Consider the following 288,358-nt stretch of genomic DNA (forward strand, 5'->3'; position numbering starts at 1 on the left):
CCAGGTCACACTGGTCTCTTGCTCTGGCAAAGGCTCTCTCTCCACTACCCCGACCCCAGCTCCTTTCTTGTAAAGTCTGTCTAGATCTAATTTGCTTCCATCTCATTTGGTCCTTCTCCATCTCTTGACTGCAATTATTTTACTATACTTTTGTTTTAATTTCAAGTAAAGAAACATGATTGGTTCAGTCTAGTTTCTCCTTGTCACTGGGCAGCCTATCAGTTGGCCCTTGAAAGGGCCTATGTTTATCACACCAGACATGGCCAAGGGTAGTATAAAGAAAATGGCTGCCTATCATAGGTTCACAGCCCCTCTAGACCCTTTATACGGAACCACAGGGCAACCAGTGCTATACAGATTCTAGTATATTCTGCCAGCTCTTGATTTACTGTTGCTAATTTGGATATGAATCTCAAAACCAATTTAGGCTTCTGTTTATTGAACCCCTAATTCTAGCACAACTCAATTTAAATAGGATTGATTGAGAGCTTGAAAACCTACTCAGAGGAAGCTCCCCACCCCTACACACACACACACACACACACACACACACACACACACACACGGAAGAACCTTATATCATTTTCAGTGTATAGCGTCTCTTTGCTCCTTAAAAGGTACGAGTCACCATCTTGACACTGAGAAATGCTTCGCTGTGACTTTCATCTCTGCTGATATTCACCAGTGTTTGAAGATACCAATTTTTGAACGAGTGGCAGCTGGCTGGAAATTTTGTTATGTGTTAGCGGTGTGTGGGGGTGTTCATATGTCCATTGAATTTACTCCTTCCGACAAAGTAGGTACGGTCTCTACTTGACAGACAAACCGTGGCTTAGAGAGAATGCCTGAGGTCACATAGTTACTAACGGTGGCTCAGACTCTGAATCCTGAACTGAGGCATTGCTCGGTATGTCCTAAGGTCTCTCTGCTGTGCCTCTGTCACTGCTGCCCTGTGACCCAGGCACGGCACGAAACTTCATGATGTTTCACACGCTTCCTCACAACTTCAGTGAACAAGAGTCACATTCTGATCCATGCACCATTTTTCTCAACTTGTCTGGAATGGTTAGGAGCCCAAATGGATTCTCAAAATGAGACTCATCCCAAGGACAAACATCCCTTATTTAGCAAACTACTCCAAGAGGAGGGGACTTATCATGCAACACTATGCAAATGTATAAGCGAATTCATTTCTGATCATATTAAGGAGAATTCCAATGTAATGAGTTTTTGTGGCATTGTTTATGACAAGGATCTTCCACTACCCAAAGCGGTCAGGCAGTAGAGAAAACCAGCATGTTAAGCAACGCTCGCAAATGTTGTAGAAACGGGAGCGGTTTGATTGAATTTATTAGATATGTGTTGCTAGCATCTTAAGATATAAAGCATTTATCACAAAACGATGATTTCTTCACTTAAGCTCATTAGGAAATCACACATCAATCACGCATAATTACAGAGTAATTTCTGCTGCTCCCCACAAATCATTACCATGATCGTTGAAGTCAAATGGACTTTTTTCACGATTTGGAAAAGTAGGTTCATAGCAGGATCCAATGGGGGAGAGGAGCTGGTTCTCCCCGGTGTCTCATCTCTGAAAATCAGAGGGGAGGACAGACTCTGAAACAAAGAGCTCAGAGCCTGGAGATTACAGACGAGGAATGATCATTCTGGAGAAAATTGAAAGAAAAGGTTAAGAGAAAAGGAATAGCATGAACATCAGCTTAAGAAGTCTGTTGAGTCTAGACACTAACTGACGGCAAATGAATGGGATAGAAAGAGAGCCAGAGTAAACAACCAATCCGAGGAAGAGCCTTCTTTTGATGCTCAAATAATTGCCAGGTAAAAGGCATCTCCAGCTTCAAATTCTCCCCTAAATATATCTTGTAAAATACATATCTATGGTACATTCAATGCTGGCTTTTATATTTTGGCATTTACATACAAAAATAATGTAAATATACAATGAAGTAATAAGACAGAGAGGGGGAGAGTATAAGAGCAATAATGATTGTTAGAAGAAAATGAACTTATATAGCATGAATCATTGCCTCATTCTCTCAGCAATAAAGAGCTCTCATTAGTCAATAAGAAAAAAAGACCAATTATTCATAGCAAAACAAAGATCATGAAAATATGGTGCACAAACCACTTTGGAGAGCAGTGTGGCAGTTTCTCTGGAAATTCGGGATCAACCTACCCCTGGATCCAGCAATACCACTCTTGGGAATATACCCAAGAGATGCCCTATCATACAACAAAAGTATATGCTCAACTATGTCTATAGCAGCATTGTTTGTAATAGCCAGAAGCTGGAAACAACCTAGATGTCCTTCAATGGAAGAATGAATGGAGAAAGTATGGAATATATACATATTAGAGTACTACTCAGCAGCAAAAAACAAGGACTTCTTGAATTTTGCATGCAAATGGACGGAAATAGAAAACACTATCCTGAGTGAGGTAAGCCAGACCCAAAAAGAGGAACATGCAATGTACTCACTCATAATTGGTTTCTAGCCATAAATAAAGGACATTGAGCCTATAATTCGCGATCCTAGAGAAGCTAAATAAGAAGGTGAACCCAAAGAAAAACATATAGGCATCCTCCTGAATATTAACCTTCATCAGGCGATGAAAGGAGACAGAGACAGAGACCCACATTGGAGCACAGGACAGAAATCTCAAGGTCCAAATCAGGAGCAGGAGAGAGAGCACGAGCAAGGAACTCAGGACCGCGAGGGGTGCACCCACACACTCAGACAATGGGGATGTTCTATTGGGAACTCACCAAGGCCAGCTGGTCTGGGTCTGAAAAAACATGGGACAAAACCGGACTCACTGAACATACCGGACAATGAGGACTACTGAGAACTCAAGAACAATGGCAGTGGGTTTTTGATCCTACTGCACGTTCTGGTTTTGTGGGAGCCTAGGCTGTTTGGATGTTCACCTTACTAGACCTGGAAAGGGGTGGAAGGTCCTTGAACTTCCCACAGGGCAGGGAACCCTGACTGCTCTTCGGGCTGATGAGGGAGGGGGAGTTGATTGGAAGAGGGGGAGGGAAATGGGAGGCGGTGGCGGGAAGGAGGCAGAAATCTTTAATAAATAAATAAATAAATAAGAAAAAATGGTGCACAGAGAAAGAAATTCAAATGGATTCCAACAGGGAAGGAAGTCATGGCACTTAAAATTGGGTAAATGAACTTAAAATGATAATGAAATGCAATTTATCAAACCTATCAGATTTAGAAAGTTCAAAAACTGAAATAGTATACTATCCAGTTAGTTTTTCTTATCAACTTGACACAACCCAGAGTCATGCAGGAAGAGGGAACCTTAACAGAAGAATTGCTTGTAGACAAGTCTGTGAGATTATCTTAACTGGTCGGTGTGAGGGACCCTAACCCGCTGTGGCTGGTACCATCTCCAGGCCAGGCAGGCCTGAAGAGTTTAAGAAAAGTAAACCAGAGAGCAAGCCAGGAAACAGTGTTCCTTTCTGGTTTGTAGGGTGCAAGGGGAGGGGTTGGGGAACCTGTAATGTTAAGCACACAGAGTTGTCCCTTCAAGGGTGGGAAAGCAAGATCTGCTATCTGCCCGAAGTCTGAGAGTGGGCATACTTTCTGCCTGGTGACCTTTGTGTTGTGTGGCTGGAAACCACACCAGACCCCTCCCCTAGACCCTTACCGTACGCTTGTTTTTCTCAATCAACATACGGAACTTTTAGTAGGTGCCACATAGAGTTTCAAAGTTGTCACATTTGAGGTTTCCTTAGCTTACTTTGTTCCTCAGAAAGATGTATGTTATGTTTTGTTGTGCACATGGGATAGAGTTAATTATCACCAGAAAAGATTTTACCAAATTATATTGTGCTTAAATATGTCTAAATTAATCCACTTGGGGTCAGACTCTGGAAGTTTGAGCCAATACTGGCTACTAAGTCGTGTTGAACTGAACTATTTTCTTGCCTCCCACAAATTGTCTCTCTGCAGTCATGTGAAGGTCACAAGACACAAACACTCACACACACACACACACACACACACACACACACACACTCACACACACATACACACTGGTTTCTGCTGAATATTTCTGCATTTACTTCACAAATAAAATAAGCCCTTTCATTCCCCAAGTTGCTTTTGGTTAGATGTTTTATTACTGCAAGGGACCAAAGATAAACCAAGACTGCACCGTGTTGTTTAGGAAATATTCTGACATAAGCAGTTGAGCATATGAGTTGATGTAAACAGGAGATAGAAACTGGCCAAACACTTTAAGGTAAAGGACCCAAAAGCTAGCAATTTCATTCTTGTCCTTGGCCAGAAGGCTCTGATTTTGTTGACCAGAGGCCAGGAAAGTTCACCAGAATGGAATTCTGGTTTCTTATCTCTTTTCTCTGAATGAGCATCCTGGCTTGGAAGTTTTGCATGAGAGTGGAACTAAACTTCAACCCAGATATTAATCCCTTCTAGTAAACAGCTTTGGAATTGGATCTCTGGATGCTCATGGTAGAAATAGGTTTATATCTATGGAAGAAGCTGCTGTGGGCTGCGTTCCCACCCAGCTCCACACGGCTAGCTTTACCCGAAATAATTACACGGAAATTGTATTCTTTTAAACACTGCTTGGCCCATTAGTTTTAACCTCTTATTGGCTAGCTCGTACATATTGATTTAACCCATTTCTAAAATTCTGTGTAGCACCACGAGCTGGCTTACCAGGAAGGATCTTAACCTGCATCTGTCTGGAGTGGGAAAATCATGGCGACTGACTGACTCGGCTTTCTTTCTCCCAGCATTCTGTCTGTCTACTCCGCCTACCTAATTTTCTGTCCTATCAAAGGGTCAAGGCAGTTTCTTTATTTAACCAATGAAATTAACACAAAACAGAAGACTCTCCCCCATCATATATCATCATCTTTGTTCCATACTCTAAATGATATCAGAGTCTCCGTTCATGAGGGTAGATTGTTACATAGCTGCATAAGGGTTAGTTACCTGAGAGGCCATTGACAATGGGCTCTTCCCTCATAGTTGACCCTACCTTCTGTTTCCCTTACCGATACTAGGGAAGCTTCAGATTGGACCATGAAAGAAGGTGGGGCTATCAGGGCTTTGTTGAGGCCCTGTTACATTAACTTTTCCTGAAAAGAAAAAACAAACATCCAACCATTCTATATGGGCACCAATGACAACCGAAAATATAATTACACTGAAAGCCATTTGGTGAGACTATTGAATGTATTAGGATTTCTCACAGAACATAGATAAGGAGTCACACACAAGAACATGAGTGAACCCCAAACAGCTGCATCACTGCAATGTTCCACCCCATCACAGATGGTGACCTCATGGAAACCGCATCATGGAATCCTGCTTTCGATCAACCTTCCACTTTTTATGTAGTCTAACATCTTCCAAGGTCACTTGCATGCAGAGGAGGGAATAACAACTGGAATCCCAGTCAAGGGTCTCCTGACCCTCCCTAGGGAAGACCTAGCTACCACTATATTGTTCTACACTAGTTGTCATAGATGTAGGACATAGTCCAGGATGGCATCTTGTTCAGACCAAAGGGAAAGCCCCATACAACAAACTCATTAAGAGAAAGTTACTTCCTCCTACTGAAAGAATGAACTCCACCTCTGGCCTTCAGTGGAGGTGTGACATTCTGGCTTCCTCCAAAGATTAGATCATTATTACACTATTGTCTCTTGTTTTAAGAGTGAATCTAGCTGAGTCTGTCAATCACTTGACCAGAAAGAACAACATCATTAGGTATCACGAGTGTTTATCAATTTATCAAGAACCATTATGGGCCTTGGCACAATTATAACTTACAGCAATTGATAATTCAGAAGTCAACCTGCCAGAGAAACTAGAAATTATTGTCAGATGAAAGAACCCTGAGAGTAAGGAAGAGATTCCTTTGCTAAGGAGGGGACACGAAGCAAAACTTCACCTCTCTTCGGGTGCAGAAGGAAGCATGGAGCAGAAGAGTGAGCCCGTTTCCTCCTTTGGGGTAAAGAATAGTTCTAACCTTCAAGTAACTGCAGAGGTTATTGCAGCTTATTCAAGGAAACTCTTCAGAAAGACAGGGACATGAATCATGGGTCGTTTTATCTCCACTTTAAAGCCCTGGAACATTCTCATTCCCTAAAGAAAGGAGAGCGGGTGGTGCCGATGATGGGATCTGACGGATTTATTAATATCCGCAGGGCCAGCCCTGGAGGTGCCTTCCTTGCTGCTGATGACACCAGCCTGTATTTTCCCCAGAGGCTGAGTCACAGTTTCCCAATCATGAGGTTGAGGTCGCAGGAGAGGGGAGTTTGGGCCACACTGCGCATGCTTTCTAATTTAATACACTATGGAGAAGTCCGCGGGACCCGGTTATGGGAAGTCGTGTGCTGAAACAGGGCCTGAGGACACGGGGAGTTTGATGAATGTCTAAGGATTTCTGTTAACAACCAGGAGGCTCCAGGTGGCAAATCAAGAAGAAGTATTCTAACCAGGAGCAGTGGAAAAGGCCTGGTACAGGTTGCTGGTGCAGTTGCGGCTCCCCGACCCCGACCCCTACCTGGTCAGAGAATAACTAGGAATAGCTCACAGAAGCTGGCTGGCCTAGCTCTCTAATACGTGAAATTTTACACGACTGGAGCCTTGTGGTAGGAATTTCTTTGCTTGGGGAAAGAGCTTATACCTTGCCTCTTCCCGCAGCATCCATCAGGGGCTGACATTTCTTTGACATTCTTTCATATATTCATGAGCACCAAGCCTAAGTATAGCCTTGCAATGGAACAGTGAGAGAAAGTGCGGTGAATGGGCCCCTTCCCACGGAGGGCTCGCAGGCTCCAAAGGGCCCGACTGGGAGGACCGCAATGGGGGAGACACAAACACCAGGACGCTTAGCAGGTGCCCTTGGGGTCAAAGGTTTCCTGGAAGAGGCAGTTGGCTCAAAGGAACCAGAGGGGAGTGGCCCATGTGAAAAAGATCAGAATGTGCAAAGACCAGTTACCAGAGATCCCACCCGGCCTCTGTGTTCCCCATCTCTTCTCGTCCAGTCCGGATCAGGGCCTCCAAGGTGCTCAGAATCTATTCAGCTCCACCCACCACTGTGGTGTGTACCCCTCATCCAGCTCCACCCACTGTGGTGTGTACCCCTCATCCAGCTCCACCCTCCATGTGGTGTGTACCCCTCATCCAGCTCCACCCACTGTGGTGTGTACCCCTCATCCAGCTCCACCCACTGTGGTGTGTACCCCTCATCCAGCTCCACCCACCATGGTGTGTACCCCTCACCCAGCTCCACCCACCCTCCATGTGGTGTGTACCCCTCATCCAGCTCCACCCACCACCGTGGTGTGTACCCCTCACCCAGCTCCACCCACCACCGTGGTGAGTACCCCTCACCCAGCTCCACCCACCGTGGTGTGTACCCCTCATCCAGCTCCACCCACCGTGGTGTGTACCCCTCACCCAGCTCCACCCACTGTGGTGTGTACCCCTCACCCAGCTCCACCCACTGTGGTGTGTACCCCTCACCCAGCTCCACCCACTGTGGTGTGTACCCCTCACCCAGCTCCACCCACCGTGGTGTGTACCCCTTCATCCAGCTCCACCCACCGTGGTGTGTACCCCTTCATCCAGCTCCACCCACCATGGTGTGTACCCCTCACCCAGCTCCACCCACCCACTGTGGTGTGTACCCCTCATCCAGCTCCACCCTCCATGTGGTGAGTACCCCTCATCCAGCTTCACCTACCCACCATGGTGTGTACCCCTCATCCAGCTCCACCCACTGTGGTGTGTACCCCTCACCCAGCTCCACCCACCATGGTGTGTACCCCTCATCCAGCTCCACCCACTGTGGTGTGTACCCCTCATCCAGCTCCACCCACCCTCCATGTGGTGTGTACCCCTCATCCAGCTCCACCCACCGTGGTGAGTACCCCTCACCCAGCTTCACCCACCGTGGTGTGTACCCCTCACCCAGCTCCACCCACCACCGTGGTGAGTACCCCTCATCCAGCTGTTCCAGCTGTAGACGGCCCAGCTGATGACACAGTCTACCCCAGATCTAACAACCCCCATCTCAGCTACTATGGAAAGTTCCCTCTGTCCCCCATTTACCTCCTTCTTAGGGAAAGAGGCTTTCCAGGAGAAAGGGTGGGTGAAATAGAATCTGTGGATGTGTTGTGCCAGGAGCAAAACCAAAAGATCCTTAGCACCACACCACCATCACCACCACAACCTCCTCCACAGTCACCACCACTACCACCATCATCACCACCACCACCATCATCACCACAACCTCCTCCATGGTCACCACCACCCCCACCTCCTCCACAGTCACCACCACACCCACCTACTCCTCCATGGTCACCAACACCACCACCTCCACCACCACCACCATCACCTCCACCATCACCTCCACAACCTCCTCCACAGTCACCACCCCCACCTCCTCCTTCACAGTCACCACCACCATCACCACCATAACCTCCTCCACAGTCACCATCAACCACCATCACCACCACAACCTCCTCCACAGTTACCACCACCATCACCACCACAACCTCCTCCATGGTCACCACCACCACCACAACCTCCTCCACAGTCACCACCACACCCACCTCCTCCACGGTCACCACCACCACCACCACAACCTCCACCACCACCACCATCACCTCCACCACCACCACCATCACCTCCACCACCACCACCATCACCTCCACCACCACCTCCACAGTCACCATCAACCACCATCACCACCACAACCTCCTCCACAGTCACCACCACCCCCACCTAATCCTCCATGGTCACCACTACCACCACCATCACCTCCACCACCACCATCTCCACAGTCACCACCACCCCCACCTACTCCTCCATGGTCACCACTACCACCACCTACTCCTCCATGGTCACCACTACCATCACCTCCACCACCACCACCATCACCACCACCTCCACCACCACCATCATCACCACCTCCACCACCACCTCCACCACCACCACCATCACCACCACCTCCACCACCACCATCATCACCACCTCCACCACCACCTCCACCACCACCATCACCACCACCACCATCATCACCACCACCTCCACCACCACCATCACCATCACCACCACCACCTCCATGGTCACCACCACCATCACCATCACCACCACCACCATCATCACCACCACCTCCACCACCACCATCACCACCACCACCTCCACCACCACCATCACCACCACCTCCACCACCACCATCATCACCACCACCACCACCATCACCATCACCACCACCACCTCCATGGTCACCACCACCATCACCTCCACCACCTCCACCATCATCACCACCACCTCCACCACCACCATCATCACCACCTCCTCTACCACCACCTCCATGGTCACCACCACCATCACCACCACCACCTCGAGAAACCAGGACACATTCTCAATGTGCTCCACCTCACCTCAGACACTAGTGCCACCGCTAAGAGAGGAGAAAATTCCACCTAACAGCTATTTTTTCCCCACATACAGCCAAATAGCCCCCTCTGAATGACTTCCCATTAAGTTGTCCAGATATTTTTGTTTTCTGTTTTGCAACCTTGACCACATGATATATTTTCAGCTGATCCACAGTGGGCTTAGATAATGGCTTCGTGAGGTCCTGTCATCTTATTCCCCTCACGCCTGAAATGCTCATTACGCATGGCCAGTGAATGGGTGGGTTAAATGACTCCTCAGGAGAAGACTGAACTTGTCCGAAGGCAGAACTCGAGATGACAACCTCTCTCATCAGAGCAAGGTTAATTTAGTTTGTGGAAATCACAGATGATTCTCCCGGCTCAGGAGATAGAAGAGGGGGCCTCTAAACTTTCCTAACTCCCAACTAATCGGATCAATGTCCAGCTGCTCACCGTGAGCGGAACACAGCCAAATTGTATCAGCGAAGTAAATTCTGCCCAAAGGTATTTCATCTGTTAAAACTTCCCGAGCTCGGGTTTCCATGTGAAACACAGAACTGTGGGAGAGGAAGGCAGAGGCGCTTTGTGGAGCAAGTGTCTAAGACAATAACCTAAAAACCTTCTGACGCTTCCCCCTGGGACTTCACCTCCACACACTCCTCCAGCTAACATGGCCACCACTTTTCACAGATTTGTAAATCTGCTCTCAGGATCCTCCGCATGACCTGACTTGCTCTAATATATTCATAAGAGGAATTTGACTCTGGGATGCAATCCAAGTACCAAGGAGACCTGTACCCACTAGAACTGTACCCACCTCCCTGGCACACACCCATGACAAGTGTCCCAAGACACCCACGAATTTGCTTTAATCATTGAGACTTCAGAGGCCTGTGGGGAGACATTCCACGGCCAAATCAAAACACCCCAAAAGTCAACTATGAAAATGTGCAGATTCAGGAACTCTGCTGCCAGTCCCCTAGGCTGGGTGTCTCCCGGCCAAAGCTGACTCCACACCATTGTCTCCGACAGTCATGTCACCGGGATGGTGACAGGCCTTCTGGTAAGTCTCAGAAGAATGTCAGTGTATGAGTAATGGCAGAAAAAGACCAAACCATCCGGAGAGACAACCGAACACTGGTCTCCGTATCCCTGTTGAAATCATTTCTAAAAGGTGGTTTATTGTTCTCTTGGAAGGAAGGGAATTAATGGTCCCTAGAGAAGGCCAGGGGGGCCCAGAAGTGCACCTACAGGAAGCACCCCCTCATCTTTACAGAAAACGGCTTGGTTGCTTTAAACTGCCGAATCCTGGCCCAGCTCCCTGCTTCTGCATGTGGGTCTCCACCAAGCTGAAGAAGGTGCCTGTGGAAGACAAGCCGTGGAAGACAGGGAGTGAGCAGTGTCCAGGAGCAGCTCTCTCTAACAGATCCTTGGGAGGCCGCCTTCACTAAATGGTGCTTGGCCTACAAGGGAACTCAAAGCAAGATCAAAGTTCTCTGCCGCCATTGGGCAGGTGTCCCTTTCACTCCTGGGCGTGCGTTTCCTCTGCACTTTGGCATGATCAGCACTAAGGCAGCGTGTTTAGCCTACAAAAAAACAGATGAGGGTAATTGTCCTAAACCTGAAGTCACTTTGCACTCCTGAGACACAAACTTTAGGACTGACCACTCCCAGGTAAGGGTGAGCCCGCACCCTGAAAATCTGTAATGAACCAGATGATCTGACCAAGGGATAACAGCTGGATGGATTCTAGGGACCACCATATAAAACCCAGAGTGAGACAATGATCAACCAGACAATGCCAGGACAACCAGACAACACCGGGACAACCAGACAACTTGACCAGTACAGTTTTATTATTCCAACATCACTCTCCCTCTGCCCCTGCTCTTCCTCTGTTTATGCCTAAAGCTTGTATCAGAACCTGGGGCCATTGGAGCCCCTCCTCTGTTCCTATCTCCCTTTTCTGTTTACTGTGGGTACTCATTTCTCCAATTGGCACATTGGGACCTGTGGCCAAGCCTAGCCCGGTGAGGCTGAAGCAGCTGGGGCTTTCACCCTATCCTGTAGTCTCAGCTCTAACACTTCACCCAATATCCTCCTTCCATCCTAACCTGTAGTCTCAGCTCTAACACTTCACCCAATATCCTCCCTCCATCCTAGCAATGATCGCTGCCCAATACTCATCTGGTCCTGTCAATCAGAAGAGAATTAGGGACTATGGGAAAGAAGGACAGACTTTACTTCTGTTGAGGTCATCTTTACATTGCCCACACAGAGACTTCTTTGCGGGGTCTTCTGCATTAACCCTTATGTGACTGCCCAGGTATTTCCCAAGACAGAGCCTTTTTAAAGGGGCCCCAGCCTCCCACATGAAATAGGGTTCTGGCAAATCGAGTGTGTGCCACCAAGTCCTAAGCAGTCCTGGTGCTAAGAAATCCTCGGAGGTTGTCAGTTAAACCCTATCCATTTCAGTATTAGCACTCTTGATCTCTAATTGGTGGTACTTTTAGGGGGGAGGCTTTGGAGGTGTGGCCTTGATGGAGGAAGTGTGTTACTAGGGAAGGAATCTGAGAGTAGAAAACCTTGCCTACTTCCAGCTTGCTCTCTGCGTCTTGCAGAGAGTTGAGAGCTTGAGCTCTCAGTTTTCTGCATTGGCTGTGTGCCTGCCCCTTGCTCCCCTGCTCCTCCTCCATTATGGACTCTAAACCGTAAGCTGGAATCAGCTGTTTCTTTTGTGAATTGTTCACCAGGCACAGTGTCTTTATCACACCAAGAGAACAGTGACTAATGCACCCACCGAGGTGACCAGAGCAGTGAGGCCAACCTCTCAAAGCATTCGGAGGGCAGAGGGACGTCAGAACCGTGGGGATGTGGCCCCAGGTTTGTCCTCATTACTGTTTCCCTCTTAGTTCATAGAGCATCCTTATCCCCAAATGTATCTCCCCAGCTGAGGACATAGGAACAAATCCCTCATCTGCCAGCTGGGACACAGCAGCCTGGGGACACACTCTTGTCAGTGAAAACAACCCAACTGGCAGGAGATCTTTTTACACCAATGCCTAGAGCCAGACCCCTCTGCCAAGGCAGTAAAGTGCACCCCCTGGTTGCAGCTGCCAACAACTGGAATCTAGTAAGCTCAGCAGAGAGGAGAGCCAGGGCCTTCGTCTTCTACAGCCCCTGTCTCCTTCTACCTTATTTCTAAAAGAGGAAGAGCCAGGAAACAGGCTTATGTTACCCACAAGCCTGAGCAAAGCAGGTCCAGTCACCTCCCAAATGTGTCCAGGACACGCTGATCTTGCGATGCCTGCAGAACTCACTCTAATTCCACTTGCGGGACAGCTAGGAGAGCTTAAGTGGGGACTTTGTCTCTATCTACTTGCATCTGGGAGTTAACGGTCTACAGCTCACGTCCCTTCAAATATGAGAACCAGTCACTTCACATAAGAACAGAAACAGAGAGAGGCAGAAGGAAAATCAAAAGGAGAAAAGAAAATGCAACCTCATATAAACACACACAAACATTTGTACAGTAAGTCGGTGCATGGGGAAGAGAAAGGGTAAGGTTGGCAGATTTCTTCTTTCTCAACAAGGCTTATTGATTCTCATGTGCCAGGTCCTATTCTGACTGTCTCCCCAGGTCACATTGTACAAACCAGGACTCATGGCACAGACCTCATCAGTGCGGACATCTCTAGGATACTTTGCGATTGTTGTTCCCATAGCAACTGCTTTCCAGTCTCTAGAGGACCAAGTCCAGCCAGACTTCCTCCGTGGATGGTCAGCATCCCTTGCAAAGGCTGCGATGGCCACAATTAGAAAGAAGAGTGATTTGTGCCCAACTGGAGGCTCAGGAAGAGCCCAGAAGTCCCCAGTCCCTTTCCAGGTCTGGAAAACCTGCTCAGTCTGGTTTTCTCATGCCCTGGACCCCACAGGGCAGAAACAGAATTCCCTCTGAGCTTGGGCCTGTAGACCACTGTGAGAAACAGGGAGGTGCAGGATGTCATCTAGAGGTTCGAAGGAAAGGATTTCACAATTCTGTGCTAGTTTCTGATATATGGCAGAATCTTTATAGTACAGTATCCACTGTTAACCATAATGAATATTAACTAAGGCTGTAGATATTTGAAGAGTCGGTATAAAACAACTCTTAAACATCATTTGCTTTTATTAATAAAAATAATATAAGGTCTTAGGTGGGAACAGTATATTATGCTCAACTCTCACAGATACTATCTCCCGACCCTAGATCACCTATTATACTATGAAAAAGGTAGACAGTGTACTCAGGGGAACCTCCACGTGGGATGGAATGTGTCAGAAAAAAACAAAAACAAAACAAAAAAACACTTAACAAAGAATCATTACGGAGATGTTGCCTGAGCTAGTGCAAGTGATGGTGAGAGATGTGGTGGAGATGACGGTAATGACAATGGAGGTGGTGATGATGATGGTGATGGAGATGTTGGTGGTGATGATGATGGTGATGGAGATGGTGGTGGTGATGATGATGGTGATCGAGATGGTTGTGGTGATGATGATGGTGATGGAGATGGTTGTGGTGATGATGATGGTGATGGAGATGGTGGTGGTGATGATGATGGTGATGGAGATGGTGGTGGTGATGATGATGGTGATGGAGATGGTGGTGGTGATGATGATGGTGATGGTGATGATGATGGTGATGGAGATGGTGGTGGTGATGATGATGGTGATGGAGATGGTGGTGGTGATGATGATGGCAGTGATGATAGCCGTGGCACTGAAAATGATGATGATGGAGATGCTGTAGCAGAAGTAAGAAAAGTAAGTCATGTACATGATGGGATACTGCAAAACAAGGGCTACAGTTCAGTTGGAGAGTTTATTCTTCGAACACTTAAGGCCCCGAGTTCAATCCCCAGCAACAATAACAATCAGAAGTTAAAGTAATCTAGCTTAAGAATTCAGTAAAAGAACAAACTAGTTCAGCCCTTCTGTGTCTTCCTTCCCACTGCACCCAGAGAATAAACCCTGCAAATGTTAGATCATAAAGATAAATTATTTACATCTCCAGGTGCCAGAGCCATGTCAGGATTTAAAAGTAAGATTCAGAAATCTCCAGACAGAGATTGGCCCTTATCCCTTCCAGACATCACAGGCGAGCAACTTGCAGTTTGCTGATGTGCTTACTCGTTCCTTGCTATTAATGACACTTTTCTGATGATCCTGACACTTTCTTCTGACCCACAGGATACTAAATCATTAAGACTCAAGGAAAACGAACAAAATATGAAAGGGAGGAAAGCAAACAAATATGAAGGAAGTGTCAGCAAAATTTGCCTCTGTTGGTTACATCATTGATTAGAGAGATTCCACCAACATCCACTCATTCATTCATTCATTCATTCACTGCGTCCACGAGTACTTTGGCCACTCCTCGATCATTCACATAACTCTTCCTAGCATTATGTACAAGATCTGGAGGAAAGTGGGAAGCCAAAGACTCCCATCTTTCTCTCAGGAATCCAGACTCTGTAAGATTCGCTTGTCTTTCTTTACCCAGTACAATGATAGCCTTGGTATTGTAGCTTTATAGTTTTGACAGCAGGGAGTGTTTGTTTTTCAGCTTTGTTCCTGTCATTCAATATCATGTCGGCTATTCGGAGTCTTTTGATTTTCCACTAAAACTTTAAAATCAGTTTCTTGGTAACCACAAGATAACTTGCTGGGATTTTGATTGAGATTATATTGAGCCCAGAGAGAAATGTGAAAAGAACTAGCATCTTGACAATAAAGACTATTTATGTCCAAGAATACAGACAGTCTCTGCATTTATTTGGTTTTTGACTGATTCAATTAATCCTGAACATATTTAGTTTTACAGATAACCATTGTATTCAGGGTGCTCATGTAAATAATATTAAATATTTAATTTTAAATTCCATTTAACTTTTAAATTTTTAATTGGTGGGGGTTTATAAAATGCTGATTTTTGCATATCAACCTTGTTCAGATAACACTTTAGTTCCAGAAGTAGTTTTCTATACGTTATGTTTTCTACATAGATTTTTTTCCTTTCCAATCTATTTACTTTTAATTTACTCTCTTTTTATTTTGGTCTTATGGCATTAGAGTTTGTAGTAACATTTTAAAAAGTACTATGAACTATGTACCTAGTCTTAGTGAAAAAAGACTCAAGTGTCAACCACTAAGTATAAGATTGGCTTTTTTTGCCAGTCTTTGTTTTGGGGGAATGTTCCCCTTCATTCTTAGTTTTCTAAGGTTATTTTTTTAACCATGGGTGAATATCTTACCTTATCATGGTTTCCTCCTACATCCTTTGGTAGGATCATGCGGGGTTTTTCAGCCTTTTAGTGGGATAGAGTATAGTTATTGACCTCTGAATGTTAAAGCAGTCTTACATTCCTAGGACCAATCTCATTTGGTTATGGTTTATGATTGATGTTTACGTACCATTGGATTTGATTTGACAAGATTTTGTACAGTGATTTTGAAACTATGGTCATGAGAGACATTTAGTCTTTGGTTTTCTTTTCATACAAGCCTTTCCAACATTAGTGTAAGGCTGGCTTGTGGAACTATTTAGGAGTATTGCCTCTGCTACTGTGCTCTAAAACTGTAGAAAATGGAGTGATGTCTTCTATATAGGGCTGGCAGGATTCACCGACAAACTCACTGGGGCCTTGTACTTTCTCTGTTGAAAGACTTTTCGTTACTGATTTGATTTCTACATGAGACACAGCCCATTCAGATTGTTTGTTTCTTCTGTGTGAGTTTCTACACTGTGTGTCCTTCAAAATATTGGTCTTTATTACCTGGACTATAGGATATTTGTATACATGGCGCTGTCTATGGTGATTTTAAAATTAACCTTTTGTTGCCTGAGAGATCTGTAATGATGTCCCATCTTTCATTATCAGTATTGGCAATTTATATCAACTCTTTGGACTTATTAATATTATTCATGCATTCAAAGAGCTAGGGCTTCTTTGTTTCATTGATCTCTCTTTAATGACTTTTTATTTCTTTATTTTTCACTGATGTAGACTCTAATTCCAATAGTTTGTATTCTTCTTCCTCTGTGTTCTACTTTTCTAGTAGAACTTTGTTCTACTTTTCTAGTGTCTAAAATGATGTCTTAGTTAGGATTTCTATTCCTGTGAAGAACTACCATGACCATGGCAACTCTTATAAAGGGAAACATTTATTTGGGTTGCTTACAGCTTCAGAGGTTTAGCCCATTATCATCGTGGTGGGCATGGCTGCATGCAAGCAGACATGGTGTTGGAGAAGCAACTGAGAGACCTACATCTTCACCTGAAGGCAATAAGAAGTGAATTGTCTGTGACAGTGGGAGTGGCTCGAGCATAGGAGAACTCAAAGCCCACCCCCCCACAATGACACACTTCCTCCAACAAGGCCACTCTGTCTCCTACAAGGCAACACCTCTGCCAACAAGGCCACACTGTCTCCTACAAGGTCTACAAAGACACACCTCTGCCAAAAAGCCCGTACCCCCTCCAGCAAGGCCACACCTCCTCCAGCAAGGCCACACTTGCTAATAATGCAACTCTCTATGAGCTTATGAGACCCAATCACATCCAAACTACCATAAGTAGAAACTCAGACGATTGCATTCACGCCTAAAACATCTCGTTGCTGAGCACTGTTTGGCTGCATCCTGAAACCTTTGACAGTTTGTGCTTCATTTCCTCTTAGTTAAAAACATCTTGAAAGTTCTTCCATACCCTGTGAGTTGCTAAAGAAGTATGCTTAAAACCTCAACAGATACAAAAAAAAAAAATTGGAATAACCCTATGCATATTATTGGATCACCTTGGCTTAAAGTTAGAATTCGGCAGCAACACTAATTTCAGAAAGCCCACAAACACATGGAAATTGAACAATGCTCACCGGAATTGCTAACGGTCAAGGAAGAAATAAAGAAATTAAGTGTTCCTCAAATTCAATGAAAATGACCATAAAACATACTGAAACTTATAGACACAATGAAAGCTGTGCTAAGAGGAAAGTTCATAGCACTAAATACCTATATAAAGAAGCTGGAAAAATCCCATACTAGCAAGTTAACAGCACACCTGAAAGCTCTAGAACAAAAAGAAGCAAACTCACCCAGGAGGATGAGACAGCAGGAAGTAATCAAGTTGAGAGCTGAAATCAACAAAACAGAAACAAAGAAAGCAATACAAAGAATCAATGAGAAAAGAGTTGGTTCTTTGAGAAAATCAACAAAATAGATAAACTTATATCCAAACTAACCAAGAGGTAAAGATAGAATATCCAAATTAACAAAGTCAAAAATGAAAAGGGGAACATAACAACAGACACAGAAGAAAGCCAGAGAATCACCAGGTCATACTTCAAAAACCAGTACTCCACGAAACTTGAAAACTTAAAGAAAATGGACAGTTTTCTAGATAAATATCACTACCCAAAATTGAATCACGACCAGAGAAACGATTTAAATAGACCTATAGCCACTAAGAAAATAGAAACAGTCATCAAAAGTCTCCCAACCAAAAAAAACACCAAGGACAAGATGGTTTCTACAACATTTTCAAAGAACTAATACCAATACTCCTCAAATTGTTCCACACAATAGAAACAGAAGGAACATTGTCAAACTCTTTTTTTTTTTTTTTTTGAGACAGGGTTTCTCTGTAGCTTTGGTGCCTGTCCCGGAACTAGCTCTTGTAGACCAGGCTGGCCTCGAACTCCCAGAGATCCGCCTGCCTCTGCCTCCTGAGTGCTGGGATTAAAGGCGTGCGCCACCACCGTGGCCCGGCTGTCAAACTCTTTTTATGAGACAAAAGTTACCCTGATACCCAAACCACACAAAGACATTACTAAGAAAGAGAATTACAGATCAATCTTACTCATAAATATTGATGCAAAAATACTCAATAAAATACTGACAAACCAAATCTAAGAACAACATATCAGAAAAATCATCTACCATGACCAAGTAGGCTTCATCCCAGAGATGCAGAGATCGTTCAACATACAAAGATCTGTCAATGTAATCTACCATATAAATAAAAACCACATTATCATTTCATTAGATGCTGAAAACCTTTTGACAGGTCATAAAGTATGAACTTTAAATCTTTGAATAAAGAAATTGAAGAAGGCATTAGAAAATGGAAAGATCTCCCATGCTCTTGGGTAGGTAGAATTAACATAGTAAAAATGACAATCTTACCAAAAGCAATCTCCAGATTCAATGCAATGCCCAGCAAAATCCTTCACAAACCTCGAAAGAACAATACTCAACTTCATATGGAAAAACAAAAAACCCCGGACAGCCAAAGCAATTCTGTACAATAAAGAAATTTCTAGAGGCATCACCACCTCTGATTTCAAACTCTATTATATAGCTACAGTGATGAAAATAGCCTGGTATTGGCATAAAAATAGACAAGAGGACCAATGGAACAGAATCAAAGAATCAGGTATCGATCCACATACCAACAAATACCGGATTTTTGACAAAGAAGCTAAAAATATAAAATGGAGAAAAGAAAGCATATTCAACAAATGGTACTGGCATAACTGGATGTCAACATGTAGAAGGATGAAAATATCCATATCTATCACCATGCACAAAACTCAGCTACAAATGATCAAAGACCTCAACATAAAACCAACCACACTGAACCTCATAGAAGAGAAAGTGGGAAGTACACTTGAACGCATTGGTACAGGAGACCACTTCCTAAATATAACTCCAGCAGCACAGACACTGAGAGAAACAATTAATAAATGAGACCTCCTGAAACTGAGATGCTTTTGTAAAGCCAAGGACATGATCAACAAGACAAAACGACAGCCTACAGAATGGGAAAAGGTCTTCACCAACCTCACATCAGACAGAGGGCTGATCTCCAAAATATACAAAGAATCAAGAAACTTGTCATCCAAAGAACAAATAATCCAATAAAAATGGGGTACAGACCTAAACAGGGAATGCTCAACAAATGAATCTCAAATGGCTGAAAGACATTAAGGAAATGCTCAACATCCTTAGTCATCAGAGAAATGCAAATCAAAACAACTCTGAGATTCCATCTTATACCTGTAAGAATGGCCAAAATCAAAACACTGATGACAGTTTATGCTGGAGAGGATGTAGGGTAAAGGGAAACACTCCTGCATTGCTGGTGGAAGTGTAAACTGGTTCAGCCCCTTTGGATATCAGTGTGGCAATTTCTCAGAAAATAAGGATACAATCTACTTCAAGACCCAACAATACCACTTTGGAGTGTACCCTAAGAATGCTTAATCATACCACAAGGATATGTGCTCAACTATGTTGGTAGCAGCATCATTTGTAACAGCCAGAACCTGGAAACAACCTAGATGCCCTTCAACTGAAGAATAGATGAAGGAAATGTGGTACATTTACTCAATGGAATACTACTCAGTATTAAAAAATAATGACATCTTGAAATTTGCAAGCAAATGGATGAATCTAGGAAAAAACATATTGAGTGAGGTAACTCAGAGCCAGAAAGACAAATATAATATGTAATCACTCATAAGTGGCTTTTAGACTTATGAGCAAAGCAAAGAAAAAACAGCCTACAATCAACAACCCCAGACGACCTAGACAACAAAGAGGACCCTAAGCGATACCCACATGGATCTAAACAGGAAGGAGAAAAACGCAAGATCTCTTGGGTAAATTGGGAGTGTGGGGGTCATGGGAGAGGGTAGAAGTTGAAAAGGGAGGAAGGGAAGGGAGCAGAGAAAAATGTATAGCACAATAAAAAAGTAATTGATAAAAAGTATGCTTAATTTTTCTGTACTTTGAAATTTTCCAGTTGTCTTTTTTGATATTGAGTTCTAATTTAATCCCATTGTAGACTAAGAGTAGAACCTGTGTGACTGTTATTTTACATTGGGATTGCGTGTTTTGTGGCCCAGAATGTGGTCCATCTTGGTAAATGTTCCATGTGAACTTGAGAAGAGTGTGTACCCTGCTGTGACAAGATGTAATTCCAATCATGAACAGTTGATTGACTGTGTTGAAATTAATCCTCCAGATTATTGCTAATTAGTAATTTTTGCCTTTGATTTTTTCCACTTTTGCTCTTCTTTTTTGTTATATTAATTGAGCATTTTATATTATTCCATTTTCTACTTTTAAAACATTTGTTTTATATATTTTTATTCTTGTGTATGTGTACACACACACACAAACACACACTCACGTACACATGCACATGTATTCTCTACTTATGGAGGCCAAAAGAAACGGTTGAATCCCCTGGAGCTGGAGGTGATAATGAGTAACCCATTGTGGGTTCTGGGTGCTGACTTGGGTCCTCTGCAAGAGCAGCACTGTCCTTAGCTACTCAGATGCCACTCCAATCCCCTTCTCTCTATCTTAGCAAATAGTTAGACCTCATTCTCTTATTCTGTAGTAACTGCCCTAAAATTTGCAATGTGCACTTCCAATTAATCCCCTTCCAAACAACTCTATTCCAATCTTAAACAACCACACACCCCCCTCAGGTTATGTGGGTGCCTTGCGATAACAAGATATTTCCAAATCTTATCTATCGCTTCATGTATCATTTCCTTTCCTTTCTTCCTCTTCTTCTTGCATCATTGCTTGAAATTGCAAGTTGGCTATGCAGCTCATCTTTGGTGCTCACTGTGTGTAAGGCAGTGTTGATCTAGATGACCTCCAATCTGGCATGGATACTCTGCGCAATTTTTAGATAGATTAATAAAGAGTTGACAGGAATCGGTCCAGGTTCAAGGCTTTAATAGCCAGAGCCAGCCAACGTCCAGCAGGAAGTCCTGCCCATCAGAGGAGGAAGCTGCGGGAAGAGGAGAAGGACTCTGCAGAAGTAGGCCGTGGCATAGCCTCAAACACTTTCCGAAACAAATTCGAGCAGTGTTGATTCCCCGAAATATCTCTTTTCAAAAAAGGCTGCCACTTACCGCCCTTGGGACTTCTATTAGATCTTTTCTGGCCAGTCTATGCACTCTGATGGTTTCCTGGACACTCTGGTATTGCTGGCACAGTGTTTTCAAAGTGAATTTTATTGCCATGAGGACATTAATTGAGTCAGAGGATGTGCTTTCTCTTCTGTTTTTGTTTACTTGCCAACAGTGAAAATAATTTTTCCCCGTCTTTTGTGGGGGCAAAACCAAATTTTCTAAAATTTCTCCTCCCTGCTAGCTGTACTTACCATGCTTGAACAAATGTCTGATTCATGGACCACTTATAAACTCCAAAATCACCACGGTTTTTCCTTTCTTTTGCTTATTATTTCTAGATTCTTGTCAAGGTCTGTTCATTCATCTTGGCCCTTCTCCACTCCCGGGTCCTGGCTCTAATTACATCCCTCCTTTCTCTATGACAGACAGCTGCCCCTTCCCAGGTTCTTCCCCAGCATCCTACCTAGAGAACCCTGAGACCCATCCAGAACCTGACATCTCCTCTGTCTGTAAGCCATTCACTCAAGGCCTTGACTGTGCATAGCAATGGTTTCTCGTCAGGACCTCTAACTCACAAATAACCACATGGAGACTTAATATCAATTATGAATGTTCAGCCTTAGCTTAGGCTTGTCCTTAACTAGTTCTTAAAACTTAAATTAACCTGTGTTTCTTCATTTATGTTCTTGCACATGGTTCATTACCTCGTCTCCACACTGCCTATCTGGCTTCCTCCGCATCTAGCTGGTGACTCCACCTTTTTTCTTCCCAGAGTTCTAACCCTACCTGGAAGTCCTGCCATACCTCCTGCCTTGCTATTGTGCATTCAGCTTTTTATAACAACAATCACAGCAATACATTTTCACACAGTGTACAAATATCCCACAACACCTGTGTGCAAGTGACACACTAAACCCTCATCCCAATGTGGTCCTTCCTCTGAACTCCCTAAGTGTCCCCATCTGTCTGTCTCCTTCATGTCTAGTGAGTATCTCAAACTGCACTGGCCAAACTGAACCCTCGGTGCTCCCAACTGACCTGCCCCTCCAGAAGTTTCCTGAGAGCTGCACCCCCACTGTCGGTCAGGGAAACATCTTTCGTAAATGTCTGTACCTCCTTCTTCTGGATCCTATCCTATTCACTAGCAGAGACTGCTGGTCCCTCCTCCAGACACAGACTCTCACTGCAGTCAACCTCCAATGACAAAGTTGGGTGCAAAATGGACTCTTGAATGCTCTCATACATCCCCCACCCCTCACAGTGCAGCAGACAAAGTAAGCCTGTTGCAATACGCACGAGACAAATTCACTTTTCTACTTTTTCATAGTAACCATCGACTTTGACCTAACTGCCCTGCCAGGACCTGACCTCCGGTTTGCTGTTCTGTTTTGTTTTTCCTTTACATAACGCCTAACAGATTCGGCGTGGCAAATATTTTCTTTACCCTGCGTTTCTCTCATCTAGACCCTCCGGACCTTGATGGGAGAGACCGTCTGGTTCTGTGTCAGTTCTCAGCAGTTAGAACGGTGTGAATCACACTGATGGATTAATGAGTAGCAGGTGTTCCATGATGTGAGTCAAAGGACGAGGGTGAGTGAGTGAAGAAATCAATTAACGCATGACACCTGCCTGCACGGAGCTGTTCGTGTTACAACCTTGGGAACCCAGAAGTTAGCCTCTCTGCTGACACTACTGTGAAGGAGGGGGCGTTGACGAGAGAATGGCGTGATGTTCTCTCCCCTTTTAAGCCCAAGGCACACCCTTGTGGTCCCCTGTGGGCTACAGTCTCCCCAGAGCTCATGCTGACATAGGACTTCAGAGATGGAGAGGGCATGTCTTATTTAGGGCTTCTATTGTTGTGATGACACACCATGAACAAAGCAACTTGGGATAGGAAAGGGTTTATTTGGCTTCCATATCACTGAAAGGAAGTCAGGACAGGAACTCAAACGGCAGGAAGCTGAAGGCAGGAGCAGATGCAGAGGCCATGGAGAGTGCTGCCTACTGACTTGCTCCTTAGCGGTTTGCTTGGTCTGTTTTCTTCTAGAACCCAAGAACAGCAGCCCAAGAACACCATCCACAATGCGCCCCCCCCCCCCATCAATCACTAATTAAGAAAATGCCCTACAAGTCTGTCTATCAGCCCTCTGATGGAGGCATTTTCTCACTTAATGCTTCCTCCTCTCCGGTGACTTTGATGGTAGCTTGAAAGTAACTGGACCCCATAAGCTCTTAGGGAGTGGCACTATTAGGAGGTGTGACCTTGCTGAAGTAGGTGTGGCCTTGTTGGAGAAAGTGTGCCACGTGGGGCAGGCTTTGAGGTCTCCTATGCTCAAGCCATGCCCAGTGACACAGTTCACTTCTTGTTGCCTATGGATCACGATGTAGAACTCTAAGCTCCTTCTCCAGCACCTTGCCTGCCTGCACACAACAATGCCAACCCTGATGATAATGGACTGTACCTCTGAAAAGTGTAACCATCCCCAATTAAATGTTTTTCCTCTATAAGAGTTGCTGTGGTCATGGTGTCTTTTCACAGCAATAGAAACCCCAAGGAAGACAACTCAAGTTTCTATCAAGTTGACGTAAAACTAGCTGGTACAGGGATTGAGACAGAAGTGCTTCTGAGCCCCGTGAAATCTAACCGGGAAAGCCATCAGAGACCAGAAAGGGTTTGTCTATGAAGTTGCGAGTGAGATGTGTCTTAGAAGGATAAAAATTTTTCACGTAGGCAAAGATAAAAGAGCATCTGAGGAATGGGACCTGGGAGACAAGACCACAGTAGACAACTGGAGCACAGCCGAGCAGTGACGCACCCAGAGCCCAGAACACAAATCCGAGTCTGGGACACAAAGCCAGAAATGCCAGTAAGGGAGGCTTCCCGCGGCTTGCTTACCATGCCACAGCATGTGTGCTCATGGTCCCCAAACTTGCAGGACCCTGCAGATTAACGGGGTAAGAAAATAACGCTGTATAGACCCTTGAGTGCAGTATCTGAGACAGGTGTGGGGTCCTGTCTGGTCTGGGAGAGGAGGCAGTGCCCACTCTCCTAGTTTGTAGCTAGAAGGGATCAGGAAGTGACATGCATACCCTGGGCCACAGAGGAGAGAGCCAGGCAGACAGGAAGGACAGGCTTTCCTGGGAGAGGAACAGGAGCTTTCAAAGCCAGGGGGTTAAAGGATGTGCAGGACAGCTGAGTTCCCACCACCCACGTTAAATCCTCTCTGGGCACCTACAAGGGCTGCCCAAATCCTCTCACGACTTCATATGGCAGACTCTTCCTTCTATTCAATCTTCTTTGGGGAGCCAAAGAGGAGATGGGGGCCAGCTTTGAGTGTGTCCAATCTGCCTCCTGACTCTCTTCCCAAATATTCTAAGCAGTAGGAGAAAGAGCACGCACAATTTCTTTGACATTGCCCTTTCTATCCTTTTTTTTAAAAAAAGCATACATTTGCATTCTGAGCAAAAAATGTCAGCATTTGTTTTAATATAAAATCACAGTTTTCTCTTCAAAACTTTTCTGCCATACTTGTCTTCCAAAGGAAGCTGCATTATCTATGGTCCCTGCCACCTCACCCATGCCACAGCCCCTGGCATGACAGTTCCTCAGGGAACTCCTTATAAACAGATGAGGACCCAGACCAGGGAGAGGTGATGTCTTCTGCCTATGTCATAGCTGGGGAAGGACAGTGAAGCCTGGAGCTAAACAGCAGCGCTTCCTGGGTCCAGCACTGGACCCAGCGTCTCATCACTCTATGCCTAGACCCAGGGTCTTTGCCCCTCCTTGACCCCACTGGCTCCATTTGGTGCTATAAATGCCATCTTCCTGACTGAGTCTTGCCTTTCTCTTTGTCCCCTGGTTCTACTGACATTGTCCAGTCCTGGAAACCCTATCAACCTCATTAGAGATCCAGAGGCTCAGAGGGAGAGGGAGCTGAGGGAAGGGCAGATCCTATCTGGACAGAAAGTCACATAAATCAGAGCCCTGCACAGCCTGCTTGCCTGCTGGAGCATCTTGGTTCATGCCTGTGAGGACTGGCTCCTGGCAGCCTCAGCTCCAAACAACGGTTTATGAGGACTTTGGGGGATGTTCTTAATTAATTATGTCTTTGCCTCCCGCAGGCACTGGGAAGATCTTCCTAAGAACTGCCTGCAGCAGAGCAGAGGAACCTACAGTCCCGTCCTGTTCTAGAAAAGCCTCCCGTGGCTGTCATCTGGGGCTCTACAGTACCACCCCCACCCTGAGTGGACAGACCCAGACTTCCCTCCCTCCCACACGGCAGAGAGCTGCTGTTTGGAAAAAGCCAGAGTCACTCTGCAGTCCCCTGAGCCAGACTGGGCTACTGCAGTAGGAACAGCTAAGAAGCTGATCATCTCTCTTCAAAACAAACACGATGTGGGCGGTCCCCCTGCCTAAAATCCATAGGCAGCTACCATTGTTCCCAGGATAAAAACACCTCTCTGCAAAGAGGATTAGGGGTTCAGTCGGCCCCCACTGTGTCATTCCAAACTCCACGTGTGTCCCTCTGATCCTGCTGCCCACCCCAGCCACAGCTGAATCCTGCTGTTTCTCAGCTTTGACCTCCAGAGAGTCACAGGGTGCAGGTTCTCAGAACCTGTGTGCTCCTTCACGATCACCAAAGACTCACATTTATGTAAACCTTTGTGCTATGTGTCCCTCACATGTGACTGCATGAGTCCCATGGGTAGCGTCCACGCTGAAGTCAAAGCTGAGCAACCTTGACCCAGGAACACAATGCACAATGGCAGCTTAGTGTCTTTGTTTCTGTTTTTGAACTTGGCGTCTCTGTGTCTCCCAGGCTAGCCTGGGACTCACCATGTCCCCCCCATTCTCATCCAACCCTCAATCCTCCTGCCTCAGCCTCCCAAGTGATTCAATTAAAGTGTGTGCCACCACATCCAGCAGCAACTTATTCTAGCAGATGTAGGTGGAGCTCTAGATTAAGAATAAAACCCAACACACATGATGAAATTTATTTTAGAGCATATAAGAAGTGGTGTCTGTAAAACTGACCTTGAAATAGAAGTTAATTAACAAGCCTTGACATAGTTCAAAGAATCTGTGTGTTTCTATGCCGTATTTTATTACTAAGACTGGCAAGGCAACTCCATGGTTAAGAATGCTTGCTGCTTTTCCAAAGAACCCTCGTTTGATTCCCGGCACCCACATCAAAAGGCTAATAATGATCTGTAAGTCCAGGTCTAGGACATATGACACCCTCTTTTGGCCTCCGTCGGTATCAGGATATACCCATACAAAGATGCAGATCCTAACACATATACATGAAGTAAAATAAATAAAACTTTTTTAAAAAGATTGCCGGCATGAAGAGAGGTATGCAGAAGGGATTCTGGAGATGTGGGGCTCATTGCTGCTTCCCACCACCACCCCCCTACATAGTTCAGCGGTTTATATATTTACTGCAGACACCCATGAAGGGAGTCTAAGAAGCCCTGAAGCACTGTGGAAGGTTCTGCTTGGCAGCTGACAGCTCCAGCGTGGGAATCCTGAGCCATTCTGATCTGTTTGCAACCCTGAAAAGCAAGAGCTGCCCAGAACTTGACGTCCCCGGCAGCTGGGACACCACAAGCCACAAATTTTCCATTGATCACGGTCAGAAACACAGAGGATTGTCACCTGCTTAGAGCAATGGCAGTACAGGAGTCCTTCCAATCAAAGCAGGAGGCAGCGTTGCTGGATATTTTCTTGTCTTTCTTGGATTTCTGCCTCAAATTGGATTATCTAGTCTCTCTTTTGATGGGAAAAGTTTCTACTCCATTCTGTCCACCGGGAAGTGAGATGTCTCAGAAGGGCCAAAAGGAGATATGTATCTAGATATAGATATGTGTATATATATATATATTTATGTATATTTATTTATTTAAATATATATGTATATGTATTTCAAGCAGCTATATCAAAGAATGTGGAGGAAGCAAAAACATTCCCTGGAGCAAATCTGAAGCAGCACTATAAGACTAAGAGCCTCCAGAGTGTCCCCGGGTCCACAGCAACAGAACACTGTGGTAAGAAGCTGATAGAGAGGAGCTTAGCAGAGCTTGCTCTCTTTGTTGCTGATAGATTTTACACACACACACACACACACACACACACACACACACACAGACAGAGAGAGATACAAAGACAGAGACAGAGGCAGAGAGAGACAGAGAACATCGGGTGATTCAGGATAGGTTCTGTCTTTGTACCTGGTTGCCTGGGTTAGCAGTTGGTATCAGGTAAGTTACATATTTCTATATTCGCATATTTCTACATATCTATATTTCTCGTCACCAATTATCTAACTCTCCTAACCCGTTTCCTTGCAAAGGAACAATGCCACTCATTTCTTGATTGCAGGGTTGAGTTTTGAGGACATGGATCAGTATGGAGGGTTTTAAATCAAACCTACATCCTGGCCCTTGTTTATCCTGAAATATAGCACTCGCTGCCCTTTATTTATTGGACTTCCTGACTATGTAAGGCAGTTTAATTACAGCGCCATCATAGGCTATATTAGATGCGGCTCTTCTTCTGGTTAAAAATAGCGCAGTGCAACGCGACTGGCTTCGGAGCTGCTGTATCTGGGCAGACGCCACTGTCAGGGAGATGCGAACCAGGAAAGAGAGATGCATCTGCTGATCATCGCAGCCCACTGTACAGCCTTGTGAGCGGCACTGTTCGAGTTAGCGCGGTAGCAGTGATTCACACGGTCTCCCTCCGCCTTCAGAAAACGAGGATATTTAACAGAGAATGATTTTCACGTGAGCTTGTGCACCAAGGCGAGGCGGCTACAGTGCCTGGCTTGCTAAGCTCTGGGGCAGGGTACAGAAAACAGGAATCGTGGCCCAGCTTTGGTTACAACCACCACCTCTCCCCAAAGCTGCTCCGTTACTCATTCACAGATGAAGCTCCACGGGTTGGGCTTGGTCCCTAGGGGATCTTACTAAATGACCAACCTTCAAACACTGACAATTTATAGATCTGGGAAACGCATGTTCTGCCCACACGTGTGGCTTTGTATTGTTGTGCTGTAGGGCACACTCAAGATGCTTGGACCATGTACAAACCTGCACTGATAAATCTCTGAAGAGAAGCCCCTAGCTACCTTCTTCTTTGAAGACAAAATTAAGAGCTTCCTGTAGAATGCCTGCTCTACAGTCCAGGGCTACACACTCTCCATCTTCCCTTTAGTTATTTCTAACAGTCGATGGCTTAGGCTAGTCTCCAGTGCTAACTTCAGATGTAAAACCTGGAAGAAACCAAGGGGATTACTCTTTAAAATAGCATCCACGAATGAGTTTTCTTCTGGATTAAAAACACAACTAAATGTTTACTATAAAAATTTTGTTGAAAACAGAAAAATAGGAAGAGAAAAATATGTCATCCACAATCTTTCTGTCTGTCGTTTTAGCTGGGTGTTAACAGTTAATATTAAGTCACAAATATATATATACATATATAACGTATTATTATATGTAATCTATAACATATATAAAATACATATTATATATGTAAAACAATCTGCTAATTTTCATTTCATGTATTATAACCATTTTCTCATATTAGTAAATATTGTCTGAAATACGCCTTTACATAGCTATAAGTATTATAATATATGAGTGCACATTAGTGTTTAAGATAGACCCAAATATATGTTACTCTTCTACACAGTCCCATGATGATAATCCACCTCTCCACAGACCCAAAAGCAACGGAACCAACCTACAATGGATGAATCAAATGTTTTAAATTATCCACTGGTATAAATCCCAAAGCCATAAATGCCTCTGTATGAAAAACCATCTTTGCATTCTTGTTTGTATTAATTATTTAATATACTATTGAACTCAATTTTCTAGCACTATATTTTATTTACAATGTCTACATCTGTTGATGAGTTGTTCCTAAAGCCCACGAAGAACGTTACACACAAAATGGCAGGGTCTCACTTCAAGGAGAGCGCTGTCTTGGAGAAGGTGATACAAGCCAATGGCATTAGGTCATACAGTGAAGTAGCCTCAGGACCCCCTGCATTAATTCTGTGCCTGGTGCAGGTCCTCTGAAGAATGCAAGACCAAAGTCATTCGATTGGCATTGGGATTAGAGCAACTGTTCCATTATCGGGTGCAAACTCCCGCTATAAATAACCTGGCAGTATCCATCTGCATGGGATGCTGGTAAGTAGGAAACGTGCAAAGGAAAGACCAAAATAGACCTGGGACCCATCTGGTGCATCCTTTCCTTGGAGCCCCAAACAGATGGTCCAAATTCCCAAGATATACCTGCGTAATGCCATTGTCTGGCGGACTCTGGGGTAGGATTCCTTCCAGCAAATGGCCTGTCCAAAGAGAAAATAATAAAAGGAAAGCCACTCACTAGTTCCTTGAACACCTGACGTGCTCCAGGCACTATTCTGGAAAGCAGGAATCCAATCATGAAGGCAAGAAACAATTCCCCGAGCTCGCGGTCTAGAGGCAGCTATGGAGAACCCTTCCCATTTCATCAGTTTTTCTTTCTTCTTGCTCTCCTGGCTTCTCTCTGTCTCCTAGTCACATTTTCAGACAAAGTGGCCTGCCTTTCACTGTACTTGAGTAACTGTCCCAAAGACCCCATTACTAAAAATCTGTGACACTACTCAGAGGTAGTGGAACCAGTAGCAGGAGAGATCCAGTGGGAGGAGGTTAAGTCACTGGCAGTGTATCCTTGAAGGCATGCTGGACCCCAGTCGGAAGAATTTAAGTCTTTGGGGTGTCTTTGAAGAGCATGTTGGACCCCCAGGTCCTGCCATTCTTTCCTTCTTAGCTTTACTCCACCAGGTGTTCCTCCCCACCAGCCCCGAAGCAAATGGATCAACCAACAAAGAACTGAAACCTCTAAAACCCTGAGCCAGAACAAACCTTGCTTCTAAGTTGATGGGCTCAGATGGCCTGTCACAGTGATACAAAGCTGCCTAACACAGACTGATTCCCTGCCCCAGCCCTAGGCCAGCCTACGGCCACCAGTCAAATGTGGTCTGCAGTGTCTTCAACTTGATTATTCATTCATCAGACTTACCGAAGAGTTTTAGAGGTCACCGCTGTGACATCTGGGTAGCCCCATAAACCTCAACACGCATGCGTTGCTCAGCCACAGCCAGCAAAAGATTTGACAAGAAGGCCATCTTCTCTGGAACCCTCCAGAATTTGGCATTGTTTTCTCTCCCAGATCCTTTCCCAGAAGGCTAGGAAATCTAATGAAACTCTCCTCAGAGGTCTGGGGAAGAATGGAATGTGTGTCGGCTCAGGTGTGGGCCCCACAGCATTCAGGCAGTACGTTAAAGTCAGAGGGGCTCTTTCCTTCTCGTGAATCTCGCTGGCGTTTGTTAACCCCGAGCGCAGGGATGGAGATATATAGAGACAGACAGGTAGAAATATATAGATAATCCAGCAGATAGAGATAGATGGATGATAGAGGAAGTGAAAACTGGCAGGGAACACCGTGTGCCACAGTGAAGAGATGAAGGATGGGAAGGCAAGACTTATTATAGCACTCGAAGAAGCAAACCCTGAAGTGATCCACACCGAGGGAGAGTCACTGGGGGTTAATAGGATCCATGTGTTGGTATCAAAAGAACAAGGCATCAAATGAGGTAGAGAGAGATGGGCACAAAGCAGGTATGAAATGTGATCTAACGGCAAGACTCTGTTTCCACCCTTCCTGAAAGCTCTTTCAATGGCCTTATCATAGAGAATCACAAATGTCAACCCCACTAGTTCACCTTGAAATAAACAAGACTTTCTGGAAGCTGCCTCCACTCACCTGTCAAAACCCTAGCTGTGGAGCTGAGAGCCCTTCACAGGTGGGAAGTCTGTGATGGCAGACCCAGGCCCCTCAGCTCTATGAAGACTGGGCTCCCATGTCAGATCTAAAGATATCCTTAAAGAAAATGGCTCGGCTTTTTCTTTGGCAAAGAGCTGTTGACTGGGTTTCTAATCCATGTAGGGGTGTGTGTAGACAGTAATGAGGTATTTTTTCACTTGGGGATGAGCCTGCCAGCTGTGTGATTCTGTGAGCCCAGGCATGGAGGAAGGATCTGATCTATGTCCCGTGGTCTGTTCCACATGAGTGTTTGAGTGACTGTCCCATGAGCTTTAGATGCTAGGCCCCTGTGGAATATGTAGGGCTGGATGAGGCACTCTGAGATTAACTCAGTGGCTTTCCATCAATTTCCAGCCGCAGGTAGCTCATCTGCCCATGGAACATATTTCTTACAAGAACAGCAAACATGCATGAAGATATATAGACACACGGCTAAGTGCATTCCTTACAGGGTCTCATTCTTCATGCAGCCATCCAAGGAGGCAGGTGCTTCTACAACCAGCTTTGGCGATGGAAGAGACCATGGGCGGGGAAGGAATGGCTGCATGCCTTGTTCAGAGTCACCCAGAGTAGATGGCTTTGCAAAGATTTAAGTGGAGCATTCCAAATCCTATTCCTCCTACTACTGGTCCCTGGCGTATGCACAGTCCCCAGTCACACAATCCTTCGGAAGCTTTTGTTGGTGAGAAGGAGCTCATACCCAGGTTTGACTAACACATAAAAGGGAATGAAGGGTGCTTACAGGGAAAGAAGGAGCCAGTGGCACCTACACTGATCTCAGTTCAGCTCCCTTCCGCATCCAAACCCAGCCTCTGTCCAGGTTCTTCAAGAACAAGAGATCATCATGTCTCTGTAAGAAGGTCTACTCCAGATAGACACAATAGAAAGAGAAGTCTCCCCCACACACACACACCCGGTGTGGGGAAAGAAATGGGTGGGGATGAGGCAGGAAGGAGGGTGTCAACTTCCTACGGAGAGATGGAGGGAAACAGTTGTCTCTGGACACCTCTCTCCTTCCTGGACCTGGGTTGCCCCCACTAGATTCTTGCTCTGCAAAGTCTGGCCTTCACTTCCTATTGCCCTACACCATTTTAAGCTGGAGTCTTTTCGAGGCAAAAATAGCAAAGGGGAAAATTATCTTCCTGGCCTGATTTAAAAATATCACTGAAACTACAGCCAGTGGGAACATCTACGGCTTCATGTCCAGTGACAAACTCGTGAGGACTGACTTATACGGCTTCATAATAACCGAAGGAGACTTTTTACTGGGTTCAAACGTGACAGAGGCTGGAGTCCACTATTGCAGTTTAAGATGTATACACCGACCTCAAGGACAAAGTGAGAGGATGCGGTGGGCATATTTTGATGGGAGTTTGAGTGGAGTTTAAGTCTGAAGTGAGGGAGTACGGTAGTAAGCACTGATTTTGTTCGGTTCAAAATGAGATATTCAAATGCTTCTCTTGATTTTACTCTTTTTGGGTCCTTGGGTTACAAACTCCAATTAGGTCCAGAGAGCAGACACATCTCAAGTAGACGGAGTCTGTATTCACAGTGAGATGGCCTTGATTTTTAAACTCTACTAGATGTCTATAATTGCCACAAAGGCCAGCAAAAGATTCTAGAAGATTCCAGAGAGCCAAGGAACAAAATTATCCTTCCTGGTGATAGCGCCCCACCCTGGGCTACAACAAGGCAGTGATATAGAGGTAATGAGCAGAGGATGGTAGGGAGGACAAAGACCACTCAGAAAAGAGCCTCTTGGGGTGAGGGACATGGTGAACCCATACTGTGCTAGCTCTGTGAGGGCCAGCAGCATTGTACCCATAATTCCTTACCCTTCTCTTGCTGTGATGCAATAGCATAGCCAAAATCAAAGGAAGGAAAGAGGGGTTTGGGCTGAGAGTTTCAGTGGGGTAGAGTGTGGAAGGCATAGCAACAGAAGCCAGAAGTAGAGAACAGGAATCACCCACGACTGGGATACAAAGAGAGAACAGGAAGTAGACAAGGCTGTAGAACCTCAGAGTGACCTCCAGGGACACACTTCTTCCAGTAAGTCTCCACCTCCTGAAGGTTCCATAACCTCCCCCCCAAACAGCACCACCAACCAAGGACCAGCATTTGAATATATGAGCCTATGGGGACATCCTTGTCCAAACCATCACAATGCCAAACTCCCAAAAGACGTTTGGCAACCTGCCTCTCCCCAGCTACAGGGAGCTCTTACTGCTTTCTAGGATGAAGAAGGGATAGAGAGTGGGGAAGTCATTTGCCCTGTGACTTCCTGCTTGGGTCTTTCTCATACCCTCACAAGGACTGTCCTCCCTGAGTCCTACAGGAAGAGAAGAGGATCACTTGGCTGTCCTGTGGGTGAGAACGATTATAAAGCAAGCAAAGACGTCATTCAGGGAGATCATAATTTAGTTTTCTGGAATTTTTTTTCATGCCATTTTCCTTCTAGAATCATTTTATTTTCCTAAATATCTCTGAGGGACTTTCTTTGGTAGCATCTGATGTTTGTACATTATCCTTTGAAAAAAGAACACTGCACCAAAGGGTGAGTCAATGGACCACGCATCCCCAGAACTATCTCTTAGGCAAAGTTCTCCACAAGGGAGCTTTTCCAAGCGATGTTTGGTTTCCTGAGTTGTTCATGTTGTTCAAAACCGGGCTCTAGGAGAGTAGGTTTATGATCCAGGTCTCCTGTATCCCTGCCTCAGAGAAGCTTAAGGTCAACCTTAAGTACCAAGTGGTACTTGGTAATTTCAATAAATGAGGTACGCGTGAGGTGTAGGAGAAGGAAGGTCGGGAAGGTCATCAAGCCAAACACTGATGTTTGCTCATCTCTTGTATTTTTCTGGCTAAGTAACCCAAGTACATAGGAATGTTATTGGTTTTTGCAGAACTTTATTTTTATGTAGACCTTGTGTGGAAATTAATGGATTCATTGTAATAAGTTTTTACTGGCTATCTTAGGGTGTTACAGGTTAACATACTATATACAAATCTAATCTTTCTAAAGCCTACATATAATTTTTTTTCTCTAACATTTTGGGACGAGAAAAAACAAATGGAAAGGTTAGGAAGAGAGAGATGGCTAGCCTAGTGAAATTCTCGCTGTACCAGCATGTTGATGGGTATTCAGAACCCAGTAGCCATGGAAAAAACTGTGCCTGGTTCCAAGCCCTACGATCCCACCACAGAGGAGGCTGACACAGAAAGACCCCTGGGATTACTGGCCAGCCAATGTAGTCAAATCAGCAAGTCCCAGGTCCCAGTGAGAAGCCCTGCCTCAAAGAAATAAGATGACAGACTAATTGGTAAAACAGGTGGCACAAACCGGGCAGGGGTGGCCACGCCTTTAATCCCGGCACTCAGGAGAAAGAGGCAGGTGGATCTCAGTGAGTTTGAGACCAGCCTGGGCTACAGAGCAAGTTCCAGGACAGCCAAGGCTACACACAGAGAAATTCTGTCTTATGGGGGAAAAGAAGAAAGAAAAAGATTGATGGTACAATGAGTAAGGGTATCTGCTGCCGAGCCTGGAGACTTATGTTGATCCCCGAACCAATAAGGTAGAGGAGAGAACTTCCACAAGAACACAAGTTTATTCTCTGACTTCTCGTGCATGTTGTGGCACACACACACGCGCGCACGCATTTTATTTTCTGCTAGATAATCTGGAACACCCTTCTTTGTACCCCAAATGCACCTCAGCCAATTCTCACATATTACCCACGAGCTCTAACTAGTATTCTGTGACTTTGGAAACACGCTTTTATTCTCCATACTCCTAGCCTTAAAAAAAAAAAAAAAGGCAAAATTATGGGAGTGAAATAAATCAGAGTCCTCCCCCTCCTTTTATGAAGGGAACCCATAATGACACAACCCAGTGGGGGCTACCCTCCTGGGTACCATGGGAGGAGCCACTTAATTGTCTACTGTGGCCTGTGAAATGTCGCTCAATTGCAGATTCACGAAAAAGCCAAATGGTTCTTAGCACAATAACGGCTAGACCTAGCGTTATGTAACAGGCAAGAACAAAGGATTCCTAATAGGTAGAATGAGCTCTTCTTTTTCCAAAACTGCAGAGTCTCCAAGGTGAGGGAAACCTTCCCGCATAATCTGTGCTTCCCTCTGAGATGACACAGCAGGCAACCAGTGCAGAGGACGCCAGTCTGTTCCCGACCAGTCCCTCAGAGCTTCTTCTAGCAGCAAGTCCCTTTCCTAATGCAGGCAGGAAGGCACACGTGGGAACAGGGTGAACCCCTGAGCTCCTGTGAGAAGGCATAGGGTCCCCCCAAGAATGGTGGAGATGGAGGACAAAGCACTTGAAACGGTGACATCTACGCATGTGTGAAGGAGAGAAAGGACAGACAGGAAGAAGCATCAGCGCCAAATCCCTTCTCCAAGGCTCAGGTTTTGAAGGGCCTTCCCTCAGGGAGGGACGGGGAGCTGACCAAGTTCACGAAGGACCAGTCTCTGACCTCCCACACTGCTTGCTGTCTGAGGACTCGCTGACTCTTCAAGGGAGTCCTTCGTTTAGCTCCTCGGTGTGCCCCATCTTGTCTGAGGGATGCTGAGGTAGGGTAGCTCTACTAACGAGCCCATTCTACACCATTCCTTGTTGGAGATGGCCTTTGTGCCCTGCTGTGATCCAGCCACAGGAGCCATGAGTGTATCAGAAAATAACAGGCACAGGAGAGGCCCTGCAAGCCACCAGAAGACCGACAAAGGCCAGCTCCATGCCATGTTTAGTGGAACTCTGGCTCCTGGCTGGGGAAAAGGCCTATACTTTGGTAAATTACCCTAAAAAAAAAAAAAAAAAAAAAAAAAACAGCTTCAGGAAGGAAGGGGTTACTTTGACTCTCAGGTAGGGAGGGTGCTTTTCACTGTGGTGGATCAAAGAAGCAGGAGCTTGAAGCTAATAGTCACAGGACTTCTGCAGCCAGGAAGAAGAGAGCTCAATGAGCCTCCTCCCTCCCTCTTGTGTAACCTAGGGCTTAAACCCAGAGAATGACACCACCCTCCTCTGGGGGATTCTCCTCACCTCAACTAACCCCATCAGGATAACCGCCCAGAGACGTGCTCAGAAGCTAACCTAGTCTAACTCCCTCACATACATCCCTCATGGCTTGCCTCCCAGGTGAGCCTAGACCTTGTCAAGTTAATAGTTAACACTCACCATCACAATAGCCACGCCCACTAACCAACCTATTCTGGAGGAGTCAACCGTCCTCAGGTCCGCTTTCCTGCCTACTGACTCCTCTAGAACAGACAGCTTGGGAGATAACATAGCTTATTCATCTCCTTGAGTCTTCTCAATAATATTTTAGAAGTAGGGCATCTGTGATTCCACTGTTACCAAAAAACAAAAACAAAAAAGAGAAACTCAAAACAGTGGCTGCAGAATCTGTCAACTGCCAACTCAACCACCTTTTGTCCATCTTTCTAATCAAACCCAGATTTCTCTTTGTATCTAGACTTCCCTGCATGACTGTGTACTTCAAGAGTCCCATGACCAGCCCAGCAGGAAGGGGACATTGTGGCACTGTGGCACGTGTTAAATTGATCACGATGACCTTAGCTAGACTGGTTAAGAAGTAAAGCATGTGATAGGTTTCTAGAAAATGGGAAATGTGGTATCATCAAAAGAGTTCCAGAAAATCTTTTCTTTCTGACAGAAGAAACAAGCATTGTTAAGTTCACATGGGATTTCTGGAAATTCTTAGACCGTCTTCAATCATTGGGTTTCTAGGTTAAAAGCCCAGGCTAACCCACTGAGGAAGGCAGACAAGGATAGACACTCCTCTTGCACACTGGTGAGCAGCTGAACTCGATCTCTCTGGGGTTGTTTTAAACCACAACTTATTAGTACAGGATATAAAGTCTATTCCTGTTTATTCGATGATTGGGCTGGACTTCTCTTTATCTCAACCTCAAACACCCACACGGGCAGAGGAGGAAGATCTCTTGTCTGAGGATGACCAGGTGGGAAGTATTAAGTGCAGGTAAAATTTAAGCTCTGGGATTAACGCCATCTTACACGCTCCTCTGCTGGGTGTGTGGGGGGGAGGGGGGACAAGGTGAGAGGAACTTCACAGGATCCACTCGGCGCTGTCCTCACAGGAGGACCTCTGTCAGGCATCTGTCAACTACCTACTAGTAAAAAAAAAAATTAAAAATATCTCCGGGAAAACCACTTTTTAAAGAATACGGAGCAATCCCCCTTCTCTCCTTTCAGTATTTCCCTCTCTAAGGCATCACAAGCGACTCTTATTCTGCCCATAGTGTCAAGATAACAGGATTTAATTACCAAATTTATATACCACCAACATGACATAAATGCATTGGCCTGAAATAAAATGAATGCGGTTCTTTAAAAAAAGAGAAAGGAAAAGCTGCATCAATATGGTGACGGTGGACCCCGAGATGACAGTTTTATTTGCTTTATCTCCTTGCAGGAAGCGGTTAAGCTATTTCAAAGAGATTATTGGGTTTTAATGATCCAGGGCATTAAAAGACATCCTCTCAGCAATACTGACATTGTACCTCAGGTACAGAGGTAATAATTCAAGAAATAACATCCTGACTTTTCCCTCCTCTTTCCTACCTTTCCCCAAAGAAGGGCACCACCGTGTCTATTCTCCACATAGTGTGGGCTGTTGTCTGGGAGGTCAGGCCATGCTGTTCTGCCCTCCTGCCAGTCCAGGGAGATCCTCCTAAACTGGGACTCAGCAGCAGCTTACCGTCTCCAGTGGGCACCACCATGGATGTGGAGACACTGCCTTGAGATCCAGAGGAAGGCTGGGTGATGGTGGCACATGCTATTAATCCCAGCACTTGGGAGGCAGAGGCAGGCGGATCTCTGTGAGTTCGAGACCAGAAAGAGTAAGTCCCAGGATAGACTCCAAAGCTACAGAGAAAGGGAAAGAGAGAGAGAGAGAGAGAGAGAGAGAGAGAGAGAGAGAGAGATATCCAGAGGAAGAAGAAAAGAGAAGAATGAGAACTTGGGAGACAAGGTAAGAAAATCCAGCAAAGAGACCCTTAGTTTGGGCTGAAGGGCTCCATCAAGGCCGTCCCAACTCTTGAAGGCCTCAGGCTGCCTGCGTCTGGATGAGACCCAAGCTGTAAGAATCAGTGTTCTTTTTACTCACCAAGCTGGTGAGCTTCTACAAGCCAGGTGGGGAGATTCCCTAGCTCTGATGACCCCAGGGAACATGCATCTCAGCCGGAGAAGCATTTCTGATGTTGTACATCCGGGACTTTCACAGAAGATGCCTTTGGAAGAAACAGCAGTCATGATACATGCATGTACGCATGTGGCCATATGCTGGAGATCCAGCCTAGATGGTAAGCAAACTCTACCGCTGAGCTACACCTGAGGTGACAATCTAGAAATTTAAACTTGGAAATTAAGGGCCAAGGCAGTGTCTTCATTTAGCAGAGGCCAGGAAAGGGGAAGTTAAGCTGGGAGGAAATGGAAGAGACAGATGGAGCCAAACCCAGCCCCTCTCTGACTGCTCCTGGATTCCTCTTGAGGGGAGTATCAGCCCTGGAAAGGGTGACCTTTGAACTTCAAGCCTCCAGACCAGCAACCATGCCAGTCAGTCCCTTGCCCTGCTCAGGCATGCGTGAGTGAGCCCCTCTTCCCAGATGGTGATTTCTCTTACATCTTTGAAGATTTGGTCTACAGTCCAAATCAAGTCAGAACTGACTTAGCATCCATATAAGCCACAGCTCCCGATGTCGTATACAAGAGTACCACTCTAGAGAGGTTTCTGTGGAAACACGAAGAAAATAACAACTTGGTTAACCATTTTCCTAATAACCATTTTGATGCATAGCTGAGTTTTGCAGTTCGGAGTGCCGTGTTTGGATACAACTTCAAAGGTCATGACCGTTTGGGACAGTTTAGCATGGATAGAGCTCGGTTCTTGTCCTCTGGGACATTTCTGGGGCAGGCGGCTCGGAGAGTTCACCCAAAGTCTCAATCTTCTGGGAGTTCAGAACACTAGCATCTGGGATGTTCCTTGTGCTCAGCCCAGGGCAGCCTGAGGCATAGAGGCTGTAAGCAGCTTCCATGGTCATTGCGGGGAATGAGGAGAAACGTAGTCTGGAGTCTGGGAAAGAGGGAGCCCTGAGAACACAGGTGGCAGGTGAGGTCACTTCTGCAGAAATGAGAGGCTCCTGTAGACCAGGAAGCTCGGGAGTACTAAAGGCACTAGATCCGCAAAAGGCAGAGAAACTGTTGCTGGCTATGTTACTGCTATTGGGAACTTTACGTCCTTCAAAGGCCCGTGTATTAGATGAAGGGTTCACAGGCAGTTGCAGTTTGATGCTATTAGGAGAGAGAAGAAACCTTTAAGAAGTGGGGCCTGGGGCTGAAGAGATGCCCCATCTGTGAAGAACACCAGCTGTTCTCACAGAGGACCTGAGCTGGGATCCCAACACCCACTTATATCCACGGGCTCACAACAGCCGGTAACTCCAGCTCCGAGAAATCTGATCCCGATGTGGTAGTTTGAAAGTAAACGACCACCAAAGGAGCGACACTGTTAGATACAGCTTTGTTGGAGTAGGAATAATTTTGTTGGAGGACGTGTGTCACTGTGGAGGTGGGCACTGAGGTCTCATATATGCTCAAGCCACACCCAGTGTCTCAGACCACTTCCTATTGCCTGTGAATCAAAATGTAAGAACTCTCAGCTCCTTCTCCAGGACTATGCCTACCTATATACTGCCTTGCTTCCTGTCATAAACACTTCTGAACTGTAAGTGAGCCACCACAATTAAATATTTTCCTTTATAAGAATTGCCATGGTCATGGTATCTCTTCACGGCAACAGAAACCCTAACTAAGACAACCGCCTTCTGGCCTATAAGGCACCTGCACACACGTTTGCATACTGACCAACAAACATGCGTATAAATTGAAAAGATAATTTGTCTTTAAAAAAGAGAATAAGGTAGGGCTTGGTAGGAGGTCCTTAGGCTCCTGGAGGTATTTCTTGAAAAGGGTTGTAGAGCTGAGAGAGGACCCAGTGGTTAAGAGCACTGGTTACTCTTGCAGAGGATCTGGGTTCAGTTCCCAGATGGTTGCTAACAGCCCCCCATACCTCCACTTGCAGAGGATACAACCACTTCTAATATCAGATATGCACATGGCCCATATGCATACATGCAGGCAAGCATTCGTACACATTAAATAAAACAATGTTAAATCTAAAAATAAATAAGTGAGAAGACTTGCGGGACCCTGGTTGGTCCTCTCTTGTTCAGAGTCGAGCCATAGGAAATGATGGCTTGTTCATCCCACGTTCCTCACCCTGACGGGCTGCTCAATGCAGACCCGAAGCAACAGGGCCAATCATCCATAGCCTTACATCTCCAAATCTGTGAGCCCAAGCAAGCCTTGTCTGTTTACATGATGGTTATCTCGGGTATTTTGTTACAGTAGTGGGAACTGACTAGTGTGATTAGTAAAGGTGCATCCCTAAATCATGTTTACCGTGCAGACACAGAGCCGGGACAATTCTCAAAGAGGTTACATAGTGAGCACTCAGCTATAGCAGAAGAGAAAAAAAAAGACACCCAGTTGTGCGGGGAAAAAAACCCTTTTATAGAAGTAATCCATCTCATCCCAGCTCTTTGACGTAGAAACTACGCTGTCTGGAGCAAAATCTTCGGTCTCCCCAGGCCTCAGTTCTCACAGCTGTCCTTTTCAGAGTGGAAGGGAGCCTGCGTCTGGCAAATTAAACAAAGGGTAGCTACCATCACCATTGATTTGTCCCTCACACCTCCCAGGAGCTCTCTGGACCTAACAGGGGCTGGAGCAGGAAGCCCCAAAGCGACAGCTTTTCATCTGATCAGCGTCTCAGTAGAGACCGCGTTGGTGGTGCCAACCAGGGTCTAGGTAAGAGCGTGGTTTGGTCTGAGCAGCTTGGAAACAAAAGGCCCAGGAAGAAGAGCATCAGGAAGCTGCTGACTACGCTGTCCCAGAGGTAGGCTTGTGTCCACCGAAGCAGGGAGCCCAGAGCAGCCCCAGTTGTTCCTCAAAAGCAGTCATGACCCCGTCACCTGTGACCAGATCTGCCTCTTAGGGGTTGCTTACCTTGCGATACCACTGCACTAGGGAGCAGGGTTCTAGCATATGAGCCTTTAGGAGACACTCAAACTATGCCCAAATGACATTAGCCCCTCACCCAGAGTTGCTCAGCAGAGCCTCTGACCCTATGAGCTAACCGCTGTGCTGCATCCTCCAGCATTCTTTAACCCTTGGTCCTGCATTCGTGAAGCTCTGGTCCTGGTCTCTGATGACGAGGATGGGGACATGGGGACCAGAGAAGCCAGTAGGTACCAGGACAGTCAGGGTGGGGGGTTGAGGAGCAGGGCATAGTCACAACTATGACATTGGATGCTGTCTGGAAGTGTCTCGGCCATTCTGACTGGCTGGTGGTTTTACCTGCCTGTTGTTTTCTGTGTGTAACAGACATTGGATCTCTTCAGCACCTGCCAACTACATGTCCTGTGTGTCTTCCCTGCATACCCAGCCTCTCACTTGGCCGAGTTATGCCAGCCAGCCACCCACTCCCTAAGTCCCGAGTTTCTGGTCCTCAGCTGCCCTTCTCCAGCCGGGCGGGGGCGTCTCCCTCCTCCTCCCCCCCCACCCCGCTTCCATACAGGGATCTGAGTCATTGGCAGGGAGTGGGTGAGAAGAAACAGAGAAAGCAAAATCAAAACCTAAAAACTCCCGAGGGCAGTAACAATTAATATTTAACTTGAAATTTCCTGGGAACAGATAGTGCAGGCTATTCATGTGCAAATCAGATGCAAATCAGATGCAAACATTCTCCGCACTGGCCCCATCATTATTCCCTAAACCTGCAGGGCAGCTCTGAGGGCAACCGGGAGAGTCCTCACACCCTAAACCTGCTCCAGATGCACAAGATCCCCAAACAGGACCTGACAGGGCTCCAGGAGACATCATTCAGGGGACACCAGCTGGCACCAGAATCCTGACGTCGGAAAATCCCTTCCAGTTCTTAAGGTCATGTGTCTCCTGCCAAGGACAGAGTTCCTTGCTCCTCCCCAGAATTCCTACCTGGGGGTGACCCTTGGCCTCCTGATGACTATGCTCACTTCTCTACACCAGCCTCAAAAGTCTAGTAAGTGCTTCCCCTGCTGGCCCTTGAAACTGCTCTGTCTACGGTCCTTCCTGTCCTACCCTTCCCTCTGCCCTCTCAGGCCCAGGGTCAGGCACAGCCAGTATGGGCCAAGGTCAGCCTTACCAGATACACACAATGCAAAAACAATTATGGATCTTTCTGGAAGATGAGGACAAGCCCCACTTGGGTTTCCTGTTGTTCTCTCTGTGGCAGGAAAACAGCCCCCAACTCTCCCCCAGTTACCCCAAGTCTAGAGGGATTTGGAGCTCAGACCCCACAGCCCAGGCTCGAGCCCTCCAGCTGAAGACGGAGCTCAGGTACCTCTCTCTCTTTCAGAATTGGCAGCTCCTTGGCAGGAACCTGACTGCAGGCTCAGGCTCCTCACCTCCTCTAGCTGAATCCACATGGGGAAGTAAGAAAATGACCCAAAGAGGAGCCTTAGCCCATGGGGAAGGAAGCTTTGGTAGTGGTGCCTGTTCATCCCTGAATCTTCCTTCACTCAATGCTTCTGCCACAGTTGAGCATGTGTTGGGGAGATTCTGCTGAGGCCAACACAGATGGTCTGGTCAGTATCTCCTCCGTGGCATCTGCCCTCTACAATAATGAGGAAATGGGACAATTGTCCTGAGGTTCAGTAGGTTCATGTCTGACCCTTTCTGGAGTCCCAGAGTTTAGGATCTATGTGGGAAGGCAGGAGCTACCCAAGGCCAGCGTCATGGCCCCACTTTGCCTAGACACGTTGTCCAAACCAGGTGGGGAAGACTGATGGAGAGCAGGGACAGTCCTGCTTATGGTCCTACATGACATCTAAGTTCTGAGGTTGCCCTCCATGAAACTAAGGAGTTTGTAAGATGCTCAGGTGGATGATATAATGACCTCAAACTGGGTACAGCTGGTATATGAAGGGTATTCGTTAAGAAGGCTGAAGATGGGAGCTCAAGCTAAGGTTAGATCAACAGCCGGGCGATGGTGGCGCACGCCTTTAATCCCAGCACTCGGGAGGCAGAGGCAGGCGGATCTCTGTGAGTTCGAAGCCAGCCTGGTCTACAAGAGCTAGTTCCAGGACAGGAACCAAAAGCTACGGAGAAACCCTGTCTCGAAAGTCCAAAAAAAATAAAAAGAGTTAGATCAACAATTTCCAATGGAGGAAGAGAGGAAAGAATGCTGGGGTGGAAGCGCCTGGCCCGCATCTGGAAGGTGAGGTCAGGGATGACATAATGAGAGACATGGGATGGCCACTGTCTCTCTGTCTCTGTGAAAAGTCCTTGATTTTAACTGCAGTTAAATAACTCAGTTCATCCACTGACTATACCATGAGCATCCACCCTGTGTCAGGTCCTGTTGCGGGCATGGTAAGAAAACCTTTACTCTGGGGGCTTCCAGACCAGTGGGTAAAAGTGCCCAGGAGAGGGATCCCAAACCTAACAACCTCAAGAAGGAAAAAATAAGATGTTGTCCACATTAGAGTTAACTTGTGAGACTTAAAAGTGTGCCCCACTTTCAGAAATATTAAAATGTGGGGGAAATGGGAACCTGAGGTCTAAAGGGCTGTCATAATATGACTTATTGTACATAACAGTAGGACTTGAGTCTGTAATATGGTAGCATAATGATGAAGGGCATTTACTTTAATTCCAATTCCTGTAGTACCAAAGAAAAGAAATTTGCTTAGAGCCAAAGTAAAAACAAAACCAAACCACAATAACAAACAAGGCAATATATCCCATGTCAGATGGAGATAGGCGACTGGTCCCATAAGATTTGTGTGGATTGTCCCAAGATGGATGTGGGATTTCCTTCTGTATATGTGTTGCTTTTATTGGTTGATGAATAAAGCTGTTTTGGGCTAGTGGCTTAACAGAGTAAAGCTAGGCAGGAAATTTGAACAGAGCGAGCGAGAGAGAGAGAGAGAGAGAGAGAGAGAGAGAGAGAGAAGGTGGAGTCATGGAGACTCCACGTAGTCGCTAAAGAAGAAAGAGGTCCAAATATTACCAGCAAGCCGTGAGCCTCATGGTTAAATATAAACTATTACAAATGGGTTAATTTACTAGTTAGAGCTAGCCCATAAGGAGCAGACAATATTGGTCAAACAATTATAATTGATATTGAGCCTCAGAGTGGTTATTTCACAAGTGGCTTTGGGAACAGGCGGGAAGAGAAAAACCAGTCCGGGGGTGGGGAGGGGGGACAGCAGGATGGAGAATATGTCTGTCTACATCTGGTGTCCAACATGCGGCTCAAATCCACAACCCAGAGATTAAGAGTCTTATGTTCCATCAACTGAGCTAGCAAGTACCATGCTCTACTGACTAAGCTAGCTGGGCTTGTCTCGAGTCCTGGCTAGAGTAGTCTGTCAGGCTGGACCACCAGATCATCACAGAGGGTGATGTGACGGTGGTTCTGGGCTGGATCACCAGATCATCACAGAGGGTGATGTGACGGTGGTTCTGGGCTGGATCACCAGATCATCACAGGGGGTGATGTGATGATGGTTCTGGGCTGGATCACCAGATCATTACAGAGGGTGATGTGACGATGGTTCTGGGCTGGATCACCAGATCATCACAGGGGGTGATGTGACGATGGTTCTGGGGTCTCTTTTCTTCTCCTTTCTCATTTCACACTTATTTCCACTGGCCAGCTTACTCCATCACATCTTCTGTTGGACTGACCCAGCCCCAGACCTTCACCCTGACTGGTCAGCGCCCTCACAGCAAACTCCCAGGTTTCTGATTCCAAATTGCAGGGAAAGAATTTCAGTTTGTGCAGGGTTTGTCCAGATATCGTGTGAATTACTGCAACAAGGAGGAAATACTCAAGAAACCATTGGCTCAAACAAAACCAACATCTCTTTCTCTCCTATGAAAGTCTGCCTATCATACCATGTGTTCCGTGAGCACATTTAGGACCTGGGGTCTTTTCAACATTTACTCTGTCATCCTTCTGGTAAGGACTTTGCTCACATGGCTCATACCACATCCCCACTGCAGAGGTGCTGAGCAAGAATAAAATCAACCCAGTCAGAACAAGTTGTATTTATTTGCAGTTAATTAGGATTGCAATCTGAAAGAACACAGATTTACAGAATCCTAGAAAGAAGCTGAATTTCTGATTTTGAGGCTATTGTTAGCTAAAAATTGACATAGGTACTGTCAACTTTAAACTATATTATGGGAAGAGAATTGGATGCAGCAGTCTCTGCCTCTGGGCATGTAAGGAAAGAGGCCCATTGTACAGGATAGCAGAGGTTAGCAATGTTTAAGACAATTACAGTTTGGTCTATCCAAGAGAATGGCCTGTTTCAAACATTCAGCTGAAGACAGGTCTGAGATTTGCTTAGCAATGGCCCCCCGATTCCATTTCAAGTGCCCAGAATCATGGTTACTCCATTTTTATTATGATAATTGTTATTGTTACCTCCATTCCCATGACCAGAATTTATTCATGGGACTAAGTCTAGTTTCAGAGGAACTCAGAAAATGACATCACTGTCAGGTAAACACCTGGCCACGTCCACTGTCCCTGACAAAAGTAGGGCCAGTTAGCTGTGGTGGCAGGAGGGAAGTAAGGACTATCTCAGGGGGCTGTGCAGAGGAAGCTCACCTGGTACCTGATACACACCACCCTGACTCCATATCTGGCCTTGCACTATACACCACAGCTTCCATCTTCTCGGGTAGAGAACACTCCCTGCGGGGAGGTGGAGAAGATGAGCTGAAGCAAAGTGTTCAGAGCCATAGCATGTATCTCACATAACTAGCATTCAATTAAGGAAGTCGTTCACTTGTTAGATCCAAGCATCCAAAGGGGAGATGCTGGTCCAGCAGGGCAGCTCTGCATGCCACTCAGTCCAGATGCTTGGGCAGTTTTCCTTTGCACTCCTGGTTCTTGGGGAAGTGGTTCTCTGGGTCCCCCACTGGTAAAGATGCTGATCCTGTTTTGCCTGGGGTAGGACCCACAAACCGGCTTCTTTCATGACAGGAAATTTGGGGCTCATAACTGAAGAGCTGTGCACAGAAGAAGTGGCCATGTCTTAGATCATTTCTAAGTAGAACCACCAAGCCTGTGCTTGTAAAGACCTGTGGTTGGTTTTCCAGGGGCTAGAAGAGGAGATGGTATCTATAAGACAGAACACTGCAGTGAGAGTTGTTTGGTCTCACAATTTAATGTGGAGCATGTCCAGCCCAATGATGACCTCCTTCTCCAGCTTCTGTTGGAACACCAGAGGCCATTTGGGCAGAATCTGTGTCCATCTCAATTACCAAAATGTGCAGACTGATAGGAGTCACTATTAATAGTGCCACTAGGTGTGGCCAAAACCACACGTGTAAAATGCCTCCTCAGGGGGATAGTTAATCCCCTGAGAACCCAGGTCATCTCAGGCTTGACTTGATGTTGGCTGATCTCCTCAGACACTGCCGAGGCAGGGATTGGACACAGATGGCCCAAGTATAACCCTCCCTGCTGGTCCTCACTCTCCCACAGCCAGCCCAGTACTTAAATAACACTTACTGAATAGTGTATGATTATAGAAGAAATACACAATCATCCTAAGTGGTTTCTGAAGATAGAGGAAGGCACAAAAGAAAAACAAAAGTCACCTGTAATCCTGCCATCCAGAAATAACCATTATTAACATTTTAGTGTAACACACTACTAGTTTTTCCTATGCATACATTTGCATAAAATTGCATGCATCAAACCTGGATTTCCCTGAATCCCCAGCTCTGTAACCTGCTTGCTCCACTTAACATTATATACCGTTTTCCTGCCTCACCAGCTCTTCTCTGACAGCCTTATCTGTAATAGCCCGTTGTACCCTAGCAATCAGGCACACAATGGTTGGCACAGTTTAAGCTATTTCTATTTTTTTGTTTCGGTTTTATTTTTCAGTTTTGCTATTATAAATCTTATTATATGTTAGTAATGGTTTTCTCAGAATCGATTCTGAAACACCAAATTCTGAGGTCCTGAAAATACACGTTTTAATGTTTCAGGCACAAGCCACAGAGTTATATAACACTTAGAGGGTAAGGTATGGTGAAGATGGGGTTCTGGGTCAGGCTGCAGGGTGTGTGGAGCATGGCAGTGAACTGGTGTCTACCCAAGCTTCACCTCTAACCCTCAGAATATTAGGAGAACCTTGCTTCCCCATCCCCAGCTCCCCCAAGCCCCTACAAGGAGTCCCTTTATAACACAGATATTCCTCTTCTGTGGGGATATTCAGCTCATCTTAGGAATCCTCTGCAAATCTTTATCTGGCCTAAAGCAATTATTTCTGAAAAACCAGACTTTTGACAGAAGTACATTTAACTTTTTAAAAATAGCAATTTTTTTTACTGCATGCTATTATCATTGTTACTTATTCAAATGTGTTGATGGTGGAGTAGGTGGAAGGGTGATGTTTGCATTGGCATGGCAACCGGTGACTAATTGAATTCTTCACAGTCCATGATGGCTTCTGTGACTTAGGTGGGGCCAGAAATGGATTTTCCTCCCTCCGTGTGTCATGAGCTTATGGTAGAGAAAAGGTTACCCACTCATGTTCGAGCCCCACTCATGAGCAAACCCTTTCTTGTGCTATTTATGGTTCAGTTGGTGACATCTCTTGGGCTGGGAGGTTTTAGCCCACACTGTCAATGTAGGACTTCTGATCTACAGAGACCCTCAGGAACTGTTTCTTCGGCCCTTTCCTGTTTACCATGGAGCTGCAATCCCACCCTTTTTCAACCCTTCACATTGTCCTTCTTTGTTTGTTGCTTGCTTTTTTGTTTAAGGCTGCTGTGGGGAGGGTTGAGACAGGACCTTCTGCAGCCCAGGCTGGCCTTGGAGTCCCCACCTTCCTACTTCCTGTGCCACCACACCTGGTTTGTCACACTCTCTCACACAGAGGAGGAAATGGAAGCTGCATGTGCGTGACTTACAAGGATGCAGAGTTCGTGCGGTGAAGAACAATGGTAAACTCTGGAATCTGACAGTTTAACCACATTGTACCCAAGCTGACCGTAGGAGATGGGGCGAATCCTTCACCCACAAGGACGGGGCACAGCTAAGCACAGACTTTCCTCTCCCAGTTAGGGCAGATCTTCCAGGTCAACTAACCTAGTCAAGACAACCCCTCACAGGTAGAACTGGAGGCTTGTCTCTTAGGTCGTTCAGGGTGACAAGATTCCCTACCCCACCACCCAGAGTCTGTATTTTATTTCGGAGAAAACAGTGTTCCCCACACTCAGGCCCCAAGCACAGGCAGGGCCAACTCCATTCTAGCACAGGTCTTTCCCTGTGGTCACAGTCATGGGTTGAGAGATGAACACATGAACCAAGCTGATCCCACAGGAACTGGTTTTGCAAAGCTGATAATTTTAGCTCTGGATCCGCTACCAGCAACCAGATAAAGCAAGTCTTCGTGAACAACATCATTAACATTATAAACAGAAAACAGTCGAGCCAGGATGGCATTGTGTGGTCTCCTAGACCCAACAGTGCCTGGTACTTCACCACTTTTAGGTTTTCCGATCAAGTGAACTAAACAATTCAAACATTTCTTTTTATTTTTGCTTAAGTTATTTTAAAAAAATGGATTTCTTATGTCTTGTTTCTAAGAGTCGAGTCCTAACTAATCAAACCTGGAATTTCCCATTCTGGTTAGGATAAAGAAAAGGGGTTGTTCCTTCTCCTCCCAGCGTATGAATGAAGACAGGTACACACAACCAACACACACACATGCACACACACACACACGGAAGAGTTATATATATGTATTTTCTCTTCTTATACCTGAACCTGTTTCTAAACTCTGTACTTTCAAAAACATTCAGGAAAGCAGCACCGAAAACGGGAAGAATTCTCTCCTCCTTGTCCTGTCTTCTTGGCTAGTCCTCACCCCTGTGCTCGCAGAAGTTACAGATCTTGGGGGAAAAAGTGTGCAGAGGGACTCTTCATAGCTGAGTGCTTACGACTGTTAAGACCGATTTTACTTGGCAAAATTCAAAACCACAAATGATGAAGGCTACAGGGAAAGTTACAAAACAAACAACATTCTCCAGGGTTCTTCCCAGGGGCTTTTAGACAGGGCCAAGCTCTGGTACAGGTAATGGGGGTAGTGCTGACATACAGGTGTATTTTCCTCCCAGAGAGGGGAGGGGGAAAAATCAATAAAATATGCAAATAAGGCCTCAAACTTCAGAGCATGGAAATGTGGGTATTTTAATTTCCCTTGATACAGACAAAGGCAGCCATAAGAAGTTTTTTCAGGAGAGGTTGTCATCTGCCATTTATAAAGGGGGGGGGGGGGAGTCAGAGGCAGTGAGCAGAGGAGATCATTATCCAGAAGCCAGGAAGACCCTGGCCCACCGTGCGATAGGCCCATTCGTTCCCAACAGGCTCAAGTCCTTCCAGAAGCCGCTCGAAAACAACCAAAGTAAGGATGAAATTGTCAGATTGTACCTAGTTCTTCATGGCTGCCTCTGTTTTTGAAGGGAGCATTTGAGCTGCCAGAAGCTTCTTTGTGGCCTCTTTGGAAGACGTCTCTTTTCTGTGGGAGGACACAGTTGAGCTTCTGAGCTGGGCTTCTGACGTGCTGCTGCTTCAGAGGGCCTGGCTGAGTGGCTGCAGAGAGGCAGCCCTGGAATCCCAGCAGCACTGGCTGACTTCGCCAGCCACTGACAGGGTGCCGCTCTGGGAGGTGGCTGAGCCTTGCTTTCCTTACCTTTCCTTACGTATAGGAAACACCTGCTCTGAGCTCTGCTGTGAACATTAGAGCTAGCCGATGGGCCAGGCATGCTGAAAACTGAGGTGCTGAGGCAGGGGGATGTCTTTGAGTTAAAGTCCAGCCTGTTCTTATTTAACCAGCATTAGGCCACCCAGGACTGCATAGTGAGACTGTCTTTAAAACAAACAAACAAACAAACAAAAAATAAATAAAATCAGTGCTAATAGGAGCCAGGAGAGGTGGCATACTGCTGTAAATCTGTGGTCAGGAAGCTGAGGCAGGGGGATTGAGGTAAATTCAAGGTCAGTTTGTGACTGTGTACCAGTGGAGAAAGGAAGGAGGGAGGAAAGGGAGGGAGGAAATAGACTCATGATCCCTTTATGAACAGAAATGAGTTATGGACACCTTGACACCCTTACTGCCTACCCCTAAGATTGTGTCTAGAGAGTATATAGCATACAGTGAGCTCGCTCTCTCTCTCTCTCTCTCTCTCTCTCTCTCATATCTCTCTCCCCCCCCACACACACACACATGTAGGAAGAACGTGATTTGCTGTTACACAATGTCTTTAGGAAAGTGAGATTAGAATAATAACACAATGGGCAGACGTCTACACTTCAGGGCTTAGCCTCTAAAAAGGAGAGAAAGGGCTTGACTTTAAAATAGGATGAGAATACGAAGGACTGAGTCTCCCAGGGCCCTGGAAGGACAACAGGAACTTCCTGAAAGTGACCTGCGCTCCTGAGCTAGGGCAGCCGTGAAGCAGGAATGAGATCCCATTACCTGAGCCAGGATCAGCAGCTGGCCCCTAGCTAGTGGGAGTTGCCACTTCCTCCCTGCCTGCCCCTGAGCAAGGAACAGGGCGGCCATGAGACAGGGCTCGGGTGGCGGTACTGAGCCCACAGAGGGAAAGCCTCCCGCCCGCCCTGTGCCAGGCAAGAAGCAAATGCCACGAACAGCTATTACCTGAAGAAATTCGGGTGTTAAAGAAAAACAGTTTTTACAAGGCAACAGAGAAAATAGACACATAAAAACTCTCCAAGGCCTGTCAACAGATTGCACTGCATCCTCCCCGCTCTCAAGTTTACCGAGCTTTTTCCTACCGCTCTGGTTTTACAGAAACCCTGCATCTCAGCAGGGAAACCCCGTGGAAGTGAAGCCCTTAATGCCGCTCCCAACTGAGGGGACTTTGGTGCGGGTGACTGTGGTGCGGTGCTCTGCATTAATCAGATGGGTAGGGGCATCTATGCCCAGTGCCTAGGCTGGGATGTGAGAGGTTTGCACCAAAGGGCAACCTAGACCCACTGAGTTAGGTCTTCCCACCTCTCCGCCTCATCATGGCTTCTGGGAGAAATTCCCAGAAATAATAGCTGCCACATTCAGAAGAAAAAGAAAACGCCCCAAACTATGTTTAAAGGTTGTTTCTATCATCTTTGAGGTGGTCGAAGCAATTCTCCTCAACATCAGTACCAGAAAGTAAGAGCACACGGGGTGGGGGGGGGGGAGGGGTGTTCCTCGATGGTTTAGACCAGCCTAAAAAAGTGGGCGTTGCCATTGCCTGGATTGGGTCCTGGTGTGTCTGAAAGCAGAGATGAGCCGAGTGTGAGCTTGTGTGCATCCTCTTTGCCACTGACTGTGAATGTAGCCAGATGCTTCAAGTCCCTGCCTTGACTTCCCCACAGTGATGGACTGTAACCTGAGATCGAAAGCAGAATAAACCTTAATGTTGCTTTCGTCACGACATTCCATCACAGCGGCAGAAATGAAAGTGTGTGGCTGACGGAATGGGGGGTATTTGGGAAACAGCACAGTGAGTAGATAAAACATATCCGTATAAACAGATTTACATCTCAGATTTCCCCCCAAAGAACAGCTTTGTGAGCCTGCAAGATGGCTCAGTGGGTAGGGCACTTCCCGTGTCTCCTGACAACTGGACATTGATGCCTTTGCCAAGAATGAAGGAGAGAAGTGACCTCACAAAACTGTCCTCCGACATCCATGTGTGTGCTGTGTGGCATGCTTGCACCTGCACACACATCGTACATACACACAGTATGAAGACTATAATAATTTAAAAAATGGCTTTCCATTCAATGTAAATATCAACTGGTTGGCCACAGCTGTATACAACAGGCAAGCATCCATGACTAAAGCATGGATGGAAAACCAGCTACACGGACCACCCTGTGCTAGAGAAACAAAACATGAGCACCTCCATCCTAAAGGCCAGTCTGATGGGAAAAGCAACCAGGTCTACAGCCTTAACACTTGGGCATGCCCAACACACCTCAGGGAACAACCCCAGCTTTGGTCAAGCTTCTTGCTTTTAGACAATGCAATCCACTCTGGCTCGTTTAAACTGAGGGGATTAATTGAGGTTTATAAATATCTCAGAAAATCACTCGGAAGAAACAAGCTCTTGCCTGAGCTTCCACAATCCTGCCAAAATAGCTTGCCAAAGACATGCTGTCTCTGCCACAGACAGGAGCCTCTGAATCAGTAAGCCATTGCCACCACTGCTGGCTCCATCGTCCCATCACATCCGCTGTCATCCAAGCCAGCAGGATGAATGGCCCACATCCTGCTTCTTCTCCCATGAAACTCACATCCAAATCCAAGTCGCTCGTGACCGTATCTGGCTGGGAAACAATAAATCACTATCAACGCCCCACACGGGCGCAGGGAGTATGGGGGTTCCTCCATGGGAACTTGAGGTGCTTAGCATGGGGAGCCAATGTGGAGAAACTAAAACCTTCTTCACATTAGGAAGGACTGCTGCCCCCTCAGTGGCTGAAGAGACCACTGCTACGTCAAGTGGGATCCATGTAGCTGAAGTATATCCTTCACGCATGCACGTGAGATCAGAGAGAATGTTTCAATAACCAGGCACCACCAAGGTGTGGTGCTAATTGATCCTCATTTGACCTTGACTGAGTAGGGTCTGGCCTGGCAAAGGGTTGCATGGAGAAAACAGCCCAAACGTTTAAATAATTTAAGTAATCTACAAGTTTCCCGCCATACATACAGGGCATAACTGTGCACTAAAAGACCCAGGCTTCGCCTCAATGGGGCTCACAGTTTGGGGTAACAGGAGAAAAAGTATAAGAATTTTCCAGTAGTCCTCATTGTCCGCTATGTTCAGCGAGTCCGGTTTTATCCCATGATTTTTCAGACCCAGGCCAGCTGGCCTTGGTGAGTTCCCAATAGAACATCCCCATTGTCTCAGTGTATGGGTGCACCCCTCGCTGTCCTGAGTTCCTTGCTCATGCTCTCTCTCCATCTGCTCCTGATTTGGACCTTGAGATTTCAGTCCGGTGCTCCAATGTGGGTCTCTGTCTCTGTCTCCTTTCACCGCCTGATGAAGGTTAATATTCAGGAGGATGCCTATATGTTTTTCTTTGGGTCCACCTTCTTATTTAGCTTCTCTAGGTTCACGAATTATAGGCTCAATGTCCTTTATTTATGGCTAGAAACCAAATATGAGTGAGTACATCCCATGTTCCTCTTTTTGGGTCTGGCTTACCTCACTCAGGATAGTGTTTTCTATTTGAGGACTACTGAGAACTCAAGAACAATGGCAATGTTGATCCTACTGCACGTACTGGCTTTGTGGGAGCCTAGGCAGTTTGGATGCTCACCTTACTAGACCTGGATGGAGGTGGGTGGTCCTTGGACTTCCCACAGGGCAGGGAACCCGGACTGCTCTTTAGGCTGACGAGGGAGGGGGACTTGATCGGGGGAGAGGGAGGAAAATGGGAGGTGGTGGCGGGGAGGAGGCAGAAATCTTTAATAAATAAATAAATTAAATTAAATTTAAAAAAAGAAAGAAAAAAATAAAGTATCACAACCATTTCAAGTAAAAAAAAAAAATTTTTCCAGAAAGCCAATGGTAGTTAACATGAAATTTTGGGTGCCATGACTTGGGCAAGGGCTCCCCACAGGCCGGCATAGGATAAGCTTGCTTAGCAGCCTGGTAGACCCTGTAAGAGGTGATTCTTACTGAGGATTAGATGTCTGTGGCTGTGAATGGAGGGTTCCTGTTACAAGCTCCTGCCATGGCATGCTACCTTACCACAAATCCAAGAGCAACGGGCCAACCTACAGTGGATTGAAACTGAACTGTGAGCCCAAACCATTCTCCCCCCCCATTAACTTTTTATTAACTTGGACATTTGTTCCAATATTGGATATATGATTAGCCCTGTGGTGGGGAGGTGACAACAAAGGCTTCATTTATGGCCTTACTGTCTTCTGCCCTTACAAGGCTTCTACCTCATCCTAGATGTTAGAAGATAACCCATTTCACAGCCCATGGCTTCTGAGTTGGCGATTAAGCCCAAACAGAGAACACGGTAGCTGCCAGCATGTGATCCTCCCTTGTGACTGAGCCAGAATACATGAGAGGATGTGTAAGCTATATAACGTGCATTTGCACATCAGAGTCAGGAGCTAAGAGGGACCACAAGAGATCTCAAGATCTTAATGTCAAAGTGACAGGAACAAGGTCCTGCTGAAGAATAAGGGACCTGCTGGAAGGGCAGGTGAAGCACAATTAATAAAAAAAAACCCAGAGAGAGAAAATGGGGTTCAACCTGAAGATCTGAAAAGCAAAACAATCACTGGCTCTTACCTCAACCTCAGGCTGAAATGGTGATCCTGCCTTCAGGAATCTCAGAATGAGACTGGCTGAGAGCTGTCTCCTCCTGTCTTATAAAACAGGATTATAATCCTCTCTAGTTCTGGGATTAAAGGTGTACAACACTACTGCTTAATTTCTATAGCAAGCTAGTGTGGCTACTGGGATTAAAGGTGTGTGTCACCACTGCCTGATTTGTAAGGCTGCCGGTGTGGCTGTTTTACTTTTCTGATCCTCAGACAAGCTTTCTTTATTAAAATGCCAATGAAATGCCACTACAGGCAGGAACAACAGAACAGGGCAGAGTGGGTTGAGTGTCTGCCAGTGATGTTCAGGGAGCCATAAACTCTTGCTAAAGAGAGCAGGGAGGGCCAGTCCAAGCACAACACTGAGGCCTTCCATTTCCTGGATTCTGTCGTGGCCTCTGCTCTGTAGCTCCTGGGAGTCCCAACGCCTCCATTACCATCTTCAAGTTTTCCCGAGCACCCACCAGGGAGCATCACAGTGTCTCTCTTTGACTCTTCAGCTAAACAATGGGATTCTGAAAGGCCTAGGCTCCACCCAACCACCCACCATAGAAGGAAAAATTGTTTATTCCTTTAATAAAAAAGAAAACGAGAGTTAAATATTGTTTGATTACAGTTTAAATTTATATTTTTAGTATTTCATTTGTACCTATGTATTTATCTTAGCAAGAGGCCATATTATGTATACTGCCTGGTTGGTGTGGCTATGAACATGTCAGTAACCATGAATAAAATCACAGAAGCTATTATTCCACCCTCCCACTCCAGTACCCCTTGGTACCCACTCCCACCTCCGCACCTAGAAGAGAAGCCTGTGTGCAAGAGGGAGCTAAGGTCACCAGGAATGCAGGCGACAGAAATGGCTGCTCTGTCATGTTTTAAGGAAGCCTCGTTTACATTCAGAGCAGCACGGTTCTTCCTCCCTCGCCCCTGAGCGACCAGAAAGCGCTAACCACGTCCCTGGACCTCTTAAGAGCATATTGACCGATACCGCTTCAAATCAAAGGCTGTTTAAAGGAAGGTTTGCTTCTGTGTGAAGTTTTGCTGAAAAAGAAAGGCTTCGGGTGCCCTGCTAGACAGGGCGGTTGGATCCCATTGCTGGAGCTTCTTCTCAGAAAGCCGGCTTACTACCTCTCTGCCTCTAAACCCACCTCCCCGCCTCCACACATCTAAGATGTCTGTTTCAACAGAGGAAAGATAGCAGGCCCAGACGTAGGGGAGCCTGTTCCCTAGGGGAGCCAGCAGCTGAGGGGCCAGATTAAGCAAGGCCTTAGAGAACATGAAGGCGTGACTAGAGGTATAGGGGGAAGTTGGTACCCTCGTTCATTTCTTCATTCATCCGTCTTTAGGTCATCCAGAAAAGATGTATTGGGAGTAGGGATGTAAGACTAAAAGCTTCAGTCCCTGTTCTCAGGTTGCAGGGCACAGAGCCATTGGGGTGATACTGTCAGTGTCATGGAGGTGCCTAGGAGGGGGCTGACCGTCTCTGATGTGCCAGTGGAGGTAGGTGCAGGGGAGCTGGTTCCTGTGTACCAGGAGCTGGTTAGAGAAGACCTAGAAACAAAACCAGCAGGACAGCTAGTGGGGACCCAGGCAGAACGTCAACAATGGGCTCTTTAATTTCCCACCCCTGACCAGGCTCCATTCACCATCATAGATACTGTCTACTATTCCTCTAAGTATTAGCCAATAAGACATTTATTGAAGACTTACTGTGTGCTAGACATTAGGTCAGTTACCTTTGATTTTCATTATTAAATCCCTACCAAAAAAAAAAAAGCCTGCAGAGGCAGATATCATACAGGTGAGAGATACCAAACCACAGGGTGGAGTGAGGCATTGTGACAAGTGAGGGCTACCAGAGAGAAATATAAGGACAGGGACCAACTCAGGGTGGCAAGACTACTGCTCCCCCAAACTCCAGAAGTCTTGAATCTGCCTGGGTGAGGTACACGGGTCCCCCGAAAGCACAGCTGATCCTAAATAAACCACAGCAGCAACAGCTACAGAGGGACTGATAGGGAGAATGAATTCAGCCATGCTGGTATCTTTAGAATATCAAGGGACTTAAATCTTGAGACCTCACCTCCTAGTTAGTATCATTGGAAGATACTGTGGATGCCCTTGAACAGAGCCAAGCTCAGTAGCTAGCCACTAAACAGGGCCATAGGTGAAGCCTGGAACCAGGAAGGTTGTCCCATGGTCTCAGCACTGAGAGATTGCCATTCAGCAATCACAGTGCCCAAGTGGAGGCTGCTGTTGTCAGAGGAGGCTGGGGAAAGAAGGTGAATCTTGCTGAATGGAGCCTGGTCAAGGGTTGGGAAATTAAAGAGCCCATTGTTGGCTGATGTCACAAAGGAGCAACTGGTACGGGAAGGCCAAAGAAAAATTGGATGTCTGTCTTTGAACAAGGGAAATGAGGCTTATAGTGTCTTTACAATGCTGTTGGCTTTACCCCAGTGATGCCCTGTGCACCAAGCCTTTGTTCTTCTCCCCTGATGCTCCATTTATTGGGGCATTGGCCTGAAACCCACTGAGAAGATGTGGGCTTATTGGAACAACAGTTGATACTACTGTTGTGAGAATTCATCTTTAAACTGGAGACCACAGGGCCAGTTTATCCTATCACTCTTGGGATACTGGTTTGTCTACCTGGCTTTTCTTTCCCCTTCCAGGCCTCTCCTGGATATGTGGCTCTTTGAGCAGTCAGTGTGTTGTTCATGGGGTCTTACACTGGGGGGTTGCTAGAGGACCCATGAGTCTGCTTGAACATGTGCCTGCTGAGTTTAAAACTCAACACAGTTTCGCAGTGTCCAGAATTGAACTCAGAGCCTTGTGGATGCTGAGCAAGTACCGCTCAGGCCTGGAGCTACCAGATTTTCCCCTAGCTCTCCTTTCCATTTCTGACAAGCAGATGCTGTTGTTGAAGACAGGACTTCGAAAACTGCTGGTCTAAACTATCAACCAAGACAGCAAAGGACAGTGACCGAGAATCTGAGTACTTCCCATCCCCATCAGTTTGGATCAGGATGACAACCGGGTGATTCTTTAGAAGGAAATGTCATCAGAGCCAGCTCGGTGCCTGTAAACACAAAGACCTGAGTTCAGTTCTCAGAGGCCTTGTAGAAAAAAAAAAAAAAGGCAGTTATTGTGTTCATACTTGAAAACCCAGTGCTGGGGAGATGAAGACAAATGAATCCCTGGAGCTTGCTAGCCAGCCTTAGTTAGCCTAATGGCCAGAAACACCTGAGGATCCTCTGTGCGCTCTCTCTCTCTCTCTCTCTCTCTCTCTCTCTCTCTCTCTCCCCTCCCTCTCTCCCTCCCTCCCTTCCTTCCTCACCCTCTCTCTCTCCCACCACACATCTCATCAAATTCAATGCCCCCTAAAATATTCCCTGCTTCAGATGACAGCCTTGGTGGATCCAGCTCCTGCTAGCGATACACCCTGGCAGGACCCCATCTGATCCAGAGAGGGCCGGGAAATGAGGCTCTCTGGAGGGGCAGAGACTCCTGTGCATGTCTGGGAGTGGCGGGGGGATGCCCCTCACTGCCACCCCCTGCTGCAGTTTGGATCTCATTACCCACTCATTTCAGTTCCTGGGACCCCAGCCTTTTTTATTTATGGTTGCTCAAAAAAGAAAAGAAAGAAAAGAATCTCTTTCACAGTCACTTCCTGGAAGTTTTAGAAACCTGGGACCTCTAGACAGGTGATAGATAGATAGATAGATAGATAGATAGATAGATAGATAGATAGATAGATAGATAGAGATAGATGATAGATACACATACATTCGCATGCACACACACATGTGCACACTCATGCTCACACGCACACACACTTACACACACCCTCGCACACACATGCTTGCACACACATACACACGCACCCTCACACACCCTCACACACACACGCTTGCACACACACACATGCTCTCATGCATACGCTCACGCACACACTCACACACACGCTCGCACACACACATACATATACACTTTGAAATGCAGGGTAAGGTGGTCATTCACTTCCTGTTTATCACAGGCGTTTTCTAAAGCAATCTTTCTGCCTTCCGTTTTCTCAATAAGTTCATTAGTCTGCTGCACACATCGTATCTAAAGCAAAGGATTCGAGGATAGGGAAGAGGAAGACGGGAGGAAAGGTCCTTTCCACACCACATTTTGAAAGAATCGCACACTTATCTGTGCCAAGGACACCAAGCGATATACAGAACACTTTGTTTGGTAATTGGAGTTATCTGCGGAGGGAGGAGGCTTTTGTGCAGCTTTTACTCATTCCTTCCTCTTGTAGTTTGTGGTCAGAAACATGCAACCCTATCCTTATCATCAATCTTAGCTCCCACGGCCTTCAGAGCGTGGGCGTGTGTGGGAACGGTGAGGAGCAGCTCAAATGGAAGGGGGTCTGTGGGCCAGGATAGAAAAGTCTACAGTAATGGCGCGTAGTTGGATCCCATGGATCTGTGGCTCAGACCAGAGATGAGAAAAGTTAACACAATTTTACAAATGAGAAACAGGCTCTCACTGAAGAAAGATTAAAAAAAAAGAAAGGTCCCAGGTTTCAGTTTACGGGGGCAGGACTTCCCCAGAGGCAGGTGTGGCCTACATCCAGGGTCCAGGGATCATCCACAGGCCCTCAGCTCTGTTCCTCACAGGAACACTTCTGTCATGGTCTTCATGACCTTCCTGAACCAAACTGTGCATGGCAGCCCACCCTGGAGAGCACCTGGGCCTCTCTTCCTTTTCCTCTTCCCAGGGTATTACAGGAAGGCCCTGCAGTCTAGCGCCCTCTGCTTCTGCTGAAAGCTCTGCCTTGCCCTGGGTCTAGGGAGCCCCTCTTCCCTGCCTCTCCCCACTCCTCTGCCTGACTCTCCCTCCTTTCTCCCTGACCACCTCACAGCAGGCTCCAGGGTTCAGACTCCCCACCATCCTTGTCCCATCAGCCTGTCGAGGAACCTTTCTCAGATTCCTATACTAACTAGAAATAACCAATTAAGAATGAAATGACCACATATTGAAACTGAGTTCTCATTTGCTGCCCTCGGACCAAGATGCTGATTGACCTTGTGTGGTATGGCAGGCACCAGTACCCTCCTCTGTGGGACTACTGGGTAAGTTGAGGTGACCTTGCCAGATGGCAGTTTGCCAAGGATGGGGGAGCTTTCCGGCTACATCTTAACACTGGAGCGAGCCACAGCACTTTGAGAAATGAGTTGTAGGGAAAGAGAGATGCCCACACCACACACAGTATTTTATGCCAAAATGTTCATCAGGGCATTATTTACAGTAAAAGCTTATTCTGTGCTTTCGAGACAGGTCTCCCCATGTAGTCCAGTTGGCCTCAGAGCTTGAGACAGTAAGAAGAAACGACAGACAAGCGTCTTAAAAGAGGGAACGGCTTTTGGGGGAATAAACCTGAGAAGGACTCTCACCAAGAGAAGGCAAGGGAACAAATCTCTCATGTAGACTAGGGTTTCTGTGGGGTTTGGAACCGTTTTCTGTAAGGTGTTTGCTGTTTTGACTTCAGGAAGCCAGAAGTGTTATAAGTAAACAGAGCAGGCAGTTCAGGCCAGAATCAAGCTGCTTTGGGGTAAGATGGTCCTCCTTTTGTTCTTGAAGGCCCTCCTGCTTCAGCCTTTGGGGTGGTGGGGTTCCAGGCACGGGCTGCCGCAGTCAGCTGTGTATCCGTGAGAGAGGAACAGCCAGATAATAGAGACAGCAGAATACCGTGGAGCAGCCGCACCTCTTCTAGAAGCATAGGTGACAACTGGGAAATTGTGTGGGTTTTATTGTGTGTGGATTAAAATGCTGACAACTGCATCCAGCCTGCCGCGAGCATGGCCCTGACCTGGACAACGGTCCAGCAGCAGCCGCTTCCGTGTGGGGGCTGTGACACCGCCCTGTATGCAGCGCTTTGGCCTCTGCTCTAGAAAACAAGGCAAAGTCTGCAGCCCTCAAAGCAGATTTTTTTTTAAATTGCAATGAAAGAAAACTCAAACCAAAAGGGCTTAGGAATCAAACGCAGGGCTGGCTGCAGTTGAGAAACCATCTGGCAGAGACACTTTGTCACCAAGGACTTGGGTTCCTTTCGGGGAGAAAGAGAGAGAGGTTCACCCTTCCTGACACTTTTCCTTAAGAGTAGCCCCTGAGCGTTAAATGACAGCAACAAACTGTTGAATGGCAGGAGGGCCACTGGAGCCCGCATTTCCTCCTGTTCCCTTTGGGTGGATAAAGGGCATCTCTGCCCTCCAGCGAATTGATGACCCAGTTAGGTTGCACTCTCTCTACAGCTGCCATAACTCTTTCACGTCTCCAAGAGGAGGCCAAGGAAAGGGTGGGTACCTTCTGTGCACATTCTGAAATGAATGCTCTCTTACATCCGAAAGCTTGCTTGTGGTTATCCCTGGACCACTCACTCAGGTAAACCAAGGGAGGGGATGCCCAAAATTGTCTAGATCTGGGGGTCCTGAGGAGTTCTCACAGGACAAAAGGCCTCCCAGGCGCATAATACAGAAGATAAGGGACAACAGAAAAATAAATACAAATAATTACTCAGATTTCTTGCTCTGACCATTGTTATGCTAATGGACACACAGTAAGCTGCCAAGAAAGAGGTGTGGGGGGGGTATTATTAGTGTTTTAGTATTTCATACAGGGCACACTTTGAAAAACACTGTACGAAAGATGATAGAAGACATGTAAGCAAAGGTATCATCCACCCCAATCTTTCTAGAACAACCTCAGTGTATCTTTCTCCTGTCTATTGTTAGCCCTTCCAGCTCCTCTTTAAAGTGTCTTAATTTAAATGACAAATTATCTGGTCACGTCTGGTGACCTGAATGGAGGACTCCATCTTGGAGAGTCATGGACTCCAGCAAGTCTTCTCTTGGAGGACTATAAATTTGAGACTTAGAGAAACAGGAACACCAGACCATTGAAACAGAAGATCTGGATTGCCATGACTCACGGAGAAAGATGATTCTTTTTGTTTTTGTGTTTATTTTTGTTTCGTTTGGTTTTTGGCTTTTTTTTTTTTTAATTTGGCTTTGTTGGGAGGGAGGTTGCAAGGGAAGAGGGCAAATGTGAGGGGACTGGGAGGTGAGTGGGATCTGAATACATGATGTGAATTCCACAAAGAATCAATAAAAGTGAAAGAAAGAAAGGAAGGAAAGAAGGAAGGAAGGAAAGAAGGAAGGAAGGAAGGAAGGAAAGAAGGAAGGAAGGAAGGAAGGGAGGAAGGAAGGAAAGAAGGAAGGAAGGAAGGAAGCCTTACATTTCTGGAGAACTGTCAACAGTGACAAGGTGATTCAGTAGCAAAGAAGAGTAATTGTCCAACAAATATGTTGACATGATTACACACACAAGGGAAAAAATGAAGTTAGATCCCTAGCTCCCACCACACACAAAATTAATTCAAAAAGGATCATAGACCTGCAGGCAAGAGCTACCATGATAGAACTCTCAGAAGAAAACCTGAGTGTAACTCATCATGATTCTGGATTCCAAAATGCTTTCTTAGATGTGATAGCAAGTGAACAAGAAAAGGAAGGACAGAGTTGGGATAGAGGCAGACAGGGGTCAGAGAGGGAGGAGTGGAGGGGGAGAAAATACATACAAGTGTATTGTAGTTCAACTAAATTAAAACTTTAAGCATTGTGTCCAAAGGGCATGGTTTATAGAAATGAAAAGAGCACATACGGAATGGGAAATATATTTTCAAGCCATATGCCGGATAAAGAACTCATTTCCAGGCCATAGCAGAAGGGAGACAGGGTGAGACCGACTGAGCAAGGCAAAGTGTTTACTTTCAAAGACACTCCTTTGATAATCCATTAATTCGTTAATCCATGAATGAATCAATCCATTCACGAGAACTGACTTGGAACTCACTGTGTAGACTAGCCTGGACTCAAATTTATGACAATTCCTCTGCCTCTGCTTTCCAAGTCTAAGGATGTGTGTGCCCCACACTTGCTTCCTAATGGACTCTTAAAAACCCAACCTAGTCCCACCCCTAAATGCGTCGCTATACAGGTTAAATTTCAACAGGAGCTTTGTTGGGAACACCGAAACCAAGCAATAGTTTAGTAGTTGCTAGGGATACAGGCTAGAGGGCCTCGCAGCTGGGGGATGTGGCATCCCTGCTGAGGGTGTAGCATCCATGGTGAGAAGTGTGGTATGGCTGCTGAAGGTGTGGCGTCCCTGCTGACAATTATGGTGATGTTCTAAGCCTCCACTGTGGCTGGGAAATCTCGAGTGAATGACTAACAATAAAGCAAGAAGCAGAATCATGTGGGAGGAGGGTGAGGACGTGCTTAGTCCTGCTGAGGGGGACAAGTGGGAAATACTGGGATTGATAAAAGTGAGTCCTACCTCCTCTGGCCACAGTCTGCTCATTGATCCACCAAACTGTTTGAGTTCTTTTTGTTATCATACAGTTCTGGAATTTTTTTTAATCCATAATTAATGAGGGGTGTTGGTAGAAGGGGGTTAGTAATTCTCCTAACCCCTCTGCCATTATTTAAAATACATTTTGGGATAGTTTTCATCACTCCTTTTGGCTGTGATCCAGTATAGAATTTATACTGTTTTTGATTTATATTTTTCTGTAAATTTAGATTTATAGAAAAATTATAATAAGAATCCTCATATTTCCTAATATAGTCTGTGCCTCCTATTAGTAATAACCTCCATTACTACATACACTTGTCACAACTAATGACCCCAGAATGATGCATTATGATGAACAAAAACCCATGCTTCATTCAGATTTCCTTAGCTGTTGTCCTTTTTAATCTAATGTTTTTTCCACCACAGGATCCTATGCCAGATATCACATTATAGTCTCTCGTTTGTTCTGTTGTATGGAAGCTCCCTTTGGCTGTGCTAGAGTCTCAGACTTTCCCTGTTTTCGGTGACCTTGGTTGTTTTGAGACATAATAGCCGCATGTTTCATGTGACCCCTCTGCTTAGGGGTACCGGATGTGTTTCTCACCATCAGACTAGTGTTGTGCAGATGTTGGAGGAAGATCATAATTGTAAATGTCATTTTTGTTACATGCCAAGGGTGCATTTTAACAGAATGGCTTGCCACTGTGGATGGTTGGTGATCTTGACCACTGGGCTGAGATGCGATTGGCTTTATTTATTTGTAAAGCTACTGGGTTTGTCTGTTTCTCTTCTTTTCCATATTTGACTCAGGAAGACTGTCTCTGGGGATAGCCCACAGTGAAAGAGTGGGGAGGCCAGCTACCCTGCCACAGCTCTGGGGAGGGGACAGAAACCTTAGGAGGAAAGAACTATGCGAGGTTTTTCGGTCACCAAGGTGTGGCTTGGAATGGCACTGTGGGACCACAGGTCCTATTCTTTCTCCTTGGTTTTTCGGTTCATGATTGAGTGGTTCGGCCTTCCCACCTTGCTGCCATGATGCACCTTACCACATGCCAAAGACTGCAAAGCAAGAATAACCCCTTCTTTTGTGTGAATTCCCTCAGTAAAGCCAACTATCGGAACTCACGTCTTTGAAGGAGGAATATTTACAATTATCTGGAATTCTTCACAGTGAAAGATTTTCCTCCCCCCCCCCCCACTTATTTATGCAATTCACTGGTCTATCTCACCATAAACTTACAGATATTTATCTTAGGTGTTCAATTGTGAGCTAATTCTCATTTTTGTTGTTGTTTGTTAAAATTGTTCCACATTGGCCACTGGTAGCTCTTTCAGACCATCCCCATGGGGGAGGGGTTGTCCATTTGTTGGTGTGGTGCTATTGGGGTGTCTTGCTTGATGAGCCTATAAGATCCTGGTTTCTTTAATTACAAAAAAAAAATCAATCATAGCATGATGATATCTCACACACACCTCTCCCTTTGGTCTAACTCCTCCTAACACTGTTTTGACATGTCTACCTATATTTTCATTTTCATCTGTCATAGATAACTATTTTTAAATAACCACAATATCACTACCATGCTGTATAAAAATCACATGATTCCAAATGTCAATATTACAAGCTGCTTCTGAATTTTTCTTGACTATCAAATGTTAGTATTTGTTTATTTACTATTTATTTATTACATTTGGGCTGCTCAGATCAGGTTTGCCCTGGATTTGACTCATTGTGACCTCCCTGTGTCATTCTGTACCCTCCTGTCAATATTCTAAACTACAATTAGATCTAGAAGTTCACGACCTCCGAAGGTAACAACGTTAACACGGAAGCCCGCATCCTGCCTCAGACTTTTAATTCTGATGAATCCTTCTCTCTCTAGGAAGTGAACGTCCTCCAGGACCCATATTCAGTCGGAAAAAGACAGAACTCTGAACATGGACTGTAAGGTTGCCAAGAGTTCACTCCTGTCTCCTGTGGGGCACAAGGCCGTGTGGGAATGCCGGGAGAGAAGCAGCTGGGTCCACGTGTGCTTTAAGGCTGTGATTAGTTTTTGCTAGCACCTGAAGTCTATTTTCCCCATACGCACTATTATTTTTCAACATGCCGTTTTCAGAAAAATATATGTGACTTTAGGTCAGAAATGCTGATACATTTTTATTTAAAAAAATAGTTGAGAATTCAGGCAGTCTTGGAAATTTCAGAACTTGGGGTGTCTTTATGCCCTAGGTCTTGCCTGTTCCATTTCTACACCCTCACAGAGGGGTCCTGGCTGGAGTCTTAGCTTGTTTCTGTGGGATACCCTGCCCAGCAGTCCTCTGCCTGCATCTGTAGCCTTCTGGCCCCCCAGTTCTGCTTTGCTTATCCTCACAGCTCCCAGTCGTCTCCCAGTGAGTTGAACTGCTTTCCTTGGTAGGATCTTGGACATCAGAGGCCTGCCTGTTCTTAGGATAGCAAATTCATCCTCCTCATCTACCGCGTGAAGAGAGTTTCTCAGAAGTGCTGCTTAGTGACTAGGCCAGTCATGGTCAGGGCAAACCCAGGTCATGGTGAGGTCATGTTAGGCGTCCACTCCCAGGCAGAGGGTTTGCTGCTACTAAGGGATTTTTCTAAGTGATCTCTTCTGAGCGCCAGGACTTGACATATTTTTCTACCTTTGTTTCATTCCCCATCCTGCACCTTAGTCGTTTTCAACAAAGGATTAAAAACTTATAGGCTGGGAATGTGGCTCAGTAGTCAAGTGCTTAGGTAGCACACATAGGGGGCTGGGTTCAACTCCCAGAATCAAATAGATCAGGTGTGGGGGTAGTTAGAAGCAAGAGGATCAGAAGTTCCAGGTCATCCTCAGATACATAGTAAGTTTGAGGCTAGTCTGGACTAGGCAAGACCCCAACTCAAAAACAGAAAAGAAATCCAGCCAGCTTTGGGAAAATTACATTCATATAAATTCAATGAATGTAAATATACATCTTATAAAGGAAAACCAAAAATCCCCTTTGTGTGATTAGATGCACTGGGTGAGCATTGTCTGGAAAGCTCCAAAAGCATGCCTTTCCTTTAGGTTGCCTCCATCACCCCAACATCAAAGGCCTGAGGAACACTGTCAAACACCCCCTTTGGAACATGGCATCATGCAGACAGACATGGCACCAGGGCTCGTTAGCTGCTTTGGGGGTGTCTAGGGACAGAGCCACAGGCTTCAGTTCAAGTTTTATCCCCATCAGGTAACTGTCCAGCCCCATGCTGCACGAGGGCTGATTGCCACTTTGCAGACAGCCCTGCGGTGGCTTGGGTCATGCTCCTATCCTGGCTGTGATTCCAGGAAGATTTCGAGGTTCTCAAACGAGGCAGGAAGTGGAAGGAAGCATTGCCTCCTCTGTCTTTAACTTCTGGCCACTGGCTCCCACCTTTCTCCTTCTCAGAAACCTCCTCAATTTTTCTCCCTCCCTCAGAAATCATATCCCAAGTCTATTCCTGTGACATTTCCCTGATGTGAGAGTCCCCTCTGTGCACTGTGATTACCATTAATGAATAAAGAAACTGCCTTGGCCTGTTGATAGGGCAGAACTTAGGTAAGCGGGGAAGATGGAACTGAATGCTGGGAGGAAGAAGGACAAAATATCGGGAGATGCCATGGATCTGCGGCTGGAGGTAGACGTGCTGAAACTTTGCTGGTAAGTTTCATGTGGCAATACACAGATTACTAGAAATGGGTTAAATTAAGTTGTAAGAGTTAGTCAATAAGAAGCTAGAGCTAATGGGCCAAGCAGTGTTTTAATTAATACAGTTTCTGTGTGGTCATTTCAGTTCAGGGCGGCTGGGACGAACAAGTGGCTCCATGCAGCATTTCCCAGCCTAAAAACTTTCTGAATCTAGACAAGGTCGGGGGGGGGGGTCTGTTTCTACCAACATATATATTTGCATGACTTTAGGCAGATGGCAGGGGTGCACTTAAGCCCCTAAGTGCTCACCTGATAAAACAGAACTAAACAACAATCTTTTTTTTTTTAGATCCATTGTTGCATCAAAATCTGCTTGCCAATAGGTGTCTGTTAGTAATGCCAGCATTACCAGTTTCTAAATAGTATGCTCAGACACTTGCCTGTAGAGATGCCATCCCACAGATGCCTGTAGACTAGAGGCTACAGGGGAGGCTAGCCAGGCCCTGGGGAATCTGCCAAGCCAAGACCCACAACCAGCTTGGCACTGCTTGTCTCAGGCTCTCTAGAAAGCTTTTCTGTTTAGCTTGCCTCCGGTTCCCTGTTGAGTGCTGACCCAGGGAGACAAGGGATTTAGAGCCTTCCTGGCCACTGTGTTGTTGCCTTCCAGTCCCAAGGCCAAGGGTGAGCCGAGTTCCCCTAACTTTTCACTTACAAAGGCTGAGGAGTAAGGAGATGTGGCCGCAGGTATGGGTAGTCTAGAAACTCAAACCTGAATCTCTTGGGGCTTCTGTTTCTGCCACCTGAAAATAGTTTTTGCAGCACTGGGGGACACCTGGGAATTCATTTCTCGAGAAACCGGGGCTGCAGGGTCAGTCTGCAGTAATCAGATGAGATCCATCTTCCTCCAGCAACTCAGTTCATTTAAAGCTGTAACCCAGGCTTAGGGAAGGCAACCAGCTGAGCAGGTCCAGCCACACCTTGGATTTAGGGGACAGACACCAAAGCTTTTTCTCCAAATCAGTTTTGCTGAGGGACGGTGTGCCCTCCCATGTCCTGGACACCAAGGAAGCTTCTGCCTTGTGAAACAGCAATTAAATATCCACTTGATAAAAATAACTTTTTAATTTATTGACTGACAAGATGTTTTGTCAAACCATTCTGGGGCCCTCCATAGCATGGAGGCGAAACCAAAGGAAGAGCAGAGCTTTAAGGCAGGCTTGCAGCCTTCTGCTTCATTTTGTTGTAAGTGGAGGGCGATAAGGCATGGGCCCAGCTGCAAAAGGAGCGGCGTGGTTTCCTTTCGTGGAAGAGGAGAATCCTGAGGTGCAGGATTTCTCACCTCCGAGAAGTCTGATGCTGGCGCATGTCTCCCATGCACTAATGATGTCTGCCTTTAAATCTTTGGCTCGAACTCTAATTTGCTTACAGTTTAATGAACATCAGTCTCGCGGAGAAGTGTCTAAGTCCCTGGGAGATTGAACACTTAGGCCGTCTAATGCTCTTGCTCCCCGCACTAATCTTCAAGGTCTGCGTTCTAAAAAGACTTCTAAGGGAGAGCGGCTCTTTCAAGCCTAGTGAGCCACTTCTGAGGAGTAATAGGACACGCAAATTAAAAGCCGTGATCTGGATGGAGACTTGGATTGTGCTACAAGAAAAGCAAAGGCCTCTCTAGTCTGGGTACCACAGAATTCCTGACTGCCGTCACTGCCAGGCACAGCTTCACGGTTGCTTCCTTCCCTGGCTTTGGTTTTCCCGAAAGTTGCTCCCAACGGTCTCAGTTTCCTTCCTCTAGCATTCTCTTCAGCTCTAAGAATTTGGAGACGGGGTTTATAGTGCCAGTGCAGGCAAAGAAAGAGAGTTCCAGTGTGAGCCCTGTTGCTTATTTCTGAGGTCCCTTTACCTCAAGACTTTGCCCCTGGAATGGAGGTTATTAGATAGGGTCATCTAAATTATATAATTATCACCAGTGGGTGTGATACATTTCACTGACCGAGACTTCTCACAGTTCAGTCTTTGAGGTAAAGCACAGGAATACGCCTGAGTTGAGTACTGACCTACGGATCCTGCTGTAGCAAGTCTGGGATAAGACCTGAGATGCCGCATTTCTGGGGGACTCCCAGGTGGGACTTCTGCAGTGCTGGTCCACAGATCACTCTTACAGTAGTCATGATCTAAGCCCTTATCTGTGTGATCTAATTTCACTTTCATTACAGCTTGTGAGGTCAGGAAGACTGCTGAGGCATAGAGATTCCGTTACTGGGCTGTTGTGAAATAGCCTTTTTGTACACTGTAAAGATTTGTCATTTGGACTGGTTTAATAAAAAGCTAACTGGCCAGTAGCTAGACAGGATTTCCAGGGCAGACAGGACTTTGGGAAGAAGAAGGGTGAAGAAGCCAACCAGATGCTGGAATATCCACAAAAGGGATAGAGGCAATGGTCACATGGTAGAACATAGATTAATGAAAATACGGGTTAATTTAAGATCTAAGAGCTAGTTAGAAACAAGCCTAACTATCTGCTGAGCTATCATAATTAATAAGAAGTCTCCATGTGTTTATTTGAGAGCTGGCTGGCAGGACAGAAAAAGTCTATCTACACTGGGCCACTGAGATGTGGAGAAGAAATTTGATTTCATCATTGTGTCTGAGTCCACTGTACATACCTTCTCCTCTTTCCAATAGGTGCTCTCTTAAAATTTTATTTATTTATTTGCTCTATGTCTCTTTCACATCATGTATCCTGATCCTATTCCTTTCCCTGTCCCTTCACATCTGCCCTCCACCCCCGCACACCTCCCAAATAAAACAAAATCTAAGAGAAAAGAAAGGAGAAAAACAATAAAATGAAAGAAGGAAACCTCGTCATGGAAGCTGCATCGTGACACAGCGAGTCACACCGTGAACCCCTTTGTCCATACATCTTTACTTGCAAATGTTCATTGCAAAGAGACATTGGCTTGGTTTGGGGCCTCCAGTTTCTATTACCCTATCGATGCTGGGCCCTCACTAGGGTTCTTCCTGGATATCCTGCTGTTACTCTATGTTGGGGAGATCCTGCAGCTTTGGGTTTGCAGATCAGGTCCCTTCACATGCTCCAGAAGATCTTAGATGGGACAGACGATGGAGCCAGCCAAGTCATATACTTAGGTCTGGGCCTGGGCAGCTGCAGGGTTGGTCACCACCTACAACTTCAGGGCTGGCTCTGGACACCGGCATTAACAGGGTTGGCTTCTCTCTCTTATGACCACAGGGCCAGCTCTGCCACCTGCCTCAGGCATTGATGGCAGTTGGGAGGGCATCATTCCACTGACCATGCCACCACGAGACAGATTCCAAGTGGGAAGAGCTCTTCCATGTTTACAGTTTTGGTGCTACAGGGTTGGCTCTATTCTGCTGCCCTGAGAGGTGCAGGGCTCTAACGGGTGTTCTTGTGTTTAAGGAAGAAAGGTTTATTCTGGCTTACAGTTGGAGGGCATACATACCTTTAAAAAAATGTATTTTATGTATTTGTGTGTGTACATTTGTGTGTGTGTTTGTGTGTGTGCATGCACATGCACACGCATACATATGTATGTATGTAGATGCCCATGGAGGCAAGAAGAAGGTACTGAATCCCTTGGAATTGGTATTACAGGTGGATGCTCGGAGCTGAATTCTGGTTTGTGGAAGAGATGAATCCTGAGGTGCAGGATTTCTCACCTACAAGAAGTCTGATGATGGTATTTTAATATTCAAATTCGAGTTCGAATATTAATTAAAAACCCTCATGTAATTTGCATTGGAAATCTATCTCCATGAATTCTTTTGGGAACGAGAAACTTGGGCATAATGGCATCAACCATCAGGGAGCAGAGAGTGAACAGGAAGTGAGGTTAGGCTATTAAACCTCAAGGCCCTGCCTCCAGTGATCCACTTCCTTCAGCAAAGCTCTGCCTCCTGAGAGTTCCACAGCCTCACCTAGCTACACCACCACCTGGGGAACAAGCATGCACACACGCAAACTACCGATTGTTCCGCATCCAACAATGGGGTAAAAGTTTACACTGCTCTTCATCTGCTACATTACCAAGGCCTACAGACAGTCAGACACAGCCATGTGGCCATGAGCTCCCCAAACAGGTCAACAAACACTCCCATAGAGACATGGAGAGCCCCTAAAGAAATCAGCTTTCTTTCGGGTCATTTTGGGTCTCCTGACTTTGAAGTGACTGGATAGATAAATTTGTACCTCCCTTAAAGATAAAAACGGCATACTGTACTTTCTAAGTCTCCTTCTCAACTGAATTCTACTGGAAGAATCCACTTCTCTCCAGTAGCCTGGGCCTAAGACACACAAGGTTGTCTGTGTCAAGCACTGGTTTAGCTGCTTGCTGTGTATGTGGATGACTTACAAGCTGCTTGTGTCTTAGTGTCTCCAGTTGTAAAGAACAAGACTGATTGGTTCTAGTACCTACCTCACGTTTTCTGAGAACACTGCATGAATAAGTTCATGTGAGGAGTCTTGACATAGATAATCTTTCAAAAAAAGTTGGACTGGGAGATAGCTCAGTGGGTAAGAATTCTTCCTGCATAGGCATGGCCTGAATCTGGAGCCTCGGCATCCCCATAGAAAGCCAGGCATGAACTAGAGATAGCGCAGTGGGTAAGAGCATGCATGCAGTGTTCTTCCAGAAGAGTAGAATTCAATTCTCAGCATCCATGTCAGGCAGCTCCTCCTCCAGGGACATCTGACCCCTCTGGCCTCTGCAGGCTCCCGCATGCATGTATACATACCCACACATACACATGATAAAAATAAAATGGGAGAGAAGCTAGACACGGCTGCATGTGCCTGTGACCCCAATGTGGAGGGTGGCAGAGATAGGGGGTTGTTGGGCTTGCTGGACAGCAGCCTATCTGATCAACAGTGAGCTCCAGGTTCAGGGAAAGACCCTGCCTCAGAGAAAAAAGAGAATGATTAAGCAGGACACCCATTTTCTCTTCTGGCCTCCACATGTGTACCTGGATGCTTGCATATCCCCACATATATACATGTGTACATACATGCACACTATTTTTCAGTTTTTAAAAATGTGACTAATAATCCACTTGAATATTGGGTAACAGATTTAAACAGAAAATTCCAACAGAAGAATCTCAAATATCTGAGAAACACTTAAGAAATGTTCAATGTCCTTAGACATGAGGAAAATGCAAATTAAAACGACTTTGAGATTCCATCTTATACCTGTCACAATAACTCTTGCTTAAGAGGATATAGAGCAAAGGTAACATATAGAGCAAAGGTAACACACCTCCATTGCTGGTGGGAGTGCAAACCTGTACAGTCACTATGGAGATCAATATGGTGAGTCCTTAGAAAGTTGGGAATCAATCAATCAATCACAAGACCCATCTATACTACTCGGGCATATACCCAAAGGACTCTCTATCCTACCACAGGACACATGTTCAAACTGTTCAGTTCAGTTTTATTCATAATAACCAGCAACTGGAAACAACTTAGATGTTCCTCAACAGAAGAATGGATAAACAAAATATGGTACATTTACACAATGGAGTGCTATTCAGCTGTCAAAAAAATGACATCGTGAAATTCGTTGGCAAATGGGTGGAACTAGAAAAAAAAATCATCCTGAGTGAGGTAACCCAGACCCAGAAAGACAAATATGTTTTGTACTCACTTATAGATGGATATTAGTTGTAAAGTAAAGAATAATCAAGCTACAGTCCATAGACTCAGAGAGGTTCTAAAGAGGAGGGGCTCACAGGAATCTTCCTGGGAAGGGTTTACAGGTGGGTTGGAAGCAGGTAGGGACAGGAGATGGGGATCAAGTAAGAGGGATGGGGTGGAGGGAGAGGGTATAGGAAGAGGGTGTATGGCTGAAATTGAGGGGTGCATGTTGGGGGTGGTTTAGAAACCCGGTGCAGTGGAAACTCTCTGTTACCTCTGAAGGTTCTACTAATAAGGACTCCCAGTAATGGGGGATAGGGAGTCTCAACTGATCGTCTCTTGTCACCAAATGAGGCTTCCAGTACTGGAATTGGGTTGCATTCAATAGAGTTCTTGGCCAAGAGGGGGCCCATAGAAATTTCCTAACAGCACAGGCTGTTGCTAAGACAAAAGGTTGCTTTCTGCAAACTGACAGCAGGTCCCCAATGCCAAGGACAACACCCACACAATTCACTGAACAGACAGAAGTCGAGTTGGTGCCTACATGGAGCTCTCAGCCCTATGTTCTAGTCTTTGAAGTGTGAATGTCCTCGGCAGGCTACTGGGAGAGAAAGATGGAAACCAACCCAGCCACAAAACCTTTATCTACAGTCTGTCTGCAAAATATGCTAGGGCAATGGTGACTCAGAACTTGTGGCCACCTAAGGCCCACTCCATGAGAAGGAACCCACATTCAACACTGCTTGGGTAACCAAGAACCAGAGACCAGCGAGCCGAGAAATCTAAGGTAAAATCAAGCACAACTGGTCTTTAAAAAAGAGGGAAGTCGATAAATGGTTCCTAATGATATTCTGCTATACTCATAGATCAGTAACCTATCCACTCCTCCTCAGAGAGGCTTCCATGGGCAGCAGATGTAGAGACACACAGCCAGACATTATGCTAAGGGGAAGAGAGAGAGAGAGAGAGAGAGAGAGAGAGAGAGAAGAGACTAAATTGGAGGTCTCCATCAAATTCCTTCCCTCAGAGCTCGGAATCCCATAGAAAAGGAGGCAGAATATTGTAAGAGCCAAAGAGGATGGAGGGCACCAGGAGAACACGGCCCTCTAAATCAACCTTAGATTTACAATAGCAGGGCACCTGTGAGCTCACAGAGAGTGAAGCAGCAGGTGCAGGGCCTACATGGAGCTACACCAGGTCATGTGTGTGTGTGTGTGTGTGTGTGTGTGTGTGTGTGTGTGTGTAAAGCTATTAGCTCAATATTTTTATGAGAATCCTGATTATGAGAACAAGTGGGTCTCTGGCTCTTGTGCCTGCTCTTGGGACTCTTTTCCTCCAGTTGGGTTGCCATGTCAAACTTTAATATGATAGTTTTTGCTTCATCTGATTATATTTTATTTTGTCATGTTAAAAAGCATGAGTATCTAGTGCTAACAGTGACTGGAACAGACAACATTCCTGAGCACATCCATGAAATATGGGTGTTTTTCTTTGAGGTTTTGTTTGTTTCCTGTATATGTTAGGGTAGTGGAACTAATTATACTGATGCTTCCCAATGAAGAACAATGGGGAAAACAAGCATTACAGATAGTTCAAAGAAGGGCCAGCGAGATGGTAAGGGTGCTTGCCACCAAACCTGATGACCTGCATTCAATTCCTCAAACACATACACACACACACACACACACACACACACACACACAGGCGTGTGCACATACACACACACAGACACACAAACATGCACACATGCACGCACGTGCACACATGCACACACATATACACAGAGACATGCACGCGCATGCACACACACACACACACACACACACACACACTCCAAAGCAGAGAGAAGGAGAGCAAGAACTAGAGGTAGAACCAACCTCCATGCGTCATGCATCCCCCGGTCCTGGCACCGTCTAAGTGAAGAATTTCTTGGCTAATAGTTGTGGTGGTGACCATATGTGCTGAGCCTGACTCCTGAGCTACTTCTTGGATGTTAGCTGTGGATGGGCTATGCATGCTGAGCCCAGCTCCTCGGCTACCACCACAGGACTAAGAGGCGAACATGCCTTTCAAAAGGAAACACACTTTTATTTCCCGAGGGCCCTCTAATCAAGGCAGAAAGCTATTACTTGATCGCATAATTAACCTTAGGAATAGAAGTGTAAACAGCACAATTCATGAAGCTGTTAATTGGTCCTCCCTGCTACCAATATTAGCCCAAGTTGATCTGTTGTTCTCCTCTGCTGAGTATCGTAAGCTGCAAGTGTTCTCATTTGGGTTTCTCCAGCACAGCCAAGAGGGCAAAGAGGAAAGCACCGTATTTCCTGTGGTCTGAGATACGGTGTAGATACACGCTATTTGTTTCTCCTGGAGGAAGGCCGCCATTGGGTATATTTGGACCCGGCTCCAGTCTGCCCTTCTGTGTACTCAGTGCCATGGGTCCCTGGATGCAGGAGAGCAGACCCCTCAGCAGCAGAAACATAAACCAGCTGGAAACGCTCATGTGCAGCCATGCCGCCCAGACGTGGAATCCCAGTCTCATTTAGAACTGATTTATTTGCAATGATTCCTTGACTGAGAGGAATTATTAGGGAGTGTGTAGGCTTGGGGCCTACAGGTGGAGTGCCTGTGTACATGCCTGTGTACGTGTGTATGTCTAAAACAAGGAGGTGCTTTGGGCTTTGGGGAGTACAGCACCAGAATCATTACGAGGTTGGTTGTTTTGGTTTTTTTTTGGGGGGGGTTGTTTTTTTAGATTTATTTTCCATACATTTAGGGGTGTGTGTGTGTGTGTGTGTGTGTACCAGTGCCATTGGGGTCCAGAAAAGGGGATCAGATCCCTTGGAACAAGCATTTGAGAGCCACGTGACATGGGTTCTAGCATCTGTCCTCATGACGATGGGCAGATGTCCTGCACTCCTGAGCCATCTCTCCAGGCCCATGAGTCTATGAAGTTTAAAGAATTGCACTTGGCCCAGGTGTGGTGGTGTACACCTATAATCTCAACACCGAAGACAGAGGCCTGGGTTCAAGGCCAACCTGGGAGATGTAGCAAGGCCTCAAAAAATAGAAGGAAGGGACAGAGGGAGGGGAGGAGTGAGGGTGAAGACGAGAAAAGAAAAGGGAAATAGTTGTATTCATAAAACAGGAGACAGAAATTCTAATACAAGACATGCCACAGCATCCCCTCCTTTTCCAGGAGGCACACCCATGTGGGAACCTGCGCCAGGGTCCAGAGGTGGCAAACAGCACTTAAGGGACACTTCCATTGAAACCCTGACTGTGGAACCTAGTCATTTAGTTAAGTTAGACCCTGAGACTCTAAGGGATGCTTTAGCTAAAAAATAAAAAAGCTGAGGTAGCAGCATGAGCCTTAATCTATTCACAGCTGCTTTAAAGACACAAGTGGCGAGCGAGCCCTTGCTGATACTTCAGGAAATGAAGAAGTCGCCTGCTTCAGCAAACAGCCAATTTCAGTTGATAAGTAATGGTTACAAGGTTCTACGAAACAGACAAAATTGCTTGTGGTCTGTCTTTGCTCTGAAACCCGAAGTCATCTAGCTGTGTAAAAGTCTACAGCACCGCGCAGAAAGCCACAGTGAAGCATGCCCAGAAGAAGAGCCAGTGGCTACAGGACTCACAAAACCACAGAGTGCAGACAGGCAATGTCTGTGGTTCCGGGGCTTTGGGGCAGTCTAGGGCGTGTTCAGAAGGATCAGGTGACAACTATCTGTCATTTAGACTTTGGGATTTGGCCTGTAGGGCTGGGCTGACCCCAGCTAGCCGTCTGCACTGGCCACCACACCCGAGGGCCACAGTGGCTCAGGGCTTCTAGAACCTTCAAGGAGACTAAGCCAGAGCATATGAATTCACTCAAGGGATGGCTGTGTCTGTGCTCTTGCAGATGGAAGGTCAGTGGTGGGCCCACGGTACCAATGTCAACCCACTCATTTCTCCTGCCACTTCCTGGGGACAAAATGCCTTTGTGAATTTGCTTTGAGGTGGTCACACAGCTGCTATAGACCCAGAGAACCCCTACCAACCCACTGCTTCTACTCTTCTACTCTGGCCTTGTGGAAATTTTGCCTTAGAGATTTTTGGGGGGAGGTGTAGGAGGGAGAGCAGCAGAGTTATAAAAGTAGATACTCTAAACTTAGCTTTCCAGAAAAAAAAAAATCAGTTCTTTACACCTTTGCCAAAACGTTCTTCCCGATAGAGAAAACACCTGAAGACTCTTGGCAGGGAAATTGGGGACTACGCACCACTGAAGAACTCACGGGGAGATGAGCTGGGGAGGAGGAGGGGTTCCCGTCCTTGAGGATCCTCTTCAGGAAAGGCACACAGCTGCCTATCTTTCTAAAGGTCCCCAAATCAATTTGGAATCTGAATCCAAAGCTCCAAGCCCATGGAAGTAAGCATTCCAACTCCTGACTTCTGATATGAATTCAACGTTAGATATTAATGATGTCTAATGATGATCAAAGATGGTCCATTCCTTCCTACTCGATTTATCAAGATCGTTAGTGTTTACATTCTCTGGCTTTGCACAGATGGTATGTTTTAGGGCTAATGAATGCACTGTGGCTTTTTTTTATCCTTTCTGAATTACCAGTTGCCTCAGTTTACCCACTGCATACCCTTTTCTGTGTCAGACCTTTCTGTTTTCTAATAACACCTGAGCTTCTGAGCTTGGAGACGTTTCTTTCGTACAATGGCGGATGATCTGTTGTTTTGAGTTTTCGGGACCTTTCTTTAGGGGCCCTCCAGACTCCCACTTCAACTGCTTCTTAAGTCCACCTATGCACCCACCTGCTATCCTAGAGTGCCCTTTGCTCCGCTTCTGAGTTGACATCTATTTTCTGCATGACACATTTTTTCTTTTAAAGTTGGTGTTCTATTGCTGTGAAGAGACACTGACCATAGCAGCTTTTACAAAGGGAAGCATTTAACTGGGCCAGCTTATGGTTCAGAGGTTTAGTCCATTATTGTCATGTGGGAAGCATGGTGGCACGTAGGTGGACGTGGTGCTGAGACTTCGACATCTGGATCCTCGGGCATCAGGAAGAAGAGTGAGTCACTGGGCCTGGCTTGGGCTTCTGAAACCTCAAATGACACTTCTTCCAACAGAGCCACACCAACTCTGACAAGATCACATATCCCTTTCAAATAACGCCACCCCCTATGAGCCTATACGGGCCATTTTCATCCAAACCAACACACACACACACACACACACACACACACACACGTTCTCAGCTCATGGTTTCTCTCATTGTTTGGTTGGACTATCCCTTTATCAGGAAACATTCCGAGCCATGGCTCTCTGGGTCATTCTATGTCTGAACATTTCTTTTCTCTCTCCCTCTCCCTTGAAATGCTTTGGCTAAGTGTTGAATCCTAGCTTGAAAATAAATCACCTATGTAAGTGTGAACGAAGGTCCCTGGCTGGCATCTACTGCTGTGATTGATAAGTCTAAAGTTTCAATCCTTCCTCTTCCTCCTCGTCTTTTTGCAGTGCTGGGGATGGATAAGCAGGGCTCTCAGAGATCAGCTGTGGCTTTCAGGTGCTTGGTGTCTGCCTTGTTCAAAGAACTGAAGCCATGCACAGGGATCGTGGAGTAGGGAAGGGTTTTCTTCGGAAGCACAGCAAAAGCTCAGAGTGGCTGTATCATGTAGGGGCTGCCCGTCCTGAGCAAGCACGAAGCTCAAGAGTACCTTTCTGGCTTCCAGGAGGAAGCAGTTAGCTGCTAGGGCCAGGGTATGGCTAGTTTTCTGTTTGATTGATAGGCTTAGGCTATGTAAGCCTTCCTCGCGGCATGTCTTCTTTTCCGTGATGCATCTGTTCTTATCATATGTATATCCAATCATGCATAAGATGTAAATTTGGGTTTATCCTTACACGCTTAGAAGACACAGCTTGCCTTACTGCACATGATCCTAACGAGTGTATTCTGAACTGGTGCCCTGCCTCAAATATCAGATGTTCCAGGGTGTGTTTAGTCATAGGAAAAGGGAGTTACTAGGGATTGCTAAGGAGCTATAGGTTGTAGAGACTAGTTACTTTATTTGGAGATGGGTTTGTGTGTTGCTTGATGCAGGTGTTGGGTTGTCCCAGGTAACTAAGTTATCCCTGTAAGCTCCCTGCTTCAGATGGAACCCAGGGCCTTGTGCAGTCTGGTAAGCACCCTATCGACCCAGTTATACCTCCAACGCCCTCAGTTCTCTTTTTAGCCCTATTTTTTTCTCTTTCAAAGGCACAGGGACTTCTCCCCAGCCCATGTGCTCCGCGATTTCGTAGTGATGGACCACAGTATGACAGACTCTCTCATTCATTTTTCAAAGGGGTCTCGGTGGTCCTGCCAATCAGCCTTCAATTTGGTTCATTTTCTTGTATTATTTTTGAATAATTCATTCTATCTTCTCTACTTTCTTTCCTGAAATTCCCACTATTCAGTCAGCATCCCAGATCAATCCTAATCTTTTGTATTTTCTCTTCTTTCATTTCCCCCCTTTAACTTTGAATTTTTTAGGTTTTACTTTAAAATGAAAATTCTTAAATTTTTTCCTCCACATTTTAGTTTCCGTGAGCTCTTCTAAAAGTTGCATTTTACTCCCCACCATATATAAGTGCAACGTTTTACACTGTGAGGAAAGTGTGGTTCTTTGTGTTTAAGATTTTGTATTATTTTAAACTTTGTATATGTGTCTGTGTAGGTGTATACACACACACACACAAACACACACACACACACACACACACACACACACACACAGAGTATAGGTGCCTACAGAGGCCAGAGGCATCAGACCCCTTAGAGCTGTAGTTCCAGACAATTGTGAGCCAATGTGGATGCTGAAAACTAAATCTGGTCCTCTGCAAGAGTAGTATATGCTCTTAACCACAGAGTCATCTCTCTTCATATTACAGTTCTTATCAAGGTTTATTTTATATGGTGTTTTTGGAGGGGGAATTATTCTCTGAGATTACAATCTTTTATCAAATGCTCAGTGATCCTATCATATTTTAGAGACAGACACTCAGAGACCAAAAAAGCTGGGCATAGTGGTACATGCTTTTCAACTCCCAAGTGGGCTGAGGTGGAAGTATCACAAGTTCAAGGACAGCCAGGGTTACTCTGACTCAGGCAAAATAATAAACACAAAGCAATAAATATGTGCCAACAGGAAGCTGTGTTGATTGGGTGGACCAACAGCTCTACCGAAGAACCCTGAAAGTGGCTAAGATAGAATTTGAACTCAATCATCTCTCATTCCTGCTGAAATAACAGTAACTGGCTGCTAACAGGTACTGAAGATTCACTGGGTTTGCACTTACCTTCTGCATGGCCTGGCCTCCTTTCACATCTAAGAACGCAGAAGCTTGCTGGTCCTCTGTTTGGATGACTGTTTTGGGCACACAAGTAGACCAGTAGCATCTATTTTTTAAAATTCTTATATAATTGAAGTCTCTAAGTTCTGTAGCAAGTCCCTTCCCCTGCCCAAGGACCTGAAAACAGACTTTCTTAAAAAGATTTTTACACTTATTGTGTAGGGGAGGGTTAGGGTATGCTAAAGTCAGAGGACAACCTGTGGCTTTTATCTTCCACCATGTGGGTCCCAGGGCTTTGATGACAAGCCCCCCTCACTGCTGACCCAGCTCACCTGCCCTAAAAGAGTGCTTGACTTTACCAACGCGATTTCCCCATTCTTCCCGTGGTTCCACTGTTGTGTGGCTCTCACAGAACAAATTCTTCCTTGGCAACTCTTGTTTTTGCAGTTGGGAAAGGTGAGGGGATTCCAGCTCGCAGCACTGGGAAACTAACACGGAGAGAACTTACAGTTAAGGCTCTTGGTTGTTTTTATGTCTTCCAAGTTGATAGGTCAAGAACGAGGATCACATTTTCTGGTATGGCATGTGTGTGAGTGTTTATTTATGTGCATATATATGATACACATATGTACACACACATATACACATACCCTCATGTTTGTAAGAAGGTTCTGAATAGACTATTTAAAGAATATTTAGTAAATCGAGGTGCATATTAACCCCAGCCCATAGAAGGTGAAAGCAAGGAGACTTTGTGAGTTCAAGGCTAGCCTGGACTACATAGAGTGTTTATTTCATGTCATTTAGGGCTGCACAGTGAGACCTTAAAAAAAAAAGTTGAGTCCCTGGAACCCAAGACAAGTTTTTTTCCCCCCTTCTATGTGTTCTTGACAATAAAATGAGATTATCTGTAATAACTGTTTCATTGTACAGGTTATTTCAAAATACTTAGAACCAAAGTGTACAGGGGCCACTAGCTACTAGAGTTATGGTCGTTGTTAGCTCTCAAACTTGAGACAAATGGCTGAGGTGCCAATTTAAAATATCAAAGCGGGCCCGGCTGCTAGGTTCTCCCTGTATCCCTCAGTCCCTACCTGTTGCAGGGTCCTTCTGGCTGTCTTCCAGTGCCCTAAACTCCTCCAGCCCAGGGGCAGGGCTGCCCTTCCCCCGGCTGCTCTTCCCTATTTAATCCAGCCATTTTGGCAACACTGGCCCTTTAGTCCTCCTGGTTCCAGGTTCCCTCTCTCCCTCTCTCCTTTTCTCGCGTGACCTGTCCCAGTCTGTGGGTCATGTCCACTCTGGACTCTCCCAGATACCTGTTCGTCTCCATCGTATCTTCAATTCATCTCCACCATGTCCACAGTAGCCATGTCCAACTTTTAATTTTTCCATTCATACAACTCTTCAATAACAACTACGTGTCAGGCGCTACACTAACTTGCCCTATATTGGGTCCTCTTGTCCTCATATTCCTCCCACTTACAGAGGAGGAGTCCGCTAAAAGAGATTGGCCTAGTTACCTAAGGGTAGCGAGTTGCTGGGAGTTGTAGTACTCCAGAGGAGCAGGGGTTGCAGGGAGTTGTAGTCCTCCTAGTGGGCAGAAGCCACACTGTAATGATATGCATTTCTGATACACATATCCGATGACTGCCTAGGTATCTCAGAAGGAAGGGACCCACATACTCAAGCCCTCTGAACTTTGTTGTATTGTTCTTATTTTAAATGCTCATTTTGAATCCAGTCTTGAGAAATCTTTTTACACTGGTAAGCATCAGCTCTTCCAAATCTGGATTGAATCTTTACCACAGGTGCTCTCAGTTGCGCCCTTACCTTTAAACACACAAGGCTCCCTTTGAGGTACATTTAAGCTAATCACCTCACTCTGTGGGGAGCGTCGTCAGACTGACGAACTTTTCCCGGTTACTATTTAGTATGAGGTGCACAGGATTTAATGGATTCTATGGCTGCAATGTGAATCTTAAGGTCTTCATAGCAACGTCCTTACACCAAGGGGTGCTTAGCTGTTTCTTTTACAAGCTGTGAACTTCCTGGGGAAAAGAGCAAATTGGTAATACGTTTTTGTGGCCTATTACAGTTGAACCTTCGATTTCCAAGAGTCCAAGTAATTTTTCCTTGCAGAACATGGCTGCTGGGGTGAAACAAAGTCCAGGGACGAACAGCAGAAGTAGGTTTCGCCACAAGACGTTCAGAAGGAGAGAAACATCTACTCAGTGGTTCCTTGTCCTTCCGGATCTTATGAAGAATCAGACCTGACACAGAAATGCTGCTATTTTTATCCTCAACTGCAAACTGGGAAGCTGTCAGGCTTCTGCGACATGGAGTCTAGGAGCTGGATCTGGAATTCATTCCTACCTCACACTTTGGAGAGAGGTGTGCGCTGGTGCCTCCTGCTCCCTTGAAGAACCTTTGAGATTACCTTTTGATAGTTTCCAGTGGCAAGACCTTCACTCTTTTGGGCCTCACTAGTACTGGGAGGCTAGTGAGACACACTGACTAGTCACAATGCTAGACCATGCTATGTTCGCTTACAATTCAAAGCAGTGACTAACGGAGCTGGGTGCAGGCCCTGTGGATCTACAGCATCTAGCTTGTAGGTGGTAGAAATCACCAAAATAAAAAATTATGCACCAACTTTTCAAACTGCCTTATGGTGACTTAGTGCAGGAATCCGGGAACATTGCATGAACAACCACCTCTCAGATCCAGTGGACAGCCATCCACCTCAGAGGACATGGGGCTCTCTTTGGTCACCAGGCCCTTTTGAAGCTTCCTGACTTTCGAGGCAGGCCTCTCCTGATCTACCTCCCGAGTACTGGGATCACATACAGGAGTCACCGAGATCAGTTCTTTCTTTGATGGGTGAAGAAGGAAAAGGAACAGGGGGAAATGATATGTCCACGCAGAAGAAATCCCTTTTCCAGTAGTCTCTGTGTATGTAAAGGTGCTTGTGTACATAATCTTCAAGGTTCAGGCAATGCCAAAGCAACCTGCCTCAGAAAGTCCTTACTCCACCTCATTCATGTCTTGGCAACACAAAGCCACTTCACCCTGCGAGTCACGACACGCGGCAGAACCGGATGCCCTGAGGTATGGCAGGTTAGATCCTTCATTGGCTGGCGAGCCTGAGAAAATACAGGCTGCAGGCAGGATCTTTACTGGGGATGAGGCATGACTAACAGAAGGAAAAGGACTGAAGCCATCTGAGAGGAATAATGACTGAGAAAGACTTCCCAACTCTTTCAATTTCCACGCAAGTGACCCAGAGGGCGGGAAGTGCAGCGGGCACCTACCTGTCCCAGCTAAGCAAGCGGCAGGGGCAAGGCCGCTAGGCAGGCTCTCAGATGACTCCCGCTCTTCTGGAGCCCTTATTTCACCAGGTACACTAGGCGACTTAGGGAGAAGCGTCTAGAAAAGCCTGCCGTGGCTGCGGCTGGGAAGCTACCGGCAACTCCGCATCCACTGGAGACAGGCTCCAAGGAGACTTCTTCTGCGACTGTTTGTATCCTCTGATTCATTCAAGGAAATGACATACTAAACTAGCTGGAGGACTGGGAAAATGGCCTACGACTGCTGATACAAACTAGATGTCAATTGCTTTTTGTGAAATTAAACAAATAGGTTGGAGCATGCATGTAGCCCTCCGGTAGGCGCTAGCTGTTGCCGGTTAATGACAGAGCCGAGGCAACTGAGTCTGTCCAGGGGCTTCCCAGTCAAAGTTATGAATACTTTCAGTAAGGAAAGGTACCCGGGTCCAGGATGCCCTTAGGCACATTCAACAGCGCTGGGCTCACTTCTGTCATAATCTGAGCATTAGTTTTTGTTATGATGACCGTTACAAAAATGTAGTTACATAAAAAGCAGCAACTTCCAGCAGAAGAGTTGATGACCCTTTACTTTTTAACTGCAGTAGCTCCTTAATTGCTTTAAAAAAAAAAGACTAACATTTTTATTTTTCAGGAACAAGAACAGGGTCTTATGTATCCCTAGCTGGGCTAGAACTTGCTAGAAATAAACTTGAACTTCTGATCCCGTTGTCTCAGCTTCTGGGATGTTAGGACTGCAGGAACCAGAGCCGGTTCCGCGGTGTCAGGGATGGGACCCAGGGCTTTGTGCATGCTGGGCAAGCAAGCACTCTGCAGCCTCAGACAGTATGCATGCCTAGAATACTTAACGCCTGGGCAGACACAAAATCACTGTTTGGGACTTATTATTATTCTATTATTATTAGTATTTCATTTTTGTAAGATGGCAGACTCTGTGACTCCACTTAAAATAATATAAGTTGGTGTGAGAGAATGTATACACATATATAAATATAAATTCTACATATATACCTATGCCTTATATACCTGAATGAGCTGCAAAACAATTATCAAATACAAAACATTACAACGACCTGGTTCTGTATCTCTAAAACTCTATTTACTATTGTGTGTGTATGATGGGGGTGGGGGTGGCATTCACACCACAGGATCGTGTGGAAGTCAAAGATCACTTTTGGGGGAGCTGGTTTTCTCCTCCTGTCATGGTCCTGGGGACAGACCTCGGGGAACCACGCCTGTGCATGAAGCTACCTTGTCATCCTAGAGAACATTCAATAGTAGTTTCCTTTCACTGAGTTTGACCTACTGTGCTTTGCAACATCCTCACATTGAGTGAGGACAGATGAGGGGGAACCCTCAAAGATCTCGGAACTGACATCAGAGATGGGATGCCTATCTGCAAAATCGGTGAGCTTTTCTTTTTTGTCATGTTTTAAAGGTGGGTGTTTTCTTCAATTATATCAGTGTAGCCTTATTTAGGTGACCTTTTGAAAATATGACATCACTAATGTGGATAGCAGGCATGGTTCTGGGTTGAGTTCATCTTCTCAGAGATGCACTCACAGCCCTGTCCATCTGCACGGTGCCGGTACCATGGGACACTCCAGTCTGCACGGTGTTCGTACTGTGGGATACTCCAGTCTGCACTGCACCCGTACCGTGGGATTCTCTCGTCTGCACTGCGCCTGTACTGTGGGATACTCCAGCCTGCTCTGTGCCCGTACTATGAATTCTCTCGTCCGCACCGTGCCCGTCTGCACTGGGCCTGTACTATGGATTCTCTCGTCTGCACTGGGCCTGTACTGTGGATTCTCTCTTCTGCACTGCACCCGTACCGTGGATTCTCTCGTCTGCTCTGCGCCCCTACTGTGGATTCTCTTGTCTGCACCGTGCCCGTCTGCACTGGGCCTGTACTATGGATTCTCTTGTCTGCACCGGGCCCGTACTGTGGACTCTCTCGTCTGCACTGGGCCCGTACTGTGGATTCTCTCTTCTGCACTGCACCCGTACCGTGGATTCTCTCGTCTGCTCTGCGCCCCTACTGTGGATTCTCTTGTCTGCACCGTGCCCGTCTGCACTAGGCCTGTACTATGAATTCTCTTGTCTGCACCGGGCCCGTACTGTGGACTCTCTCGTCTGCACTGGGCCCGTACTGTGGATTCTCTCGTCTGCACTGTCCCCCTCCCTATTGCTCTTATCGTGGAGTTTGCCGAGGCCTAGTAAACCAGAGTTTTAAGAACAGCGTGTAAAGCCAGTGCCTTTCCATGCTCAGGGTCGCGTTTGACAGACTCCTGGCCCTACTCCCTTGGCGAAACTCAGTCTTTGAGCAAGTCGGGCCTATGGCTCTGAGAGTCTTGTTCTCTAGGAGGAAGGACTCCATTTTGATTTGAGACTGGTTGAGATAAACACACACACACACACACACACACACACACACACACACACACACAGCATGTCCCTCCCACACCTTGCTTTAGTTTGCTAGAGTTTCACTAAAGGCAGCAGGAACGGGGTTTTTGAACAGGGGCTGGGCAGAGCCATCACACACATCACCTACACAGCCACAGCCGCAGCCGCAGCTCTCAGGTCCACTGCTGAGGTGCGGAAGGAAGGAAGGAACCAGAAGCCATGTTTATACGCCCAAAGCACGGTGGCTTGGCCTCTTTTCTATGTTGCTACAATGAAGGCAATGCTAAGAAGCCAAAACCCGACTATTAAAGTATTAGACAAACACCGTATGTTTATAATGAAACAGTATTATCTAGGTGGAAGAAACAGGCGCAATAACATGAAAAAACACATTTTATTGCACTTAAGTTATAAGAAAATAAAATTTCTAAGTGAATCAAACCATAGACACAATCCCTTTAAAGGTTGTTTTCCTCCATCACGCCAGGGTGTTACATAACTAAAATTAACCAACTTGAATCTGATTGTTTAAAATCAGACTATAAATAAAACAAACAAAAAAATAAACAGGAGGAGGAGGAAAAAAAAGACTGCCTAGGATACAGTGTTAACCACTTTCACAGTTCAGCTTGAGTTACGGCTCCTGGTGAATGAGGCAGACGACCTGACTCCGCTTGCTCGCCGCGCTGGTCTGCGTGGACGCCATCACTACAGCGCGGGTGTTCCTCTCGCGTCGGTTACTCAGAGCAGTGAAACTGTAACAGTTGTTTTCCCGAATACTGTAAGATGCTACGACGGACCAGCAACTTCCTTTATTCTGTATTCTATATATCTTTAAAATATCTTGTCAGTTTTACTATGTACGTTCATCCATTCACCACAGCCCTCAACAAAGAAGTTTCTCCGCAGAACAGGCACCTCAGGCTCTGTCCCAAGGAATGTGTTTTAATTTTTGCCCAGATAAAAGAAAATAAGCTTTGCACACACTCTCGAGTCTTTATTTGCAGGCAAACTTCACTCTTCAGTATCTGAAACTTCTCCATTCACAGCCTCTTAGAGGCACAGATGGCTCAAGTTTCAGTGGCAAAAAGTCTTTTTCTCTGTAACCAAACTAGAGCAAATTTGGAATTCAGTCTGGGACTAAAACGTCACAGCAGAAAAAAAATAAAAAAAAATAATTTGTTTTTTCTTTCTTTCTTTCATTTAGCAGCATAAATAAGTTTGGCCACTGGGAGTACAGTACAGGGCGGGACAACGATCCCACATGTGGAGACCTACTTCTAGCACCAGCGTCGAGAACTACACCCATCTCAGGACTCGGAACCAGGACAACGCGCCACCTTTAGCGACATGCGCACTGAAGAGGGGATATGGAAGCAACAGTAGATAGATTAACAGAGGCTAATACTGTGATTGATTGACATTGGCAATGGCTGGCAAAAAACAAAACAAAGAAAAAAAAACAACAAAAAATGGAAAAGAAAAGAACAAGAAAGCTTCATGGAAACTGTACAAAAGCAATTCACAGTAATCTCTTTCCGCTTCCCACTTCAGAAACACGACTTGGCTGCAGAAGCTCTGATGACACGCGTGTGGATGTCACCGCCACGCCTTTCGAGGTGACGGCAACAACGTCTTGGTGAGGCTCTGCCCAATGACCACTGGAGAAGAAAATGAGGAATAATTGCACCTGGTTGGTTTATAGTCTCGCTTTGCGAAGCTGCCCCTCATCAGAAGTGAAGCTTCAGGTGATGCGCCGCCGCCTCCCTTAGTTACGGCTCTGTCTCTTCAGCCTTTCTCACCGTCTCGTCTGTAGGTCTTTGCAATCTGTTGCCCCAAACCAACATCCTGCACCACTGAGTACAAGGGATTTTTTTCCTTTTCTTTTTTTTTTCTCTTTTTTTCTTTTCTGTTTTTTTTCTTTTTTTTTGTTTTTTTGTTTTTTGTTTTTGTTTTTTTTTTTTTTTGCGCAGGGGGAGGGCAGGAGTATATTGTCTATGGAGTTGGACAAGACTCATCTTGTCTGCTCTTCATTTCAGGTCCACATCGAAGTCCAGCACCAAGAGCTTGGTTTCTTCAGTCCCATTCCGACTGCCAACTGCACACACCAGCTTTGTGTTGGAGGCTCTGATCCGCCACACAACTCCCCCGCTCCCCCCACTCTCCAATGTGACTAGGTTTCGAATAAATTCACCCGTTTTCAAGTCCCAGAGTTTTACAGTTCCATCATCTGAGCTGGTAATTACGAAGTTCTTGTTGAACTGTAAACAGGTCACGGCACTCTGGTGCTTGTTGGGACCTGGGCAAAAGCACAGGGACTGAATTACCAGTCAGAACACACGAGAAACCCAACAGTTATAAAGCTGCGCATTTAGAAACCTTGCTGTAGTTTAGAAGCTCTGGTAGCTATTTGCGGCGGAAGCCCCAACGCTCACGGCCTGTCTCCTGCAAGCCTGGCGAGCCACCAGACACACGTTGTTCTCCGGGCTATGACACAAGCAATGCTGCGTCACACATTCTACAGCTGGAAGCACGAGTGTGACAGATCTGTCAGTCCCTCCACCACTCTGCACAGACCAGTAAAGGAGAAAAAAGAACTACACTACCCCCACATCCCAGGAACAGTCACGATGTGATGCCCTCCAGATGGGCTCACTGAAAACAAACCAACCTTCTAAGCACGGCGTCTAAATATAAAAAAGCGAATCATGAAGAATTCAGTGGTGCTGTGCCTCCAAATCAACTTTCTCATGTGTTTCTTTACCTCGGGGGTAACCATTACTCCTTCCCATCCCAACTAAAGCAGTTGGCTAAGTGGAGGCCAAAGTAATTTCCTATCATTCAAAATATAATGATCAGACAAAAAGAAGCATTGCTTCTGTGAGTCGGCCAAGTCTTTCTTCTCATTGTTAAGGTTAAATAGAGTCGACTGAACAGGCAGGAAATGAGTAAGAATTTTCACATTAAAGACACAATTGAGGCCATTTCTCAAGGTGGCCTGGTTCTGAAAGGCAAGCGTTTATAAAGTCATCAGGAATAAGTACTCTGCATGAGGTTAATCTCTGCTCTACACAGGTTCCCTCTTCAGCAGTGACGTTTCAGAAGGATACGGCTAAAGGAGGCCAACACTTACCCTGCAATGTTTGTAAACACTGTCCTGTTTTGATATCCCAGATTTTCACTGTAGAATCTGCATTCCCAGAGACAAGAATATTGTCCTTGAGTTCCATTCCACTTGTCAACGACTGGTGTCCTGTTAACGTGTGAATACAGTTCCCTGTCTCCACATCCCAGACTCGGATTGATGTATCGAGAGACCCACTCACCACATGGATGCCATCAAACTATAACAGACACAGCGTATTAGAACAGAAACATGGACTCTTTCCCTGTCAGCTAGCTGGGAGGGAGATACAGCAACATGTAAGGCCAGAACAAAGAGCGCGCTAGGGTAAACTCGCAGCTGGGCTGATGTGCACGCTATCATCGAGTCTACAGATCATGTCTCCAAAAACACTTCATAAATTCTCTTACAATTAAAAAAAAGGAAACAAAACTGAACAAAACTGCCCAATAACTTCAAAAAGAAAACGAAGCACCTGGAGTGAACAACATTCCCTTCCGACCACCTGGTCCCAGCTGAAAGCCACAACCTATGTATTCAAGTAAGAAAGCCGAGTTTGGTTTGCCCATAGGAAGCCAAAGCCACGCTCATCAGCACCCAAGGCAGGGGAAGGAAGGGCCAAGCAAACTTCTGTGATGCTCAAAAGTAAATTCCATTAAAAACTGTAATAAGAAGCTGTTTACAAGAACTTACTGCTAATTAGGAAATATCCCCAAAGATAACTATCTTAGTAGTCAGAAGAGGAGGCATTTTAGTAGCAAAAGCAAGCTACGCAGCCTCTCTTCTTCAGCTTCCCCAAACCACTAAAAAACCAATCCCCAGGAGGTATATATAATGCCCGGCTATACATTCTGAGATCATTCTCTACATTCTGAGTACACCACAGAGTACCAACAACAATGGCAACCAACTCCCTCCCCTTGGAAACCATCGACGTCTTTATCATATATTGACATTTCATTACTTGGGCAGTCTTATCAATTAGGAATCAAATGCCCTAAAAACAGCCATGTCAGCACTGGGATTCTGCTCTACTTGGGTAGCCACTGAGGGGCAAGTGCCCGGGAAGACAATCATGTAACAGGAAATATTTGAAGTGGAGAGCACTGCATTTCCAGAAATAAAGGTGGCCCACGTTTTCTGTCCAGTTACTTTAGATCTTGAAATATTATAATCTGTTAATAAACTCCAAGTTCATGTCTGAAGGGACACAACAGGTTAGTCAGCTCCTCTCTGCTCCACCAATGGCCCCGGAAAGCACAGGGTTTTCTGCAGAGAGGCTCACGGCCACTTTAGATGGGATGGAATCACAATTACACGGCCCATCAACTTCCAGCTAGCAAGGCAAAGGGGCAGCAGCTTTTGGCCAAATTAATCCTCAGCAAAGGAGTTTATTAAAATCCAAGTTATTCTCCTATGAGATTATCTAACTATTAATAATGTAACAAAATTTACAGCCCTGAAGTATCAGGTTTCAAGACAAACATTTGCATTTTAGAGAGAAAATGGATCACAGAAATTAAAACCATTAAAACAGTTAAATGCTTTGGAAATTTATGTTTTCTTCTTGCTAATAAGGTAGATCTAAACAGCAGAGCGTCGAGGTGATGGGAGAGACAGACTCCTTACCTGCAATGAGTAGACTCTGTTAGTGTGCCCCTGTAATGTGTGCAGGCAGGTCTCAGTCTCTGGATCCCACACCTTGACCATAAAATCATACGCTCCACTGACAACCCTCCTGCCGTCATACTGGACACAGCGGACTGCAGCTACGTGACCCATCAAGACGTGTAAACACTGGCCGGTCTCAATATCCCAGACCCTAAGAGTGGCATCTCGAGAACCACTAACAACTCTGCAGAGAGGGAACAGAAAACAAGGTATCAGAATTCTGACGAGCGTGAACGCACGTAGCTGGTGAAACAGTGCTCACTTCTCACATGAACAGAAACTTTTACTCTGCCTAGAACAGGAGCAACTGCAGCCTCCGATAAGCAAGCAGCTTTCCATACACAGCTCTCTTGATTACATGCGGCTCAGTCCTCGGTGCAGATCTAGTATTAATTTACAACAATTCAAAACTTCCTTTCTTTAGGATATTTGCCATTTCATTACATTTCAATTATGAACTCTACTACCTATTTCAGGAAGTAAAAATTTTCGATGATTATTTTTCACCAAAATACAATTTTAAAATTAATTTGGGACTCAGAAAACTATGGCTGTTTTCTTACACTCCCCACAGAGGGAAAAATCACTTTCAGACATGTGCACACAGCTGCTGACACAGACTTTGAAAGATGCTCCTACAGGAGTCACAGAGATGCCTTCAGAATACCTTTGGAAAACCACAGTGATGCAGTCACTGCTGGCTTGCTAACCAGGTGCCTTTATGGTCCCAAGAGAGAAAAGCCACATTTGAAAGAGCAGAATGATGAAGCGTGGAGAAATGAATGCAACCAAGAAGGAAATGCAAGGTCTCCTGAAACTCAGGCCTTAGATTCTAATTTCACAACACACTGTGCAAAGCAGGCTCAGAATAAAAGTAAAAAGGACCCCCCCTGTGCAGATCATGACTGTAGGGAGAGCCTACCTACCTACCAAAGCAGTTGTCAGTTAAAGAGAGCACCATGTGCAAAGCTTCAGGTCATCAGAGTAAGGACCCCTCTAGGATACATTCTTTCAGAGAAAGGGCCTTTTCTAAAGGCTGTGAATTCAAGGAATCCTCCTGTCTCCTTCCCAGTGCAAGGACTAGGAACATATATCACATCAGGCCAAAAGAATATTTTTTGACAAATGAAGTAGAAACACAATTTCTTAGCTGGCTGCAATGAAGATGTGTTAACAGAAGGACATGATTTCAGCAGCAGGGCGCTGCAGGTGAGAGAAAAAAGCACCAGCCAGGCAGAGGCGCTGGGCAGGAAAGGACAAGCAGACCAGGCATGGCTGCAACCACTTTGAAGGCGGAACTGAAAGTTCTCCCTTAATGTGGTGGGCAGCGGAAGAGCAGCAGCGCGATCCTAATGCCAGGGCTCTCTGTCAGCTGTGCAAAGGCAAAACCACATCTGAGAGCTCAACGGTGCAGACCACAGGCAATGAGAAAGTAAGTGAAAGCCGGGACCTCAGTATTTGTCTAGATCTAGAATGTGGTGGGTCACTCAAGGACACACAGGCTAGGAGTCCCAGTGACTGAATCTGTGGCTCTTGCACAGCATAAATTCGATTATTAAGAAAGAAAATGATTTTTTGTTTGAAGACAATGAATAATCAAATCAACACCAAGCAGAGCTTCAAGAAAAAAAGGTTGTACCATCATCAAATGAAGAAGGAAATTTTAAGACAAGCCTCCAACTTTACGCCAATATAACCTGGCTTTCCTAAATTAGGAACATTACTCTTTAATCACTAGTATCTACTTTAAGAGCCCATTAGTACTATATGAATTTCAATATCACAAGTGACAGAAGCAAAAGCCCCATCAGAATGGGGTTTCCTCTACCTTTTCTCATGCAGATGCATACACCGCACAGTGGAAGTGTGCCCATATAAAGTATGTATGCACTCTCCGGTCTCCGCGTTCCATACTTTGAGGGTCCGGTCAGTGGATCCACTGATGATGATATTGTCTCTCATCTGTGATGACCATACTCCACCCGTGTGTCCCACTAACGTTCTTAGGCACTGGAAAAACACTTCAGATGATTAATTTTAGGTAGAAATGAAAGCAAGGCAAAGAATATACTATCATCTCATTAAAAGCTGGAACAAGTCTTACTTATTCAACTTTATTAGAGCACTAGGAAACCATTCTGCCACCAATGCTGCATGACACCGTTATTACTGAATTATTTATTTGTAGTGATACAAGCTTAGACACACATCCACAATGAGGGACAGGTATGGAGAAAGCAAACATGATATGGAACATAAGATTAACATGATGGGGCTGGAGAGATGGCTCAGTGGCGAAGAGCATTGGCTGTCTTTCAGGGACCTGGGTTTGATTCCCAGCACCTAGTACCTCACAACCACCTACAACTCCAGGGCCAGGGAATCTGACGCCCTCTTCTGGCCTCCAAGGGCACCTGGCATGCACATGGTACACGTACATACATACATACACACACATACATACGTACGTACGTACATACAGGTAAACAGACACATAAAATAATAAAATGAAGTGAAAAAATTTAAAAAGAATCATATGATACAAAGCATAAGACACGGCAGAAAGCTATAAATAAATAAACAAACAAACAAACAAATAAATAAATAAATAAATAAAATGTAAGCAAGCTCAACCTCTCTAGCCCGGTCCCATGATTAAATAATATTAAAGCTGCAGCAGGGTGTTTCCCACGGAAGAGAACCAAGGCAAGACTGCCAAGAAAGTTGGGTGTGACCACATACCACAGTTCACCCATCTGCCTGCAGGCGGTAGTTAGGGGCTAGCCGTGCTACTCCAGACGTGTAAAGACAGACACCGAGACTCTGAGATAAGCCCCAAACTAATATTATATCCTGGAAACATGTAGCTACTTTTGAAATTTTTAACATCTGCTTTGAGTATTTTTAAGATTCTTGTCCAAGGAACAACACAGCAAAAGATATTTTTAAAAACAGATTTTTCTCATACTTTCTTCTGTTAACTCTTAAATAAATGATTACTTAATTCATAAAAACATTCTCTTTTGGACAGATAGAGTCAATATGCACTAGAGACTCCTAAGGAATGCTACCTAAAATACAGCCACTGCTTGGGCTACCTGGCTTCATGTCCTTACCATTCACATCTGAGACAACTTCCGATTAGCAGGATCTTCCTGATTCCTAGATTACAGACAGCTCAGCCACAGAGCAGTTATAAGGACATTACAAATCCCTCAGCCATGTTTTGGAAGGCGTTAGGGAGCAATGATTCTGACTCACATGGGCAAGGTGAGAAGAAGTGCGTCTGAGAAGTCTCAGACCATCTAAGCGACAAAGACGGCAAACAGGTAGCAGTCCTAACGGAGGATATCAACAGCTGAGGATCAGACCCCTTCACTGTGACTGCAAACACAAAATGACGACCTGAGAAAACACGGAAAGAAGGGAACTTACCTTGCCCGTGACTGCTGACCAAACTTTTAAGGTGTTGTCATCAGAACCACTAACTATGCGGTTACCACAGAACTGCAGGCATGTGATGACATGATCATCATGTCCTTTCAGCACCTATGAGAAAAACACACACATCGCATTTATGTTATTACATCACAGTCTTTAAAATACAGTGAAGTGCTGCAGAGAAGGCTTGGATACACAGGACCTGGGGCCAAGTCCCCAGAACTCTCCCGCACAGGCCTATAACACTGAACTGGAGAGAGGAGAAGAGCTGGGCTTATGAAATTTATATACAATACACAGCACAGCCTGGGTCACCAAGTGAGTTCCACCCAGGCAAACCTCAGCTCAAAATTAAAACACAAGGAAAAGAGGAGGGAGAGGACTGGGCTCTGGGTTCAACTTTTAACACTGCAAAAAAGTAAAACACCTAGAAACAGAGGAATAATAAATAACAGATTTTTCAACCTAAAATTACACCAGGGCACGCTGGTATATAAAACAATGCCTCCCCAAATTGGCTAATTTTAAAGTATATGAATTGAGGAGTTCTACCATTTATACATCTGCAATAATATTATAAGATAGAAAATGAGACTTTTGCTTCAAATTATAAAAGCCAAAAATAAAAAAAAAAACCAGAAAAATCCACAACACCCCAAACTGTTATTTCTAAAAAGTAATAACAATAACAATGTTGTGCAGAGTGGTCTAGACCAAATTCATGTCCTCTCAACTCATCTTTGTTGGAAGAGACTTTCTTGAAGCAAGTTCTCATACCATAAAACAGGCTGACCTAGAACTTAGTGTCTTCCCAGGTTGGCCTTAAACTCACAGCTATCCTCCAGCCTCCAATTCTTGAGTACAAGCATGAGCCACCATGCCTGGATCAACTCATCTTTGATTTCAATAAAATTATCAGATTAAAGAAACCAGAAATAAAAGAACATTGTTAGATACACTTTGAGTTAATTCTAAAACAGAGCCAGCTTTCTTTTCACAAGGCGTCAAGTTCTACTTTAGGCACAAGAGACGAGTTTGACCAGGCATTCCCACTGATGAAAGATTTCTGTTAGCATGTGAAGAGCTACCTTGGGAGATTTGAGTTCTCCTCGTCTCCAGTTGGTGTCAATTCTGTGCTGTCTGATGTATGCACTCTTCCACGGGCTGTGTATAAAACCTGGCTTTATTATTTTTCTTCTCTTGATGTGCAATGGCTCATCAATTCCTAATGCATCAAAGAGTTTAAGAGAATAATTCCTTTCGTCAATAATAAAAATGACACATTATATACAGATCTTGTTTTTTCTCTTAGCACCGATGAGGTAGAGACCCCTAACCTCCAACACTGCTCTAGGCAGCAGCGAGTCTGCAATGGGTACGGCAATTCTGATTCATTGCCTCTTCTCCTCACAGAGATGGGAAGGGATGTGTACTGCTTGTCTGGATGCAGAACGGCAGCACTGCTGTGGAAATCAGCACAGTGACTCCACAAAAACACAATAGCACAGAGGATATAGGACTTTCACTTCTGCATGTGTGCTCAAAAGTACTAACAGGAGAGATGTGAACAGGTATCTAGACACCATGCTCATACCGATGTTATTCAGTTAGCCAAGAGCAGGAAGCAGTCCAGGCATCTGTCCAAAACACCAAATGCAGCAGTACACACAATGGAATGCTGCTCGACCTGACAAAGGACACGTGGATACAGGGATGCATGCTGGGACATGAACCTTTAAGACATTAGTGAATGAGGAAATTACGAAGGGATAAACACCGCACAATCTTACAGCAAACTCACAGAGATAGAGCATGTAGGAGACAGGAAGGAAGGAGTGGGGGAATATCACTGGATCATATGCAGCGAAAAGACTTAACTGAGACTGGCCTAACACTCACTATGGAGACCAAGATGGCCTCCAGCTTTCAGTAATCCTCACTCTGTCCAAGTAGTATGATTACAGACGCACATCATTACCTCAGGCTGTTTGCACATGTATGTATGTATGTATGTATGTATGTATGTCCTGGAACTTGCTATGTAGACCAAGCTGTTCAGAATCATTTTTAGCAAACGCAGTAAAAAGACATTTAAAAATGATTCTGAAGCTGGGCATAGCAGTACACACCTTTAAACCCAGTACCCAGGAGGCAGAGGAAGGCGGGTCTCCACTAGTTCAAGGCCAGCCTGGTCTACCTTACCTTGCGATTTCCTAGATAGCCAGGGCTATAGCCAGGGCTATAGAGACCCTATCTCAAGGAAGAAACAAAAGGTTCTGAGAAAGAAGGCAAAATTAACACTAGTTTACATATGAAGATGCTTGAGAAAGAAGATTTTCCTGACTAACCCAAGAGCAGCTAGAGGCTGACTGTGGGACCAGGCTTAGCAAGGAGCACCTGAGGTCTTCCTAGGCCTCTCTAATGAGCGGTGCTCTCCAGCCGGCCAGAGCCGCATCATCTACAGAGTGCAGCCCACCAGTTTCTTCTCCTGTAACATTTTGCTTCTCAGAAACAATTTTTTTTTTCAAAATGATTATTTTTCTAGGTGCCTACCTGCGAAACAAGGTCTCCCCTTTGATCAATATGGAGGAGACTTAACCCCTTCCTTAAAAAGGGGGTTCAAACCAAACCAAACTATGCTGCAAGAATCTAAGACCCATGTCAGGAGGAAGATGTCAAACTGTCCAATCTCCCCAGCATTTATGAACGTTCAGCTCACAGGAGGTGTCCCACTAAGAATCTATGGGAGGGGTGGGTAAATCCTCAATTATTTGGGAATTAATCGCTTGAAATCAGGTGGACTCCTTCACTTTGGGATCAAGGACATGAATGGACGCAGACTCACTCTGCCAGCGATTGATTCTCCCTGCACGGGAAAGTTATTTTGTTGACTTGCTTCCAGAATCCTTTGCTGCTGCAGTAGAAACACATTCTCTATGTGATTTTGAACCTTACCCTCTTCTTTACATTTTTCTCTCCAGAGAAGGTTGTCCTCAGCCAAAATTCTCCAGTATCGACAAGTCTGAGCCGCTTGCAGCAGGTCTTTGGGTTCCAGGAATGAAAGTACATAGAGTGCCAGCTGTGGAAAAGGAAACGAGGATGGCATACTCCCACGTCAGAAAATGACAGAAACAAAGGTGCTACTCTCCACGCGACGCACATTTCCCTAGGACTGCTGTATATTGGTAGACTGAGCAGATCAAGGAGAACAGTATTTTAAGAGCAAAGAGAACGCTCGTTAATCTCGTATTAGGGATCTGAGGCTTTATTCTAGACGACCTGTGCTTGTACTGGTATTTGCTCACAGTGAGAACAATGCCAATGACCACAGGTTTCTCGTGTGATTAGCCTACATGGTGATAGAGAAAGGCTTGAGATCTGCTCACACCAATTATTAGAAAAATACTAGTACATTATGCCAATATGGTAATAATATTTTAAACAATACATTCTTGCTGATAACACAAACTTCCCTAAGGGTTTAGATCTATGCCATTATTCTTCCACATATGCAATAAAGCATTTTTTCAAATGAAGAATCTTTCCTCCAAGTAGTTGAAAAAAAGAAAACATGATATGCTACGCCAGGTTCTCTTTCTAACTTCTCTTCTCTCTTTCCTTCAGCAGTCTTTGAAAGAACATGGAAGCCAAGAGAACCTTTTGGGGCTTACCTTTTATTAACAATCTGTGCTTACTTCTTAAATGCTAAAACATTCTCAGGTTTTGGGGTGTGGTGACGGCTCAGTTGGTAATGTTTCGTGTACAACCATGAAGATAAGGGTTTGGACCCCAACACTTGGAAAAGACAGGCATGGTGGTGGCAACTATAAGCCGGGGGACAGACAGGAGCTCACTGGCTGGTCCACATGAGTGAGTAAGCTCTGGATTCAGCGAGAGACCACGACTCTGACTAACAGTAACGTGGGAGCAACTGAGGAGCACAGCTCTGGCCTCCACATGCACATGTGTGCACACCTGCATGTATTTAACTATTTGAACACATACACACACCACACATATACATAACAACCCCACAGAGATTCTCAAATTCTACTGATTTGAGGTCAGGAAGTTTTTGCATGATAAGAGTTATCTATAAAAATAAGAATAAAGCAAAAACAGACCAGAAAAACTTACTCTCAGAGGTAAGTAAAATCACCAAGCTATGAGAGAATCTGTACAATCAAGATTCTAAAGGAGGGCACCAGGGACGTAAAATGGATCAGGGTGAGTATCTGCTGCTTCCACAGAAACTGCTTCCTACTGTTTCATGCCCTGATGACCTCATGTTACTTTCCTAAGTTTATTCAGAGTTTTGTGATAGAAGAAGTTCACGAGAAAAAACCCACTTCTTTCGTGGGACAATGTCATTTTTAAAAAGTACTCCAAAGTGGGGGAAAACACCAGAAAAAAGGATGTTTTTTTAATCAATTTTGCTTCTCCCTAAGTTATGTTAGTTTCATCGATTTTACTCAACTCTAATGCAAAATTATAATTAGGACTATGAACGCCTCTAGGAACTTAGTTAGAGTGGGTCTCTAAGTGAAAGCAGAACTCCTTTTCTGTTCAAACTGGAGGGTCCAGGGTCACTTGCATGATGAGTCTCTTTTTCATGCTGTCTTTTAAGCTGGTATTTAATTAGTAGCATGAGTACAGTAATTTAAGAAAATATATAGCATGGGAATTATTCCTTTCTGCTGATAAAAATGAAGCTATGAAGTCAAAAATGTCAACACATGCATTATCTTTAACCTATGTAGCTGCACACGGCTTATAATGGAGTGCTACATGCAGTTCACACGTGATCTCCCTCAGGTGGAGGACGGCTGGTAGACATGAACAGGGGCACACACACACTATATATATAATTCTGTGTATTAAATAATAACTGCAGGGGGCAGGACAGATGGCTCAGCACTTCAGAGCACTGGCTGCTCTTCCAGAGGACCTGGTTTCAATTCCCAGCACCCACATGGCAGCTCACAGCCGTCTGTAACTCTAGTCCTGACACCCTCATATATACAGGCAAAACACCAATGCACTTAAGAAAATAAATAAAATAAAAACGATTACATAATGCCAGGACCAGAGAAATGCAATAGTCAGAAAGTTACTGGTCTTGAAGGGACATAAGAGAAGTGACAAAATAAGAAGGAAAACAGCATTGCTACTTAATGGTCCAGAATTTAGAGAACATTCACTATGAATAATAAACATACCCAAACACCTAGCAAGAAACTCAGTGACTCCCATGCAGACTTACCTTATCCAACTGGGAGAAAAAAAAGAACCCTGGTTATAAGCATCCTTTATGTAACAATTGCACCCTTAAGCCAAGACGACCGGCAGGACACTGCTTACAGGGGGTGGTGCCCGTGTGGGGCGCTAGCTGGCGGCCTTTGCTTACCTCTTTGGGGAGCAAGGAAATGAAGTCTCGCTGGAACTGGGGCTCTATCACCTGCATCATGTGCTTCACCTGTGTTGGCTCACAGCTATCGATGAGTTCATCCAAAGCCAGCAGCTTCTCTGGTCCACTCCAGCTCTACCGAAGAGGACACTTTGATTACCTTAAAGATGCTCCAGTTACAAACGCACCTGCGTGTCCTTGTTTGCGCAGGGAACTGCATGGAAAGGGACCATGGACAGAGAACTTGCCTCCAGTAGCCTCTGAAGCCATCTAGGTTTTACTTTCCAGCAAAGTCATGACTGGATTTTTTCTTTAGTTATAACAGTTATGTGTTCATCCAACACCAAGACACTGGGGGAGATACCAAAATCCTGTCCCTGAAGAATCAACCTCGGTTAATGAATAAATAGGGAATTTTGACAGATCATTTTTCTTTCTCCATATTATTTTTAGTGGACAGCCATAAAATTTTATGGCTTGAATAAGGCTTTCATCTAAGAGCTAAGAGATCTGCAACATAATTAATTAGAGAGAAATTCATAGCTGGATATTCTGCATTTCTGACAAGTGTCTCCTATAAGTTTAAAAAATGCTGTTTTACACAAAATATAGATATTAAACAGGAAACAATAGCAAAGATAGGCTAAGTTCATTTTTTAAAAATTAGAATATATACAAAGACCAAAAAAAATTAAGAAAAAAAATGCTATACTTACGAAAAATAAAAACATATAATTATATTTCAAAACTGAGCTCCTTTAAACAACTCTTGGGGTTGGATTTTTGTTGTTGTTTCATTTTTTTTTAAATATTTTCTACCAGTGAGTATGACTGCTTAGAAAAGCAATGGTTCTTGAAAGGAAACATTTTATGGCCATATGAGTAATTTAAAATGTTGGAATTCTATAATAACCATGTAAAACATTTAAGTAACTTCATAATTATTAAGTAGAAGCATATCTAAGCAGGCCTTTGTAAATCTGTGCCGATGTAAACACCCCTGGGGATTACTGCAGCCATTTGGACATGGACAAATAAAGAGTAACAGGCAAAGTCTGATGCATTCCGTAAGATGTAAGATAAATACTGAGCTGGGTCAAGGCTCTTAGGGGGCTGCCCTCAGAATAATTCTTAAAGAGGAATTTATTCCTATAGACTCCATAATGACCTCACCTCTCCTCTCCTGACTGCAGACGGCGTTGGCACTATGGGCCATCAGCCAGCGTCTGACGACCTCCATGGCCTACTCTACTTTGCCCAGGCTGCCACAGGTCGTGTCCTCTGTTCTCAGACAGGGTGCCCACCCCGAGTCTGTCATACCACACGTGCAGTGCCTCACACTGAGCGAAAGTGCTGGGCTGTCTTCTCCCATGGCACTTCAGGCACCACCATACTGTGGGAGGCGGACAACTATCCAACGCAAGGAAACTGTACATCTTGATTAAGCATTTGAAAACGATTCAGAGTGCAGAATCAGGGGACTCAGAGACACAAACCCATGAGCTTCACGACACCTGAAACTTGGTCATGACTGCGCCATCTAAGCCACCAGTGTCTCTTCTAGACGACGACATCCAGACCTCCAATGGCCTCTCAGCTCCCTAGCTTTGTCCTAGTCTATCTCCAGACTCCTTGGAGACTGGTTGAAGTGACCTTTCTGCTTACTGCCTTAAGCCTCCTATAAAAGATGTGGTTGGCACTGTGGTTCCCAAACACTGCCCAGGGTCCCACGCGGGGAATTCACGAACAAGCACTTGGGGACACTGGCACGATGCACTTGCTATTCCAGCCTTGGGTAACTGAGCCTGAACTCACAGTAGAAAACTAGAACTAGCTTCTCCAGAACCTGAGGCATGGCAGTGCAGGGACTTGTGTTGTATGGTTCGGAGTGGTCTTAAATCCTCGGCAATCCTCCTCTACTACTCTGGGCAGTTCTCCTTGTTAGTCCAAACAGTTTCCAATCCACCTCAGAAAACATGATTCAGGTAGGACTTTCTAAAGAACCCAAGACTTTATCTGCTTTTATTCTGATGTAAATTTTTTAACTATTAAATACAGTATTTTCCTGTAGTCCCATCTGACTAAATACATGAATTTCTTCAACTTCCTTACACCAGGTTTAATAAGTTTTCTTAATCATGCTGTAACAAATGCAACTTCAAAGAAACAATAAACTGATCCTGTTGTCACTTCCTTGCTGACTAACAAATAAATAAGACTTAACTAAAATAAAACAGAAAATATATGTAATTTCGGAGTTAGCATGGAGTGTGATAAAACCTTCAATATAGATTTTATTCATTATAACTATCAAAACATATGTATTTTATAGCTCTTGTTTTTTGGTTTGAGTATAGCAGATCTTTCCAAAGCACACAGCCTTAATGCAAATCCGTTCTGCTAGGGAGTGCAGAATTTGCATAATGTTATATGTTACAGCACTCAAGTGCGCGCTCCCTCTCACACACACCCACAAACACACACGCCACTTTTGTTTCTCAGATTCCCATGTAAAGTTAGTACTGACAGGCTCTTCTAGACCCAAGAACAATAGAGGAAACTGACATGTATGGACTCTGTTGTCCTTCCATGTGGAACTGTATGCACAGCTAAATACTCTTCACTGTGGACACTTACTTTAATGTTTGTTTTATGTAGTATGATATAAAGGAAACAACGGATCCTTAATCAAATACCTGCTAGTTACAGTCAATGTCAAAATTTGGACTAAGCCTCTTCATCAAGGTCATATATGCTTCCCTTCCCTGACGCTTTTGAACCATAAAAGGCTAATTCCATTAGAGTCTTTACCTGCTCTAGTACTGCTAAGTAAAAAGCCATACAGTGTAATATCCAAATTACATAAACAATCCAACCAGCCCTTTCTCTTTGGCAGGCACAGCGACTACTGGAAAGTCGAGTCAATTTAAGCAGAACAAAGTTTGGGGTTTTGCCTTTGTTTTTAATTTACATTTCTGTTTTTCAGTAATAGTCTCTCATCCAATTTACAAATGGAGCACAGAGTACTTTGTCGGGATAGATGAAGCTGGACCGAGTGCTCTATCACTGCCTGCGGAGCAATAGGAGGACAGTAAGGGGACAAGAGTTCCCATTTTGCTTGTTACACAACAGGGAAGTCACCATTAAATGCCCCAATCGCATATTTGTAGAAGCTTGCCAGTTTAATTATCCCTCATGGGTCAGCTCACACCACCCCACTTTGCTGTGGAGCTGTGGCTGTCTGTAAGATTGGCACTGAAGCATCACAAGCCTCCAGGCAAGTGATTCAATCCTAGTTAGTTTGGCACCAGCCTCGAAACACAGCACAACACAGGACAGGACAGGGTACAACCGTGAGGCTGGGTCACGTCAGAGGCTGACATGGGACAGAAGATTAGGCTGATCTACCTTGTCAAGTGGGCCTTTAGTTGCTACAGATTTGTTTCTACAGAATGTTGGGGGGAGGTGGATTAAGTTTTTTACTTGCAGGGATAATTCCACAATATTTCTGTGAACTAAGAATGAGATCTCTCACTAGAACTACTCATATGAAACAGGTACACTATTTTATAAGACAAAGCTGGTTTAGCGAACTTGGTTTTCTGATTTTATTTTTACAGTAAACATTTCTGAAACTGTGAAGTAGTAAGTATAACACTTGGACATTTTATTAAGGAGCTCATGGGGCAGCTAAACAAGCACTGTATAAAGGACTGGCTAGAACAGCCTCATGAAAGGAAGCATTAATGTTCCCACTGCAGATCAATGGAGGAAAGTTCTCTTAATGAACATCCTAAGTGCCTTACAAAACGTATTTTGGTACACTAAAATGCTGTGGGAAAAATGGGCCCAACCATATAAAAATTATTTGGACTAGTTTGCTAACGAGCTTTGCTCCATTCAACATTTTGAAGGCTGTTTGAATGGATGCTAAAGCTACCATTTGGTGCTCAACCTCCGGGTAAGACGTCAGCTCTGCACTCATGGGTGCTAGGGTGTGCACACGCTCGTGCACATGCAGGAGAACACACTGATCTTCCCATTTCCCTGGCCTAATTAGAGGCCAATATCTTCACTATCCCTTTAAGACTACATTCCTTGTGGCTGTAGTATCATGACATTTCCATATGTAAAATGTAACTTCCATTTCTTCAGTCCCAAGACTCCTAAACTCAGTACTAGGCCATTTTGGGTTGGATAATCATTTGTTTTTTGGAAGCAATCCTTCATACTGTCTTTACCAGCTAGACACCCAGGGTCCTACCACTTCATCTATTGATTTGGGGAAAATTTAAACCCTGTTGAGGCACCAGGGCTGCCCTGGTTACAGTAGCTGCCCCAGCCCACGTTGCTGGTGTTTTAGGAATCATCAGAAGGCACAAAACAATCTTAAATCCATCTAGAGGCACATGACTTTATGTTCGTTTTGAAGTTCTAGATGAAACACACACACACACACACGCGCGCACACACACACACACACACACACACACACACACACACACACGGGGAGGAAGGAGGAAGAGAGAGAGCCTAAGCAAAATACTGGTATTTGCATAACAGGATTTCTTAAATATTTGAAAATGGCAAATGCTGTGGGACAATGGTCTTTTATCCTGTCACTTGTATTATGTTTAATAAAATGCTGATTGGCCAGTAGCCAGGCAGGAAGTAGAGGCAGGGCAATGAGAATTCTGGGAAGAGGAAGTTTCAGTCTGCAGTGGTGACCCAGCCTCAGAGAAAGCAAGATGTGACTGCCTCACTGAAAAAAAAAAAGCACCAAGACACGTGGCTAACACAGACAAGAATTATGGGCTAATGTAAGTTATATGAATTAGTTAGTAAGAAGCCTGAGCTAATGGGCCACTCAGTTTATAATCAATGTAGACCTCTGTGTGATTTCTTTGGGACTTAACAACTGCAGGAACTGGGCAGGACAGAAAACTCAGTCAGCAGACAAATAAAACCAGTATATGTTTTTAAATTATAGTTTCCTTATATACCTAACAATTCAAGCAGCCAGAGGTAGTGAATGTGTTCATTTTATAATAGTACAGTGGCCAGCATCAGGTATGTTCTTATTTTTATTAATTATTGTCTTATCGAGTGCTTCATCTATAGCAGCTGTTTTGGTGAGCACTTGACTTAATCTACCATTCACGGCAAGACAGTCTCACGTCACAAAAACCCATAGTGCTCATGGTGACAAATCTGCCCAGGAAATGTTCAAAGAATTTAAATTCTGGTAAAAGACAGCGATTGGAAATTGACCAGATTAAAGCCATATACAAGCAAGGCACTGAGAGAAGTCACCCAGCCATCTCTTCTAGGGAAGTAGTAAAGGGAAAGTCACCTCTGGTGACTAGCTGACAGTTATTAAATTAATCTCAAATGCCTTATTTACAAGAAACATGTTCAGAAAACAAGAATACAGTCCGTGACATAAAAATTCAAAAATAAACAAGAAAATAAAGGTTTGTCTAAAAGGCAATGAAGAATGTAAATATTCACTTACACAAATAAACACTATACTTTCATTCTGAAAGATGCAGACATATCACAGGCTTGCTATTTTAAGTGTACACTTTCGGGACTCCCAGGATGCCTGCCTTTCTTGATGACCACGACCCTACCCAGTTCTCTCCCCAAAAGCCTACACCTCTTAGCAGGTGACCCCAGTCCTTTCCCCTATCTACCTGGTAACCACTATCCTACTTTCTCTCTTTTTATTAATAAACACCTCACGTTACATCTGGCTTCTTTCATTTAATGCAGAGTTTCCAAGGCTCATAAATGGTACAGACCAAAGAGTACTCCGTTTTTTTAATGGCTGCATAATGATGCATCACCCCCCCCCCACCAGGCAACCAAGTGAAGCATTGCCAGTGTCCACAGTCACCTGAAACATCTTCAGCCACTCCTGGAGGCCGGTGGGCGGCTGGACAGACGTGATCCTGCGCCGCTGCTGCCCTTGCCCATTGGCAGCTCTGAGGTCCCCGAACGTCGTTGGTGTTGCTGAACATGGTACAAGCCCAGTGGTACTAAAAAAAAAAAAAAAAAAAAAAAAAGGAAAAAGGACAAGAGGAAGCAAAGACAGGTCTTATTAAGAACTGTGAGCTCTAATTTCAGTCTGGTCTTCTTCCATCATCACTACAGCAATGCCTTTTGCTGGCTATTCTCAGAGGGCAGGAATACACAAAGCCTACTTTGCTTTCTTCCTTTCCTTCTGTTCCAGAGATGGTCTCACTGTGTAGTCAAGGTTAGCATCAAACTTACTATGAGGCCCAGGTTAGCTTTGAACTCACAATCATCTTACTTCAAACCCTTAAATGCTAGAAATATAGGCATCTGCCACTACTTCTGACCCTGTTTTATGATTATAATAAAAGTTTCCTCCCTATCTGGGGGAGCGACTGGCAACCAGGTAGAAGACTCTATGAAACGGTATGTGACTAGTCTATGTCTGCTTGGGGCTGCACGGGAAATTAGTCGTAGCGCACGTTCTGAGCGGACATGGCTGGTTCGATCCTAACTGTGAGTGAGTGAGTAAATGACTAAGCATACAAACCAACGAACGTGACCTGAGAACACACAGCCCCTACTTCTTAAAGTTTACATTTTCTTTATAAAAAAGAATGTAAAAGTATTTGTGTTACCAGTATTTCAGAGATTAAAAATGTTTTGGATTTTACTTCTTACACATAAGTCCTTAAACTTGCCCTAGATGCAATAAAATTATTTACTATATATATATATATATATATATATATATATATATATATCTGTTGCCAATTTTAAATTGTCATTTATTAAGCTGAGCCTAGGTATCTGGTAGTAGTAGCCAGCCCTGATGAGACGCACAGTTTTTCAGAACAAGTAGAGAACTTTCAGGTAAAATTAGATTAAAAGAGATCGTTGAAAGATTCTTTTCCAATAAACTTTGAGATTAAAAAAAAAATCTGAGCAAATAAATTCAGAACTGAGTATGTGGTTCTGATCGAGGTCTGAAACTGTATTACTCTGCTAGATAACAGCAGGAAGCCTACGGTCGCATACACTGGTGGTCTCAGATGGTGGGTCCTCTAAGCCAGCTCAACCATCTAAAGCAGGGTGAACACCGAGCATCTGCAGGCAGGTACTAAAAGGACAAGACCTGCCTTGGGAAATTACATCTGGGAAAGAATCCTCTTAAGTCCAAAGAGCAGCCAGCTCACAGCTGTTATCAGGGCACTAGATGATGGGGCAGGAGGGCTCCAGGCCAGACTGGGCTACAGTGAATGCTTAAAAAAATACATATTTATATCCAAAGAGCACATATAAACTGTACCATAACAACTCATTATCAACATCTGATAAATTGCTAACAAAGCCAACTCTTTAATTTTTTAAATGATACCTAAATCACTGTTTTACAGAGATCTTCATGCATGCACCTTTGAATCTTTTAATCTTTATTTAAGACAATCTGTAATAGTCAACAAATAAGTCAATCCTTTCTTCTTTTCTAATTCAAAACCAAATTCAGTTTTTCTTTTTTCCTAAATAAAACATGATTTATTAATAGTTTAAATTTCCTAAGGGTGGACAAAATAGAAAATGAGTTTCGTCTTATTACCTGTCAAAGCCTGTCCAAAGTATCACTAAACATCACATGTATATGCTAGTGACCGACAAGATGGCCCCAAAGTCATGAAAATAAATATGTATTCGTATGTAGTACAATTCCTTATTAAAAGGCAGTTGCTTTCTTGACATAAAAAGCAACTAAAATTTTATGAAAATATGTTCTGTACCACAAACTCCATTTTAAAATAACTGAACATTTAATACTTTTGTCTCAGTATTAACAGAAGGCCAAAATGACGTGGACTGACTAAAATCTACAGATTAAAAAATTACACTTACAATTAGTTTAACATCAAGCTCAACTCTCTCATCTGAGAAACATATTATCAAGGTTAGAAGGAGAAGTGAAACCTTTTACTAGTCTCTCTGTCCCTCCACACCCTCTGGTGGAAGTGCCCAAAACAGTGAAACTGTGGATGGCAAAGAGGACGGGAAGAGCTGCTCTGGAGCTCTTCCCTCTTCTCTCCGGAGCTCTCTGTACGTACATTACTCTAGGTGGTATGGCTCCTTCATTTTGCAGAAGAGCACTAAAGAAATTCCCTCAATTGACTGAAATAAAAAACCAGTAAAGAGGGGTGCAGTCTCTAATGTCTTAAAGAACCTTGTATCTAGGCAATGCTAATTTTATTTTACTTTATAGAATAAAAATAACTAAATCAAAATGCTTTAAGAAAGATCATAACCATGATGTGCTCAGATGTCTATTTGTTCACTCCTACCAGTTTTTTTTAAATAAAAAACAAAAAAACCAAAGTGACAATTATACAAGAGGGGGAGGGGACCACAAAGGCTCTTAAGATACTTTTGTTATTTAAATTTTAAAACACAGCATTTCGAAGCCATTTTTAATTGGCTGGGAAATGAGATATTGTGCTTAAGTTAGCCTAATTAGCGTGAGAGTGGGCAAAGTTTTATACTGATGCAAAATCCAAAAATGATGGAGTGAAGCAGGAAACAAGACTAGAATTGTGTCTAGTTGTTATGGAAACTATTCTACAGGAGTAGAAATGTATGTGCTAAACATAAAGACTATCAGGTCAATGCATGGGGATTTCTAACACTCATTCCATGGAGGAAGACTAAGTTCAAAACTGGGAGATTTACCTCACTGCTAATAAATTTATCTCCGATTTGGTATATGTAAGTATCTACCCTAGAACGGCAAGCAGTTGCTATAGTAACTAGAGACATTTGCTCACATTCAGATCTCATGGTTTACTGTTTAGGAGTTCTGCATGTGCCTCCCCCGTGAGTCTCTTAGTAAGAAGGAGCAATCAGACTGACACCCTTTCCATCTCTGTAACATCAAAAAATGCTAGAACAGCCGGCAACACTGAATACAGTAGCATTGTTATTCTGCGAACACAATTCAATGACCCCCATCTACCCCTCTATTTAACGTTACCTGGTGTAATCTGAGACTTTGCATGGTTTCTTTCCCAAAGAAAAGGAACGGACCTCAGAACCATGGTCCAACTTTCTTTTCATCTATAAGGTAAAACAGATAAGTTTTTTTTTTTTTAAATTTACCCGGTCCATTGTCAGATGAATTTGCATGCTAATATTAAAAGCTGTTAAATTTCCATGTGCCTACAATGGTAGGTTAAATGGAAAATCTATTACATAGTTTGTCCTATTTGCTTCGCTCTCACAGACTGGAGAGGCAATGCTCCCTTAGTATTCTGCTGGGGTGAACTGTATATGGTGATTTAGAAACTGATATTTATCATATCCTTAAATAATTACATATTTTTCAGTTAAGTAACAAGAAAAATTTATTAGCACTCACAGATAAGAACCATATTTAACATGTCTTTCTAATATTCATTTTTCTTGAAAAATATTATAAGATAAAAAATTAAATTAAAAATTTCAAACCAGAAATATGGATAACTGAACTTTGAACATTTATATCATTATAAAAAGGTAGAGAGCACTGTAAACAAGCTAATCTTGGATAGTGACTATAATACAGAAGAAAGCAATTGGCGTGGAAACAGAGACAGCTGAAAGAGTAAGTCCTAGCAGCAGAGGATCTGCATCTCCTACGGTAATGCTGAAGAGAAAGTCACCAACAGCTACGTGCACAGTGCACAGCCCATACTCGGGTCCAAACACTCTTGAAACACGGGAAGGACTATACGAGAGTGAGCTACGTCTGAGATATACAGATATATGATGTATAAGGCATGTCCAACACGTACATCCTAAGGGCTCTCACTATGCCATGGGATGCTGGCAATCCATTCAATGTTAATATTGAAATATTTATTTCTGTGTTTCACTATCAATTAATGCAGGTCATCGGAGTATATGTTTACTTCCAAACTAGAAAATAAGATCCGTTAAGTTCAACTTCTTCATTTTCAACAGCCTCTTTTGGATATGCACGCACTCACTAGTTACTGTGATTGCATGCTGTGGGGAGATAGCCATCTTCATTTTTACAGCCAAGTGCACCCCTACTTGGCAGCAGCCTCATTTCCCTACCCACTGCCGCACACAGGAACACATGAAACATAGGACATACACTGCACATACTAAAGGATTCAGACTCTGAGACGGGACGGCAAGGACTCCTATCATCATGCAGAAAGTCTTCCAATCAACACTGCATGAATTTTAGCTGCGAAGGTTCAAGAAGCTTATGCACAATTTATACCTTAGTTCATGAGCTACCTACTGGGGGAAAATGGAATTGGTCTGCTCTCCTCCCTCTGAAGTTTCTATACTCATATCATTTTAAAGACAATCCTCTCCAAAATATATTACTTTTTTCTCTTTGTAAATAATTTTATTAAAAGCAGACAAAAATAATAAAAACACTGTAATACACGGGTAGCCATGTGCTTCCATGTGTGCAATTCATGTATACAAATGAACCCATTGCACGGAACTGCTAACTTTCACAGATGTCTTTCATGATCATTATGAGAATCTCATATTATGATACTCATTTGAATTAAGTCAGTAATGCTGGCTTCCAGAACTTCCCAGAATGTCTTGTAAATACACTGGTACAAATGCCATCTGCCACTAAAAGCAAACTTTATTTCCATCTTAGAATCTTTCAGGGAATAAAAATACTTAAAAAATAAAGCAAGGAACTCACTGAGAAGGGGGTTTTACGTTAAATTATTTTATAAAACAAAGCACCTTCTGAATGGCTATAAAAGCCTTTTAAATATTGCACTGCTAACTGAAAATACCGACTTTATAACCAAAAATTAATTGGGTAGTTATTTAAGATACCACAAGTAGTACAATCTCCTCAAATATGAAGCCCACACTTTAAGAGTTAAGTAATGAACACATATGTATGTCTATGATACAGGAAAACTGAACAGAAAGGTTCACGGAAGCCAAGTGAGGCTGAGTATTTCCAGGTCAGCATTTAACGGAGCCACATTTCTGAAGTCCGGATATATTTTTCAGTGAAAAATTCTCAGATGGAAACATACATTTTATTTTAAAGCTTCTTCCAGCTCATGCTGCCATTCCATAGTTGCTTACAACATTCATGAAATAAAACAGAATACCAGACATCCAGCCACCCACCAAAATTAGAGGATACTGCAGCCATCTCTGATGATACAGATTTTCCTTCTCAGGCAGGCACACACACACACAACCACACAGCACAGGAAGAAAACAGCTTACTTACTTTGTAAAAAATCATTTTTAATGTGCCGTAGAAACCCATATTTTCTGTATTTTTCCCCTTCAGGGATTCCGTGCCCCCGTGTGTCCGGCTACTTGGCAGTCTCTGACAATATAGCCCCTTTTCAGGTAGGTATGTCACAGATTCTAACGTGGACATGCTCAGGCACGCCAGAAGAGGAAGATTAGGCAGCGGAACCGGCAGCAAAACTCCCCAGCACCAGCAGACGCAGCTCAGAACCAGAACGCTGCTCGGGACGCACACACGCATGCAGCTCCACTGAGAACTCGGGGAATAATGAGCGAGAACCCACAAGATTATTGGAGGAGACTATGCCCTGTCAAAGCCTTGACTGAACAGATTCCTCCCTCAGCAGCAGAGGGATCAGATTACATCTTCCCTTGAACACGGAATGGTGCAGTCCAGGGTTCAGCAATGCAGACTGCACATCAATTATACGGCGACTGCTCCGGGGAGCCCGTAAGCACACAGCGCACTCAACAGAGGGCGGACGTGGGCAGCAGAGACCGCCCCCACACCACAGCCCCTCTCCCCTTCCAAACTTTCAGGAGATTATTTTTGTGTTCTGTAAAACCCACATTTTTGACGAGTTTTAAATAGCTCTCAGCGTTACCACAAATAAGTCCTTCCAGAAACATTTTGAAAATGAAATGTATGGGTACCCCCGCCCCCAGCAAAACAGGCTATTTAACTGTCACCCCACTGTCCACTCTGGGCAGAGGCTGATCAGGCTCTTCATGTAGCTTGGACAGTATTGATTGGGCAATTTCAAAGAGAGAAATTAAATATTCTTGGGGGAACTGCCAATAAAGTAAATCAGTTTGGAGCATATAGTTTTGTTTTTTTAAAAAACAGGAATTATGTAATGTGAAATGTATTTCAGTTGGTATGCCTCTTATATAAAGATTTAATGAAAATATTTCTTATGCTTTACCGTTACATTCTTTTAAAATAGTTTTCAAGATAACCACCAGTGGTTCTGAGGGACCAGGGACTAAAGATAAGCCAGTTCTACCTACGCTTGTCTGAAGGTTGCTTTCTCCAGCGTGCTCCCCGGGGAACCTCCTGACACTCGCCCAGCCTGGGTCTACAGAAGGTAGGGACTTTATATCAAGACAGACTCTGACAGTGCACATTGCTTAACACTGAAAGGGAATTTTATGCAATAATAAAGAAACTAAGTTTGCCTAAAGGCAACATTTTTCTTATAATGATTATTGTATGAATTTATGTATTCATCTTGCAACCTGCTAGACAACTGCCCTTGGAGGCGGTGATAAGGCTCCTTGGGTAAGAAGAGCTTATTATCAAGTGCCCAGCTAATTAACTCCTACCCTCCCCACTAATGTTATTATAAGTAAGCTTTGTGCCTATAGTTATTTAAAGTACTTAGCTTTATTTTTTCAGAAGAAAAAAACAACAACAAACCAACCCACAATGTGAGCACTGTCTAATAGTTCTGCATAGTGATAGGATATTGCAAGAAATATCAACTTTAAAAATGTTTATCATTAGAATTAAGACGTTCAATGTAATGCTTATTTTCAGATGAAAGCAAGATAAAATAAATCTCATGAAGATGCACATCTTGAATTCTCTCCTAGAAATACTGTTCTGCCGTCTGTTATGTTCTCAAACATTTACCTAGTTCTTTCATCATTCCCCCGTCAGACAGCATGTACACAAACACTCAACAAAAGTTAGTTTTCCTAGCAATCAATTCCTTCTCTTCAAGGGGACGTTATTTTAAAATTGCAATCTCTTACTTTGAGGGGAAAATCCAATAATTAGTAAGATACACAGACCTTTACTATCTAGTTGCCTCATATTTAGGAGGAAAGAAAAACCCAGCAAATATGACTGTCTGTCTGTCTGTCTGTGCCAGGCTCCCGGAGAAAATGAATGACTAGCTGGAATCTCTTGGGTACCTTAGTGGAACCAGGGATAGGACAGGCTTGTGTCCCCTTCGGTGTCAGCTCAAACTATGGCCTACCTCCACCTGAACTAACCTTTTCCAAGCACTGAGTTAAGAGCAGAGATGAACTTTCATTAGTAAAATGGAACCCTGTCTCAAGCGTTTGCCGTTGAGTCTACGTACTCAAGGCAATGTCCTCATGGTCACACAGCTGCTACTTAGGCCCTGAAGTTAGCAGAGAACTTGCTCACAAATGTCTGTCAAAACAGCACTTGGGGAGGCTGTCCTTCCCCATTCCCTTCATCTATCGGGTTCTCACTTGGGAAAGACTTCTACTAACTTATCCCTTTGTGAAGAATATGTATGGTTAGAGCTGCTGATGATAACCAATTTACCAAGTATTTAAACATTTCTCCCAATACTTAATTTACAATGCTAATTTAATTGGACAAGTGAAACTAGTTTATCAATTTTCTCAAAGTAACAAAGTAAAAATTTTCCAACATCCTTTTAAGCACTTTGGGTGAAAATCATGCTGCGTCTTTCACCAGAATCTATCACTCAGGACCACTGTGAAGGAAATCATCCACACAGTCTGGTTTCTGGTTGTCTTGGCTTAAATCCTGATGGTCTCAAGCATTATTCTTACTTGGCTGTTTTAGTAATACGTTTTTAGAAGTTCTTTGTTCCTATCAATATTACACCTGGGTAGACAGAAACATTAGAACTTTAGTCTACAATCTATGCAACTCTAAGCTTATTTGGATTTTATGCCTTATGCTGTAACATTAAGTTCATCAAAAAGATCAGCTAGAGAGCTACTCCTACAGGCAAGGAAATACTAATAGGACTGAACAAAATTTTAGAATATCAACACATTAACTATGTTTTCATTACAACTTTCATGTAATTTCACCTAGGCAATAATTTTTGCATTCTTTAGAAACATTTCTTGTGCTAAGAAACTTCAAGCATCACTTCAACTCTATTAGCAATGTAAACAACTTTTGAGCTGGATGTAACAAAGGGATGCCAGCAGGAACCCCAGAAACAAACAGCAGAAAGATACATGCTCTGCCCCAGAGCCCAGGTTAGGGGAGATAATGCTTGTCAACCTAACCCACATAGCTAGTCCATGCGAAGGTGCTCTTTCCGAGCAAATGGCTGCAATCATTGAGTTTGGTAAAATAAGTTAGAGTTATACACAGAAACAAACAAAGTCTATGCATAGTGAGAAAGAATAAACAGTCTTCTGTGCATGATGCAAGTGAAGTATGCAGTGTCAGCAAAAGAAAGAATTAGTTCTACCTCCTAGCCTTGACCTTACTTCCCCACGATACAGTCCCATGCTGCTCCACATCGGTACTAACCAGTCCTGGTACTGCTTCTGCCACAGCATGGTGGCATTATTTTTGTACACCTTCATTTCTACTAATTGCTCCTTGAAGGTTTATATCTCACTCAGGTTTATTTGAAGGACATCCAGAAAAACTTTTATGTACCAAATAACAGTTGTAAATATTGGCCAAGTAAGAAAGAAGTAGCAACCATAGCATAACTTAGTAAAGACATGTATGCATGTATGTATACATATAGTATGTTTCTTAATACCTATTATACTTAGCATTTCCAAGTTTATTGTAATATAATTAGCTGGTTGTACCATGAGCATTATTTTCTTCGTTACCTTGCTAACATTTGTCTGCATTTGGATGCCACTGATTCTGTCCTCAGGATAACTCTACTCTGGGAAGGAACAGGAAACTACCTACCACAGTAGCTGTCTTGCCCCGAGCACAGACTTTAGATCAGAGACAGTCTAAATTTTCTACATCAAAGAAAGGAATTCCAAACATGTTGAGGCTATAACAAACATTTTGAATCTTTACCAACTCACTGCCACTAACTTTCTGGGGTGCAAGTTCATACCGAAGGTTTCCAAGGTCTGCATGTGTGCTACCGCAGTTCAGTACGACACTGGCTGGCTTCCAATGGGTCATGCACAGGACAGTATATAATTTAAGACTTTTTCTTCTATGTATAGTAAATTAAGAAAAGACAAGGTAATTAACACACACACGGGGGGGGGGGGGGGAGAAGAGAGGGAGAGGGAACGAGAGAGAACTCTTACAATCCACAATAGAGTCTAAGTAGTTCTAAAAAAAAATCAAAAAATCTAGTTTTAGAAACCACTTCCTTTTTTTTTTTTTAAATAAAGATTTTATTTATTATGTATGCACTGTTCTGCCTGCATGTGTGCCTACAGGCCAGAAGAAGGCACCAGATCTCATTACAGATGGTTGTGAGCCACCATGTGGTTGCTGGGAATTGAACTCAGAATCTCTGAAAGAGCAGGCAGTGCTCTTAACCACTGAGCCATCTGAAACTATTTTCCAACTAAACCAACACTATAATATTAATGTATAACTAAAAACTGCCAATATTAAACAGCAGAATATATAATTTAAAATAAAACTGAAAAATGAAGATTTTATAACATATGAAAGTTGTAAACATTGTAAATCAAACTGTAAATGAACATAAAGTTAGGACTTTAAAAGTTTTATTTAACTAAGTATAACTGTAAAAGTAGTACTTTTTTCCCCCCCTTTAGGTTCAAGCTATTTCATGTCCTCTTTACAAAGACCCAGCCCCTGGTAACTCACACAGGCAATCACAACCGTAATGCAGAGACGACAACATGTGTGTGCATGCACAAAAACCTAAGTGCATAAACGTCCACACGTCCAGAACGTGCACAAAGAGAAAATTAAGAGTTCCATTTAGCACAATCACAGAAGAAAATAATAAAGGTAGAAGTTTTAATTACTTGGAGTTTGCATTTCTGTGGAACTGCCGGGGACTTAGTCTAGGGGCAAACATCTAAGTTTCTCCATCTCACCCATACTTCAGATAAAGACAGAATATCAGTGTCTTAAATCTGTACGGTAGTAGGTATTTTCCCTCAAATTTTTATTGGAAATCTATTCTTACAGTAATATTTTCAGTGAGGCAAGGAAAATGTCATGTAAAAACCACAAAAAGGTTGTCTTTAGGAAAAACAAAACAGCAAACTAACATACAGGAAAGGGTGAAATGATAAAATCAATTTTCCCTTAATGTAAGGCTTTTATAACCCAATTTACTCTTCTATTTTCTCTATCCACTTACATATTTATTGAGGCTGTTTATGATGTCCAAATATATTTGAGAAAAGTCTTCATGTACGTGAAATCTTACGTGTTAATACAAATCTTATATTCATTTCAAGGTGTTTAAAATTCTGGAGTTAAATTAGCTATTAGTCATGACAAAGTTTGGGGCATTAAAAAAGCTAAAAGCTAAGTAAAAGCAGTGTTATCTATTGAACCAATAAAAAAAGCTGAGTAGCAGTAGACATCCCTACGCCATGGAATGGACCTGGAAGCCATCTAATGTAGCCTTCCTTTGTGTGGGGACGATGGGGAGAGCAGAATCAGAGGAGCCTCATGTTAAACACCTGAGTGCCCTTAGTCACTGGGCCTTCATGAGCTCAGCTGGAATGGCATTGCTCACGCACCCTACAGTCACAGCGAGGACTGTGAACGTCCAAAGGGAGCAAATATCCTACAAATGGTGACAGCTGGCAGGTCTCACTCAGGTTCAACACGCCTTGGCTCTGGTTCCAGAGCTCAGCATTTCCAATCCCCATTGCATAGGAGGTGGGTAGGGTCGAACTGAGTCAAAAAAATCAGATGCTGCTGAAGAAAAAATGTGCTCTGTCGTCTAGATAACAACTACAGATGAAAGCTACCAGCTAACCTTACTCAGCGCAACAGAATGATCACTCTGGTCTCTACAAAATGCTACTAAAGGCAAACAAAATACTACATTAACCTTCTGCCCCATGGATCCTTAAACCTAGTTGAGAAGATAAAGGTTCGGTAGATGCCGAGGAGAAAAACTATCCCTTCCGTGGACTGGAATGTGGAAATACAGTTACAGACTGTAACTGCGCTGCGAGAGGAGCTTGCTGCCTAGAGCACCTAGCTAGAAGTCAGCATCAGGCTCAGTGAGTGACGAGCTACAGAGGACGACACCCAATGCTGACTCTGGCTTCCACGTTCACCTGCAGGCACATGTGCACATACCCACACAAAGAGACATGGTGAAAAGTACAATAAACTACTCCTCCATTTTCTATTCTTACTACATCAAACATCTCTCAAACCAAGCACCGATGTCAAAGTCCAGTGAACTAGGACCAAGAAGAGAACCGAAGGGCAGATGACCCCACTCCTGGCTACTCCGTTGCACTTGTAGAGCAACAGTTGGGGTTCTTCACACCTACTCAGCCAATTCTGGGGAACCTACCACATTGCAGCCCTACCTCACTGCTTCTCTGCTTTCTCTGCTCTCATTTGACTCCACATTTGATGATTTACTATTTTAGAAAGACTGGTTAGACAACCAATGACTACAACTGCATCTGCCAGGATTTGTTTCAGCTAATGTCTACTACAATAAGAGATGTCCTTACTTTCAGTTACTGGAGCTGAAAGGACATTTCATCATAAACTATCCTCTACCATCATAAAGGAACACAGAGAATAATCACACAACCACCAAGTTAAAGAAGACCTTCAGCCAAAGTTCCTCCTACCCACAGACACAGTGTGGCCAACAGGTAGTCATCAGATCTGCTTCACAACTCCCTGACTTCGACAATTGTGTTCAGTTGCCAACATTTGGTGAGTAGATACAGAAAGTCAGATTCAAACACTGAACTTAGAGAAGCAGGCATTTCTACTCATCAACTCAGTAATTTTTTTAGAATTCAAAATAACAACATAGTTTCAATCAATTTTTTTTTTGAGTCAGTCTTACTCTGTAGCCTTAGGTGGCCTGTTAAGTAAAAATTTAAAACTCTAATGCCTGATGTGGGATTCCCCTCTGTATGCTATGAATATGTTTTACTGCCATTGGTTAATAAAGAAGCTGCTTTCAGCCAATGGCTTAACAGAATATAGCCAGGCTGGAAAAGATATATAGAGAGAGTAGGCGTAGTCAAAGAGAAGCCATGTAGCCACTGCAGGAGACAGATGCCGGACTCCGGAAGGAACCTTACTGGTAGGCCACAACCAAATGGCAATAGATTAATGGCACAGATTAATGGAAACAGGTTAATTTAAGATGTAAGAGCTAGCTAGATACGCTAGAGTCATTGGTCAAGCAGTGTTGCAATTAATGTTGTTTCAGTTTGATTATTTCAGGTCTGGGCAGCCGGGAAAAGAACAAGCAACTTCTGCCAAAAAAATGCCTGTGAATACAAGCTTACTCCACTTACTTGGAAACATTGAGTATATTTATGCATTGGTTGTAGGCTAATAAACAAAACACCACCAGCATTCTTGCTTTATGAAATGTACATCAGAGTGATCTTTTAATGTAGCTTACTTGCTCTTCCAAGTATTCAAGCGTTTGATGTACTGTCAAGTGAGCAGGAAAGAACCCAGTGATCACCCCACTATGTTTAGAAAGAAAGGAAGGTGCTAAATATTCATATCAAAAACATCAATTTACATTTGAAGCAGTTACGGCGTGTATAATTTAACAAATTGCAAGAATTATGGGTAGCATAATGCTTACATGATCCCCTACCTGTGCAGGAGATTCCAAAGACAATTTGAATACAAAAACATATTGCTGGAAATAGACAGACCATTAGTAGAGTTTGACATAATCTTTTATTTATAAATTCATTTTGTTTATTCACTTAAAAATTAGCACATGATCTAACGATGTATTCCAATAAGCACTCAAGGACACTTACTGTCTAAAAACTAAATTTAAATGGTTGTCATATCTGATATCTAACTTCAGATATCTTGATTCTCTCCCACTAACCGAATGAAGGCGTGGACTGAGCAGATGCTAAGGTGAGCTCAGACTCTGGCTCTGGACTAACCGAATGAAGGCGTGGACTGAGCGGATGCTGAGGTGAGCTCAGACCACTCTGGCTCTGGACTAACCGAATGAAGGCGTGGACTGAGCAGATGCTAAGGTGAGCTCAGACCCACTCTGGCTCTGGACTAAGCGAATGAAGGCGTGGACTGAGCGGATGCTAAGGTGAGCTCAGACCACTCTGGCTCTGGACTAACCGAATGAAGGCGTGGACTGAGCAGATGCTAAGGTGAGCTCAGACTCTGGCTCTGGACTAACCGAATGAAGGCGTGGACTGAGCAGATGCTAAGGTGAGCTCAGACCCACTCTGGCTCTGGACTAACCGAATGAAGGCGTGGACTGAGCGGATGCTAAGGTGAGCTCAGACCACTCTGGCTCTGGACTAACCGAATGGAGGCGTGGACTGAGCGGATGCTGAGGTGAGCTCAGACCACTCTGGCTCTGGACGGGATACAGATGCTAAGGTGCGCTCAGACCACTCTGGCTCTGGACGGGACACAGATGCTGAGGTGAGCTCAGACTCTGGCTCTGGACGGGACACAGATGCTAAGGTGAGCTCAGACTCTGGCTCTGGACTAACCGAATGGAGGCGTGGACTGAGCAGAGGCTAGGGTGAGCTCAGACTCTGGCTCTGGACGGGATACAGCTAGAAACTACACTGTGGTTTGAAAAAACTTTTGAAAAGTGAATTTTAATTTTTAAAAAATTTAAGTTTACAAATCAATGTGTGTATACATTTTAAAAGAATTATAACCCGATCAGGAACATCGTTAAAATACAAACTTAAAACTAGCAAAGAGATGTCAAACTTGAGCAAAACCTTAAAAGCATGGTATTTGTTAGTTCTTAAGGTAAAAATGTACACTCACAAATAATTTATTTATGCTAAGCCTCTCCTTTCAAAAAATATCCTAGAGAAACAAAATAGCATATTAAGACATCTTAAAGCTATTTCAACAGATAAATATTTTTACTCACCAGCTTTTATTTAATAATGACAAGGAACAGGCTTTTGCCAGGCCAACCTATCATTTACTCCACTAATCTGTCCATCCCATAACTCAAATTTTGTGAAATCACTGCATTTGTTCATACACAGGTAGCACAAGAAAAGGTGTTTACTGGGAATAATTTACACAGTGAGCCTCACCCAAACCCTTCTACAATAAGATCAATTTCTGACAAACACACTCTGGGTCAACGGTGTCCTATTTTATACAGTGAAGGAGAAGGTGGAAATTAAGGGTTAAACTTTTAAAAAAAAAAATAAATCTAGATCTAACCAAGTATTCAGTCAAGGTTAGCAAAATCTACACATTAGCAAAAGAAAATACGTAAAGCTGAGCGAGATGTAGTAGTCTCTATCCTAGAAGACTTCCTGATTCACAAGGAAGGGTTCCTCAATTCATACAACAACACATCCAGCTAGAAAGATGAAGAGATAACTATTTCTAGGAAATATAAGACACTATTTGACACGACAACAATGCAGGGAAATAATCACTAGGTATTAAAATGACTGAGTATCCCTCCAGTGCCCACAGTCAGAGGCTATCTACGCTATTCTTTCCCAGCTGGAAAAGCAACTGCTTTAACCGCAGACGTCCTTCTGGGACAAGGACGCACAACGGGACGAGAACTCACTAGAGCCGCGTCTCCTCCAGGTGGTTTTGTCCACTGGCTCACGAAAACTGTGCAACAGCCTCATGATGCAGGCGCTACTTTGACGATCCCTATTTTATATGAAAAGAGAGGCTGAGAGTTTAACTTCCCCAAGGCCTGAAAAATATGACAGCAAAACCCGGGCAGATTTTGCCCTTTAGCTACAGAAATTAAGGCAAGAAATACTTACTGGGAGTTCAGATATTCTACATGTTTCCTGAGCCGTGTCAGCATGCAAACATGTCATATGTAGAAGAAATCTGCACTGATGTCATGATAGACACAGAGAAGAGACAAACCAGGCAGCTACATGTGTACACTGACACATTGCACATACGAATTGGCAAGACAAAGAATTGATGCACGACTGCTAATGTCCCTTTTAAGAACAACTTCCTTGATCCTCGGCACTAGCTATACTGAGACCAGGCAGTCATCAGGGCAGAGGAAGGAAGTCTAAGCCTACTGCTCGCAACACATGAAGCGAACAGGGTTCCCTCCACCCCTGCATGACCCAGTGAGTACAACTTTAACTTCATGCACTCTTCTCACTTTTAAAAGAACTTTTTAAAAATTAAGTTATTTATTTCTCTCTGTGTGTATACATATGTGTGAGGATGCACCTGCTCATTTGTATGTGGATGCAAGTGTCTGTGGATGTCAGAGGTGTCAGACACCCTAGCACTGGAGTTACACCAGATGAGGACGCTGAAAACCGAATCCAAGTCCTCTGCAAGAGCAGCAAGCGCTCCTAACTCCTGGGCTGTACCTCCAGGCCCTTTAGGGACTTTTATGTCTTACCCTCATTTCTTCATGGTCCTATGATTTGTTTTCTGCTTTTGTTGTTGTTTTGTTCTTGTTCTTGTTCTTTGAGACAGGGTTTTGCTGTGGCTATTGAGTCTCAGTGCTGGAACTAGCTCTTGTAAACCAGGATGACCTTGAACTCACAGAGATCCACCTGCCTCTGCTTCCCAAGGGCTGGGATTAAAAGCCTGCACGCCACTATGCCCAGCCCTATGCTTTATTTTCTAAGGAAATAATGAAAGTTAGCAGGGACCAGGATACACTGGAGCACCTGAAGTGAAGTATCTTTTCAAAGAAGCCACAAGATTTTTCATCCTTACTACAATGATCTGACCCCATGAATCACTGACGGAAGTGACAGATCCTAATCCATAACTGAAGAAATTATTTCAAGTGTTATTTGTTGACTCCTCCAACCCAAATATGTTTGAAGGAGATCGTAGCTTTCATCTGATACTAAATAGTTTCAGTTTCAATGACAACCTAACAATATTCCACTTGTAAGTAGCACATAACTATTCACAGGTTTTCTATACTGACTCAGGAGACATTCTAGTACAAGCACAGTATATAATGTGGCTATCTCTCTGTGTTCTATTCCCTGCTCCCTGCACCACCGTGGCACACTGTGTGACCCAGGATGGCACGGAACTGGTGATCCTTCTACTTCTCTCCACCTGCTCTCCAGTGCCGGGCATTATCACACTGGGCTCTGCCCTGTTTCTGGGTTTTATCATACACATCCTTTTCCTAAGAGCCAATCTATATTTAATAGATGCCAATTTGACCCAGGAACACTTGTCCCTTTCTCACAGCAAACATCACTGTTAGTGATTGTGTGTCTCTGTAAATTTATCCAGTATTTTATTATCCTGTCTCTACCTTCATCCTACCAGACGGCATGATTTTGACAAATAGATTTATATGGCTATTTTAATTTCCAATGACACCCATTCCTTCAATACAGTACTCATTTTGCTGTCTACTCTGTATTTGCTAAGCATGGGCTCAACCTCATGGCTTGGGTTATACTGCAGGAGGAAAGAAAACGGAGAGGCTCTGAAACTGTGTGCTGCAGAAGGCTAGGAGAGCGGATAATGGTAAGATCTGTTCTAGTCTAGGGGTTCAGAGACGGCTAGTCGCTGAACTGGGCTGGATCACGGCGGGGGCAGGGCAGGACGACCCGACCCTGGATGGCTAGTGGCATAGAATAAGGGTAGAAAATAAGAAAAGACTGAATTATACAAAACTTTCTAAAGAACTTTTTCTTTATATAAAAGCCACGAAAAGTTACTGCTGGGTGTCCATCAAGAAAGACGTGAACGGAGAACCTTCCTAGATTTCGAATGCGAGGTTAAAAGCAGGGAAGTGACTCAGAGAGGATACGGGCTCACCCTGTGACGGATCTGTCACCAGACAGGCAGGAGGCCACGGTGGCTTGGAATAAGTGGATACTACCAGGGGCATAAGGGTGGGCACAAAGCCGACAGACGATACAAACAAAGGAAAAGGATGGATCATCTTTTTTTTTTTCTTGACCGGATAGAAGACAACGAATGACAAACCGGGGTTGTTTTTGTTGTTGCTGTTTGACTGTTTCTGTTTTCTGGGGGATGGGAGCGAAGGCGCACGAGACATCTCTGAGACATCTGAACTAGGATGTATCATGTACCAACTGGCCCTGAAGCTCAGGAGCTCAGTATTGGAGAGGAAATAGCGGAAGTCATCTGCATAGGCTATTTCTAATTTCCTCCTAGAGCTCCCCATTCTAAAGCTGTCAGTCATGGTGACAGTGTAAATACATCATCTATTTGTCTTCCTCCCCCCCCCCCCCCAGACTACAGGCTTCACGGTAGCAGTGACTACTTCCATTGTGATGCATCTGTGGTGTATCAACAAATAATACTTTTTAAAAGAGATTATTGGTAACCTAAGATAAACTCTACAAGATAAATACAGACCTACAGAAATAATTTTAAAATGCTAGTTATTTAATTTATTCTATTATATATTAGTTATAATTTCATTTATTTATATATTTTCTTCCTAGGGAAATGCTGTGTCTGAAACACAATTTGAGACATGATGAAAATGGAATGGAATGAATTAGGACTTCCCATACCTTTAAATGTGCCCCACTGAATAAAAATTTTCACTATAAGAGAAAAATACTTAAATAATGTTTATTAATGCACAACATTTCCTGCAAATCTTAGATAGTTTTATTTATTTACAGGCATTAACAGAATTTTGTTCCTCTACTTTACCAATCCCCCCAATATAAACATGAAAGTTCATAAGCAAACACATTATAATCGCAAACCACAAATTTGCTATCTATATTTTATACATAATGTGCATTCATATATTTTAATCTCCACTAACAAAAGAGTTTTATTTACATTAAGGTGGACCCTGCACATTTTACATAGCCTTTCGTAGCTGTATTTTACTTTAGCTCTTCTTTTTAATTACTTGCTACTAAGACAGAATATATATAAAAAAAGCCCAGATGAACTGGGTCTGAATAAGCCTGGGATAAAACCGGACTCGCTGAACATAGCGGACAATGAGGACTGCTGAGAAGTCAAGGACAATGGCACGGGGTTTTGATCCTACTGCACGTACTGGCTTTGTGGAAGCCTAGGCAGTTTGGATGCTCACCTTACAAGACCTGGAAGGAGGTGGGAGGTCCTTGGACTTCCCACAGGTCAGGGAACCTTCACTGCTCTTTGGGCTGATGAGGGAGGGGGACTTGATTGGGGGAGGGGGAGGGAAATGGGAGGCGGTGGAGGGAAGGAGGCAGAAATCTTTAATAAAAAAATTAATTAATTAAAAAAAATAAAATTGGAAATTTGGGCAAAAGTAAAAGAAATTGATTTAATAAGAAGGGGTCAAGCTGGGCGGTGGTGATGCATGTCTTTAATCCTAGCACTTAGGAGGCAGAGGCAGGCAAATCTCTGTGAGTTCGAGGCCAGCCTGGTCTATCTACACAGCAAGTTCCAGGACAGCCAGAGCTACAAATAAAGAAATCCTGTCTTGAAAACCAAAACAAAACAAAGGGAGGGGGCAGAGGAGTGAGAAGCTGCTCAAGTCTTTTGCTGCTGTTTTTCCGTGCGCAGCCCTGGCTGCTGGCACTCACCCTGCAGCAGAGAGGCATCAAACTGCTGCAACCTCACCCTGCAGCAGAGAGGCATCAAACTGCTGCAACCTCCCAGATCCTGATGTACCCGTGTGCGCGACCTCACGTGACAGAACTTTTAAAGGAAGTATTGACAGTTATTTCGATTTGCTCTCATGTGGTTTTATGGGTATGAAAAATAAACACAGGATATTTGAACAAAAGACATGCCTCTCTTCATCTCATTTCTGCCTAGCTTCACAAGTATGTGTCACACGCTTAATCTCCAGTAGACCCAACACCATACACTCACAATTCCAATTCTTCTGTCATTTTCATTTCTAATATTTTAACATTATATAGCAAAACCGAACGCTATTATATTTTTCAAATCAGATTTTTTTTATGAAGCTTGACTATAACAGCACGAACTGGTGAGACACTAACTGATGGAATCAACGCTTCTTAGATCATGGTAGAGAAAAGTAAAACATACTAAAATAAAGAAAAGTTCATCAGATGTTTTTGAAGTTGGGGCTTGCCACTTACTACCTTGCGTATTAATTAAGTCTCTAAAAAGGTCTGTTCTATACAAAACTGAACAACCTTGAAAGCTCTAAATTCATGACAATGACCTTGGACTTTCTCGAAGGATTTTTAACACACTCTGTCATTAGTAAAACCTGCTCAAACACATGCCCATCTGCCAGCAGCCCATCTGCAAAAGAGCTTCTTATTCTTGTAGCCAGTACAACTCCTGCCTGCTTCCTCCTCATCTCTCCACGCCAGCTGTATGGTAATGAGCGTGAGCAGCTGAGAGATACCACACGATAACAAAGCTGATACGAAAACAGCAGAGCAACACTTTCCTGGGAAGCGGTTGCAGCCAGAACATAGCTGATAAGCTATTAAACAGGGGTGCAGACCAGAATAATGTTTGTGTGTGTGTGTGGCTTCATATATGGAAGCATGTTAAAGCATGGTTCCCACAGGACTAAAACACAGAAGGATGAAGAAAGCAGAAGAAAGCAGAGCTGCAAGGCAAAGTCTCAGCGTTTAGGTGTCGGCAGCATCTGGCGCCAGTTCCTCAACAGCTTAGAGTCTCCTCCTGCATGGGAAAGAGCACCACTTTGATCAGGTCACTTCCAGAGATGCCAACAAGTGCGTTCCTTTTCTTAATTGCTGAACTTGAGGGGCTGCGGGAAGGGAAACTCATACTGCAGGGGATTGACTGGAGACATGAAGGAACTGACAGAACACATGAATCAGTAAACTGTTTTCAATTCTTACTTAGCACTTGTACAAATTCTGTTTAACGGCATTTCAACCCAACACCAGACAAAATACAAAGATGTCACTATCATTTTCTCATTGAAAGAGACATAATGGGGTTAATTTTTATACAGGGTAGTCACACTGAATGAATCTACATAATGAAGGTAGAACCAAATCACATTAACTTTCTATAGGCAGTAATTACCAGTCACAGAGCAAACCAAAAAAAAAAAGAGAGAGAGAGAGAGAGAGAGAGTATTCAAAATTGATGGTATGCATTTTCTTTTACAATGTGAAAAATAATCAAAATACTTCCTCTAAAAAATCGGAAATAGAAGTAAGATATATTGATACTGAGACCTGATCACACTCCTTAGCCACATGGGCTTGAGGACCGTGAGCTCTGGCTACACAGCCACGCTTCCTGTGGACTCTACCCTAGGAGGTAGGCACTTACTGTGTCCACTTACACGGGCTCACTTGCTAAGGATGCACGTAGTAGTAAGGGTGACTGGGTAAACAGTGCGGTGAGAGCTCACGCCCAGGTCTGGATAGTACCACCCTCCACTCCTCCACTTCCTTGGCTGTTCTGACATGAACCAGTAGTGAAGCCTGGGTTTGCTGTGTCCACTGGTGTTTCCAAGTGTGGAGCAATCCTTGGATCGCAGGAAGCAATGAAAACATCAAATTAATAGATGGAAATACAATTGGCTCAGTTTTCTCTTAGTGAGAGTCAGGAAAAAAAAGAACTATAAAAATTTGTAACAAAGTGTGTAATAACCTTACCGTTTTAATATTAAAAATAGTACATTTTACAAAAATAGTACAATTAAAGAATCTTAAAGTAAGATTATCTATTAATTTAGGTTTTGTTTGCTTGACAAGCTGATGAACATTTTCCTCACATCCTTAGAAGGCTCTTTCTAAAACAATTAGGACAAATTGCATTGATTTTAGTAGTTTGCCTATTTTCATGAATTAATTTACTCACATTTTATTGTCTAACTCAAGTGAATTTTACTCTTTTAATTAACAACATATTCCTTGACTTCAAATACAAATTAAGGACATGAGTTTTTGTAAAACAAGAGCTTTGCATAATAAACATAAGAACTGGAATTCAACTTAACAAAGCAGGACAACTGTGCATTGCAAGGTGAGATACACTGTTATCATCCATCCGAGAACAAGCCTAGAACTGCAGCAGCTTAAAAATCCCCAAATGCAGACAATATTCACAGAACAGTGCAACACTGCCTCTGCGTGTTCACAGCAGTAGTAACAATGACATTTAGAAAGGCTAAGCTGGTAGAGGTTTCTGCGGGTGACTGAAAAGCTGTAACTGCACACACGTGAATTCCTACACACGAATCATTCACAAGCAAACTTATAGGCACAGGAATAACAAATTCCAATGTCCACATGCAAGAACAGTAAAGACGAAATTTAACGCAACAGAATTTTATTCAATATTACTGTTTTTTTTCCTTCTCAAAACAGATCTCAATATCATCACATGAAGATATCACAAAATAACCCATGACGAGCATGTCTGTGTGTTTTAGGGTCAGCATTTAACCTTTTCCATTCTGGGTTTCTTTAGGCCTACATTTATTTACCTTGGGCAGGGAGATGCTATTACTTCAACAAAAAAATTTACATAACATTTCAAAAACTTAGATTATTTCTATTATTTAGATGATTTATGTGTTAGAGATAATTAATTTAAATAACTTTTCAGAGAAAGTCAGGGAGATGGAGGGCAGATAACACAGTTCTAGCCCAGGAATAATTCATAAGCAAGTTATCTGGATATGGTTGACAGGACATTAAAGACTCTCAAACAAAAGTCTTGTTATAAACAAATTATTAAGATAAAATCACACATACTCTTTAGGTAAAGTGTGTGTGTGTGTGTATGTGTATACTTACGAGTGTACACTTACAAAAAACTTTATTACAACTTATTGCAACTAATTTTAAAAGTGTATAATAAAGAGGGCTGGGAAATGGCTTAACAGTTAAGCGTGTGCACTACTCTTGTAGAGGATCTGAGTTTGGATTTAAGCACTCATTATTAGTTGGCTCACAACAGCCTGTAATTTTAATTCCAGGAGATCTAATATCTCTGGATTCTATGGAGACCTGCATACATGTGCGCACGCTCTCTCTCTCTCTCTCTCTCTCTCTCTCTAATATTTTTAAGTGCAAAATAAAAGAGTCTGAGGGTTGGAGAGATGTCTCAGTGGTTAAGAGCACAGGCTGCTCTTCCAGAGGACCCGGGCTCAATTCCCAGCATCTACAATGACAGCTCTTAACTGTCTATAATCCAGCTCCAGGTGATGTGACATCCCAACACAGACGTACATGCAGGCAAAACACAAATACACATAAAATAAAAATTAATAAATTAAAAATAAAAATAAGAGTCTGCTGACACACCGTATTCTGGCACAGTCCAAATATAAGTGTACCCTGTAAGTACAATGGTGTCTGGCCCATCTAATTCCTATTTGGTGAATGAATGAAACCATGTGCCTATGGGTTTGGTTCTTGTTTTAGATAGGGCCCCACTATGCTGCCCAGGTTGCCCAGGCTTGGTCTTCCAAGTGATGACTTTGCAGGCATGCACATCGTGCCCAGCTTGTTCTGGGTTCTGACGGATGATTGCAGAATGAGAACAGGGGATACATCTCTCAAGAGACAGAAAGACATCAGTGTCTCCTTAAGGGAAGCCACTCTGTCTTATCCAACTTTACAATACTAGCAAAATCAACAAAACAGAAATCTGTAATGAAAGGTTACAGTGAAATTAGCTTTGATCTTATTTTAATGTACACAGATCTTTAAGTGTGGCTGGGGTTCTTTCCCATGATTTAATGTATACATCTGTTGTATCTTAATCACTGATGAAAGACGATATTTAAACTTCAAACTATCATTATATTACAATGACCTACCTATAACTAGGGTAGTAAAATTTAGGTTATTTATCTATGTAATGCATACTTTAAATATGCATATGTATCTGTACAGGGACTTAAGATAAAGCTTAGATAACCCTGACATTTCCAAATGCATTCCATTTTTATATGTAAATTATAGTTATGAATCTTACAATTCAACAGACTGAGCTTTCTAATTCTGAAGATAGCTGAGTTCTTATATGTGCATTCTGGATTTTAGAACAGTCATATGGCACATATATTACATATCACAGAAACTCCTAGCCTATTACATTGGTTATTTCTGCAGCAAAATAAATAATCATTTGGCTAATATTAAAGAAGGCCACAACATGTGAGATTTAAGTTTTTCAGGGCTTGTTCAATTTCCCGTATGTAGGCAAGGGCTGTGCAGCTTTATTTCAAAGTATTTACTTTGTTAGGAACCTACCTGCAAGTTTATGTTTAGTATATTTTTCATCTCTGCTCACTATTCAATTTGTTTCTTGAAGTGTGAGCTACAAACATAAGTAGCCCTGCCCTTTGATATGAAGGCTACTAACCATCTTGTATAGCTCGCTGTGGGTAACTAGAGATGATTCAGTGTTTCTTCAGTGTGGTTGTAGATTTGTATGTCATGTGCTAATTTAATTTGTTTTATGCCTAGATTTAACAATGGAAGTAAAACCCCAATACTAGTAAAACTCAATGACAAAAATGCCTGGAAAGCAATGCCATAATTCCATACTGAGAATATTCTGTGTGAAGACTATAAGGATGACCTGCTTTATAGACAGATTTATTCAAAGTTCCCAACCCTGTCCCATGTACTCAGCATCTTTTGGCGGGCACTGGTACCCAGCCAATGGAAAGGTATAAAAGTAGTAACTAGCAGCGGTGTGAGGAAAACCCAGCCTCCTGTGACAAGGGGACTAGTGAGTGAGTCCTCACTGCAGGGCATAGCAGAGGCTGTGCTTGTACCTGGCCTCCTGACTGAGAAGAACTATGTAACTCCTAGTTGTAAGACACGTTATTAACCCTTCCTGTGCCTTAGAGCTCTCACACGTGTAAATAGAAACGATGTAACTCAGCTACTTCACGTGATTATCTTAAGTATTATATGAGTTTTTTGGTAGAAATGCATTGAGTGGTGTCTCGTCATTACTTCATTTTCTGGCATCAAACATGAGCATCTGTAAGAGTAATTTTGGCTTCCTTAAACTAGAGTTTAAGCTCTGTGAGAGCACAGCATTTCTCTCCCCAGTAGGGAAAAGCTCTCCACCTGGTCCCAGGCACTCCGTGCAGGCGGATAACCTGCAGCTGCAGACGTAACGTGAGGAACAAGGTGCATGCAAAGCTACCGCCCCGCTTCCTGTATGGCCAGCGCAGCAAACACCATGTTTGAAAGCAAAGCTACTCTGAAGTCTTTGTTAACTACTGACTCTCATTTAGACATATTCCCTTGTGTGTTACAATGGCATGAGGCTTTACCACAGATGAAACTGTCGCATGTTAGCGAGAGCACAGCCTCCCCAGGAAACCACGGCTTCTGCTGTGCTTACTCACAGCTGCGCATGAGGCATGCACAGTTCTAGGAAGAAAAGGATGGACGGGATTTTAAATTGCATGCTGTGACGCAGTCATCAACTGGCAGCCTTGGAAGACAGAGAGGACCTGCCGGAGTGGAGAGCTCTACCCCTCACTCTAAAGCTCCCTCGAGATGGGCTCCCACAGTCCTCATCTTCCTCTTCTAAGTATTATGCTTTTCTTTCTTTTACCTTCCCTGATACTTTTGTGTCCCTGTGCGTCCCAAACGGCTCTCAAGAGGACCTCCTAGATGACTACACCGCGTTTTTGTTTCGCCTTCGCTTTCAAACTCGGTAAGTAGTAATTACTTTTAAAATTAAGTGTCAAACTCTATCTGAGTTTGGTTAAATTTAGAAAATGAAATATTCAAAATCACAGCTGCACAGTCATTTTAAAACACAGCAAACAAAAACATGCTATGCTCTAATGGCACAAAAACTCTTAGAAGGAATTTTCAACTTTAACAGCTATTTCAACAAGCCAGTCATACAAATATTTATACTAACTTCCTCCTGAACATCACTTGCAGTGTAAAGAAGTTCTGGAGTCATCCTCTGCAGTCAGAGTTGTCAGCCTCACTGAAGCCGCCAGTTTCTACACAGCAGGCACACAGCACCACTCAGAAGCCAAAGCATGTCAAGGGCAAAGGTAACACAGCAAGCGCAGTAGGTTGAGGAGAATACAAGGACTCCTAAGGCAGAACCAGTGCCTGGAGGAAGGACCTGGAGCCACAGTCTCACAGCTAACACAAGAGGTTGATGCACATTTAAAGGTTTTATATCTCTCTGTTAAAGAGATATCCACACGTGTCTGTATATTCAACCGAAGGGTCCTGGAAACAGATGTTGAGTGAAAACTGATTTGCCTGTTGAGGCATCTTAGATGAGAAGACTTGCTAAAAACTACAATGAATGAAGGCTAATTATGCCAAGAATGGAATTCAGAAGGAAGGGGAGAGCAAGGTAAGCCTAGAAAGTGGCTAATTGGTGAAGCTATGACAAAAATGCTAGCCCTAAGTAACACTGCGTAAGACACAGGCAAGTCTCTCTGGCAGCTGCTGCCGGCATGAGAAGGACTCTCGCAGCAGAGATTATTAATAGCAGGACACTTTGGGAGAGGCTGCATTTATACTGTAAAAATACCTCACTAAAATTCAGAAATGTAGAGTATTATGTGACATAAAAACCAAGGCACCTATCAGAAGACCAGCAATAAAGAGAAGACACTGAATCAGAAATACGTTTTTAAAAATCAGACATGTAAGCAATCTGTTTGTACAAAAACAACAGAACATGAGAAAAGTAGAAAACCCTTAATAGTTGGAAATAATACAGATGACAAGTTATGGCAAACATCCCTTTTCACAATAACAATCACTGTGAACAAATAATTTTGGATTTATTTTTATTTTTTTTGATAAAAAATAATGATACATACTTAATGAAAATTCCAGGACAGATACTACTTAAGTAAATGACCATAAAATGTTTCAGTAAGAATAAAGAGGCTTGGTATTATCTTTATGTTTTAATAATATTAGAAAGCTCCTGTGGTATTTTTATAACTGGTACAATTTTCTGGAAAGTGATTTATCACTAGCCACTAAGAATGGAATAAAGTTAATTTCCTTTACCAAATAATTTTACACCTACAAATCTGTGGGTAAGGATATGATTAGAAATGTGTGTGTGTGTGTGTGTGTGTGTGTGTGTGTGTATAGCCAAAGCGTGTCACTATTCAAACTACCAATTGTACAAGTATCATGTATTTGGCACACTTACAGCACATTTATGTGCAGATCAGACACTTTCCAGTACTCATGGTCTTGGAGAAACACTAACAACTCATTAAGAATGGGTACAACCGTCAATTTGGTTTAAAAATAATTAAAACTATTGCTTTGGTTGTTTCTGAGCAGTAAAATTACTAACAATTTAGGAAGTAAAGAAAAACCTTTTGCATATAAGCATGTCCTACTTTTGAGATGTAAGAGGCATTAAATATTAGAGGTAAACAAAATGTCACTAAATAAACTATTCAGTTAGACAATTTGGGGAGACATTACATTTCTAAATTCAGAATGGTAGTAATTTATACATTTGCATTATCAAGAAAGGCCATTATGATTGTGGCATAGTCTTTAGGAACATGCTACAGACATGAAGAGTTTACTGCAAAAGGAATAATCAGAGATGTTCTTCCTAGGAAACAACACAACTGCTTAAGACTGTGGCAGACCTTTGCGGAAAAAGTCTGACTGCCTGGTCTAAAGCCCACTAGAAGAACATGACTAAAATTACATACAGCCTGAACTAATGCGTCTATGCATACAAAACAACCTATTAAATTATGTCTGACCACACCCACAGCAATACTGCTGAAGGGGTGAGGGGTTACTTTTGTCCTGGTGCACAGCACTGGTCTGTGTACGGGAGGACCCGCACCAGGGTGACAGAGGCCTGTCTCAATGCTGCCAGCTGAGCACAGCCACCTAGGGACACCTACATTTCAGGATTTTCATTGAGTAAAACGGCTTCATAATGTGTGACTTAAATTAAAAATCTTAAAGGCGATTACCCAAGACATATTAAGATTATAAAAGGGCTCTGCTACAAAAATTGAAAAGTGTCACGTTTGTAAGGGAAAAGTCTGTGTGGTGTAGCCCACAAAGGATGGGAGTAAGGCTAGCGGGTACCTATAAGACCAGAATTCCAAGGCTAAACACCATTTTTGTCATTCACCGCAAACCTGGGAGAGTTCACTGTTGGAGTCTCCACTCCTGTTTCTAGCAACTGGAGAAGCTTATTGGTGTACAGTGTTTCACGTGCATCTAAGTCATGTACAGACTAAAGGCTCAGAAAGAGCAGTACCGAGACTACACACTGGGCTCCTTAAAGCCAAGCGTGGTGGTGCACACCTCTAATGCTGGTGCCAGGAAGGCTGAGGCGGGACAATCTCCAGTTCAAGGCCAGCATGAACTACAGAGCAACAATGCTTCAAGAAAGAAACACAAACGGGGGTCCTTTCCCACACGCACACCTGCCTGTCACCAAGCTTTACCCCACCCATTCTTCTGTGCTGCTCAAACCTATGCCAATCAAACCCAAAACACACAAGCTGCGCGGCCATGATCTGACCAGGAACCAGCACAACCCAGGTGTTTAAAGATCTAAGCCAGGTGGTAGCCAACTTTAATCCCAACACTCAGGAGTCAGAGGCAGGAGGATCTTTTTGAGTTCAAGGCCAGAATGCTCTCCAGAGTGGGTTCTAGGGCAGCCAGGCCACACACAGAAAAGGCCTGTCTGGTGTGGGGAGGGATCTTATCTATACCAACAACTGCATATCACTCCAAAATCTCTGACAAAATAACTCTACAAGAATAGTCTAGATACTTAGGTGTTCCAAAGATGAAATCAGTAAATGAGATTTATACATTAAGAGTGGCTTTCTCCAAATATACCAACTGTAAGAGTCACCAATATTTCTCTTAGTAAAAAGAAAACAATTCTGCACCCTTGTTTTAGATATCCTCAAAATGTGGAAAAATAATGAAATTGGGATATCAGAAACATACTACTATCATAATTAAAGGCATCCCAATTGCAAAGGAATAAGAAGCTCGTGTAACGCTTCCATTCTCCCAAAGGATAATCATGGCCTATTCCTAAATTTCCTTGATACTAAGAATTACCTATAGAGCTTATCTTTTAAGAGATTTTTTTTAATGATATGTATGTGTATGTATAGCAGGGAAGGGGGTCTGTGCATCTGAGTGCAGGTGCCCGAGAAGTCCAGAAGAGGCCAGGATCTCCTAGAGCAGGAATAGGTGAATTGTGAGCCACCTGATGTGCTGGCAACCACACTCGGCCCTCTGTGAGAACAATATGCACTACTAACACCTGAACCACCTTTCCAGGCCCCTGCAGAGTTGGTTTTTAACATTCTAGCTGATGGGTTCATTAATGCTAAAGTATTTTAATTCAACAGTTGCTAATTAGTGGCTAGTTTGATATTTATTTACTGCTACAAAAATTTAATGCTCATATACTTCAGGTGAGAGTCTAGAAAACTGGATAAATCAGACTACCTACATTGATATGATACTTGATAATAAGTCAAGCACATTTTCTAAAGAGGAGAGAGGGAGGGGGAGAGGTCGAAACTGTAGCTATGATTAAGGCTTTAAAGAATTTTTCACAATTTTCTTATGTCATGTTTTCAATTTTGTTCAGAACACTAGCCCTGCAAATATGAACTGACTCAGCATCTATAGAAGGGATATCATGTTCTCTCAAACATCTGGCATAAAATATAATCAACTATATGGCACTTCAGAAGAATTCTCTCACCAACAAAATACACTTAAAATACCTGCCACCAGGGAGAGAAGTCAGTGAATTACCAGATAATGTAAATCCATTTAAGAAAGCAAATGGGGGAAGAGCAGACCTCCTGGCCTGGTGTTTCTCAGGGTCAGCGCACACAAGACAAGCAACACTCAGCTACAAGCAGGCACACAAAAACTCAATGTGCTGATTTCTTTAGACACTTTTTTACTTCTAATTTTCTAGTACAGCTTTTATTTTCATACTTAGTCTTATCATGGCATTGCAGCTACACAGCTGTAACAAAGGACAGCGACCTACAGGAGTCAGAGTAGTGACATCAGATAGCAACCTAGAGGAGTCAGAGTAGTGACACCAGATAGCAACCTAGAGAAGTCAGTAGTGACATCACATAGCAACCTAGAGAAGTCAGAGTAGTGACATCAGAAAGCCTCCAGGAGAGCCTCCCGGTCCTTCTTCCCACAGGACTGCAGGATGACATAGCGCCTCCCACCTACTAAAACTCCAAAAGTAAGAACAGGATAAATTTAACTTGGTTATTAATATTTTAAATATTTAGTGTAAAAAGAATTCATGTTTTTATAAGTTTAAATTTTGTCTTTCGAACTTCTTTGTGTTGGTATTTTCTTTTACGAAAGGACTAAATTCATCAGCTATTTTACACATGACTTTACAGCTGTTAGAGGCCTCTTGTAAATGTGAGTGCTGACCTCAGTCCACAGAAGCTTTCAAACTGACAGGTGAAAGACCAGGGAAGAAAGGGAGAAGAGACAGGACAAGAGAGGCCCTTCTGTTTCCCACTTTAAAACACTGCTTTAACTCTGTTTTACAGCACAGCTACCATTTACTTCAGACAGAAGCTGAGATCACTCAAAAGGAACTAAAAATTAGAAAAAAAAATTACAAAACCTACTTAAGTCTCAGCAAAAGGAAAAAAAAACTCTTTACAGAGATGAGACTATTTTTTTAGTATTATGAATTATTCTACTTGTCTTCTTCAGTTTTAAAAAAAAGTAACTATATAAGAGAGGTAAGACACTAACAACATTGATTAAAAGTTATGATTTGTTTCCAAAGAGACTGTGTGTGCAAGCATGAATGTGTTCCTACATGAATATACATGTGTTTGGGCCTAATGTGTTCAGGGTCATAAATGTATTTCAGCTCCATAAATATATCACTCTAGTAAATAATTAAAAATGGCAACACCAGCTAGGTCAGAAGAAACATGTACTGCTAGCGAATCCTAACAGCTTCAGTAGGCTGCACTGAAAACATCCGTGGGTCTTGATTAACATTAACACTAGTCACAAAATGCACATTAGTTCGGATGTCTATATATAACTGTGTCACACAGCAGCACGCTACTTCTGTTTCAGCAAAAAAGTGACATCTCTCTTAATTTATTAAGTTTTAATTCATGAAACAGCTTTTAAAAATAACCCAGCTTTAAGGGCCAAAGAAGTCTAAGGACCTGGAATGCACTCTGAACTAGATGCTGTATTCCCACATGGATGGGACACACCAGCAGCAGCTTCTGGATCCCATCAGAACAAGAGCTTCAAAATTGAGATTGTAACTTTTATTCACGTATTTCAAGACATATCTTTTCCATGTTAGCCAGTTTGAAATGACATTACAGGATTCTAATCTCATGAGAAAATAAACGAGACACCCTGAGGCTCCAGATCATCCTCTAAGCCAGTGCTGTATAAGTTCTCCCTGGCTACACTGTGCACTGCTGGCCTTCCTCACAGACACACACAGAAACCTGTGGCACTGCTTCACTAGGAGAGAAACAAACAAGCATTTAAACAAACATTCTTGCTTTTCAAGTGTGACAGACTTACCCGGCGTCGACAAAAGGGCAGGCCCTGGGCGATGATGCTAATGCTAAATATCTTCATCACGGTCTGATGTGGCAGGGACTCTTTTGCAGTGTTAAGATCAACAGGAACCAAGCCATGGTTCACAGGAGCTTTTCCCGGCTTTGACATTTTTAAACTCCTCCTGGTTGATAAATACTCTCTACATGTAACGCAGGCACATTACTAACACACTAACCACCAAATCCAAAGAAACTACTACAAGTTTCAGAGGCTCGGAACCCAAGGCCTGCTGCTGCTTTGTCTTTCGACCTTCTCTTTGCGAGTGTCCTGACCTGTCTGAGGCTTGGTGTAGTGCAAACTGTCCTAGAATAGCCAGGAATTATAAACTCCTGAAGTGAGCACTCCTGCTCCTGCCAGTCAAACAGCTGGTGAGCTCCCACAGCAAGCGAGTGGTGCGGACAGGAGCGGGCAGGGCTGGCTGCAGGGTCCTGGGAACGCTTCAACTAAACAAGGTGCTCCCTGGAAAGTGAAAATTAAGATTTTCTTTACAAAATCCCAAACACGCATAGCTATTTTCTCTTGTTAAGTCTTTCTCAAATGTCACCATAAATATCTGAATAATACTTTGAATTGCTTCAAATTTGAGGAGTATTTCCTTCCGCGTGTTAAAAACAACATGTTTCTCCCACCTCGTCTGCATTAGCAGCACTCTTTCCTTTTCCACGCAACCATTCCTTACCCTGCTCACCAAGACAGTAGGCACGCCCTACTTCTCTGGAGCTATTAATAACCTTGAAGGATTCTACCAGGGATCACCAATCTCACTTTCTTTGTAATTTGGAAAACGTCCCTGATTCTATTATAACAGTCACAAGACTGGCTGGAGGAACTTAAATTGTTTATTATTTATAAAATAACCTATGATAGACAGTGATCACGGTCGTGTGCTACTTCTCAGCAGGGACAGGCATCGAGCACACTGACACAAATTAAGGGCCTGAAACGTTGGCTGGTACATGGAAATTCCCAGGGCTTAGCTTCTCCAACATATCAGTTAGACAATCTTCCTAAAACACAGAAAAGGACTAGCCTGTACAATCTACTTCTGAACACCTTTCAAAGCCTCCCTGATGGAGGAAGGTCATTGGCCAATAAAGAAACTGCTTGGCCCTGTGGGTGGAGTAAACAGAACAAAATGCTGGGAGGAAGAGGAAGTGAGGTCAGAGACTCCACCGCTCTGCTCTCGGGAGCAGACGCCTCAGGGAGACGCCATACTCCCAGCTCCCAGGCAGACACATGCCATGAAGCTCGACCCAGGATGGACTAGGCTAGAATCTTCCCGGTAAGACCGGTGCTCACCGATTATTAGAGATGGGTTGATCGGGATATCAGAATTAGCCAGTAAGGGCTAGGGCAGAAGGGCCAAGCAGTGATTAAATGAATACAGTTTGTGTGTTGTTATTTCGGGCATAAGCTAGCCGGGCAGGCGGCTGGGGTGTTGGGGACGCAGCCCCGCAGCTGCCCTTATTACTTCACCTCCCTAATGCCCAAGGTCAGCTGGAGGCAAAGACTCCACCTCCAAGTATTCCCAAACTGATCACTGCAGCAGAATCTCAAATATTCCTTAAACTGACCACTAAGACTAAACTGACCTTGAACTCCTGAGCCTCCAGCCTTTAACGCCAAATTCTAGAATTATAGGGGTGAGCCACCTTGTCTGGCTACTTTTCAACCCCCCTCCCACACACTTTGGAAAGATCTTACTCTATAAGGAGCAGACTGATGAAAATACAGTTTAAAATGAGAACTATTCCCCACCCTATCCTGATGTTACGTTCTTAAACCAGATCTTTCTCTCTAATATCAAAGTCTGAAATACAAGCTCACTGGCCGTATGCAGGGGACTTGGAATATGGCGGAAATCATTGTAACTGTCATGAAAGATGGTTTGACAGTTCCCCAAACCTATAAGCAAAGCCAGCACGTCACTCAGCATTTCCACGTCTAGACACACACAGAAGACAGAAAGGTAGGAGCCCGACTAGAACAACCACAACAACAGCAGCATTAGTAACACAGAGCCAATGTAGACAACCCAAGCAAACACCGTGATGCGCCTGCAAACACACACAGCTGAATGCTGTTTGACCTTCAGGAAGGAAATCCCTGCCTCGCTACACTGTTGAAAACTGAGTCTATCACACTAAGTGAAATCCCTGCCTCGCTACACTGTTGAAAACTGAGTCTATCACACTAAGTGAAATTCCTGCCTTGCTATACTGTTGAAAACTGAGTCTATCACATGAAATGAAACAAGCACACTACAAAGAGACAGATGCCGCAGGACTCCACTTATACCAAACACGTAGGCAGTATGGGGGGAAAGTTCAGTTCAGAGACAGAAAGCAGAAGGGAGGTCCCAAAGGTGTGGAAATAGATATGTTAACACTGCTACAAAGTTTCAGTCAGAAAAAATGAGCGTGTTCCAGAGAGTTGTACACAATTGTTATGCAGTACTGTGAATGTATTTAATGCCACCAAATACACATGAACGAACACTGCATTTTATGTTAGGGGTACTCAACAGCAACAAATTTAGGAGGCAAATGAGGATAAAGCAGACACCACAGTTCTTAACCCCACGGCTGAGGCTCGGCTCCATGGACCTAAGAGCTCTTGCTGCGTGTGCATGAAGACCTGAGTATGGAGCTTTGCACCCACCCACATAAAAAGCTCCGTGTGTTCCCATGGGTCTGTAACTTCAGTGCTGTGCAGGGACAGAGACAGGGGGATCTCTGGAGATGGTTACACTTCAGCCTAGCTCCAAGTTCAATGAGAGGATGTCTCAGGGAAAACGGCAAAGAGTGATTGCATAGGTCACCAATGTCTTCCTCTGTCCTCTACATGAGAGTACACACCATAGACACCCACATACACACACACAGAAGCACGCACACATTGTGTTTATTATTTATAAAATAATCTATGATGAGCAATGATCACAGTCACATGTCACTTCTCAACAAGAACATGCTCTAAGAAATGCATGGCAGTGTGTGCACGGCATCAATCCCCAAAAATGGTCATGGCAGTGTGCACAGCATCAATCCCCAACAACGGTCATGGCAGTGTGCACAGCATCAATCCCCAACAACAGTCATGGCAGTGTGCACGGCATCAATCCCCAACAATGGTCATGGCAGTGTGCACGGCATCAATCCCCAACAACGGTCATGGTAGTGTGTGCACGGCATCAATCCCCAACAATGGTGATGGCAGTGTGTGCACAGCATCAATCCCCAACAACGGTCATGGCACTGTACACGGCATCAATCCCCAACAACGGTCATGATAGTGTGTACACGGCATCAATCCCCAACAACGGTCATGATAGTGTGTACACGGCATCAATCCCCAACAACGGTCATGGCACTGTGCACGGCATCAATTCCCAACAATGGTCATGGTAGTGTGTACACGGCATCAATCCCCAACAACGGTCATGGTAGTGTGTGCACACCATCAATCCCCAACAATGGTTATGGCAGTGTATGCACAGCATCAATCCCCAACAACGGACAGGGTTAGGATAGAGAAGACAGCGTAAGGACACTGGGAATCTACAAACTGCCATGGTTGGGGTGGGGGAAGCTGAAACAGCTTAGATCACCATGTCTGTGGTCCCAGCAGCCTCTCAAGATCCTCAGAACAAATGCCACAATCTCCTAGTCTCAGCATCTCCTCTGATGCTCATGTTAGTGTCTAGAGTTAAGACTGGCGTTTCTGTTCATATACAATAACCCTCATTCATATTTTGTCTGTCTCCGTACAACAACCCTTTGCCAATGTATCCCCAGATATAATCACTACCTATTTGCTATTATTACAATATTTTATACAAACTGAAATCTTTATTTTCAAAACAATTTATTTCAATGGTAATATCTGAAAACAATTGGTCCTTCTAATTTTTTTCTGAACCACACAGAAGACATCATCTAAACTAAATGATACTTCAGTGCTAAAAATAAATTAAAAAGCGCAGTATATTCGGTGAGTTTAGCAGTCATTCTGCATAAAAATATACCGAACAGTTCAGTTGCAATTTAACTTTTACCTAAACCACTGGTTAATTAAATAGCAGCACACCAAACATTGTCTGTATTCACATTGACAATTAAAGGCCTTAAAGACTGGTAAAGCCACATTGTTTACATGTGTGTACTTTTAAGATCTGGAGTCCCAGATTCAACCCATCGATGCAATTTTAAAGTCTGACGTAAGTGGAAAGACTTGGGAGTTTAAGGGACCTGGAACTGGGAAAAACTTTAAATGAACATCAAATTTTCATCCCTTGGTTCCTGAAGAACTAAACAATTATAAGGAAGGAAAACCAGACTTTCCCATGATCCCATGATTATTTACGATAACAGAAAAACACAGGAGAGAAAATGAACACTGTAGTATACCAGAAACCACAGCTCCAAGTGGAAGCATTCTAAACTCTTTTAAAATCGGTAAACAGCTGCCCTCAACTGGCTAGTGATGAGCACTGCAACTCCAACAAACCTAACACTAAATGGAGTGTGCCCAGCCAAGCCTTCAGTGATGAAGGCTGCAGGGTATAACTTTCAGGGGTCTGTGCTTTGAGAAACTCTGGTTTCTGAAGCCATGCTCTCAATCTAGAATGGAAGTATACAAGAAACCCCAAGGACAGGGTACCCGTCATCTCAACTGCTGACACATTAAGCTGGAGCCAGTGCCATGTGCCTTACTATACAAGAAAACCACGACGAAGGACACTGTGGACAGCATGGGCAGGCACCCCGACTATCACACGGTAGGTTACACAGTAACTATGGACAGCACGTACAGGCACCCCGATTGTAACACGGTAGGTTACACAGTAACTGTGGACAGCACGGGCAGGCACCCCGGCTGTAACACAGTAGGTTACACAATAACTGTGGACAGCACGGGCAGGCACCCCGACTGTCACACGGTAGGTTACACAGTAACTGTGGACAGCACGTACAGGCACCCCGATTGTAACACGGTAGGTTACACAGTAACAATGGACAGCACGTACAGGCACCCCGATTGTAACACGGTAGGTTACACAGTAACTATGGACGGCATATACAGGCACCCCGGCTGTAACATGGTAAGTTACACAGTAAGTGTTAAAGGGTCTCCTTACATCGCCAGGCCAGCCTCACAATCCTGGTTGAAGCAGTCTTCTCTCAAAGGATCCTCCTGCCTCAGTTTCTAAGCAGCTAGGCATAAACTGATTTAGTATCATGGGTTTTCACATTTCTAAGGAGAGAATATTATAACACATGCCATTGAATCTTAGTGGTATTCAATGCTTCTGTGAATTTAAGCTAAAAGGAATTTAATTCTTGGTGAAATAGAAAATTCTAGATACTTAAAATTAACAGCACTGCTAAAGTGAAATAAATTAAAATAACTCCCCTTCCAATAGAGAACAGAGTATTGTCAGCCAGGCTCTGATCTGTCCTAAGAGTTACTCTCTGGGCCGGATCAGGCTTCTGTCTTTCACGGCCAGCACCAAAAAGAGAAGAGACTGTCACACTGTCTACCCACTAAGCAGTTTACGCATGAAGATGAAGAACCTAAGACAAACAGGAAGCAGTCAGAAACCAAGTTCTCTGCTTGCATCAGTTATACCTCAACTGTAGAAAAAGACATTCAGTGTGAAATAAAAAGTTAATTTTATGGTGTGTCCCATACACCCTTAGTATTCATAAAATGAAATCAAATAGAAGACTATGTTTTTATGAAAAGTTAAAAGTTCCATCCAGAATTATTTCCAGAGAAGTTCGAAACAGGATTTAAATGCTCAAAGTGCCCATCATAAAGCTCACAATTTCCATCACAGCGTGTGGATCACAATGTATGATTGGGTTTCCCTGAGAAGTTTCCTTATCTAAACACAAAGGACAAGCCCTAACCACGTGAGCAGACAGTAGCATGGGTTCTGAAACAGCACACGGTTTATAAAAGTAGTCAACAAACAGACCTGGTGGCTACACACTCACAATCTGAAAGCTGTACGTACATACACACACACACACAGTATTTTTTTATTTAATTTATTTATTAAAGATTTCTGCCTCCTCCCCACCACCGCCTCCCATTTCCCTCCCCCTCCCCCGATCAAGTCCCCCTCCCTCATCAGCTCGAAGAGCAATCAGGGTTCCCTGACCTGTGGGAAGTCCAAGGACCACCCACCTCCATTCAGGTCTAGTAAGGTGAGCATCCAAACTGCCTAGGCTCCCCCAAAGCCAGTATGTGCAGTAGGATCAAAAACCCATTGCCATTGTCCTTGAGTTTTCAGTATTCCTCATTATCCGCTATGTTCAGCAAGTCCAGTTTTATCCCATGATTTTTCAGACCCGGGCCAGCTGGCCTTACTGGGTTCCCAAAAGAACATCCCCATTGTCTCAGTGTGTGGGTGCACTCCTCGCAGTCCTGAGTTCCTTGCTCGTGCTCTCTCTCCTTCTGCTCCTGATTTGGACCTTGAGATTTCAGTCCAGTGCTCCAATGTGGGTCTCTGTCTCTGTCTCCTTTCATCGCCTGATGAAGGTTAATATTCAGGAGAAAGCCTATATGTTTGTCTTTGGATTCACCTTCTTATTTAGCTTCTCTAAGATCGCGAATTATAGGCTCAATGTCCTTTATTTATGGCTAGAAACACACACAGTATTTTAAACCAACAGAAATCCCAGAATCCTGGGTACTGCAGCTATTGTGATTTATGTGTTCAAGGTGGTTGCTCCAAATCCCACTGGAAATTCCCAGTTATGCCCAAGTGATTGGCTGAAAATAAGTAATGAATTAGAAGTAAAAGGACAGAAAGTTCGCCAAAATGACCAGTTTAAAGGTGACAGAACCACGCCATCAGACACCAGATATTTTGATTATTTAAAGTGAATATCTATTAACTACCCTTTGAACTTTTCTCCCAATGAACATCCTCGTGACCAGCTGTTCTCAGCATGTGGTTGTGGCCCCTTTGGCGGGGGTGGGGGTGGGGGGTAGGGTCATAGAATGACCCATTCACAGGGGCCACCACAACATGAGGAACTGTATTAAAGGGTCACCGTGTTAGGAAGGTTGAGAACCTTGTCCAGGCTAAATCACCCAAAGCAGAAGGGCAGCTGTGCAGCACACATAGAATACCGGGTGAGTTTTAGATTCCAGGTTCATTGCCACCATGGACTGGGAACCTAAGCCTGCTGCTTACCCCACACTTCAGATTCCCAAGGAGAATGGGGCAGAAGACTGAGGGACACCGCAGTCTGGAATGCATATTGTAGCATTATTGGTCCTAAGCAGACGCCTCGTAAGGCATCAAGTCAATGAGCCTTCTTTGACTACAATAAGGACCAATAAAGTTGGGCTACCTTTACAAAAATACAGCCAGGGGCCAGCAACATGGCTTAGTGGAGAGAGGTGCTTACTGCCAAGCCTGAGACCTGGGCTTGATCCCCAGGACTCAGATGATAGAAGAGAAAACCAACTCCTATAGGTTGTCCTCTGACCATGTATACCCACCCTGCCCCAAAAATGAATGATTTTTTTAATTTTAAAATAAAGTACATCTGAATAAAACTCACTCCTTCAATTCATTTGCGTATATTCTTCGAGAGCAGGCAGCTGTGACTGTGTGGTAGGCAGTGTAGTTGGCTATATACAAAGACAGTGTTTTAACTGGACAGAAGTTACAGTTGCAATGAAAAAGTTTAAAAAATGAACCAAAAGATGAAATTCAAGAAGTTAACACTACAATAAATTCTATATTTTTTCTTCTTCTCCTATCTGCCATAGTGACATACAAGGCATATAGACAGATAGATTTTCATCTTATAGTTGAATCTGAGAACTGTTAACTTCACAACAAAAGTCTCATTTTTCGGCATTTAAAGGAATATCTGAAACTAAAAACCTGAAGTGCAACTTCCAGATTAAGTTTTCTAAGTATCTCAGCAATGCCAGTATGAAGTCCTCTATGTCTACAACATACCTTACCTCATGACTGAGTCTAATTCTCAGGCTGTGCTGAGTTACCCCAGCTGTTAAACCGGCCTTACACAGCTGCTCACCAAGAATTTGGCTGATGATTAATATAGCTGTACCTTTAAGCCAACTATGACAAAAATGGCATTGTAATTACAGGTATTTCAATCATGCAAGAATCCTAACTTCATGTGATGACTGGGAGAGGCTCAAACAACTTCATCCTCCACAGTTTTCAAAATAAATGTAAAAATCTAGTCTGTCATTTAAATTACTTTCATAAGCAAGCTTAAGCATAAATAAATCATCAACCTTTCTGCTAAAATAATACCTATAAATCATGTATTTCTCCTGCAAAAGTCCTCAAGACCGCAGGCCAGGAAGTCACACTACCATGTGCCTGAAGAGTGGTGTGTGTGTGTGTGTGTGTGTGTGTGTGAGTGTACGCATGTGTATGAATGTGTGTACGTATATACCTTTAAAATATAAATAAAAGAATTTAAGTATAGGAATATTTACTCTGAATAAAATAGCTTGAATATACAATAAAATTATAGAAAATAATTAATTAAGGGTTTCATTCCTGGATGAACTGATACTCATAAATCTCAACATTAACTTTATAGCAGACATCTGAGTTTTCATTTCTTCAATAAATAAAACACTAATTACCTATCAAAAAGATAAAGTAACTCAATTTCTAGAACCCCCAGTGTGCTAGTGTGGAAAGACCTTGGCGGTTAAGAGGAAGAAGTTGGAGGCTATGGCGATATAGCTCGGTTGAGTAAGTGCTTGCTATGCAAACAGGAGGACCTAGAAGTTCATCCTGAGCCGCCATGTTTACATTTATAAAGAAGGTGGGCCCAAGCGTCTAATATCCTAGCCAATCTAGCGAAGTCCAGATTCAATAAAACACCCGCCATTTATGTATAGCCTCCAGTTGAGAAAAGGTGGGCAGGATAGAGAGCACAAATGATACAACAGCCTACAGCAGACACAGTGGGGAGCAGATGATACAACAGCCTACAGCAGACACAGTGGGGAGCACAGATGATACAACAGCCTACAGCAGACACAGTGGGGAGCACAGACACAACAGCCTACAGCAGACACAGTGGGGAGCAGATGATACAACAGCCTACAGCAGACACAGTGGGGAGCACAGACACAACAGCCTACAGCAGACACAGTGGGGAGCAGATGATACAACAGCCTACAGCAGACACAGTGGGGAGCAGATGATACAACAGCCTACAGCAGACACAGTGGGGAGCACAGATGATACAACAGCCTACAGCAGACACAGTGGGGAGCACAGATGATACAACAGCCTACAGCAGACACAGTGGGGAGCACAGATGATACAACAGCCTACAGCAGACACAGTGGGGAGCACAGATGACACAACAGCCTACAGCAGACAAAGTGGGGAGCAGATGATACAACAGCCTACAGCAGACACAGTGAAAAGCACAGATGATACAACAGCCTACAGCAGGCACAGTGAAAAGCACAGATGATACAACAGCCTACAGCAGGCACAGTGAGGAGCACAGATGATACAACAGCCTACAGCAGACACAGTGGGGAGCAGATGATACAACAGCCTACAGCAGACACAGTGAAAAGCACAGATGATACAACAGCCTACAGCAGGCACAGTGGGGAGCACAGATGATACAACAGCCTACAGCAGACAAAGTGGGGAGCAGATGATACAACAGCCTACAGCAGACACAGTGGGGAGCACAGATGATACAACAGCCTACAGCAGACACAGTGGGGAGCACAGATGATACAACAGCCTACAGCAGACACAGTGGGGAGCAGATGATACAACAGCCTACAGAAGACACAGTCCCAGACGTCACTGTGTTCCCGTCTTCTCTCTGCCCGAGGTAGAGTCCTAATGCTGCTTACTTGGAAAGGTAGCGACCACATCCTCTTCACTTAAAACACTTGCCAGACTTTCCTGTTCTTTAACCGTCTTTAAACAACCTCTTCACACAGTCACATACCTCAGAATGGCTGGATGCTAACACACACTAAGGGAGCCCAGAGCACCCAGTCATGGGAGGTCTTCTGGTTGAAGACTGTGTAAATTCATGACAAGTTTTCAAAGCTGTACTCATTTTCCCAAAGCAAGTGACAAGATATATTTTGTCAAAATGTACAAGGTATATTTTGTTATTAAATTGCAAATGAGAATATGCTAGTTTCTTGATTTTAAAAAATGCAAAAATATTATAGGACAATAGACATAACTGCCCTAAATTGGGTCCAAATTGGGTCAAGAAATGACAGACAAGAGACAAGCAGACAATACTATAATTTAAATACATGAAAACAGCACCATCAACAAGGTGCTACAGGGCCCTCTAGTGTTCAATGAAGAAACTTAAATGATTACATGTTTTACTATGAAAATCTCTCCAATTGACTAAAAGAACACTGTAAATACATCAGTGTAAGACTCCTTACACACTGAACATGCCCACTTCTTTCGTGGCTGTTGTACTTTCTTTGGAGTACAATGCTGCTGTACTTTATTTTGAATTACTATCTATTTGCCGAGGATACAGCCAAAGAATTCTGAAATGTGTGCTGGGCAGGCAGGGCCCAAGAGAAATGCTCCAGCACAGTCTGACCAAATTCCCTGCATTGATCTGGAGACAGTGACAACCGCTCCAACTCCTATAGGGAAGGCAGAAGACCTGAAAGAGCAACTATAACGCGGAAGAACAAACCAAGGAGACTAACACTGTCCACTCTCAAGTCTACACAACCCAAGACAGCACTGATAGGAAACAGATAACACTTACAACTAGGGCCCAAAGCAGACCCAGTGTAATTGCAGCCAAGTGATCTTTGATGGAAGGGCAGAGGAGATACAGTGGAGATAAGTCAGTCTCCATAGACGGGCCAACAAGACCCAGAGATTTACCACACAGACCATGATCAGCACCAGCATCAACATCACCATCCATGGCCCCACACCCTCTTCAAAAATTATCCTAAAGTAGCCTGCAAACATACATGTAAAACGAACAACCACCAAACCCCCAAAAAGTGACAGGAGAAAACCTAGGCAGATAACCTCAACATCATCTATGAAAGAAATAACGATGAAAGGACATCATTAAAATTAAGCAGTCACTATCAATAGAGAAAGACAAGCCATCAACAATTTTTGTAAAAACACATCCAATAGATAACTTACTGAAAACGCATAAAACTATTTAAAAAAAAGGCATTGTTAAGAAGACAATCTAATTTAAAAATGAGCAAAGACCTGAATAGACAGCTCACCCAGAAGATGTGTTTATGGTGAGTGTGCACCTGAGAATATGTTCACTATCTTACAGCACGGGGAAGAGACGCAGCGCATCTCAGAGCAGACCCAGTCCAGGATGCTGACGACGCCAAGCACCAGGAGGAGCAACCTCACTCACTGCCGTGAGAATGCCAAACAGCAGTCAACAGAAGACACCCTGGCAGTGTCTGCAAACGAAAATATACTGCTACAGGTCTCGTCATCTGTAGCTTTTCTCATGGTTGCCAAAATCTGGAAAACCAAGATGGTCTCTATTAGGTGGGTGGATAAATAAACAGCAACCCATCCAGACAGAGGAATATTATTCAACCATAAAATAATAAACTTTCAGGCCTTGAAAATACACTAAAGAAATTTCGCAAATGCTATTTGCTGTGGGACAATGGTCTGTACCCTGTCAATTGTATTTTAATAAAATGCTGATTAGTCTCTCGAGGGCCCATATATCCTAGCACATGTTATATAAGACAGCTGCTTTCTGGAAATGCCTGGACCTAATAGAACTTTAACTTGAACAGAGCTAGGCCTCCGATTTCTAAGAGCATGTCATTCCCAGGGGGTTACTTAACTTAGCTTTCCTTTAAGTTTTGGCTGTTGGTCACATTGTTCTATAAAGGCTTCTGGCTGTTCAACTCTATAGAGCCACCACACAACTGTGACCTTGATCCTGGTTCTGGCCACCTTCAAACTCAGGGTTTAAAGCCCTTCTCCCTAATCCCAAGAACTGCAGGGCTGTGTGACTAGATCCTGCTTATCCTCTACTGTTTAGAGCCTAAAAACACAATCTATTCAACAGACTACTTTGCAAATGTATTCATGGGTATACATAGTTCTTATCGGAGGCAATGGATAAAAACAGGTAACAGAATTGAAAAATCAAGACGTAAAAAAATTTGATAAGGAACGGAACGAAGTTCCAGATGGAAGCATCAGAAATGACTTCCCAAATATGATTGTTTCCGTGAAAAGATCTGGAGGATAAAGACTCGACGCTTGTAGTCCCATTTGCTTTTCATGTTAGCTGAAAGTGAGCTGATAAAAATAAAACGGTAACAAGAGTTAATAATATGTATAAAACATTTCATGTCAAAGACTCAATATGAACTAAAAATCTCTTGATATAATACGCTGTTAATATGGTTAAAACTTGAAGAGGTAAGACTCTAAGAACTGGCAAAGCAAGCTGACTCTGGAACTTGGAGAAGACTGCTCACCCTAAGACAAACAGCAAACCCATTCGACAAACTCGAGAGTAACCAGACTCGTTTCTTTTTCATGATCCTTTCTTCGTCTTTCAACTTCAGCCTTGCAACCTCATATCTTCAATAATGTCTTGTTAAAACCACAAGAAAAGCAGTTTTCTGAATTCTCAGGTGGTTCAAAGAGCAGCTTAGGTTGCTTCCTAATCCGAAACCCCTCTCCTTGGAAAACACTGTTGTGCGGTTTGTTACTTTCTACCACAGGGGGCAGCATACCACACGGAAACAGGACAGATAAAGAGTAAAATCTTTTGTTATTTTCAGGTTTGTGCCAGATGGGGTCCCAGTGCTGAGAGGAACAAGCCCCCACCCCTAACCCAGAAGCTATCTGCCATGGATAGCCACATGCAAAAGAAAACTAAGTTTTCTCCAACACAGTCTCACTGGGAAACAAAGTACTCCTAAGGGAGGGTCCCCTGCCCAGCAGTGATTTCACAAACTCAATGTTATCTTTGGAGGTTGTCTCACAAGGCTTTGTCAAGGCATACTTTTTTCTTTTCATCTTACAGATTTCATACATAGATACATACATATAAAATTCTGTGTTTTTATGGGATCCCTATGTATATGAACATGTGTGTTTCTGCGTCTGTATACTTGGGTTCTTTTTCTTCTTCTGTTTGTCTGTTTTGTCCTATTCTGGTTCATTTGTTTTTGTTTGATCATGTTTTCTTTAGATTCCTGTTTGTTTTCTATGGAGAGCCAGAGAGGGTGTGTATTCAGATGGGAAAGGAGATGAGAGAGCTCATGGAGAGTTGGGAAGGGGAAGCACCGTCAGAATATATTGCATGAAAAAAATCTGCTCTCAAAAGAAGAAAAATAGAAAAGATCTAAACATGAAAAAAAAAGAGAACCTAAAAATAAGCATTGTGTAGGGTGAACCATTTATTTTCTCATCTCTCACAGGGATTTAATAAAGAGCAAATCTTGATCACCAATAGCCTTGACTTTCGGTATCCGGCAGTCTGGAATTTCTAATCCCTACTGTTTATTGCTGTTAAATTTCAAACTCAGGACAACTGACTGAGGTATCTATTTAACACATCAAAGCTGGACCTGGTCCCCATGTTCACCCAGCATCCCTCAAGCCCTACCTGTCACAGGGCGTGGCTGGCACACTCTCACCCCCTACCCTGAGTTCAGGGTCCAGGCTGCCCATCCCACAGAGCCCTTCCCTATATAACCCACACATTTTAGTCTCCTGCCCTTTTGTGCTTTTTGGCCTCCTGGCTGCTGTGCCTGGTTTCCCTCTCCTCACTTCTCCACCCATGGCCCGGCTCAGTCTGGTCATGTCCACTCTCGACTCCCCCGAATGCCCCTGCCCTGCCTCTCTACCTATGTGCTCCCTTTTACTTACATACAATGCACTTTCTCTTCCACTGCACCCAGGAGCAGTCGTACCCTTTCCTCTTTTCTTTATTTCTTTTTGTCACTCAACTGTACTTTCCCATAAGAACAAAACTTAAAGGGAATGGAGTGGTACCTTTGGCTCCAAGAGAAGACACAGCATTCGGGTAAAGAACAGAGACTGTACCTACAATTCAGTTCATCCAAATGGGTCTATTCATCACCAGGGCAGAAAACACCTCAAGAGACTGTCAGTTTCAGAAACTTTAAGAAACAGTACAGAAGTCTAGCTCAACACACTGGCTGGTCCAGTGGGCCCTTTGGCCACTGTTTACATTCACCGTTTAAGGTACCCACTTCACTGCAAAAAATGCTGTCTACCTCTACACTTAAAAAAAGGAAACCTTCAATGACGAATGGTAGGAAATTATCTTAATAGTTTCCATTATGTTCTGAGAATAAACCAGTGCAACAGAGAATCTAACATTTTTTTTATTAATGTAGAAAAGATACAGGAATGGCACCTAAATCTAGCTGTCTTCTGGTTGTTTAGAGACTGCCACAACGATACTTCAAAAGCATACTGATGAAGAACTGAGGAAACTTAATTCTCTATTAACACTTCAAAGGGGGTGATGTTTCCTTGAATCTTGCTGAACGGCCTACCCCAGACACACGCTCTCTCACTAGAGCGCTCAGGCGGGCCTCCTGCCTCAAGTGTTGAGGTTGTTGATGGATATGTCGCCCAACTTCTAAAGGAGGGTTCTTCATTTCGTGCCCCCACTCGGCTCAAAGGTCAAATGTTTAGGGTTGAATGAAACTGAAGTCCAGGATACTGAGGTTTCTCTTTTTCTTTTTCCTTTTTTTTTTTTTTTAATAAAGACCAGGGATTTAAAATAAAGCAAAATAAAGTACTGGGTTATTATAAATTTCTCCTATTTCCCTTATTAATAGACATGTGATGTCTTCTCAATACAGCAAGGTAACTTTTAAAATGTCTTTAAAGCCCAAAACAATGCCTTGCTATCTTGACTCATGGTCTTCCTCTCCAGAGTGAGGAGGTTTTCTGAAGCTGTTTCAGAAATGACGAGTAATAAATAAATAAATAAATTTGAAAAAAAAATTAAAAAAAAAAGAAGTAGCAAGAAAAAAAAAAGAAAAGAAATGACGAGAGTGGCCAAAATCTAGTCAGTTGAGACCCAAATCCTTCATCTAGGCATAGAGACAGTTGAATAAAAGAAAACCACTACTTAATGCCATTTCTGACAGCTCAATAAAATAACCTATGAGTAGGCTATGAAAATTAGAGATAGTAACAAATTAAAACAAAATTGATTCAGCAAATCAAATTTATGCCAAATGTATCAGATACTTCATTCCAAGTCAAACTATATTAAAATACATGCTATTAAATTTGTAACTATTTATGAACAAGAACCACAAATCCATTGTTAAGTTTAAGAAACAGCAAATGAGTAAAAGGATGTCTACGATAGATGGTGTTTGTAAAACAGGTGAGCTATTACTCAAAGACAACCCCACAACAGTTTAACCCTTAAGGCTGTCCTACATGGCCATTCATGAGTCCCAGCTCATTTTTGAATAATGAAACAGAACTATTTTCAGTGATTCCTAGTAACTCACACATCAGAGTAACTCTGGTGGGAACACAGCCTGTGCATACATTAATTATTTGTAAATAAAAAGACTCCATTACTTGATTTATACACATCATGTTTCACGACAACCCTGCACACTACACAAACCACTTTACTTCAGCAGCAGATCTGAAGCTGGCAATCTTTTGTAGTAAGCAAGATCAGTTTCCCCCTATTTCACAGCCAGGCTACCCTCCTACCAGTGCTTCCATTTACAGCACTGTGAACGCCTTTAACACACGAAAACTTAATCAAGTTGTTACACATGAAGATAGCAGGCAATCTTACAACGGCGATGTAGTGGGTCAGGTGAAGGGATATCAGATACTCACTTTTGTCGTCTTTGTATAGAATGGGGAAGAGAGCTGGTGAATGGGCAGGTCCACGATACTACTACAGTTTGTGACATTGCTATTGTGCGTATGTTCATCTTCTCTGCTACTATCATCGGACTGATCAAAATCATCACTCTCCTGGTCCATCTCCTCCTCCTCTTCTTCCTCCTCCTCCTCGTCCTGTTCCCCAGCATGCTCTTCATCTTCCTCTTGCTCTTCTTGGTTTCCCGAAGAGTCCTCATCTACTGAGATAAAGCGGTTATTGTTTTCTTCCACGTGTCCTGGCTGGGAATCACTCTGGTCTCCAGGCCTGGGGTCTGCCCCCACAAGTTCACCATTCCGTGCAGTGTGCTCCTCCTCTTGATAGCTCAGTTGCTGCTGCTGCTCCTCCACCACGCGATTCATCTGCTCCTCATCTACCTGGCTTGAGGAAGCATTCCCTCTCAGAGAGCCTCCAGTTCGTCGTCTTTTGCTGCCCACAGAGAGCAGTTCCTGATTCATTTCCAAAAGCCAGCTTGCTACTTCTTGGACCTTGGCTAGACTATCAGAAGATGCAAAGGTTTTCACATTCTGTAGGAGGAAATAGGGGATAAACAAGATTTGTACAATCTATATTGTCATCTACTTTTGAGTTCTATGCCTATCGTCTAAGTAACAAAGACTGTGGAAAACATTCACATGCTCTTTAAATTAAGTAAGTTATAAAGCTTCTAAAAATGCATACCTTTAACAACCTTTTTAGATATACCTCTAAAAGCTTGACAGTTTAGTTGTCTTGATCAGTATGACATAATTTAGCCAATAAAACAATTTTAAATCTTAAATCATTAATTCAGAAATCATAGCCTTGATAAACTATTTACTAAATAGTAAACGTAGCCATATAAACAAAAAGAAAACACCCATCAGGTGCCCAGCTGGGTTCATGAAATCTTGAAGTAAACCCTCTTCAAGAAAGCTTTATTATCTTGGCAACTCCCCAAGCTTCTCCAATCACAAAATTCTGCTTTCAGGTAAGAAGCACAATCTCTGTGATTTTCATCTCCCACAACGAATATAAACCAACTGAACAACAAATTCAAAAATTGTCATTAAGAACACAAAAGCAAAAAGGTCTTAAGTTCATACCCTCTGACCCAGTAACTCCACTGCTGGCAATCTATCCTAAGGAAGTAATCCTAAAACAGGAAAGGAAGAAAATTATACAAAAGATGTTCACTGATGCAGACAGGGGTTAAGGGAGAGGGGAGGGAGAGAGAATGAAAATAAAATCCAGATGTTTAAGATAAAAGAATTTGTATCCAAGACATGATCCATTTAAGAAGCATGGTGAAGACTGGTTCTGTGTATCACGCTAAGGAAACCCTTACATGGAAAGCACAGGACTGCAGTGTAATTTCTAGATTGCATAAGACTACACGGTGGTACTTCAAAACACTTGCATCTTGAACGATGGCATTATTGAAGCTTTAAACTGATTTCTCAAATTTTACGCATTATGTTTTCTTTTGTTTCTTAGCATAGGTTCTAATATTTCTTGTTACATTTCAGTGAGTTCATTATAGAGCACATTCTTTACTGATATTTGATAAAGTTCAAGTTTACTAAAATAATTTCACATTACGCACATTTAAAAAACCCTAGAACCTGAACTTTGAAATTTTCATACAGAAATTAAGCTGTCAAAAATGCATTATTATTTTACAAACTAATTCTGAACATCTTAGAGAAAGCTTTGTATGTGTCAGAACACTCATATAAAATACAAACATGAAAAAAATAGTATTTTATTGTATTTATGTTGAAAATTTCAAAAGTTTAAAATTTTAAAATGTTCTATTTCACACCAGCAGAAATATATATTAATATATTCAAATAAAAATCTTATGTTTTCACCCATATCTAATGAGATTTAGCTGTTCAGAAAAATGAAGTCTGTATAATATATTTCTACACTGTACAATTATCAAATATTGCACTATTCCCTTGACAACTGGACATGATGATGTAAACAATGCTGATGAAACCTCACAACTGTCAATCTGTAAATGTCTGTAACTAAACAGACAACTGAGGCTCAGTCCAGGTGAGAACTTGCAATGCAGTGCTCACAGATCACTAATCCAGAACCAATGCAGTGCTCACAGATCACTAATCCAGAACCAATGCAGTGCTCACAGATTACTAATCCAGAATCAATGCAGCGCTCACAGATCACTAATCCAGAACCAATGCAGTGCTCACTGATTACTAATCCAGAATCAATGCAGCGCTCACAGATCACTAATCCAGAACCAATGCAGTGCTCACAGATCACTAATCCAGAACCAATGCAGTGCTCACAGATCACTAATCCAGAACCAATGCCATGCTCACAGATCACTAATCCATTTCAGACCCACATTAGTGTCCCAGATGGAAGTACTTACAATTATTTCTTCACCTAATCTCAAGTACTACCAAGAATAAATTATACAACAACGAAACCTAAGACATGTCTCTGCATGTGCCAAGCATGTCATTTAGCAGTTTTTGATTATAGAGCCCACAGTAAAGTAAGATTTCACATTACAGGGCTACAAGGAAATATTAAACATTCCTGAAACAGCAGTTTCAAATGGAGTGAAGATAATAAAAAGTTCACAATCCCTAAAAGCCTCTCTCGGTCACCACTGTTAATTAAATAGTTAATTTTCTTTGTGGTCACCATGTCTGATGAAGTTGCTTTAGTCACTGAATTAGTAAATCCTGAGCCACTGCTCCTGGGGCAAATGGTTCCCATCAGCCTCTGGATCCCAACCCTATCATCTACTGGCCGACTCAGAACTCAGCTTCTGATTAAAGGCACCTTATTTAATGCAGATTATGAACTCAGCATTGAACTCATGCCCAACTAGTATAACTCCTACTAAGATGCATTATTTTCTCCATAAGGTAGTGTCACAGCTTTCTCAAACATTAGAGGGTCATTTTAAACAAAGCGATCAACAAAAGAAACAAAACTGAGGAAAATGTTAGCACAGACCAGGAAAAGGACACTTGTTTACGGTGTGGCGCTGAAACAAGCAGGTGAAGCTTGTTTCAACTGGGTCCACAAAAGGCTGTCTGATACGGCTCAGTGCTCTACAAACATGAGGATCTGAGATCAAATCTCCAGCACTCAAGTAAACTCCAACATGTAAGAGCAAGCCTCTAACTCCAATGGTGAGCAGGGGAACAACAGGCAGATCCCAGGTGTTGGCTAGCCTGCCAGTCTAGAGGAAAACATAAACTCCAGGCAACTGAGAGGCCCTGATAGAAATAAGTTGGAAAGCAATACAGGAAGACACCAAGCATCAAGTTCTGGCCTCTACATGGCATGAACACCCCCATATACATATCCATACTCTCTCACTAGCCCACTAAAACCAGCCACAAGTCCCTACACCAAGTGACCCCTCCCTCAGTCTTGCCTTTCCCCATAGCACTAAATACACAGAAGCACTAGAATGACCCTTGCTGTTTAAGTCGGACCTGTGTGTCCATCCACACATTCATATACACGGCCTTCCCCCACTGGCTCTGAGCCTTTATCAGAGATAAGCTGTACTTTTTCACTGATGTTGTCCCAGCACGAGGGTATAATGCCTCAATATGTGCTCACAGTATCTGCTAACTTCACAATCAACCTCAGATCTCTTCCTGTTTAACGAGGCAGACAGGTCATGCACCTGAACTTAATTTAGCAGCATCCGCAGTCATGTCTACCACATGTCTCAATCACTCTTTTCCACTCACTAAGTCATTGCAAGAACCTTAACTGTCAATACCTTGATGGCAAATTACAAACGTTTATATGTTTAACTTTGCCCCACAAATGAAAGCAAATATCAGTATGAAGAAGCCGGGAGCTGGGAAGACAGTGCAGTTGGTATACTGCTTATGATGGAAGTATCGGACCTCCGTTTCCTTAGAGCCCTGTGAAAACTTGAATGTGGTGGTGCATACTTGCAATCCCACACTGGGGAGGCCAGGACAGAGGAATTCCTGGGGCTTGCAGGCCGGCCAGCCTAACCAACGAGGGGGACGGAAGAAAGGAAACTGCCTGGGTCTGCTTACCGCAAGCCCAGCTCCAAACTGGGTGAAGAGCTTGTCTCAGGGGGACATGGTGGAAAACGGTAGGACAGGAGGACAGGACTCGCAGGCCTCCGTTGGCCTTTGTGCATACACAGGAATGTGCATCTGCACACACATGAGCACATACACTACACAAGCATGCATACACATACACAAAAGAAATATTGCAAGATTTCATTGACACATTTTGTTTCAAACTATTTACAATGACCCAAAACAGTACAGAAGTTTTCTAAGTGTGGTAGAGACAGGCTGAAATGGGGCTTAAAACACTTTTCTGGGGGCTGGAGAGATGGCACGGTGAGGTTAAAAGCACTTGCTGCTCTTCCAGAGGGCCAGAGTTCATTTCCCAGCACCCACAGAGGGCAGTCAACAACTGCTTATAACTACACCTCCAGGGGATCCAACACCCTCTTCTGGCTCTTCAGATGCTGTACTCATGAGCACAATTCCACATACAGATAAACACATACACATAAAATATATACTTAAAAAAAGAATTTTCTGGAGTGATGGAGTCTATATTTTGACTGATGTACTAGGTATATAAGTGTATATGTTGTTCAGGATTCACCTGTGCTTTCGATGTTAAAGCACCTCAATTTAAGTGTGTGTGTGTGTGTGTGTGTGTGTGTGTGTGTGTGCGCGCGCGCGCGCGTGTGCGTATACTCGTGCATGAAACGGAACACAATACAAACTTCTCTATGTTCTTTTCTTCTACTGTGAGTCTACTGCTAAATGCTGAGGAAGGTGTTGGTCTTGGATTCCACACCCTCATGAGTACAGATTTCCCTACAATAACATCAGATAAAATCTCATCGGGAAAGCAGGATAAAACCCCAAGATTTTTCCAGTTCAATAGACAAAGTGACAGACTTCCATAAATGCACAGCTCCTAGAATGGAAGAGTCAGCCCACAGTTCGCTGTCAGTGTCCCTAGCAGGCAGCTGTTGACAGAGAATATGAGGGTCACACAAGCAACCGCCCTCGGTGAAGCATCTGAAGCCTTCATCTAAAGAGCCAGTGTCAACTGGACGGGATCTTTAGAAAACGCCCTGCTCAGCACCATCACAAGGGGACTGGGAAGGAACCATTATGGATGCAAATCCTTTCAGATGTTCTCTCCTCTCTTGCCTCACAATCATTTTGCAGGAACATTTTGAACTTCAAAACAAACATACCACTGCAGTATGGAAAACACAGTATTTGCAGAGAAACAGAGATGAATCTTCTTCCTTAATGGGGTTCCTAACTTATTTATTGTGGTAACTATTTGTTGTAAAACAACGGGAAAATCTTTTTCTATAATCTTTTTAAAACTAAGAATTGTGTTCTCTGTGACTGTTGCCTGCCCCTCTTGAGAATCTTCATTTGTTAAGTATGTAGCTACAACTCTACCAAATCCAATGCTGTGTGTATGTATGTAAATATGTTTGTATGTATGCATGCATGCAGCTACAACTCTACCATATCCATGCTGTATGTATGTATGCATGCATGCAGCTTCAACTCTACCATGTCCATGCTGTATGTATGTATGTAGCTACAACTCTACCATATCCATGCTGTATGTATGTATGTATGTATGCAGCTACAACTCTACCTAATCCATGCTGCCCTTACTTCATCCACTTCTCACCTTTAAAAACTCCTGTCTGGATTTCTCTCCTTGCTCTCTAAGGCAAAAAGATTACCTGCTTAGACGAATATGCCAAACAGTACCTATTCAGCCTCTGAAACAATCACTTATCCCTCCTTAAAATTCTGGCAAGAGGGTTCGCGGACATACTGAGGACGACACTGTTAAACTGCCCCACACAGCATGTATTTGAAGGAGAGAGCTGTAAGTGTCACGAGCCAGCACTGGGGACAGAATACTGGCCAAAGGCATAGAGCCCTGCACCTAAAATAAATAATAACTGAAAGTTAGGAAGAAAATAGTTTTTCTCATTAGCTGGACTTCAGCATTATGAATATGAAAGCTTTGGAAAGACAATACAACGATGGGTAGAAATCAGGTTATCCACATTTCCTTCTGATCTGGTCCCTCTTATCTGTCAACACTGTAGTGGTCAAACCACCATTACCATAAAAATCCTTCCACCCAAAGCCACTTAGAACATTAGCTATAATTCCAGTGTATAATAAATTTAAATTGTTTTTCTAAAAGAGATATGAGCTCTTATTTTCTAACTGGCAAGAAATACTATGATTCTCTTACAAAGATCTCCATCTGTGTAGAATAAAGCAACGGTGTCTTAATGATGGATCATTAAAATAGATCCTGACAGTAATAATCTATTTTTCCACAAGACATTTTTCACATTTTTCAGGTTACAAAGCAGTATTGCACCGACCTAACAAGGCAAAAGTTGTAAGTGCTCACTAACCTGGAGATGCCCTCAGTTTCGGACAACAACACTGGTTGTACAGTTACCCTGAGACTAGGCAACAGTGTGGAGGGCTGGTCACAGCTCGAATTCCTCACTACAGTGGAGGCTGCAAACAGATTTCACTACTAACCTCAGCCACTCGAGCAGCGAAGAGGACAGTGAGTGGTCACTGATTTCACATCTGCTCAAAAGACTGTTAAACAGATCTCCAAATTTCTAGGTCCATTTCCTTCACTTCAAATTATTCCTCTTGCCTAGACAAGATCTAAGCACTAATTCAAAATAAGAAAAGAAACAAAAAAGAAAATACTATCCACTTCCTACATTACCAATTAAGGAGCAATGGTACAGAAAATGCTATAGATCTATTTCCTACACTTCCAACTAAGATACTCAGGATACAGAAAATAAAATGTTAGCAGGCATGAAACCAGTTTTATATTCCAACTGGTAAATTGGTAAAGAAAGTAACAGAAAAGGGGAATTGGTGTAGGAGGTCCTTCTGTTTGTGTGTTGCTTTCATTGGTTAATGAATAAAGAAACTGCCTTGGCCTGGTTGATAGGGCAGAACATAGGTAGGCAGAGAAAACAGAACTGAATGCTGGGAGGAAGAAGGGCAGAGTCAGAGAAGCCATGGATCCTCTGCCTGAGATGGATGCCAGTTAGAATCTCTGGTAAACCACTGCCACGTGGCGCTACACAGATTAATGGAGATGGGTTGAATTAAGATGTAAGAGTTAGCCAATAAGAGGCTACAGCTAATGGGCCAAGCATTAATTTAATTAATACAGTTTCTGTGTGGTTATTTCAGGGCTAAGCTAGCTAGGCGGCTGGAACAAACAAGCGGGTCCTTCCCCTGCAACAGCTTCCATTGCTTCCATTTAAGCTGCAAGCACTTACAGAGTGTCTAGGCTGCATATTCATCTAATCCAGAGCTGAGATCAGTGATCCCAGTGTGTGAGAGGCTGCTGGTCTCTGGGAAGTCAAGATGCTACTTCCCTTGCTACTGTGAACTCTGTCTACGTGTTGGAAGTTTTATAAGTTAGGATGACCAATCAATAACAGCTGTAGAAATAAAGCAAAATCTCAAAATACACAACATCTGAAACCCTTTTCTTCTGAAGAATTTTGGCAGGTAATACACTTAAATCATGATAAGGCAGCTTATTTTAAAAGCTTCCTTAAAACTCAAAACTGGAAATTATATTAAGAGCTCACAATATTAGCAGTTGAATCGGAGCATGCTGACACATGTCTGTGGTCCCAGCACTTTAGAAAGACTACTGTAGGCCAGGCTGAGCTTCACAGTGAGAGTCTGTCTCAAAAAGGAGGAAGAGGAGAGATGAAATTTCAAGTGTCTGGAACAAAGCCCCTAAGGACCTAATGTATGTGGAGGACACACTGGAGCGTTCTTTTATTCTGAGTTCACATCTCACAGGGATGTCCACCTCAGGTCTTTGATACAGGAAGGCAAAAGGAACAAGGAAGGCTGGCAGAGACTTCTACATCTGACCCCATCTGAAAACACCGAGAATCTCATTCCCAGTCTCTCACAGTGCACACTGACAATAATTCACAGTGGTGTTGCTTGCGCTCTCTCGCTCTGTGTGTGTGTCTAATTTTTCCATTTTACTATTTAACAGAATAGACAGAAGACAAACACACACACACACACACACACACACACACACACACACGTGAACGCGCGTTTTAGGTGGCCTTGTCCTTAGTAATTTCTAAGGGCACAAAGGACTACCAGACTGCTGACCAGGTAGCCAAAAGTGGAACTGGTACATAAAGGCCACCATACTTCTCAAGTGGATCTTTGGAGGTCTCATTTGTCTTCTGTGTTTCCAGCTTTAGAACTGATCCTAGAACTGCCTCTAGAGATTTAAATGCTTGGACCAAGATGACAACAGCTAACAACTGCAACGTAAAATGGGAAGCCAGGCCACCAGATCTCCAAGTTCTCTTAGGTAAGTCTTGAGTATAGATGGGTATAGTATATGAAAGACATACTTTGGAGAGCACTGCAAATACGAACTCAGTACAGGTCAAAAACTGTTATTAGCACGATCCACACGGCAGGTGATCAGTAATTGCCAGGAATTCTTATAAGAGCAAACAAATACTATCCAAGCAATACCCTGCATTTCTTCAATCAATTTACACACAAAGTCCTTCCTTTGCTCCAGTTAAAATCTCCTCCCTTGAGAGCTCATATAAAACTGAAGTCTAACCATGATATTTTCTAACTTACTTTCTGGACACAACCACCTGACTTTGGTAAAGTATTTCTCATATGTAACTTTAAACTTCATCATTCTGTTCATTGTTTATTGACCAGAAAGTTCTAAGAGATTTCTCCTATGAAAGTATAGAGCTCAAAAATCAGGGAACCTTCCAGTGTGGTCTCAGTACACATAGATTTGAGTTCATCTAGCTCCAGATACTACTGGTCTATTGGTAAAAACAGCTTCTCAAATTTTACAAACCCCCTATTACTGTGGACAAAGATCTACCAGTAGGCAATTTTGAAGGCAAAAGGAACACTGCAAGTAAGCAAGTAATTTGGGGATTCTGCTGTTGTCCCCCATTCCCTTTGTGTTTTTCTGCTAAGCCACAAATCCTGCACAGACCTCATTGGTTTTGGAGTTCTGGGAATAAATTCTTGGATCAAAACCCAAAACTGCCTTTGAGTTTTAGGTTGTGGGATCTTGTTGCTATGTAGGCATAGGTCGGGGAGGGGGGATAGGATCCAACCTCCCTCTCTCTACCTCTCTCCAGACTTCCAAGTTAACATAAAACTAACAAAGTTGAAGTTTTAAACTATTTTTCAAAATAAGCAGCTGTCCTCTTAACACAAGTGGCAAAAGCTGACATTCTTGGATGTGACAATGTACTACACTGAGCAATTGTCCAACAAAAGAAACCTGTGGTTTACAGTGTGCAGGCTGACACGTTCTAACAAACACCCAATGCTGCAAAGCTAGACAAGCGGGCACAGCAGAGAGCAGTGCTTTCTGAAGGCACCGCTGTCCACGCAGGAGCTCTCACCCTCTGGCTCAGGTAGTCCACCAGGAAGACTCCTCTTCTGACACCTCTGGTGCAGGCAGCAGTCACGCGAGGGGTCTCCCAGCTGTCAGAATTGAGTGGGAATCCTTACATGTCTGCTTCCTTGCCTCCACAGAAGGTCCCCATTGTGTCCTGTTTTTCTCAGCACTGAAGCTACCATCATTAGGATTCTCCTCACAAGGCAGGGAAATACCTAACTCTTTTTAGGTAAATGCTTTCGCTCTCCAGTTGTACTTTAAATATTTTCTTGAAGTTAATTGTTCTGCAGTAATATGTGCTGCGTCTGAGTGTGAATTTATTTTTGTTTAACCCAATTGACATCCTCTGAGATTTGCATATGTACTAACAAGCATACTTCTGCAGCTCCAAAAAGCCATTGCCTTTTCATGTTAAACAGACTCTTCCCCATCCGTCTGTTTCTTTTTGGAGTGCAAAGGAGATGAATACTAGAACAGGGATTTGACATGTTTTTCAATTCACCTGTCTAATGAAGCGTCACTGCCCCTTTAAATTTGAGCATCTTGGAGCCCTGTCTATAGGAATGTTTTTGTGCTGTTGGCAGAATTTATATTGCTTCAGAGGAAAGTCAAACTGGCGTGAGCTGGCTGCTCAGAATCACAGCCACTGCTGTGCAAAGGTGACAGTCAGCTGCGAAGCCTAGGATCTGTCACTGCGGCTGAGCTTCCCTTCCAGCTTCATCTGGTCAGTGTCACTTAAGTCACTTTCATCCCCAGATGCCACAGCATGGACAGCAGTCATATGAAAGCAGCAGAGGGAGGGTCTGGGTAAGGCTGCAGTTTATCTCAGCTCTGTGCCCACAGGCGATCACGTGACCTTATCTATCACCAGGACACCAGGTCACAAGCAAGCTGGCAGTGGGTGCATACACCAGATGATAAAGACAACCTGTTTTATAAGGCCACAGATCAAAGGCGAGAAGGAAGGGAGCACAACCAGTGGACACGGTTCAAAGACCAACCTCACAGCCAGAGAGCTCAGTCCTCTCCTGTCCATTACAGTCACTTTTACTGTCCCAACTTTGCTTGCTGCGATCTTCTGTAAACCCATCTGAATTTTCTCAGGTAGCACACAAGAGCTGGGAACCCTGATAACTAACAGTGGTATGTATGATCTCAAAGTAGAACAGAGTGAGATACAGAGACTGACAGGCTACTGTAAAACGTGTGATGCTGTGTGGTTCTACGAACACTGTTACAACAACATACTAGCATCCATCTTCAAGTCAGTTTACTTTCGCACACCTCCTTACACCAGCATTCAGCCATGGGAAGAGACTGCTGTGAGAGCCCACAGGAGTTCAAACGGGAAGGTGTCAGAAAATCGTCTCCACTTGGGCTTCTATAGGAACAGGAGATCCTCCTGACTAAGAAATAAGTGGGCTGAAGAGACAGTTCCATCAGTGAGGTGTTTGCCACATAGCATGAAGACCTGAGATAAATCCCCAGAACCCACATAAAAAAAAGTCAGACATGATTAGTGCTTCTAACCGCAGCTCTGGAGACAGAAGAGCCCTGGGGCTCACTGCCGGCCAAGCAATCTGGCCCAATTCATGAATCCTAGGCCAGTAAGAGATTGTCTCAAAAACAAAGTGGACAGTGCCTGAGGAATGACATCAGAGGCTGAACTCTGACCTCTACATGTGTGTGCAAACAGATACACACACACACACACACACACACACACATGAATGTGATACTAGGCCATAATCATGAGATCTCTAGAAAAAAAATCAAAGATTCCACTAGCAACTGAAAAGAGTGGTAGTTTGTCAAACTGACAGGACCTAGAACACCCAGTAAAGCAGCCTTGGCCATGTCTATACCTATATTTCCTAGGTTAACTGAGCTGGAAGGCCTACCCTCAAACTGGCAGGGACATTTACTTTCCAGGCTGGGTCCCAAACTGAACAGGTGAGAGAAGGTTGCTGGGCAGCAAGAACTCACCACTGCTGGCACTAAGAATGCAGCCTCACACTGGGGCGTCCCCTTGATGACACACCACGCTCAGCTGTGAGCCAGGGTTGCGCCCTTCTTCCCTTAAGGTGCTCTTGTTAAGGGTGCTTCAACACAGCAACAGGAAAAGTAACTGACACAAAAGGAATCCTTTCATAGTTTAAGAACTACAAAGTTCAGCCAATATACTCTGAAATTTACTTTTTTAATTAAAGCATGATCATATGATGCTCTTTCGACATGTACCCTTTGGTGCTTTCCTACCACTGTAACCAAAGCTTAGTTTAAAATCACAATTACTGCACTAAGCAGTGGAACACAAGAATCCATGAGAGACAAAAAAAACAACTATTCATAAAGCGGGTGTATGACCAGAAACTGCCATGTCTTTAAGACAGCTTAACCTCTATTTGGGACTTTTAAGTATCCTGCACTATCAATTACTTGGAACTAGGTTATGATTTACATATATCAAGCCCAAGAAGGAGGAAATCTTATGTGACTGAGAGTGTACAGTTCTACACTTGCAATTCAATAAACATTAATGGGAGGAACAAATGAATAAACAAAACTATCCATCTTAGTCATATATAAGCCATATGACTGACGTAGATACTCAACAACTAAGAACACAGACTTTGCTCCATGACAAGGGTCCACAACTTGAATACATGCCTGACATGTTTTATGGAATAGACTTCTTTCATGTTTTAATTCTTTACACATTTCTTCACAAGTACTAATGGCACTTCAGCATTTAAATATCATGTATTTGTGAAACTAAACACCTTGTAGGTTTCTTAATCTCACTAGAACATAACAACCATGAAAAGAACCACAGCCTAGAACTTAATCTCATTCAAATAGGAAAAGAACCATGGCCTAGAACTTTCCAAAGCTCATTGCTTAGTATAAACAAGTTTGTATATGCAACCTAAATTTTTATAAGATAATTTAAAACAACGGAAGTCAGACATTTTGCAATGTCAAAACCTAAGAATTCCAATTCTTGAATTTGCAAAACATAAAAGGATATAATTACCTCTATAAAGCCATGCAATATCTTTTATGAATCCACTATGCACATCCTCTAGCATAAGAAGAAACAGGGTTGTGAGGTAAATGACTACAGACAATGTGAACAAATCTCTAATCTAGAAATACTTTCTTCTTCTACCAGAAGACAAGGAAAGAAAAATACTCATTTTTGTTGCATCATTTTTTAAAAACAATAATATAATGATCTTTTTAGAAAAAATAAAGAAAAACAAAAAAGAATTAACAGTCAGATTAACTTTGTATTAATTTACAAAATGTCATTACAGAAACTCATACAGTTGACACAATGACAACAGGATAAAGCCAGTCACTCGGTATACTGCACTGAGACTGGGAGAAATGCCATGTTTCTTTTATTAAAGTAAACCATGAATTTGCCAATGCCTAAGTACTATAGCTTAGCTAAGAAAACACTTTCCTACAGTACTAGAAATGAGCAAACAGGAATGAATGAAACTGCTGGCACACCCCAAGTAGAGCATCCTGCATCCCAAGTGCAAGTCTGCCTCGGGGAAGATGCCTGCCAATCCACCACCACCATCCTGATCAAAGCAGAAAGGAGTGTGAACAAATGAAACATTTATCAGCTAAGGAAAAGTCTTAACTTAATAAGAGAAACTGCTTGCCTGAGTATACTCAGGTATGTGTGTTGGCTAGTCGACTTCTGAATCTGCAGCTAAGTTTAAGCTAAATTTTTCTGCACATACAACTAAGGATGGGAATAGAGTGGTCTTTGAATCAGAGTTCTGTCACACAAACAAAATGTTTACTGAGTATGAGCTGTATTTCAAGCACTGCACTGTTTTATATAAGCTATTTCAATATTCAAAAGAACTCTATTAATAAGCAGTACAAAATATAACCAAACCTCACTCAAATGAAATTTGCCTAGGTCATAAGCATTTGCTACTCTTGTAGAGAACCCAGCTTCCACATGCGGCTCATCAGTTTCCCTATTTATTTCCTTTATTCTGCTACCTTGAAATGATTATGTAAAAGTTAGCATGTACACGATGTGAAATATACAATATCTAGGAGATAAACTAATTTTTACATACACTTATCTTCATTTTATCTGCATGAGTGTATATGTGTACATTTGTCTGGTCCCCTGGAACTTGCTACAGACAGCTAGGAGCTGTCATACAGGTGCTGGGAAGACAACTGGATCCTCTGCAGAAACAGCACATGCTCCTAACTCTTAGCCTATATGAGAGTGAATTTTAAAGGGTCAGCTATATCCCGTCAACTACTTCCCTCTCACATGGGAGAAAAATGCAGAAGAAAAAATAGAGGACTGTATATAAATCCATGCTAATACATGAACAATCAATGATAAAGCAACGAGCCTAGAAATACAGTTTATCTCTATAAAGTGGCTCAGTAGTGTGAATTAGTTAATACACTCAACAGTGAGGGATAAAGTTGGCATAGTGTCAGTCCACCTTAGTTTTCACTCATGTTAAAAAGACATCTACCCCAGAGTTTCTATGGCTATGATAAAACACCACGACCAAAAGCAACTTGGGAAATAACAAGCTTATTTCAACTTACAGATTCACATCACAGCTCATCAATGAGGGAAGTCAGGACAAGGGCTCAAAACAAAGTAGTAACCCAGAGGCAGAAGCTGATGCAGAAGCCATGGAAGAGAGCTGCTTACTGGCCTGCTCTCTGTGGCTTTCTTAGCCTGTTTTTGTTTTTGTTTTTTAAAACACCCAGGCTCATCTGCCTTGGTGTGATACAACCAGCAATAAGCTGGGCCCTGCCACATCAATCAAGAAAATGCACTAAAGACTTGTGTACAAATCAATCCTATGGGAAGATTCCTTCTTCCAAGATGACAATAGCCTATGTCAAGTTGACACTGAAATTAGCCAACACCATCGGAAGCAAGTTTTCTGACTAAGTGAGCATTATCAATGTACAATGACATTAAGAATAAAACCGAGGGGCCAAAGAGGCACTTGCTGCCACGCCTGATGACCTGAGTTCGTTTTCCATGAATGCGGAAAGGAAGAAAACTAAGGGAGAATCACCTCCTGTGAACTGTTGTCTGACCCCCAACAACACCACAGCATGCACCCCAACACACACACAAACAATCACTAAAAAAACAAATGGTCTGAGAGAATCTACATAAAGGTCAACTACAAGCTGACTAACGGCTTCAACTACTAGTGTTCCATGGTAAACTCCATAGTAATACGTTGGGTATGAATAAAGACATGAAATGCTTCCTCTGTGTTTATTTTTACAGGGACGAGGTAGTGATAAAAAAGACTATATCTTAGATACCTTTACTAATTTCAACAGTCTTACCCCTAATAGATATGTGTCCTAAACTCTAAGACTCAGAACTGACATTGGGTGGCCACGTTTACCCATGTTTTATAAATTGTCACTGGTCGTTGCTGGTACAGAAGCTTCTAGATGCCATAAGCCCATTTTCAAAGCTGGTTTTACGGAACTTCACTCTTTTTCAGAGCAAGATGGATGGTTTGTTATTTGTGTCTATGTGAAACGTATGTGTGCTTGTCTATGCACCAGTCCATACAGGTGTGTTTGCACATGCATATATGTGGAGAGTACAGGTCGACATCAGGTATCTTTCTCAGTCTCTCTCGTGTGTGTGTGTATGTGTGTACACATAGTCTCTCTATTAGGCAACTCAGACAGCCTGAAACTCACAGAAATGTAGACTAGGCTGGCCTTGAACTCACAGAAATATACCCACCTCTGCCTCCCAAGTACTCACTTGAGACAGTACTTCTTACTGGGCTTAGAACTTACCAATTTAGCTTCACTGCTTGGCCAGCAAGCCACAGTGATCCTATCTCCACCCCTCCAGTCCTGGAATTACAAGCACATACCACCAAGCTTTACTTTTTACCTGGGTGCTGGAATCAAAACACAGGTCCTCATGTTTATGGGACAAGCACTTTACCCACTGAGTGATCTTTGCAGCACCAAACGTATAACAGAACTGCCTATTACAGTTTTCAAGGCCGTCCAGAACTATCAGTGCTTTACTTAGGTCTAGCTTTACTGTTTCCGTGTTTGTAACCCCAGGACGAAGACAATCTCCACTGAGATGAAGCTCCTATGCCTGGTGCACGCTTCAATCATGTCCAGTCAACCTTAACAGTGCCCACTTCAGCTTATAGTGTGTAAGAAACATGAAGACAGATGGTTACAGTGAAATGTTCACAAAAATGAAATGAAATAAAAATTAGAAATATAAATGATATTATAGTGCTAGGATCTGTGGTCCTTTATCTCAAGATTAATTTCAACTCTGGGGTATGATGTCCATTTTTAAAAACAAAACCTGAGTCAGTTTCATCGATTTTATAATAATGCCACATGACAAAGACACCATCCATTAAAATGATTATGTTCTCCTAGGAGTCATCTTTTTAGAGTTTTGCAGAGCGAAACTGAAATTATTTTCTTCATGAAAATCCAAAATTACCAAGGAGAAATAGGTGTGCTTCATCTCTGGTTATAGGTGACTCTTTTCTTTAACCCTAAACAATGATAAAGTTGACTTCAGCATTTAAATCTGTTGATAATATATACTTAACACTTTCAAACTGATTTGTAACTTAATTTCGGCAATACAAAGTATTAAAAATTGAATCAAAGCATGTGTAGTGCTTTAGGGCACAGGAGGAGTAGTAAGCAAATGTGATCAAATGCTTCCACCGTCCATCCTGCTCCAAATATGTACAGATAATATACATTTATGTGTATGTATGTGCAGATAATATATACGAACAGATAATATATACACTGCAGATAATATATGTGCAGGTAATATATATACATGCATATTATATATGTGTACAGATAATATATACATACAGATATACATGTGTACAGACATTTGTCCCTTGAAGTTATGACTAAAAACTATCCAAAACACTTCCAGTCTTGGATTCTAAAGGATGCCACTCACTACACTGCTCTCAACACACACCCGTGGAAACCAGTTACCAATTACTCTTGCCAAGTTATGCATGATGTATGTGTAGTTCTGTCTTGGAAGATACTGTAACATCCAGAGTAACCATCTGAATTGATCACCACCACCACCATCTCCCCAAAAAACAACCAAACTCTAGTAATTTCTCAAGCTAAAAGTGAAACCTGTGGCTTTTGTCTCAGCCCACTACTACACACGTTTTCCGTATACTTCAGCCCAATTCACAGATCAACTCAACAACACTTAGCTCCTTCCCTCTGTGCACTCCTCCCTGCAATGCTGCTGCTTTCAGTTTCTGTCCTGCAGGCCCTCCCAGGCTCTCCCACCCCGCTCATCACGTCGGTGCCACCAGCACGACTGCCTCTTAAACTCAAGGAGATAAACCATCATCCATGGAGGGCAAGGGCGCTGGCTGCTTCAAGGACAGAGTCCTAGAACTTGTGGAAAAATAAAATCAACGGCTCCTTCTGAAAAATAAAAATTAAAATCTGCTCTCTCCCGAAATGACTCTCGCACACCACCCACTTCAAAGCCATTAAAGCAAGCCCAGCCCACTCCAGCCCCGCCAGCGGCAACGCTGCCCCTGTGCTCTCCATTGTCGGCTTTCCTAACAGGCCACCAACCTCGAGAGCCATTTATGCCTTTGCTGTTTTCGTATCTCCAGTGCTTTGTTTGCACAGGAATTTAACTATTATCCAGTTATCAATAAGTGACAAGAATGGCAAGTAAATTGTCCTCATCAGCAGACATTAACAGTGGTAGAATAAAAATGACAATTGTTCACTGTGTAATTTGAATTAGGAAGCCTTATTTTAAAGCTTCCCTTGTTCCCCACATTTTGAACACTACAATTTCAGATGGGATTAACTAAGATAATATCAAGGATAAGAAAGTGAGCCTTGAAGTGATACTGAGGTTAAAAACCTACCCACCAAGTATGATCTCATCGAGTTTGCCAAGTCTCAAAGGCTCATAAATTCTAAAATGAGGCTTCTATCCAATGAATGTTTTAGGTAACGATTAAAACAGACAAATTCCCCGATGCCTAGCATAGGGCAGGGCACAGCATGGCACACACTGCTCTTACTAAGCCACAATTTTTACATTAAACACCAGAACACATTAGGGTGAGGAGGAAAGCCCCTTTGGAGATAGATAACAGAACATAAAAGCTGATGTTTGCTTACACAACTGAATCTTTTAATATCTAAAACCTACCAGGGACTTTGAGAATAGGTCTGAGCAGAAGGGATACTGGAGATCATCTGTAACTCTACCATGCAAAGACATGGTGAACTACATCAAAGTGTTTATATTTAACTATTCTTGACCCCCATGGCATTTTTGTGCTGTACATATTACCATGATATTCTTTTGAAACTTTATACTAAACTCCAAATGTTTTCCTGTATTAACCTTCCCATTGCAACTAGAAGGTAATCCAAGCAACTAGAGAGAACTGACGATTTTCTTTGATGTGTACAGCTGAACTGCTCCCAGGTTTTACCTGGCATAAGCATGCTTGTGCTTCAATCTTTTTGTGCAACCTCAGACTGACTTCGTAGAATAAATCTCCACGAGATTTACAAAATGCCCCTGAAATAACAATTATCAGTATATGAGATTGCTCGTTCTATCGCAACTCCATTAACAGTGCAAAGCATGATTTTACAAGTCTGATTCTTTACAAAAACCAATTCTTAAGAAAAGGAAAACTTGTAGGCAACATGCAGAACAAGTTTTAAAAAAATCAGAGTATATTCTCAGTATCAATGTTTCTCAAAATATGCAAAAAATTTCTTTAAAAAAGAACCCAGGTCTAGAGAAAGAGTTCAGCAATTAAGAGCATATGCTACTCTTGCAAAGACCTGAGTTCAGTGCCCAGCACCATATGAATCAATCCAAAGAGTACCATCCAACACTCTCTTCTGGCCTCTGTAGGGACTGCACAAATGCACCAATACCCACTCAGACACGGAAATAATGTTTTTTACTAAACAAAGATCCCTGTATTCCATTACACAGCTTCTGCCTGTGGTTACTGATATGATGTGTATGTGTGTATGCGCAGGTGTGTCTGTGTGCACATGCAAGTGGAGTCAGAGAACAACCTGGACTGTTTCTCCTCGGGCACCCTCCGTCCTGTTTCTATTCTAGGAACCTGAGGCTTGCCAATTAGACCTGAGTAGCTAGTCAGCTAACCCCAGGAATCCTGTCTCTGCCTCCCCATTGCTGGGAGCTGCAACTGGCCTTTACACTGGGTACCAGGTATCAATCTCAGGCCACACGCTTACCCACCAAGCACATGACAGACTGAGTATCTCTCCAGCCCTGGTTTTTACTCTTCCTCTTTTCTGAGTGGTATAGATCCAAGCAATCCCTGAAGCACCCCTCCAAAAAGAATATACAGCATGGTATACTTACCACCTACATGTTACTATTCAACAAGAGGTCAATACGCCACTTCCTTCTTATGCAAGGTATAAATATTAAACAAGATTATTTTCAGATATTTGCTTCAATATGCAGTTACGGCTTAATTCAAAGATAAAATTCTTGAAATGTATAAGAAAATAGTCTTGTTGCAATATTTCTTATCACAAAGAAAGTATTTTAAAGCAGAGCTTCAATCTTGACTATACTATTTCCTAGTCATCAGATTTTTAGGAAAGTTTCAAGATTTTAGTCAGCTCAGTCTCCTTATCTTAAAAATATTGGCAGAAGCAGAGGCAGGCGGATCTTTGAGTTCAAGGCCAGCCTGTTCTATAGAGCAAGGCTACACAGAGAAACCCCACCTCAAAACAAGCCCCTGCAAAAAATTCAGAATAGCCATCTCACAAATGAAATGACTGACATTGAAGACCTTACTAGAGCAACCTGGTCCAAAAGCACCAATTCATCCAGCCTAGCCTATAGTTGCCCAAGCCACAAAGGAGGCTCCGGAGTGTACATACCAGGAATACAGGCCAGAGCACTAGAGATAGCAGTGCCTTTCCAAACACTGCTCACCAAAACTACCATGTTAAATACTGAACAAACAACCTAACAACGCCAGGAAAAGAATCACCAGTGTCAGAATTTAGCCCCAGGTCTGGTCTTTTAAATGCTATTATAAATCATGGGACAAATATCCTATATAGAGAATACTAGGTATCAAAAAGAAAAAAGGGCAGGCAGTGGTGGTGCATTTAACCCTAGCACTCGGGAGGCAGAGACAGATGGATCTCTGTGAGTTTGAGGCCAGCCTGGTCTACGGAGTGAGTTCCAGGACAGGCTCCAAAGCTATACAGAGTAACCCTGTCTCGAACACTCCCCCAAAATAAAACAGTACTCTTAGCAAAAAGAAAGCGACATGAATAGGCAAAGGAGGTATCAATACCGCCTACAAATTCTCTAAGAAATTCTAAATCCCACTGAACTCCAACCTCTACAGCTTCAGTCCCAGTTCTGTAGGTACCTCTCTGACAGGATAAACTGAATTCTTTTGAATGAATATTTTAAGGGGCCTTAAAGCCATCATTCATAAATAACTTGATCAAGATCATCAAAAGTATTAGTAACAAAGCCAGACAAAATCCAGGTCTTAAATGTTTGATCTGAGGCTCTTGAGAAAAGGCTGCTCTACTGGGGGTAGAACTTCACAAGACACATCTCCCTTTAACTTTAGATGAAGCACTATCGCACTGCGGAACAGTAGCAGTTCCCAGTACCTTTCAAAATCATTTTAAGCAAGAAGTCACACACTGGTACTCACTTCTCTTCAGCTATGCTCAACCAACTATACAAAGCCGGGAGAGGGGGCTTTAATGTACAATACTACAGCAAACATTTATCAGTAATTGATTTGCTGATGGTACATCATTTAACATTTTCAATAAATATTGAATTCAGACATGCCCTGGAGCAAATCTCAAATGGTAATGGCATCCTTATGTACATATAACCAATGCACACAGAGGGATTTAGAGCTGTTGGTAGGAGTGAGGAAAAGGTGAAGAAGAAACTTGCTAAAGGAAGAATAAAGACTTCAAACTCCAATGTTGATTATCTATAGCTACCTTCTAAAGTGAGATTGTTAATATCTCCACTTGGAAGAAACACTAAGGCGTCAAACAGTTCAGTGTTAGCCCCTGGGCCTATCAGAAAGGAAAGGTCCCCATGCAGGGTTTGGATAGTGTGGACAGCACATGCAATGGCGGTACTATGCTTGATTCTGCAACAGGATTTTGCAAAGCAAATCCTGAATACTATTTAGTTATCTTAAGTGTCATGAAATACGGTAGAGAGAAGAGCAAGAATGCATCTAAGGAATGACAGAAAAGTCAATGTGTGTGTGTGTGTGTGTGGTTCTGTAGAAAACACTGCATGACATACTAAACAGAAAGGCGGTGGCACCAGCAAGGGAAGGGGGGTATATTTATTCACTGATACAAAGCCCCAAGCAAGATGTCAGCAGCCAGGATCTCAGCACGGCCTACAGCAGCAGGTGCATTCTAAGAATGAGTTTTGTACACCCATATTTATAATCAATTTGTTTACTCTAAAGGCAAAGGAAGCCAAAAATTATTCAAATATAACCAGTTTGTAATATTGGATAGTAAATAATATTGGATATCAAGTTTATTAATTTGGTGTATCCTTAAACATTACAATAGCCCGTGCTGTTTTTCTTGATATTCCTAAGAAATAATCGAGTTTAGAATTCCTTAAAAAAAAAAGAAGAAAAAAAAAACACTGAGAAACCAAAACACTAAAAAAAGACAAAGAGCAAACTTTCTAGTGACTTTCTGGGTCAACAGCTTCCTGTAACCCCAGTGTTATCTTACAGCTAAAGTTGGAACCTGATGAGATTTCCAGGTGTTAATATTTTACTTCATTCAGATAATACTCATTAACAAAAGCTCATGCTTTAGACATGTGTTCCCATGTCACTGAGTTCAGAAGCAAAGAGAGAAGACTGTGTTTTATTGTATTTAAGGCCAGGCACAACGATAAACTTTTTATAAACTGGTCGGTGAAAAAGAAAACCGTAATCTCTAGGATTTCACAGGGGCACTCAAGTAAAACTGACAGCAGAGAAAACAAACAAGAAAAGCCTAGCACTCTGGTTTTTAACATAAATGCTGCTGCTGCTGCGGGTGGCCAGCAGTCTCGAATCAACTCTGGGTGCAATCACAGCATCCATTAGAGTGCTACAGTCAGAGCAAGCAAGTGGTTTTCAGGGCCGCTGGTAAATCACCTGATCCTATTACAAAATCAATTACTGCAGTACATTTCCACTGCCACAATCTGATGATGACAAAATGATATTGGATAGCTACTGCAAGGTCAAGAAAACAGCTAAGAACATCTTAATTGGCCTTTTATGTTTAATCACTTGGCCCTGCTAATGATGCAGCCATTTTAACTGTATATTTTTTATTTGAAATAAATCCATGTAGTTACCTTTGGTTTCCTGGACCATTCGATGGAAAATCTCTGCAGCTGGTCAGCTGTCTGGCTACAAGGGAACAGATCGGAGCAGCAAGGCGAGCGGCTCAACCTCTTCATTAGAAAAGAAACAATGCTGCAGCCGCAGCCACACATTGACTTGAGCATGAGAGAGATCTGACTTAAGAAATCACAAGTAATGTCCAGATAGACTAGAACGGGCTTACTGACTCATTCTGCAGCTCTCTGGCTAAAAGAAATACTGCCAAAAAATGAAATAAAAACAAATGAAAATCCAAGTTCACAACAGAATATAACAGCCACAAACTCATCGCCAAGAAAATCTGTGAGAAGCATCAAGTCTCCTGCTACTACACAAAGAATGTAAGGTGCTTTAATATTCCAACGTGTTCATATTAAAGCTCAAGAACTTAGCAAAGGAGCAAACTCAAGACACCCCAAAACATACTAACCACTCCTTCTGTCTTCCACCAGTTTGGATCTGTCTGCCTACACCTTCTGGCCAGCCTATCCAACTTGTTCCCTCTGTAAATGCACGCTATTTCAATAGCCAACCAGAAAGAGCCCCACCCCTTGCTGTCCCCGCACACTGTTCAAGAAGGGCTCAGACTGAGGACGCTCGCTGCAGCACCGCTCTGAGAACAACAGGAGAGGATTACTGGACAGAGAAGCTCACCAATCAGAACCGATGACTTATGGCTCCACACTTCAGAAGCCTGCCAAACGCTCACAGTAAGCATGCTCACTCACTTTCCTTCTCTACTCCAGCCCGACTTACAGAACCCATTCCCAATCTCAATACTAGACTTAAAATTCAATGGGAAACAGAAAACATAGGCCTAAATCTTTTCTTAAAAAAATAAAATCTGGATAGTAGCTAGTATAAATCTTTGAGTAGTGGTGGGAGAGGGCAACACTTCCCTCTGCAGACTGGACTCAGACTTGAGAGGAACAGAAATGAAGTTCTGTCCAGCAGGGTCAGACTGGCAGCACCCGTAATGTTCAGTCTCACCGGGAAGAGAGGATGTGACTGTGTAAGTACTGGCAATACCTAAAAGCCATCCAGAACCTCTCCTGACCCTTAGTCATTTGCATTTCAGTAGACAGAGAACTTTTAAAACCTGAAGCCCTCTTTGAAAATATAAGCAAACAGTATTAAAGACGTTAGTCATGTCCTAAAATGTTTATACTTAAAGCATTCTACCTTTCCTGATAACATATAGATAGCTACTTGAATCTGGTAGTTATAATTATTTCTAAAATCCCAGGATAAAAGAGGCATATTAGGTACAAATATGCTAGTCTTCTTTTAAAAAAAAAAATCTCTATTCAAAGTAACAATTAACACTCAGATACCAATGTCAATTCTTTTTAACACATCTTTTTTTAAAAGGCAAATAAAAATAACAAAACAGCTTCTATTACAAGACCCTATCTATGTCCTGTGCATTGAAAAGCTCTGTATTTGTGTGTGCACCATGCTCCATTCCTTTCCTCTTTAAGCTCTCAAGAGCCAGCACTGTTTCTACCTTCCCCGTGCACTGTCCTTCCCACAGTCGTGTTAGACTTAAATCAGTTTTTCCAGAATACCTATAAACAGGTATGCACTTCACAGGGGGAGAAAACCTACCTTCTGTAAATAAAAGCTACAGAAGGAAAGAAACAGAATCATTCAGTAACCTCTTCCTTGCCTGCTGAAGGCAGTGTATGCTCAACAGAAGCTAAACCCTCACCTGCAGATGCAACTGAGCTGGACTGCCATGTAGTCTACCTTCCTGTGCGGCTGCTACACCAGCCAATCATCAAATACAAAGGACTACCAGCCTAAGTTTCTAAAATGGCTTAACAACAGAACTTCTAAAATCTACTTTAACGCTGCCTCCTTTGAAACGCACGTCGGAGACGTTAGGGGAGAGGTTCTCAACTGCTGTGCATGTGCTTCTCTAGCAAATATGGGAGGCAGGGGAGGTAAAAGAGTTAATGAAAAAATTAATGCACTGTGCTAGTGTAAGAACAGACACCAAGCAATAACACTTGACGTAATTTACACTGCCAATAAATATACAATATGCTCAGATGAGAGAAATACATTATTGAGTGTAAAATAAAGCAAACATCAATTTAAAGTCCCCAGCAAATGTAAGCTGCTCTCAATGAAAGCAAGGCATCTTATCTGTCCAGCCCTCAGCATTTCTACTGCTTCTATACAAAGCCTAAAATAAAAGATCTGAAAGCATAAAATGCTTCTGAAACCTCCAGCCATGAAATGCTTCATCAGCCTCATTTCCCCTAACACCCCCAATATCCCTTGGCTCTTAAATTAGTTCTAACAAAAATAGAATAAGCAGTAATAGTTATTTTCATTATTTATCATTTTTTTCCCTGTCAGCTAATTCAATGTACTATTGATCCTTAGGTTGCATACGGACATAACTTAAAGACTAACCAACAGAAATAAACATTTTTAAAATGTCAAAAAAAGAGACCATAATATTGTTCTGAAAAAAGACAGTGACTATTTAATCAAGCCTACCTACAGCCCGGTTTAAGAAGTAGAGGTAACATTATATATTAATATTTGGTCATGAGTAAGTTAAAAGCATGATTTTTTCTCCCTCTCTAGTGCTAAAGATGAAACTCAGGGCCTTCAGCACGGTAAGCAAGTGATCTACCATTGTCTTAGTTACTGCTCTGTCGCAGTGAGGTGACACCATGACAAAGACAGAACTTATTGGGGGCTTGCTCACAGTCTGGGGTGGTGAGTTTGTGACCTTTGCATTGCATGCTTAGCAGGGCTGGAGCTGACAGCTTACAACTTATCAGCAGGCTAGAGGCGGAGTTCACACCAGTGACACACCTCCTCCAGCAAGGCCACACCTCCTAATCTTTTCCTAACGGTTTCACCTACTATGGACCAAGTATTCAAATACACAAACCACTAGGGGCCATTCTCATTCACACGACAACCACTAAACCACATTCCCAGACCTCAGGATTACTTCAATAAAGTTAACTAGTTTCCTTCTTAATTATGAGTAACTCTGTCAAAATTTTACTTTAAAAAACTAAATACTATATTATGCATGTTGAATTAATTTCCAATTATTAAGGAAACAACAGGATCCATGTTTAGTAGCAGCCTTAAAAGCTTGCCCAGCATGCACAAGGCCCTGGATTAGCTCTCCAGCTCCATCCACCCAATCATCCATCCAACCATCCTTCATCCACCCACAGAAACCTACAAACATAACACAACTCTGCAATAGAACATTCTTCTCAAATGGTCCATATTTATCTGTAATTAATGCCCTCTTCTGGCCTTTATGGACACCAAACACAAAAGACATACATGCAGGCAAAACATTCACACACATAAAATAAATCTTAAAAATGAAAATAAAGAAGAGCATGTACAATTAATCTCCAGTCACCGTGGCATAGGCATGACGTCCCGGACAGTCGAAGCTAACCAGGAGCATTGCTTCCATGTAAGTTGAAAATCAGAAGGAGATTTTGTCTCAAAAATCAGATAACATTTTGAAAACAACTGGGAAAGCAGCCCAGTAACGTAGAGTGATTTCTGTTGTTGGAACTACGGTGCATGCTTGGCATAGCAAGGTTTCACAGTAAAGAGCGAGGGTGACTTACCTTCTAGATCTGCACATATGAGCTCACAACTGTTTTCACAAGGTTACAGTTCCCATACGCCCCATTCTCTTTGGTTCTGTCCTTGATCTTCCAGAACTAATTCCCATTCAACCAATCACTCAAGTATTTACTAAGCATCTAATGCGCTAGGCAAGTAAGAGTAACAAAGACATCTCAAAGGAAAGAGAAATCTTTTCCACAAGCATTAAATTTACATTCCAGGAACAAAGACAAAATAAAGTTTTTTTTAAAAAAACATAACAAGCAAAATAATTACTTATAATAAATGGTGATAGGCACCAAGGAGAAAAATACAGGAGAAAAGATTAAATGGTTTGCAAAAGCCTCATTTCTATAACAAAAACCTAAGTAAAACATTTATAATATTTCAGATCACTTTTAAATGTCAGAAGAGGAGGAGCGGCACGAGCAGAACAATCATCGGGGGAACGGACATTCTAAGTGAAGTTTCCAGTATGCAGAAAAAGAAGAGTATATTTATAGATTTGTGTTTATCACACCATATTCAACTCAAAACAGTGAAAATATTGCTTGTCTATTCTTTCTTTGCATGCATTCTAAATCAAGTTGCAGACACCATTCCTACACATACTACACACACGCACATTCACTCACACCACCTCCCACACCCACACACGACTTCACAAACGCCTCTCGTGTTCACATAATCACCAGACGGTACCATCACATTAACTGTATTTCCATAACAATTAACACCACTCAATATCCAAATTCTCCATGTTGTCTCTAAGAGTACCAGGCCTGCCCCGCCTTCTCCCATCACTCACACCCCAAAGAACCCGCCCCCCACCCCACCCCACCCCCGGCCTGGATCCCCCACTGCCCAGTAGAGACATGCTAATGTCTGACACTGTGCAGTGCCTGTGCTTCCCACTGGCACCCACAGGAACTTACTACGAGGAAGTTTCAGCATGAGGGTTCTAAATTCAGCTACTAAAGAAATGCTAACAGTATGATTGACACACGCTGTGGAAAGGCTGAGCATGCTGCAGTAACTCTGAAGCGACACAAGAGGGAACTGTAATATTTAGAAATTCCATACTAAGTAGCATTACATCTTACTTTAACACTGAATTTCAACTTAGCGATGGTTAAAAACACAATTATTAATGCATATGCTTCCACTAGAAAACAAGACCCCATTGTAGAACAAAAGGACTTAGAAGGGAGGTAAAGGCTGGGTATATGATATTTATAATCCAAATGTACTAATTAGCCACTACCAAATGTTACTGTTTAAAATGATTCTACAAACAATGAACTTCTACTTTACAAGTAACTTTTTTCAGTAAGTAAGCTCATCTAAATGGCCTAATATATTCTGCTAAATAACGTTTTCATCATAAATTCAAATTTTAACTCTCAAGCAAGGAAGTTCTAAACCTTGGGTTAACTTTTTACATGTCCATGTGCCCAAAAATAAGTCTCAAAGTAGCAGGGCAGCAGTGGTGCACGCCTTTGAACCCAGCACAGAGTTCTGGGGAGGCAGAGGCTCACAGATCTCTGAGTTCAGGACCATCCTGATCTACAGAGCAAGTTCCAGGACAGCTAGAGTTACACAAGAGAAATCCTGTCTCAAAAATCAAAATCAAAAACAAAACAAAACGAAAAATACTAAGTTCCAAAGTCTTTATGCCTAAGCATATATAGGGTTAGGGAAATAGTTCAGAGGTAGAGCTTACCCACCATGTGCAAATCCTCAGGTTTGATCCCCAGCTCTAATAGATGTTTCCTCCAAGGAATACTGATATTATATGAAAATATAAATTTAGGGACTGAGGATGGCTAGGTAGGTGAAATGCTTGCTGGGCAAGCGTGAGGACCTGGGTCAGATCCCCACGTAAAAAGGCTCGCACGCAACTGTAGTCCTACCACCAAGGAGGCAAAAGCAGGAAGATGCAGGGGCTCACGGACCAGGCAGTCCAGCCCACCGAGAAATTCTACATCCGCTGAGTCCGTGCTGAAAAATGAGCTGGACAATGAAAGACGGTCACTCAAGTCGCTCAACAGCAGCCTCCGCACATGCACCGCAGACGGCCTTCACCAGCGGGGCCTCTAACGCTGCTTCCACCAGCCGTCACGGATTCCCTAAGAAAATAGGCTTCCTTTTCCTTGTATTTTTATTTACTTATTTGTGTGTAGGCACGTATATGCTTGTATACATGTATGTTACTAAGGCACATAGCTGTATGTGCCTGCAGAGGCCCTGAGGAGCATCAGATCTCCTGGAGCTAGAGGTGCAGGAAGTCGGGAGCTGCCCAATGTGGGTGCAGGGAACTTGGCTCAGGTCCTCTGCACAGGCAGCAAGTATTCTTAACTACTCTACCACCTCTCTAGCCCCAGTACTGGCTTTTCTGTTCTAAAAACAGGGTCCTTTACCTCCTTCTGAGGCCTCATCAGCAAATCTTTTGTATTTTACCTTATTCAAGGCAAGCTAGGCCTTCTCCATTCATGTTCTACCACTTGTTACATATTCCCCAAGTTCTCCCACAAGCATCTAAGCATTGTTTAATGGCAACACTCCATGAATAGGGACCAAGGTCTGCACCTGCTTCCCTGGCTGTGCCACAAACTACTACAAACTCACTGGCAAAAAATACATTTATTGGCTCAAAGTTCTTGAAACCACAAGTTCAAAACTAGTTTCACTGAGCTAAATCCAAAGTGCTCGCAGGCCAAGGTAATTAGTGGCCGCTCTCTCCTTCAAAGCACATTGTGACTTGGGCATCTTAGCCTCTTCATTTCAACATTCCTAATCACAAATGCAGGGGTCCCTCAGAACAAGACACAACAGAGCTCTTGACAATCAGGATTCAGCCTTCCAAAATACAACACAAAACAACAAATATAAAAAGTCAGACATGGTGGCACACGCTGACCAACAGCCCTCCAAATTCTAGGGTAGCAGACCCAACGCAAAGTTGAGGCCAGCTTGGTCTGTGCAAGTTTTAGGACAGCCAGGAAATACATAGATGCTAAAAGAATTTCTAAAATAAAAGGTATGAAATTTAAAGGCAAAAATATAAAATGGTCTTCAGATAAAAACTTCTGAAAATCGACCCCACACTTAGAAGGGTCTGCAAACAGCTATCTAAGCAGTTGGTGTCAAGAATACACAGAGCACTGGCTGGCTAAGGCAGACCCTCTACCAATGCTGAAACAAGAGAAACTGGGAGCTTGGGGACCAGTGCTTACTTAGCACAGAGCTTTGGCAGGAGTAGGGAAAGTTCTAAATATGGGCAGTGATAAACACCCAGCAATGTGAATATAATTAATGTCACTGAACTGCCTGCCTGAAACAGTTAAAATGGTAAATTTATGTTATAAAATCTTCACATCTGAGGAAGTAAACATATGCTACTAAAAATCCTGAGCAGAAATTAAAAATGTAAGCAGATTTCATATAATAAAGCATGAGAGAATAAACAGCAGCCAGCATCCATTTGTCATAGCATTATTAAATACTGTCTGGCATATCGTCTCAGGTATTTCACGACAAACTCATTCAAATACACAAGAGCACAATAAAGATCCTCAACCATAACATCAACAAAATCAAAATTTAGTCAAAAAGAAACAGCACAATTTGATAAACGTTTTCACATACATAGTATTTAGTCAACACTATAGAATTATATTTTGCTGTTTTTATTTTTACGGTAAGGAAAAAGCATGCAGATTTTTTATAAGTAGAAAAAAATTATAGTAAATTACATATTTACTAGCATTGATGTGAATTCTTTTAATAGGTGGCCCTGCCATTTAGGGCTATTTCCCTTCAAACTGGTGGATTTCCTTTAGAATTACCTGTAATTGCGGTCAGATGGTAGGAAATCCCAGTGTCTCTCTATCCTCCCCAGCCTTCCTGGTGATGACTTTTATTACTCTAAGTTAATTGACTCTCCTCTTTGCTTATTTAAGTAACTCTTCCAGACAGCCCTAAGACGCTCTCCTGCTTCTGTAAAGTATCGCTGCTGCTGCTCTCCAAGCTCTAGCTATTCACTAAGTATATTCCTTGAATCCTTTCAACACAGGATTTCTCGGTTTTTCTGATGGGACTCATGAGTTACTCTAAACTTGTTAATTTACTAAATCTGAAAATGAGTCCTATCTGCTTCCCATGCCTCTCTAATAACTCTGGAGGGAACCAGACAATGGAAAACTGTAACAGCATATCTGGCCTTGGCTATATTCTTTCATACTCAGATGTATGCTCACACCTCTGATGGTATCCTGCCTCAGGGCTTCTCCCCAGCACTCCAGCTCTTCCATCAGCCTTGTGTTGTCTGTGTTACTCTAGAAAAGTTTTCAGACAGCCAAAGCCACATGACAAGTCGAAAAACATATTCATTCAAAAAGAAACAAAGCTACATCTTGAATGGATCTATTTTCTTTCAAGAACAGACGCTGAAACTCAAATATAATAGTAACTGCTTCCTTGCGCTCTGGACACAAGAAATATCAGTGTTCTCTATGGACTTGTGATGAAGTGTGTCACAGACTTAGACCATCGATAAATCCTTATCTTAAAATGAACCTGTATCTATGCAACAAAATGAATGCTGAACTCTATCAAGATTAAAATTTTTCATTCTTTTCCAGTGACATTTTTTAAAAGTAAAAAGATAATCCAAAGACTAGGAGAAAATACTCATATTTGATAAAGGTCTAGTAGTCACAATTTATAAGGAATACCCACAATTCAAAATTAAAGGTATAATATAAGCTGAAAATTGAGTAAAGAATTTGAATAGCTCTTCCTTCAGAGACAACAAATGATCAGTAAGCAATGAAACCATCCACAATGAAAAACCCTTTCACACCAACTAGGAACACTAAAACACAGGCATAAAATACAGGCATTCTCATGTTCAAGAGAATGTGGAAAAACTAGAACCTCTGTGTACTGCTGAAAAGTACACCTTGAAAAGGAACACGAAGGACTAAGTATCAATCCACATAAGCTCAAAAGAAGTGAAAATATATAGCCACAAAAAACTTACACAAGCAAGCTCACAACACATACATTCGTACCAATTAAAAACCTGGATCTATTAGCTGATGAAAGACTAAATAAAACATAGCATACAAATGACCTAATAAGTTATAAAAATAAATTAAATACTGATATGACACATATAATGCTGAAAGTATTGTGCTAAGAGAATGAAGCCAGGCACAAAAGAACAATACTGTGTGGTGCCACTTTAACCAATGTCCAAAACAGGCAAACTCTAATAAGCACCAATTGCTTAGAGAGGGGAGTCAAAGGAGAGAAGGGCAAGAAAGCAGCCTGAGTTGTGAGGAGAGTGTATACCAAATATACTTGAGGATCACTGACTAGTCCACAAGTACTAGTGTATACTGAATATACTCGAGGATCACTGACTAGTCCACAAGTACTAGTGTATACTGAATATACTCGAGGATAAGTGACTAGTCCACAAGTACAGTGTATACTGAATATACTCGAGGATCACTGACTAGTCCACAAGTACTAGTGTATACTGAATATACTAGAGGATCATTGAGTAGTCTACAAATATGAGTGTATACTGCATATACTTGAGCATCACTCCCCCTTTCTGTATATACACTCCAGAATCAGTTGCCACACTGTAAGGCACAAGAAATCTGTATCTGCTGTCTTATGCTCCTGAATATGCTACAAGTCCCAAGTGTGTACTGAACACTTGTTATGGAAATACCCTCTGTTCCAATACAGTGAACGGTTTAGGACATAAAGGATGTTTGTTCACTTCACAGTCCCCTTTAACTAAATGAAATAAACACTTTTGGAGATTATATTCACAACAACCATAAACTATATCACGGTACTTGATTACCAGATGTCTGAGCATTTTGTCCATTTTGTAGAACACTTAATCACTTAAAAATTTTCACTATTAACAAGGAATGCACACAAGCTGGCATAGCCACTATGGACAACAGTATAGGGATCCTCAGAAAACTACAAATAGAACTTCATGTGAGGCTATCTCACTCCTGAGCACATTTCCAGAAGAATCTATGTCAGCATACCAAATAGTGTCTTGTATATCAGCATCTACTGCAGCACGATTCATAACACATGAAGGAATGGACAAAGAAATGGTAGCACATATACATTATGGAGGTCCCCACCTCCCCAGCTATGAAGAAGAGAAAAAATTGTCTAAGAAATGGGTAGACATGAGAGCATCATGTTAGTCGATGTTTAAGCCACACTCAGGGAAAAGAAATTATCACCTGTTACATGCAGAATATACATATACATATGTGTGTGGGTGGATGCATGGACACACTGATGGATGGGTGGGGAAAGAGGGCTATCCAGGAGAAGCAGGAACGAGAGATGGGCTGGGGAGATGGCTGGGTGACAGGAGGGCTTGCTGGGCGAGCAGGGGAACCCAAGCTTTGATTGGCAGCACTCACATGAAAGCTGGGCATAGTCACACCGGCTGTAACCCCACCGCTGGGTTAGGGGACACAAAAAGGCTGTTGTGTGAGGTAAAGTTCCCGTGAGGCCCTGCCTTAAGAGAGTAAGATCAGAGAGGAATAAAGCATCTGTACTCAAATGTGTATGCGCACACAAACTATACAGAGATGGGGTTGAGGACGAGAGAAACCGTATTCGCTGGTGAAATGGAAACTTAACAGATTCTTAATTAGAGGCAACTACAAAAGCTTTCATTTTAATCTTAAAACAAAGAAATGAAAATAATACAGATTGGAAACATGATAGATGCTGAACCTCAGTCATAGTGTTTATGCTGATACAATGTAGTAAACAAGATTTAATACATTAAGGAACAGTAAAGCAATAAATAGGAGAATAGTAATAATAGCAATAATAATAATAAATCTGCATGTCTTTTGGCAATTAATAGATCATTACTATAAAATCTCAGGTAGGAAAAGTCTTATTTAACTCATAAATTTGCTATTCCTGATTACTAACCTGATTTTCTAGACACACTGTGTAGAGGGATCACAAAAGATATAGAGAAGAAATTCTCGTACCTAGGTAAAAACGAAAATAAATATAATTCTTATTGCAATTTAAGTTACCGTTATCAGAAGTATATATAGAATATATACATAAATTTAAGGAACATGCAAAAGTACAAGAAAACCAATTGATCCTACTGCACGTACTGGCTTTGGGGGAGCCTAGGCAGTTTGGATGCTCACCTTACTAAACCTGGATGGAGGTGGGTGGTCCTTGGACTTCCCACAGGTCAGGGAACCCTGATTGCTCTTCAAGCTGATGAGGGAGAGGGACTTGATCGGGGGAGGGGGAGGGAAATAGGAGGCGGTGGCGGGGAGGAGGCAGAAATCCTTAATAAATAAATAAATTTAAAAAAAAAAAAGAAAAAAAAACCAAGCACTTACCAAGTATTTAGAGAGCCTTTTAAAAGTCTCGTGGATAGCTGAGATTTCCTAAATAAATAAAAATAAAAATGATTCAATGTCATAATTAAACATACTCTGCCTAATTTAAACAAAATTTTCATGTTCTTAAAAATAACTTGCATAAGTAACACATGGAGGAACTAATAAACTATCAGAACACTGGCAAAGTTTAAAATATTAAAATATTTTATCCATAGCAAAAAATTATGTATAAGCTGACAAGTTGATTTTACTGTTTATAGAAGTCAGATTTAAGTTATGTAACTTAATAAAAGTAACTATAGTACAAATCATCTCTGTCAGGTCCCAAGTTCCATTAGGTTCAAAGCACCAGGAACAGAAGTACTAAATAATATTTAGGGAACTGACTATTTGCCAGGCAGTTCACTCTGGACTTTAAAAAGCATATATTTATCTTTTTTTGCTGTTAATCACTTCATTTTTAATGACGACTAAGCCATCTGCTTCAACACAGCAACTGCACTCAACTCAATTCACACCACAAATCTGTAAAACCTTTTAAAAGAGAACTATTCAGTCCTATTGTTTAGAAAACTAAGATTTTTTTAAAAAAACAATTCCTTTTAAAGAAGTCTAATTAACCTACTGAAGAAACACTTTGCAAATAAATATTTTTATATGTCTAAAATCTTATTAATATTGACAATGGTAGATTCTGCTGTGGGAAAATGGTTTTACCCCAATAAAGACTTGTATCTTGTACTTGTTTAATAAAATGCTGATTGGCCAGTAGCCATGCAGAAAATATAGGCAGGGCGACCAGGCAGGAAATAGAGGCGGGGCAATGAGAACAAGAGAATTCTGGGAAAAAGGAAAGCTCCGTCTGCTGTTGTCACCCAGACATAGAGGAAGCCAGGCACAGAGCAAGCAAGATGTGGCTTCCTCGCCAAAAAGGTACCAAGCCACATGCTAACACAGACAAGTCTTATGGGCTAATATAAGTTATAAGAGTTAATAAGAAGCCTGAGCTACTAGGCCAACTAGTTTATAATTAATGTAGACCTCTGTGTGTTTCTTTGGGGCTGAATGACTGCAGGACCGGGTGGGACAGAAACCTGTCAACAAATGGCATCCAACATGGAGCAACTACCTCCACAGAAAACCGGAGAGAGCTTGGGAAGTAATTCTAGACACAAAATAACAGCATTAAGCATGACTTCTTGAAAGCAGCATTTTCTCAGGTTTGCTCTCTTTGCTAGAGGCAAATGCATTTAAGAAAGGCTTCCTGTCTCAGCTTTAGCTGCAAAACATTGCAGCTCTTTTAAGAAGCCCTTAAATGGTATTTATAAATTGCTAACAACATGCTTCTTGGTGCTGCCAGGGACCTTAAAACACCACAGAGTTGTGAGAATAAACATGCCAAAAGGCTAGACTCTCAAAAAGCAAGAAATGGGGTGGGTCCATCCATCCAGCTTTAATCCTAGCCTATCATTTAGCAAATTAAAGACTAGAATCGTCAAAAAGAGAGATATACAGAAAAGATAGTTTCAAATAAAAAAAATCCCTCTAAATGGCTTACAATATGTCTCAAAATATATGTAGGCTTATGAAAAAAATTAAGTCCTTAAAAGAAAAAAAGAGAGTAGTTAGATGTTGTAGCACACACCTCTAATCCCAGCACTTGGGAAGCAGAGGCAGGCAGATCTCTGTGAGTTCAAAAACAGCCTGGTCTACAGAGTGAGTTCCAGGACCGTCAAAAAGATACACAGAGAAACCCTGTCTCAAAAAGCCAAAAATTAAAAATAAAAATAAAATTTAAAATAAAGCCATATAAAGATAAAAATACACAGAGAGTCTGGATACTGTACATTATTGTGTTGTCTTTGAATTGTATGGCTGCTGAGAAAGGAGCAACATTTGATTATAAATGCTGCTGGATTAATCCACTACATGAATTTTAAAAGTGCCTTGACTTCAAAATTTAAGTCAAAAGTTATGTTACTTTTTAAAAAAAAAAAAAAGAGAGAGAGATTTTGCTTTTGTTTCCACAGGAAATGAGAGACTGTAGATTCATTCTACATAAAAAAAAAATAGATTTGATCCAAAAAGACCCCCTAAAAAATCTCCAATAGGAGCAGATGGCCCAGATGTATGAGTTCTATATCCCACTCTTGCCTGAGATGATCACGCCTCACAGGATACTACAGCCAGGACTTGACCATAATTCTAAATTTTCTTTAGGTCCCCATAAGATTATCAGCACCCCCAATCAGCAAAAAGTAGCCTAAAAAACTATGCCCACATTCCCAAAGAAATAAATCATGAATGTTTTTCTTTTTTAAAATGTTGGTTACAATTTATATGGATAATGGTCAAAAAAAAAAAAAGCTAAACAAAAATTCTATTCAGAGCTACTTAAAATATAAGTACTTTCATTTCTTTGTATTTTACTTTTCCATTTGTTTTACTAATCACTGTCTCTTGATGTAAACAATTTCTATCTCTCTCTAAACTAAATTAGCATTCCGCTTTAATTTGGAATTTTTAACATCTGAATAGACACCTACTTTATAATTCATAACAACAGGTTTGCCTGGGACTGTTACCTGTTTTCCTTTCTTTCTACACTTGTTTGTTGCTTGTTTGGTGGGTGCACAGGCGTGTATATGTACGCACACAAGTGCCACAGGACACACAGGGAGGTCGGAGAACAACTCGTGGAAGGGTCTTTGTCCACCCACGGCTCCCACTCGGGATGGCAGACCTGGCAGCAAGCACCTCTAACCGTTGAGTCATCTGCAGACCCAGGCCTTGAAGATAAACTCCCTCAGCACTCTCCAGGTGCTGACCAACTTAAGCTTCTCCTCAGACAGCTGCTATTAGAGATGGACTCAAAATGGTACAAGAATCTAAGAATTTGGCCTGGGGGAGAAAGCTGCACTCAGCAAGAACTGGGAGGTTTCTGTGAGAGGATAGCCAGCCGCACAATATAGATGCTGACACTTCTGGACCAAACTGCATGGAAACCCTTCCACTGATTCCATTTTTAAAAATCATATTCCATTATCCCTTCAAGCATGAAACATACTTCTTTAAGGTTCTTGTCTGTCACTGATTAAGAGCAATATCAGCATCCTTTACTATAAGTGTTAGCTGCAGAGGTATCCATTATGTAACAAAAGGAGGAAACCCCTTAATAAGAAATTTGTCTTCCTGAACGACAAAGGGATTAACTATTGAATTCTTACCCCAGAGAAATCTGTACCTCTCGGTAACAACAAAGTGTGTGTGGGGTCTACTTTGAAGGTAGGGGTCCACAGTGACCACAGGCAAGACAAGGGATCATGTCTTATCTTAAGGCCCACAGAACGATTTCGGATGGCCCAGAGATCTCAGGAAGACAGCAGGAATGGAAGCACGAAGTCTCTAACACAGAGAGAGTACGGCTGCCCCAGTGGGTCACACTGGTCACCAGCAGTAGAGCCAGGCAAACACTGACACTTAGCAATCCAGTACTTACCCAGGCACAGTCGCCTATAGTATAACTAACACAGAAACAGTAACATAACGTAGTTTTCCAAAACAGCTGGATTTTCAATGTTTTCACCTCAAAGAAAGATAACCCACAGGACAAAAACCACTTCTTACAGGAAAGATCAAAACCCTCAACTTTCCAGGAGGTACATGCGACCTACATTATTCCGTCCCGTGTGAGGCCTCAAGCACCCACTGGCATGATGAACAGGAGGCAGCTACTGGAGATACATTGACATCGGATCATAAAGTAGAGGTCAATTCAAAGTTTCTCACCACCCATTTAATCTACCCTAATTACAATGTTTCACAAATGGGCCTAGTGCAAACTAATTCATTTTTCTCCACCTTATCTATTATCTTTTCCTTAAGGCATATTTTTAAAGGCTGCATGCCATGAGAAGCTTTTTATTTATTTTTTTAAAAAAAGCTAATTTTTTTCTAAATGGACCTCATGATACACTTCCATTTCCTTAATAAAGTGCAGGGTCTTGGGGCTACGAAAGAGCAGCAGAAAGCTCGCGCAGTGACTCAGCTTTCTGACATTCACACAGCTGCTTCCAGCAAGAGAGAAGCCGCTGTGGGAAATACCTTTAAACCATCTGATTTGCCCCAATTATCAAAACAGCACAGAACTGGTTTCAGTACAATTCACCTCGTTTATCGAGTGCGTGTTTCTTCGGTTTTCAAACACTTCCACAAACGGTTTCAAAATCCCCCAGTCATCAGTAGCCAACACTTATCAAGCACTCCTGCTCCTTAAGCCAACCAAGCCTCGTACATCCTTTTACTGTCCTGACACACACTATACAAAGTCTAATTCCTAGTCTCAAAAACAGGAATTGGATTTTTTTTATTTGTTCCAGATGGGTGTTTTTCCTACATGTATTGTGAATGTACACCAGTTTCATGTTGGGTACCCGCAGAGGCCAGAAGAGAGTGTCAGCACCCCTGGAACTGGAGTTACAGTTTGTGAGCTGTCACATGCTAGGAATTGAACCCAGGTCCTCAGTAAAAACAACAGGTGCTCTTGATCACTGGGCCACCATGAACTCTAAAAACAAAATGTCAGTCACTTTGCTAAGTGGCTAGTACACCTGTAACAAATTAAACTTCATGGAATACTAACACATACTAAAGGGTCCAAACTAGGTTCACTAGAGTGTTTAAAATAACTAACTATACATATGACCTCTTCAATCTTGTACTACAAAATTTAATATGATATTGTAAAAAAATTACATGGCTACTACTTAAAAAATGGCTAAAACAAACGGATCATAGTAATTCATTTAAAATATAGTTCAAGGCAGCCTAGACTGTGTAATGCTGGTATGATCAATGGCATAGTTCATAAGAAGGTGGTCCCATAGGTTGAAATCTCGGAGAAGAAACTTTTCTACCTCTAAGAGCATCAGAGCAGTTTTCCTGACATCGCCCACCTTGTGTGTCTTTGTGGTAACACTGGTGTAAAACAACACACTGTGCCTTCAGTGTGTAATAGTACATACACAGCTACGTCCACCGAATGCTGCTTGCTAATGATACATGATCATGCTACTGATGCATACATTAGTGCATCATTCATCATTATTTTAGAGTGTACGCTCTACTTATAAAAACATTTACTGACTGGCGGCAATGCCATTATGCCAGCACTCAGCAGACAAAGGCAGGGATATTGCTGTAAGTTTGAGGCCAGGCTGGAATATATGCCAAGTTCCAGGGCAGCCAGGACTAAGAACCTCTCTCAGAAACAAACACACAAGCCATAAAAACCATCATTGTGTCGTTCCAGCACAGACTATATCTCAGGTTCACCACATCTTGATTACAACAAGAGGTACTTGGAACAACTGGCCTGTACCATCTATGTTTGTGTAAGTGCCTGCTAACAAACACCAATGGGACTGCCTACCAACACCACTTTTCAGGGTATAACCTGTCACCAGGCAAGATATTACTGCACTAACAGTCCCAGTATCTTTTTCCACCACCCAATTGGCTACAAAGCAAGTAAGACTAGGACTAACCTTATTTAAAAAAAAAAAAAAAAAAAAAGGATTAAAGCATTTCTCTTTCCATTAAAAAACAAATGATCCCATAAAAACAGTCTGAAGAGAATTTTAAAAATTGTTTGAACTAAATGAATATAGCATACAGCATATCCACGTGTGTGATGCAGTCCAGGCAAGGCCTGGAAGAAATTGTAAAGGAAATGGCACTTATCTGTAATCTGCAAGAAAACTCCATGTTCACGACCAGTATGGGCTACTGAGGGAGATCCCATGTCAAAGAGAAAAGGAGAAGAAATGGAGAGAGGACAGAGACGTGGAAGAGGAGACGGAAGGAACAAAAGAAACTGGACAGAGAGACTGAGGCAAACTCAAAACAGCAGCAAGATGACATGACGAAGAGCTGAGACAGCTGGTGCACTGCAACAAACCAGGGAAACAGTGAATGCAAAAGTCGGCTCTCTGGAACACTTAATAAGACAGAGAAGTTCTCCAGCCAAACCAACACATGAAACAAAAAGGAAGACCTCGTCAACAAGAGCACAGAAACATGAATTAGCACAATAGCCCTCACAAACAGTACCAATCAGTGGACGCACTGTGCCTATAAATTCTGCAACTGAGAGGAAATGATCCTTTCATTCTGAAAGATATGGACTGCTAAAATCCATCTAAGAAAAGTCCAATGGACATACAAAGAAAACAAGCCTGCCTTTAGAAATCACTCCAAGACAGGAAGTACCACGCTTTGCTGGGCTCTCAGCAAATGCAGTGTGAAACATTCACATGCACACAAAACAAAGTTCCACCTAAAGACAATCTCTCCTAGACAACGGAGGAAGAAGTATGTCTCTACACAAAGCACCAAATGACATTATTCCAGGAAGAAAAATATCCTTCATAAACATAAAAATCCTCAACAAAATATAAGAAAACTCAATCCAACAATATAGAAACTGAGTAAGAAATGCCTTTACAAGCAAATGCGGTTTATCACAGTGACAATAATGTCGCTCAGCAATTTTTAAAAACCAACAGACCCGTCTAGATAGCTTCGCAGGCAAATGCATTTGCTGCTCCCCAAGTGCACCAGAGTCTGAACCCCAGAGCCCACTTGATGGCAGGAGAACAAATGCCTAAAGCTGCTCTCAGAGCCTGGAAAGAAGGGGTGATGTAGGTCTGTGCACACCAAGAGTGCATGTACACACACACACACACACACACACATATAATTATTTTCTAAGTAAGAAAACCACATTTTCATATCTTTACAAGAGGCACTTTGATTAAAAAGCACCTACTCCTGATCACTACTCCTGACTAAGAAAAGAACAACTCGGGCTAAACAGACAGCTAACAAGCGTAAGCAAAGAGCTTGCTGCCTGTGACAGCTGGAATGAGAATGGTCTGTCGGAGGAGCTACCCTGTCCCAACCGCCTGCTCCCAAATAACCGACACAGAGGCTTAATATTACTTATAAACGCTCAGGCAATATCTCAGGCTTGTTACTAGCTGACTCTTACACTTAATTAGCCCGTATTTCTGGTCTATGCTCCACCATGTGGCTCGTGGCTTGTTCCCTCATGTTCTACACATCCTGCTTCCTTACAGCTGGCTGACATCCTCCACTGACCCCGCCCTTCTTCATCCACGGACCCTCAGTTATTGTCCTGCCTAATTATCAAAAAAAAAAAAAATTAAGGCACCATAAAAGTATATGAAAACTGGATTTTTAAATATAATTCATGAGTAAGATGACTACATATACTATAGACTACTAGTTTAAATTCAGTATTTTCTAAAATATTTGCTATTAAAAGATAAAAATTAATGCAGGAAATTATTACAACACCAGGTAATTTTCAACCCCGTCAAGGATTCAAGACAATGTTCCTGAGAACTGTAAGATACACTCTACTACTTCTAAATTCAATAGGAAGAACTGGGGGTTTTATTTTACGATTCAAAGGCAGGACCACACACTCAAAGGCAAACATGTGCATGGCAGAGGGCAACTCTCTGGAGCTGGGTTCTGTCCTGATATTTTATGGGATTCAGGAGTGGCCAAGAACCCATCAGCCTAAGCCCGGGCTTACCCACCATAACCTTACTGTGAGTGTCCATGGCACTGTCTGGACTTGTGCTCTGTGTTCCAGGGCTCTCTCTACCCTACTGCATACCGCAGCCTAAGGATTCTATCCATATTCTTTCATGAACCAGCGACAGTCAAATCATCCAACCGATGCAGCCATATCAATCTCTAACTGTTAGCTATTGTGAATAAATCTGCTACATATATTTTTAGAAAACCTTTATGGTTTATCCCTTCTACTGGAAAAGTATCTTCTCCATTCACAAGGAATGAAGCTTGTGATTCATAACACATGCTACAATGTGGATTAACTTGAAAACATTACGGCAAATGACAATAAACCAGTTATAAAGCGATAACCACTGTATGACTGCATTACTGTAGAATTTACATATTCTACCCAGAATCATCAAGTTCAGAGAGACAGCATAACAGAAGTTACCAGGGGCTGTGGAAAGGGATGGAGAGTTACTGCTTACAGTAAAGAAAGATTACAGAGATGATGAACAGCAACTGTTGTAAAATATCGCTTAACTATACATATTTAAACTGCTTAAAACCCTAGTCCTTGTCTGCCAGCTCCTTCAGCCACCCCTTTTAACCCATCTTCCATTCCTTTCTGACGCCCAGCTGACCTGCAAAACAGCTCTCGACCAGGGCCTCACAGTCAACACATTTGGCTTGGGACTCAGGCTCAGGCATCTATGTGTAAGAAAAGGGAGAAAGAGGTAAGAGCCAAAGGTGTTGGAGGACTCCAAGGAAACAGCATCTTTCTGAAACAAAGGGGCTGATACACAGATGAACTTAGAGACGGAACAGCAGGCATGAGACCCAGAGGTTCAAACCAGATATTTACAACTGATACCTGACGAGAGAGGGGGAAATCCCAAGTCCAGGAGGAGTTGACCAACACAAGGCATCATGATTTGGCATGAGATTTTGTTTTTGTGGATGTTGTGAGCTTTTATTTTGTCATTTTAACTTATTGGTTTTTGTTTGTTTTGAGCTTTTTGTTATTGTTGTTGTTTTGTTTTAGGAGACAGAGTTTCTCTGTGAAACAGCCCTGGCTATCCTGGAACTTGTTCAGTAGACCAGGTTGGCCTTGAACTCACACCTGCCTCTCCCTCACAAGTGCTGGGATGAAAGGAGTGGGCCACTACTACCTACCTAGCCATTGTAGTGATACTTCATTTGTATTCTAATAAGGTTTGCCTGAAGACCAGAACGCAAAACAGCCACACTAGTCAGCCATACAGGTTAGTCAGTGGTGGCACACCCTTAGTCAGCCATACAGGTCAGTCAGTGGTGGCACACACCCTTAGTCAGTCATACAGGTCAGTCAGTGGTGGCACACACCCTTAGTCAGTCATACAGGTCAGTCAGTGGTGGCACACACCCTTAGTCAGTCATACAGGTCAGTCAGTGGTGGCACACACCCTTAGTCAGCCATACAGGTCAGTCAGTGGTGGCACACACCCTTAGTCAGTCATACAGGTCAGTCAGTGGTGGCACACACCCTTAGTCAGTCATACAGGTCAGTCAGTGGTGGCACACACCCTTAGTCAGTCATACAGGTCAGTCAGTGGTGGCACACACCCTTAGTCAGTCATACAGGTCAGTCAGTGGTGGCACACACCCTTAGTCGCACTTTAAATACACACACACACACACCTCTGCCTCTCAGTGAGGAGTGTTATCACTGAGCTCCTCGGAACCCAGAGAGCTGGCTCTGCACTCACTAAGCGTAGGCAGGTAGGCTCCCTTCATCGCACTGACTAAGTGGGACTGTGGAAGGTGACATTCTTGACCGCTACAATTTGCTTTCTCTTAAACAGGAGCAGGAGTAAAAAGACACACACTGTTCAAGTTGTCAGGTACTCTGTGGGTGTTGGGACAGCAAACTCAAGATGCTGCCGGAGTACTTTTTAGCATGTAGAGGTAGCATGTCCAATAGCAGGACCCTCAGCAAAGCACTTGGCAGTGGAACACCCAAAGTTTTAAAATGCAATGACTGCTGAAAACAGGCAATGGATACAATGGACACTTTTATTCTATCCATACAAATTTTTATTTTCTTATCTATCAGTAAAAAATAAATAAAACAAGCCCTTAAAGATTGTCTCTCCCCCCCCCATAAGCTAGCAGGCAAAGGAAGGAACACAAGACAGAAAGGGGTGGGTGGTAATATTCAGAACAATCTGTGAAAATAGGAAAGGGCCCTTAATCATAGATTCCAAACACAAAAATGAGAGATACACAATGACACTCAAGAGCTTTTTGGAAGAAACTGAAGAGCCTTTCCTACTTAGTTCTAAATCTAATGAGTATCATTAATGCTCCTTAAAAAAAAAAAATCCAATGCCAATAAGGTCACAAGAAAAGTATCTCTCATAACTATTTTTGTTCTTCACATTTTAAAATACAAACAGAACAATAAAAGTCAGCAATAACAGAACAGCTATTAAACTTTGCTGTTTAATTTTTAAAGCTACATAATCATTTACTAAGCATGTGAAAACACACTGTAGTTTATGCAATATGCCATCCCTCCAACCCCACCCTGGTCTAATGCACTAGGGGCCTGGCTTCCTGCTGATGGATTTCTCAGAAGCTACCAGACTGAGGGCTCTGTCCTAAGCAGTGGATTAGGAGGTAACGATGAGTCGGAGGCAGGTCTATCTGAGTAAGTCACAGCAGTGTGGACCTCTACTCCAGGCTGTCTTGACGTGACATGCTGGGCTGTGCAATGCCCTCCTTACCATGATGAACTAAAATCTCTAAAATCGTGAGCCAAAATACAGCTTCCCAAGACTTAAGAGACATGTCTCTCTAGTAAGCACAAGGACCTGGGTTCAATCCCCAGAGGCTACACACAAAGTTGGGCATGCTTGCTTGTCCCAGAGACAAGAGGATCTTCATGAAGCCGGGCAGTCAAATTAACAAGCCCTAGGTCCCAGTGAGAGACTTGTACTCAAAAACCAGGCTAAATGGCTGTCCTGAGGAACCATGCCAAAGGTCACACTCTGGCCTCCACACACATATGCACACGTGAGAGTGTGTCCACGGACAGGAACACACACACCTTTTCCTTAGCTGCTTTTCTCAAGCATTGGTCATTGTGATGTAAAAAGCCAGAGTAATAACAATACTAGAATACCAAGACTAGCTACACTCCGTCCTCTGCAAACTCGCACATCTTCTGAAGAGAGTAAATCATGGTATTCCTCGTCTCGTCACTACAACAAACACCCAACAGAAACAACCCGAGGAGGGGCTGACGGAAGCACAACTGAAGTGGTTTGCACGCACTGCTGCAGGAAGGGCGGAGGTTGGTGCGCACCCGCTGCAGGAAGGGTGGAGAGGAGTTCCTGGAGGCAGAAGCCTGCCTGTGCCAGAGGTCCCTCGCACCACAACAGACCAGGAAGTAGAGAGTGCCAGAACTACAGTAAAGGCTATAACCTCAAGACCACACCTAGTGACCCACCTCCCGTACATCACCAGCTTGTGAACAAGAACTCAAACATATAAATCTGCAAGGGTCATTTTAGACCCACACCATGACTGTGATTAAATATACATATACTATCTATAATATCACACACACACACACACACACACACGCCCTAATGAGTACTCTAAATTAAGAACAGCTTTTCCCCCATGGAAGTGACCTTTCAAAACATACAGAAGATGCTTACAGCAAAGAAAACCTGGACAGGCGGCACACGCCTGTGTCCTAGCACTTGGACGCTGAAGCAGAAGGACCTCAACTTCAAGGCCAGCCTGGGCTACACAGTGAAAACAACAAGGGACTTAGAGAGAATGGAAGCAGAGTAGAGACTGCAACTTCAAGGCCAGCCTGGGCTACACAGTGAAAACTACAAGGGACTCGAGAGACAACGGAAGCAGAGCAGAATCATGAGAATTAATTGTATTAGTAAGGTTATTTTTATTGAGCTAATAGAGCATGTACAGTTATTTGTGTCTTTGTAACATTTGACCTTAAAATGTTTATGTGAACATTTCAAGCATACGTAGATTGTATAGAATAAATGGCCAGGTTTGCCAATCAATTCTAGTTTCATCTTGAACTCCCATTCCCAGTCACTCACTGTCTGTATAACTACTAGATAAATCTTACATTCCTGGAAACACACGTCTTAGCTGCTAACAAACAGATAAACCCTCTTTCACACACCGGTCAGACCCTGAACACGTCTATCACTTCAGGAAACGCGTCTGGTCGACTGTCCGCCATCAGAGGCAGTTGGTGCTCCCCGTGCTTACAGCTGTCATCACAGCCTGGCTCTGTCTCGTCTAGAACTTGCTGTAAGTGAAATGAAGAATTCTGCATCCAGCTTCTGCTGCGTGGGTCTGTGCAATTCATCTATGTCTCTTTCTACATTGGGGTTCCTTTTTATGAATGAGCAGCACTCGTCTGCAGGAAACTTTAGCCATTAGCTACTGAAGGATGTCTGGGCTTCTTCCAGTTGTCAGCCATTCTGAATAAACCAGTGCTCCTGTTCAAAGAGCTCCTGATGAATGAGTGTTTACATTTCTCTTTGGAATACACAGGAGGACAATGCTAGATCCAGACATCATACATGTTTCAACTTGCAAGAGGCTGCTAAAGGTATCATCTTGGAGGGTTCTGGGTATCTTCCTAGAAAATATGTGTTACCAGTCTTGGAATTTTAGCCCTTCTGGGTATTTTTTAAAAGTTATCTCGTAGGTTTAACTTATCTCCCAAATGAGTGCCAATAGTAACTTTTGCCTATGTTAAAAATATTTACATTTAAGGCATAAGACCAGAATAAATTATGAGCAAAAAGATAGCAAGTGAAGGCCCATGCAAAAAGTCTGAGAAGATAGGCCAAAGGTCAAATCTGTGCGTGGAGATTGGTAATTCAGACTTAGACTTGTTTTGTTTGAATGACTTATAAGAGAGCTACATGGAGTCGTAAAATAGGTTTGGATTCCGGACACGTTAGTGTGGAGTAGAAACACGGTGTTGAGAACGCCTGGAGAGAGAGAGAAAAATCAGGACAGAGTAGTCTAGGGCCAAGAATCAGGAAATTTTCATTTTTATTTAATAATTAAATCAACGGGGAAAAGCAGGTTAAAATAAATTCAAATTTTTGCTTACAGGTAAAGAATACTGCAGAGCAGCAGAAAACGTAGAGTGGTCAGGGAAGGAAAACGACCCCCAGGATTCCTGTAGCACAGACACCTCAAGTGGCGCCAGGGGGATGAGCACAACAATGGACAAAAACACTGCAACAGCAGCCAGGCTATGAGAATATCTAACTGTTCGATGGCCATGGTTTATAATCATTTTATAATCTCATCCTTACAAATGTATGACTATGTACTTATAATGTAAAGTCTCTAAACAATTATGTGTGTGTGTATGCACACATGTATATGTGTGCCCTTCAGGGTGGCTCTCAACTCCAGTATTTAAGTGGCACAGGAATGAAGACAACAGGTAGCTGATTTAATTCAAATGGGACAAATATATGCAAGTAAGGAGGAGTTAAAGCCTGGCCAAGACGTACACAAGACTCAATTAACAGCAAAGCAAACGAGACCAAGTTAATGCACAGAAGAGGCGAATCACTGAAGCACAAGTAGCTGCAGTAGCAACAGCGAACCCAGCTTCCTTGAGGGACACCAGTGACTAGCTAAGTGTAACAGTCATTACTATAATCCCCCTGCCGTAGCTGAAGTAAAACCAAGAACACTGGCTAGTGATGCATGCAGATACTAACCCAAGAAGAATTACCACAGGGCCTGACATGCACAATTACACCGGTCTTCCCAGGATCTCTAACATTCTGCAGAAAAGTTGCAGCTGATCCCAGTGATGAAGACACTTCTGGACGCTTGCTGGGCATTATCTGATTCTAGTAGTGATTTACACAACAAGATATGATGATACTTCTACAGATGAAGGAATCCAACTTATTCTCTTATGCCATGCTATAAGAAAGTGTAGGACACCTCGAATGCTAGGAAGGACCCAGGTTACAGTAGCTGTACAGAGTGTCGTTTCAATTACAGAAATGTATTAAATATCTACTGTATTTCAGTTCTGTAAAGCCTCCTACAGAAGCTTTATTAAGAAAGGACACACCAAAGCCATTCTTTCAAATGAATCTTTTAGCCAGTATCAAAGAGAAATCTTCACATCAGTACCAGACTGCAAAGGGACAACGTTTCTGCCCTATAAACAGCTGGAGCTGGAACTACATAATTAACCTTTATAAGGACTGCAGTTAAAATTCAAATCTCCCTCCCTTCTCCACACACTAGCAGAAAATAACCAACAAGGAAGGCTCGCAGCGTTAGTCAGGATGCACAACGTTGGTACAAGGAAAGTTAAGAAGAACAGGCTTGTGCAGCATTAATGATCACGATACAAATTATAGGCTTGTCAACAAGGACACCCCCAAAGAATCTATTACTTGAACTAAGAGTTTGGGGCAGGAGACAAAAAGTGGAGTGTGGGACTAAGGATAGTGGGCACATGGGGTATGGTGGTAATGTCTTTAATCCCAGCACTTGTTAGGCAGAAACAAGTAGATGTCTGAGTTTGAGAGCCAGCCTGCTCTACATAGTAAATTTCAGCCCAGCCAGGGCTACAGCAACAACAATAAATCTAAAGATGGCACCTATGAAAGCAATCAACTATATTAGGAGACATTACCCAGTGCACAGGGAGACAGATGATCATTACCCATGCTGAAAGCAGTAAATTCGGTGAGTTCCAATCACCACTCCAACAGCTGTTGGTGTTTGCCTTTCATTAGATTATTTGGAAGGAGGTTTGAAAGCAATAAGATGATCTAAAAGTTTCAGAGAAGATTCACTTTCTTAAATATCAAAGACAAATTAAAACTGCTCTAATTTTAACAGCATGACAATAGCATGAGAGCAGACAAATCAAGTCAGTCCAGAGAACAGAAACGATGCAAATTCAACTCCGCACAGTGAAAAGCACATGGCAGAAATCATTTTAAAACTAGAAGGGATTTCTTTGGCTTGGTGCTGCGGTCCACCGTGGGTCCACCGTGGCAGGAGGGATAACAGCGGAGCAGCTCTTCTCATGCTGTCCTATCAGGGCGGCGGAAAGAGAAAGGCAGCACGCCTGTTCACGCCAGCAGCCGTCCTCCTCCTTCCCCAGCACGGCCACCCGCAGGTTTCCGCCCCCTTCTTGCTGGAGTGGGACAAGGGACAATTCTGGGGATCTAACCCAGTGCCTTGCATTTACTACCACTGGGGTACATTCTCACCCCTGCTAAGCAGGCCAAAGGAGCCAAAACTCTGACCCCTGGAGTACTGGAACGATAACTGTGACATCTGGTTCTCCTTCCCACCTTCGCCACCTGTCCCTCAGTCTACTGACCGGTGCAGGCTGCAGTCACAGCAGCTCTTCCTCAGTCCTCTCTGGAAACACCCAAAGTGGACTTACTCAGCTCCTAGGCATGGCTCAATCTATCAGGCTGACAGTCAACATTAACTACACAAGCAGCAAGCTAAAACACTAACAGAGTTGCGTCTAAGAGAGACTAGAAAAAGTACTTACAATGCATACTTCCCAAAACGCTAATGTACAAACTAAAAAAATAAGCGCCAGAAATCAATATAAAGTCAAAATACAATAAATAAGATGCGAAGTCTATGAAGAAAAGATTCAAAGAACAGGAAACCAAAATGACTAAAGATGATCAACTTCACTAGAAATTAAAGTAATAAAATTAAATAAAGTTTATATCAAATAAAAGTTTTAAAAAAAACATGAAAACTCAACTTTCAGACAGGCCAATTAGAAACAAGATAAAATTAAATGTAGAAAAGGGAAACATGTGGCAGGTATCAAGTTCTAACTCCCTTTTAGGTCCAAAAGCAACACCTGGCCTTAGACCCTCTGATCCCCTGTTCTCTGGTGTCCGTCTATCCTGGATCATTTCACACTCTTAGTATAAACACTGTGTGCATACATTACAGTATAACCTGCCAAAAGGCAAAAACAAACCTTACTCAGCATGGAAAAGTTAACAGCAGCTCTAAGAAATAAACTAGCTTATATGTGTCACTTAAATGCACCTAGAAAGCAAAGTGGCAGAAAACTGTTAAGGTCATTCTATATAAACGTCTTAGACCAGTGGTCCTCAATCTGTGGGCTGGAACCCCTTCGGGGTTACATATCAGATATTTATATTACAATTCATTACAGTAGCTAAATTACAGTTATGAAGTAGCAACAAAATAATGTTATGGCTGGGGTCACCACAACATGAGGAACTGTATTAAAGGTCGCAGCATTGGGAAGGTTGAGGACCACTGCCTTAGACATACAAAAGCGACAGTGGAATGACCACAGGGCCTTAGGACACTGGGTACCTAGCAGAGGGCAAGACAGTTGAGAAGGAAAGAACTTCAAAGGAAGGAAAGGTCCTGGGAGTCAGGGAGCAAAGGCAAAAGGGTCATCAGCCAAAGCCGGCCAGTGCCACAAAAACAGGCTGAGAGAGTCTCCTGGACCTTGAATCTCCTCGACCTAGCACAAAGGGTACGTCATAATATCTTCTGAACTTCTATGGTATGTGTGAGTCACTGCATTATTTATATAAAATTCTAAAGGCATTTTAAAAAGTACACTTGCTGACAATGACTACCAATTCCAACAGGTACAATGACAACAGCTCGGCAGGAAGCAGCAGATAAACAGAGGCTCTGTCAAGGCACAGATCTGAACCAACACAAAGACATAATTCAGGCGTGCAGCTGTGACCTATGCAGGAGAACAGGTCTGAGCCTCAGTGAGGAAGCAGGAAATTGGGCCTCCAGGCCAGACTGCGAAGGTAAATCAAGTAGAACTAGTTTGTTATCTCAGTCTGGCCTCACCGTGGTTTTTCAGGTGATCTTGAATCTAAGAGGTGCATTCTATGGGTACTGCAAGAGACAGAAAGGCCTGTTACCAGCTCTCAGGGAGTGTGTCGCTAAGTGCGGCACTAAGATGCACACAGAAAACAACTGCAGCTGGCATTCAGAAGAAAAGAAGCCAGCTGGCAGCTGGGGTCGTTCACAGAGGTCTCCTAACTACAGTGGAACTAAAGCTACCTACTAGGTGGCGGACTAAAACACCAAAACAATTTGAAGGAGCAAAGCACACACTATGCAAGAAAACCAGCAGCAGAGATGTAAGCCTCTGGGGAAGAAAGACTGGAGGAAAGCGCTGGACAATTTGTAGGTATTAGAAAGATCAAGTACTCTCGCCATAAAAGAAAAATCTACAAAACCAGGAATCTGAGTTGCACAAAAAGAAGTTGTGAAAGCATATTAAGTGAGTCAAAGGATTCTCCTCAGAGAGCTAAAGCAGCAACTTGCCCATGACAGCACGCCCGGACCACAACAGGTCAGTCAGGACCAGGCTCAGAGCTCCCTCCTCCACTACGGCCTCCTCAAATCCACACCCCATACCCACAAGGGAGTAGCCTTTCCAAGCAAGAGCTGTGACCTCTCATTTCTCTCCTGAATTTGTATCTTATGGGTGCATATGACCCACAAGGCCTAGAACACATACATGCCTGTATCCTATTATAAGAGGTCCTGGGAAACTGAATTCTACAGATTATAGTCTAGCATGCAAATGACGCAGGCAGGCCCTCTGAAATAAACAATCAAAAATATGATCAACATGCACAATAATTATTAACAATAAACTCCAAACACGATTCTCAAGATGACAGTTTCTAAGGCTTGTATAAAATGAATCCTGTTCCTCAGAAGAAAGTGAAGACCACAGTCCCATCAGCTGCTAGACCAGCTCCAATACCAGTGAGTCTAAGTGACAGCCATTTCCTGGGTTTTTCTATAAACAACAGCTACGTTGCACAGGGGAGCAGGAACGAAAAGTATGAAGGAAAATGCGTTAACACGTAAGCATATAAAAAGGAATCTCGCCAGGCCTCTGTGCGGCTTAGACGAGGAGGAGGCACTTGTCTCAAGGCCTGGGACCCAGGCCCCTGCAGGGTAGGGCTGAGGCAGAATTTAACAGTTCTGATGGGTCGCCCATTTGAGACCTAGGAATTCTACCATTTTGTAGCCACAGCAAAGGAGCCTCAATGCCAGCGTACTTCTGACCATCATGTCTGTCATCCCTCCTTATGGGGATGACGCCTATCTTTCTTACGGATCGGCGGGCATCAAAACGGGAAAGGCAGTTTCAATGGAAGTTATTCCACCGCCACAGCAGTAATCAGGGTTTTAATAAATACTGCCCTCAAGGCTTTCTCTTTACCTTGGTAAATGCACTATATTCAGGATCTTTAGTAGAGAATTCTGGAGAGAAAATCAGAACGACGGCTGAATGGTCACATTGATAACTGGACCCCATCAACCCTGTTTGAACTCCTTCACTTCCTCCACATGTATCATGATTTTTAGGTAGTGGAAGGCGATTCCAAGAGCAGAGTAAACAATCAGAGCTCAAATACTGAGTCCAGAATCTTTATAAGTACACTGCATTAACTCATTCAGCAAAACTGCAAAAGCATGTTGTCTGTGTGTCTCTGTCCCTCCTCTCTTTTTCCTCCCCTCCTCACCCATTCTTAGAAATAATTTCACAGATAAGTACAAAGTTTTTGCTGTCTTAACAAGTTCTAAGAAGTATACACTACACAATCGTTTTCTTTCCAGTCTGACTAGACTAGGGTGTAGTATGATATAATCTCGGCTCCAGTTATAGGTCTGGACATGTAAGAACTGTGGGAAAGACTGATCACTCTCATAAGCAAGGTTGTCCTAGGTCTTCGATAAAGTAGGCAAGGCTGGGTGTGAGAAGATGAGGCAGGAGGTTCACTGGGAGTTTAAAGTTTGTCTTTAAGAGAAGCACGCACGCACACAAGAGAATGGGCAAGGATAACTTCTGTCACCAATTAACACTCATAGACAACTGTGTGGCAACTATTCCCTATACAGATCGAACAAGGTGGCTCAGCAGATCAAGGTACTTGCTGACAAGCCTGATCACCTGAATTTGATACCCAGGAAAAGGAAAGAACCAACTCTTGCAAGGCATTCTCTGCACTCTAATTACGTATTCACAAAATTAAAATATAATAAAATTAAACAGTAACAATAATTTCTTCTATTAAAAGAATGTATTCGGGTGCATGTGTAGCACAGTGGTAGAAGACCCAGCTAGCACACACAAGGCCCTAGATTCCATCCCGAGCACTGTCCAAAAAAAGACTGCATTAAAAACATGATTGACAATAAATACAATATATCCAACTTTAGAACATACATTTTCTTAAAATCAGATTACACAATATTTTTCTAGTAGGTTGTTTTGTTACTATGTACTTGGTGTTTTAAATGCTGCTTAGTACACTCTAAAGTATTATGATTCTCAAATTGAAGAGCCAGCCAATTCATACCTCTAGAGGGCAGCATTTATCACAGGACAGACAAGTTTGGAAGAAAGAATTCCATTGTCCAACACACTTAAGAAACACAGAAGGAACAAGCAAGCTTGAGTAAGCTTTGTCAAGAGAGGTCTCAGAACCCTCAGCACACTAACGTGCACAGGGAGCCTTCAGGCGCTAATGAACAGTATATGATCTTCATGCAGTTTAATCTCAGGACTTGCTTCGGGACCAGTGATCCTAAAATTACTGTCAGAAAACACACTACAGAAACAAACTACTGGAGCCAGGCGGTGGTGGCGCACGCCTTTAATCCCAGCACTCGGGAGGCAGAGGCCTTGGATCTCTGTGAGTTCAAGGCCAGCCTGGTCTACAAGAGCTAGTTCCAGGATAAGAACCAAAAGCTTAGGAGGAAACCCTGTCTCGAAAATATATATATAAAAAAAAAAAACTACTGAACCAATTCTCTCAAAAGAAAAGCTAGCAGGTTTCAAGTGCCTCTTCTTTTCTCATGGGCGTACTCCTCTGACTTTAAAGCAAATCCCTAGGCAGCGCCATGTATGTGCAGAAAAGCACGCATGTGGAGACCACAAGGATGACTGGGATAAGCACCGGCAGGCATCAGACCAGGTCATCAGACATGAGGAACTCACTGCCAGGCTTGGTCAAAGGAAAGCGGCAGAGCAAGGAGAGGACGAACGGCTGAGGCTGTGACTACCTGAGATGCTCCCCCTCTAGCTTTAAAAGCACATCACAGAAGGAGCAAGCTTAAAAAAAACAAACTCGAACTAGTGGACATGGAGATCTATTAACAATCTTCCCATAACACAGGTTGACTAGAACTTTATGTGTAACCTAAACAAGTTTCTGAACTTGAGACCTCCACAAGCACACAGACAATAGTGTTTACTTGTGAAGGGGCTGGTGAAGGAGCTCTGCTCCTGGTTTGGTTTGATTACTATCTTTTAAAGCATGTGTACAAGTGTGTGTGCATGAGTGATTTTCACCATGAGCAATGTTTGAATTTTCTTTTAATCTTTCATGGCAATGAGGCATGCTACAAAGAAAATTATAGTACTAAGCAGCTCTTTCCAAGGCTCTTGATTAAAAAGTCCCCCTGGTACTTATTACTCCTATGACATAAGCCTTTTCAAAATTATACATAAAAATAATACTGGTCTTGTCAGTGACTATTAACTGTTTCAGCTGGAGTAAACTTTTTCAATTTTCAATATAAAGTATAATGTAAATATAAAGTATAATGTATTTACTAAAAGATTTTAACAAATAATACAGTATGTGAGGATGCCTACATAAATAAATCACAAGTGGTAACTAAATTCAAATGCCTTTTAATTTTTATTTGAATCATTTTACTATCTTCTGCATTCAATTTAACCATTTATATTCTTAAATGAATGGATGAAAAAGGAAGAGTGGAGACGTAGATGTGGTACGAATGGTATTGGTAGAACACCTGCTCGGGCTGGTCCCCAGCTCTGTTAAACCAGGTACCGTGGAGTAAGCCTACAAAAAGGCCCAAGGTCAAGGTCACTCTCAGCTACTAAACAACAGCCACCTCTGGCATGAAAGACCTTTGTGACAACACCAAAAACCAACAAATCCAAGCCTGAAAAGTTACTTTCAGTTTTAAATGAGTGAAATCACTAGGGAGCCTGCCAATCAGACAAATTCTAAAGAGTTTCCAAGTAAAAAGAAATACTGTCACGGTGCAGAGCCTGCCGTGGTAGCACACAACTGTGATCCTAACACGCAACAGGCTCAAGTAGGAGGACTGTGAGCTGGATGCCAACCCGAGCTGATCAGCAAAACCAAGTAATGATTATTAACAATGACATAGACCTTACTAATATCTCACATATCTCAAAAATATGAGATGGGTACTAAAAATAAGCTGTATCAAACCAACTGCCCCAGCTATGCGAGGAATATACAAGCAGAAACCAATGTCTCGCTGATTGTTCCCCTGTGACACACACTGGGAATGCCTGTGCTCAGTCTTCTGAGGCAACTAGGAAAGCTCATGGGTAGAGTTCATAAGTCCGGTAAGTCCAGGCCAATCCTCGCCATTCTGTGGGAAAGAAGGTAATACAGAGTCATTTAAAGATCTGTGCTTTTTGCTCACTGGTTGAGCTGTGTAAGAATTCCACAAAAACTAACTCCACAGTTAACACTAATGAAAAATGCAACGTTGTCCGATATTCAACAAGGAAGAAAGCAGTGTTTCTCACTGAAGATGGACACACTGAACTGAAAAATCCAGAAATGAGAGTTCAACATGACCTGGCTATCTCAGACATCAAGGTTGAAGTTTCCCTAACACAATCAATAATCAAGATTCCATCCTTTTTTCTAACAAATTCACACACAAATGTTTAATTAGAATCGTTAAACAAATCAGTCGCAAAAATGACAAGATACAGTTGAAGAGCACTTGACTAACACTGAAAGGTAAGAGTCGGTGGCACCTGCCCCCAATTTGCATAATCTGAAGCAGACACCAGGAGCAACAGCTTCTCCAACTTCTGTATGCATCAAGATCACCTGGGGAGCAAGCAAAGGAACCGCTCTCTGGCTGGGGTCTGTCTGTCTGCACCCACTCTGAACTGAGGCTGATGCTGCCAGAGCAGTGGGCACACTCAGAACCACAGGAAACCAGAGTTTAGAGACGAAGCTGGGATAAATGGATGGGAATAGGCCGGGAGTCCTGACGCCCTGTCCAGGGCAGAGCACACCCTGGCGTCCCTCTCCTCTCCACCTGTCCAGACACTGCACAGGTCAAGCTGCAGCTCACCACAGATAGGAAATAAACTGAGAACAAACACTTGCTTTAAACACCAAAGCAGCAGGGGAATGAAATCTACTACAGGCGCTGTGAAGCCTGATCTAAAGTATCCTGTAGACCTGGGGACACGGCTCAGGAAAGGAGCACAGGAGAGCACGGGAGGCAAAGGAGACTCCCAGTGACTTCCTCCGGCCTTCACATGCCCATGTGCAGGCGTGCACACTTACATACACATGCGCAAGCATCACACACATAGAGCACACACCACACCAAACCACACAGAGACTCTAGAAGATTTAAACATGACACCTAAGACATGGAAGTGAACGAGGAGAACCTAGAAACAGTCTAGACTTCCCTTGAGGAAAAACTGAAACTATTACAATATAATAAATAAATGAATGACCTAACCATTTCTATACCATATTATATCAGAAACAAACTTTTAAAAGAGCTTCTTAAATTTTTGTTACCAAATACTTAACAAAACCAAAGAAAGATATAATTCCCACGGAATAGCATGTAAAGCAATGTTCACATGTAGAAAACTGCTCCATGATTAAATGTACTGGGGAGCAAAGCCCCTCACAAAGACAACATTGCCTACAAACTAGAGTCTGTACAGACGGGCCACATGTCCAAGTCATCCAAAGTCACTCTGCACAAACATTCTTAAAATACATTAACAGGGAGGAAAATGGAAGGATTTCATTCTACAGTAAAATACAGCGAGCTTCCTTGCTGAGACAGTCGACTTCGGGCCTAGGGCAGAAGAAAGAACGTGATGCGCTTGGGACAGTTTGTGCTGCTGCTGTATCTGTCTCTGTCCTCAAACGGTGATGGAGACACCCTCAACAGGCTCCTGAATCCCAGATCTAGGATGACCGAAGCACCAGTATGTCCCTCAGAAGAGACAGCGGTTCCCTAGAGGAGAGAGGCTGGAGACAGAGAACAACACTGGGCAACACTAAACCATGGTGAGAATACAGTAATAACTCAACTGCAAAGTGCTTTCCCCATAGGACACTTAATCACAAGGTTTACATGCAATTAGTATGCAGGCCTAGTATCAGCCTCACCAGACTAACAGTGCTGACAGCTCCAGGAGATGGGCACACCAACCCTCTGTGCCATCCGGTAAGACGCATGATACCGGTAATCTCCGCAGTAATCTCACCCAAGGACAATCGCCAATCACTGAAACATATCATACCACGCAAACAAAAACTGGAGGTAGTCAACAAGATTACTGACCAGTAAAAGTCTAATAATATTAAAAGGCAAGGGTTTTGGAATTGTTTCAGGCTGAAGAAAGTTAAGGACACGTGGGAGATGTGGATTGGATGAAACGTCTACCATAGTCTCAGGCATTAGCGCACTGGATCCCCAAGTTTGCGGCATTGTGTGGGTAGGTAAGGGGTGGAATCTGAAAATAGAAAACTCACATGTACCCAGTCCATTCTACCTTGCACTTGTAGGTCATGATGGAAGCTCTCAGCTTCCAGCTTCAGCAGCCATGCCTGCCAACTGCCATGCTGGCTCCCACCATGACAGTGGTGGGATCCTTACGCCTCTGGAACTGTAAACCCAAATAGAATCTTTCTTCTCCCAGCTGCCTTGGTCACGGTGTTTTATCACACAATAGAAGTAGCTAATAGAGCAGCAGGTCAATATGACTCACGAACGATTGTTAGATCTGGGCCCAAAGAAAACACAGCAGAAAGCTACTGGAGCACTGTGAGTCTGGCCTGGGTGAGGTAACAGTATTATATCAATGCTATTTTCCCGGGTTTGATCACGCTAACGCGTAAGATGTTAACACTGAAGGAATCAAACAGGGGACATGTGGGAATTTAGTCTTTGTTGTGTTTTTCTGAGTCTGAAGGGGTGGATGTGGCTCACTGGTGAGGCTGTGTCTAGCATGCACAAAGTCCTGCACTCCAACGCTGCAAACAAAGCCGGTGAACCAGCGCAGTCTCGTTTCTAACTCCTGTCAAAATGCAGCAGAACTGCAGAGGAGCTGTCCCAGCAACTCAGAGTCTCACGGTGACAATCGACAGGAAGGGTTTGGAAGGCGACACGAGGCTGATGAGCCTGAGCATCACTGCTTCCTGCATAGAAGATGGAGCAGAGAAGTCAAAAGTTGGATGCTGAGGCTGGGAACTCTGCAGGTCAGAGCACTGGTGCTCTTCCACAGGACCAGAGCTCAGTTCCCGACACTCCCATCTGGAGGCCACAGCCACTGTTCCTTCCAGTCCCGGGGACGGGGCACCCTCTTCTGGCCTCCAGAGGGACATGTGGTTGCATGCTGTTATATAACCCCATCTGAAATTCTCACAGTGACGGGAGCACTCCTTTGAGGATTGCTGAGGCTGCTTTCTGAGTCAGTGATTACACACAACGTAGGACATCACCACAGCCCCTCCACAGTGACAGTGGTCAGCAGCAGTCTTCCCTATCAACAGGCAGGCCCAGACATGCAGAGCCCTCCACTCAAGACGTTTCAAAGGCTTCATGCTGTTCAACCAGATACCTCAAGTCCCTGCCATGCCTCCCCCACCATGATGGACTCTATCGCTTCTTAAATCATGACCCAAAATAAATCCTGTCTTCTGTACTCTGTTTTGTTGAGTACTCTGTCACTGCGGTGGGAAGAGCAACAGGCTCTTCCTGAACTTCCCTCAGCCTGCAGGATGCTCCTCAGCTGAGGAAGGAGGACCAGCTGAACAGACTCGGGTTTCTAGGAAGGCTGTCAGCTGCTGAGTTTGGAACCACTGCTTATGCAGCACTAAAAGGCAGGTGATGTCTCAGATTTGAGGAAATACAGCTTATTTCCTTTTAATGCTGCCCATCTTCATCACTAAAGCAAACTCTAACATCACCTCCCCATAAGTGACTAATTCAATTTCCCTAGTGTAAGAAAGTCTTTGTAACTTGTCAGGCTGCATTTCCTCCATCAACTGTGAGCACAAACAAGACTATAGGCTTAGTGTGCACCCATCTGCCTTCCTAAGCCGATGAGGGGGAGGGAAAGGAGGAGAGAAGTACAAAGAGAGGGGAAAGGGAAAGAAGGGGGTAGGGAAGGGAAGTACTCTTGGTTCTCATCCACCCGTACAAGAATCAGCAAACGGTAGAAAAACTAATCCAAGAACTTCAGGAAACTCAGTTATTTAAGAAAAAAAAATGTGTGTGAGTGTGTGTGTGTGTGTGTGTGTGTGTGTGTGTGTGTCAGGAGCACATGAGTATCGGTGCCCCGGGAGCCAGTTACAGGAGGTTATGAGCGGGTCATCTGGAGGTGCCTTGCATACAAGTGCGCCTATGGCGTCATCTCTCCACACACCCCCATTTCCATTTCGGTACTTTTTCATCTTTAACGGAACATTGAACTAGGACTCGACTCTTACACGTAACCTCCGATAAAATTTTACAAAAGCACAGAGTTTCAAATTCTCATATAGGCAAAGTTTAAGCATATGCAACACTACTGTCTAAAAAGTGCAGGGCCCTGGGTTTCATTTCCACTAATGAAATAAAAAAACAAATAAAACATTTAAAAACCAATGCCAAGGCTTAGCTCTCTGTAAGGTAATAAAATTAAAATGTGAAACTTTTAAATCTCAAACATATAAAAACAGTAGTACAGACATCAGAAGTACTTCTTAAATGAAAGTATCAATAATGCATAGAGTATGGACTTAGTCTAGACCAAGTAAAAAGTGACATTGTTTAAATGGCCAAAAAGAAATTACATTAGGGAAATATTCCACAAAACCACTTACTTAAATAACATACACAAAAGATTAACAAGTATTAATTCTCAAATTTCTGCTATGTTTCACACACATCCAATGATAATTTTCAAACAGTAAACGAATCTCCTCCTCTGAGAATGCCAGCAAGTGCCTAGAATCCCAGCAGCAGTCAGAGAGAGGCAGAAGGGCCAGGAGTTCAAGGTCAGCCCAGACTACCTGCAATCTTGCCCTAATTAGCTAATTAAAACTTTAAAAATTACTGAGTATAAAATTGACAGAAGTCCCTTCGCTCCACCCCCATTTTGGCAGTGGTAGGCGTGGAACCCGAAGCCGTGTCCACCTCAATGAACTCCTACAAGTGAAGGGCAAAGTCTCGACACCTGGTCTAAAAGTGACTGAGAACCATGGCTATGTAAAGCCATTCAAACACAGCTTAAATTTCACAGTTTGAAAAGGGACACATACCTGGGAACGGCTTTTCTATGAGCCTGCCATTGCCCTTTGACAGAATAAAATCCTACAATTTCTTCTCCTATGATAGTACAACTTACCATGTAACACAGTTTTGTGATCTGTTCAATTCTCTCAATCCGCTTCCTCTAGAACATGTGACAACGTGAGAGATAAACTATAAATAGTGAACGTGAAGTCTTCAGACAATGACGGACACACAGCAAACACTCCCTAAGGACTAATGATGGCCATGATGACACTTATCACATGACCAAATCTATATGCTTGTCTCCTAAGTCACACAATTCTCTCTTCTAGCTAATTATCTCTAAACACCTTGGGCAAGTCTGAGGCTAAAATCAATCGCTAAAAGAAAAAGGGGCATAGTGGCAACTTCCTCACTTCCAACTGAGCTCTGCCTTCTTCCAAGTCTCAGATGCCTCAGCTATGGGCAATAACTGAAAATACATATTCATTAGGTTTTGCCCTAAGTTTTATTTAGCATTATTATTTAATCACAGCTCTCAAGTAATATAAGACTAACAGGACAACGTTCAAACACAACACCACGAATAAAGAAAGCAATCAATCAAAATCATCTTGCAGCCCTTTTTAGATCAACATTTCTTAAACTGTAGGTCATTATTCATCAGGGTCACAGAGCTCAGTGTGGAGGTCATGAGAAATTTGGCAATGTTAAGTTTCTGAACCTGCACTGTCTGAAAGTTGATTTAAAATCAGATGCTGAATGACTCTGAGTAGCGTGTGCCCACTGTACCAGGTGACTTCACCGAAGTGTTGGCTCTGAACACGCCAGCACTGTGCACTGTGCACGCCATGCCATACCATGCAGCACAAGCCCACACTGCCTAAAATGTGTTGGGTCAGATTTGAGATCACTGTGACATGCGGTGTTTTTACTGTCCATAAAAAGTTTCTTGCCCTTACAAAAACACAATGATTTAATTATGGAAAACAAAGACTTTTAATATATTCCTACCAGTATTTCTCAGAATGCAAGTAACAAATTAGTGTATCTGTTGATTATATTGTATTAGAATGTTTGCTTTGAAAAACAAATTGCTCGCTCAAGTTTCATTTCAAAAAATTATTCAGTGAATTTTGGCTTAAAATTAGAACAAAATTTCCAACAATTTCCGAAATTGCCCTAAACATACTACTGCCGCTTATACTACACAATTAAGCAAAGCAACATTTTCAGCACTAACAATTATAGACTCAAAATATCAATCAGCTCTGGAAAATGCTGAAAATGTCTATGCCCTGTAGATCAAATATTCAACTACGATTAATTCTTTATGTAAAAATTAGTAAGCATTTCTATCATATTAGTATGTAAATTTATTTGTCTTTAATAATGATATAACCAAAGAATTGCTTTAAATTTTATTTACTGACAGTAAATGATTTAATTTGTATATATATTTCAAATATCTATACCCAGGGCTGAATATAAATCTCTTAGTCAAAGGCAAACAAGCTTAAGGAAAACTTCAGGATGCCTGTGTTGTATCAGAACCGTACCCTGAATCATGAGAGGCCAGCGTGAAGCGCGGCTCTCCCAGGTGTGCAAAATACTGAGAACTCAAGAACAATTGCAGTGGGTTTTTGATCCTACTGCACGTACTGGCTTTGTGGGAGCCTAGGCAGTTTGAATGCTCACCTTAGGAGACCTGGATAGAGGTGGGCAGTCCTTGGGCTTCCCACAGGTCAGGGAACCCTGATTGCTCTTCGAGCAGATGAGGGGGGGGGGGACTTGATCGGGGGAGGGGGAGGGAAATGGGAAGCGGTTGTGGGGAGAGGCAGAAATTCTTAATAAATAAATAAATTAAAATAAAAAAAAAAAAAAAACAAAAGAGAAAAAGAAAAACCCTAAAAAAAAAAAAAAAAAAAAAAAAAAAAAAAAAAAAAAACCTGTTTTAGCTCCAGATGTTCCTGAGAAATGAGGGAGGAAGAAAGTGCATCGAAACTATTAACTATGAAAACTCGTTTCTTGGGCTGTAGAGATGGCTCAGTGGTTAAAAGTGCTGGCTGCTCTTGTAGAGGTCCCAGTTCAGTTCCCAGTACCCATGCTGGATGGTTCACAACCATCTGTTAACTCCAGCTCCACAGGACTGGATGCCGCCCTCTTCTGGCCTTCACAGGCACTTGCATACACGTTGCATACACAGACACACATACACACACACAGGTGTAAATTAAACAAGAATATAAAATTTGCTTCTAATTCACTCCCTAAAAATTTGCAGACTACCTCTGAGATGCATACTAAGCACCTGAGTTTACACGTAACAACAAAGCTTACAGGTTAGAGACTGCTGAAAACATCTCTTGTTTTGTTCTCTTCCAGTCTTTGTTCATATACCATACACCACAACCATGCAGCAGGAATGTTAAAGAATTTGGGGGAGAAGAGATTCACTACACAAAGTAAATAAGACATGGCCTCTACCTTCAAAGAAAGTAAAGAGAAAAACAGAAAATCACATCAGACACTGAAAAGAAAAAATAACTAACTCTACTTAACAATAATCAATAATCAAGGCATGTTTCCTCAGACGACCTTTAAGTGGGGTCCCAAAAGAAGAAGCCTCAAGGCAGAGGAATAGCAGGTGTCCGTCCAGTCTGCCTTCTGAACCTGTGAGCTCCATATCCACAGATGCAACATCCTCAGCTGAACTCAAGATCAAAACATGAGAGATAGAAATAAAAATGCAGAAAGTGATGTTGGAGCTGAGAAATGCTCAATAGTAAACAGCTGGCCATGCAAGTATGAAGATCTGAGTTCAGACACCAGGAAGAAGGTTAAACCAGCCACTAAGCTCAACACTGGGATCCCTAGAACACAGTGGCCGCCGGACTACCACGGCTGGTGAGTTCCAGGTTCAGGGGCAGACTTGCCTCAAAAAGTCAGGTAAAGAACACAGTAAGACATACTAGATGTCAACCTCTGATCTCCCCCCAAAACACACACACAGCTATGTGCAAATGCACAAGCATAGACACACACACAAAAAAAACTGTTTTGTGTAACTGAATACACACATTTTCCTTTTCCTGAACATAGGGTTTAACAATTGTTTACATCACCTTTGTATTGTATTAGCTAGCAGTAATATTAACTATCTAGTATTACTAGATAGTTAGAGACAAATAGTCAAGGTGATGCAGCTGCTTAGAAGCTGTCTGGGGGGTTCTGGGACCCATGCTGAGGGACAGCTGCACACACACACACACGTACATGTGCAAGCAACTGTGAAGTTCCCATAGTGCAACTGTGAAGTTCCCATAGTTTGTATACCTGGAACCACAGCCAGTCTTTCGCATACAAGTGGTAAAAAGCATATGAATGACAAACTGAAAAGATGTGACTAGTTTCTTGATTTTCACCAGATAGTAACAAGCAATACCATGTCCAAGAGAAAATCTGTTCTTCCAGTTCCACTACAGGAGGGTGTGGCTTAGCTGTCTCCCAGGACCTGGGGCAGTAAAGGGAAATGTGCAGGCAGATGGATAGGGTCGGTGCTAGAAAGGCTACTGGCCAAGAGTCCACAGAGGTGAAAACAGGAGAAAAGCAAAGACCTAAGATGACAGGGAACAGCAAGATTTAACTGTAAACAATGATTAAAAATTAAAAAGAAAAAACAGACAGGAAAGCAAGTTCCTACATTAAAAACTCCTTGGCTTGGTAAGTGATGAAACAAGAGGAGAGGACACACGGTCCAGGTTCCCAGCAGACGATTTTCCTCACCTGGATGTGTGTAGTTCCTTTTAATGAACGTGTCACTCACAAAACACACACCCTGGCATTCGTATCTCACAAGCCCTCAGTTCTCAATATACTTTTACATGAACAGCTTACCACATGAAAAATTAGTAAATCTGCTAGAAAGGAAGTTTTCCCAGTTCTGGAAGAGCACAGGCACTTTTTGATTATTTTTGAAGGAACTGCTCTTTCACCTTAAAAAAAAAAAAAGTGTTATCAAGTGATTTCCCTGTGTCTTAGAGAATAAATGTTAAATAAGTCCTATCCAAGTTTACCTTTATCAATAACCAGTTCGTATACAGAATCTTACTGGTAAAATATCTTACACAAAGCATACATGCAAATGAGAGAGTGGAGGCCTAATTACTAAGCAAGGTCCCCAACACTGGCATTATTGGTATTTTAGACCAGATAACCCTTGCTTTGAGCCCCGTCCTATATATTGTTTATATCAGCTTCTATTCATTAGAAGAGTATTCATTACAATAGCAGCAGTTAATTAGTTCATCTTCCCCACTCCCCACCCCCACCACTGCCCCTCCCTTCTCCCTTCAAACAGCTGTAAACATCAGAAACACCTCCACGGTTACAGATGAGTTACTACATGCCAGATACGCTCTGTGACCCTCATTTTTCCTAAAAACATATATCTGCGAGGTCGGTGTATTTTCCCCACCACAGATAAACTGAACAGACAGTTGAAAGAACTTGCCAAAGTAAGTGTGAGCACCTGTGTTTGCACCCACACAACAGCGGCTTGAGTTCCTGCTCTGTGATCGCTGCTAATTACACCATCACATTTTTCATGGAAGATTTTAAAAGTCATACAGGAACATAAAAAACTAAGCATTTACATAAAAGGCCTAAAACTGCAAGTATTGATAAAGATGGAAGTGCAACTGTAAAGCCTCCCAAACCCAGCAGAGGATAAACTGCCCTTCGGCACTAAGGTCACAGCCGCAGCAGCCAGAGTGGGTAAGGGAAAGCGAAACCACCACTGGTGAAGCTCTTCTCCACTGTGTCTCTCAGACGTCCACAGCACCCACCCCTCCAGCAAGTACTACCCTTTACTCCCAAGGAAGCTCAGCTTAGAGTGAAAAAGTGGTTTGTAACCTCAAAAGGTTCACAATTTAATTGAAGATATAAGGAAAAAACTTAATGAGACTAATCAAGCTAACTATTTCAGTTAAAGATAATGAAGAGGGAGGAAATACAAAATGGGAAAGCGCCACATTAAATAGGGAGTGTATATGAGAAGAGGTTTCGTTGAACCGTCTCGAGAATGACAGAGATGAAAGGCAAAGCTGGGAAGCTGCGGAGAGGCAAAAACACCAATAAAATAAAGGAGATTAAAAGGAAAAGCCTGAGCTAGCCAGCTTAAGAGGTAAGTCGAGGCAAAGATGAACACCTTGAGGCTGCCTCAAAAGCTCAGGGTGTGCGCTGTGCTCAGGGTGTGCGCTGTGTTCACTGTGTTGTGCTCAGGGTACTCCCAATGAGGAGCAGCAACACAAATGGGGAAACACTAAGCGGTCTGATTAATGTCAGCTTCCACCACACTAAGTCCGCCAACCCAATTCTTAATTTGTTTTGCTCTATTGTGTATATCTTGCCTCCTCCAACCAAAGGTTAAGTTTCAAGCAAGGAGATATTTTTATGCTCTGTTCACTTAGATCAATGCCTGGCACAGTAGATGTTCAGTAAATATCTTCTACTGAAAAGACAATATTCAAAATAGGACCACATTCAAGAACAAAGATCACAAACGACATCAGCTCTCAAAAGGAGAGCAACCGCACAGAAACATAGCTTACTACTGCTCTGTGCATCACTACAGCAGCCAGCATTTCCCGAGCTGAGCCAGACGCTGTGCTGGAGGAGTCCATGCAGAATGCCACTCAGTCCTAATTACTCTCTGAAGCCCCGGGTACTATTATCATCACCACAGTTTGACAGGAAACTCATTGAATAAACAATTTGCCCAAGACCACAAAGTAGCAGAGCAGGAACTTGGGCCATCTACTCCATGTCTGCCTCACTTAGTCGTACAGGATTCCCAGCCTCCTCTTATGTGGGGCTAGAGAATAACACAGCACGTCCAGGATGGCAGTGGAGGTAAGACTCTTTGCCCAGACCTTCCCCTATCAGGTATGGTGGAAACTTTCCCACCCTGGAACACAATGATTAAGCATACAGATTAGAAATTCAATAGTTTTAAGAATCCAGATGTTGAAAAACCATGAACAAAAATCAATCTTCTAATCAACATTTCAGAGAGTATCAGATAACAACTGGTAACACCCCAAGTCCACGACCCAAAGAAATCAAAGGGTGTAACTTCTGACTAAGACTTCCCAAGTCTGCTTCTCAGCCCTCCCTCATCTGCCCTGACGTCTCTCCTACCCCTGTCCATTCCACCTCTCCTCTCCTACTGGATGACTTTCATAACAAATTTAATTATCTGCTTCCTGCTACAAATTTCTCAATCCAGTAAATTAAAATCTTATCTTTCTCAAGGAAAACAATCCCACCTGTATAAGATCCAGGGAGAAGGGCCCACACGCGCTGTAAGCATTCGAAAAATCTTACCAGCAAATTCACAGCTAAGAGCCACCGAGCACACATGAGTTCTTAGAGACAAGTCCCCCTCTTAAGTCTAAGATCCTTCTTGAAAAATAACTGAAATGGAAAGAAAGCTGGAGACCTAACTCCAACTGCTACCAACAAGAAAAAGCTAAAATCCTGGAAATCTTAAAAATTAGATCTTCATTAAATTAGCCATCCATCTAATCAGACATCAACTTTCAGATAAACTAACCTAATTTTTTTTTAAAGATTTATTTATTTATTATGTATACAACATTCTGCCTCGATGTATGCCCACACGCCAGAAGAGGGCACCAGATCTCATTACAGATGGTTGTGAGCCACCATGTGGTTGCTGGGAATTGAACTCAGGACCTCTGGAAGAGCAGCCAGTGCTCTTAACCTCTGAGCCATCTCTCCAGCCCCAAACTAACCTAATTTTATATTTACAACAAAATCTAAAGGAAATTTGACTAAAGGAGAAAATAAAACAAAAGACCAGAGCTAACAAGATCATCACTGCTAAGAAATGTCTCCATCTTTTACCTCACATGAGGGTTCTTAAATACTTAAATATATAATTCTGTTAAATAAAACAGTTAAAAGCATAACCAAATGGCTCTCAAGTCATAAAAACCTTCCAAATACACAAACATGGGAGGAATTAGAGAGATGGGTTGAGGTCAAGAGCAGACGCTGCTCTTGCAGAAGACCCAGTTTGGTTCCCAGCACCCACATCAAGTGACACCTCTGGCCTCTCCAAGCATCTGCACCTAAGTGGGCATATCCACACATATATATATACACAAATATATATATATATATATATATACATACACATAATTAAAAATAATATAAATAATTATATTATAATATAAATCTTCTTTTAAAACCATTAAGAAGCATTTATTTCTTATATGCTGATAAAACCAACTTTTCTAGACTTGAAGAAAAAGTATTTCTGAATCCTATCTTGTATTTAAGGAACGTTAAACACACATAAATCACTTTATGAAAACAAGAAGTAAAATTAGGTATCTACTAATAATATGTTCACCTAAATAAAGATATTTCCATCTCAGTTTGAAATGTAACTGATACAGATAAATCTATTCAGCTTTGCAAGTCCCCAAAGCTTTCTATTTCCAGAGTTAAAAAGGCAGGAAGTAAAGAGTGAGAAGAACTGATAACTGAATTGCATTCCAGGATTTCTCAGTGGGCAACTTGAAACATCATCACTATCAAGAAAAAATAAACACTAATTATTTAAGAATAAAAAATAAAGAATAAAGCTGTTCCATTCGGTACTAGTGTCTTTGGAAATGAAAGTCCAGTGTTGTTTTAAAAAATCTTGTCTATAGGTAGTTGTCATTTCTCTTTTGTAGTCCTTTAAAACAAGACTACAAACTCAAGGGCTCATTTAAATGTTGAGCAAAAACAATGCCTGATTCTGACCTGCTACCATGCCACACATTAAAAGACAGGAAACTTGGCAAATTAACATCAGTGAATATGAGCTCCACACAGTTTCAATTCTCTCTCTCTCTCTCTCTCTCTCTCTCTCTGTTTTTTCGAGAAAGGGTTTTTCTGTGTAACAGCCCTAGTTGTCCTGTAACTAACTCTGTAGACCAGGCTGGCCTCGAACTCACAAAGATCCACCTGCCTCTGTCTTCAGAGTGCTGGGATTAAAGGCATGTGCCACCAACGCCAGCTCAATTCTCTTCTAATCACAGCAAATCTCATGAAGAATGCGCTTTCCGCAGTGAGCCGGTGCTGAAGAAGTGGCCTGTCCAAAGTCATGAAGCTGAGAATCGCACTCCCCATCTCACTGGGCCTTTGGCCCCCAAGTATGAATGTGCATTCCCAGGTAAATGAGACATGAGCTAGCAACTTGTGGCCGGGTCCAGGAATGTTTTCAACCACTGGTTGTAGTAGTTATAAATTAACTCAGTACTTTTGGTGAAGCAAATTCTGAGACCTGGGACACCATACCAAGTTCTATCACTCCTTAGAGTCTCCTAAAAAGCAGACCTAAAACATCAACCAACTATATATATACATTCTTCCAACAAACAAGCATCTGGCCTTGCAATGGCACCTACAGCGTGGTCAGTACTGAGAAGTGGAGTCTGGTGGCACAGGCCTACACTACTCCCAGCACACAGTCCTTGGGAAGCTGACAGGAAAGGCTTAAAAAAAAAAAAAAAGCACTGTGGGATGTGAAAGCCCTAGGCAAACACAGTGTGTTCAGTGGTGATCTCTCAGAGATAAGGCTAAGGTGAAATGGTGTTAACCTTATTTTAGCTTTTAAGATTTACAAATATTAGAGCAGCCATATAGCATAGGAAAAGGTTTCTATCACAACATACCAGGTAGACAGATGCACAGAGGGGGTCCTTCCAAAAGCCACCCAGATTTCCAGTAGCAAAGGGAACACAAGAACCTGACTGAGGCACAGCTGTGCTGTAGGTCTGATGGGGGAGGAGCAAATGACAGCCGAGCAGCAAGATCTGTGTGTTTCCACCTGCTGCAGGGAAGACCACGCAACAGAGCACTGGTTCTTGTGATTCCTGGCTAAGCTCACTCTGTTAGAGAAACTTACGAAATTTACAGGAATATTTTAGAAAATTTTTCTTTTAAATTAATCTTTCTACTGTCCCAGAGCTCAGTGAGAACTGCAACAGTTTCTCAAGGATGTCATGATCTCAAAGTATCTTAGGAATAATTTTAAGTATATTTATATGGAAACATGTAATTACTAGAATATGTATGAACATCATGTTCATTTAAGAAATATACTCCATTTGAATATGATATGAAAGGTATTATAAGAAACTATAGGTGAAGAAGCATGGAAAATAGTAAAAATCTGATTGTATATTTTCAGGCCTATTCCAGAATGGTTTTATACTAAAAGGTTAAAGTCTCAAAATAGAAAGATATTATAGCAAGAGTTCACTATTTGAAAACAAATTTACTCATCTATTTGCAAAGCTAATGAACACACACCAAAAAGTTCAGCTGGTCTACTAAGTATTGCTAAAGTAAAATATCTATTTGAAATCCTTGCAGACATGAGAGGAACGCCTATGGCTTTTAACTTTGCCGCCCATCCATTGATAAAATCACTTTAAAGTGCCAAATGTTTAATGTAAGACTTTTAAAAGATAAAACAAATCCAGGCATAGTTGTAAATACCTATAAACGCAGCACCCCAGAAACTGAGGCAATAGCATCTCAAATTTAAAACCAGAATGGATTATAGCAAGGGTGACTGTCTCAAACACACACATACACACAGCCCCACAAAAGAAAAAAAAATACTAAGCGTACTTTACAGTGACCCTCTCAGAAAAACTAAAATTGTCAAACTACATGCTTTTTCATTCAAAGAGAAAAAGAGAAAACAAAATATCAATTACAAATACAGAATGAACAGTTCACACTCTATTAATCTGCAGATTAAACCAACCACAAATGGAAACTATCCAGGAAAAAAAGAATTTAGTAAATTTGTAGACTTTTTATTGTAGTCCCCTACATTATATAGTATAGCAACTGTTAACTGTTTATATTGTATTGTGTATTACAAATAATCTAGAGGCTAATTTTAAAGTACTCAAGAAGATACATAGAATATGTAATATATTTTATGTTATATGTAAATACTTTTTATCATATCATTTATGGGAGGCACACATAACACTGCATATTGTGGAAGTCAGAGGACAACTTTTGAGAATCATGTTGGTTCTAGGGAAGAAACTCAGGTCTTCAGGCACGGTGGCAAACCACCTCACTGGGCCCTTTAAATATTTCTTTTATGTAAGAGGCTTAAACATCCCCAGGTTCTGATATCTGCAGGGTTCCTATGATACAGAGGGGTCACCACAGTAAATACAGCTTTGAAACTAACTGAAAAGGAATCACAGTTGCACTGTACTGTACAAAAAAAAAAGGGGGGGGGGGGGAGATCAGGAAACAAAGTTGGTAAGACTGGGTAAATATACTATCATCTAACACAGGTATCAGTGTTTGCTGACATAGGAAACAGTGTTTTAATGTTAGTTGTAGCCAGGTGTGGTGATGCATGCCTTTAATCCCAGCACTCCAGAGGCAGAGGCAAGTGGATCTCTGTGAGTGCCCAGGCCAACCTGGTCAACAGAGTGAGTTCCAGGACAGCCTACATAGCTATATTACTACATAGCAAGACCCTGTCTAGGAAAAATCAAAATCAAAACAACAAGCAAGCAAACAGAAAACATTAGCTGTAACATTAAAACTTGCACTAAGTGAATAGCTAGTCCTTTGTAGACAATACATTTGCAATATATTTACTCTTAAAGATAGCAATGTTGTTTAAAATATACATTCCAATTACTTAAGTGATTTACGATATAACAACACTTAAACAAAATGGAAAAAATTTTGAACTAAATTTTTTCGCCCTTTTTGGCTCTTCAAGACAGGGTTTCTTTCTGTGTAGCCCTGGCAGTCCTGGAAATCACTCTGTAGAAAAGGCGAGCTTGAACTCATAGAGATCTGCCTGCTTCTGCGTCTGGAGTGCTGGAACTTAAGGTGTGGACCACCATGGCCTGTCTGGACTAAATTCTTTATACTGATTTACTTATGAGATCATGACTTCAAGAGGTGGACGCATTAAACCTTAACATTTCTTAGAATCAGACTTGACATCTTTGTCTGATTTAAAACAATTTGAATGCTTTTAATTTCACATTAAAAGCAAATGCTTTACAATTTATTTTCAGAACCTTTCAAAAGTAAGCTTCTACCACTGGGGGATGTAGCTCAGTGGTAGAATGCCTGATTAGCATGCATCATGCTTCCGAGTTCAAATCACAAGTGGGGGGGGGGACTTACTCCTTCACAAATTCTTTTAGCCGTAATACAAAACGAGTATTTCCTCTGTGTCAGCTGTGGAGAATTGGATGAGAACGACCCATAGGCTCATATTTGAATGACTGGTCTCCAGTTGGTAAAAACTATTTTGGAAAGACTAGGAGGTGTGGCCTTGTTGAAGAAAGTTTATCACTGGGTGGACTTTGAGTTTCTTTCGTGCTTGTGGGTCATACCTGAGCTCTCGTACTTCTCCAGTGTCATTGCCTGCCTGCTGCCATGCTCACCCACCATGGTTACAAATTCACCCTCTGAAACTGTAAGCAAAACTAAATGGGTGTGTGTGTGTGTGTGTGTGTGTGTGTGTGTGTGTGTTCTGCCTGGGTCATGAAGCTTTGTCACAGAAATAAAAAAGCAACTAAGATGTCAATTACGGCATTTTTAAACATGGTTCTCATCTTTTTAGATCCATTTAGATAGAATCATGTCTGCTTCTTAGTCCATTCTTCTCAGCACTATGAAGGCAAATCATTCCAAAGCAGCCCAGAGGATCACATCGTCTGGAAAACAGAATCCACGTAAAATGGCCAGTTTGGCTTCCTAGTTTAATGTAGCTCACTTTACATGCTGGTAGATTTAACTGTCCTCTGCCAGGGGATTACAGACTTCAGCCCACAGACCCAACCCCATCAACTTCTTGTTTTTATGCATGAGATCCCATTGGAGCAGTAATAGCTCAGTCCATTATCATCTACAGCTGCTTTTACATTGCGGGCACAGCGCTACAAGCTGTGACAGAGTATGCTGACCCACACGGAAAGGTTGCCAACCCCTCCTATGTCCCAATGGCCTTCTCCAAGAATCATCTTCACAGTATATTTAAATGAGCTGCTGCTAAGCCACACACACTCTGGAGCCCTGTGGTGCTAAGACACACACAGATACAAACCCTCAAGGTTCTCTTATTAACAGCAAAACTGCCACAAAAAGAATATAGATGTCGCCATTCCCCACAACGGAGTCCCACCATATTAGTAAATCATGTTAATGCTAAACCGTTGCCTTTTAAGAACACTTAAGCATATCTTTGCCATGTAAGAAATGGGGAAAGTAAAAAAAATAACAAACTATATAGCAGATATTCCCAATCACTGTCTCCTCACCTTAACATCAGGGTAGACCTACCTCCTTGCTTAAAAATATCGATTCCTGGATTTCTGCCAACTGGACATTGTCTTAAGAAGCCAAAGTAGCTTTGGAAAGCACTGAATTCAAACTAAGGAACAGAAAGATGATTATGTGTTTCTATTCCCTCTTTTATCCTTGCCAGAGCCAACACCAAACAGTAACCATAAAGATGCCTGAACATTCTGAAGTACCCATAACACTCCTGTGCGAACACAGGATATCCCTCCACCGTATGGACACAAGCTGCACATCCCCACTTATGAAGACCAGGCTGAGCTGTGGTGGTGCACACTTTTCATCCCGAGATCACCTAAGGAGGCAGAGGACAGTTGGGACTACACAGAGAAACCCGGGGGTAGGGGGCCAAAATTATAATAATACGAGAAAGTATGGAACACCTGACTGAGTTTGGAGCAACTAATATTCCATTTTATGTATAAGTTCCCTAACAAAGTCCTGTTTTCTGAACACATCTCAGGATCTAAACACTCTATTGAAATACTGTTTCTGAGACAGAATTATATCCTGAGACTGAGTTAGCATCTAGGTTTTAAGACTGCTCATCTTTTTGCTAACTTACGAAGCATCTCTTTTGGAGAACGTCTCTCCTCTTATTATGCCTGTGCCTAAGCTAACAAAATCTGACCCATCCCCAAAACTTAAAACTCATTTTTCAGCTCTTTACTCAGCATTACTAATCTCAGACACCTAAAGGCGTTAAGACCGACGCTCATCTATCTCCACCCACACTGCCACATAGTACCCAAACTTGAAAGCTACGTGGGGCAAGGTCCTGTGGATGTAGCTCAGCCAGCAAAGTAACTGCTAGAATGCACAAAGCCCTAGGTTCCATTCCCGACACGACATAAACCAGAAATGGTGGCACACACCAGTAAGTTCAGCATCCAGGAAGTCAAGGCAGGATCAGGAGGATTACAAGTTAAAGGTCATCCCCAACTACACAGCAAATTCAAGGTCAGCCTGGGACAAGAGAAAGAGTAAGAGAGGGAGGGAAGGAAAAACAGAATGAGCCAACACAAGAACTGCATGGATATTCAGCTCTTAACCCCAAAAGCAAAGTCTGCTGCTGCCCATTTCTGCAGTCTCGCTCATGAGAAACTACTAGCATCAAGCTGAAAAACATGCAAAGCATTTCCTTTTCCACACCTCCTCTGTGCAGCCTCCACAGTGTAAAAATGTTGATTTCCTAGAGAAACAAGATCCTAAAGTCAGCATAATGTCTTTGTGCTAAAATATAATTTCTCCCAATCACTTGAAACAACCCTCTCTGGAGCGGTTTTCAAAAGCTTTTATGAACTGTAACCATGCATCTTTACAAGCATACACTGATCCTAACCCTCGTTGAGACCCTCCATCAGTGAGCAGGGTTCCCACCAAGCTAACTTCCTAATTAGACCTCCCCTTTTACATGTTCTGACTCTAGGTCTTTAATATTTTATTTGTATATGTTCTTTTCTTCCTGAAGGAACTCTTCCAAGGTTTGGCTCGGAGACTCCGATTATTCCTGGGTAGTCCAAAATCAACATTTCTGTAAAGAAATGTGCCATGAGTCCCTGGCGAACAGTGACCTTGGAGTAATAATGGTAATATTCCCCCTCTCTCACATTTTTAAAAACATGTTTAATTTTACTACTACTACTACCACCACCGCCACGCGTGTGCAAGTGACACAAGCCACGCGTGTGCAAGTGACACAAGGCAGAACAGCTCTGTAGAGTCGGTTTTCTCCTCCCACCTTTGGTTCTCTGAATCAGCCTCAAGTCCTCAGAGTTAGGCAGAAAGCACCTTTATCCACTGAGCCATCTCCTACAATTTTATGACATTTATATTGGATTGCCTCTGTCATTGGTAAGAATATTTTCATTTACACTACGTAGAATTTACAGTGTCTTATGAAAACATAAGAAAAACAAAGCATAAGAAAAAAACAAAAATGCTGGAAGATCCAAGAGAGGGCAAAGTGATCAAAGAAATGGAGGGAAAAAAAAACTAAAAGTACCCTAAGTTTAAAAAGTTGGGACAGCTGACAGAAGAGAAAACCAAAGTCTATGAAAGCAAGAAAACAGCCATGGTTGTTTTAACACTCCTTAAACTACATCTCAGAAGTCTGAAAAGGCAGGATGAAGGTAAATGAATTGTTACACAATGCAGAAACTAATAAACTTTCAGGCTAATTACTTTAAAAAGAGGGGGAGAACAAGACCCAACCACCGTGAAATGTGAGAAAGTGTCAGATTTAATCCGATCCTAAATGGAGAAATTAGGATGGATGGGCAAGCCCAGGTTCCCACTCATCTCTACTGAGCATCTGACTCTGCTCACTTTCAGATGTCTGAAGGGACCAGAATTCTCAATCTTACACTACCTACGCTCCTGGCTACACAAGATCCCACGGTATGTTTTAGCCCTTACAGTACTCAGTTTGGCCTTATATATGTGAAACATTACTTTTCTGTATCTCTAAGCACTCTTAAAATACCTGAAATACTTTCTTGAAAGAGTAAGAAGTTTCTCCTAAAATTGACAACTGGAGCCAAGTAAGAAAACCCTTAGGCATGGCCTTCCAGTCCCTGGTAAAAATATGTGACAGCAAAAGAGAAAAGAGTATTAGGGAAGAAGAGCTGGAACTAGGGACGCGGGCTCTCCCGACGTACTGAAATGCTCTGGTCCTTCCTCACACTGTGCAATCTCTGGACTCGGGAAATACGGTGTCGGGGGCACCAAACTCCCGAGTGGACTAGAATGAAAAGTGGTCTTCCTCTCAAGGACAACTTCAAAACAACAGTTCAGAAAGAAATTTTAAAGAGTTGATACAAGTGATTCCCACGTGGGATTCCATGGGAGTGTCCCTGAAACAAAAACCACTATGCTGGATCACAACAACCGGTAGCCAGGAAAATGTACAGGACAGACCTGTCCATGGGCTTTCTTGATTTCCCTTGCCAGTCAGAGTGCAGAAAGGTGCAAACGCCCACTCTGGAGACACAGCTCCTCTAAGTGAAACCCATCACTCATGCAAACTGATGCCTCTCCTCCCAGCAGGAAGAGCAGGTCTCTACCGCCAAGCCTCCCGAGAAACAGTCAAACTCCAGCATCAAGCACCCACCGGTTCCCACTTGCCACTCTAGAATGTCCCCCTCCCCGGAGTCCACTCACGCTTCAGAGACGAGCGGTGGTGCTGACAATGTGGGCTGGCTCCCTTCCTCCTTCGGGCTGAGGCGGCAGCTGAGGAACTGAGGAAGAAGCGGTGCTAGCGTAGCTCCACCAGGCAACCACCCGGGTCTCTTCCGCGCTGCCGGAGTAGAGGCGGCGGCGGCGGCCCCGCTCACCGTTTTTTCCTCTTCCTGAGTCTCTGCAGGCTGTAGCTTCTGCCCGTCCTGGGCCACTTGTCCCGGGACAGTCACGATCGGAAAGCTCGATGATATTTTGTTTGGGTAAAGTTTCCTCTGGGCGGAGGCGGCGGCCGGCCCCCCGGGTCCCCCCCGGCCCCGCTGCCCTGGGGGGCTGGGGCGGGGAGGGGGTGCCGAGAACTCCCTGAGTCCCGCCGAGGAGCAGAGGGGCGCGGCGGCGGGCCCAAGGAGAAGCCCCCCAATAGGGGGTGAAGGGGAGGGGAGGGGAGGGGAAGGAGAGGACGGCGGCGCCCGGGCCGCTCACCACGCCGCTGCGACCGTCTCACATCGGGGTCCCCGCCCCCCGGCCCGGGGGTGGCTCCTGGGCTGGGGGCACCGGCTCATACACTCCCCGAAGGGATGCTACGGCCCCGGGCGGCCGGACCTGACGGTGGCTAAGCTGGGGATCCGGCGGGCTCGGATCGGCGCCGCCCCCGCTCCCGGCTCCCGCATGTGTTGCGGTGGCCGGGACCCCCTCCCTACACCTTGGGGGGTCCTTCGCCCCACGCCCCGGGGCGAGGCAGAAAGCCCAGCCCCTCGCGGGCGTCCTCTCCCGGCTGAGCAGCTACCAGTCCCGACCCGCGGCAGCCGCCTCCCTGCCCCCCGGCCGCGGGCTCCGGCTCGGGCTTCGGCTCCGGCTGGGGCTCCGGCTCCGGCGTGTGCAGCAGCCGCTGCCGGCCAGGAAGGTAAGGGGGGGAGCAGACGGCGGCCGCGGCTCCCGCTGGCCCGGGCTGAGGCGAAGGTCTCGGCGGCGGCCAGTGCACGGGCGCCCGGTCTCTCGGATGCTCGCTCGCTCACTCGCTTCTCACGCTCTCTCTCACCGGCGGCGGCGGCAGCAGCGCCCGGAGCTCAGCTCGCAGTCTCCCTCGCTCTGTGCGGGGCTCTCGCCTCACTCCAGAGAGGGGCGGGAGGAGAGCGGCGCCCGGCGATGACGCAAGTCGCCTAGCAACCGCTCTCCTCCCCCCTCCCTTCCCTTTCCTCCGCCGGCCTTTTCTCCCCCCCCCCGCTCCAGACACCCCGCCCTGCGAGGCGGCGGCGCGCGCTGATGACGCGGCAAGGGAAGAGGAAGTCGAGATCCGCAAGCGGGTGGGTGCGCCTCGGGCCGCGGGACTGCTGCTGCTGCCGCCGCCGCCGCCGCCGCCACCGCCTCTACGGCCGCGTCAGAACTAAGGAGAGGAAGGGGAGGAGCCCGGGCGAAGCCTAAGCTACCGCCTGATCTTACCCCTGACCCGAGGGCGGTGCGGAGAGTGGGCGCCGTCGCCCGTTCCCTCCGGGGCAGGTGCGGACCGCTCCTCTGGGAACGAGGAGGAGGCGCAGGCCCCGGAGACGGGCTCGGGCGCGCACCACCCCGAAGGTGAGGCATTTTGGCCCGGAGCTGGCTCTGGAACGGCGAGACGGGTGGAAGAATTGACCTCCCGCCCTAAGGCTGCACCTGCTCCCGGGAGCAAGCGCCCCACCCTTCCCGCGGCGTGGGGTGCTTGTACGGTGCTAAGGTTTTGATGGGGGAATGAGCGGGTGAATGAATGCCTCTCGCACCGCAGTCCCGGAACTCGGCGACGACGGGGGAAGTGCAAGTGTTTTTGTACATCGTAGCGTGGAAGCCTGAGAGTTGTAATACACTCCCCCACCCTCTAGCCGTGAAAGGAAAGGGATGCGGCTTCACGGAGGGAGTCGCTACTTGAGGATTTTGTGGGTGGGAGGGCTGAAAGCGAACCAACTCTGGGATATTATAAAGGGGATTCCTACGTTCTCAAGGAGCGGATGTAGTCTTAAAAGAATGACTTTTAAGAGTCATTCTTGCTTGTCTCTCGGATTATTTTTGGGGGGGGGGGAGCGCTAATCTTGTTCATCACAGTGCCTCTTACTATCTTCAAAAAATTTTGGCCCGCGTCTCAAGACTTAACTCGTGTGCCTTCTGCGCGCGCGTTCTCTCTCAGTCTATTCCTCCCTCCCTCTCCTCCTCCTCTTCCCCCTCCCTACCTGTCTCTCTCTCTCTCTCTCCCTTCTGTTATTAATAAATAGATTGAGCTGTTTGTCCTACAGATTCAGTTCTAGGAAATAAGTTTTAGGAAGAGCTTAGTGAAACTTAAGTTGTGGTTCTCTAGTAAAAGAATCTTCAAAATAAAAGACCACAATCCTCAGGAATCTGTCTAGAACCTGCCCTCGTGAGTGGTGTGAGGATGAGGTTAAAGCAGCAGCAAAGATGAAGGGAAAACATTCCACACCCTGTCCCTCCTCTGGAAGCGCTTTCCGTCTTTCAGCCCTGCTTGGGGAGATTGGACTAAATACACCATCCACATATTTGGGAAGCCCGGGGTTTGCCACTGCTGCCACCACTGCATGCAAACATTAGATCAAGGAAATGTCTACAGTGATCAATCAGGGGTTCATTTTTGTTCGAAGGCTGAAAAAAAAAAAGTGAGTAAATGAGGGAGGAGGATGCCACAAAGGTAAGGACAGACTCACAAGTTCGCCGGGACCCGGTGTATGTGCTCCACATGAACTCCCAGGAGTTTGACGGTCTACAAACCTACAAAGTGTTCCATCGCCTGCCATGTCCAACTAAGACTCAGAGAATCCGATCAATAAGTAATAGCCGGACATGGCGACAGCAGAAATTAAAGAAATTCAGTATAGGTTTAGAGGAGTTTAACTTTGTGGAATCTGAATGGAAAGAGTTCAAACTTCAAGCTCTACAAATGAGAATAAGCTTCCAGGAAAGTGGGCACCACGCAGTGGTCAGAGGCCCGACCTGTTTCGTTGCCAAAGATTCCACTTCAGAACCTCATCCCTGAGGACAGAACGGCACTCAAGAGCCCCCTCCTTAGGAATAGTAGCTCCACCAAGCTTACAGAATAAGATCCATTCCCCTCCCCTCTCAGCCTGGTAACAACTGCTGGAGAGGAGGGATTCTTACATCTCCAGCTGGTTCTGTATCCTCGCAGCTCCACATACTGCCTATTGATGAAATGGAGAAATGCATCAGTTAAATCAGATTTCCCAACACGTAAATCAGGATCAAAAACGCATTTCAGCTATCAGGGTTCTTTTCCTGACTCACCAGTTTGTCATAAAGATCTGCATGCTGGGTTAAAGTATGGCAAAGGGCTTTCTGTAGAGGTTTCCTAACTTCTCCCTTCAAAGTGGACTTGTATGGGAAACTAATCGATGTTTTATTATCCCATGTCAGTGGTTTCTACAGTCAAAGATTTCATAACCTAGTTTATCTGACAAAATTCCTAAAAATGCACTATAGTATATCAGTTCATTTTAAACATTTTTGTGAAATGGACTTTAAACATAGAGGGCAGTTTTGTGCTATGATTAATTATCAAAAAAACTACCTGTAAGCAGTCATCCAGGCCAATCACTTGGGTTTTGCTAATCCTTCAGAAGCCATAAATGACCTTCCTAAACACAACTTTCCCTCCTGGAAGTTACTATTATTCAGACCTTTGTGGTAATCATTTCCTTGCTTTTCTTTATTGTTTTATCACAGGTGTTCATCCCCAAGTGTTACATTGTTTAGTTTTCCCCTCTCTTGTGAATGGTATATAAATGAGATAATATGTAATCTGTTTTGCTTACTGTATTTACTCAACTGTGCTGTAATCCATATCTTGTTCAGGCTGTTCAGATAGCTATAATTTGTTTTTTTAATTGCTGCATATACAATTCTCCATTGTAACAATATGTTGATGGAAGTCTGAGTTCAGTTTGAGGCTGCTATAAATGCTATTGCAAGTAGTTCCTTAAATCTGTATTCCATCTCATCTACGTCAGTTTCTGTGTAATCTGTACTTGAGAGTGTATATATAAACATGAATAAATAATGTCACTTACTCTTCTAACATGATTATTCCACACCTCACAACTCCTGACAAAACCTCAGTTTTCTCATCCTGGTCAGTGTGGAGATCTCTAATTTCAGTTTTAGCTTACATTTCCCCAGTTACTGACTTTGTGGAGAACCCTTCCTGTACCCACCCACTTTTGTATTAGTCGGGGTTCTCTCTCGGAACAGAATTATAGGAAGGGAATTTGTTGGAATGGTTTACAGGCTGTGGTCCAGCTAGTCCCAACTATAGCTGTCTACCAAGAAAGGGCCAAGCATCCTGCTCTTGTTTAGTCTGTGAGGATGAATGCCTCAGCTGGTTTTCAGTATATGCCTAGAAGTGAGCTCTAACGCCAGTGTAGGAATGGACTTGGTGAGAGCAAGCAGGCAACGAGGGCAAACTTCCTTCTTCCGTGTCCTTCATATAGGCTGCCAGTGGAAGGGGTAGCCCAGATTAAAGGTGGATCTTTCTCTTTGGAAGATCTGGATTAAAAGTGGGTCTTTGCTGGAGGCCCATATTTCTATATCGTGTGGCAGCCCGGCTCTGAAGCCATAGGCCCCACCTAAGGTGGTCATGTAGCCTACCAGACAGGCTGTCACAACCTAACAAAAGGTCAGGATGTTGTTGGTCCTTTGTAATTTGGAGGATGCCTGATAAAGATACTGATTCAAGCCTACCTGACAGCATACAGAGGAGATGGTAGATGCAGACCTGACAAAAAGCCATTCACCTTGGTTACCTAGGAAACAATGCTAATGTATTTCCACCTCAGGACTTCATGAGGGACCACTGAGAATCACCCTCCTGATAAAGCCATGTGAGTTGTGTCTTTATTTCTGCCTCTCCACGCTGATCCAAAGAGAGATAGTTCATGTTCGGGTCTGGTCTAGAGAAATAATTGAGGGTTCAGGCTAGCACCGGACCCCAACACTTCACACTTCAAATGATTGTTAAGGAGAAATCCCATACAGGTGTACCCAGCTGCTTGAGTTAATTAATTAGTTAATTAATTACTTAATCTAGGCACGTTGACACCAAAGAATAGCCGTCACAACTGTAGTGATAACAGTTGGGTTCTTCTTTGTTTTTCTGATGTGAAATCTCTGACATGCCCAAATTCTAGTGTCTTTGTAGGTCATATTTGAATACCAAGTACAGTAATGCCACCAAATGTTATATTTGGGACAGATTCTTGTTTGTTTGGGGGAGTTTTCAGGACAGGGTTTCCCTGGCTCTCCCACAACTCACTCTGTAGACCAGGTTGGCCTCGATTTGGGGGGGAGGGGTGGGGACAGGTTCTTTCTAAAATAAGAATTGTCTTTCCTAATTATTCTATAAATTGACCATAAGCTTTAAAGTAGGATACACACACACACGTGTATACATACATACTTACATATATTCCTTCCAAAACAATGTTTTTTTCAGCTATTAAAAGTTACTGCTTAGGGGCTAGAGAGATGGCTCAGAGCACTGGCTGCTTTTCCAGAGGTCATGAGTTCAATTCCCAGCAACCTCATTGTGGCTCACAGCCATCCATAATGAGATCTGGTGCTCTCTTCTGGCCTGCAGGCAAAACCGTGTATACGTAATAAATTAATAAACATTTAAAAATTGTTTAATAAAAGCATTAACATCTTAGTTATAGTTTTCCTCAGTTCATTGTTTACTCTCAAAGCTGTGAGTGAAATCTCTCTTGTTCCTTTATATTTTTCTCAGACAATTAGAAGAAATAGTTTTCTACCAGATCTTTTGTATTTTTCATTTCCTTGGTTAGTATATTTTATAAAAGTCACAATGGCTCATTCTTTCCACTTACAGTCCCTACTAAAATATATGGAATTATTTTTATAATTTCATTCATCAATTCCACGTGCACTGTGACATACCACCCAATATTCAACTTATTATTTCTTATCTCAGCTCTTTGTTAAGACTCTGATATTTTAAAGCTGGAGGAAGCTGGGGCCTTGAGAAATGAAGTGATTTACCCAGAGTCAGGAAAGCAAGTAAATAGGAAAGCTAGCTCCACCCCGCGTCTTCAAAAAAAGGCCATTCTATCACAGTGACTCAGTCTTCTGTAGGAATAGAGCAAACTGATTCCCAGATCTATAGAATATTGTTCAGTCCCACGTAGCAAAGCTCTGAGTGGAACAAGCTTCCTTCTGACCTAAGTGTTTGGGGATCAGCGAAAGACTAGGAGGACTCCCTGGGAAGGAGGACAGTTGAGGGAGATGGGATGGGATGTAATCAGTAAATAGCGTGAGATTACTTTTTAAAGATTAATAATGCTTAAAATAGATTAATAGGAAACTCGCTTTAAAAATGAAATGTTTTTTCCCCCTCTGCCCTTCGACTTAGAACCAGTCCACTATATTCCCTGATTCGTACAAAGAAATTGTCAAAAAGAAAGAAGGAGGCAGAAAGCTGATTTGGTGATCAAGCCTCTAATAATTTGGCATTGCTGTCGCAGGTGCTGGAGAGTGGCAGCATCAAAGACATTTTAAGAGCATGAAATTCACCCAAGGAGCCTGCAGACTGATAGCACTCTCTGGGTGGCTTTTCTCATTTGGGTTCGCAAGAGAACTTGATTCTGAAAAGTAAGTGATAGATGGTCACTGGTTTCAATTTTTAACGCAGTAAAATAACTGAATCATTTGTACTCATTCATAATCTAGCCTTAAAACCTCAGAGGCATCTCATTCAGGGTATAACCACTTGGTTTTACCTCGTCATGAAATAGGTAACAAAATCCAGCCACCGCTTTTAAGATGTTGAGTAAAACTGCCTTAATAATGTATAAAAATATTAAGATAAGTTACTTAGCTGTAACTTTGTGGCACAAAGGCTCTAGAACATCTAGTTTGTGATTCAGAACTTAAATACTGATTTACAGGAAGTTGTAAGAGTACTTGTGCAAATATTACTAGTGCACACTCATTTTTACCTCCAGATTGCCACAATTTGTGGAAAGTAGAAGAGAGTGTTGTACACAGAACATTCGCATTTGCATCACCACCCGCTTGACAAAGACACTTCTCTCTGCTTCCTAGAAGTTGGCAAAGTGCAGGAGGTAAAAATGCAATGAGAGAGAAAAATGGGCCAAGGAGATAACTTCTCTGATAGAGATGCCTGCTACCAACCCTGCCAGTCTGACCTCAGTCCCGGCAACCCACACAGTGGAAGGAGAGAACAGCCACAAGCTGCCCGCTCTAACCTCTGAGCGTGCGCGCGCACACACGCTCATACACGCAAAGTAACATTTTAATTCACCCCTCCATTTGTGGAGTTTATAGCCTAATGCCTAGAATGTGACAGGCTGAATAGTCGACCCTCGCTACTACCTTTTAAAACTGTTGATTAAGCTGCACTTGGGAGGCAGAGGCAGGCAGATCTCTGAGTTTGAGGCCAGCCTGGTCTATGAAGTGAGGGTCAGGACAGCCAGAGTTACACAGAGAAACCCTGTCTCAAAAACAAAACTTGTTGATCGGCAATCTCTGATGTGTTCTCTGAGTAAAATAGCTTTTGTCCTCCTGATAAGCAAAGATTTAGTAGAAACATTTATTTGTTAATTTTGAAATTTATGCTGATTTCTAAAACTGCAAAGAGCAGGGTAATGTGTCTTCATACACTGCCCACCTAGTTCAAGCATTACCATTCGATAGTTCAGGTCTTGAAGTACTTCAGCAGGAAGTGCTCAGGAAGAAGATGCACCTGTACCTAACCCTCGTCTTTGATCCTCCCTAAGAAAAGTAACAAAAAAAAAATCTGTCTCGCTTCAGTTCATAATTAATTTTTCCTGTCCTAACATTGCTTCCCATGGCTTACCACCCATCCTGGGTCCAGTCAAGCATCACACAAAGCATTCTTCAGTGTGTCTTCTCAGAGGAGCTCAGACTCTGCCCTCTACTAATACGGAGAGTTACCTTCTGCCTTCTCACTCTTTTCCACAGCCTGCCGTTCTAGTCTATGGAGCAGTTTGAGTTTTTAGTGAAAGATTATCTGTTTTCTTCAGTGGCTTTGCACTTATTTCTGATTTAAATGATCATTTAAAAGGGTTAAAAACTCATTTAAATCTTTGCTTTAAATGGTATGAAAGCAGCTTTGGATGTCTAACTGTCGAGAAGAGCTGCTGAGTTACTGAGCACCCCTATTCTCTGAAAAGAATCTGTGCATCTCTTGGGCACTACTTCCTTCAATCTCTTTCCAACATGCTTTCCATGGAAGACCTAGATCGTTCTTCCAGGCACACCTTAGTACTTCTTCCTCTGTCCTTGAATTGACCTTCCTAGGATCCTCTCAAGAGCATCTCATAACTCCAGAGCTCTTATTCTCTGTGCGCCTTTTGAGTGAGGAGAGCAAAACCTTCAACGGATTCCCCTTGACTATGCCCCTTTACTCTCTGCCTGGAAGCTTACCACCGCAGCCCAGTGCCACCATCTGCCGCTGCTGTGTCATCACATTGAGTTACTGTACCTCCCTGATCGTAGGAAAGGAAAGGAAATAGCTTTTATCAACAATGTATCACCTAATTTTCAGAAGTCTCATAAAGTAGGCGAAGAGCCTACATTTCCCAGCGTCCTTCACAGTTAGACTGGGCCATGCGCAGTTAGCCTTGCAGCGAAGACGTGGCATCTTATCACTAAGTTCTTTTACTAATTGCCATTCTTAACTCCAAACCTAAAAGGCTGCTGTATCACTAAGAAGAACTTCATCCCTAAAAGTCTTCTCATGAAATAGTTGGTGATTTCTTCCCGCCTGTCATGGCAGAAACAGAAGACATTCAGGTAGTGTGCCACTTGTGCAGGAACCGGCCTCTACCACTGCATGCTAGGGTGCTGTCCTTGAGCTCAGACAGTGAGCATAAAGAAATCAAGTGAGTGTGTGCGCTCTAACCTAGTGAGCCTGGGCTGCATCCACCTTGTGACCTGATAGGACAATGCTACCCACTTCGATGATGCTAGGTTACAGAGTTTGGAATTGTAACCTAAACGATAAAAGAACTTGTAAGTCAAGACTCAGGAGGCAAGGCTGTAGAATCCAGAGTTGGATGCCAGCCTTGGTTTCATAGTGAGACCCTGCCTTTAAAAGCTCTAAAAACATTGGCTCTTGTGTAATAGGTGCTACGTTAAATCAGCTCTCTTTCAGGAAGGTGTTTTTCAACAAACAGGTTTCCGTTTCAAAGATGTACTGTTTGGGCACTCCACGGTTAGCATCTTCCTCTCTAGCCAAATAAAAGTCATGGCCTACTGTTTTACATGAAGGAATTCACATGAGAAGTTCAAGTGCCAGCAATCTGCACCAGGGCCGGCGTCCTCACACTCTTTTGACGCCGGCAAGACGGCCATCATCCTCACACTCTTCCGATGCCAGCACATGAGCCGGACACTACTGTTCTTTCGCTTCATAACCAAAGACTGTTCTACCCAGCCACCTTTTAGGTTTAGAGGTAAGAAGAATGGCAGTTAGTAAAAGAACCTACTTAGAACTTAGGAAACATCTTCTAAATCTACATCAGTATCTGGGAGGTAGATGGTTCAGTGACTAAACATTGGGGACCAGAGTTTAAATTCCCAAAACCTACGTGAGAATGTCATGTCGGTACGGCTACCTGCCTACAGTTCTAATGCTCAGAAGATGGAGCGCCGATTTCTGGACCAAGCCAACCAGCCGAACTAGCCTTAAAGTCAAGCCCTGCGTTCACTCCATGAAGGTGAAGAGCGATCAAAGCAGACTCATGTCAACCTTGGGCCGCAACACGCATGTACACACAACCACACAAATGAGCAGGGGAGAAGATCCACATCAGATTCAGTTTCCCTAAAACTGTTGGCCAACTGCTAGTTCAGGGAATCTCTCAGCAACTGTATCTCATTGTATCTTCTTCAGATGACACATTTGTTGCTCTGAACCTTAGGTTCTCCTCAAATCTCCCCAAAGCAGTCTGAAACACAGATTCCTTTCAGTGTATTGAGTAACAATTCCCAATTCTCCTTTTCTCATATACACATGCACACAACCCACCACACTTGGGATTAATGAACGGTGCAAATTACACAACTGCCATAAATATATTGACGGCTATGGTTTCTCTTCCTACAAGTTCACCCCGAGGAGGGCATTGTTATGCAGTTCCATAATCCCAGCATTCAGGAGTTGGAAGCCTGAGGATGAGGAGGTGATGGCCAGCCTGGACTATATAGTGAAACTTAAAAATAGAAGAGGAGGAAGGGGAAGATGAGCAGGGAACGTTGGCTGACAGGGAGTCCAAAACTGTGATGCAGATGCTCACTGGCACCATCCGGTACCCAGTGTGTCCATTTCTTCTCTCCTCTGTGTAGCCATACACCAGAAAGAAACACAGAAAGGGAAGACGATGGCAAGAAAGACACAATAGTTGGCAACTTCCCTTGGCAATAGAAGCTCCCAGTGTGGCTTGTTTGCATTTTGATAGGACGCTCAAAAACTTGACTAGAACCAAGTACACCTTCAAAGCCCTGTCCCCACTGACCCACCTCAGGGTAGCCGGGCGTCACCTCCTTAAAGTCTATAACATCCCAAATACAGCATCGCCAGCTGAGGACCCAGCGTTTGAACACAGGAGCCTGAGGAGGCAGGAGCAGTATTTCACATGCAAACCTAAACCCAGGCTCTCTCTCTTCCTTTGGCATTTGTTTCCTGTTGACATTTATCATCTAATTGGCAAGCAACAAAAGGCTGCTAATCCAAAAAAGTCACAACCATGTTGATTCTTTCCCCAGGTTTCCAGTACACTTTTAATTTAGACCTCATTGGCATGATGTCTTGAGGTAATGCCCTGTTCCTAATATAGCTGAGAAAAGTTTTGGCTGGGCACTATTGCTCAGAGATTGGAGGTCTATAAATGAGGAAAATGGGAAAGTAGAGAGATGGGTAGAAAATTACCAGACACGCAAAGGGCCAAGATCTCCCCTAGAGATGAAATACTGTTGTCTACCCCCAGAAATGCTTTTGTTCTAGAGAGCAGCTTTCTTCCTGTGCTTTACACAAATGTCGTTGGAGAAGCTGCTCTTTTTTCCTGTAGTTATAAACTGAAGTTTTAGTTTTAGGATCATCTTTCAATAAATGGGTTTGTGGTCTCCAGGTGGCTGACTTTTAGTCTTTTGTATTGTTATTGAAAAACACTTTTAGACTGCATCTTAAGACTTTTTTTTTAGACTCAAGTAAAAGACTGTTTATATCTTCCTTTTCAAACAGAAAGTATTTTTGCAAGACGGCTTTATCTTGAACAGTTTAGGAATAAGTTGTCAACGATATATCTTCTTGCTCCAAATGCTTAAAGGGATCTATGTATGGCATTCCCATTAATAATCATAATTAGGAATCAAAGTCTTGCTAGTATAATCCTAAGACCTCCCTAAATTCAGTTATTCTCCCCATATCATTGCACGCCTTCTACACGATGAGGAGCCCCTTCAGAATGTGTTGTATTTAACTGCCCCATCTTCTACACGACGAGGAGCCCCTTCAGAATGTGTTGTATTTAACTGCCCGTCTTCTACACGACGAGGAGCCCCTTCAGAATGTGTTGTATTTAATTGCTCCATCTTTCGACTCTCCCATCTAAAAAATCTCTGGCTTTCATGACCTTGATCTTTTCAAGATGACAACTAACAATTTTGTTAAATATCCCTCAGCTTCACCCTGTTTGTGTCCAGCGAAAGCATCATCAAAATAGCACCACATTCCCTCTGCATCAGGTGACAATTTTAATTCCTCCTAGTACTGGTGGCATTGATTTCAGTCCCTCGACTGAAATGGTGTCTGCCAGCCTTCCTCACAAGGAAGCGACTCCAGGGTGAAGCTGCTGAATTTTTTACGTGAAATTAGTAACTAACTTTTAAGCAAACATATTACCTCTCTGCTCATATTATAGTCATCAAACTTCACCCTTTTTTGTTTTACTAGCGTGGGTTATCATTTTTTATTTTGCTCAGTGGGCTATGACCTATTGGTATTAGTGATGGGGTATTAGTGATGGTTTTGATGCTCAAATTGACCCATATTTAGCTAGTAGAATCCCTTTAATATGAGTTCTATCATTTTGGACCATTATTCTCCAAATATTTATTTTTTACACTTATTAAAGGCTTTTTTTAATTATGTGAACAAGGTTGGGGGATAATGTACAGGCATGCATTGAGTCTTAAGAGTCCAGAAGAGCTGAAATTACAGGTGGTATTGAACCACCTCATTCGGGCACTGGGAACCAAACTGTAGTCCTCTACAAGAGCCTCAACCACCAAGCCGTCTTCTCCAGCCCCCTTTTTACATGTTTTTACACTGTATGGATGAATGTTAAAGCATGTGTACAGTCTGGAGGAACATTTGCAGGAGCTGGTTCTCTTCTACCATGTCGGTCCCAGGGATTGAACTCAGGACATCAGACTTGACAGCAAGCTTGCCTTTACCTGCCGAGCCATCTTACTAGCTCTGAATATTCACTCCCTTTAAAACACAGCAAGATGTTCCAGGCTCATCTTGTCCTTTCCTTGTCCCGGTGACGGAATCAGTCATTTCTCCAAGGAGTATGTTGCCAAGCAAATTACAGGACAATCCGATAAACTTGAATTTCAGATGAATAATGAATAAATGTTTGGTATAGATATGTCCCATGCAATAAGTTTATATGCAAGGAATGTTTGCTATTTTGCTATTTATTATTTTTGGCTAAATCTGGCACCTAGTCAAGAAGCCCTTGTTTGTCCTCTCAAGTGACAAACAGTACTTGGAAGCCAAGATCCCTTCAGAGCTGATGGTTGCAGCTTCCATTCCTAACTCTTGGACTCCTGGATGGAGAATAGGTAGCACATGCACAAAGACGTCACTCGTGCGTACCGTACAAAGAGATGCCATGACACATTGCTTCCCATGACTTCACACTGGCGGCTACTTTGGGCCCAACAGTGCATTGTTGTTTTTTTTTCTAGTTCTTTCTCCTCATATCCGACTCCATTCTCCTATGCTGAGAAATCTGGCTACAGTTATCCCTAATACATCCATTTACTTGATTATCCCATTGGCAGCCACTACCCTCCTCAGCCTGACCTCTGTGCGAGGCCATCCCCACAAGAAGATACCTTACTCCCAGTTGGGGCCTTCCAGCTCACCCAGCTTACCCCCAGAGTGCAGGGATCAGATGTTCCCTCCATAGGTCTCTTCATAGCTCAGTCTCTGACACCCCACACTAGGCCACAGAGACATCCCCAGAGTGACTGGCTGACACCTCCTTACCTCCCCGTAAGCACCAAGTCTTGTATGAGTGACACCTAAGAAAATGCTGTTAGGTTGCCCTCCACGCCTGCTTTTTGAATGGAGAAGCTGCTGGAAGGGGGGCTACCTAGGGAAATTTTGATTCATTTGCACTGAACTGAAAGTAACCAATATTTATTGACTAATAGCAAAATTCAAGAGAAGTCAAAATTAGAAAAGCAGACCTACCTGGTCAGCAGCCTGTGTCTGTTTATGCTTCCTTCCGAAACCCCCGAAGGTAACAATAGAGGGATTTTTTTTAAGCTACAAAAAGCACTAAGGAAACAAAAAATTGTGATGACTGCAGAGAGTGAATGTCAGAAAATTCTAGGAGCTAGAACACGGTGGACATCAGGAGGATCTGACTCGGAGACAAAGAGGCCATGGCTTGAGCTCCTACAAGTATGGGGCAAGAACAAGCCAGTCCACCCAGAGCACACGCAATTGTCACAGAGACCGACAGCCACTGCAAGGAGAATTAAAGCCAAACGAGGACAGCATCAAAGGACATGCTAACATCATGAGGCCTCAACCACACACACAAGGAACTCAGAGATGCTCAGAGCAGGAGAAAGAGGCTCCCACAGGGAAGAGCACACCAGTGGCTTATCCAGCCTTAAATGGTCAACCCTGAAAACATGCAAGTCATATTATGCAGATTGAGCAGGTTGTATTAGTGTATTTAGGAGTGTGTGTGTGTGTTTACATACACATGTGCATATATATTAAAGAAAAAGAGGCCAAGAATTTGAAAAAGAGCAAGGGGGATAGATGGGAGGGTTTGGGAGAAGGAAAGAGGAAGAGTGATTATATTGTAATCTCAAAAAAGAAAAACATTAATGGTCATCATGATCACCAGATATTGAAGAAAGTCTAATGTGAAAGTTCAGAAAATAAGAAGCTAAGACAATAAGGAAAGGGCATCAAGATTGCGACAAATGTATATTAATGTATATCAAATAAAAGGAGGACGAGGGATATAGCTTCGTTTGTGGTACTTGCCTAGAGTACACAGAGCCCTGGGGTCAATGCTGTAATCCCAGAGCTCCAGATGTACAGGTAGGAGGACCAAGGTTCAAAGCCATCCTCTTGGCTACATAGCACCTCTGGCAGCCAGCCTGGACTGCATGAGATCCTATCTCAAAAGAAAAAAAAAGGTTCTATAAAGGTGATAAATATATACATAATACAATATATAATGTACCTAATACACATATATACATATGTATAAATATATAATATACATAATACAATAATGGAGATAAATATATATGTGTGTAAATAGATAGATAGATAGATAGATAGATAGATAGATAGATAAAAAGTTCATCTTTAATGGTAGGAAATTAGCAGATTATGTTCTGAAGGAAAAATTAAGACCCATCTGAATAAGCTTATAGATGCTAATACTAAGAGGGCTCTCCTAAGAGTTGAAAACAGCCCCTAAGGCAACCACATTATACGAAGGAAAAAGTGCCCTCACTGACTGTGGATAACATGTGAGCCTCATAAAGCGAGGAAAAGGCAACGGCTAATTTTTCTTTACATGCCTTATACTATTTTGATAAAACATAATTCAGCTTAAAAGTTAAGTATATCTAGCTTGATAGGTCTTAATAAACCATACCATGAAAAGCAGCACAAAGTCATGGCAGGGAACCGAGAGGCAGCATCCATCCAGCCGTTCATGGCTTACGACGCAGTGCAACAGGATTACAGCTGGGGTCGTTATACTTGCCCGGCTGCGTTAGTTTGCTAGGGATTCCTTAGCAAATTTCAGGGCCTAGACGACTTGAGCAACAGAACCGTGTTTTCTCACAGTCTTGGTGGCTAAGGTGTTGGGTTCAGTGACCATGACTTCTCTCCCTGGTGTGCAGATGTCTGCCTTCTCCCTGGTCTCTTTGTGGGTGTGTCTTAGGGTTTACCTCATCCTCTAACAGAAACAGCTGGAGCACTGGGTTAGGGCTACTCTAACACCCTAGTTTCAGATTTATCACCACTTTCAAAACCTTATCTGTAAATACAGTTATATCCTGAGCTCTTAGGAGCTGGGTTCCCACATAGGAATTTTGAATCTTAGCAAGTCACTAAGACAGCGGCCCCATCCCCCATTTTCCTCTAGAATTTTTTTTTTTTAGCTCTAATAGCTAGGCTTATGTTCGAATGTAAGTTAATATGTTTATGTATGATAAGAGGCAAAAGCCGAGACTCTCCACTGCTCTTTTCCCTTCCGAGTCAAAGTTGGAGTTTATTAAGAAAACAAACACATATTTAAGAGAGGGCTTCACACACAGACAAGAAAACAGCACTTGTATACACCCCAGGCTGCATGAGCTTCTTCAGAAAAAGAGTCATTATTTAAAGGCATGCACCACTACTCTGGCAAGAGGCATGAATCTTAAACACCAGCAACAATACATTTTACATCTTAGATGTCTTCCTGGGAAAGAACTTAAAACATTTTAAGATGCGCTTTAGAAACGAAAGGGAGTAAAACGCAGAATTTTCATCAGTTCTCCCTTGTCTCAAACAGAGAGACATTTCGCGGAAGAATCTATTCATCTCTTTCTGTCCTTTTCCTCCACCACGGCCTGGTGCATGGCCTGGCTCCCTGGCTGCCTGGTGTTTACAGAGCGGCAGTCTGCACTGCCCATGTCTCTGCCATGGCTCCTTGGCACTCCTGCTCCCTTCACCCTTAGCCGGCTCTGATAGGCAGAGGTCCTACTTTCTGCACGGCCTGCCAACCCCTCCCCAATAACAAGGTGGATCCGTCCCTCTCACCCCCTAGGTCCTCCCTGTGAACTCCTTTTCTGCATTCATGCTGTCCTGGGGACTCTTTTCAGGACTCACCAGGGGGAGCCAAGTGAGCCACTTTCTTGAGGTGGTCTGTAGTGGGAGCCAGGGCAATGGTACGAACCTGTAGTACCAGCTACTAAAAAGGCTAAGGCGAGAGGATCACCTGAGCTCAGAATTTCTGGTCAGTCTGAGCCATAGTGACATTCCTCTCCAAATAAACAATATTTTTTTTTAAAAAAAGAAAAAACGAAACAATATATTACTACGTAACCCTGGCTAGCCAAGAACTTGCTATGTAGACCAGGCTGGCCTAGATTTCACAGAGATCCACCTGCCTCTGCCTCCAGAGTGCTGGGATTAAAGGTATGTGCCACTACATCTGGCTAAATACATATTTTTAAAGACTTAAAAAACAACAACAAAAAAAAAAAAAAAAGCTCACCTGTCGGCGGCAGCACACATCTTTAATTCCAGCACTCAGGAGGAGGCAGAGGCAGGAGAATTTCTGTGTACAAGGCCAGCCTGTTCTACAGAATGAGTTCCAGGAGAGCTAGGGTGGGGTTGTTAACAAAGAGAAACTCAATCTCTAAAAACCAAAGGGGGGAAAATAAGTGCAAATAATGATTCATAAAAAGGAGTTCATGAATTTGAAAGAGAGCAGGGAGGGTATATGGGAGGATTTGGAGGGAGGAAAGGATACCATAAGGTTATAATTCAATTACAATCTCAAAAATAAATTTTCACATATTAAATAAAAATAAGAATAACTGGAAACAAAATAGGATTGTTCAGTTTATTTGTTTTTCTGATCTTACACTGTAATATGGCTCCTATAGCTTTTACAGTAACTTCCTGGATGCAAAGATCCACGCATGCAGTGTGCGCTCAGTGCCGTCCACTCCCCCTGTGCGCGCTCTGCACAGTCCACTCACCCAGTGCACACTCAGCACCGTCCACTCACCCTGTGCACACTCAGCACCATCCACTCACCCCGTGTGCACTCAGCACCATCCACTCACCCCGTGCACACTCAGCACCGTCCACTCACCCAGTGCACACTCAGCACCGTCCACTCACACAGTGCGCGCTCAGCGCCGTCCACTTACACAGTGCGCACTCAGTGCCGTCCACTTACACAGTGCACATTCAGCACCGTCCACTCACCCAGTGCACACTCAGCACTGTCCACTCACCCTGTGCACACTCAGCACCGTCCACTCACCCAGTGCACACTCAGCGCCGTCCACTCACCCCGTGCGCGCTCAGCGCCGTCCACTCACCCTGTGCACACTCAGCACCGTCCACTCACCCTGTGCACACTCAGCACCGTCCACTCACCCAGTGCACACTCAGCACCGTCCACTCACACAGTGCGCGCTCAGCGCCGTCCACTTACACAGTGCGCGCTCAGTGCCGTCCACTCCAGTGCACACTCAGCACCGTCCACTCACCCAGTGCACACTCAGCACCGTCCACTCACACAGTGCGCACTCAGCGCCGTCCACTCACACAGTGCGCACTCAGCGCCGTCCACTCACACAGTGCGCGCTCAGCGCCGTCCACTTACACAGTGCGCGCTCAGCGCCGTCCACTCACCCCGTGCGCGCTCAGCGCCGTCCACTCACCCCGTGCGCGCTCAGCGCCGTCCACTCACCCCGTGCGCGCTCAGCGCTGTCCACTCACACAGTGCACACTCAGCGCCGTCCACTTACACAGTACGCACTCAGCGCCGTCCACTCACCCATGTGTGCTCAGCACCATCCACTCACACGGTGCACACTCAGCACCGTCCACTCACCCAGTGCACACTCAGCGCCGTCCACTCACACAGTGCGCACTCAGCGCCGTCCACTCACACAGTGCGCGCTCAGCGCCGTCCACTCACACAGTGCGCGCTCAGCGCCGTCCACTCACACAGTGCGCGCTCAGCGCCGTCCACTCACACAGTGCGCGCTCAGCGCCGTCCACTCACCCCGTGCGCGCTCAGCGCCGTCCACTTACACAGTGCACACTCAGCGCCGTCCACTCACCCCGTGCGCGCTCAGCGCCGTCCACTCACCCCGTGCGCGCTCAGCGCCATCCACTCACCCCGTGCGCGCTCAGCGCCGTCCACTCACCCCGTGCGCGCTCAGCGCCGTCCACTCACCCTGTGCACGCTCAGCACCGTCCACTCACACAGTGCACACTCAGCACCATCCACTCACCCAGTGCACACTCAGCGCCGTCCACTTACACAGTGCGCGCTCAGCGCCGTCCACTCACCCCCAGTGTGTGCTCAGCACCTGTCCCAGACAAGTTCTGGGTACCAACTCTGTGGCCTCAATTTTCTTTTTTCATGTTTCACTTCTTTTATTAAAAAATGCAGCTGTGTTCAAAACATCAGAAGAGAGAAAAGTGACGTAGAAGAACGTACATGACAGACAGACTGGTAGCCAAAGAGGACAGGAACTATGGTTGAGACAAAGAATTTCAGACCACAAAGAGGGAACAAGGCATAATAGTGACTATTTTGCAATTTAAAATGTTCCTTTTTACAAATCCATAATAATCATTAAATAATTAATCTCATGATGTTCATTTCTCATTCTCAGTAGAATTTTTGTCATAAACATATGCATGTTATACATATAAAATTTAACATATCATATATAACCCCTTTCCAGAGTTTCCTTATCATTCAATTACAGATTCTTTCTGTAGCTTAGATGAAAAGAATTGTCTATTTGTGGGCATTCACATTCTCTGATTTAATAACCATTTTTGACAGTCCCCCTTTGTGGACCTAAGACTTTTAAATAAAATTCATGAAAGTGTTCAGTGACGAATAGGGGGTCTCAGTATTTCTTTTGTGTTGATGTATTAATCGAATACTTGATTATTCAATTCATTTCTTTGAGCATCATGAAATCATCCTATGTAGTTTATTTTCTAATCTAGTTAAAACCGGTTTGGTTCTCAAGACTGTAAATATATGTAATAGTACCCAAAGCCTCAGTGTTGAAAGGGAGGAAAACACAAAGCCTGGAATAACGTTGTGTTTTCAACTGTATGTGTACAATCAGATCGCTTTGTCTCATAATATAATCTATTTTTAGCACTATCTAGTCTTGCCGGAGGAGAAATACAAGCAGATGCAAATGGCTCAAGAAGTACTCCCTATGTAAGAGGAGGAATTCCTGGCCTTTAAATTAGCATAAATTAGCCTCCTATGCACTGTGAAGTTAAAACTGCCACTAACGACAGCAGTGATCCACGGTCTTAGTCCCATCTTAAGGGTAAACAGAAATGGGAACAGGTATAACGTAAAATTTCGTTAAATGCCATAGAAGTGATTGCAGCCCAGGAACCTAACACGTATAAGCCCTATGTATGTCGTAGCGTCGTCATAGCGTGCCTATCTTGAAGGGAGAACACATCCAATGGCATTAGAGATACCGTAGAGATACCGCCTGTTTTTATGCTCATCAGCATTGCTCCTGATTCAGAAATTTCCTTTTGAGAACAGTAAGTGCAGTTATAGATTTTACTGCTCTCAGTAGTCAGGAATGGATTGAAAGGTCTTACCTACTTGCTAGGAAGGAAGATGCAGGTACATGAACAAAGAAAGTCCAGAGTGAAGAAAACAACAAAAGGTAAAGATCTCCTTTTGTTCTCTCTCTCTCTCTCTCTCTCTCTCTCTCTCTCTCTCTCATGCTGGGAATGTAATCCAGAGTTCATATTAAATATGTTAAATATGCACTCTAACACACACAGAGATGGAGGGGGGCGAGATAGAAGTTATTCCTGGGAGATTCTCTACTTTTTTTTGAGACAGAGTCTCTCCCTGGCCAGGAGCTTGCCAGTATCGAACTCAGGGCCTCCTGCTTGTGAGGCGAGCACTTTACAGACTGAGCTGTCATCTTCCCTGCCCTGGGCAAAGCCTAATGATGTGAAATTGATGCTTTAGGGTCCAAAGGCTTAGTTCTACTACTTACCATCCAGGAGAGTCACATATTCATCATTTTTCTCACCTCTAATACAGCATGAATACGTGGGCTGTGATAATTCCCATCCTTCCCAGGAAACAGAAATAACGAAGATAAAATGAGGTAAGGAGAAGCAAAAGGAATTTGCAATGTCTTATTATCATCTGTATTCCCTCCTTCCCAGGAAAAATGCAGGCTGCTCAACAGGTACCCAGGGATGTATTTTTCAGGGTTTTTTTCCCCTATATTTTCAGGTTATAATTCAACATTAGATGTGGGCTTGGACAACCGTAACTATGTGGATTGGTTTCTGTCTCGGCACACAAATGTTGGTGTGCACTGCACAGCTACTGGGCTCAGCATTCGGGGCAGGGTTAATAGGTAGAGAAGGTAGACAGGTCTTGTGATAAACACATAATACTATGTATATGCGATATAATAAATATACAACACGTATTTATTAATATACAGGAAAATTGTAAATGGTTCGGTTTACTAGAGAGATAGCTACTCAACCAGATGGGCTGTTTATTTTCAAATGAGCAAATTCCATAAACAAAAGAGATTTCCAAATTAAAACATTGAGGAACATTTTGTTAGCTGATAAAAGGTAGGTACAATTTCTTCCACTTATTCTGAAATGTGTACATTTATGCTGCAAAGAAAATATTAAAAATATATTGAGCTTTACCTTCAGGACTAAGATCAGCCACAACACAAATGTCATATAAAATCCAGATTCTGGAAGTCTCTGCACTGTGCAGGTGAACATCATTCTCAACAAGAGGCAGAGACCTGGAAAGGAAAGGGCACGATACCACAGGCTGAGTGACCCAGAGACAGGACACTCTGGTCCTGGCATTTGGATATTTTCCAGAAGTTTCCTCCCATAGAGTATGTGTACTTCTAATCATTCTACAATCCAAAGGGACTTTTTCCTTTCATTTGAAAGTTATCCTGACCATCCTCTGAAAGAATGAGCAGATGAAAATACCAGTCTACAGACAAGGTGGGGAGTCGGGTGTATTGGGTACAAAAACACATTACAAAAATGTCTTAACTAAAACCTGGTGGCATACTGGGCAGTGGTGGTGCACGCCTTAAATCCCAGCACTTGGGAGGCAGAGGCAGGCGGATCTCTGTGAGGTTGAGGCCAGCCTGGTCTACAGAGCTAGTGCTAGGACAGGTTCCAAAGCTACACAGAGAAACCCTGTCTCGAAAAACAAAACAAAACCCTGGTGGCAGCAGACGACAAACTGAGGTGACAAACAGCTCGATGGAACACAATAACCTGGGAATGAAGTCTAGAAAGCACAGGGTACAGTGGAAAGTAAAATCACAAGAACCGGGCCATGGTTTGATGGTAGAGCATCTGTTTAATGTGTGCAAGACTGGATTTAGGAGATAGCTCAGCGGATAAGAGCATTTGCTGCCCAAGTGTAAAGATCAGAGTTCGAATTCCCAGCACCCACATAAAAAGCCAGGGATAGCCTAATTCTTCAGCCCTAGGGCAAGCAGAAACAGGAGGATCTTTGGAGGACTAGCTCCCCATTTAAGCATATCCATTTGTCCTTCGTTTTTGTTATGGTTTGAGTGTTAAATGTCCAGACCATAGTCTCAGGCATTTGAACATGTGCTCCCCATTTGGGGAGCTGCAGCCTTGCTGCAGGAAGTACCTTACTCGGGGAGGGCTTTGAGTGTTTCAAACCAGCAAGACCACTTCTGGTTCACCCTCCTCACTGTGGCTAAGGATGTAGTCTTTCAGTTTCTCCTCCCCGACACACAGGTCCTGCTGTGCGGCCCTGGGGAGCGTCACAGGCCTGTAGGAGGGGGTTCTTCCCTCCAGAGCCTGTTATCCAGGACTGTGGGAGTAAACTGCTCTGCCGAGTTTACTTCTTGGATTTCTTTCATCAGACTTTCGTAGGTTTTCTCATATACCTCTTGAACATATCTGTCAGTTTATAACCAAAAAACTTTTTTTTTTAAATGTTGTTTTGCAGGGTTTTTGCTTTTGTTTTCTATCTTGGCACTAATATAAATGTCATTGTGTTTTAAATTTCAAATTCATTGCAGACATATAAGGAAGGAATTGACCTTTTGTGTTAGCTTCGTATTGCTATAATCACTAATTAAAGTTCCTAAATGATTTGGGAGGTAGTTTCCCATACAGTTATTTAATTCAGTTTTTTGTGCTCACTATTATTGTTGTACTGTGTGTAGTAACGTGGGTGCACATTGCTATTATTAATTATTGTTATTATATGTGTATGTGGGTCACATGCTGTGGTAACCATGTGGTGATGAACATGCAACATTATGGAGTCAGTTCTCTCCTCCTACCAGCACACGTGTTCTGGGAACCACACTTGGGTCATCAGGCTTGGGCAGAAACCCATTGAACTGTCTCAACAGCCCTTAATCCACGATGTAAGCTCTCTGCTCAGTTCCAGGCTCTTGCCGTTACTTATGTGAAAATCAATACTTAAGCTGCCTTCTGTGTCTTTGACATGACCCCAGGAGCCCCGAGTGGCTTCACTGACATCTGATATGGTAACATGCTCTGAGTTAGTCTTATACAACTCCTGCCTCCTCCAGTCTCTTACAGTTCATGCCTAGAACTATAATCATTCTGTTCTCCAAATATTCTTGGTTTCTTCTTTCAGAAAATAGAAATCAGTAGTCACAAGTCTGGGTATTATTTTCTGGGAAGGCAGAGACACAAGGGAGCTAAGTGGACCTGGAGGACTGGCTAGGGACACGTGGCAATCCAGGTGTGATTGTCCTGTCACAGACATTGAGTTTGCTGTTTACTTGTGGGGAAGGGAAGACATGAAGGAAGGGCCAGGAGGGTGGCTCAGCAGTTAAAGCACCTGCCAACTGAGTGCAAGGAACATAGTTGGGATTCCCAGAACCCCATGCAAATGCCAGGTGGGCATGGCAGCCAGTCTGTAACTCTGGCCAGGAGACAAAGACAACGGATCCTGAGATCAAGCTGTCTAGCAAGACTAGCCATATCTGCAAGCTCTGGGTTTGACTGAGAGGCCTTGCCGCAGGAATAAGGCCGAAGCATGATCGAAGAGAACTCCTAACATGAACCTCAGTCCCCCACACATAGGCACACATACGCTTCCGTGTGCACCTACATATGAGCCCACATATGGGATAAAACACACATTTACACATCACACACACACACACACACACACACACACACACACGCACATACAAACACTTGTATTTGAGCTGTGGGCCGGGAGATGCAATCATCGGGGTCTTCAAGGCCTCCAGAAATTTACCCTGTGGATGCTGAAGGCGAAGAGAGAGGAGCCCTGAGGAACAGAGCTGGGTTAGGAGCCGGTCTGAAAAGGTGCCGCCCTGGAATAACGCTGCTATAGGCAAGTGCGCAGGAGTAGCTCCTTTTAAAGAGAAGACAAGGAAAGGAAGGGGCAAACTCCTAGAGCGCGTTCTGGGGGACTTACTGGGTGCCGGGGTTGGAATAGGTTCCGGCCCGCGTGAGCTGGGCCATGCCGAGGACATGAGCGGAAGTAAGAGTGTTAGGAAATACTGGGCGGGCAGCTCTTAAGAGAAGCTTATCTCCCTGGTATATTTTAACTCTCTGCTTCTTCTACACTTGGGAAGTCCTAGGAGCAATACGCCCTCTTCACCTATTTTATATCCTATTAATATTTATTAAACAGAGGAAATGAGAGAACAACCTAAGCCAATGTTCATAAAGTAATATCATAGTATTTTTTTTCTAAAGAGAAGGGTTTATTTGTGGGAGAGTGTTTATTCATACATGTGTGTTGGATGTACGTATGCATGCATGCACAGGTGTGTGTGGATGCCTAAAGAAACCAGAAGACGGTGCTGGTTACCCCAGACCTGGAGTTCCAGGCAGTTGTGAGCCACCTGATGGGGCGATAGGAAATGAACACAGGTCCTCTGCCAAACCAAGCTCTCCGAACCACTGAGCCCCCTCTCCAGCCCAGTACCGTATCCCGTTTTAAATCTTTATAAAAGTCTTATTTACTACTTTTATTTTATGTGTATGATCATTTGGCCTGCTTGTATGTAAGTGTGCCACGTATGTGCCTGGTGCCTATGAGGGCGGGAGAAGCTGTCAAGTTCCCTGGAACTAGAGTTAGGATGGTTATAAGCCTCTGGGTGGGCACGGGACTCAAACACCACTGAGCCTTCTCTCCAGCACAAGCACTGAATTCTTCAAGGGAGTTATGAAGTTACAAATTGTTTTGTTCTCATAAATAAGTACGCCTGTTTGCCATTCTTATCGTCCCCCTTTTCCAACACTTCTAAATGTTTTCCTGGCTTCTTTCTAGTTTATCCCTCTGCAGAAAGGATCTGGAGAAAGAATTCCCTCTTGAACATAAAACAAAGAAGAGCTGTCACCATCAACTCTTAATTCCTTCAAGTAAGTGATAATTGTCAATAACACCGATCACCATCTAAATACGTCACATTTTCCACAATATTACATTGTTCTTTTTTTTTTAATCAGATCTAGAATGTTCTTTTTGTTTTTGAGACAGAGTTTTGCCATGGCCCAAGCTGACCTTGAACTTGGTGTCCTTCTGCCCCAACCTCCAGAGTTCTGAGATTAGAGATTTCCAACCACAGGCCTGACCCATATTCAGAATATACATACATATATATGTATATGTATATATATATATATATATACACACATATAATATATATATACACCTTTGGATTTTTTAACCTATGAATTCCAAAGTTGGACAGAAGTCTGATACAAGGTTTCAGGAACCAGAGGGAAAAGCAGAAAGAACCAGGGCCAACAACATCCAGATGGACGCCATCCAAGTTGCTACAGGTTAGAGTCGTGTGAGAAGGCCACGGGAAGGAGAGAGAGCATGACTCCCAAAGCAGGAAAGTGGGAGACATTCAACAAACTCAGGAGAAACACCAAAGCATGGCTTCTGAGCAGGCAGACAAGCCAGAGGACTCGGACTCCTGACAAAGCCGACGTGGGGAGGCAAGCATGGGAGCCAAGTGTGTCGACAGACCCGGGGGTACCTGAGAAACAGCCCAGGAGACCAGAGGACAGCAGAGAGGTCTGGTACCGTTCACACAGGAAAGCTTTTAACATGTGTTTCTAATGCATTGTTTCGCCAGAAAGCTGTCCTGTCTTCGCTCTATTGTAATGTCCCATATTGCTTTGTTTAAAATTGTGTAATTCACAGAGGCCCAGTCAGAGCAGGTTCCAAGTCCGAAGTCCCAACGTTCTTTTTAACACGTAAGTATAGAGGGAAGCATTGGCCTGGTAGGTGTGCTCTAGTCTGCAGCAAGTAAGAACCCTGGAGGTGCCAAGTCTGGGGCTGCAGCCCAGGCAGGTGTGATGATGTCTGGGGGCTCGCACAGACCCTAGAAAACTTCCTCCACGCGTCTGAAGAAGGGGAGAAATCTTCTCCTTCTGCCTTCCATTGTTGCAGACCTAATTGAAGGGCCACAAAAGGAATGGCCGTTGGTTTCTGAGGTTTCAGTCTCTGAGTGTTAGGAGTGAATAAACAGGGGATTGTCCTGCTGCTTATAGAACAAACGAGGTATTCACTGGCAACAGAGGGACTTGTGCCTGTTCTGGGAATCCTCGTCCAGGGCCTTAGAGAGATGGCTGGCCACTTGTTTAAAGAATCCAAAGATGAGCCCAAGCCGCTAGCTGCGTTGAGGGAATAGCTGTGGGCAAACATCATGATGGGGGCGGGGGCAGGTGGATGAGGACCAGCTGCCTACTGGGAAACACTTAATTCAAAATAAGATAGCCAGCCACTGCCCTGGGAAGCAGATATTCTTACGGAATTCCTGCTCCCACCTCCTTAACCTAGCTGTGCTCAGACTTAGAAACTGGGATTTAAAGACAACGCAACACGTAGGCTACAGTTTGATCCCGTCGCAAAATCCAGGGACGCGTTTGGCATGTGTTTTCAAGAGACTCAGATTTTTTCTCCCCAAAGAGTCTTTTCTTCTTCTCTCTGTAATGATTAGCTCCATGTTGCTTTCTTTAAAACTGTACAATTCACAAGAAAGAGCAAAGCTTGTTCCGACATATGGGCCAAGTTTCTCCTGAGACAGGGAACTGAATGTGCTCCCATCTCTGCTGGCGACTCCCTGGGAACTTAATTTTTAATAAATAGTAAGCTATGGGGTTGCTTTTGTGTTCTTGGCTTCAAGGTGCATGGCCACGCCGATTCTGAAATTTTGTCCTTTTTGCCTCATGTGCTCTCGGCAGTAACGAAGCAAAGGGAATTTTGCAATCAGATGTCTTCTTGAGTTCAAACCACGGAGAAAGAGGTCCTAGGGTCTGCAGAGCCCCCTCCCCTAAAAGTGAGATGCCGCGATGGAACTGTATGAGGTGAAATCTTAGAATGCCCTGAAAGATGCCCTCCTTACCATGAACTGCAGAAGTGGTGGGCGGATTTTTCCTTTAAAGAAGAATATTTGAAGAGAGACTCTGATGAACAACTTTAACACAAATTTCAATTATTCTAAGTCGGGCGTGATAACTGAATCCAGCAAAGTGACCCTACAGGGTTAAAATTTAACTAGACAGAGCTGGAATTTCTCAAAGCAGCAAACTCCAGCATGTGTAGTAAGATTATTTTTTTAACTAGGTTGCTGACCTAGTTTCAGACACCGACTCGCAAGCTCCAGGTCCCTAACAGAGTAAGAAGAAAAGCTACTTACTTATACTCTGCAGTTTATTACACTAATTTATGGCCCTTCAAGTCTGGGCAGGGGATGGGCTGTTCTTGTTTTATAGAAGAACCTTTTTGTCCTTTCTTGGGGACGTTTCCAGCTGTTTAACAATCGACTCTAATAGAATCTGATGAATAAAACTAATGAAAACATGAAGAAATGAACTCTAGAGACCAAACATACAGTAGCTTATTGTTCCCTCTCCGGAGAATAGAAATACCTTCTCTAACAAGGTACAATGGTGCGGACAGGAACCAGCACTCTGGTTTCAATGCACAAGGCATTCAGGGTCAGGAGGAGGCCAGAGCTGCTGACATTAATCGGGTCAGCCCGGCAAGCTCAAGGAGCAGGACAAACAGAAAGGTAAATGTGTTTCCACCTCTGGGAAGTGCTCCCTCGGTTATTAAAATGTTTTAGGAGGGGAACAAATAACCAGAACTAGCTCTTTGTCCTCTGACCTACCTCCGTGTGTTCTCAGAAGAACACATGTAACGGGTCATGTTCTTTCTGTCACGGAGGCCAACCCTTGTGGCCTGGCATCTTCTTTTGAACCGTGGGGAGCAGACGAAACACTGGGAAGTGGAAGTGGCTACAGCTCAGAAACCTAGAGGTTTGGTTTGTGTGGTGTGCTGGGATGGAACCCAAGCACCTGTGCATGCTGAGCTGCACTCCCAGCCTCTATACACAGTTTTCATTGCAAAATTATTTAACACAGCAAACTTTTAATGTGATTGTGAAGCCCAGGGCCAGTGGTCTCGGTTGCCTGGTTCTCAGTGACGCCCACCTACAAAATGAGAGACCCACACGACCAGTGTACGTCCATGTTGACCACCCGTCCACGCCACTGGCAGCACGCAAGATGACTTTAGGTGGCACTCGGAGAGTCGCATTTATTTATTTATTGACTGATTGATATGTTTTTCTAAAGACAGGATCTCACTTAGTCTAGGCTGGACTCAAAGTTGCTCCATAACGAGGATGACCTTTAAGTTTGGATCCTCCTGCCTCTACCTCCCGAGTACAGGGTTTGCAGATGCATGCCCCATTCCTAGTCTATGTGGTGCTGGGAATCAAACACAGGCTTCACGAATGCTAGGTAACCATTTTACCCCCCTGGGTTGCATCCCCTGCTCCATTTAAGAATTTATTCTATGGGCTGGAGAGATAGCTCAGCTGTGAAAAGGCTAGTCTCACAACCAAAAATATGAGAATTTATTTTCCTAGCCTATTAAACCTGTGATGTTTCCGAATATTACTGTAAATTGGATTGTTTGTTTTTTAACAATCGTCATAGAGAGAGATATCAAGCAAATGATAAGAATATAATAAAAGAGGGACGTTTTGTTGAGTAACAGGAAACAGACTAGCACTGGTGGAGTGGTGTGGGGTTAGCATGCCTTGCTTGTCATTTTGAAGGCCCTGGGTTCGATCCCCAGCACTGAAAAAAAAAAACCCAAGAAACAAACCCCCCCCCCAAAAAAAAAAGCTCAGATTAGTCTAGATAACTCTCAAGTCTGAAACACTCCTACTGTCAGCCTTTCTTCAAAACTTGCTGACTCTGCCCTCCACAGAGGAGCCAGCAGTTGCTGGAGAGGAAGGGGAAGTGTCAGGAGCAGTCTCACACCTGCTGACCACCAGGAGTTACAACTAGCTGCGCAGCACTTACGTGGATGTGGACGGGATTGTCGCTGCCAACTGTCCTCACTGGCTGCTTTCCTAAGAGGAAGATCCTCACCTTCAATTACAGATTCCGTGCTCACGTTCCAGATGTTTCTGCACTAGTCACTAGCCAGCACTGGTTCTGGGGAAGCTGCAGATTGCATTTTGGCTTCCCTGGAACTGCTGGGGAATGAGAGTAACACACACACACACACACACACATACATGCACACGCACGCACACGCACACACACGAGCATACACACGCACGCACACACGCCAACACGCATGCGCACACACGCATGCACACACATGCACGCACGCGCGCACACGCAAACACGCATGCGCACACACGCATGCACACACACACTGGTTTCGTTAGCTGAGTGTCCACCCAGCCTTGCGGTTTATGAACTTTATCTTATGTAATTCTCACCACAGTCCACCTCCCATCCTATAACCTTCCCTGTTATCAGATTTAGAGCCCAAGACCTACCGCTGGCCTGTGGTGAGCATTTAAAAATGCTACCCATGCCCGCCTGATTTCCAAGCTTTCATTTTTCTTACGTAAAACTTAATACAAGGCTTTTAAAGAAACACCGCTTTCTCCCTCCATGGGAATTGAAAAAGCCTTTAGGCTACGGGTGGGGAAAGGATTTTGGCTGGACGTGGTAGTTCGTGCCTGCAGCTGGACGTGGTGGCACATGCCTTCAATCTCAGCCTTCAGGAAGCTGAAGCAGGAAGATGCCAAATTCCAAGCCACCCAAGGGACAGAGTGAGACCCTGCCTTGTTAAATGTGAGACATAAAAAGGTGGGGAAGCTTCTGTAAGCTCGAAATCTTCCAGGGAGGTCGGAGACTCGGGCTGAAGTATCTACATCACGGGTCATTTCAAAGAAAGAAGAGGTTGCCTGGAGTTCTGCCATCTGCCCTAACAGTTGGATGGCACATTCAGAGATCCTGGGGCTGAGGCCCTGCCCTGCAGATAAGCACTCAGGACCAGAGCTGGCATCCTTAACTGAGAAGGCAGCCTTTTTCTCCCCCACGGCTTATCTGTCTGCCCCACCAGGAGCCTCTTCTGTCCCTGTCCTCTCTCCAGCTCTCAGCTTCCCCTAGATGTGACACCACCCTTCCACACTTTCCCTCCCATTTAAGTCACTTTCCTTTGTGATAAAATGCTTGGGGTAATCAAACAGAGAGTCACTATGTAGCTCTGGCTATCCTGGGTCTCACCGTGTAGACCAGGCTGGCCTCAGACTCACAGAGATCTCTGCCTCTGCCTCCCAAGTGCTGGGATAAAGGTGTGCGCCATCAGGCTTAGTAAGGCAATCAGCTTTGAATGAGAAAACTTTATCTGGCTAGCAGTGTTACAAGTTTCTGTCAGTGGTCATGTGGCTCTATTGCTTTGGGCCTGTGGTGACTGTGGTGGTTTAGAGGACGTCAGAATGGGGCCCTCGGCTAAGGAGGCTGCTCACCTCCTGGTGAGCAGGAATCTGAGAGAAGAAGAGGGGGCCGTCTTGCTCCAGTAGGTTCTATCTCCCAGTGGCACCACATAGAGAACCCTGGAAGACATTTGGATTGGAGTTCAAAGGAGCATCAGGTCCACATCCCCTGTCCTTGAGAGATCTGTCACCTAAACAAGGAGGGAGGATCCAGACAGAAATCCCATCTGCAAGTGCAATCATCATCTCTGTTTATCAAAAACTAAAAAAGCAGGGCTTCTGTTAGTCTGAGACAGGGTCTCACCCTCTAGCCCTGGCTGTGCTGGAGCTCACTAAGAAGATCAGGGGAGCCCCAAACTCACAGAGATCCACCTGCTTCGGCCTCCTGAATGCAGAATTAAAGACGAGAACCACCACCCCTGCAAACAAAGAAAAGGTTTAAATTAGGTTGCTCATTCTTCTTTTTTCTTTTCTCTCTCCCCTTCCTCTGTCTTAATCTCTTTTCTTTCCATCTCGCAGCCTTGCTGAACAGCTCAGGCCTGCCTGGAACTAATGATCCTCCCCCCTCAGCTTCCTGAAGGCTGCACGACAGTCCGTGATGGGGGCACAGAGAGTAACCTGTGCTACTTCAACAGGTCGGGAGGCCGAGGCAGGCAGAGCACTGAGTTCCAGGCTAGCCAGAGCTACATGGCAGGATCCTGTCTCGGGGGGGGGGGGGGGGCAAAAAAAATAAAGACAAAGAAAAAAGTGGAAGATAAATAGGGTGAGAAGAGGGGAAATGAAAATAAAATACCCAAATAATAAACCCAAACTTAACAGATGTCAAAAACAAAAAGAAACCTACTAGTAAGTTGCTTCAAAAAATAGGCAAAAACTAAGATAAAAGAAACATCTTACCGAGCAGGCAAGTGAAAACGAAACAGGCTTAGTCACAAGGATACGTGAGCTAGAGGGAAGCTGCAGGTGTGTACACAAGTGAGGGGTAAACACGGTGAGGTGTGAACACGGTGGTTTCAGGTCCTGAGTCCATTGCTCAAAGCCTGAGAGTCAGACAATGGAACCCTTGGCTGAACCCCACGGCCACTTGTCTCTGTACCAGTTCCATCTCACCGTTGGGTGACGTCCTGAAGAAGGCGTCTCAAGAGACTCTGCCAAGGCTTTACCAGACCTGTACACAAGATGACAACATTTATAGGTCAAAGTGGACAAACATCAGCCACCCAATTGGCACATTTTCTCTCCATCACGGGGGTTAGGGTGCATAACTCCGTCCTGTAGAGCCGGGCGGTGGTGGCGCACATCCTTAATCCCAGCACTCGGGAGGCAGAGGCAGGCGGATGGATCTCTGTGAGTTTGAAGCCAGCCTGGTCTACAAGAGCTAGTTCCAGGACAGGCTCTGAAGCTACAGAGAAACCCTGTCTCAAAAAAACAAACAAACAAAACTGTCTAGTAAAACCTGACTTCTCCAACTTGACCCTTCCTCTGATGGTTCCAACATGGCCATCACAGACTTGGGAGCAAACTTCCAGCAGATAGTCTCTCAGGACTGAAGTATCAGGGATTGATCCCTGAACGTTAGCCTGGCATGGGTTCTCCTCTGGCCCAGTCCTTTGAAGACAGGGTTTTAAATTCAGAAGGACCAAGTTAAAAGGGTGGAAACAGGCTGTACCCAGGGGATTTCCACCCCTTGACAGGTTCTGGGCCTCAGAGGGCCACGTGGTTCACACACCCACACTAAAGCAGACCACTTCAGCCCTCCTATGGCAATGACATAGCCATTTTCAACTCCTTTTTCTTTCCATTTCGTTAATAAGAACTGGTAGATACTCAGTTCACATTTTATGACCCACAAATGAATGAGGTGTACAGTAACCACTCTATGGGGAGGATGAAGGAGACAGCCTTCTGGATAAATTTTTAAAAGACAGATGGAAGCGTATTCAAGTGACCCTCTGAAAAGGGTGTGCCTGTATTCCCGGATGTGTGATGACCTAGTCCCCGGGGCCTGCTCCCTCCTTTTGTCTTATCCTGCTGGACTTCCCTACAGTGACACAGCCTTCCCACAGTGTGGCTTTTTCTCACTCACTGCTGGCTGGTACTTCCCCGCCGTGAGCAGGGCAGCTGTCTCTGGCCTTTGTCCTGGCTGTCCTCTCAGCTCCACCCCACCCTTCCTGGCCAGAGATTCTGGTTCCTGTAAACTGTGCGTACGGCCACGACATGGCATTGTGGCTTCAGACACTCATTAATTGGTCATTATAGTGACCCCACGTTTTCATACTCAAGATGTGTTCTGTCTGCTCAGGTACAACTGAGTCCAAGTCACGGTGCTCTAACTGTCCGTTATAAGAGGGAGAAAGATTGACACTGTTACCCTTCCCACGTGTAATAGTTGTCGATGTCTGTCTTACTCCTCAAGATGTATTTAGGGCAGAATTTTCTTCCTTTACTTACAGTCTCTCTTACGACTGCTGGCTGCTTGATTAGTCACAGCCTCCTCCACTAATCCAAGTTCATTGAGAGTTCAGTCCTTGCCTAGTGACGTCTATAAATATCTCCTGAATGAATAAAGGTGTTTTGCTGTTGTTGATTTGGTTTTTATAAAAAGATCTTGCTGGTCTTTTATTTTGAGGCTTGTCTTTGTAAGATCCTCAGAAGACTAGATAGAGGAAATCATTTTACTTATTTGTTTTGAGGGTCTCATATGGCCAAGGTTGTTCCTTGAACTTGCTGTGTGGCAGAGGATACCCTTAGCTTCTACCACTCCCGCTTCTGCCTGCCAAATGCTGGGCTTATCGGCCTGCATTGCTATACGGGTCTTAAGAAACACTTAAAGTTCGGATGACTCAATCTTCTTGCCTCAGTTTCTCAAGTACTAGGATGACAGGGATACACCACCAGACCTAGCTACCAGTTCCCTGTAACACTTCTGGTTTTTCTCCCCACCAAGGCTTTGAATATTCCTTCATGCTTCACAAGCCAAAACACTAAATCTTGTTCTCCTTGTCTTTGTAAAATCCCCAGAGGAATAGAAGAAAGAAATTTTTTTTTTTTTGATTTTTCGAGACAGGGTTTCTCCGTAGCCTTTGGTTCCTGTCCTGGAACTAGCTCTTGTAGACCAGGCTGGCCTCGAACTCACAGAGATCCGCCTGTCTCTGCCTCCTGAGTGCTGGGATTAAAGGCGTGTGCCACCACCGCCCGGCTAGAAGAAATTTTTATACTTGTAGTACCTTACAGTTATGAGTTATGGCTGGGATTCCCCTAGGGCTTCAGCCTCCATGGTGTCATATGGCCGTTGCCTCTCAACACTTTACAGTAAGTCCAAGAGGTGGGAACTCCCTTGAGCCTCCACTATAGGAGAGGAAAATGAGCGATGGGAAAGGTATATTTTTTAGTGTATATGTGTGTGTTGCCTGAATGTATGTCTGCATGTGCACCTAGTGCCCACAAACACCAAAAGAGGACATCAGATCCTCTGGAACATGAGTTCAAGACGGTTGTGACCATGTGGATGCTGGGAATCAAACTTGGGTCTTAGTGCTCTTAACCACTGAGCCATCTCTCCAACTCCTTAGGCTGTCAATTTGACTTTAAATTGCCCACTGTCTTAGTCAGGGATTCTCTTGCTGTGAAGAGACACCATGACCAAGGCATTTATTCTAAAGGAAAACATTTAATAGGGGCTGGCTTACAGTTCAGAAGCTTGGTCTATTATTGTCATAAGAGGAAGCATGGTAGCACACAAGAGGAGGAGGAGCTGAGAGTTCTGCATCTGAACTGGCAGGCAGCAGGAAGAGAGACCAGCTTAAGCATCTGAAAATTCAAAATCCAGCCCTAGTAACACACTTCCTCCAACAAGACCGTCCCTTAGCTTTCAAATAAGTGAGCCTATGGGGGCCAATCCTATTCAAACCACCACACCCACCTACCCTATTATTTATTTATTTATTCATTTATTTTTTGGTGCTGGGTATTGAATTCAGGGCTTTAAGCATGCTAGCATGTCCCGCACTACCGTCTCGCCAGCAAGAACGACACGGCACATTCAGGATCCTTCTGCAGAAAAGCTTTATGCATCTTGAGAGGGAGAGCATAAGCTTACAGAGCGAAGACCTCAAGGGTCGAAAACCCAGCCCTTATATAGCTTAACAGTCCTCGCCTTGGACGTGTCAAACCTGACTGGCTGCAGCCTGTCAAACCCTATGACGCCACAGGAGAGGCAGAGAGCAAGGGATGGAAAGTTACTATGTGCATGCGCACTGGCTTGACAAGGTAAACTGTCATTTACCATGCACATGAGCACTGGCTTGATTACAGTGGTGGTGCTGATGGTCAGCGTCATCTTGCAATGGAGTATGTGGGAATGGCTCCCCACACTAGCAAGTCATCTACCACTGAGCTAAACTTAGCCTTTAAACTGCCCTTTATGAAATACTTGTCATCTGAATTTTGGAAGTGTTTCCTAAGATGCACAGAGCAATGCACCCCCGTTATCCCAGCATCCGGGAGGTGGAAAAGAAAATTTAAACAAGTTTAAGGAACAACTTAGGCTAAATGAGACCCCTGAAAGCAGACAAAAATATTTCTTTAATCTTCAGAGAATCTTACACAATGAACAAGCTTTAAAATAAAACAATTTCAAAAAAGTATAGAATGTCAAACTAGGCAAGACCCTTAAGGTTGACTCATTTTTGAACATGCCATTTAAAAATGTTTGTTTGTTTTATTTGTTTGCTTTCCATTGAGCATAGTGGGTTCAGGCTTTCAATCTCACGGCATGGAGGTAGAGGCAGGAGGATCATGAATTCAAAGTTAGCCTGGGTTACATATTGAGGTCACATTACAAAAACCCAAAGCCAAGCAACAGTGACTGATATTTTAAATAACTATTACTGGCTGGTTTAATTATATACTTAGCTATTTTTATAATATATACTTATATTATAAATATATATATATTTAGTTATAATTTTTGAAACTAAACTTGTTATCAGAGTGATTGATATCAGGTAGTTTAATTTAAATAAAACAATGAACACTTGTAAGATAGAATAATTTGGCAATGGTAAAAGAAAGCAAGGGGACATAAGAAGCTTTTTTTCTTAAGTGAAAAGAGTGGATGTTGCTCATGCTAAGAATATTTTCCATCCTGCAGCACAGAAAGGATGCCTGAGGTTTATTTGACCTAAAAGTCCTGGGACTCTTATGATGTCCATTTCCTACAATTGAATGGGTAAAGGTCATGCAAGAGGTGTTGCATGGGCTTGGAGGAGCATGCCTGAAGTTTTTCTGTTTTTTCTTTTTTTTTAAATTTACAAGAGCTACAGCAATTATTTCAGAAAGACATATGCTGACATTCACCTTTCTCTCCTGATTGGTCACGGTAATTAGCACCTTGCAGACTGACCAGTAGCAAACATAGTGATAACCCAAAGTTCTCAGTTGATGCCAAGAGTACACAGCAAGTGGCCAAAGCCACTTTTATCAGGGAGGCGGGGCTGCTGCCTCTTCCACTTTTCTTCCACTTGTCCCTTCTTGGTCTCATTTCACCTCTGACTCAGGGTCTAAATCAACAAGCCATCTGCATGCTCACCAGACTGGCGCTCCATGGCTGACAGTGGAGTTATGCGCCAATAAACCCACAGTAACTTGAAAAGACCTTTAAGGCAAAAGGCACTGAATGTAGCTAGCCGAGCACACATCATAGCTGAGCAACACAGCACACTGTAAAGCCTCAATTGTTTCCTTGACAACCAAGTGACTGCAGCTCACTACCTCTGACCAGGATCACGACAGAATGAAAGACCAAAAGTCAAAACTCCTACTGTCAAGATGAAAAAATGAATGAGTTGAAGTGTGTGAAGAGGAGGCCGTCAGAAAAGTATCATAGACTTAGTCGATCATTTTAAGGCAGCCACCTCTCTAATCTTTCCACATCCAGGGCAGCTGGGGCTTGTTCAGCTACTGGGGAAGTCACAGCAGTCCCACCACCAGAGAAGCAAAGCCGTGAAATCACAGCTGTGTGTGAAAACCGAGGAGGGAAACGATGCAGATGAAGTGTGGCTCTTTGATGATGAGCCCTGAATGGTAAGTACTTAGGAATGGGCATGTTAGACTAGGGATTGATAATTTCACAACACCAGTGAACAGTGGGAGAATTATCAACAGCATGAGGGAGAAACGGTGAAGGGTTTCCCACACTGACTCACCACGTACCCTGACATCACCCATGGCTTCTTGTCTCAGGATTTCTCATCTGTGAAAAATGTACACCTCTTGAATAGAAACTACAGACACTCGAGTTCCTTTCTTGTCATGTCATGGAAAACAATTTTTTTCTTTCATTCATATGATAATGAGTTCATTATCACCGTGAGAAAATACTCGTGATGAGTGAATTAGAAGGAGGAATGGGTTATTTTGGCTCATGGTTTCAGAGGCTTCTGTTCAGGGGCAGTTGGTCATTGTTTTTTGCTTTTGTTTTTATTTTTGACCCTACAGTGAGGCAGAACACATGGTGGAGAACAGTTGCTCATCTCATGGTGACCGGGACTAGGAGGAAGCCTGGGGAGAGAGAAAAAAATAAAAATAAGACTCAAGTTAAAAACAAGAAAAAGTGATTCAGCTGGCCAGTGGTGGTGCACGCCTTTAATCCCAGCACTCAGGAGGCAGAGGCAGATGGTTCTCTGCGAGCTCGATGCCAGCCTGGTCTACTGAGTGAGTTTCAGGGAAGCCAGAGCTGCACAGAAAAATTCTGAAAAACCAAAAAGAAAAAAAAAGGTGAACGAGAGAATAAGGAACTGGGGTCCCGATACTCCCTTCAAGGGCAAAGTCCCAGTAACTTAACTTCCTTTCCCTAGGCCCACCTTTTATGGATAATACAGACTGGTGGCGAAGGCTTTGGCACAGGGATTTTGGGGGGGGCATCTAAAAGCTAAATTGTAACAATTCTTTTCAGAAACAAATAATAAGGCAGCACTAGAGCCACAACAATCTTTAAAGAGCGTAGCATATCCTAACTCTTACAAGACTCCTTCATTTTGCTTGCTACCTCCTACACCATGGTTCAAATATAGTTGTAGTTATAGTGTACATACATTCTGTACAGAAATATTTAACAGTAAATAAATCCACCCACTAGAACAAAAACATGGTTTTTTTTCCTCCCTGATTATTGAAATGTATTACATACATTGCCAAGTCCTTATTATAAGTCCTGTGTGAGTGCTATTATTGTCCTTTTTCTATGAGTAAGGGATTTTGTGGGAAATGAGACATTTTGCCTTGCTTTGAGACTGGTGCTGTCAGGGAGTTTTTCATAGACTTAACTTTATACACAACTGGACCAAGTGTCTGTCTTATTCAGTGTTCCATTGCTGTGGAGAGACTCCATGAACCACACCAACCCTTACAAAGGAAAGCATTTAATTGGGGTTGGCGTCCAGCTTCACAGGTGCAGCCCATTCTCATCATGGCAGAAGGACGGCAGAACGTAGGCATATGTGGGGCTGGAGAAGAAGCTCAGAGTTCCGCATCTGGATCCACAGGCAGCAGAAAGAATGATAATCATGGGGCCTGGCTTGGGCTTCTGAAATCCCAAAGCCCGGGCCCAGTGGCACGTTTCCTCCCACAAGCAGCACCACTCCCTAATAAAACATTCAAATATTTGAGCCTGTGGTGGCCATTCTTATTCAAACCACCACAGTGTCCAAGTGCTGTGACCTTTGGGTTCCCATGCTTCCCTGTGTCTTCTGTTTCTACCACTCCAGTGAAGGTCTGTCTCTTGGAAGTAGTGACCTTGTTCATGTCTGTGAACGTATTTACTGCTATTTATCTGTGTCCTTGCATATTAAAGCTTTCTGAACCCAAAGTTCTCATTTATTTTTTTTTACAACATTGAGCACCCGGGGTGGTCCATCTGTTAATGAGGCTTTATTTATTTTCATTTCCTTGTTTTTATGAGATAGGGTCTCAATAGCCCAGGTTAGCCTGGAATTCCCTCTGAAGCTGGGAATGACCTTGAATTCCTGATTCTCCAGCTTTTGCCCCATGATGCTGGGGTTGTACATGTCTAGCACCAGAACTGGTCTATCTCATAGCTTTAAAGTTTTCCCTAAACCTAACCTCTCCTCTCAGTTTCTATGCACCCTCCACCTACTCACCCCACTTATCAAACCCCTTCCCCAATTCCACCAAAAAGTGAAGACTCTCCTGTCAGCAACCACAGATGAGCTATAGACGGAGACCATCCTTAAGGATTCAGAGTAGCCTTCTGCTGGTTCTCATAGGGAGAGACAATAGAGTCAAGAGTGGTGTTGGCCAGGGTGTTCTTGGTCAAGCAGCTGGAACGCAGAAGAGCCTCTCCCTTCAATTAATGAAGAAAGAAGCATTCTGTTATGGCAAGGAGAGTAACAGGATTAATAAAGAGGTATTTGATGTGACAGGATTTTTATCATCGTGAAACTGGTTCAGGTAAAAAGCTCAACTGTCTAGGATTCCCCAGAATTGAGATCTTTATTGGTTCTTAAAAACACAATTCCAAGCCGGGCGATGGTGGCACACACCTTTAATCCCAGCACTCGGGAGGCAGAGGCAGGTGGATCTCTATGAGTTTGAGACCAGCCTGGTCTACAGAGCTAGTTCCAGGACAGGCTCCAAAGCCACAGAGAAACCCTCTCTCTAAAAAAACAACAACAAAAAAAAAAAAAAAACCCCACAATTCCAGAAAACATTTGGTTTAGGGCCAAGGGTTTAGTGGAGGAGTTGCTTGCCTACCATGTAGAGGGTCTATGTCTGATTCCTCAACACCAGGAAAAACAAAAACAAACAAAAAACTAGACTTGAAAACCTTGTTTGAATTTCTTCCATTTGTTATTTGATAGGTAGTTAAAATACTAAGGGACATAAATTATCTATCAGATGTTTTAAGTGTTTCAAAAGGAATAAAAAGGGGTTTAATGGGTCAGTATATGAATAGAGACCAAGAACATTTTGTAACATTTGCTTTCTGTCAAAGTGGAAGTACCGGAATTCTTGGTGTCCCACTATGATGGCAGAGATGGAGAGGGATGTCATCGTGTGAATTAGTGCGTGTGTGTTCTCCACTACCAAGTGCCATAGATCAAGAGACATAGAAATCAGATACATCCTCAAGGCTAAGGAGAGTGGGCTGAGAAGCCAAAAGGCCTTCTCAGGACTCTTTGCTTTTCCTTGAAATGGAACAACTCCCATAGCCAGTAGGTATGGAAGGGCAGAGAATGGGAGCGGAAAGGAGACTGAGAGAGAGGGAAAGAGAGACCTTCTTAAGGCTGTTTGTGTTTTGAGGTGGAATAACAACATTGCACAAATAAAGGACAAATAAGAGCAGATATTTGGGGAGGATACAAAGCATCCTCTCCGGGATACCTATCACAGTGGATTCTTTTGATCCTTCCCCATGCACTTTGTCAAGAGAATTATCAAGTTCTTGGAGAAGGCCTAAATTTACCATGAAACTTCTCCTTTACAGAATGAGGGGCAGCTTTGCAATAACCTCTGAAACATCTTCTAAGAATGAGATCTTATCTCTTAGACAAACAAGCACAAACTTTCACGATCAATTTCATGGTCTCTAAGACATGCCTTTTTTTCAGTGCTTAAATATCTCTTGATTGGGATGTGTCTTACAGTTGCTGCTGGCCCGCTAACAGTTGCATAGAGGTTGCCACACTGATAGTGCAAGTCCAAACCTATCATGGCTCGTGCTATTGGCATGACTGCCTTTGCAAGTTCCCAGTGTTTAACAATTCAGTCTAAAAGTGGATTCTGTGATCTGACATGGATCTTCTATATAACTATTGCCCGGTTATCCTGGAGGATTATATTATCTGAGAGCAAATACCAACAAAAATGTATTTCAGCTGTAAGTTAAAAGATGATTGAGATGACAAAGTCTGCATACTAAAAAGCTTTCTGAATACGGTTACAGTACCAGGCATGAGTTCCCTTCCACAAAGTGGTCAGACAACTGTTGGTTACCCCTAAGATATGAATGCCACTATCACACTGCTGGGTTTGTCTTACTAATTTTTATTACAGTTCATGTATTTATAGCTGGGCAGGACTTCTGCTAAGTTTTCTCCTTTGGTAGCCTGCATAGCACTCTGACACTGAGAGCTATCCTTCAGAGACGAGGCTTCTAGGTCAGCACCAGTTTGAGTCCTTTAAGTCTTGTGATCAAAGAGTGCAGTGTCATCAGCCACAAGATCTGACCCTCAAGTTCTGGCAGCCAGCCATGAGCAATGGCAACAGCCTGCTGTGTTTGTATGTTGTTGAACCTGTGGCTGGAGAGATCCTGCTCCTAGAACTTGCTACTATTATCGTTTTGCTAAATGTATGCAGTGCCCCACTGCCTTATAGGTCATCACCCCTTGCCCCTCATCAAAGCATTTTCTTTTGCAGGAGTTGGAGGCTACTACAGAAAGCCACAGCTAGCCAATACACAGAGATTAAGTAACCATGGATTCCTAAACAAGGTATCTATAACACAACTCCACACGCCAAGACTCATGAAACATGATGGAGGAAGGGGATAGAAGACTGCAAGAGCCAGACGCCCCTGCTATGACAGTGTCATCTGATATGACGGGAGCATCCTCCTTAGACTCTCGACAGCTGTGGTCACCTGCACAAGGTCGTACTGTTCAACATCCTAGCATGAACTGGAGAAGGGCTCTCAAGGCTCCACTCTTAGTATAATTAGGGGCAGTTAAAGAGAGTAAGTCTTCTTCTAGAAAAGGGTATAAATTTGAACAGTGCCTGGGAGAAGTTGGATGGACAAGAGGCGAATATGACCAAAATTCATCGTAGTCATGTATAAAATTCTTAAAATGTTTATATATAATAAATACAAATTAGGAGTTTTAGGAATGCCCTATATTCAGAGTTTCCTTTTCTATGTAGCTGAAGCTACATAGAACTCTCTGTGTAGACCAGCCTGGCCTCCACCTCCTAGAGATCCTCCTGTCTGCTTCCAGGTGTGTGCTGCCACACCCAGCTAAAATTTTTCCTTTCTGTGTGTGCCCAAGAGTGAAATGTGAGGAGAGATGGCTCAGTTGTGAAGAGGGCTTGCTGTCCTTCCAGAGGACCTGAGTTTAGTTCCCCGCACCCACACTGGTCAAGCACAGCCCCTGGGGCACTGGCAACCTCTTCTGGACTCCGTAGGCACCTGTTCACATACGCATGGCACACACATGCGAACACACATAAACAAACAGGAATCTTTTCCTAAAAAGTAAAATGCAATTTTTTAAAAATCCATGTCTAGGCTTGATGGAGGATCCCAGAACTGATGACAAATGAAAAACCTTGTGTTAGAGTTTAATTGGCAGGTATCCATGTCTATCTTCCTCGTGCATGAAATGATACCCCTTATGAGCTTAAACTGTGCATCATAAGGCCAGCAAATCCCCAGTGTGTTGTCTCCTCCTAGATCCTTGGGAATCTGAGGAGCGAGGATTAAAGCCCAGCTCTCAGAGACTCAAGCCAGAAGGCTCAAAGATGAGCCCCATTGAAGGAGCCGCTAAGGGGACATCGCACACCTGGCGCTTGTACGGAACAACGACAACAGAAGCCACGACAGAGACAAGCAATCTGGGATACAGAAGATTCTAGTGGGATTCCATTTTCTGAACGCTGGCAAGCAGCCCAGAGACAGCTCTGCAAGCTCCCGGAATCCTCTGGAGGACTGCAGAACTCTATAAACTATATGCTGACATCACCCTTGTCTGGGCAGAGACAGGAGCAGCGGCTGCCCGAGAAGGGCTTTTCAGCATCCCTAATGAAGCAATCACCATAAACCAGAGCGAGAGAGGGAGCGTGTTCAGCCCGGCTCCTCCGCCCAGGAGTTCCATGTCCCAGCCACCAATTAACTTTAGCGTTCCATCTGCCTTTCCTGCCAAGCTCTCCCATAAAGAAATTTATCACCTTCTGTTCTGCTTTTCTTCCCAAACGTGAATCAGAAGTGCACAGTTCTGTTTAAAAAGGCACTTTCAGCAAATCTGATTACTCTCCAAGCACCTTTACGCGGGACCAGCCAGCTCCTCTGCGCGCCCTCTCTTGGCTTTATTAACGATGCTGCCCAGAAGCTGACTGTTACACTGGTCCATTAAGAAGAAGAAACCCTTGTTTCCAAGGAGGGCTCTGTCCTTGGGGACTCTTATCTACTTACTGACTCCTCAAGACAACCGCTTAAGATCCTTGCCTTACTACTCCCGTGTTGCAGATGAAGAAACTGAGGCATAGCCGCGTTAAGAAACAGACCCAAAGTCACTCAGCTCCAGGCAAGGGAGTTGCGCGCGGTGGGACCCAGACAAGCCACCCAGTGTGTGAGCTTTGCGGTGCTCGGCTGCCTTCTTCTTAGTAAAGAATGGGAAGGCTCCCCAGTCTTGCGGTTTCACACCCTTAAAATTAGCCATGGAGTGTAACAAGTCCATTAGAGACGCCTTGGCGGAAATGGGACCAGGCACTGCCTTTTTTTGTCCATCTTCCTGGTCTGGGAGGTGGTCTTGGGGAGTTGGGGAGGGGGCTACTCAATGACATGGGTGCTGGAAATCACATCTAGGAAATCTCGACCTAAATACCTCTCGCTTTTGATGAGTTACCCAAGGACCTCAGAGACGCATCTGCGTTCCCAAGGCTTCGAGCTTGTCAGGGCCAGAACTCTGTTCGGGGCAGGCTCTCCAGACACGCCTCTGCTCGCCTCTGCTGGGCTTCTTGGCCCTGTCCCAGCATGCTGCCTCTGCACGTCAGTTAGCGCCTGCAACGCCGTCTTAATGAGGACAAACAAATGTGCTCATCGCGCAGAGCTCAAGAGTGAACGAGGCAAGCGGGCTGCTCGCCCTTGCTCAGCTGCCCTCACTTAGGCAGTCTAGATGACCCGGTCCAGCTTTGTACACACGCTTCCAGAGGACGGTAGCAGGTCTCCGGAAGCACCCAGGGTGGCTCCGTCTGCAAAAACTCAATCTCAGCGTCAGAGAGGATTTTTTTCCTTTTGGTCCAGCTATTAGTTCATCCTCTGTGATTGTCCTGTCGCTTACTCCTCTAACTTACAATGAAGTCTAGAAAATCCAAATCACCCGAGAGTATTTCATGGGCTCCTTCAAGTTGGTGATAACTTTTTGTGAGAGCATAAAGCCTGACTTCTGCCTGTATTTGCAGGAAACACAAAGCGGCATTGTCTGGAAAGCATTGCGGCTTGAAAAATGAATCCGTGTACTGTCCCTCGAAGCCGGCCCTATCTCGCATTTTTCAGAGGGCTCCACGCAGACGACGTGATCGTGGGGTAACAGTCACATATAATTGCCGCGCTGCGCGTTTGAGTTCACGAAGAAACGGTCCTTTGATTGCAACACGCGGCTGTGTGTTCACGGAAGCCTTACCACCTGACATGTAGTTTAACAACTTCTTCTAACTCTGGCTGCACACGAGAAAATCCTAGGCAGACTCGCTTGCGTTTCTGGCCTTGCCTGATGGTGTTCTGATAGCTATGATAGTGCCACACTGTGTAGAACCGGCGAGGGGAGGGGCTGTTAAGTTTTTGCTCAGTGCTGGTTTTAAAAACGTCCACTTTCCTCTGAGTAAAGGCATTATATTTAGGCTCCAGTGCAATTACAGTTCCGTGTCTCTAGGTATCTTCAGATGTGTGTGACTTTGTCTTTGTAGGCTTGGCCAAGTTATTTATACTCACACTTATTTTCTTTCTACAAACAATGCCAGGTGGGTCATTAAGAACTGTGGGTCCTCTCTGTGCTGACAGAGGACCAGAAAGCACACAATACGGGTGACAGAGATGCACACATGCCAACAATGCTGACACAGAAGGAAGCTTTGGGTTAGGTGTTATCTTTCAGGACCTCACTCAGTGTAGGGGTTTGAGTCTAGGATCTGGTGCACGCCAGACAAGAGATCTATCGCTAAACTACAGTCCTAGGCCTCAACCAATTCTTAACAAGCCATATTCTAGGGCAATGTCTCACATAAAGGCAAATAGTATACCCAGCTTTCTATGACTATGGTGACATACCTGAGGTAATCAACCTACTAAGGAAAAAAGACTCATGGTTCTGACCCTTAACTACTTCTTCCTGTCACTTTAGACTTCTGGTGGCTCTGGACATCATGGTAAGGGATGGTGATACAGGAACTTCTCTGTCTCGAGGTAGCCAGAACTCCTGGGCAAGATGGTGCATGACATAATCCCAGCACTCAGGAGACAGAGGTAGGAGACACTGTCTCAAAAACAGGAACAAAATGGAACTAAAATCTCATGGTAGCCAAAAAGCAATAGGGAAAAAGTTTTGTCCTGATACTCCCTTCAAGAGCATAGGCATAGACCTGAGTTTCTTTCATTACCAGGCATGTCCAACCCATGGCCCACAGGATGCATGCAGTCAAGAATAGCTATGATTGGCTGGGTGTGGTGGCATATGTCTTTACTCCCAGGACTGGGGAAGCAGAGGCAGGTGAACCTCTGTGTGTTCCAGATGAGAGCCTGGTCTACACAGTGAGTTCCAGGACAGCCAGGGCTATGTAGAGAGATCCTGTCTCAAAAACAAAACAACAAAACAAAAAACCTAAGTATGTGCTCCAACACAAAATTATAAACTGATTTAAGACATGAGAGTTTTGCATTTCCTGGTAACTCAAATGCACCCTTTTCCAATGTGAACTCTGTAGACTTCGTCACCACAGTGTGGCCATGTGTTGAAATGTCGAAAGGTTAGACTTGCTTGTACGATTACACCTTCCCTTTAAAGGTTCTGTCTCCTGTCCATAGCATGACAGGCTGGCAGGCAAGCCTTTAACACCCAGGCTTTTTAGGGGCAGCCCAGAGCCAAGCCACAGAGCTGAAGATTCAGTTAGATGGCAGAGCAATCACCTAGGAAGTGCAAAACCCTGCCTTTGGTCTTCTTTATTGGGGAGGGGACCAAACTAAAGACAAAAATCAGGTATACAGCCCTGTCTAAAGGATTCTGCTTACAATAAATGCTAGTAATGTGGCCTCCATTTCCCAGGAATTTTGCATACAGCTCCTGTGCAGTGCACACATGCACAGTCTCCCCGTACCAATACCTTCCAGGCCAGAATCTTAGGGTGCATGACCCAAGAGTTGCATGGGAAAGGCAACACGGGTTTTCTGCGGTTTTTGTCCTGTCAAAGAATGACATCATCAATGGTTCCATCTTTCGTTCACTAATCTAAAAGATATCTGTAGTATTCTTGCAATATATTTTGGTTTTTTTGACTTGATTGATGCAAACATCAACACCAGAAGCCAATTTGAAGAGTAAAATGGCAACAAATGATTCTTAGGAGAAGAAGAGATGTATGTAAGCTTGGGAAGCTCCCGGGTGTTGTTTGAAGGACATACAGTCCGTATGGGCTAAACACCCTTCTTATCCGCCTTTGGCATCAGTCTGGCAGGGGACAAGTGTCTCTGGACCAGCATGTACCAACTTGACCGCTGTCAATGATAGGATCTCTTCAGAACAGAGGGCCAGAACTGAGCAGATCCAGCAGGCTTATAACCCACTTGTAGAGGTGTGCCCTTGAAATTTAGAGGGAAACTGAACTGAAAATCACTGAGGGGGGGTGTGTGTTTGTCTCCCAGAGTCCAGCCAGAGCTCTGTTCTTCCTGGAAATATTGCCATGTAAATCTGGTATGGTAATGAGACAGGCCACTACCTCAGAGTGTGAGGTACCAGCTTGACAAATGGTTAAATAAATAGAAGACAAAAGAGCTAGGTGAGATTATATCTGGGCCAGGGAAATGGGCAGTATTTCCATACACCTGTGAAACCATTTTCCATACACAAAGAGCGTCCTCCTTTGGGTGAAGCGCTACCCTTTCCACGCGGCAAGCCAGGAAATGAGAAAGAATCACAACAGGTTAAATAAGCTCCGAGCTGCAGTTTTCTCGCGCAGATGCCCGTCGTGAGTAGCTTGTAAAATCAGCCACTGTGACCGTTCCTGCGCCGGCACTGCTGATTTTACAAATCCTTAGCAGTGCAGCCGCCTCTCCAAGGGCAGGCTCCAGCCTGATGTTTGCACAGCCAGCAGAAATAATTTCTTGTGGGAGATAGAATTTCGTCGTTTAGCAATATTCCATCCCGGGGAGCTGCACCCTCAGCCACACTCGCTGTCGATTACAGGGGAGGTGGCTGCCCTTCCTCTGGCTGCTTCCCTGTAGATTAATAGGCAGCCGGCAGGTAAATCAGGTCCTTTATCCAGGATGGCAGGCCAGATGCTACAGGGATCTTTAGTGGGAATATTTATCACATGATGTGGTCGCAGGGTTTTTACAAGTTGTGTGTGTGTGTGGTTATGTGTATTTTCTTGATTATCAGGGTGAATAATGTTCAACAAGAAAGTGCTAAAATAAAAAATTGGGGAAAAATTATTTCAATGATTCAAAGGTAACCACTTTAACGTTCTAGTGAGATCTAAACCTTCTTATACAGACGATGCACCATGTAGCCAGCCTGGAAGCTGCTCCCTCACTTGAGATTATATTATAGATGTGGCACTATTCAGTGGCCTCTTTTTGTGAGTTAAATGACACTTCTTTTGTATTTGCAGTTTTCAGTTTTCTTAGATACAGGTATATGTATGTATGTATGCCTGAGGTGCGTGTTTTACGGTGTGTGTGTGTGTGTGTGTGTGTGTGTGTGTGCGCGCGCGCGCATACATGAACGTGTGCAGGTGGAGGCCAGAGGTAAACCCCAGGTATCCTCTCTCATTGGCCTGAACATCACTGAGTAGGTGATGCTCACTAACCCATCATCTCCCTGGTGCTTGGAGTCTAAAGCACACAGCCACATATGGAATCTCGGAAGCCAAATTCAGGCCCTTGGGCTTGCATAGCGAACACTTCACCACTGAACCATTGCCAATCTCATCAATGGTATTTCAGTGGATGTCTCTGTGTATAATTTCCAGCCCATACCTCTGATTTTTTCCCCTTAAGGTAGATTATGGATTTCTAGAAGTAAGGGTGTCAAAAGCCAGATATATAAATATGAAGAGAACTGGGGCTGGAGAGATGGCTCAGTGGTTAAGAGCACTAACTGCTCTTCCAGAGGACCCGGGTTCAATTCCCAGCACCCACATGGCAGCTCACAACTGTCTGTAATCCTAGGACCCAACACTCATGGCAAAACACCAATGTACATAAAATATAAATATTTAATAAATAAATATGAAGAGAACATTGTAGCACTCAAAATTAATTTTGTGAGTTAATCAGAAAATACACTGCTACATTTTCTGGCTGTGTGGCGCCTGCCAGCCACATTCTCAAAGCAGTTCTTTCTGATATGAAGGTAGCAGCTTTGGAGCTTGCTCTAGAGAACAGAGGATGAGGTGAAAAGACCCACATTGGCCAACTTCCTCTTGTTCTTCTAGACTTTCCTCTCTGCTCCGCTGTGATGGTTAATGTTGGCTGGTAGGTTGGCTTATTAGAGATGCTTAGAAAATTGGCAAGGCACACTCGCGGGCATGCCAGGAGGGTGTTTCCAGAGAAGACTGGCATGCAGGGAGCTGAGTATAGAAGACCCACCCTGAGGGCCACCCAGCAGGCATGTAGTAGATGAGGATGAATAATATTAATAATTATTAATAGTAATTTCCTTGTAAGAACATAAAGTATAAACTGCATTGTGTTGATCCGTTAAGCTGCTGTGGGACACTCATGGTATTCTGTTTTAGTTTTTGTGAATGCTACTCTGTGAGATTAGTATACATCGTATGTGTCCTTTCCCAAGGTCAAAAGTCCTGTCCACCCTTCCCTGTATAGCCACCCTTTGTTGCTTCCTGCGCTGCCCGCATGGCGGGAACCGAAACCAAGCAAAGGACGTCAGGACTGAACACGCATCTTAATTCCCCAACACATCCCTGCCAGCCCAGGGTGACCCTATCCTGTTTACCCCTCTTTCTTGGATCTCAGAGGGACCTCCACGTGTAGCGCACCACAGCCGTCTGCGCTCTATGCGCCACCATACAGTTCGTGAAGAGGGCAAGGGCATGGAGATTGAAACACACAAAAACTCACAGACAGAGACATCGGTCATCCTTGATGCCAGAATGCCCCAAGAATGCCCCCTTTCTTGTGTCCAGGAGCAGCTTATATAGGGATAGCCACGCCCCAGCCAAACACACCAGAAACCACTCTCCTGCCATCAGGAACTCCTGAGAGTCTCGTGCTCAGAGCAGCTGTAGGCACTCAGATCAGGGGAAAACAAGTTGTTTACAAGAAATTCAGGATCTGGGGGTTCACAGCTCCCAACAACTTCAGTAAGCACTCCTTAGCTTTAGTCCTTTAGGACTAGACTGGAGGTTGCTCTCGCTAACTTGAGGCATTGTCCCCTCCCCTATGGGTCTCTCCACACCTCTGAAAACCACGCACTTTGAATGTGCCATCTGTCTGGAAAAAGACTGGCATCCAGACATTGCTGTAAACCACAGGTCAGGTCTGAAATAAGGAGTCCCACTTCAGATGCACCTAGGAACCCGGCCAGGCCATCTCCTTCCACAGACATTGACGAGCACCAGCAAGTTCACAACAACTCAGGTGCCCAGGACTGTTTGACTTCAACTGAATCAAAATATCAGAGTTAAAACCTGGGAATTGTTGGTTTCAAGGACATTTCCCAGTCCTTGCAGTGCCACATCCACCACAAGCCCTGGGCACTGTGTTGGCCACACAGAGTCAGCATGTAGGGCTGGGTCTGTTTTAAGAACTTGGACAGGGCTGGAGAGATGGCTCAGAGGTTAAGAGCACTAACTGCTCTTCTAGAGGTCCTGAGTTCAATTCCCAGCAACCACATGGTGGCTCACAACCATCTGTAATGAGGTCTGGTGCCCTCTTCTGGCTTGCAGGCATAGACACAGACAGAATATTGTATACATAATAAATGAACACATATTTAAAAAAAAAAGAACTTGGACAAACATTTTTCAACTGAAAACTGATATGGGAGTATTCAAAAATTAATCACAGGTCATGGACATGATTTCTTTTTTTTTTAAAGATTTATTTATTCATTATGTATATAGTGTTCTGTCTGCATGTGTGCCTGCAGCTCAGAAGAGGGCACCAGATCTTACTACAGATGGTTGTGAGCCACCATGTGGTTGCTGGGAATTGAACTCAGGACCTCAGGAACAGAAGGCAGTGCTCTTAACCCCTGAGACATCTCTCCAGCCTCATTGACATGATTTTTACACAAACCTTGTTTTATATCGTGTTGCCTTAAAGTAGCCATCAAGCTTATAGGAAGAGTAGAGAGAGATTCTTGTAGCCATAGACTGTCTTCTAAGTTGTCAGTGTCTTGTTCATTTTCTTCTCCAGGATTATTATATTCTAGCTGAATCTTTTTATGTTTAAGATGTTGTAGTAGCTAACAGGGTGGTGGTAGCGCACACCTTTAATCCCAGCACTTGGGAAGAAGAAGCAGACAGATCTCTGAGTACAAACAAATGAACAAAAGATTCTATAGTAGCAGTAAAAGACAAGGTTAGGCCTGGGCTCAGTCAGGAAAGTCTTTGCCATGCGAGCATAAGGACCTGAGTTCCACCCTGGAGCCCACAGTTTGAGAAAGCCAGGCGGCTATGCTCCATGAGCCCCGCATACCCACATGGATTTCCCCAAATGCACACATGAGCGACTAGCAGCGTTTCTCCTTCATGTTTCCAAAAGTTGCTTAACTAATACTTCTTGTGTGCCCTTCCTGAGCAGGACAAAATGGAGCCACGGTTAAGTGTACCGTCAGAAGCCACACTGGGTGTGACTGTGTGACCTGTTCCTCCTGGTTCACAGTGGCTGCAAATCTGAATGGCAGTCAGAGATGAGGGGGGAGCTGGAAGGCAGGCGAGGGAACAGGTCCACCCCAGTACTTGGCCAAAGGTGATGCTGAAGCCAGGGTACTGCGTCATCCTCCTCATCCTCTGCTTGCGACCTCATTTGCATTATTCTCCCTGGAGGTGGAAATGTGGAGCAATCCTTTCAGCTTCTCTAGCCTGCAAATTATCTTCAGAAAAAGGAAAGAGAAAGCAAGAGAGAGAGAGAGAGAGAGAGAGAGAGAGAGAGGAGCATATTTAGCTGTACTGAGATGCATTTAAAGCTCATCAGATTTAATCAAATTTAAAGTTCTTTGGTTCATGAGTTCTATATTGCAAAAGAGGAAATGAGACACACAAGGATTTAAATGGCAGCTCCAAGTTCATGCCACAAAAGAGAAAAACCCTCCACAACGAGGCCACCTGGTTCTTAGCTTAGTAGCCGACCCAAAATAAAGACAGACAGGAGGTTTAGAGGAATTTAATTAGCAATAAAACAAAGGCAGCAAGAGAACAAATCAACAAACTCGGTTGATGCTGAGAATGCCAGATGTCCCCTGCTGGTGACACCGAGCCACACTGTGGTCACCGTGGCTAATGCAACCCAAAGTTCTGAAGAGCACGAAAGAAAATTGCAAAATACCCCAACTTTAAGTGAGCTGGACAGGTGGAAAAAAATGACCAGGAGGCCCTCATCTGGCGATGCGGAATTCAAGGCAACCAGCAGCCGTAAGCTGACGTGTGGTGGTCACAGTCTGGCTGGAGAAAGGCCCGGTGTGAGTTACTTGCAGAACTAAGTGTCCATTATGGGCTTTGATGCGTCCTCCCCTTGCCGACCTATCAATAAATCTCTTCACCCTCTGATCTATAGAGAGAAGCTGGATGAATGAGTCTCCCTCTTGCCCCTTGATTTAAAATACTGCCAGGCTTAGCTCGGTGTAGTGGTGAACACCTAGAACTGCAGCACTTAGGGATGGAAGCAGGAAGGGGCCAGGAGATGATTCGGTCATTTCGGTGCTTGCTTTGCAAGCCTGAGGACCTTGGTTTGATCCCCAGCAGTCCTGGGAGGCAGAGACAGAAGGCTCCCTGGGGGCTCCCTGGGGGCTCCCTGGGGGCTCCCTGGGGGCTCCCTGATCACCAGTCTGATCGGTGATCACCAGACCAGTAGGTGCTTCTGTCTCAAAGAAAGCAGACAGTGTTCGTGAGAAGGACATTTGACATTGTCTTCTGGCCTCCACACACGCGTGCGTACAAGTGCACTTGTAACACCCTCCATGTATAGGCGCACCACGCACTTAACAATTTCTGTTGTTGCGGTGTTAATGAAACAAAGCAGGAAGGTTGTTGAATTCCAGGCCAGGTTGAGCTACATAGTAAGACTCTCAAAAACAAAATGAAACAAATATCAGCAGCATTTACTTCTAAGGACTGTTCTCAGAACTGAAGAGTCTGGCCTGTTGTTGACTAAAGTGCATTGAAAAGAGATCAGACTGTGAACTACAGGCAAAGGGAGCTTTCGCTGCTTGGCATTTCCAATATAAGCATGCCTAAGAAAGTCTTATGGGGTTTTAGGAAGACTCTGAGCCTAAAACACTATTGTAACCACAACAGCAAGGTGGAGTTTTAAACCACAAGTGGGTAAGGTAACCGATAACTGGTTTTCAACAGATAAATACAAACTCAGAATCCTGGGAAATAAAAACAAACCTGAATCAGCAGCTTCGGTCTCTAGGCACAGTTTAGGACACTATGCTGCAGGGGTCTCAAAAACAAGGGCCAGACTTCACTTCTGCGGCGCACGTAGCCTCTGGGCACCGCTCACGTGTTGCTAGATTTGAAGGAATTTTTCTGGTGTGCCACCCCGTCACATAAGTTAACTGCCGGTGCCCACAGTACAGGTGTAAGTAGAAAGGCCAGGCCCGAACAGCCCTTGCATTTCTGACACAAGACAGCTCAGAGAAGGGCTCTGGCAGACTCACTGAGAGCAGTGTGTGGGGGGTGTGTGGTGGCTGGGTTGGGGGCAGTGTTAGCTCTTCCTGCCAGGGCCTGGCAAGTTCACGTCCTGTGTTCTGGGCTAATTGGATCACACTGTGAGCCCGTGGAGGCTGCAACTCCTCACTCATGAAGAACATCTGAATCCAGCATTGCTTCTGTGTGTTGGTAAACCCGCCCCTCCTCTTTGCCCTCTTTTATGGGACGCCCTGTTTTATTTAGTCCAGCAGTGAATGAATGGCTAAGGGAGATAAGAGGGAGCCTGTGTTGACAGGGGAAGAGATAAGTGTGCACACGACCGGACCTGATCCCCCTCTGTGGCTGTGGAGGGGATGGAAGAGGCGCTCATCTTCTGTTTTTCTTTTTTCTTCTGGATCTTCAGGTCTGGGTGGTACCAGGGTGTGTACTGTGTTGTGCTATGACGTGGGACATCCACTGAGAGCGTGGGGTTGAACCATGCCCAGTGGAGCAGACATGGAAGTGCGGTACAGACGACGCCTTCTTTAAGGGTAGCAGTTGTCTTGGCATCTCTGTGGCCAAAATACTTGACTGAAACAACTTAACAGAAGAAAGGTTTCCTGTGGCAGATGGTCTCAGAGGCGTCGCAGCCCGTGGCAGAGGCAAAGTGTAACCCTGGGGGTGGCTTGATCAACAGGGACAGGAACTTACACACAAGGCTGTTCACAGGAATCAGAACAGGAAGCAGAGAAATCTAGGCTGGAATGTGGAGCAGGCATGACCTTCAGAGGCCCCAGAGGTGCCCTTCTGTGGCACAGGCTCAGCGCACTGAAGACTGGACAGCCTTGAAGCTAGCACCTCCCCACTGGGAGTGAGCCTTTAGGGTGTGGGTCCTCAGGGTGCAGCTGTCCAGGTTCAAGTCGTAGCCATGCCTCAGGTCAAAGGAGGTTCTCAGAGGCTCCACGTGAGATTAATCCCATCAGCCCTGATTAGGACCTTCTAATCTGCAGAACTGGGAGTGAATAATTTTCTTTTCTTTTTTTTTTTTTTTTTTGGTACCTAGTTTGTGATAATCTGTTAGGAATCTGTGTCACAAGAGACATCCAGGGGAGACTCAAACAGACCGCCCACCTTGGGCTAAGGATGCCCAATAGCACCTTTGTAAATGCTGTACTAACCGTTCTTAGAGCCTAGGCCCAAGGCCACACTGCTGTAAAACAGGACATTTTTAACCTTAGGGAGGGTTGGCTTATTGGACCCCGCCCCTTACTCTGCCTTCAGGGAGTCTGGAATGGAGGAACCTTCTGGTTATCACTGGGAGCTGAGGAGACCTGTCGTGTAGCCGACTAGGGAGAAGCGGCAGCCTAGGGAGTTTGGTTCTGGCTGATTCCCTGTTGACTTCCAGAAGCTACTAACCACAAAGAGCCTAAGGAAAGATAGAGACTTAGCCCCTGGGCCACCGGACTGTCATTGCTCTAGGGCTTAGAGTCTAGGCTAATACCCACACCTCCCTCGGAGCCTGCCCCACAGAAGGCTCTCTCACACAGTTAACACACCACACTGCTTACCCTGAGGGAAGGCTGCTGCTCCACCAGGGTGGAGCTGCCAAGGGTTTGGCTCATAGTTCACTTTAGTACCCTTCAGTCCCCAGTGTTTGTCTGGAGCCCAGCTCCCAAGGGAGGTCCAGCACACACTTGCTGGTTCCCAACTCTTTTTCCTCCTGCTACCTGAGGAAATCTCCACAGGGCCAGCTCTTAACAAAGGAGAATTCTAGTAGCAAGGCCAGGGCTTGCACAGTACAACATAGGACAAAACAGGGAGGGGCCGGCATTAAAAAAAAAATCCGCACCCACACCTGTCTGTGTTGCCCTTCCCATAAAAACCTGCCAAGCCTCTGAAAGAGAATTACCCAGTCTTCACATGACACAGCTGCAGGAGAGGAAGGACAAAGAGCCCAACACAGGTCCTCTGCTCATAAAAACAGTGTGACACTCCCGAGGGCTGGCCAGAGCCATGGGTTCCTGACGTGAAGGATGGCCTTTTAGAGCCCAAGATGACATTCCAAGCTACTTCATTTTCAAATGGGGAAAAAAAAAAAAAAAAAAAACAATCAGCGGCCCTTCCTTTTCATCTGGCGGGGGATTTTCTTCTCAAGGCAGCTCTTAGCAACGGGCTGCATCCCTCCTGATTAGCGCTGCCATTAGAAAAGCGATTCCTCAGCACAGCGAGTCGCCTCAAATCCTGACAACTGTAACCATTCCAGATGGCAAGAGCATCAGTGACCATAATGGCCCTTCCCGTCAGCGTTCTCCCGTGGATTGTTCTCGGAACCGCAGGGGACGCACACGGGCTTGTAGCCTGTGGAGAGTTACAAGGGGCGGTTGCAATGTAATGACACTCGTTCCGCAAACCCCACGTGGAAATCAGTCGCCTCTCTTCAGAGTCGCCTCTCGCAGGAGGGGCAGAGCCCGACTCCCGGCTGTGAGAAGCAGGGAACAAAAAGACACGGGCAATCCAGAAAACACTGAGCGGAGGTAAGAAACAGGCGCTCAGATGCACCGTCAGCAAGAAGACTGCAGGTGTCTTCCATGTCACCTGCAGGCCTCTGGGTCCAATATGGGACGAAAAAGAAACACTCCGTGTTGCTCGTGAAGAGACTGAGCAAGTCCCACGTCTTCACGGCCCACGTTTTGCTGGGAAAGATATGCCAAGTTAAACGAGGAGAAAGCCAATTTTGGGGGGTTGGGGAAATGACTTCAAGAGGTTGTTACATTAAGCAGCTTTCTCCTCCTGTCTCCTGACCGTTAGGTGTAACTGTTAAAGCATACTAAACACAGATGAATTAATTCAACCAATTTTGAGGCTTGCATTATATATATATATATATATATATATATATATATATATATATATATAGTAGAACAGGGCAAAATCTCCACCTCATGGCAGAGTGAAGTGCCCCTTGCACAATGGGTTGTTTAAAGTTAATGGTGAATCAGCTGAGCAGCCACTAAGCAGGTGACACATTGATTTAATTCCAAGTTGTTACAGAGAGAGCAGCCGAGCCGATATACACGCAGAGAGCTGGCAGACGGCTCCTTTTGGTGAGAATATTCATTTTTATGAATTACTCATTCATTAAAAAAAAATCCTCCTCTTTAGCCCTGTCCTCATTTCTCACCACTGCATTGAGTCCAGGTCCTAGGGTTTCAAAAAGTACTAGAAAAAGGGTAGCTGTGCTCTTTAATGGGGGGGGGGGGGTACGATGACCAGAAGACTCCTGTTTTGGATAGCCCATATAAAAGTAGAAGAAGAAGAAAAAAAAATCAGGACAACAAGGCAGAGGCAGTAATTGGTCTCAGAAGCGTCAGTCAGCTGGTTATTTACTGAGGCTACACTGTGTGTTCTCATGGTAAGTTTGTTTCAAATCCAGACTGTGATTCATCATGACAGCCGAAGCTATCTGCTCACCTCTTGCAGGAAGACACTCTAGACCCAGCTCACCTAATGAACCGAAGAATAAAAGCTTATGCACTCAGGCAAAGAAGGGAGGTGCGTCACAACCCCGTCATTTCCTGGGCTCAGAGGAAGGAATCAAAGCTAAACGTATACTTTGTGGAGAGCTATATCCAGGACCTTGTGGACACTTGTCTCCGCAGATCTAGGAACACGCTTGGCAGTTGCTCAGCTTCTTTTAATGGACGAGTGCAGCAGGGTCACTGGTGGGTCTGATCATCGTAGCCTAGTACTCTGTGTATTTATCTGCCCATCACGGTCCCTGCTTCCTCAAGGTTTCTGGATGTTCAGCCAGCCAAAAGGCACTGAGACTATCCTCTGTCACTCCAAAGTGCATCTACTCTTCCCTGTTTGGGTCCCTCTCTGTGTACAATCTGCCTGAGGAACCGTGGGAGAAAGGCAGATGGGAGAGTTGAGAAAGAGATGGGTGACGAGCTCTTCCTGACTGTAGGCTACAGCCCAGGGAACCCTTTAATGCCTTAAGTCAGAGGGGAGGCAATAAAACAAAGCGGCTGAAAACTTGGGCTCCTTGCCTGGGACCCTGGGACTCTGACTGACTTCGTGTGTGGCCTTCAGCAAGTTACTCAATCTTTCTGATCTGCCTTTTCTGGAAAATGGATACAATTCTATTGTTTTCCTCATAGGTTTGTTATGGGGCTTAAATGGAAATAAATGATTTGGAGCGTTGCCTGGTGCTGTTTTCTGAATGTTCCTGTCTCTCCTGAATCCGTATATTGAAACACAATCACCAAAATGATGGCATTAGAAGGTGGGGCCTCTGGGAAATCATTAAGCCACCGAGTTGCTCCATCATGAGCATGGTTTTGCTCACATGGGCAAGGGACCTTGCATTGTCCGCATGGTGCTATGCTTGCAGGCATGCCCAATGGAAACATTTGGGGGCATGGAGGATTTCACTGAGATTCCGTAGGAAGGCCAGACGGTACAGGTAGAAGTTCCAAGTGCTCTTTAGGGAGGACTTGAAGTCCATCATCTTCCTGAGTGTTTTGGCGTTGCATTGAATCTTTGGAGGCTCACAGTATACTAAGCAGAGGTTGCTGAGAATACCCTGTGGGTGAAAGCAAACTCCAGAGTCTCCACAGGGAGGCCCCTGTGAGGGTGACGCTGCAGTTACAGAGGAGAACCTCTGATGGTAGAGACACCAGGAGCTTTGACCACCTGCTGTGAGCAGCCAGCAAAGACAGCCATGGCTAGCTCAAGAGAAAGGCCATGTGGGCTGCAACGAACAAAGTCACAGACCATTGGAGCTCATGGCATGACCCCATGTGTCCTGGGTGCCAGATATGAAGCTATAGGATTTGGTGTTAGTGTTGCTGGATTTGGGCCTCGCTTTGGTCCAATTTATCCTTGTTATTTTCTTATTCTTCCTTTTGGAATAAGATTGTTTACCCAATGTCATTTTGTCTGGGCTTCATTAACTTTTATTTATTTATTTATTGTTGTTGTTTTATAGGCACTCACAGATTTCCTGGGTCTGGAGAGGGGGAGGTGGGGCTCTAGATTTACACATTTGAAGTGCTGAAATTGTTGCTTAGTGGCTATTAGGGAGGTGGTAGACTCTTTAGGAAGCAGGACCTTTTAGGAGGAAGTTAGGTCATTGGGGGCATGCCATTGAAGGGGATATTGGGACACTAGACCTTTTCTGTTTCTTCCTCTTGCTTTGCTTTCGAGTTTCTGTGAAATAAACCAGGCCCCCTCTGCCACATGGCCTATTGTGCTAGCAATAAGAGGACCTTGTCAACGGCAACTCTGCATGACTATCTCTTTATTTCAGATCCACAGGGAAGAGGGCTGGGCACTGAAGTTCACTGCTCATGGATGCTGAGAGAGGAAGGCTGGATGTCCCACAGCGAGGAACTAGAAAGAGCTCCTTTGGGAGGGCTTGAAGTCGACCATCACCCTGCCCGTTCTGCTGTTGCCTTGATTCTTTGGGCGCTCACACTACACTCTGCTGGGGATGCTAAAAGTTCTCAGTGGGTCAAAGCAGACTCCAGAGACTGAGATTCATTCTCAGGGAACGGTGAGAGCAGCTGTTCTCAAGCTGTGGCTCATAACCCCTTTCAAGGGGTTGCCTACGACAATAGGAAAACACAGATATTTACGTTAGGATTCATAATAGTATCAAAATTACAGTTGTGAAGTAGTAATGAAAGTAATTTTATGGTTGGGGTTCACCACAACATGAGGAACTATATTAAAGGGTCACAGCCTCAGGACAGTTGAGAACCAGAGTTAGAGGGTACACAAGACAACCACTGATCAGGTTTCCCACTGTGTGAATGAACTGATACTACACTCAGGGGGAGAGTGAGCTCAACCCAGTCTCTATGACAACTTTCTGCCCATAATACAGTTCTTTCTTAATTGTTGGGGGATATTCAACCACACTGTGAGCCCCAAATTAGCATTTGTGTTAATTAAATAAAATTAACCTTGGGTCAGGAAGTTGAGTCAGCAACTAGTTGCCAGAAAATAATCATAGAGCATTGGAGGCATTGGAAGGAGATGGAGGGGTGCGCTGGAAGTACTAGGGAGGGATTTTGTTTTGGTGGAGCAGAATTTCATGCTTTTGGGGAGACACCAGCAGGGAAAGAAGGTTAGTCAATTGCTACTCAGCCTCTCTGAGCTAGCAGGCTTTCACCCCAGCCTTTGAATCTCACGCCTAATTTACAAGTAGAAGGATAGAGATTTTGTTAAAGCTACCTTTAGTGCAGTGACAGAGCAGGTGACTGCGGGAACAGAACAGGCTGGTAACTGTGGAGTTGCAATTACTGGCTGAAATAGCAGCAGATTAAGGTGCAGTCACTGGGCTGAAGATTAAACAATATTTAATTCCTCCCCTTGCTCCTCCTCCTCTCTCTGCGCTTTCTTCTAAAATTTCTGGGGCTAGATAAGAGACGAATGTGGCTCTCAGGAAGTGTGAGTCTCAATCTCCTTGGTTGAGAATTATCTGGGAGTTCTCCTTAAATGCAACAACTCCTGGGCCAAACCCTAGGTTGCTCGTTAATCTCTGGGATGACGACAACTTTTAGAAGTGTCTTTGGTCCTTTTCACACACCTCAGCCTGAGAAATGGCTTCAAAATAATTTAACTTTGCACATTTGTTTTGCAGGTGGGTAAGCTGAGGCTCATTTAAGAAAATCACCTTTCCCCATATCACCAGCTAGCAAACGGCAGAAGCAGCAGTCTTCAGGATAGGAAAGACAGGTGTATTCTTTTCATCAAAGGACACTTCAGGGTGTATAGATGTGAATCTTCCACAGACAAGCAAATGCCAAGTTCGGTTTCCTCCCCAGCTGACCCTAGACCTGACGACAGCAATGTAGGACTTATTGACATATTTCACAACAAGCATAAATTCTACATTTCCAAATAAAGCCAGACCTAGTTTATGCCCAGTGAAAATAAATTAATTTTAACAAGGGTCTCACTTACAGTGTTTACAGATTTTTGCGTGTTTTATCAGGTAATTTAATGCTATTTTGCCTTGAGTGCTGATACCAAGTTGATGAGGTGTTTTTAAGGCAGCAAAGACTGTAAACGTAATTCTTTCCCACCTTCAAAATTCCAAGAGATAAAAATCAGATACAGTAGCAAAGAGTAGATAAAACAGAGAGGTGGGCAAAAGTCAGAGGTAAAGGGACAAGACGGCATAGGACACCCACAGAGCAGAGAGCTTGCCTGACCTCTGATCAATGCCTCATAAAGCATGCTTGTGCAATTCAGGGACAGAGTCCACGGCTACTGTCGCCTTTAGACTGCCTGTCCATACTAAACCCCACCTGGGGAATGAGAAAAGAAGCATACGTGGAGGGGGCGGAATGGTGAGGACAGACGAGGATGAGGAGGAGAGCATGGGACCAGTGAGGGAGCCTTAGATTTATCTGTTCCTCTAGGACTCGTGCGTTTAGAAGGGGATCCAGTGTGGGGGCCCACCATGCAGGAAGGCTGTAGTGGAGACAAGGACGCACCGATGCTCCAGAGCCAGGATGGAAAGCTAGAGCAGCAGAGCTGGAATTGAGGGCGTTCTTGAGTTTGCCTGCCCACTTGGGGATTTGCCCTTGTGTGTGAGACCTTTTCTTAGCTGCTAATTGGTGGAGGCGGGTCCAGCCTGTATGGAAGATGCTGCCCCTAGGCAGTTAGGTCTGGGCTCTGTGAGGAAGGGAGCTGAGCAAGCCAGAAGCAAGCCGGTAAACTGTGTTGTGTGGTTTTCACCTCGAGCGTCCGTCTTGAATTTCTTCCTGGACTTCCCTCAATGTTGGGCTATGATCCCGGAAAATGAAACAACCTTTCCCAAGTTGCTTTTTGTTATGGTGTTGGTCACAGCAAAAGAAAAGGACACGCAGAACACTCCTCTAGCCCTGGCCGTAGGTCCACATTGCTGAACCTGAGTCCCCACACCAGGCTGTTGAAGGACACCTCCCTCTGTAGTTTCGCTTGTGGGCCCACTCCCAGGCCACTTCTTACTTCTCAAGTATTCCTAAAAATAGAATGTTGCTGGGCTGATGTAAAGAAAATGATTTAAGATTTGATGTGGTTGGTAAGTCCAGAAGCATCTATTAGCATATACAGATTTTACAGTGTGAGATTTTCATAGTACGTACCTTACCATCCCTCACTGTCTCTTATCCATAACTCTTCCCATCCCTTCAGCCTCTCAGTCTTCCTTACCAGTCATTAGTCTCCTTTATGTTCCTGTCCTTTTTTTTTTTTTTTTTTTTTTTTTTTTTTTTTTTTTTTTGCAGAACCCAGTTTGGGAGAAAACATGACATTTTTCTTTCTGGGTCTGGCTTCTTGTTTAGTTTGATGATCTCCAGGTCCTCCCATTTTCCTACAAACAACGTGATTTTTACTTTTGATGGCTGAATAATGCCCCATTGTGTACGATATGCCACGTTTTCTTTATCTATTCATCTGTTGAGCGGCAACTGGACGGAATGCATGGCTCGGCAACTGGAAGCGGTGCCACAATAAACAAGGGTGCGTAGCACCTCTCTTGTGTGCTGCTTTTGATTCTTGCGGGTGTGCACACAGGCGTGTAACAACCGGGTTGTATCACAGCTCTGTTCACGCTTGTGTATTTCTTTAAATATGCTCACCAATTTCCATCCCGGCCTCGCTAATTTGCGTTCCCACCAACCATGTATAAAGGGTTTCTTTTTCCTTCATCCTTGCCAGCAATTGTTTTTTTTTTTTTTATATTTTCTTGATGATAGCAATTTTAATTGGGGTGAGATGGAATCTCGGTGTAGTTTGAGTTCGTAGTTTGTGGCCTCGATGCTGGGAAACCCTTTTCCCCTGATGTTGAACCTTTTTTCGTGTCTGTATTGGCCATTTGTACCTCTTTTTTTTTTTTGTTGTTGTTGTTGTTTTGTTTTGTTTCGAGACAGGGTTTCTCTGTGCAGCCCTGGCTATCCTGAAACTCACTCTATAAACCAGCCTGGCCTCAAACTCAGAGATCCACCTGCTTCTACCTCTGGAGTGCTGGGGTTAAAGTCGTGTGCCAACACGCCCAGCCATTTGGACCCCTTCTGAAAGGTGTTTGCTTACCTGCTCCTTGGTTGACTTATTTGTTCTTCTTGGTTATTTATCTTTACGAGCTCTTTCTATATTGTGGCATAAAGTCTGGAGGAGCAGCTGCGGAGCGCTTCTCCCGTTGGGCTGCCGCTCTCTGCCTCTCTCCTCACACTCGTCATTGCTGCTCCTGTTGTGCAGAACCCTTTGACCTCAATGCGATCCCGTCTGTCAGTTCTCGAAGTTACTCCCTGGGCTGGTCACTGCCAATGCCTGCGTCTTCCAGGGCTTCTCCTCTGTTGCCCTTTGGTGGTTTCAAAGAGTCAAGTGTTACAGTCTTTAATCCATTTTATGTTGACTTTGGCACAGGTAAGATACAGGTATTGAACCGTCTTCTCCGCGTAGATGCCCAGTTTCCCTAGCAGTATTTATGAAAGAAATCTTCTTTTCTTCACTGCATGTTCTGGGAACCTTTTGTTGGGAACCAGGGTGATATAGCTGCATGGATTATTTCTGGGTCCTCCTTTGGCCCATGCGTCTGTCTTTCTGAGACACAGCTCTTGCTGTTACTATGGCTCTGTAGTATAATTTGAAGTCTGGTATTTTAAGGCCTCCAGCCCTTACTCTTTGCTGTAGCTATTCAGAGACCTTTGAGCTTCTGCATGAATTTTAAGATTTTTTCCCCCTATTTT

General features: G+C 43.7%; 1 protein-coding gene across 4 annotated transcripts; it reads right to left on the reverse strand.

The window, feature by feature from the left end:
* Positions 1–86,065: 86,065 nt before the first annotated feature.
* Positions 86,066–227,321, reverse strand: Fbxw7 (F-box and WD repeat domain containing 7). 4 transcript variants are annotated; one of them, XM_041658966.1, is made up of 14 exons: positions 226,839–226,891; positions 185,181–185,228; positions 184,747–184,808; positions 152,038–152,610; positions 108,361–108,443; positions 105,229–105,370; positions 99,330–99,464; positions 96,878–97,001; positions 95,011–95,147; positions 93,917–94,030; positions 92,310–92,491; positions 90,440–90,665; positions 88,820–89,030; positions 86,066–87,985 (listed from the first exon to the last, which is right to left on the reverse strand). In XM_041658966.1, the coding sequence occupies exons 4-14, from the start codon at positions 152,539–152,541 to the stop codon at positions 87,717–87,719; spliced, it is 2,127 nt and encodes a 708-aa protein (XP_041514900.1). In that variant the 5' UTR covers positions 152,542–152,610; positions 184,747–184,808; positions 185,181–185,228; positions 226,839–226,891; the 3' UTR covers positions 86,066–87,716. The 4 variants fall into 4 exon arrangements, with proteins under 4 accessions (XP_041514900.1, XP_041514901.1, XP_041514902.1 ...); XM_041658967.1 differs by lacking the exon at positions 184,747–184,808 and having other exon boundaries at positions 226,839–226,882; XM_041658968.1 differs by lacking the exons at positions 152,038–152,610; positions 184,747–184,808; positions 185,181–185,228; positions 226,839–226,891 and adding an exon at positions 110,620–111,058.
* Between the last annotated feature and the right edge of the window lie 61,037 nt (positions 227,322–288,358).

This window comes from Microtus oregoni, unplaced genomic scaffold (assembly GCF_018167655.1).
Source record: "Microtus oregoni isolate MIOR12 unplaced genomic scaffold, Mior012 000010F_ref0000083, whole genome shotgun sequence".
Classification (NCBI taxonomy): Eukaryota; Metazoa; Chordata; class Mammalia; order Rodentia; family Cricetidae; genus Microtus; species Microtus oregoni.

Excerpts from the sequence above, each read along its gene's own strand:
- Fbxw7 (XM_041658966.1), bottom strand. The coding sequence starts at position 152,541 with ATGAATCAGGAACTGCTCTCTGTGGGCAGCAAAAGACGACGAACTGGA. Across the intron at positions 99,465-105,228 it reads AGTGGCTGAAGATGTTTCAG|AGCTGGAGTGGACCAGAGAA; the intron begins GTGACTGTGGAC and ends CCTCTTCGGTAG. Across the intron at positions 89,031-90,439 it reads ACAGAGTCTACTCATTGCAG|TTTGATGGCATCCATGTGGT; the intron begins GTAAGGAGTCTG and ends TGTCTGTTATAG.